General features: G+C 47.3%; 1 protein-coding gene and 1 non-coding gene across 4 annotated transcripts; one reads left to right on the forward strand and one right to left on the reverse strand.

The window, feature by feature from the left end:
* The first annotated feature begins 7,637 nt into the window (after positions 1–7,637).
* LOC144771131 (5.8S ribosomal RNA) lies at positions 7,638–7,791 on the forward strand. The gene has a single exon (XR_013599131.1). It is a non-coding gene; the product is annotated as a 5.8S ribosomal RNA (ribosomal RNA).
* Positions 7,792–95,953: 88,162 nt separating this feature from the next.
* SMAD5 (SMAD family member 5) lies at positions 95,954–234,211 on the reverse strand. 3 transcript variants are annotated; one of them, XM_078653222.1, is made up of 7 exons: positions 234,093–234,211; positions 232,645–233,238; positions 217,916–218,167; positions 213,009–213,128; positions 159,921–160,142; positions 116,982–117,238; positions 95,954–97,539 (listed from the first exon to the last, which is right to left on the reverse strand). In XM_078653222.1, exons 2-7 carry the CDS (start codon positions 233,045–233,047, stop codon positions 97,396–97,398), a joined length of 1,398 nt encoding a protein of 465 aa, XP_078509348.1. In that variant the 5' UTR covers positions 233,048–233,238; positions 234,093–234,211; the 3' UTR covers positions 95,954–97,395. The 3 variants fall into 3 exon arrangements, with proteins under 3 accessions (XP_078509348.1, XP_078509350.1, XP_078509349.1); XM_078653224.1 differs by having other exon boundaries at positions 234,088–234,194; XM_078653223.1 differs by having other exon boundaries at positions 233,925–234,135.
* Positions 234,212–288,358: the final 54,147 nt, after the last annotated feature.

Consider the following 288,358-nt stretch of genomic DNA (forward strand, 5'->3'; position numbering starts at 1 on the left):
TATTTACCAGGCATAAATATATCCCCTAGTAGCCAAGGTGGACACAGGCGCGAGCACTTGCCCATTTCTCTGTTTGTTGTCATGCTTCACTCACCCTTACACTGCCTCTCTCATTTAGAACCATGCCCTTTCTGTAGGCACACTTTCCTCTTCCACAAAACTGTGTTTAACTGCATCAACAATTCGAATGCCTTACCGTTAGATGTATAACACAAGCCGAAAATATAATGTAATGTTTCTTCAAAAGTGCCAGAGAAATAGGAGCATTACAGTGTTTTTGTAGTTCAAACATAATGACTTGCTATCTATCCAGCATGGAAGGAAGCTTAACAATTTTATTATTGTATTTAGATGGAAAAAAATCATATTGAACATATTATTTACATCTTACTTCATCAAATATAGAAAGTTGAAGATTTCCAAATTGTGATCTCACACAAGAGCAAGCAGAGTAGTAAAATCACCAAGGCCAGCCTCTTGGAATGTTTGGAGCGAAATCATTTCTCTCCTTACAATATACGTACCTCAGATTATGCACCGCTCACTCTTTCATTATTTGGTCGCTGTGTTTCATTCACTCTAGGCCATTTACTGGTCACTCATTAACTTGTCATCCTACTTCAATCAGTTGTATTCTGTTGTAGAATTTGCATACTGATGGCTGTGATTGATTGGCTCTGATTTACATTTGATTTATGGGGGCCTTTTTAGAGCACCTACTTGGTTGATAGGGTGCTGGTTGTAATTAGGTCTATATGTGTGGTGCCACCTTCTTCATTTGTCATCATGAAGCATTACACCTTCATGATCATATGCCTGAAAATACAACGGTACCATAAATAATGTTACAGTGCAGTTATGTGCACTTGCATAGCACAGTATCTGCAGTTGGCATGGAATAGACATGCTTTCAGCAGTCCACAGACAGTCCGTAAGTTTCGGATTATTATGTCGGATGTTGTGCGGTAATATGTTGTAGAGAAAGCGAATGTAGACTTCATTCTGAGCTATGCTTTGATCTCCATGCACCACTAATATATTTCATCTAAAAGTCTAACAAGAAGTTGTACAGACATATCTCTGGGGATTTCTATTTCAAGCAGTCAATGGGGTCTCGTTGAGAGCGAAGAAAGAAACACCATGCCATGTTGGATGGGGCGTGGCCTTTTAAGCTCCTTGCTCTCATTTCAGTTCCCACCCGCTCTATCAGTCCAATCAAAGTCCTGGTCCCAAGACATGCGGAAGTGAAAGCAAGAGAAGCTGCCAATGAAGCACGGTGGTGCCTTCTAAGCTTTTTTCCTTAGCTAAGGTGACTTCAGCATTTTTTAATAAGCTTGACGCTAACATCATAGAAATAGATATCAGTAAATATAAAGCAATGCCAGGAAGCCTTTTCTCTCATCTTTATTATTACTTTTTCTTTCCTTATTTCCCATGTCTTTAGTTAGAGTTCGACAAAACTGTTAATAATTTAAATTGTGCATTTTCCGTTTACTCATTGTCTGTTATTCTCACAAATTGAGCCCACACTGTAGAGCATTACAGCAAAGCTAATAGGAAAGACTAACAATGGATATCGTATGTTTTGGATTCAGATAAGCAGCATCATATATTTTATATAAAAATGAGAATGAACAAGCAATGTATTATAAAAATGAGTTCTAAATATTGTTTTAATTTGATTTTAGATTTTATTGTGTTTTGATGGTATTCTCCTGACGAAGACACCCCTTGTGTTGAAACGCGCGAAGAAACCATTGCTACTTTTATTAAATTGTTGATTGTGTAATGAATTTAAATGTACTTCTGAAAGTCCCTGACTTCTGTTTTTATAATATAAATATTATTGGTTGAAATAATCAAAATGCATGACTTTTTAATATAATTTTTTCTCTGAACTCTCTTTTTTCACATTGCTTTTGTCAAATATTGCCTGGGATTGTTGTTTTCCATTGTGTGCCTTCTCCTAGAGGCATAACACGAACACTAAGGGCCCTAATGCAAGATAAAGAAATAGGCCCACCTGTATCCCCTAGAGTAGCGCAAGGCAGACATAACTGAGGCGCTTTCAGCCCCTCACTCGGGCAAGAGGGCCTCTGCACCAGCTGCATTGTACATTCCTGCCTGCTCTGATAGGTTGCACGAAAGGCAATCACGTGCATTTGAGGACTTGGTGACTAAACCGCACTTGCTTATAACAGCTACTATTAACAACATCAGCATTCAATATATATAAGGAAGCTATTGTTCTCAGACCTTCAACACTTTCTGACGTGGCCAAAGAGCACATTAGCTCATCAGATCACCCATACAGACTTCTATTGGAGTCAGATGCCTACATATTCCTAAACGCCTGCTCTACTTAGGGACCTCGCGGTTCAGCAGTAGGCTGAGGTATTGTATAATAACCCTAAATATAGGAAGGTCTGAAGCATTCAAATCGTTGACGAACTACTACACAATAGCAATTTCAAATATAGTCCAGGTTACATAATTTTCCCAGGTAATCTTAATTGTTCTCCCCATCCTCTACGAATAAGCAATGTCTTTTGCTGCTACAAAACAGCACATAGAACCTTACAATAAGCATTAAGATGCTAAAAAGCACCTCTGTGCATAATAATACTTTTTTTTTTAAATCATTTTTATTAACACTTTTTATGTTACTTTGCATACAAATAAGCGTATAGGCATTGCAATTGATTGAAATAATACAATTATACATTGCATTTCGTTGCTTCTTACAAGGGTGCAGGAGTACACACTGAGGAAATACGCTTGGATAGTGAACTCCCTCCAACAGGCGTGTGATGCCGTACTAGGCCTCAATGCTTGTCTAGTAGGATGTGATGTCGTTGGGCTCTTATCTTGCCCTTTAAACTACCGGTGTGTGTGCTTAACTGGGGGTTGAAACCTGGAGTGAATTCGTTCGGGCGGGCTGAGACTGCTTCTACGAGCATTTGGGGATAGAAGTAAACATGTAGCTGTATGCTTTTATATGTGTTTGGGCGCCAGGAGCGCGGGGCTTTCTAGAGGTGTGGCTCCATCGAAGTAGGGTATGTTACGGATGGTTCTATTGTTATGGGGATATTGCAGGGTCATGGCTTTTGGCATGGGCTAGAGGCGCTGGCATCGCGCATGGGGGGAGCTCAGGTTGTGTATCGTGACTCGGGTTGTCTGGTGTATTCAGTGGCAGCACCAGCTGTTGTGTATCGGCTAAGTGGTGGTGTAATTGGTGCAGCAACGTAGCCCATCCATTATGGCCTGGGACTGCCTAAAACCCCCACCCTTCCTTTATTAAGAATTATTAACGTGACATGAGAGGGATTTCTTTGTAAGCGGGGGTCGTACAACCCCCGGCTGTATTTATGTGTATGTTTAATAAATACAGCCGGGGGTTGTACGGCCTTTTAACCCCTTACAGGCCAGGCCAGTTCTAACCGGCCTGGCCTTTGCTCACTGGTGACCCGGAAGTGATTCTATCACTTCCGGGTCACAGAGAGACCCGGGGTCCAATCGGCACTGGAGCGCCCCTGTCGCGTCATTGTATCGCAACAGGCTCGCCCCAAAACAGGGGGTGGGGGCCAGTGCGCCCACCATACTTGTGGCGGGGCCGATGCCGGCCCGCCTTTCTATATTGCCTGGGACTGCCTAAAACCGCCACCTTTCCTTTATCAAACATTATTAACGTGACATGAGAGGGATTTCTTTGGAAGCGGAGGTCGTACAACCCACAGCCGTATTTATTAAACATACAAATAAACAAAATTGAAAATAAACAACATTTACATGATTACGCAGAAAACTTCCCATTACATTGATTACAATGGATAAAGACAGATATCAGATGGCTAACCTTAACATAATTCTAGTACAAGGTATTTCCTATCCGAATCTAACATATTAACCATAATCATACAGTAACTACTTTTCTGTGTATCCTATTTGGGCCTACGGCAAAGTCACTAACTGGTGTCAGATTCTTAACCACGCCCTCCATTCGGAGTACGCATGCGCAGATGGCCCGTTTACCGTGAGGGTACTCCCCCCCCCCCCCCCCCCGGTTACCCCCTTAAGCTTGATTAACTCCATTAAATGGGGCACTTGCATCTCAGTGCTGTTTACTGACGTCAATGTGCATGTGCGGGGTGGCCAACCAGCCTAGAGAAAGCGTGACTCCCCCTCCCCCGCACCCATATACCCAACAGGCTGTACTGCCCCTGGAGTTCTAGGAGGTTCCAGAATGGCGCCGCTCTCCAAGAACCTTAAATGTACTGCTCACCGATCATGACCTTACCGCCACAGGCCAGCGTAGTTGACAGACTTTCTGCCCCCCCCCCTACCCTCCTACACTGAAAGGTCATGCCCTGTCCCTAAAACTCACTAGCCAAGCCATTATATTTTCTAACAGAATTTCATTCCGTACCCTAGTTAGGTGGACCCTGTCTTTTAAGAAGCACGGCTCCCCCCTGATACACCCGTGTGCTATCGTATGTAGCTGAGGAGACCTGAACTATTTCCCTATTTTATTGTTGATCCTCCTTACCAAGTGATTCAACGCTTTTACAGAATATCCCCCCTCCATTTAAATCTGGGTACCATCTGAGACCACTCTATGGTGCAGCCCTGGCATGTCGTAGCTAATAGGGCTGGGCGTAGTGCCACTACGCACACTACGCAAAATTTTGGAATTATTTTTGGGAAAACGAGGGCGCGTCCTGGGGGTCCGTGTGCCCTGGACAGGGGTCCCTCGTGCCTGGGCAAACTCCCTGATCTCCCCGACCTGGTTGGAGCCCGAGAGCCCTGCAGCCCCGGAGCCCTGCAGCCCGCGCCCTGCAGTCCCCGAGCCCTGGAGCCCCGGAGCCCTGCAGCCCCGGAGCCCTGCAGCCCCGGAGCCCTGCAGTCCCGGAGCCCCCGAGCCCTGCATGCCCGGAGCCCTGCAAGGGCAGGCTGGAGCCCTCCCGCAGAGGCTCGGGGCAGGCAGATTGGCGTCATTTCGGTCCCGGCCATCTGGTCGCCCCTCTCGCCTCGGCCATCTGGTCGCGACCAATGCTTTCCTATAGGGCGACCAGATGGCCGGGCTTCCCTGGAAGTCCCGATGAGGTGCCATTCGCCTCCCGGATCCCAGGCAGGGCTCCAGGAGGTCGGGCACGTATGCGCCCTGGGTCACCTCTGTCACCTTGAGTGCACGGATTACAAGAAAGGGGGGTAATTTTCCTCCGGATTACTAGGGGCAAGGGTATGCCCGGACACCCTCCCAGGAGGGCGGTTCCCTGCCGGGGACCAGATGGGCTGTGTTCCCGGGCAACACCTCCCAGGCGTCCGGGGCTTCCTCCTCCGGCCAGCGGCGTGGGAAAGTACCCGGGAAGGGCTCCATGAGTCCTGGGCCCTGCAACCCCGCAGCCCTGCAGCCCTGCAGCTCCCGAGCCTCACAGCCCTGCAGTTCCCGAGCCCCGGAGCCCCGGAGCCCTGGAGCCCTGGAGCCCTGGAGCCCTCCCGCCCTCCCGCGGAGGCTCGGGGCAGGCAGATTGGCGTCATTTCGGTCCCGGCCATCTGGTCGCCCCTCTCGCCTCGGCCATCTGGTCGCCCGCAACGCTTTCCTATGGGGCGACCAGATGGCCGAACTTCCCTGGAAGTCCCTAATGAGGTGCCATTTGCCTCCCGGATCCCAGCGAGGGCTCCAGGAGGTTGGGTACTTTCACGCCTTGGGTCTCCTCTGTCACCTCGCGTGCACAGTTTACAAGAAAGGGGGGTAATTTTCCTCCAGATTACTAGGGACAGGGTACGCCCGGACACCCCTCCAAGGCTGGTGGTTCTCTGCCAGGGGGACCAGATGGGCTATGCCTGGGTAACACCTCCCTAGGCCACCCGGGGCTTCCTTCCTCCAGGCCAACGGCATGTCAAATTGCCCAGGACGGGCTCTTGGGCAGTCGTCCCCCCGGGCGTCTGGGGCTCCATCCAGGCCGACGGCATGGCAGAGTGCCCGGGACGTGCTCCATGCGTACCGGTCATTCGACCCCCGGGCGTGCGCGGCTCCATCCAGGCTGACGGCATGGCAGAGTGCCCTGGTCGGGCTCCATGGTTTTCATGGTGGTCCTCCCCTGGGTGTCGGGGGGGGGGCCTCCAGGCCGACGGCATGGAAAAGTGCCAAGGACGGGCTCCATGCGTCCCGGGCATTCGTCCCCCGGGCGTCCGGGGCTCCATCCAGGCTGACGGCATGGCAGAGTGCCCTGGTCGGGCTCCATGGTTTTCACGGTGGTCCTCACCTGGGTGTCGGGGGGGCTCCAGGCCGACGGCATGGAAAAATGCCCAGGACGGGCTCCATGCGTCCCGGGCATTCGTCCCCCGGGCGTCCGGGGCTCCATCCAGGCTGACGGCATGGCAGAGTGCCCTGGTCGGGCTCCATGGTTTTCACGGTGATCCTCCCCTGGGTGTCGGGGGGGGGGGGGGCTCCAGGCCGATGGCATGGAAAAGTGCCCAGGACGGGCTCCATGCGTCCCGGGCATTCGTCCCCCGGGCGTCCGGGGCTCCATCCAGGCTGACGGCATGGCAGAGAGCCTGGGTCGGGCTCCATGGTTTTCACGGTGGTCCTCCCCTGGGTGTCGGGGGGGGGGGGGCTCCAGGCCGACGGCATGGAAAAGTGCCCAGGACGGGCTCCATGCGTCCCGGGCATTCGTCCCCCCGGGCGTCCGGGCCTGAGAGCTCCAGTGGTCCTCACTGTGCCTGAGTCCCAGCCGGGGTCACCGCGCCCTGCCCGGCGTCAGCAGGCAGAAGCCCTACTGCGAAGGCTCGGGGTGGGAAGCAGGGAGTCCTTTCGGTCCCGGCCATCTGGTCGCCCGCAACGCTTTCTATGGGGCGACCAGATGGCCGAACTTCCCTGGAAGTCCCGATGAGGTACCATTTGCCTCCCGGATCCCAGCGAGGGCTCCAGGAGGTCTGGTAGTTTCACGCCTTGGGTCCCCTCTGTCACCTAGCGTGCACAGTTTACAAGAAAGGGGGGTAATTTTCCTCCGGATTACTAGTGACAGGGTACGCCCGGACACCCCTCCAAGGCTGGTGGTTCTCTGCCAGGGGGACCAGATGGGCTATGCCTGGGTAACACCTCCCTAGGCCACCCGGGGCTTCCTTCCTCCAGGCCAACGGCATGTCAAATTGCCCAGGACGGGCTCCATGGCTCTTGGGCAGTCGTCCCCCGGGCGTCCGGGGCTCCATCCAGGCCAACGGCATGGCAGAGTGCCCGGGACGTGCTCCATGCCGCCAGGCGGCGGACCGCCGACGTGCAGGTGGAGCGACCCTCCCTCGTTGCCAGGTACCCGGTTCGACCCGGTCCCGTGCAGCCGGGCCGAGGGGTTGGAAAAGACTCGCGTGGTCCCTCCCGGGGGAGGGACCGGCGGCCTCCTGCTCCCGTCGCACCGGGAGCCCCCTTCCTCTCCCGCCCACCGGGCGGGTGTGGTGGGACTCCCGGGCCGAGCGCCCGGCAATGGTTTTTTTCACCCAACGGTGCAGTCTGACTCCCAGAGGGGAAGCCTTGAACGGGGCACCTGGGCCGTCTCGCCGCACGGGCGGCGGACGGAGTCGCCTTCCTCCCGCCTCTCTTGCTCCCGCAGGTGGGTGAATGTTTTGGAAAAGTTGCCTGTGACTCTTGGCGGTGGATCACTCGGCTCGCGCGTCGATGAAGAACGCAGCTAGCTGCGAGAATTAGTGTGAATTGCAGGACACATTGATCATCGACACTTCGAACGCACCTTGCGGCCCCGTGTTCCTCCCGGGGCTACGCCTGTCTGAGGGTCGCTCAATCGTCAATCGCCCGGGGCTTCCCCGGGACGCGGCTGGGGCCGTCGCAGGGTTAGCTCTGCTTCCCCTTCGTCCCCCCACAAGTTCAGACCCCCCCCGATCGCTCGTGGCAGGGTCCCTCGCCGGGACCTGCCGCGGAGGTACGCCGCCGGCGCGTCTGGCCCCCGAGAAGGGGCCGGCGACCGGTCCGCCCCGGGACCCATCCCGGGGCGCCTAGCTGCGTGCCCCGCGAGGCTGTCTGTGGTGTCCCACCGGCTGCGCGCGCGCCTCGGGCGCCCGCCTCCGCGGCCAGCTTCCCGGGGAGGGCGAAACCCCTTCCGGATCCGATCCGTGGGAAAGAGGGCGCTGGTCTGCCGGGTTTACACCAGGCCCCCTGCTCTGGCAGGGTCCTGGCCTCCCCCCGGCAAACCCCCCTTTGACGCTCCGGCGTCATGCTTCAGACTACGACCACAGATCAGATGTGGCGACCCGCTGAATTTAAGCATATTACTAATCGGAGGAAAAGAAACTAACCAGGATTCCCCCAGTAATGGCGAGTGAAGAGCCCAGCGCCGAATCCCCGCCCGGCGGCGGGCGCGGGAAATGTGGCGTACAGAAGACCGACTCCCCGGCGTCGCTCAGGGGGCCCAAGTCCTTCTGATCGAGGCTCACCCCGCGGACGGTAGCGGCCCCCGGCGTGCCGGGATCGGGTCTTCTCGGAGTCGGGTTGCTTGGGAATGCAGCCCAAAGCGGGTGGAAAACTCCATCTAAGGCTAAATACGGGCGCAAGACCGATAGCCAACAAGTACCGTAAGGGAAAGTTGAAAAGAACTTTGAAGAGAGAGTTCAAGAGGGCATGAAACCGTCGAGAGGTAAACGGGTGGGGTCCGTGCAGTCCGCCCGGAGGATTCAACACGGCGGGAAGGTCGGTGGCCCGGGAGTTCCGGATCCCCTCCGCGGGACCGGGGCCTGGGCCCTACCCGGCCCCCGCAGAGCGCATTTCCTCCGCGGCGGTGCACCACGACGGGCTCCGGGTCGGCTGGGAAGGCTTCGGGGTGGCAAGTGGCCCTCCGCTCCGGCGGAGGGTGTTACAGCCCCCCTGGCAGCAGCTTCGCCGTGTCCGCGGGGCCGAGGGAGATTTGACCGCCTCCGCGCCCTCCCCCGGGCACCCGTCCCCGGCCGCCCCTCGGGGCGCGCCGGGGCGGTTGACTTGGGGGACGGGGCCCCCTGCTCCCGGCGCGACTGTCGACTGGAGCGGACTGTTCTCAGTGCGCCCCGACCGCGTCGCGCCGCCGGGCGGGGAGGCCCACGCCGGGCGCCAGGGGTCTGCGGCGATGTCGGTTACCCACCCGACCCGTCTGGAAACACGGACCAAGGAGTCTAACACGTGCGCGAGTCGGAGGGCCGAGCGAAACCCTGTGGCGCAATGAAGGTGAGGGCCGGCGCGCGCCGGCTGAGGTGGGATCCCGCCGCGCTTCCAGCGGCGGGCGCACCACCGGCCCGTCTCGCCCGCTCCGTCGGGGAGGTGGAGCATGAGCGTGCCACATTCCTCTTGCAGTTCGGCAGGGTGACCAGATGGCTCGGGCCGGCGGGCCGCTCCCCTTCTCCGCTGCTGCTCCCGGGCAAGCCGCGAGCAGCGGCAGTCCCCGGGGAAGGAGCATCCCAAACGGCTGCCTCGGAGCGCCCCGCCCACCCTCGCTGGCTGGAACTGCGAGGGCGACTGGGTACGGTACCCTCCCGGGCCGTCCGGGCGCTGGGTTGCCCGGGGCATCTGGTCGCCTGGCTGCGCGACCAGATGACCAGATGGCCCTGCGGGCTGGCGGCCGGGCTAACTCCAACTTTTGTCCTTCCCCAAAGTTCTCTTAATAGTCGAGGAAAATGAGCTCCCCGGGCAGGCCGTCAGGGAGTGGACGTGGCCTAGGCTTAACCCTCCTTGGGTCCGGGCACTGGGGACAGGGCTCCACCGGGGCCCGGGGAGACTCTCCCCAGCCTGGCTAGGGTTTGGAAGGTGGGACCGGGCCCGGGGCTTGAGCCCCGGCCGGCTGGCCCCGGGGTGCACGAGCCCCCCGTCCCGCAGGCCACCAGAGGGTCCGGGCGCTGGGGACGGGGCTCCACCGGGGCCCGGGGAGGCTCTCCCCGGCCTGGCTAGGGTTCGGAAGGTGGGACCGGGCCCGGGGCTTGAGCTCCGGCCGGCTGGCCCCGGGGTGTGCGAGCCCCCGATCCCGCAGGCCACCAGAGGGTCCGGGCACTGGGGACGGGGCTCCACTGGGGCCCGGGGAGGCTCTCCCCGGCCTGGCTAGGGTTCGAGAGGTGGGACCGGGCCCGGGGCTTGAGCTCCGGCCGGCCGGCCCCGGGGTGCGCGAGCCCCCCGCCCCGCAGGCCACCAGAGGGTCCGGGCGCTGGGGACGGGGCTCCACCGGGGCCCGGGGAGGCTCTCCCCACCCTGGCTAGGGTTCGGAAGGTGGGACCGGGCCCGGGGCTTGAGCTCTGGCCGGCCGGCCCCGGGGTGCGCGAGCTCCCCGTCCCGCAGGCCACCAGAGGGTCCGGGCGCTGGGGACGGGGCTCCACCGGGGCCCGGGGAGGCTCTCCCTGGCCTCGCTAGGGTTCGGAAGGTGGGACCGGGCCCGGGGCTTGAGCTCCGGCCGGCTGGTCCCGGGGTGCGCGAGCCCCCTGTCCCGCAGGCCACCAGAGGGTCCGGGCGCTGGGGACGGGGCTCCACCGGGGCCCGGGGAGGCTCTCCCCGGCCTGGCTAGGGTTCGGAAGGTGGGACCGGGCCCGGGGCTTGAGCTTCGGCTGGCTGGTCCCGGGGTGCGCGAGCCCCCCGTCCCGCAGGCCACCAGAGGGTCCGGGCGCTGGGGACGGGGCTCCACCGGGGCCCGGGGAGGCTCTCCCGGGCCTGGCTAGGGTTCGGAAGGTGGGACCAGGCCCGGGGCTTGAGCTCCGGCCGGCCGGCCCTGGGGTGCGCGAGCCCCCTGTCCCGCAGGCCACCAGAGGGTCCGGGCGCTGGGGACGGGGCTCCACCGGGGCCCGGGGAGGCTCTCCCCAGCCTGGCTAGGGTTCGGAAGGTGGGACCGGGCCCGGGGCTTGAGCTCCGGCCGGCCGGCCGGCCCCGGGGTACGCGAGCCCCCCCGTCCTGCAGGTCACCAGAGGGTCCGAGCGCTGGGGATGGGGCCCCACCGGGGCGGCTCTCCCCGGCCTGGCTAGGGTTCGGAAGGTGGGACCGGCGGCCTGGGGAGCAGGTGTGGCTGGCTTCATCCACTACGCTGTCAGAGCGGAGTTTTCTGCCCACCCCTAGTAGCTAACCACCCTACTTCTGAGATTATGTCCTCCATCAAGCCCCTTCTCCCCAGATTTACCAGATCGTTCCCACCCAAGTGTAGGATAACTATACTGGGTGGAGCCCCATGTTTACCCAAAAGATCTGTAACAAAACCCCAGAACTGACTAATGCAGAGACCCCCTTTTCCATGGAAAGATACCCTGAAACCGGCCTGCACAACTCTGTGTCTGTAATTTCCTGAAAGAAAAACTGCATTCAAACGTTTTACATACGAATGACCAATGACCCAAACAACATGTGATCCTGTGTCCTGTGGATGTGCCCGTCGTTGTATTGTATCTTGTTGCTGGTGCGCCAACGCCAGTTTCCCCCCTGCGTGACAGATTTGAGAAACTGAAATGTAAGCAGAGATGGAACATGCATCAGTACAAATGAGAAATGCCACACTCACGGCATGTGTAGCGCACATAGCGCTTATAACAATTGGAGGACCACCTCCCAATTCTCTTTACACTGTTGCTGTGCAAACCTCTGGCTGTTGCTTCTGTGGCAGCCCCTATTTCTGAATGAATGTGTTCCAAAGCACTTCGGGTCCAAACCTGTCCTGTTTATTGCCATGTCCATGACCCTTTTAAACTGAAACCTAGTGAGCGGGGTCCCATCTGCATGTATTAGTAGCACTCCCCCCATTGCACTATTCCTCTGCCATAGGAATGTTTCTAGCTGAGTCACGGGGCAGCAAGGGTTATCACGTGCGCTGTGAAGTACTATCCGTTCGCCACGGGCTTCCTGGTCTGTTTTGGATTTTTTAATTGATATTAGTAAAGTGTCGCCCTGTACCTTTGCATGTTCAAGCTGCAGCCCTCCTTGCACATCTTGTTTATTCTGCGCCACCTATTCCCCAATCCTAAAGTTTTCATAAAAAGCCAATGAAAAGGCAGCTCTGAATAGCAACGCCTCCCCTGTTGAGCTGCAAATGCCATCAAGCGCTGCTAGTAGAGATGTCAGCATTTCTATCCCAATTGGGCGTCTTGTGTCTGGTACTGACCCCTGGAGGTGTTGCCACCCTTTCAGTGCCCTTCTAACAGTGAAACTATTAGTAGGATCCCTGCTGCCCTTGATTTGTGGGAAGAAAGAGGTTGCTGCTACATGTCGCCTGGCTGCCGCCGCAGAGCGCCCCTACTTATTCAAAGTATCTAAATACTGCAGGAATGCCTCTGTCTCATGCCAGCTGTCTACCCAATCCTGCCCCAAAAAAGCACAGTAAGAACAAAACGCCCCTTCATAAGCTTTCCTAGTCTTGGGAGCTAGGCTAGCTGCCACGAGGTTCTGTAGCTGGGGGCACTAATCTGCCAGTGTACTTCCAGGAAGAGTGTTGGTGTTGCCTCCACAGAGTGTAGGTGTTCCCTGAAAACCTGCATATTGAAGCAAGAGAGTGCATCAGCAGCATTATTAAAAACTCCCGGGACATGTTTAGCCATAAACTGTATGTTCAGTTTCATACATAACAACACTATTTCCTTCAACAGGCAGAGGATCATTTTACACCGTGCAGCCTGTTGGTTGATACATTCAACCACCGTCATGTTATCTGACCAGAAAATCACAGATTGAATACGCAGATGATGAGGCCAAACAGTGAGTGCCACCCAGATGGGAAAGAGTTCCAGGAAACCAATGTTGGCTGTCACACCATTCTCCACCCACCATGCCGGTCAATGTTGTGCCACCCATTCCCTCCCGAGTATGGCACCAAATCACACACTGCCCGCAGCATCAGTCCATAAACCTAACTCCGCAGAAGTAGTGGGAGGACCGGGCCACACCACCCAGCCATTGAAACCCTCCAGAAATGTCATTCAAATAGGCATGTCCTGGCGACCCTCAGATGACAGTCTTGTGTGATGGTGTTTTTCTTGGAGACCTGTCATTGCCTGTAAAATGGAGCGGGAGAATGGTCGAGCCATAGGTATAACTGTCAGTGCGAAATTCAACTGACCCACTGTCTGTAGCAGCTGATGTAAGGTTACTTTATCTTTTGCCAGGCATTGTTGTAATGATGTCTTTAATGTCACAATTATTTCCCTAGGTAACCGGAAACACCCCTGTACCGAGGCTAACTCTAGGCCCAGGAATTCTATCGTGGTCGCTGGACCCACCGTCTTCCCTGGCGCCAGGGGAACCCCGAAGGACCGCATGAGCACGCAAACTTCCTGCAATGCCCAAGCGCACTCACGGGTGCCCGCCGACCCCAGAAAAAGAAACTCATCCAGATAATGCATGACGTATTGGTGCCCTGTAGCCTGTCTAAAAACCATTCAAAAAATGAACTGAATTTTTCAAAATAAGCGCAGGAAACGGATCATCCCATGGGCAAGCACATATTCATGTAGAATTTGTCCTGAAATTTGAAACCTAGCAGGTGGTAATCAAGGGGACGTACCGGCAACAAACTGAAGGCAGACTCAATATCCGACTTGGCTAGCAAGGCCCCGAGGCCCAGAACCCTTAGCATATCCACTGCCTGGTCAAAGGAAGCATATTTCATGCTACAGATTTCCTCATTGATGGTGTCATTCAATGGATTGCATCTAGGGGCTGACAGATTATGAGTCAACCTGAACTCCCCCTCCTCTTTCTTGGGGACCGTCTATTCTGCCCAAGCGCAATTCTTGTGCAATATTTGTTGCTGCTACCCCGTGATTGGTCCTTACAGAAAGCTGATTTTTGCAATCTGGTGTCCCTATGTAATCAAATGCAGGAATCATGAAGCCATACAAAAAACCTTCTTGTAAGGTTCTAGCCGTGGCATGACCTGGGTACTTGTTTAACCAAGAAGTCATAGCCTTAACGTCAATGGGTGAGTGTGTTACAAGTTGTGTCCTGTCCTCACTCCTGTTTCTTCTTTCCCCTATATCCAGATTTTTTGCGGCATTTTGATTTAGGGTGAGATGGGTTATTGCAGTTAGAGCATGCGTGCCTGAACTTACAAGTGCCTTGGGCCCTGGTGCATGTCTGCCTATTAAAATCCCAACATGTCCCTTTCTGCCCCCCCTCCCCCCCGCTCCCTGGACTAGGGGCGGGCCCGTTGTTTGGGGTGGCCGAAAGGGCTGAGAAGCTTGTAATGTGTGACCCTTGTTGAAGTTTTGCACTGTGCTACCAGGCTGCCCTGGCCCAAACTGATCCAACCATGAGATTGTGTAGACTCGGTCCCAGGAAAGTGATGAGTCAGCTGCCCTAGCCTTCCTGAAATTAATGTCATACTCCTTCCACCCTACGCCCCCATATTTGTCATGAGACATAGTAATCCTGCTCTGGTAACAAGCCATCTCTACTTGTATGTTAAGTAAACACTCAGCTGTTATTGCCATAAAAACTGAAAAGGCCCTAATCAAGTTGCTCAAATTCTCCTCTACCCTGAATTTCAACAGTTCACTGAGCCATTTACTAGGAAGCATCCAATCTTTCTGTTTCCTTTAATACTCCCTTTTCCTTTCATCCACGAGTAGGGAGAACATATTAATGTAAGCACCAGACCATACCAATTCTTTCACTTCCCGTGTTACATGCCTGGCCAAATGAACCCTTCCTGTGCGTGACTCACCCATGCCTAGTAATGGCAATGTCACTTCCTTACCTATCGCAACCACTCCAGCTGGCTCCGCCAGCTTGTCCTTCCCCAGGCTGCTCGCTGGCACATCTTTGTTGTTTCCTGTTAAAGGAACCCCCCGTCGGTTGCGTAATAGATGGAGTACCTGGCCCCTCGCTTGGCGTCCCACCTGGTGCTGCAATAATCTTTGCCACCATCTTTCTTGCCTTGGCCAGGGGGTCCTCCCCAACTTCCTTTGCCCACTACAGAAGTTGGCAACATCCCTCCCTAACCAAGGGAGAACTGCCGCTATCTGTGCTACTAATTCCTGTGGGACCGGATTGATGTCCATTGAGGTACCCGATGGGATACCACCCTGCAGGGCCAACCCCACAGGGACCGTGGGGGCAGGTGTAGGCACCACTGGGGCAAGTGTCGGAACCCCTGGAACCTGTGTCACCTCCGATGCGCCACTGCGGAGAGTCTATTCAAACTTGCATTCTGTAATTATAACAAGTGGATGTTATATGACTGATAACCGCTCTGCACAACGTTTGATTCTTTATCAAAATGAGTTAAATCAGGGCTGAAATCACCTTTGTATGCACACAGTGCTCCAAACACAATGCACTATTAAATGCCACTACAAGCACGTGCGGGTTTAACCAAAACAAGTAGCCACACCACAGTATTGCACTTGTTCAATGTAAATGTAAATGTATAGGAATTTATATAGCGCAAATCACCGAGCGGTTTCTAAGCGCTTGCTTAGGGAACCCGTCCTGGTATTCCCCTGTGAGATAACCACAGCAGGGTATCCGCAAGGTGAAAGCCAGGCATCCCACCGCGAGGGGCCGTTGTGGAGATTAAGCAAGCTATTGCCCAGAGTCGCAGAGTGTGAACCCGTGAATCGAGTAGGCACCGGAGCGAGAATTGTCGAGTCCATGGATATTTTAGGACTCAAGACCCCGCCGAGCCGGGAATTGAACCCTGGTCCCGGGCTGATCTCTGCTTCCAGGTCTGCCTCCTCTAACCAGTGAGCCACACTTCTCAATGCGTGCAGCCTTGCAAAATGGTTTACAAACAAGGTCCCTTTATATGGGCACAGTGCTTACACAACAGACTCTCCACTGATATCAATAATGTCCCCCTTTATTTTAAAGCAAAAGAGGTTATTTAAAAATTCCCTTGTCGTCGAGGGATATACTTGAGCCGTTTCTACTGAGAGCCGACTGTGGCTCGATTGCCTGTGCTCAAAAATACCCCTTCACCACAGGCAATTCCGGTATCGCGGTCCCACGCTTACAAACCCCAAGCACTTTAAAAAGCGAGCTAACCAGAACACGAGCCTACCAGAAGCTCTCCAGTACCTTCGAGGAGCGCTGTGTGCGCTCCTTGACGCAACAAAACCTTCAGCGAAGCGGGAGGGAGGGGCGATCTGGACATCCTGAGTCAGCCGCTCTACTGCTGAACTGGTCCGAGCACGCCGCCTGCTTGCCGTTGCGGGAGACTAAGACCGACTCCTCTGGAGTGACATCGTCCCAAAAGCAAGGCTCCTGCCCGACCTCAGCTTCTGCTTGCCATCATGGGAGACGAAGACCGATTCCTCCGTAGCGACATCTTCCCAAAACAAGGCTACTGCCCGACCTCGGCTGTAAAGGGAGAGAAAAGGAAAAAGAATAAGGGGCAGGCCGTGGAGCGCTGAGTCAAAGAGGCAGGCTCCCACGCTCCCCGGCCTTTTAACCCCTTACAGGCCAGGCCGGATCTAACCAGCCTGGCCTTTGCTCACTGGTGTCCCGGAAGGGATTCTATCACTTCCGGGTCACAGGGAGACCCGGGGTCCAATTGGCACTGGGGCGCGCCTGTCGCGTCATTGTATTGCAACAGGCTCGCCCCAACACAGAGAGGGGGTGAGGGCCGGTGAGCCCGCCATACTTCTCTTAGGGTAAAAGGCGGAACATTCTTCTGGGAGACCTCGACTGTCTGGCTCAATCCCCTTCTCCGCCTCTCCTCGGGCCAGCGCAGGCCTTGTTGTGCATGTTTATGCCCGCCATCGCCGCAGAGCCTGCACTGCCGATATGCCTCCTCACCTGGGTGTCCCTGCTGGTGTACCCCGAGTCTGATGTGTGGTAGGCCCCGGCTCCCTCAAAATTGGCATTCCTCGCCCTCCACGGAGGAACGATTCTCAGCTCTTCAATCCTCAATTTGCAAATCAGTTTTGACCCTGTGCCTCATGGGAACAGTCCAGCCCGAACTGCCAAGCCATGTCTTTCCTGGACCGGAATCAGGCATCCTAGGACCGGTTTCTGGCTATCAGCCGTCTTCAGCCAGGATAGCTTGACTCCAGTGGCTTAGTGAGCAAGGGACCCACGTCTGGGCATTCCCTTCCCACATAGGGTGAACAGCAAAACACACAAATGATGGACGGAATGTTGCACAATGGCAAAACATTCACCCCCAGTCACAGATCTGGGTTTAATCCATTGTTATTTTGCTCACCAAGCCACCCCAGTTCAGACATGGCCATATGCAAATCAGTCTTGACCCTGTGCCTCATGGGAACAGTCCAGCCTGAACTGCCAAGCCATGTCTTTCCTGGACCGGAATCAATCATCCATGGACACAGGGATGTGTGCCATGTCAGACTCTTTACTTTGTTTTGCACCAAAACACACAGTTTGCAAAGGCAGTGTGTGTGTGTGTGTAAAGGTACAGGGCCTCCAAGGGCGGCACAATAAGTGCTGCAGCCCTTACAGGCCTTCCCTGGTCACAGTGCCCTTAGTACCAATGGTACCTTTTACAAGGGATTTTCATGTGGCCTGAGAGTTGCCAATTAGTTTTTGCAACAGTACAGTTTAGGGAAGGAACATGGGCCCTGGGTACCTGGTTGGCAGGAACCCAGGGCACACTCAGTCAAAGTACATCAACAGTCTGGCAAAAAGTGGGGGAAACCGTGCAAAAAGGAGCACTTTTCTACACTTATGTTTTTCCTTTACTCACCCTCAGATACCGTATTTGGTAACAGAGTGCTGAAAAATAACTTCAGACATTTTTAGATATTTACACAGAGGCCCCTTTACTTAGCTGGGTGGTGGGAAGGCCGCAAGGATTCTGCAAGTAAGATGGAGTATCCACCAGAAAAAACGTTACAGAAGGTACTTAACTTATTTTTCAGATTTTTAACCACAGATTCCTCATTGCTAAAAAAATAGCAAAGCGCAGACCAAAACCTCTTGCAGGGAAAGTGTCCTTCCTGCTGGACTTGGCCATCAAGGAAGCAGTAGTTTGTGAATGCATGCACGGATGCCCCTCTTGCTTGCTGGCAGATGTCAAGGACAGGTACTCCTCGCATCAATACAGTATTAAAAGCCTTGGCTCTGGTACGACGATCTATGTGAGAAAGTGGATTATTGGTTGGGGTGGATAATAATCTATAACAAGCAATAATATCACTATCCATGGTAAGTCTAGTAAAAGTTTCAGCAATTTAAACTCAAGCTCAACTCCCTGGTAGCTATGGTATGGAGCAGGCAAGCTTACACTTAAGAAAATGTGTAAACACTTTAGAAGCATCAAAACAGTTAAAAAGTTGATAACACAAAGCAAAAAAAAAAACACTACAATTTATAAAAAAAAAGGTAATATGTTAATGAATAAAATGAGACCAAAACGCAAAAAAATCCAATAAGGAGAATCAGAAAGATGATTTTCTAATTATTTTGAATAAAAAAAAATGTTGAAAAGTGGTAAGTGGCTATCTGTTTGTGATTCACTGGTACATAAGCGACTTTAAAGCGGACTGTGATGAAGCGCGGGTTGGATACAGATACCAGGTTCATCCTGCTCTAAACTTTTACCTTCTGACTACCTCTCTGAAATATAAGTCAAATATCCTCAGCGGAGTAAGCCAGTTGGCTGTGGCGAAGAAGCGTTTCATGAGGTCTGATGGCCGTAGGACAAGATCCCAGTGAATCTGTGACTTTTGGCAGGAAAGCTCAGATTGTGAGTGTTTGACTTGGCCCTTTTTGTCTAAAGCTCACTAAACATTTTGCCTTCCCCCTCGACCGTTTTTAGGTCTTGCCTTCGCAACGCGCATGCGTTGCAAAGGAAAAATACCTTTTCCGATCGCTTAGGCTTTTCAGCCAAGCACGTGCACGCGTTCCATTGCCTTTAATGGCAACAAGTGCATATAAGGAGATTCACTCACGGGAGCGCGCGCCACCATCTGGCAGCAATTATTGCTCCCGCGAGTGAATCGTGCCGCCCCCTCATCTCCCCCGCCCGCCGCGCGAGGCGCTCGTGTTTGTGCTTGTTTATTATGGCTTCCATTTGCCGCGGGCCTGTATCTTCCTCGAAATGCTTGTTTTTTTTGGCTGTATGTAAACAAAAATATAACAACACAAGAGTACCAGAGGGTCTGTAGACAGTGTGAGTTAACGGTGCGGATCACCATCTAGCAAAAGAACTACCTAGCTGACTAAAAAATAAATCAAAAATGGTGAAATGAGGCGCCTAAGCAGGTGGTCAAAGATACCCATCAGTCACCACTCGGAACCGCCCTTCATCATTTGGGATTCCTTTGAGACCATACGCCCAGATGTATTGTTCTCTGGATAGAGGTAACCAAGCTGGTAAATGGTACTCTCCGCTGTGATAGAAGGCAGTAAGGTCTTACCACTTCCCTATATCGATGAGTTATAAAAGTGAAGTGACCACAAAAGTGCAGTGCAAAAAGGAAAAAGTAAAATAAATCAAAAGAGTGCATTAAAATTGGATGAGGGAGTACTGAATGATTTTATTCTGGTGATACTCGCTCTGCCAATATTAAAAATTGTCAAGACAGTTTAGAAATTAGTTGTCTAGATATAGTACCAGGTCGACATGTTTCAGCAATGAGGGACGTATTTGTCCTTGCTTTCTTCAGGACCTAACAACAACTACTGCTACTGCAAAACAAACTATAATATAAAGTGAAAAAGTAAGAAAAACGGGTATAAAAACAAGCACAGAGGTCACCTGAAGATTCTAGGTGTCAAGTCTTGTTCTTTCTTACAGGTCATGTGTTTCACTAGAAAAAGTCAAAAAATAGGAGTTTAAGTGCCAGACAATTTGGAACACACATCAACAAACACACATCACTAGGTATTTGCTATTAAACCTTAGTGTAGCCAAGCCATCATGCTGACATATTCACCCAATCAAGTGGTATTCTGTTTTGCACTTCCTGGGATACATAATTATATTCCACAAGAGAAAATATATGGAAAGTCTTACCAAACTTGTAAGAAGTGAAGACCTCACCCCACCTGGCAGTGGCTCAGGAGTAGAGTGAAGCACCGCTCTATATTGGGGCAAGTAAACACAAATGAAAACAATACCCCTCTTTGTGACAAACCCACACTCACATTATGACACGTTCCCAATCAAAACCATTTAAAATATCTCTCTTCTCTTTTTCTCTCACCTATCACAGAAAGGTGAAAACCCGTCTTGTATTATAGCCATCAGCGTGTGTTCAATAGTAGGCTACTAGTGTCACTGTTTATATATGAAAACAAGAAACACTTAGCATGATAGGGGTGCTCACACTCCCATTCAGGATAGTGCCTCTCACCGGAGCTCAAAAGCGCTGTTTAGGAATAGTATAGGACGAGTTCATCACCCAAGTAGCGTGTGAGCAAATGTCCGAGCTCAAAACGCTCGAAACTAATAATCTACCGCTGCGTTCAACAGAAAAGGATAAACTAACTGCTATGGAGCAAAAAAAAAAAAAATCAAGCAAAGCAAATCCCTAGTGTGGATGCCGGGATTCACGCTAAGTAGGAGAATACTCTTACGCCCCCCGTAGAAAACCATTCATAGTTACATGTAAAGCTACAACCGGCTTACCTCTCCGTCGGTACTTCTAAATCGGCATCTGGGCCGACTGGGGAGGTACCGGCGTCACAAGACACTGTTGTTTAAAAGGCTTACCCTGACTGGCTAGGTTAATCATGTGACCGGCCTACCTTCATTCTAATTGGACGGCCTGGCTGCAGGATTGTATCGGCAGCGGCTATTGGTAGTTGCTCACCCCCAGTTGTCAGGCAACCTGTTTGTCAATAAAAGACACAAACGGGTTCGAAATATTCGGTACAATGTATAATTATATGTACTCGAAACATAAATTAATGGAAGAATGCATAGTGGCTAACAAGCCTATGTATGCCCTGATGGAAGGTCACAGAGTAGTGCCACGCATGGCCAATGACATAATGATGATAAAATATCCCTTGTCATGTCCAGCGATGATATTGCTGAAAACCAAAACAGGGAGACATGGTAATGTTATTTCAAAAGGAAAGGGTGGTATTCACATATGATTGAAGACACCAAACGCATTGGATGAATCGCACTGATCTGAAGACAAATCCCTACACCAGCAAAGTACTGCATGTATGTTTAAAGGGAGGACCATGGAATCTCATCGTTTAACCCCTTGTGGTGGGTGTCAAGCTTCAGAACCCATTTTTGCTCCTTCAGTAGGAGAAATCTTGTAACATCTGCTGTGTGTGCAGGGATGAAAGGTTGTTCCAGGACAGTCCACTGGAAAGCAGTGGAGGGATGGCGTGCCTCTAAAAAGTGAGACGTCAACTTGGTGGCCTGTCTCTTACATCTAATTGTACTTTTGTGTTCAGAAATCCTCACCCTAATTTTACGGGTGGTCATCCCTACGTACTTCAACCCACAGGGACATGCTATCAGATATATTAGTTTTTCACTATTGCAGTTAGTGAATTTGATCTGTCTCCAGGGTCTTGAAGTGCCTATGTCAATTTCTACTGTCTTCTTAGTCTGAGGGCAGGCTTGACATGAACCACAAGGATGGTGGCCTGTAACCGGGGGAAGGTCCCAGAGGGAGCCCAAGGTTCTAGATTGCTCCTCCCGAGGTCTTGTGTGGACCATCCTATCTCTCAGGTTCGGGCCTCTCTTGAAAGAGAAAAGGGGGGTCTGGATAGATGTATGCCCAGAATTGAGGATAGGCCAGTGTCTCTTGACCACTTTCTGGATTTTGTTGGAAAGGGTCCCGAAGGTGTGCACGAATGTGAGTCTTTCTAATCGTGGTTTCGGTGTTGACGGTTCCAGTAATGCCAGTCGGTTGTTATTCTTGGCTCGTTTCATTGAGCGTCGTACCAGTCTAGGAGGATATTTACGTGAAATCAGTTGGTTACTTGGTGTGGTGGAATGCTTTTTGAAAGCTGAGGCAGTAGAGCAATTCCGTTGAACACGGAGAAACTGCCCAAAAGGCAAGTTATCTCTTAAGGATTTGGGGTGATGACTGTCAAACATTAATAATGAATTCTTTGACATAGGTTTTCTATACAACTCAAACTGTAAGCCATCAGGAGTGGCCACAATCTTCAAGTCAAGAAAAGCCAAGCTATCACCTCCTATTTCAATTGTGAACCGTAAAAAGGTGTTCCTGCTGTTCAACCAGTGAAGAAACTCAAGACATCTCTCACGTGATCCTCGCCAAACAACTAATACATCATCGATGTATCTTTTCCAGGTCTTAATATTCCCAATAAAAGGGTTGTTGTCAGTGAGGATGTGTTCTTCCTCAAAAGAATGGACGTACAAGTTCGCTAGGCTGGGAGCATAAACGCTCCCCATACTAGTACCAGATACCTGCAGATATATTGTCTCCTCGAATCTAAAAAAGTTTTATTTCATAGCTAGTGAGGCACAGGCCATGATGAAGTGGACCGGTGTAATACTGTCCAGGTTTCTGGCAGCCAGCAGTGAATGGATAACTTCCAATGTTTCATCCTGCGGTATAGAGGTGTATAATGCCTCAACATCAAATGAGACAAGCAGGTCAGTGGTGGTATCAAAGTCGATGTCTGGTAAAAGGCATAATACGTCAGTGGTATCTTTTAAGTAGGTAGGCATTTCTTGTACCATCGGACGCAAAAAATAATCAACAAAGGTTGATAAAGGTTCCAGGACAGACCCTATGCCCGAAATAATTGTTCTTTGTGAACCTTTGGCAAGGCATAGAAATAGGGCATCACTGGGTGTTCGGTGGACAGAAAGGCGGCCTCAGCTTGAGTGATCCAACCCTCCGAGGAGACTTCTTCAATCATTGTCTGAATGGTCCTCTTCAAATTTTCTGTGGGGTCATGTTCAAGGGGGTGATAAGATCTACCGTCACTTAGTTGCCGGAGGCATTCTGCCCGGTATGTACTAGTGTCAAGGAGGACAATAGCCCCACCTTTGTCCGCAGGTTTTATAGTCAATTCATTATCAGCCGATAATGATTTCAATGCCAGATGTACAGCTTTTGGCAGATTGCAGAACACTCTGTCATGCTCTCCAAACAGGCTCTCGATCTCCTTTTCAATGGCCTGTTCGAAAGCTAGTACCTGGGGTGGCATCAAATGGGTGGGTGGATTAAAGGTAGACTTGCGCTTAAGACCAGTGTTGGTATTCCTCTCGTCCCGTCCATGTTCTTCTTTGTCAGCAAAAAAGAAATGTAATCTCACCTTTCTAAGAAATTTTGCCAACTCAAGGCGAGTCTCAAAATGGTCATTCTGATGTGTGGGGGCGAAACCAAGACCCTTGTTAAGCGCCCTTTCTTCCGCCTGAGTTAGGCCATGCTTGCTAAGATTGATCACAAGTCCGGATCCACATTGCTCTGTGCTTGTTCTTTGTTTTTGGCTGTCGTGCTCCTGAGGTTCCTCGTTGAAGTTGAGGTCGACGGTGGACTGTAATGCACTTGCGGTTGGGATTGCCCTCTCCTCCTGCCCCGGGACCTGCCATGGCCATACCTTAAAAAAGACTGGCCTGAAAATAGCCTGGAAACATGACAAATAAACAAGATCACGTTTCTAGGCGATTTTAACTATTAAAATGTACGAGTCTTTACTGAGAGTGCCCATAGTTTGACGATACCTGTCTATCTAGTCGGGCAGTCACCCTCTGGCACGCGCCCAAGGTGACGTCTCCACGCAGGTCGGCAGAAACTAGAAAGGACGGACTGTGAGCAGTGCTGCGCTAGGGTGAAGCATGCGAGGTCTGGGTCGTGTCCCACACGCAAACGCATAAGCCGCGCCCTTCCCCCGTTTATGTGCTTGCTCTATGGCTACCATTCGTAACCTCGTATTGCTGCTGCAGCTCCGGGGCGCCTTGTAACTTCTGCAATGATCAGCGATATTCTTCCGTCTGCGCAGTGCCTCCTAGAAGTGCTTCCTTGAAGACAGCCAGGCTGCATTCCCCGGCAGTATTGATAAAAGTGCTTCTTTTGCTCATAGGTCTGCGGCAGACTCAAGATTACTTTTCAGTGGACAGCAGTGGCCTCCTTCTTGTACGCCGAACTCGCAGCGCTGTTAATTCTCTAAATCCCCTTTATCTCGCCTCTCAGGTAGGCAATTTTCCGGGGTCTAGGAACCTCTGGTGCAACCGAACAGTCCTTGAAACAAGTACTTTTTCAAGAACATCGAGAAGCAGATACTACTGCGAGCTTATGTGCGAGAAGCCTCCCGGTTAGACATTGACTCTTAAAGGGGAAGCAAATGGGAACGCCCACTCTTATATCACTTTAAACTTTGAACCATGTTGGGTGGGTGGTAGAGCATTCAGTTAATTATAGAACGCTGAATAGTAAATGATATTCCAAAGTGGTGTTACAATTTGATTAACAGTGTAAACATATTCACAGTTAAACAAATACCCGTCAACCTGCCTGCATACATATTCATCCTTCGATCAAAATGCCTCCAAATACTTTTTTTTTTATTATGGTCACTCTGTTTTCCTAACTACATCACTCCACAAAAAAACTGTTCATTCTTTGTTCACATTAATTGAATACTCTTCCTAAAAGTCTGATGCCACCCTTATTAGGGAGCTGAAAGTTGCCTAAAAGTAATTAGGAAATTCACAGTAAGTCATATTATTCCTTACAAGTAATGTGGACAGGGTGGCTTACGCTTATTTGTAGGGGGAAGCAGGCGGGCATTAAACGAAACTGTCGGTGCTGCTCAAGCGTATTATCAATGTTGTAATCAAGTGCTATGTCTTGTCAACAGGGAAAAGTCATAGTTTTGCTTGCTTTGTCTCAGTTTAAATAGCGCAAACTCGATCCGAAGCTATCAGAGTGCTTTACATGAGCGCCAGTTGCAATACATACGACAAAGGGACACTTTTCTTTTTTTTTAGGCACAGTGAGATTAAGTGACTTGCACGGCATTACAAGTTAAACTGTCTGCGGTAATCTGATTTAGATGCTACGTCACATCAGATGTATTGTATTATGGTGTTACTTTTATAAAGCGCGTTTTACCTCATTGCATTATCGGATGAATTTAGATGAACCCAGGCGTGTGTACATCAGTGACTGTGTGCTAGCAAATAACATTATCACGGAAGACAAGCAAAACCTGTCCGTATTACTTTTGTTTGTGAGATTAACCTCAAGGTTGTGTCTCGAAGGATTTATTTTATTTTTCAGTGAAGAATGCTTTCACAGTTTGACTCCTCATTGGCCAATATGGTAAAACAAGTATTGGCTAAGCCAGTAGGTCTGGTATTGTATACCAGCCTTTTGGCTTTGTCAAGAACCTTTTGGTCTGCGAGAACACACTGCCCTTATAGTAAGGCAGTGCAGGCTGATCAATGAAAAAAAAATAGGCTTTGATTATTACTTTCCTGCTTGTTAGAGCTGGCTATTTCTGGTAGGCTAAGGCTGACGCCAAAGCCAGGCAGAAACCAACATTCTAGTCAGGGCAAGGGAGTCACACGCCAAGATAACCCCTGCTCACCCCCTTGGTAGCTTGGCACGAGAAGTAAGGCTAAACTCGGAGGCAATGTGTAAAGCATTTGCGCCAGCACACAACAGCAACAACATCCTAGGCACACCACAAAAGGAACTCCACACAAGGTTATATAAAAATAACTTCTGTATTGTCAAAATCACATCAGATAGAAATCACACATGTACATTGTGCCAACTGGCACGGGCAATATTCACAAGGGATTATTTACAAGACAGGGCCACACGGGCCACTGTCAGAATCAATACTTTTAGAAATAGAAATACTGTCAGAAATTAGAATAAAAGGATATAAAATCACTGTAGCACAAATTAGCAAGAATAGCACACAACCAGTAACTACTGGTAACAGGTAAGTACCACCTACGCAACCCTAACCACCTTAGGAGAATGTCACGCAGGGAACCAGGACCTCACTAGGACCACCTGTACTGGAAAGAACAACCACCTAAGAATAAAATACATTTAGGGGTATCAGCAAGAACACATTACCCATGATGCATCACAACATTCAGAGGTGTAGGGAAAAGGTAAACACATGATGTATAAAAAACACATTCAGCGGTGTAATAATAAGGCACATGATGCATCATAAACACATTCAGAGGTGCAGGGAAGGAAAAACACATGATGCATAAACCAACACATTCAGAGGTGTAACATTAAGGAAGACACATGATGCATAAAAACATTCAGAGGTGCCAGAACATAACTCAATAGCGCAAAAACACATGATGCCTAAAAACATTCAGAGGTGTAAGATCAAGGTGCGTAATCATATTAAATGCATTACATTTCCTAGCACCACATCACATTGCGCAAAACTCACATTAGGCAATTACCATCAAATAGATAATCACATTGCGCCTAAATAAAATCACATACCATCCCCCATCTAATAAAGGGACTAAAGAGCCCTGTGTCCAGAATGTCAGGGCGCGCAGCCAAGCAGCGCCAGTCAGGGGTGCGCCACTGGCGCAAAACCTAAACGTTGCAGGTGCCCACTACTTGCTGGGCACCTGGGAACACCAAAATGACCTAAATGGTGCAGCTGCCCACTAATTGCTGGACAGCTGTGCATCAAAACTGCGACAGGGTCCTCACCGACCCTTAGGCGCAAACTGCGCCCACTGCTGGAGCCACACAGGCTCTGACACCAAACACTGTAGCCAAATGCTGGAGCCACACAGGCTCTGGGCATATCACATGCCCCAAACGTTGGAGCCACACAGGCTCTGATTCAAATATGCCCCAAGTCCCACGGGGGGACTCTAAAGATCAATGTGGGCCTTGGAGCACCTTGGCTCCTCTCAAAAGTAAGGGGGGCGGGGAGAGCCACTTCAGCTCTTTAAATAAACATGGCCCCTTTAGAGCTACATGGCTCTGAATTCAAAAGGAAATTTCCCCTTTCGTTGGAGTCCCCTCCGGGGAACTCACAAAATAATGGCCCCTAGAGTCCTCAGGGCTCTACATGCAACTGTGCCTCCTGCCGGCACTCCGAACCTGCCCCCAGGTCTGCCACACGGAGCCCCACTCACCGGAGTTCTGCAACAGCACTCCTCACTCTTCTTCCGACGCGGTGGGAGCCAGGCACCGGCAATGTGCCTCGCGGCCCCCTCCGCAGGACGAGAGGCCGCGCTGCTTCCCCCGGGCCCCCCTCCTTGGGATTCTGTCACTCTGCTCCGGGAGGCGGGGTGGGCCTCCGACCTCCCGCGTCGTCCATCTCGGGGCTCCCTCTCGCCTTCTCCTTCTCCCTTCTCGGGTGCCGGCGGCGGGCGGCGTCTCCTCTTTTACCGGGGCTCCCCCAGCACACGGGAGCCCCGCACCAGCCCACACTTCTTCCTCGGGCCGGCAGCATCACCCGGTCTCCCCCTTGGCATGGGAGACCGGACGGGCACCACGAAGGCTTCCCCCCGGCAGGGGGAAGCGGAAACCACGTCCTCCCGGCCCGCCCACAACCAGGCGGCAGCCATCTTGAGGCGGCTCGGGCCACGGCGGTGATTTCGGGGGAAAAACGAGGGGTGGGCACCCTCGAGTTTAAAATAAAATACAGAAGCGAGGTGGGCACTCGCAGAATAATTAAATAAACGGCAAAGTCGCAGGGTAGGCACCTGCCAATCCTCACGCAAAATGCGTGATGGCGACACACTCGCTAAGGGACCAAATAAAGCGCTCTCCCAGCACTACAAGCAATAAAGCAGCCCCCATGAGTGAAGGGGGCAGGAGAGCCAGGCAAAGGGGTCCCCAAAAGTCCTGGGCAGCAAAGTCCAGCAAAAAGTCCTTCAGGGGTCCAGGGCAGGTCCATCAGGGGTCCAGGACAAGTCCATCAGGTATCCAGGGGCTGGGCAGGGCCCAGGGATTCCCCTGGGCCCAAGCAGCAGCACGCCCCTGGCAAGATTCAAGTCCAAAAACAAGAAAATTTTGGAAGGGGACACAGCCCCTTTTTATACTATAAAATCCTTTGTCTAAAGGGTGCAGGCAGTGTGAGAACCAGCTAGAACTGGTTATAGGGAACTCCTTTCAGTGTGAGGGGCAGAGGCGACAGTCGCCCAGCAGGAGGTGGAGCCAGCATTGTGGCAGGCAGGCACAGCCCTATTCACTCCTAGGTGCTATCTCCTCCCACTTCCCTGGCAGCAGATGCAGCCCTTCACCCACGGCCTGACTCAGACAACCTCCTGGGGGCTCTCCAGCCCCTGTCACCCTCAAACCAGACAGTCAATCCACAAGCAGGCCCAGGCACTCTTGGGCCAGGCTCACCAGCCAATCACACGCCAGACACAAATTACACAAATATGCCAACTTCTAAAAGTGGCACTTCCGCACTAGACACAATCATGCCGCATATACCATTGCGCAGCATTCAATCTCACGAGTTCGCACATACCAAACTCGACCCTGCACTCCCCACACATCAGGAACTACCATGGGCATACATATTCCCCATGCATTCCTATGGGAGGGCAGGTCACTCACCACACATACACAGAGAGCACACGCACTTTACACTGTACCACAGTGAAAAAGTGCGCAAAGGCCTAAAATCACCAACACCAGGTTCCAGAAACAGGCTAGGAAAAAGCAAAAAGTTTCGGGGTGAACCTGCCAAAAGGGCCAGGTCCATCACTGCTTGCCCAAATTTCTTGATATTTTAAAACGACTTCAACTCATTTTGCTGGATGTGCTCAATTTACCCATCTCTTGAAATTGTAAAGGTTTCAAAACTGCCTTGACACACAGAAGAACAGACAGCAGAAACCATTATGTGAGTGTATTATCCAGCAAGGGCCTCCTAACACCCTGCTTGCCTATCCAGCTGCTGTACATAGATTCTACAAGACATCCTTAAAACATTCCAAACACTGTTCCAGATGTGCAGGGTCATAGGCCAACGGGGGTGAGAAATATACCACATGGCTGTGTGCTGAAGCTCTTCATAACTGGACTGAACATGCTTTTTTTTAGTGAGTGTGTGTTTCATGTATGTACGTTTACTCTCATTATGTCTCATAGAGGTAATCATGTAAGCACCTTCAGTACACTGACGTATTAGGTCTAGGTTTTTTAAACAAAATCCCAAACTCAAAACCCTACTTCCATGTTCGACAACGTTGTTATACAGGGCAATAACTTCATCTCTCAAATCTTCAGTTGCCGTATATGTCAAGTTGGGGTGATGCTTCTTCAGTCACCCAGGCCAGACCTTTCAATATCCTAATAGATCAAGGACTGACCATGTTGCCATCATTTCAGCAGTGTTGGAAGTCCGAGAATACGATTTATGGTCCCTCTGGTAACTGTTCCCGTGTTTGGCCTATTCTCAGTCCTTACAATGGTAGCACTAGTATTCAAACATGTAAACTAAGCCCATGAAGCCTCGCTTAACTGTTTACCTGTTGATGCAATTTCAAAAATGATGGAACGATGCTGAGCTTTGATGCCCTTGTTTTAGGTTCTTTGCATTGTGTCCCTGTGGCTCCTTGAGTAGAGGGTATGTTGTACCCTCAATATGAATGTATTCTTCAAAGCATAGTCCCTCCAGAGATTCTCTGACTCTTGTTAAATACAAATGTTGCTGCATTTCTTATTTGTGTTTTCTGCCCACAGTTGCCTCTCCTTTCCTCGGGCTGTGATTTAGGATTTTTTATTTTAAATGTTTTGCTGCCCCACCTCATCACACCCGGCTCACCCCACTGTCCATGCTTGTTTAAGGAGTAGCTGCCTTTTATCGGCTGCCGTTTTTCAGTGTTCTTCGCTTCCGGCACAGAGGACTAGTTATGGTGACTTTTGAACTTTCTTTTTGACCCAATCTTTTTGCTAGGGCCGGCGCAGAGTGTGAAAAACACATTTGCTGTGGCCAGGACTGGCCTCAGCCTCTAACATGCGAGTACTGGGCCCAGCCACACTGAGCAGATTCTGCCTCCTCCACACAGTGACAGTCATCGACTTTCACTAAAAGGCTCTGCTCAGTTCAGGCTGTGCAGCAGCAGGATGTTTTTATTTAAAATTCCTGCTGCAGCTAGCCCAGTCCCCCAGGAATTGCTGCTACCAAAAGCAGAATTAATAATTAAAGTGCTTCCGTGGCCTCCTTGACAGGTGCTGACCTCCCCTGCTTGAGGGGGGTCGCCGGGGACTATACCATTCAAGCTGAGAGTGGGGCAAAGTGTCAAAAGGCACAGGGCACAGTCTGAAGGCTGTGCCACGCTATGCCTTCTCGCCATGACTTCAAACTACAGCAGCAGATGGATCAGCTTCATCCCTGTCACTGTGCCTGCCTGCCCTCCCTGGACCGGTAACTTACTCCTGTCTCCAGCATATCAAAACACTGTCAGAGCAGCTGTCTGCAGCGAGCGACTCCACACACTGCAACTAAAGATACCAGCCCGAGGCAGTAGCCAGTATTTACCTAGCTCTGTCAGTGACTTCTTCGGTAAATCAAAGATAACGTGATGGTTAATGTTCCTAATGGATAGAGATATAAGTTTTGTTGATTGTAAGTTTTGACTCACTAGCAGCACAAAGTGTTAATTTGCCTGCTGCAAAGAACGTATATTCTGCATATCACAGATACTATTTCATGTGGATAGTTCAGCGGGTAACTGCTTTTGCCACAGAGATTTTTTTGTTACTTGCATTTTATAAATTACAATACTAATCTTCACACTCTACTCAATGCAACATAAATACACCCCACATACCAATCAGTACCATATAATTACAAGCCACATAATTACACTCTACTCAATGCAACATAAATACACTCCACATAATAGCACTCAGTGCCACATAATTGCATGCCACAAAATTACACTTTACTCAATGCAACATAAATACACTCCATATAATACCACTCAGTGCCACATAATTACACTCCACATATTTACTCTACTCAATGCCACATAAATACACTCAACATAATGCCACTCAGTACCACATAATTATACGTCACATAATTACACTCTATTCAATACAACATAAATACACTCCACCTAATACCACTGTGCCACAATATTACACGCCACATAATCACACTCTACTCAATGCAACATAAATACACTACACATAATACCACTCAGTGCCACATAATTGCATGCCACAAAATTACACTTTACTCAATGCAACATAAATACACTCCATATAATACCACTCAGTGCCACATAATTACACTCCACATATTTACTCTACTCAATGCAACATAAATACACTCAATATAATGCCACTCAGTACCACATAATTATACGTCACATAATTACACTCTATTCAATACAACATAAAAACACTCCACCTAATACCATTGTGCCACAATATTACACGCCACATAATCACACTCTACTCAATGCAACATAAATACACTCCACATAATACCACTCAGTGCCACATAATTACACGCCAGATAATTACACTACTCAGTGCAACATAAATACACTCCATATGATACCACTTAGTGCCACATAATTACACGCCACATATTTACGCTCTGCTCAATGCAACATAAATACACTCCACATAATACCACTGTGCCACATAATTACACGCCACATAATTACACTACTCAATGCAGCATAAATACACTACACAAAATACCACTCAGTGCGACATGGTTACACGCTACATAATTACTCTACTCAATGCAACATACACTCCACAAAATACCACTCAGTGCGACAGTTACACGCCAAATAATTACACTACTCAATGCAACATAAATAAACTCCACATACAACTCAGTGCCACATAATTACACGCTACATGATTACACTATACTCAATGCAACATAAATACACTCCACATAATACCACTCAGTACAACATAATTACACGTCACACAATTACACTCTGTTCAATGCAACATAAATACACTCCACATAATACCACTGTGCAACATAATTACACGCCACATAATGCTGTGATTACGTTTGGTAATCCCCATTACTCTTAGTCCTACTCGTCCTCGACCCAGTCATCACACATGAGGTATTCCACAGACAGGAAACAAAACAGGAAACACTTTTAGGCTCAACCCCCCCTCCCGCCAGGTGCTATAACAGACCTAACCACCAGAAGCACATCCTGACACACCAAGCAACAAAGGCCTGAATAGGGAGGGAGGGTGGGATGTATGACTGGGTCGAGGACGAGTAGGACTAAGAATAATGGGGATTACCAAACCTAATCACAGCATCACCTCTACGTCCCTCGTCCTCGACCTAGTCATCACACATGAGGCATACCAAAGCAACGCCCAAATAGGCGTTTGGAAACTCAAACACAGAAAAACATAGACCAGACACAAAGGAGTGCAGCAAGTGAAAGTTTTAATAAACAAACAGAATCAGAGCGGAGGGGGAACCCCCACAGCCTGCAACACCCCCCGACCAAAATTGGTCCGGTCAGACAGGGCACAATTCAACCTGTAGTGCCTCACAAACGTGGACTCGGAGGCCCAGGTCCCAGCCCGACAAATCTCATCAAGAGACAAACCATGGTAGGGGCGTGGTTTCAGCGCCGACCGGGATGGCTGCGTGAGCGAGTTGCTCCGCGCCATGTCCCGTCTTTCCTCCTGCTGAACGTCGCCCCGTGTTGCCTGGCGGCTGGAATCGTGGTCCGGAGGGGCCGATGACCTACTGAGGAGCGTTTGACTCCGGTCGGGACCCTGACTGTTGAGCGCGGGCGGACCTGGTGCTCGGCTCGACCTGGCGAGCAAACAAAGCAAAGATGGCGGCGCCGACTGCGTGAGAGCTCCGGGAGCGGAGCGGTGTGGGGCACCGGAGCGGCTGTAGGCTCCTGCGGGGCACTCGTGCGGCGGCACGCAGAGCGGTGGGCCATAGGAGCGGGCCCCGCGTTGCGGAGGAGGCCGGCGGGGATTTACCGGCGTGTGTAGCGTCCCTCCCCCACCCGATCCTAGGACGGCAGAAGAGCGGAGCCTGCAATTGCGCTGTGCCGGCAGAGGCACTGCTGGACTGGGAGGCCGCCCACCCACTGGCTGGCCCGCAATAGGGGCCGACGGGACACAGAGGTGTGCAGTGAGCTGGTGGGGCACTGGGGGGGCGGCCGCCCAAGGCGCCTGGACATCCTGGGACACGGGCAGACTAGGAGGTGGCCGTCGGCCCGATCCATGGCGGGGGTCCCGCCCGGTGGACGGCAAGGACACGCCGGGCTGACAGCGTGGTGCTGAGCCCCACAGCGCATGGTGTATCACGGGGGCCAGTGTTGCCGGGGGCAATGAGTTCGGCTTGCCCAGGAACTCGCCTGATTCACTGGCCGTCTCTTCAGTGGACTTTGCTCCCCCTAGCCCTGGTGGGCCTTGCGGACGTTTTATGAGTGACTGTGGGGCAACGAGGAGTGCACCTCCGGACTGGATATTGTCGGAAGATTGTGCATGGAGTACAGTTGGCGCCGCGAGCTGCCGCTTGTCCTGAGGATTGGTGAGCCACACTAGTTGGGGTGCTCCGCTGGGCGTTTCTGGTGGGCCTAGCCTTTGTCCGAAGGGGCTGCTCGAGTAGCTGAATACCTGCACACAAGATGGCCGCGCAGGGGAATGGCGACGTCGAACCATCTGAAAGGGGAGGCCGGAGGACGTGACTGGCGGCTTCCCAACGGAGTCCTCAACACAAGAACAGAGGCTCAACCTCCGCCTTGATGCAATCTTAGCCGCGATCACTGCTACGAAGGATGAGCTGCACCAGGATATTGCGCAGGTGGCGTCCGGGCTCGGCCTGCTGAGGGCGGACCACGCCAAGCTCTCTGACCGGGTGAAATCCAATGAACAACTGCTCCAGGAGCTGAAACCGGCGGTGGTCACGGCGGAGCATAAACTTGATGACGTTGTCCATCGACTGGCGACTTTGGAGCGTCGGGTGGAGGACGCGGAAGGACGCAACCGCCGGAACAACGTGAGGGTGGTGGGGCTCCCGGAGAAAATTGAGAAGGGTGATGCAGTGGCCTACTTGGAGGACTGGTTCCGCACAGTGGTGGCGCTGGAGGGCCTATCCCCCTTCTTCTCCCTGGAAAGAGCGCATAGGGTGCCCGCGAAGCCTCCCCTGGAGGGCCGACCGCCCCGACCGGTGGTGGCCAGACTGCTGCACTACAAGGATCGGGATCTGCTGATCCAAAAGGCGAGAGATCGTTGGCCCTTCCAAGTAGACAACAGCAAGGTGACAATATTTCCAGACTATACGCAGGAGGTGCAGCGGAATAGGGCTTCTTTTCTGTCAGTGAAAAAAGAGCTGAGAGAGGAGGGGATTCAATACTCCTTGCTTTTTCCAGCCTAGCTGCGGATCATCGTTGACGACAGGACTCAATTTTTCCAAACACCCGATGAAGCTTGGTCCTGGCTGGAACTGTATCGAGCAGGGACGGATCGGGCACACAGGCCGGCCAGGGATCGAGAACAACCGGTCAGGGTCAGGAAGTCGCAGCGCATCCGCTCCCGGAATAGACGTCAACGGGCCGAGCGAGAGGCGCAATTGCTGGCCGATAGACGGAGTGCGTTGGAGGCCACGGCGAGCATAACGGGCTCGCAGCAGGAGGACGCCTCCAGGGGTTCGGCTTCGGAGAGTGAAGGTGTGAAGACTGGCGATGAGGACTCGGAGGTGGGGGGAGCGCAGGGGCCGGAGGTTACTCCACAAACGTCGGATGGTATCTTTAATGGGTGAAGCTTGTGGCCGCTGAACTTTTGTATGGCCTGGACGCTCCTGACTTCTATTGGACTGCCAGGTATGGGGCAGCATCGGCAGTACGGGGCTATGGGCGCGGGGTGGTTGCTCTGTCGTCCTGGTTCGGGGCTCCATAGTCCCCATCAGACCCTTAAGGTCTTCTGTGGTGTCGACCACAGATTAGTGTGATGTGTGGGGTGTTTGAGGTTTGGAACGGGGCTGAAGCTGGGTTACTAGGCCCTGTCCTGGGGAGGGGGAGGGTGGGAGTTGCAGGGTATGTTTTGAAGGGGTTGTACAATTGCTGCGATGCGGGTCACATTTATTGGCATGCGCCACTGTTGGGTTTGATGCTCTATGGGGACGTTACCTAATTTGAAATGTATCACATGGAATGTCCGGGGTATTCGTACTATGGTTAAGCGCCACAAGGTACATGCCTACTTGGTGAGGCGGGGCGTTCAGATAGCAATGCTTCAAGAAACTCACTTGACACAGCAGGAATGTGGGGCATTGCAGAGGAGGTGGCGGGGTCAGGTGTTTGGCACGACTTACTCAGCATTTGCCAGGGGGGTGTTAATATGGATCAGAGCGGGCACGCCATTTCAAGTCACGAGTCAGAAGATAGATCCGGAGGGTCGTTATGTAGTGGTGGAGGGACGGCTGTGTGGAAGGGAAGTAGTGCTGTGTAACATCTATGCCCCCAACGCTGAGCAGGCCCACTTCTTTGAGAGCTTGTCGCGCTCACTGGCGTACTACTTGGCAGGCCCTATCCTCCTGGCGGGGGATTTTAACTCCATTTCGGATGTGCTGTTGGACAGGTCACACCCGCCTTTGGTGGACTCCCCAGTGCGCAGACTTGCGACCCATAGACGGGACTGGCAGGAGAGGTGGGGCTTGGTGGATGTATGGAGGGCGCAGCACCCCGAAACTCGGGATTACTCCTATTTCTCTGCGCTGCATGATCTGCATGTTCGATTGGATTCGGTGCTGTGTTGTGAGTCTCTGGCGAAGGTGGTGAGGCACACTGAGTACTTGTCTAGAACCATCTCGGACCATAACCCACTGCTGATTTCGGTGCAATGGCAGTTGGCGAGATCGGCGGTCCCCACATGGAGACTCCGCCCGGAGACGCTGGATGACCCAGCGTTCTGCGACACGGTCCGACAAAGCATTGACGACTACTTCGCGATCAATGCTGGGTCGACGGCGACCAGAGCGAATGAATGGGACGCGATGAAAGTGGTGGTGAGGGGGGTATGCATGGGCCGGTTTCTGACTGAGAGGAACCGTGCTGTCTGACCTCGCGAAAGTGGAGGAAGTGCTGAGAGGGGTGGAACAGCAGCGTCCAGAGAAGCCGGAGCTGCAGGACAGCCTGCTGCGTGCTAAGGAAGCGGTGGCGACTGAGACGGAGAGATTGCGGTGCTATGACTATAAGTTGTATGCGGTGAAAGTGCATGAGGAGCGTGATAAAGTGGGCACGCTCCTTGCGAAGCTGGCTGATCCGAGCCCTAGGGGTTGTCCGGTGCTGAGTGTGCGAAAGGAGGATGGGGTGGTGGTTTGCTCGCAGTCTGCGGTCCTGGAGCGCTTTCAATCCTACTACACGGGTCTATATACCAGCCACCTCGAAGTGGAACCCACGGACATTGGCGATTATTTAGATCAGATTCCTTTGCCGGTATTGGATGAGGAGGAGGCCCGGGATATGGGGGGCCCTGTCACCCTGGCCGAAATTAGAGGGGCAATTAGCCATATGGCGCGGAACAAAACCCCTGGGGTAGATGGGTTGCCGATCGAGTTCTACGTCAAATTTATGGAAGTGCTGGCGCCCAGACTGCAGGCTGTGTATGCGGAGGCGAAACAACTGGGGCGGTTGCCTGACTCTATGACGGAGGCGCTGGTTGTGCCCCTGCTGAAACCGGGCAGAGATGCTTTAGATGTCGCTTCTTTTCGTCCGTTGTCTATGCTGACTGTGGATTATAAGATTTTGAGCCGAATCCTGGCCACCCGGCTCCTGCCACTGATGACCTCTTTGGTGCATAGGGATCAGGCGGGATTCATCCCCTCCAGGAGCACCTCGATGAATATCCGTCGGCTGATTGGGGTCATTGATAGTGCTGCCTTGGCGGATCCAGGCCCGGTAGTGCTGGCGGTTGATATTGAAAAGGCGTTTGATAGTTTGGAATGGGATTTTTTAGATGGTGTGCTGTTGAAGTTCGGGGTTGGGGAGGGGTTCCGAGGCTGGACAAGAGTGCTCTATTCATCGGCTAAGGCGCGGGTGCGGCTAGGGACATTGGTCTCCTCGGTTTATCCGGTCTGTAGGGGCACGAGGCAAGGCTGCTCGCTATCCCCTCTGCTCTTTGCTCTAGCGATGGAACCCTTAGCGGCACAGGCAAGAACGGGAGTTGTTTTCGACGGGATTGCGCAGGGACTTGACTCGCATTATATATCGTTGTACGCTGACGACTTGTTACTGTACCTGGCGGACGCTGGAAGGGCTCTAGAAGGCGCGGTGGATATGCTGGGCAGGTTTGGGAGGCTTTCAGGCCTCAGGGTGAACTGGACTAAGACTTGTGTGTTTCCGCTGCGGAAGGCCACGCTCTGCCCGCAGCTCACGAGGCCGGTAGTGTGGGAACCCTCTTGTTTTCTTTACTTAGGGGTGCGCATCTACCATGACACGGCGGACCTCCTTGAGGGGAATGTGGGGCGCTGTATTAGGGCGCTGAGAGGCAGTATGGACTTCTGGGCCTCTCTCCCGCTGTCTGTACTGGGCCGAGTGGCACTGTTGAAAATGGTGGCACTCCCGAGACTTCTCTATTATTTTAGAACGCTGCCGGTGTGGATCCCGCAGGGTATCTTTCGGGAGCTGAAGACGTTGGTGACTGGTTTTCTCTGGGGCCACGGTCGCAGACGGGTGGCACTGACCACCCTGCTGAGACCCAAGTGTGAGGGAGGGATGGCCGTCCCCGACTACGAGTTATACTATCTGGCAGCGCAGCTCCAGGTCCTGACGCAGAACGTGGCCAGAGAATTCAGGGGGCCCGAGGATGGCCGGGGGGTCGGCGTTCAGAGGCATGTCTTGTCGTCTATCGTGATGCAACAGAGACTGGCCAGTAGGGAAGTCACGATGGAGGAATGGACACTCAGATTGTGTTGGAACAGATACATGAAGAGGGCTGGGAAGCGCCGGCCGTACGCCCCGGAGATTCCGTTGGGAATGCTCACTGCCTTACCGCACGGGGGTGATTGGTCCCAATTGTTAGAGTGGGAGGACATGGGCTTGCAGATGGTAGGCGACCTCTATGTGGATGGGACGCTGGCCCCGTTCCAGACCTTGCAGGAGCAGTTCGGCCTGCCGAGTGGTACCTTCTTGCTGCATGCGGCGGTTGTCGCGGCTCTGCAGAAGCACTGGGGGGGCGGATTGGCTGAATCGGAGGTGACGGCGGTGTGCCAATATGTGGTGATGGCTGCGGGCACCGTCAAGGCGGTGACCTGCCTACACAATAGGATGCTGAACGAAGGTCTGGCTCCGTTGGTCGAGTTGCAGTCGCGCTGGGAGGCCAGCATCGGTAGGCCAATCCCGGACTCTGTTTGGGGTCAGGTGCTACACAGGGCCTGGAAAGAGACAAGGAATGCGAGATTCCAACAGGTGCATTATTTTGTGCTCCATAGGGCATATTTGACCCCGGAGAGGTTACGTCGTCACTTCCAAGTGCTTGATGCCATGTGCCCGCGATGTTTGGAACCTGAGGCAGATCTTGACCACATGCTGTGGGGTTGCCCGAGGTTGGGGGACTACTGGTCCGAGGTGGGGGACCTCTTGAATGCTGTCACAGATCGGGAGGTGGACTTTGATATGGCCGCGTGCCTGCTTCTTTGGTTCCCGCACACCAAAAAGACCAAGGTAACGAGTAAATTCATTGGGTTGGGACTGATACTGGCGCAGCGAGAACTCACTTGGCATTGGAAGTCTAAAGAGGGGCCGTCTGCACGGAGGTGGAGGAATGAATTGGTGAAGTGGTCGAGCTGTGAGAGTGTGTCACGAATGCGTCAGGCGACTAGAACGGGTGATGAAAAGAGCTTGGACCTAGCACGGTCATGGGAGTTGGTGGTGCAGGCATTAAGGGACCACCTAACTGAAGGCGACGACACTGATCAGTTATGAACAGGGATTCCGTGTGACCACTTGTTTTTTACAACTTCCTGATAGTTGTCAACCTAGAGCAGGAGGGGAATGGTGATACCCGCATTAGCAGCAGTTGAGGGGGAGGGTTTAGAGTAGGAGTTGTAGGAGGGGGTGGTTTGCCGGCCAGCGGCCACCTCCCGGAACCGGATGGCCCAGGAAGGTAGTCGTGTTGATTTCGTGATATGACATTGGAATGGCCTAGGATTGGATGGGGGGGGGATGGTTGGTTGTTCTGGGATAAAAGCAGAAACGAAGTGCTACACTTGACCTGTGTCCCGCATAGGGCATGCACCGAGGTACCTCCAGTGAACTGACTCATTGACGCGCCGCCCAGCCTCCGGGATGTGGGCTAATCGGCTGTGTATTGTATTGCTATTGTGCTGTATGATGGGTACCGCTGGTGTATGGGTTGGCTTGTTGGTTGTGTTTATTCCTGATTCTGCAATAAAAATATATTTAAAAAAAAAAAAAAAAAAAAGAGACACACCATGGTAAGCAGCCCAGGAGGCAGACACGCCCCGAGTGGAACGCGCCTGGACACCCGCCGGACAAGGCAAACCAGCACCAAGATAGGCAAGAGTGATGACCGCCTTAATCCAGCGACCCAAAGTGAGCCGGGAAGCAGCCTTACCCGTACCAGCCAAACCAAAGGTCACGAAGAGAGAGTCAGAAGAGCGAAACTCCCCAGAACGAGCCACATAAATGGACAAGGCACACCTCAGATCCAAAGAATGAAGTAACAGCTCAGAAGGAGAAGAAGGAGAAGGACACAAAGAAGGAAGAACCAGCTCCTGAGAGGAATGGAAACGGGAGCGGACTTTGGGGACAAAACCCGGATCCAAAGAGAGCACCACAGCGTCATCCAAAAAACGCCAAAACGGGGGAGAACAACGCAAGGCTGTAAGCTCCCCCAGCCGTCTCGCAGATGTAATAGCCACCAGAAAAGCCACCTTGTAGGACAGAAACTTAAGGTCCACAGACTCCAAAGGCTCAAAAGGGGAAGACTGCAAAACACCCAACACCAAGGAGAGATCCCAAGGGGGCACCAGAGAATGAACAGAAGGGGAAGAGAGAGAGAAACTCCGAAAAAGGCGAGAAACCAACAAGCCATCCGAAGGAAGAAAGGAATCCGGGTCCCGGAAGGCACGGATAGCAGCCCACTGGCCCCGCAAGGTAGACAAAGCAAAGCGCTTCTGAAAAACATCCAGAAAAATCTGAAGAGCAGAAGACACAGGGCAAGAGGTAGGAGACAGACCAGAGGAGGAACACCACCCCGAAAAAGAAGACCAGTTCTTCGAATAGGAAGACAAGGTAGACTGCCTACGAGAGGCCTGCATTACAGAAATGATGTGGTCGGGCAGACCACGGACACCAAGAGACAACCGTTCAACCTCCAGACCGCCAAGGTGAGGGGGACCAGAAGGGGGGATGTGGACCTCAGAGGAGAGAGGTAGCTGGGCATAAGCCAAGGAGGGCACACCGCTAGGCCCAGCAACAGAGGAAACCAAGACCTCCTCGGCCAGTGTGGAAGAACCAAAGTGCAGCAGAACCAGAAAGACCAGCAGCACCCTTCTTGTTCACCTTCAGATCTGAAAGAGTCTCCAAGATAAGGAGCTTAATCCGATCATCATCATCCTTCCTGGCATGCTTCACAGTAGGAGGAGAGGAGTCCCCACTGGAACCAGGGGAAGAGGGAGGCACAGGGGAGGAATGCTTCCTCTTACGATGGTGCTTGCCCATAACTAACACACCCAAGCACAAAGTAGTAACAACGAATGAAAACTACAAAGAGCAACACCACCTCCCAGAGGACACAAATATATATATATATATATACAAACAGGACACACCCTAATCAACCCCCCATAGAGCAGACCGTTAGAGGCCATTAATGGCCAAAAAACAACCAATACAGCTTAAAAACAGCCAGGGAGGCAAGCCCTTGACCCCCCAGCCAACCACAAACCAGGCCTGAGGAAAAGGGAGGGGCGGGCAAAGTGAAGCTGCGGCCAAACAGCCGGCGCGGTAATTCTAAATGTAAAATCCCGCAGAAGGGAAGAGAAAAGAACTACTCACACAGATCGCCGCCAGCCGTCTCCCAGTCCCACGCGGCCAGGAAGACTGGAAATGCCCTCCAAGGACCGGAGCGCCCGGAGCCCACCCGGGCGTCCTTCCATTACATGTGCCCGGTAAGGAATGAACACCGCGCATGCGCGGACACCGAGAGAGCAGTCGGGCGTCCCCAGCTCCAGAGAAAGCCCGGCGAGACACACAGAGCGGACTGCAACAGATCCTGGTCCTCGGAGAGGGAGCTGGAATACAGCAACCCCCCCACTGCGAGCAAAGAAATACGCCGGAGGAGACACCCGGGCCCCCACAACCACAGAGAGGGCCAGGTGCGAGCGGGGAAAAAACACACGGGAGGAGAACGCCTTACAGCTGCCAAGCGCTCACAGCCCCTACCTGCACGTTGATCCCCCCGCACAGCAGGAGAATCCCCAGGACAACAGCAGCAGGAACAGACATCCGGGCAGCAACAAAAACAGGAAGATCCGAGAAGCCAAACAGCCCAGGTCACCTGAGCCCAGGAGGAGACAGGGAAGCCCAGCAGCCCCACTCCAAGGAATCCCATGACGGTCCATGGGAGCCCCCCAGAGCCCAGCAGAGGAGGATCCACAGGACAAAGAAGCAGGTAAGTGCCCGGCACTCACCCCACCGTCTCCCAACAAGTAATCCACCGATAGGAAACAAAACAGGATGTGCTTCTGGTGGTTAGGTCTGATATAGCACCTGGCAGGAGGGGGGGGTGGAGCCTAAAAGCGTTTCCTGTTTTGTTTCCTGTCTGTGGAATACCTCATGTGTGATGACTGGGTCGGGGACGAGGGACGTAGAGGTAATTACATTCTACTCAATTCTTCATAAATACACTCCACAAAATACCACTCAGTGCCACATAATTATATGCTACATAATTACACTGCACTCAATGCAACATACACTCCAAATAATACCACTCAGTGCCACATAATCACACGCCAAATAATTGCACTCGACTGAATGCAACATACACTCCACACATGCCACATAATTGCACTCTAATCAATGCAACATAAATGCACTCCACATACCACTCAGTGCGACGTAATAATACGCCACCTAATTACACTCTACTCAATGCAACATAAATACACTCCACATAATACTACTCAGTACCACAAATCACATGTCATAATTACACTCTATTCAATGCAACATAAATACACTCCACATATTACCACTCAGTGCCAAATAATTACACCACATAATTACACTCTACGCAATGGAACGTAAATACACTCCACATAATACCACTCAGTTGCACATAATTACACATCACATAATTACACTCTACTCAATGCAACATAAATACACTCCACAAAATACCACTCAGTGCGACAGTTACGAGCCACATAATTACACTCTACTCAAAGCAACATAAATAAACTCCACATACAACGTAGTGCCACATAATTACACTATACTCAATCCAATATGAATACACTCCATATAACACCACTCAGTGCCACATATTTTCACGCAACATATATACACTCTATTCAATGCAACATAAATACACAACATAATACCACTCAATACGACATAATAACACGTCACATAATTACACTCTTCTCAATGCAACATAAATACACTCCACATAAATGCACTCTATGCCATGACACAATTTCACTAAGCATAATTTCACTCAACACCACAGTTCCAGGCCACACAATTCAACTCCACACATTTCAAATACACACCACACAATTACACACCAAACAAGATATTTCAACTCCACAATCCACAACGTACCTCCAATACACACCATATAGTGGCACCACTTGAGCATCAAACATCACTCACCACCACCATTGTGTAACAGCGCACCACCTAAGCATCACCTGAGCATCACGTCAGTCTGCCCTCGGAATCTAGCATCTGTTGATTCTCCCCTAGTGTCTGTCTGCTGCTCTTGTTCTAATTAAATTATTGTTTTCCAACCTCGACTCCCCCGTTATTTTTGTCCCGCTCCCCCATAACAAAAAAAATTATAACAAACAAGCATGAGAACAGACAGGAAGAAGTTGCCAGCAGTGCAATTTCCAAAAAACTAGAAGACATTTTGTATATTAAAATCTTTTTTTAATTAGGTTGTTCAGTTGTATACAATTTCGTCTTGGTTTGTATAAAGGTATCAAAAATGCTTAACACGTTTTTATTATAACTTGTCAACAGGATGCACAGCAGCCACAATGCCCTACAACATAGCCAAACGTTCTGGCTAAACACATAAGGTCTCAAAGACAAGACCTATTCTCTATGCCAATGCTTGTTCTCACATGGTGTTGCCAACTTAGATGCTTTGGGCACTTTGCCACTGCTGATCAGTGTCAAAGTGCAAGTGCTCCCTGTGTAAAGTGTAATGGTAATTATTTGTCCATGATTGGTATGTTTGCCTTACTAGTAAAGTCCCTAGTAAAGTGCACTATGTGTGCCGGGGCTGGTAATGCAAATGCTACTAGTGGGCCTGCAGTACCAATTGTGCACACACACAAGTAGCCTTAAAGAGAGAACTCAGGCCGGCCACTGCAGTGCCTGAGCGCAGTTTGTTAAACTGCCTTGTTGTCCTGACAAGTGCACCCACTTGCCAGGCCTTACCCGTTCCTTTTTATGCACATCATACACCCCTATGGTAGGCCCAAGGTACACCCCTTGGCAGGGTGCAGTGTATGTGAAAGGTAGGACATGTTCTAAGGTGTGTACCATGTCCTGACAGGGAAAAACATCCAAATTTGTTTTTCACTGTTGCAAGGCCATCTTGCCCATAGGACAGAATGGGGCAGGCTGTGTAATATGCTTAATATGGGGAGGTGAAGTTTAGTTTGGCTGAACTCACATCTTTTTGTGAAGGTGGTTTTTGAATTGTGTGTTTAGAAACAACGCTTTTAGGAGTGGCTGGTATCTTTGTTCTAACAATTCTGTGTGTCTATGCCTGGTTGTGGATTTACTGTCTGGATTTGAATGTGATAGGATCTGGGAAACATCTTGACCCAGGGGAGGAGGTGAGACAGCAATAAGATTAACTGCATCTGGAGTGTAAGGGGGAGGAGTAGCCCCTGGAGGTGAAGAGGCCTGGGCTGCTGCAATAAAACAATGGCTCCATCTCCTGCTGAGTGATTGAGGATCCAGACCCCACTAATCAAAGGAATAAGTTGTCACTGGCAGGGAGACACCCAGAACTGGTTTGGACAGGGGTCAGTGCCCCCCTGGACTCAAAGAAATTTAGGGGTATAACAATGAGAGCTGAAACCCCTGAATGTTGGACTGATCAAGACTGAAAAGGATTGAAACTACTTTGCGTTCAAGAGGAACCTCTGCCAAAGGAAGAACCGCTGAAGAGAAGGACAGACCCTTGCTGTGTATTCTGGGGCTGGCCTGCAGTTTGCTGATTTAACTAAGGAGAGGCTAAGGGACTTTGCTGTGTGCTGTGTTCCCCTGCTTGGAAGGACTTTGCTGTGTGCTGTGTCCCGAAGTAACGTATCTCCAAGGGCCAGAGGAGCACTCACTCTCGGTTGTAGAAACTCAGGAACATAAAAGTTTCCAAGTGTGTCTCAGTGACGCTGTGTGCGTGTGCCCTGTTGCAGCCTGAGACCTTCGTAAGAACTGCCCAGTGATCGTACACACCTGGCGCCCAAGCGAGTCTCAGCGATGCTCTGTGCGTGTGCTTCGTGCAGCCGGAGACCTTTGTGAGGATTGCCCTGTGATCGTGTGCACCCGGAGTCCAAGGGAGTCTCAGCGACGCTGTGTACATGTGCTTCGTGCAGCCTGAGACCTTCGTGAGGATTGCCCTTTGATTGTGTGCTCCCGGAGCTCAAGTGAGTCTCAGCGACGCTGTGTGCGTGTGCCCTGTTGCAGCCTGACACCTTCGTGAGGATTGACCTGTGATCGTGTGCACCCGGAGCTCCAGTGAGTCTCAGCGATGCTGTATGCGTGTGCCCTGTTGCAGCCTGAGATCTTTGTGAGAAATTGCCCCGTGCCGTGACTGTGTGTCCCGGAGTAGTCTTGTTCCCTGCTTCGATCGACAGCGTGACCAGAAGTGCTGCAATCGTCAGTGCCATTGGCCCGGACCAGCATCCCCAGAGGATTTGTGAGAATTCACAGCTTACGGCCCGAGCCTGCCTTTGCCAAGGAGATACCTCAATCCATCACCGTCGGGGGTCCGAGTTCCACTGTCAAGATCAACGAAGTCGCATCGGAGGCCCAAGCGATGAGGAGAGAGGGAGATCATACACCCCAGGTAACGCGGAGTGAGAATGCATGTGTCGCTGTCGGGGTTTGGGGTACGAGAGAAATGCTCCCTTCCTTTCCCATCTTTGCAGTGCGAGCCTCCACTCAAGTCTGCATCTCGGCCCATCCTTGTCAATGAGTGGCAGTACCGGGGCTGGAGTGTGGAGCTGCACTTGTCTGAAAACCAACAAAGTTGCGAGTGGAGCTCCAGACTTGCATTGGAAGGTGCACAAAGTACCAGGCATCTGCATGCAGCGGTGGTGCCTGTTTGGGGCTCTGCCCCATCAATTACAGGCAGTAGGCTACCAGAGAGGAGTTGCCTGACACCACAAACTGCCATTTGGAAGCACTGCTATGAAGGAAAAAAAACAAGTCTAGGCTGGGGCCTTGCAGATATTTTAAGGGGCGAAATCGGAGGTTGAAAGTATCCATGAGAATTATATATAGATAATATACTTATAGGGGCTTTCAACCATGCCTCGTCATCCACTGATCGGCTATTGTTTCGTTCACATTTTAATTCTGCCAGCTACAGCAAGAGTGAAGGAATTCTATTATTTCACAAGGAGTACATTTGAATACAAAGTGGTTCATTTCTGTGCAGGGGACTACTAAGGTTGAGACCAAAACGAATTTCTGTTTTTAGCCCTTTTTAGGTCTCGCGACCTATCAATGCGCATGCGCATTGAGTGGAGCGAGATATAAAGGGGCTTAAACAGAGCTTACCGAGATCGGGCGATTCCATGCAGTGCCCGTGAAAGCTCGCTCAATGCGCATGAGCATTGCCATAAAAAGCGCGTGCACAGACACCAGCCCCCCTCCCACAGTCATCCCCCAGCGTGCGCTGTGCCAACAAGCCTTTGAAGTGAAGCTTAGCTTCACTTCAAAGGTATCCGCTACCCCCGCCCCCTGCTTCACACGTTTCTCGCATTTCTCAATTTCCTCCCTCCCTCGCCCCCCTCGCCCTTCAGCGTGCCTTCAGCCTCCATCCTTTCTTTCCCTCTTCCTTGTTTGGCCTTGGTACTTAGAATCCTTCAACTTCCAACACTCTCTTTCTCACCCTTCAGTTATGAGCTAAATCGTATTTTGGTTGCCACCGCCTTAGTGAAAGAAAACGGTTTGTTGCTGTATGCGTGCACGGTTGAGGGTGTGTGCTCCCTGTCACGTTTGCAAACGTGTATGTACCAACACACAAGCTCTCAAAAATATTTTATTTCTTTGGGAGCAGTTTCTGGTCCTGCCACTTGAGTGGAAAGTTAGCCACTTGTTGATAATGGTAAAGACCCTGCGGACTAAAAGTAACAGTCACTATAAAGGAACGTTATATATTTAATACCTGCTTCCGCCTTCCAGTCTCCTCTCCCCATTAGCCCATCAGTTACACCTCTTCCCCTGTTTTTGGCAGTCTGTCTAATTCTTCTCTGGCTTGTTTGTTACTTCATTCCTGGAAGTCTTTCATTTTGACTTTTTACTGATTTCACTCATCTTTTCTCACTTCGTGTTGTCACACATTTTCTTGTTTTTTTTTATATTTTCTCCTCCGCCTCCAATATTTTTTTCTTTTTCGTACTTCTATACAGCGCGAACTTGACCCGAAGGTATCAGAGCGCTTTACATGAGCACCAGTTGCGTTATACAAGGACACGTAGGCAGGGGAGATTAAGTGATTTGCCCAGAATCACAGGATGTTGAGCGTCATTTCCGAGACTCACACCCGGTTCCCCAATTTTGAAATCGAGCGCCGTAGCCGTTAGGCTACATCCTCTCCCTTTTTGCTTATATCCCCCATGCTCGCCTTGCTGTCTGACTGCTTCTTTATAATCGGCACCACCCTTCTGGTCTTTTCCATTTGTATATTTTAAAAACATTCCATAATGCAATGGCTTTAAATTAAAACTGTCTTTTGTGAATCCTGGAGTGTTTTGCGAACAGACTGGTGTGTAGCCTTGTGCCAGACTGGTGTGTAACGTTGGTCGTCTAATGCAGCACTGTAGTAATGGAAATTAGCTTAACTGTTACTAAATGATTTTCTGCCTTTTAGTAACCATGTATTGACTGGTCGTCTTCAGCCACCTCCACGAGCAGACCAGTGGCCAACTCTTGCACAATAATTGCTACGAGTTATTTAGTGCATGGCTGTGACTATTCTGGAGTGCAGAAGGTGAACGAGCAATAAAGAGCACTTTAAGTTTTATTTTCATCTTGGCACAAATTGCTGTACATTCTTTTAAAAGGGAGGTTAGGGTTTACTTTTATTTCTCTGCCTTCAAAATGAGAGGATTTTATAAAGTGACCTATGGGACAATCTTGGTTGGTATAGGGAGATGATAGTCTGCCGGACATTCCATTTTACTTCAGAAATCATAAAAGCACGTAATAAAATACAAAAAATCATCCTCCAGAATAAAATCATCAGACCATATGTACTTTCGTTATACTGCAAGCTTCAGATGCTAATAGTAATTGCATATGAGAGTAAAACTACTCATCGAGAACAGAATTGAAAACTTTGAACAACTATCTGCAATTAATCACAGCCCATAAACCTCTTGACGTGATATTACAAATAAAGAGACTGTAGCTTTTGTAAAACAAGCATTGATAATGCAATAGGTCTCGCCTTTTATTAAGTTAAAGCCATTTGCTTTGCTAATGGTATTGTATAGCAAAGCAAATGGCTTTAACTTAATAAAAGGCGAGACCTATTGCATTTGTAATGCTTGTTTTTTTAACTACTGAAGGCCTGGCAGCTCCCCTACAATATGGTTTTACAATAATCACAAGACAAAGCCAAGCACTGACAACGATAAAAGGCTGTCAGCCAAAACCAGAAGTATTGGTTTTGCTAATGCGTGTGGCTATATAAGATTGAACCTTCTTGTTCAGTTGGTGGTGGGCAGAGCAATGAGGCAGGCGATGTTTTTAATCTGAAATAAATTAACTTTGTTTCCCTTCCTTAGCTAAAATATTTCGCAAAAATGAATGTATAGTCTTAAAGTTAAGCAAAGACAAGATTGAATCCTCTATAATGAGCTCAGGAAGCAAAACACCAATCAGCACAGACAGATTTAACAGAACAGATTTTGATTTCTACGGTATTGTAAAAGCACCCAGGGCCATACACATAAAGAGTATCCTTCATGTACCAAGGGACCATAAACGCATCTAATTTATAGGATATTCAGCACTGAGGAACACAGCTGTTCCAAATTTCCTTATTTTTTAATCAGATTTCAATTTCATCCATTGTATAAAAAGATTCTCATGCATATGCAAGTTGGATATCATAAAAATCTGACAGGCTTGAAGGCTAGAAAACTAAAATTATCCACTCAATACATGGCAGGCCTATAAACATGTCCTGGATAACCCTAAGCTGTTTTACGCATGTATTTAAAACTGCTATTTTAAAGCACGAGTTAATTATATTTTTCTTAGTATATAAATGCCTATCTTTGTAAGAATATGAAAACTGAATTCACAAAAAGCTTCAGTATGGAGCTAGCAGTTTTTTTGATGAACCTTTTTTTATCAGAAATAAAATGGTTCAGCTGATACATTTAAATGGATGAATATTTCTAAACACACTTCTCCCCAAACGGGAAACAGTCCTGGTTGCATAACGCGGTTTTCAGACAAAAGCATGATATTCTTGTGTAAAGAGTCACATTCATAAGCATTTGGAAAACGCTTTACTTTGGAAGTGAGCATGGAACGGTTTCCACAGTAACCAGGTTTCCTTACGATACCATTTTAAGAGGTTCTTTTAACACAATTCTTTCTGTATTAAATGCATTTCTTCAGACGCAGGGATCTCCAATGGAGATTTGTGGTGGTTCGTGCTTCACCTAGAGCTGCAAACAGATTTAAGTGGCAAGTCTCCCTTGGAGATTCAACTGTGATCAAAAAACCTTGGGACCCATTAGCATTACCTGCATCTCTATGCAAGACCTGAAACTTGTGATATTCCAATCCCCCTACAGTGATCCTGGTAAGACTACAAACCAATCAGACAACTCAAATTTCTGAGGGATCTTTCGGAGCAAGTCCGGCTACTTTAATCTCTTTTGAAAAAAAAATGGTGCAATCTAGTGGAGAATTGGTTTTACATATAATGCCCTTTGACTTCTTCCTTTGTGGGGATGGTTATGCTGTAGAAAGGCCCTATTATGTTTGGCGAACTTTCCCTGTTTGAGCCATGGCGCACCCTCTCAAAATGCGCACTGGGACGAGTGCGCCGTATTAGAAAGAATGCGATGCCCCTGGGGCAGCGCATTCAAGTAAAATAGAGACCAGCTGCTTTAAAGCCGAACCGTGTTTCACAGTGCAAGAGAGAACCCCTTATAGGTGGGTGCACTGAGCGACTAAACCCGCCTGCAGAGGCTGTATTGTGGGGTACACAGCATCCTCTTTCTCCCCTCTGGAAGGCTGTCTTTAGGAAGTGCACATCCATAAAACAGCACGGGCAGAGAGGCAAAGTAATTCCCTCATTTGCATGGGGCAAAGCCCCCATGAACATGAGGGAACACCGTCTCATAGTAGTGCAGGCGCTACATGTCCATCAGTATTACAGAAGAGGACGCACAAGTGTCTGAGGCCCCTTCTGTACCACAATTAGACCCCAGGGGCAAATAAAGCAGGCCCACATGCCCTTTGCACCCCCAGGACACAATGTAGAATATGATGAACAAAAGTTATCCTCTGATCCATAGTTAATAGTGGTTGGTGATCAAGGTGACAAGTTGGAGAACACAAAGCTCGGATGTCTCATGTATTTTCCTGATTAACACTGTGTAAACTATGGCTTGGAATGGAAACACAATATGGCTTTATTAGTAACTTAAATGCCAATAACACACCACTTCCAGCCACGCAGGGTGAGGCTTAAGACCAGAACATACAAGGCGCTCCTCCAGCTGAAGAGTGACACACATTACATATTATGCAGGATGGTAGTGTTAGGTTATATGTTTAGTAGAGTACAAATACTTAAAAGGTGTCCTGGGACTGAGCGAGAAAAGGTCTTCTCTACCTGGTGCAAAAGCACAGGAATAACTTAAAAAAAACATTCTGTCTACCTATCATTGAAAACGAGGAGTCGCAAAAAGAAAATCAATCTAGAAGTCAGACAATACTGCAATTCAAATCCACTGACCCATCCCAGAAGAAAGAAAAACAGAAGAACAATCGCCAGTTATGAGCTACCCAAGTAGGCTTTCAGAGCCTTCCTTAAGCGTGGATGCTACACTGTCTGCATTGTAATCAGATGGGTGTTCCACCATTTTTCGGCCACCACCGAAAAGGCCCTGCTGCCCAAGCAGACTCGACTGAATCTGGGAAATGATGAGAGCAGCCTCTTGTGAGTAGAGGGACCAGCTTGGAACGTAAATATTGAAGAGAAAGGTGGGGGCCGTCATTGGACCCCCTGCAGGTATGGCGGGGCACCGGCCCCCCTCCCCTTGCCTGCAGTCCTTGGTGAGGCGCGCCTCACCATTGATTGGTGCTGGGAGCTCCCAGTTGACCCTGAAGCGATAGGATCGCTTCCGGGTCAAGGAGGAGCTCAGGTCAGGCCAGTTAGAACTGGTCTGCCTGGTAGGGGTTTAAAAGGCCGGGGAGCACGGGAGGCGTGCTCTTGTTCCCGTGCTTCCAGGCCTGCCATTGCCCCAGCCTTCTAGGAGGCTGTGATCTTTTTTTCCCACCCACCATCCCCTGAAGCAGATATTGGTCCTGTGTGATAATGTGTTTCATGGTTTTGGTTTCCCAAAGTACCTGGATTGTTGTGTGAATTTTTTGTCCTTAGGATTTGTTCCCGTTTATAGGTCAGCAATCGTCGTATTTATTGATATTCCTTGGTTAGGCGGTAAGGTCATGATTGGTGAGCAGTCAATTTAAGGTCCTTAGGGGGTGGCGCCATTCTTCAATGGGGTCGCCCAGGGGCAGGGACAAGTGTCTCTCCTAGAACTCCAGTGGCAGTAAATCCGGTTGGCTGGATGGGTGCGGGGGAGGGGGGAGTCACGTTTCTTAAGGCTGGTTGACCACCCCGTACGGGCACTATGACGTCACTAAACGGCGAAGAGTGCAAGGGTCTCCCTTGTTAATTGAGTTCATGGAGCGTACGGGGGTAACCTGGGTGGGGGGGAGAAAGGGTACCCTCTCGGTAAACAGGCCCTCTGCGCATGCGCACTCATACGTGAGGGCGTGGCTGATTGATAAGCATCTGACACCGGTTAGCAACCTAACGAAAGGCCCAAATAGGATATGCAGAAAAGTTACTAATGTGTGATTATGATTCAAATATTAGTTTTGGATAGGAATACTTTGTATTAGAAGTATGTTAAAGTTAGCCATTTGATACCTCTATACATGAATTGTAATCTAATGTCAAGTACGTTTTCTGCATAAATAATTGTGTAAATATTGTTAATTTAAATTTTTATTTGCTTTGATGTTTTAATAAATACGGCTGGGGGGTTGTAAGACCCCCCGCCTTCCAAAGAAAATCCTCTCTTATGTCCATTTTTAATAATGGTTGGTGAACCACAAGGCAGGGGAGGGGGATGGTCGGTAGTCCCTGGCCATAGTTCTTTTTCAGTTTGAGGGGGTTGCAGTGGTTTATGGCTCAGTGGACAATGCACGGAGACTTAAAGAGGATACTTTTTTGCCAAAGGGAGACAGTGAAGTATATGCGGGCGGAGGAAGATAAGGCAGACCGGGGAAAGCTAAGGGCTTATTTGGCCAAAACATTTTGGATGTGCTTAGGTTTTTATTCACTACGCCCAGTGGTGCACCTAGAAACAACAAAGAAATAGAAAGTTGCAATAGGTAAAACCACAATCAGGGGAGCCAGGGACATGTGAAGTGGCACAATCTGTCAATACCCGCAGCCAAAGAAAAGAGGAATATTTCAGACGATCGGCATGTCTTTCCAGAATCAAGCTCACATCCAGATGGAAGCCCAGAATACTTACTGAGTTAGCTGGGCTGGGGCAAGCTGGGCTGGGGCAAGCAGACCAGGACAGCTGCCAACATTTCAAAGGAAATGGTCTAGCAGGAGTAGTGTGAGATCCAGAGAGCCTCAGTCTTATGTTCATTCAATTTGCAAGTATTCTTGCTTAATCATTTGCATATCAATAGATGGTCTACCCCAGCCCACACTCTGGGCATCTACATTGAACACCAAGGAGCTAATGAAACTATATATCATAGTTAACACATGCCTCCCACACCAAACTGAAGCACTGGATGCACTAAAACAAATTAAAACGCACCACATACAGACAAATGCATCATAAAGCTAATGAACTTAATGTACAAGTTACTTACCGTCGGTAACGAGATATCTGCCAAGCATCACTGCGCGCCGGGAGTATGGCATCAAGCGACTCCGCCCGGACGTTGTCTGCGTATGCGACGTCAGCGAGGTCACATAAGTCCCAACCAGGCGCGCCTACGTCAGTTTTTCTTCTGAGAACTTTTCCGCGCCACAACGCGGAGCCATCAGACAAAACCGTGACAGTATGGGACCTGTATGGGAACAGTGTGCGAAAGAGCAAAAGCATAGAAAAGGAATGGTGAGGAACAACACCATTTTTTCCGGATCCAGTCTCACGCCTCGGAATAATTCTACATTTAGGAATCTGCGGCTAGTAGACTATCAGATCTCTCCTCCCAAGGCCATGATCCAAAATGACCTTCTCTCCACATTTTACTAACCTTCCAATTTCTCCCCATCCCCTACCACCGAACACCTTGTTCTCCTCCACACTACATCCCCTTCACTATCATTCCACCTGAGCTTTCCATGCTCTCAACAAGCCCTACCACACATCAATACAACCTGAACCCCAAACAAAAAAAACATAACTTGCAACTCCCTCGCATTACTCTTGATCACAAACGCACGATCTCCTGTCATAACACACCCATAACATCTTAGAACACCACTGCTTCAAAACACCATACAATAAACCACACTAGACAATCAACCCACTATCAAGACAATTGTAACACCACACAAACTCTTAGCACTATTCACAATTTAACTGACCCATATCAAAAACCCAATCCACCCATCAACAACCCATGTCAACCACTGCAAACAACTAGACAACACAGAAAATAATCTTACTGCACACAACAAACACAAACCACTACAAACAAAAACTAAACAATACGCCACCACTCACCATACATTATACTACTAACAGCCCATTACCCTCTTCACTAAACGCGAGACCTGGTCCAAACCTCTCTATTGAAAATTAACACATTTGGCTTTCAATGAAAATAAGCAAGAAATTTAGCCCTTAAATATGCTAGGTCACACACTAAGGTATAGAAAATGGCTCATTGAAATCACATTTACCCAGAGCATAACCAAGCAGCATGTTAATGGTTCCTTTCAGTACATTGTTTACCTTCATGTTTCTTTTAGGAGACCTCAGAGATGTACACGACAAGCACTCTAGTCCTTTTTGTGCATAAGTGCTGACCTGCACTGGAGAGATCACGAGCTCCGATGATCCTGACCTGCACAACTCTGGTCAAAAGGAATGCGCTTCTACCTATTGTGCCTTTGCTTTACAGGTGCCGTCAGACTGGTCAAGGCTTATTCAACAGATACACCAGGACAACAGTCGGGCACTGCGCATTTCGTCAATGTTGTATCTATTGTAAGTGCTTATCCTAGACAATCTGTCCCACATCCTTAACGAAGGTGTCACTATTCAACATGATTTCAATATCAATTTGCACTGTAGGTAAGTTCATTTCAACTGTTGCTTTGTTTAGGTTAGCTCATTTTAACCTTTGCTTGAAGAAAGAGTCATTCAAAGTTTGAAGAAGGCTAGAGAACTACTTCCGTCTCCTTGTTACCCATTAAATATTAGATGTTAGTCCACATGTCCAGAGTGCTTCCCATTGCAATGCACTGATGGTGAAGACAAGAGTCCATTCACTGCAATGGAAGTACATTATTGCTGCAAATGGTTTTCAGACACATGTAGATGCTGCGCCAACAGAGATTTTACACATAAAAGATCATGTGACGCGATTCAGCAACTTAGTATTATTTTGTACCTAAATGAAACTTTGCTCCTAAATATAACGTTCCCCAAAGAGAGGGTCAGTGCCCACATATTTAAAAATAGATGTTACTTACCTAATCCTGAAAAAGTCTTTCAGCATTTCCAAGGCATTCTTTCATTGCGCTCATTCAGTCACATATGATGGAGAACATTTATCCTAGACTATGTAACTTTACCAACCAACTTCTGGCATACTCAACACTGTACCTTAGCAGAAACGATGGCAAAGTCAAAAGTCTCTGTGGTGGTAGCATGTCTGCCAAATAGGGTAGAATAAATAGGGTGCTAATATCACAAGAGGTGCTCAATCCACCTATTTGCAGACACATTATTAGTGTGCCCCTCAAAATGCGGCTTAAAGTCCTCTCCTGGGACAATCACTGATACGACTGTATTTGAAAACTAGCTACTGGAACACAAATGGCTGCATAGAGCTAGAGTCAGTTACAGTAAACCTTTGGATTTATTTTCACTATGACAAACCTCCCTGATCGAAGGACTGATCACAAACAAGATTATATATCATCTAAGTCTGGTTATTTATAAAACAGGACCACAGTTAATCCATGATCATAAAAATGGGGCTGTCAACTTGATGAGGCAACAGTACTTACCCTACAGACGTTCATGAGCGGAGATACGCTGATAAGCCCACACTGGCCAGATTTTGAAAACTTGAAATTCATGCAAGTGGAATGGGGGAGCCATTGTCCACTTTGTTGAGGTTGGACGTTATTTGGATGAATAAAGTTGGGCCTCTTCAGTTCTAAAATGCTTTGTCACAAGGTTTGTGCGGTAGTAAAAGTGCTACAAAGTAGTTGTTTTACAATCTTTAGGCCAGGAAAAACAGAACTCACTTGACAGAGCTTCTGGAGAATCACCACTAACTGTGCACAATTTCCAAAGTCCTACAAAACATCCATATAGCCACAGGGACAATTTTAAGCTGCAGGCTTTTGTCAAAGGTGATGATGTGGCCAGCCATCTGTACTGTCTGCGGTTCACATGCATCAGTGACACGGTAGAGACTTGTGAAACTGATGTTAGATACAGGTTAACAAGGACTGTGCTGGAGGGGCATGGGAAGACGTTTTAAGGAATAAGTTAATTACCTTCGGTAACGCCTTAGCTGGTAGAGACAAGATCTAGCTGTAGATTCCTTATCTTTAAATTATCTCCAGGCACTAGCCTGGATTCCTAAACTTTTCTACAGCAGCCCCTCTGTGCGTCGGTAGAGGGGGTATAGCGACTCTAACAACAGTCTACCCAATGTGACGTAAACAGTCTATATAAGCCCTACCCCAACACTCTGGTGTCCGTTTCTTCCACAACAACTTTCTGCGCTCAAATGCAGAAACACAAATAGAAACTGCAATGGAAACAGTGTGCCTAAAAAGAATCTTCTGTTTGAAAAACGTTTATATGAATTATATTTTATTGTTATAAATGAAAGGCACAAGAGTGCATAGAAGGGATCTGGAAAAAAAGGAGAATAAGTTCACAGAGCAGGAAGGATGGGTTGGTCAGTAAGGAATCTGTGTCTAGATCTTGTTTCTAAAAGAAACAGTGTTACTGAAGGTAAGTAACTTATTCATCTGAAAGTGACATCTAGCCACAGATCCCTTACCTTTGAAGAGATACCCAAGCAATACCATTCCGGAGGAGGGTCTGCAAACCAATCCCAAGAAGATTCCCGACTAGGCTATCCGGTCTATATAATTAAAAGAGAGACCGGCTGCCAGGGAGGGAGGTGATGAAGAAGACATCCCACCAGAAATATCATGGAGAACCCTGCACGGAATCGAATCCGCACTCGTGCAAGAATTTGGGAAAAGACACCTTGGCAGAAGAATAAGACTAGTTGGAGAGAACACTCCAAATAAACATACAAAAAATGTTGCCAGAGAACGGGGTGGAAGGCCAAGGGCAACAGCTAAAACTACAGAGTCAACGCTCCGAGGCATAGAAGAAAGAGAGCACCAACCAATAGCTTAAGAAAGGCAGTGAGAGTAATAACAATCATGGTCAGAGGAAGCATGCCGCGAGGGAGGGAAGCTCTCTAGGACTATGCAACGCAGAATGCTCTGCATGGGGGCGGGGGGATGGGTAGCGAGTGCAAAGCCACGAACCTGTGAAGGTTCCTCCTGGCCTTAAGGAAAAAGCGCAAGAACGCCAACAAACAAGGTATTTATATCTATATATAAATCTATCCTATGATCGAAACGAGTCATGCTGAGGTGTACCAGAACAGAGTTGGAATAAACTTTCTGCACCTATCTGTGGTCCGGGCTCCTATTTTCCTGCAGAGCGAATGATGGTTGGCGAATGACGGAATGAAAGTAGTACTTTGATATAAATATATATATTACCTAATGGCGGTCGCCAGTAGGTAGTTATAGTTAGGACCTATTTTCCATAGGAAATCCGCAACATTCTATTTGCAATAACTTTGGCGCCGGTAGACGAATCTTCGCAACATTTTCAAAACTCGTGCGGCACTCCGTTCCTATCCTGAAAGTTTGGGGGTGATTCGTCTAGTGGGGGCGAGAAAAAAGGGGGGTCCCAAAACATATTTTCCCTATGCAATTTCCCATAGGAACCTTTACAGCCCAAACTGCTGAACGGAATTACACCAAATTTGGCAAAGAGGTAGTCCTTGGTTCAGACTCGTGCCTTTTTGTTTTGTTAAATGGTGTAAATCTGTTCAGTAGTTTTTTAGATATTAAAGGATTTTTATATATATATATATATATATATATATATATATATATATATATATATATATATATATATATATATATATATATATATATATATATATATATATATATATATATATATATATTCACTGAAAAAACCATAGGTTTCACACCAGTTATAGTTAGGTGGAAATTTTACTCGCATAAAACCATTGAAATTCCCACGTTATAGTTAGTTGGACTCACTATAACCTGCGCGTGCAATGCACTGCTGATGACGTCACATATTACATCACTCATGACATGGTCAGTGACATCACTCATGACATCACTGATGACATCTCAAATGACATCACTGATGACAACATCCTTGTGACAAAGTGGCAGACCTCCTATCAGCATAAAATAACCTTTGACACACACATTCAAAAATAGAAACTAACATTTTCTTAAAAAAGGAGAAACCAATACCAATTACAACAACTTATTAGGTAATTCCAACATCTACATACACATCCACTCATTCACCATCAGTTCTATATAGGCACTCATGCATGTACTTACTCATCATATGTACTCATTCACCTATACATCCTGTTACACACTAATACTCATCCATATAGTTACTCACACACAAATTCACACATGCAAATAAACTATCAAAAAACCATTTACTTGATTATACTGCTATATACACACCACTACACATACTTCTACAGAAACGGAAACATATTTACTTTCTTAAACAATCAATTATAAAAACACATACTCACTAACCCACCCATACACACAATCATCCACCCATACAGTCTTGCACACATGCTGTCTTCAAAATACATACAAATAGTGAGTCACTCATTCATGCATCTGTGCTCTAAGTTATATCCCCCACCGAACCATACAGACACTGATACTCAAAAAAACAACTAATAACCCATATACACACTCATGTAGCTACTCACCAACCCATGCAGCCACTTATACACAAAGTGAGACACAGATACAGATATTTAAATATTTAAACATTACTCGCTAATATATGTATTCACTAAGATACATTTAATAAGTCAGTTAACCAATCAATTTTACACAAAAAAAACATCCATTTAGACATTTATTTACCCATTTATTCTTCCATCAACCTTTAGATATACATATATAAAAAATATTTATTTTTCAGAAAGATACACATTCACTGGATGATGTCATCAGTGATGTCATTTGAGATGTCATCAGTGATGTCATGAGTGATGTCACTGACCATGTCATGAGTGATGTAATATGACGTCATTAGCAGTGCATTGCACGCGCAAGTTATAGTGAGTCCAACTAACTATAACGTGGGAATTTCAATGGTTTTATGCAAGTAAAATTTCCACCTAACTATAACTGGTGTGAAACCTATGGTTTTTTCAGTGAATTTAATAGGTTTTTTAAAGGCTAATTCCTAACTATAACTGGTGTGAAACCTATGGTTTTTTCAGTGAAAATATATATATATATATATATATATATATATATATATATATATATATATATATGAAATTTCTATGGCAAAATGAAACCCCTCATTTTGTTCCTTTTCAAATTAAATGTATTAAGTGTTACCACTTTATTCCAATCAAATGACTTCAGGTGTGCCATACTTTTGTCATAAGTAAGACTGTTAGCGTTCTAGTTGTTCTTTAGAACACTCTGGGACATTCTGTCATTGGGCTATAGTTGGGCTACATCTGGCTGATATTTGGGCTACATTTGGGCTCTTCTGTCTCTGGTGGCCATCTTGGGAGACTGCATATCAGAATTTTTTTAATGAAATATAAGAGGATTTGAGAAGTCACTCAAAATGTGCCCTAATTTTTCTTTCTTCAGCACTAATCATAATTTCTATGGCAAAATGAACCCCCTCATTTTGTTCCTTTGCAAATTAAATGTTTTAAGTGTTAACACTTTATTCCAATCAAGATGACTTCAGGTGTGCCATACTTTTGTCATAAGTAAGACTGTTAGCGCTCTAGTTGTTCTTTAGAACACTCTGGGACATTCTGTCATTGGGCTATAGTTGGGCTACATCTGGCTGATATTTGGGCTACATTTGCTTTTTTTGTCTATGGTGGCCATCTTTGGGCTACATTGGGCTACATTTGGGCTCTAACATATATATAGCCCAATGTAGCCCAATATATATTTTTTCAAAGTTAATTTTCGTAAAAACCACTGGAGCATATATCTTGAGACATAGCAAAGGCACATCGGGGTACCAGTCCCTACAATTTTGCCAAGTTTGGTGGAAATCCATTCAGCCGTTCGGGCTAAAAGTGAGTCCAACCGCCCTATGGAAATTAACATGGGGAAAACACGTTTTGGGACCCCCCTTTTATCTCGGCCCCCGCTTGACGGATCCCCCCGAAACCTTCAGGGAAGGAGCAGAGCGCAGCGAGGCAAAGTTAAGGAAAATTACAGGCAGATCCCTCATTCGGCGCCAAAGTTATTACCAATAGAATGTTGTGGATTTCCTATGGAAAACGATCCTAACTATAACTACCTACTGGCGACCGCCAGTAGGTAATAAATATATATATATATATATATATATATATATATATATATATATATATATATATATATATATATATTTATTACCTACTGGCGGTCGCCAGTAGGTAGTTATAGTTAGGATCGATTTCCATAGGGAAATCGCAACATTCTATTTGGAATAACTTTGGCGCCGGTTGAGGAATCAGCCTGAATTTTTCAGCAACTTTGCCTCGCGGCGCTCCGCTCCTTCCCTGAAAGTTTGGGGGGCATTCGTCAAGCGGAGGCCGAGATAAAAGGGGGGTCCCAAAACGTGTTTTCCCCATGTTAATTTCCATAGGGCGGTCTGTCGCACTTTTAGCTCGAACGGCTGAATGGATTTTCTCCAAACTTGGCAAAATTGTAGGGACTGGTAGCCCGATGTGCCTTTGCTATGTCTCAAGATATGTGCTCCTGAGGATTGAGTAATTTAGGTTAAAAAAAAATTATATATCTAGAGCCGCGCCCCGGTACGCGTACCGGGGAGCGCTCCGGGCTCGCCACGCGACTTGCGCACGGCAAGCTGATTGGTTCTCGGGTGTCTGTAAACATTCGAAACAGTCCGCAGCGGCCCCCATCTTGTGTCTCGGTAGGATTGAGACACAAGACGTGGCAAAAATCAAAGGGGGAAATGAGCAGAAAGGGGCAGGGTACACCCCCCTGACCCCCTAGGTTTGATGTGGGGGCCATAAAAGGGTCCCGCGGGTAAAAAAAAAGAAAAAAAAAAAAAAAAAAAAAAAAAATCGATTTTTATAATTTGGAGGTAGTTCTGAAAAGAACTTTTTTTGTTTTTGTTGTTTTATATTTTTTTAGACTTTTTAAAACGATTTTATATTTTTTTGGGATTTTTTTCAGGGGAAAAACAAAAACAGGGATTCCAAAACTGCTCAACAGGAGCAAAAAAATGTGAAAATTTAGGGACTGGCAGGGCAGCGGTGTTCCTGTTTCTTTATGGCAATGAGTTCAACACTCTGCTCCCCATAGCAGAGCAGTTCGTCACACTGCATGCACAGAAATTTGATGCCTGCAAACACCGGCTGTATGTTAGGGACCATTCTTCTACGGGGTGGTCCCGAAGGTGTTGCTCCACCAGTGGAGGTGCTGCCGCCATCTGTGGGTAAATTCCGTGCCAGCTCCCTGACACTCTCCCTGGCAAAAATTTTTGGGTGTCTTCTTTTGACATGCCTGATTAAATTGGCATTTCCGAAGCTATGTTTTTTTAGAGGATTGCCTCTGGATAAAGTACTGCCACATATTTTGCAGGTTACTTTTGGAGCATTGACTTTTTTTTGTCCTTCAGGGATGTCATAGAATTTCCAGATGAAATGGTCCTTTTTCTTCTGGTGAGGAGGGTCCTCATCCAAAAATCCGTCGGAATCACTGCTGGATGACTCCCTTGCAGCCATTGCTTTAGATCAGGAAAGTAGGAGATGAAGACAGTACACAGAACAGCTCTTGATCTCTCCAAGTACAAAGCAATAGTAAGAGAAATGGGTGGGTTTCACACAATTTGGAAAAAAAAAAGTTCTGAACCAATGAAAAGTGTTATTTTAAAGTCACATGGTTTGACGCGCTTACGCTACGCGCCCTGGAGCGCGTCCCGGGGTGCGTAGCGTAAGCGCGTCGGGGCGCTTACGTTGCGCGATCGTATGCGATCGCGTGCTTCCGGGTGCGCTTACGCAGTGCGTCATATGACGCATCACGCGGCTACGCGATACGTCACAATGTTGTTTTCGTTCGCGGGAATAGCGCTAACGGGACGCTCACCGGTATGCGCGCCGTAACATTGCGCTTACCAGTGCGTTCACCGGTACGCGCCCCGGGCAAAAAATATAATTTTTTTTATTTTTTTTATTACATATTTATACAATATAAAATTCATTATAAAAAATAATATTTCATACCTATAGAGATTTGCTATAAAAAAAACCTATGAAATTCACTGAAAAAACCATAGGTTTTACACCAGTTATAGTTAGCTGGAAATTTTACTCGCATAAAACCATTGAAATTCCCACGTTATAGTTAGTTGGACTCACTATAACTTGCGCGCCTGCAATCCACTGCTGATGACGTCACATATTACATCACTCATGACATGGTCAGTGACATCACTCATGACATCACTGATGACACCATCCAGTGAATGTGTGTATTTTTTAAAAATAATTGTGTTATATATGTATATGTAAAAGTTGATGGAAGAATAAATGTTTAAATAAGTGTTTACATGGATGTTTTTTTAAAAAAAAATTGATTGCTTAACTCGCTTATTAAGTGTATCTTTGTGAATACATATATTAGTGAGTAATGTTTAAATATTTAAATATATGGATTAGTGTTTCACTTTGTGTATAAGTGGCTGTATGGGTTGGTGAGTAGCTACATGTGTAGGTATATGGGTTATTAGATGTTTTTCTTAGTATCAGTATAAGTGTTTGTATGGTTTGGTGGGGGTATTACTTAGCACATAGATGCATGAGTGACTGACTCTCTGTATGTGTTTTGAAGACAGCATATGTGCAGGACTGTATGGGTGGATGAGTGTATATATGTGTGTGTTAGTGGCTGAATGACTGTCTCACTAGTGTCTTTATCAGTAACTACATATGTTTTAATCTAATATATGTGAATATTGATGTATATAAGTGAGTATATGTGAGAGTAAGAGATTGTAAGAGTTCCTGTTTAAATAAGTATGTGTTTCTATAAGAGAGTAAGTATGTGTAAGTTTCCTTAGAAGTAAGGTGGTTGTGTGTGTATTGCTGTATATGCAAATAAATGGATGTTCAATAGTTTATTTGCATGTGTGAGTATGTGCGAGAGTATCTTTTGGATGACTGTCGGTGTGTAACAGGATGTATAGGTGTATCACTACATATGATGAGTGAGTATATGTATGAGTGACTATATAGAACTGTTGGTCAATGAGTGGATGTGTATATAGATGGTGGAATTATTGAATTGGTTGTTGTAACTGGTATGGGTATCTCAATTTTTTTGAAATTTTAAGTTTCTATTTTTGAATATGTGTTTCAAGGGTTACATTACAGTGAAAGGAGGTCTGTCACTTTGTCACAAGGATGGTGTCATCAGTGATGTCATGAGTGATGTCACTGACCATGTCATGAGTGATGTAATATGTGACGTCATCAGCAGTGCATTGCAGGCGCGCAAGTTATAGTGAGTCCAACTAACTATAACGTGGGAATTTCAATGGTTTTATGCGAGTAAAATTTCCAGCTAACTATAACTGGTGTAAAACCTATGGTTTTTTCAGTGAATATATATATATATATAAACAACCTCTGTCTCCTTTGCGCGATCGTTCACCCACGACAACGCCTTGTGGACACAGACACGGACCAAGTGATTCGGATGCTGTTATTTTTTATTCAGCTGTCGCCATAACGTTTCGGCACAAATATATCTGTGCGCAGCCGAACGACATCTCTTCGTGAGATCTGATTGGCTGTCAGCACTTCATCCAAGAAGTGTTGGCAGCCATCTTGGGACCAATATACATGATAACACCTCATTAAAAAGCATTGCAGTTAATAGAAGGTTTTAAGACTTTAGTTCCATTATAAATCATTTGTTGAAGGTACCATACTCATTTTAGGAATTGTGGTGTGTTCTTAAGTGATTTTACCATGTGAAAAAGCCTTCTGCTGGGATATCAGAGCCACACACTAGTGCATAGTTCACCATCTGGTGGTGGGCCCAGATGATTACACTTTGCTGTTGTCTCAGAAGAGTCTTTGTTTGGTAGATGACTCCTCATGTAGAGCGTAGTGTGCACGGGCATCGATTCCATCTTCAGATTGTTTTTCGCCATTGGGGAAATGATAGAGTTGTATGAGTACAGAAAAAGATGTCTATGTCTAGTTAAGATATTACTGAAACAGATATAGGTAGCCGGGGAGGCGGGTGGGCGTGTGTGGCTCTGCAGCCCTACATGCCAAGAACAGATGCATACTTGTAAGTAGCATTTTCTGTTCGAGGCATATGGGCTGCAGACCACTCCATAGGGCATTGATTGCATAGCAGTTCTCTTCCTTAGCGGCAACCACCAGTATCTGTTGCAGTAGTTTGAAATAATGTCTAGAATACAGCCTAGCCCACACTAGCTTGTTTTTGTGCTTGCACATCTACACAGTAGTGTTTTCTAATTTGTGCGTTGTAGACCATGTAGCTGCCTCACAGATATCATCTAAGGGAATATTTCCTAGAAATGCCATAGATGCCCCTAATCTACGGGTGGAATGAGCCCTAGGGGGAATGGATAGAGTGAGTTTTGCTTTTTGGTAACACATTTGAATGCATTTAACAATCCACCTTGAAATCCCAGCTTTTGAAATGGAATTACCTTTATGTGGAGGAGAAAAGTACACACACAATTGTTTTGTTTTACGAAATGGTTTTGTCCTATCAATATAGTAGAGGAGCGCACTTTTGACATCTAATGTATGGAGAGCTCTTTCAGCAACCGTCTGTGGTTGAGAGAAGAACACTGGTAACTCAATAGATTGATTGAGGCGGAACGGTGAAATTACTTTTGGAAGGAATTTCGGGTTTGCTTTAAGAACCACTTTGTTGTGATGGAGTTGTAGGAATGATTCTTGAATTGTTAATGCCTGGATCTCACTTACTCTTCTGAGTGAGGTAATAGCAATTAAAAAAGCAACTTTCCATGTAAGGAACTGTAATTCACACTTTGAAAGGGTTCAAATGGAGGATCCATAAGTCTAGTGAGAACAATATTTAGATTCCACTCAGGGGAGGGTGGTACCCAGAGAGTAATTATTCTTTTGAGTCCTTCCATAAATGCTTTGATGGCGGGTACTCTACATATTGACAGATATTGTCCGTTTTGAAGGTAAGCTGCTATAGCAGCGAATGTGACCTGATTGAGGAGTATGCCAAACTACATTTTTGTAGATGGAGCAGGTAACATATGATGTTTTGGATAGAAACATCTAGTGGGTTAATGTTGTTATTTGTGCTATACACATCAAACCTTTTCTACTTGGCTGCATAGCATGCTCTAGTGTTGGGACTTGTAGCTTCTTTTATAACATTCATGCAATCAGGCAGAAGATTGAGGTATCCAAATTCTAAGACCTCAGGAGCCAAATCGCTAGGTTGAGCTGCATGGGGTCCGGATGCATGATCTCTCCATGGTTCTGTGTCAGTAGATGTGGAGAGTGTTTTAATTTTTGATGTGGTACTACTGAGAGTTCTAGTAGTGTGGTGTACCACGGTTGTCTTGCCCAAGTTGGTGCTATGAGAATCAATGTGAGGAAATGTTGCTGTAGCTTGCGTACCACTAACGGAATGAGTGGGAGAGGTGAAAAAGCATACGCAAATTTGTTTGACCAACTCATCCATATCGCATTGCCTTTGGACAAATGGTGTGGCTATCTGGTGACGAAGCTTGGGCATTTGGAGTTGCGGTGTGTGACGAACAGATCTATCTCTGGTTGGCCCCACTTGTTAAAGTAAGGTAGAAGAACTTGATGATTAAGTTCCCACTCGTGGATCTGTTGTCTTTGACAACTTAACAGATCAGCAACTTGATTGTGAACTCCTGGTAGATGTTCTGCTAACAAAGATTTTTTGAGGAATGGCCCACCTCCATATGCTCTGCGCCAGCCGGGAGAGCTTTAAGGAGTGTGTACCTCCCTGTTTTTGTATGTAATACATGGCTGTCATATTATCGTTACGGACTAATACAGCCTTGCCGAATAGGTAATGCTGAAAAGATTTTAGAGCTAGAAAAATGGCTAGCAACTCCACATGATTTATGTGGAGTACCTTTTTTTGCGGTGTCCATGTGCCCTGTACTGTGAACTCTTCTAAATGCGCTCCCCAGCCTGTGAGAGATGAGTCTGTGGTTAGCACCACCTGTGGAACTGGCTCTATGAACGGCCTGCCCTTGCAAGGGTTTGTGATGTTCCACCACTGCAAAGAGCGATGTGTCCGGTTGTCCACCACCACCTGTTATTTGTTGTTGAGCTTAGTTCCATTGGCTTGCTAAGCACTCTTGCAGGGGGTGCATTTGGAGTCTTGCGTGTGGCACTATGAAGATGCAAGATGCCATCATTCTAATTAATTGCATGAACACTCGAGCTGGTAGTGAGTGTTGCAGCTGGAATTTTTGTATAAGAGCTTGCATACTTTGTATCCTTGCTGGATTGGGGCAATTGCTTTGGAGGTATCTATTATGGCACCCAGATACTGTTGAGACAGGGATGGTTGGAGATGTGACTTTTTTTGATTTACTGGGAAGCCTAGCTTGTGTAGCAGGCAGATGGTCTGATGCGTGTGCTGCACGCACTGGTGGTAGGACTTGGATTTTATTAGCCAGTCGTCTAGGTATGGGAAGACATGAATGTTGTCCCTTCTTAAGTGTGCTGCTACTACTGCTAGACACTTTGTGAAAACTCGAGGTGCTGTAGTTACTCCGAAAGGGAGTACTTTGAACTGGTAATGCTGACCGTCTAGTACAAACAGAAGGTACTTTCTGTGAGCTTGGTGGATGGGAATGTGGAAGCAGGCGTCCATGAGATCTAAGGTGGCAAGGAAGTCGCCTTGTTTTAACAGAGGCAGAACCTTCTGTAATGTTACCATATGGAAGTGATCAGACTGTATGTAAAGATTTAGGGGTCTCAGGTCTAGTATAGGTCTGAGGTAACCATCCTTTTTGGGGATAAGAAAGTATAGGGAGTAAACTGTGTTTTGATGGTGTACTGGGACTGGTTCTATTGCATTCTTTTGCAGTAGAGATGCAACCTCTTGTTTTAGGAGAGCGAGATGCTCCTGTGACATGGGACGCTGTCTGGGTGGTATTGCTGAAGGAGTGGAAGTGAGCTCCAGGCAATAAACTGACTGAACTATTTGTCTCACCCACCTGTCTGTGGCGATGGAGTTCCAGACAGGTAGGAACTGTTGTAATCTACCCCCGAGAGGAGTGGAATGGTCTGAGGGGAGGGGAGGGAAGTCCCTGTTTAGGAGTGGAGGCATTGCTGCTGTTGTTACCTCTGCCTCTACCTTTAGTGTTGTTACCTCTACATTCTCCACTGTAATAACCTCTATTTGGCGAGGATTGGGAGGACACTTTATAAGAAGAGGAGGCGTTGTCTGTTTGAAAACCTTTGGAGGCCCCCCTGTAACAAGAGCGACAAAAGGACGCTCGGGGAGCCTGAGTTTGTAAGGCCCCCATGGAATTTGCTGTGTCTGTATCTTTTTTTCATTTTCTCTAGTGCATTATCAACTGTAGGACCAAAAAGATGTTGCTGGTCAAAAGGTTGATTCAGTATACTGGTCTGTACCTCTGGTTTGAGGCATGTCTGCGTAACAGTACACCTGTATTTATTGCTCTAGAGGCTGTGTCAGCAGTGTAGGAGAGTGGGGTCTGCAATCCTATGGTCACCCCAGATTTTTGCTTTTTGCTTCACTGGTTTACGACTTTCCCTGGCTGTGGGCCTGCTAATCAGACCCACAGCCTAGCTGTTCTCTCTCTAAATTGACATCCATGTACTTTAGGTGCATTTACCAATTGGTACTGGGCCACCTTATCAGTCCCTGTACACAGGGCATAGGTGTACCCAGGGCCTACCAGGGGCTGAAGCATTTATTATGCCACCCCTGGCTGGCCATCTAAATCTGACACAACTGGCTGCATGACAGCTGGGGCAAGGTGGTGTAAACACCCTTTGCTGTAGATATAGTATACCTATATCTAGCCCTAAAATGGACACATATATTCCTATCAGTCACTCCTATGGAAGGCCTTATCAATCCTGAAGGCAGAGTGCTTGGAATTATGTGAGATGGTGCTCTGGCATGAGCTGAGCCCGTTTGCAGCTTGCGGAACCAAGTCCTAAACACTATACCATATACTCTTAAGTGCATTATCAACCTCGCGGTTAAATGCTAACTCTGGTATAACATTATCAAAACATGTCGAGTAAGGTGTCATACGATTTGGAATACTACCCCCTCGCCAATTCTGGCGACGGGGGTAGCATTCCACCCTTCTAGAGAGACACGACATGTATGTAACTGTGAACCCCGGTTAAAGTTAACTCGAGCCTCAGCATCACAAAATGGATGCTGCCACCACAGACACAAGTCTGACCTCCTGCTGCTGGGAGTCCTTCCAGCGAGGATGGCTTGGACAAAGGGTTTCCTGCCTTGGGAGGTGCTAGCACCACCCCAGACAGGATTTTGTGTATTGGGGAGGATAAGCCTGAAAGGAATGAGACATGCCTGGGGCACACAAGGTGCCCTGTGCATACACCGGTTCAAACCAGTTGCTGGGGCATCCCTGCCCCAGCTCTGGCGGGAAACCGGACAAAGGATAAGGGGTGTAGCCACCCTCCTTCCTGGTCCCACCCAGGGGAGGGACCTAGTCAGTAGTGCAGCCCCCTTTAGGAGAATAAAGGTAGGAGCTGGTCCCATTCCAAATTAGATTATCCTGAACTATTCAACAAGAAGAAACTCTGGCCTTCGACGTTCTGCTCCACAGAAGACTGAAGACTCTCCCTTGTGGACAAGGAGTGTCCACCCTGCAACTGCAGGCACCATCAAGAGTCCAGCGGCTTCACTTTGTCGTCTTCCCTCGAGGATCCAGACTTCAGAGCCCGACGAGACCCGGATTCCCAGACCTCTCCGACCTCTACCTACATCTGCAGCAAAGCTGAGACCCGTGGGTGCGACGAGACACGTGGGACAGGCCATCTTGGAAGAAACTGCACTTCGCTTCCAGCACGACTCCCGAGGTAAACTCGACCAAGTGCTTTGGGGACTGAGAAGCCCCAACCCCGAGCAGCCCCTGCACCGAAGATCAGCCCTCCAGCATCCACGAGATCTGCGTGGGGCCCTTCTGCTTTGTTGCTGCACGACGCGGTGTGTGGTCACTTGCCGGCTGGCTAGTGGCCTCCCAGACGACGAAAGCATTGAATCTTTGCTGCTGGTCTGGTTGCTCCAGACTGGCCCTTGCTCCCTTTTAAAAGAGGGGCACCCCGGACTCTCCTAGTCCGCACCAGACGTCTTTTCCCTTCACCGCGTGGGTTGCCTTTGCCAAGGCCTGTTGATTCCAATCCCGGATCCGACACCGCCGACAGCGAGAGCCTGCGTGGGACAGCTCGTGCCTCCATCCTGCTCGTCGAAGACGCCTCCTGGTCCACGTGGCTGCAGAGTCAAGCGTCCACTCTTCACCTGATCGCGACGACAACACCTGGTTCCTTCCTGGTTCCACTCCAGTCACTGGCTAGTGACTGTGAACATTGTCCCCTCTGCTTTCAGGTCTCCTTCTTGAACAATCCACCCTTGGATTGCACCGGACATCTGCCTCCTGGTCGCCTGCAGCATCTTTTCTTTCAGGCTCCATTGACTTCAACGCGAGAACCCGACGCACTTTGACACCTATGCACCCGCAGCCCGTGGGTGAGGTAACGAGAGCATTTCGGTGCTCAAGGGTAGTTTAACTGTCCTAGTGTCCAGTTCCACAGTCGTTGTTGTCCTATCTAGTCAGGATTGTCCGTACTCACCTTTAACTTGAACTGTACTGTCCATAGACGTTGTTACGCATCTCGCGTGTGAGTTCACACTCTGCACACGCGTTCCGTGGGCCTCCTATAACTTACCTGAAGTTAGTGTAGCGTGGTCCCATCGATCCTACAGCCTCTGGACAGCTCCATCCCGTTTATCGACTTTCACATTCCACTTACTTAGTATATGGTTTGTCGTGCCCCTAGGGCACCATTGTAATTTTGTGCAACTTGTAGTATTTTTCGTAAGAGATTGTCATGTGCTTAGCCCTCTGACCTTATAAAGAGTTCAGAGGTGTTGTTATTAATAAATATACTGTTTATTTTCATAACAACCTGTGTGGTGTCCTTTCATCTGGTATTCAAGGGGTTATATTGTGGTAAAACAGCTGGCTTCAAATGCCAAAAGAGTTTAGCCTAAGACTGCTTTGTCCATGCTACCATTAGGATAGCTGGTCTATAAGGTTGACCTACAACCAATCACCATAAGGGTTGTTTGGACTGATACAAGGTGATCACTAGAACTAGTGAGCATCATATATCAGGCCAACTTCTCACATTGGTGTGCAGCGGTTGGGATTTGAGCTTGCTGTTGTTTTTACCACATATAATCTTGAAATATCATTTGAAAGATCACATAAGGTACCTCTGTACATATAACAAGCTTAAAAATACTCTGGGTTCTACTGAACCAGCTGTTGTAGTAGAAAGGGCCTAGCACACCCTGACTACAACTCTTAGCAAGGGATCAGTAGGAAAACCTATAGTGTAGGTAAGTGCACCACTTACACCTCACTAGAAAGCATGTCTACCACAGGAGAGACCTCAGTGACTCCCCTTGTGGTTAGTGACCCTCCACAGGTCCTTTCCAGATATGCAGCTCTCAGTTTCCAGGAGATGAGACAATTGTGTACCTCCAGGAAGTTGAAACAGGGTTCTAACCCTACCACTTCTTTTCTGTTAGGTCTCTTAGAGACATATGATGCCAGAAGGGCTGCCAACACAGACCCCTCTAATCCAGATAGGAGCATGCCCCCCTTAGAAGGTACTCTTGGAGATCCAGACCTTCCTGATACAGAGAATGTAGAAGAGGAGGAGGAAGAAGAAGAACAGTCTGGGGTTGAGGCAGACAATGGTTCTGTGATAGTCAGCAGACTCACAAGGGCCAACTTAGACCTACATAGGGAAGGATCTGGGGGACCCCCAGTACTGACCCCGAGCAGGCCTAACCATGGAGTTAGAAGAGATAGGTCTCATTCTAGGGACTCCAATAGATCTGTGCACTCTCATGCCTCTGCTCAGAGGAGAATGACTTCCCCTCAGAGGAGAGAGCATGAAGCAAGGATGAGACAGGCTAATCTGAGGATCCAAAGGCAAGAACTTGCCCTGGCCAAAGAGAAGCTTGCCTTTGCTAGAGAGCAACAGTTGAGTGGGGTAGTCCCCACTGGTGGCAGCAATATCCCTAGGGATAGAAACAGGAGTTTTGATAATAGACACCTGAGTAAAATAGTGCCCTCCTATAAGACAGGAGATGATATCCACAAGTGGATAACTGCTTTGGAGAGAACCTGCAAAGTACAGCAGGTACCCCAGAGTCAGTGGGCAGCTATATTGTGGCTCTCCTTTGAAGGTAAAGGTAGAGACAAGCTCCTCACTGTTAGAGATGAGGATGCAAATGATTACCAAGTCTTGAAAACTGCTCTGATTGATGGGTTTGGCTTGACCACTGAACAGTACAGGTTGATGTTCAGGGATACCCAGAAAACTCAGGCTCAAGATTGGACTGACTTTGTTGATTGTGCCACTAAGGCTCTGGAGGGCTGGTTACTGGGAAGTAAAGTTACTGATTACACAGGATTGTATAATCTAATTATGAGAGAGCAAATCTTAAATAATTGTCAGAACCAGTTGTTGCATCAGCACTTGATTGACTCAGATCTGACCTCTCCCCAAGAATTGGGAAAGAAGGCAGACAGATGGGTCAGGACAAGGGCCAAGCAGCAGAACCAGAACCAGGGTGGTGGCCAGATGAAAGCAGACCAGAAGGGTAATGAGAATAAGCAAAATGAACAGAAGTCTTCAGCGGGGCCCCAACAACCTAAGGAGGGTGGGTCCCAAACTTCCCAAAAGAAGAAGAATGATGGTCCTAAGAAACCATGGTGCCAATACTGTAAAAGTAAGACTCACTGGTTTAGTGAGTGCACCAAGAAAGGCCAAACTCCTACCACTACTGTCCCTAAGACACCTGCACCCCCTAGTACAGTTAGTAGTGGTAGTGTACCTCCCAAGGCTATAGTTGGGTTAACCCTGGGAACTGAGGTGGGTTCTGACTTAGTTAGAATTCCTACTCAGGCAGTTCTTGTTTGTACTAGGGACATGGATATGACCCCTACTGTAAGTCCTAGTACTCTGGGCAAATACAGACAAACACCTTTAATTAATGGAAAAATGGCTCAGGCCTACAGGGACTCATGTGCCAGTGTCACCATGGTGACACCAACATTTGTGGATCCTGCCCAGATCATGCTATGTTCAGACTACCTAGTGACCAATGCTAGCAATGTCACTACCAATCACAGTATGGCAATTGTTAATTTCTCCTGGGGAGGGGTAACTGGCCTCAAAAGGGTTGTAGTTAGTTCAGACCTCCCAGTAGATTGTCTTTTGGGCAATGATTTGGAATCCTCACTGTGGTCAGATGTAGAGTACAGGACTCATGTAGAAATGCTAGGTCTCTCCTCACATGTCCTTGCTGTGACTAGGTCACAGGCCAAGAAATGTCCAGCTGAACAAGTGCTGGATCCTGGAAGAATGGACCAGACACTACCCAAGAGAAGGAATGGTAGGGTTAAGGCAGAGCCTTCCCCCCTGCCTCAGGTTGAGGATCAGCCCTCTCAGGAGGCTGACCCAGAGACCCCAGAAGGAACTGTCCTAGAAGAGCTTGAACCTGATCAGGTTGAGTTTCTTGGGACAGGGGGACCTTCCAGGGCAGACTTGAGGCAGGCCCAATTAGATTGTTCCTCTCTCGAACCCCTCAGACAGCAGGCTGCTGCTGAGGCTGCAGGGAATGCTACACGTGCCCATAAGGTATATTGGGAAGATGGACTCCTATACTCTGAGGCAAGAGACCCCAAGCCTGGTGCTACCAACCAGGAGGCTGGTCATCCCCTTGTCTCTTAGAGGTTTCCTTCTCACCTTAGCCCATGAGATTCCCCTTGCAGGTCACTTAGGCCAGAACAAGACTTGGGACAGGCTTGCCCCACACTTTCACTGGCCCCATATGTCTGAAGACACTAAAGAGTTTTGTCGCTCATGTGTCACCTGTCAAGCCAGTGGCAAATCAGGTGGCACAACAAAGGCCCCCCTTATACCACTACCTGTGGTGGGGGTTCCCTTTGAAAGAGTGGGGATTGACATTGTTGGACCAATGGACCCCCCAACAGCATCTGGGCACAGATTTATACTGGTGGTAGTGGATCATGCCACCAGGTATCCAGAAGCTATTCCCCTTAGGACCACTACAGCTACTGTTGTGGCCAGGGCCCTACTTGGAGTTTTCTCCAGAGTGGGGTTTCCTAAGGAGGTTGTCTCTGACAGAGGTGCAAACTTCATGTCAGGATACTTGACTGCTATGTGGAAGGAGTGTGGTGTCAATTATAAATTCACAACACCCTATCACCCACAATGCAATCGGCTTGTTGAGAGATTCAACAAGACCCTCAAAGGGATGATAAAAGGGTTACCTGAAAAGCTCAGGCGAAGATGGGACAGCCTTTTACCCTGCCTCCTGTTTGCTTACAGAGAGGTCCCACAGAAGGGGGTTGGTTACAGCCCTTTTGAGCTTCTGTTTGGGCATCCTGTAAGAGGACCCCTATGTCTTGTGAAGGAAGGATGGGAGTTACCTCTCAAAAAGCCTAAGCTTGACATAGTGGACTATGTACTTGGTCTCCGCTCCAGGAAGGCAGAGTACATGGAGAAGGCATCTAAAAATCTTGAGGCCAGCCAAGAACTTCAAAAAGCTTGGCATGACCAAAAGGCTGTCCTAACTGTGTATCATGCAGGACAGAAGGTGTGGGTGTTGGAGCCAGTGGCCCCAGCAGCTCTCCAAGACAAATGGTCTGGACCCCATACCATCATTGAGCAAAAGGGAGAGGTCACCTACTTGGTGGACATGGAAACTCCCAGGAGCCCCCACAGGGTGCTTCATGTAAACAGGCTCAAAGCATTTGTCAACAGGGAGGACATAGGCTTGCTCATGGCCACAGATGAGGGGCAGGAGGAACAGAGTGACCCTCTCCCAGACCTGCTCACTCAGAACCCTGATGATGGGTCAGTAGATGGTGTCGTCTTTTCTGACAGCCTCTCTGCTCATCAACAAGAGGATTGTAAACAGGTTCTTCAATCCTTCAGGCAAATGCTTTCACTGACTCCCAGTCAGACAAACTGGTGCACCCATGAGGTGGACACTGGTGACAGTCTGCCTGTCAAGAGTAAAATCTACAGGCAACCTGACCACGAAAGGGACTGCATTAAGAAAGAAGTCCAAAAGATGTTGGAATTGGGAGTCATTGAACCCTCAGAGAGCCCTTGGGCTAGTCCTGTAGTTCTAGTGCCTAAACCTCACACCCAGGATGGTAAGAGAGAGATTAGGTTTTGTGTAGACTACAGGGGTCTCAATGCTGTCACTAAGACAGATGCCCATCCAATACCTAGGGCAGATGAACTGATAGACAAGTTGGCTTCTGCAACTTTCTTAAGTACATTTGACCTAACAGCTAGTTATTGGCAGATCAGGTTAGCTGAGGATGCCAAGGCCAAAACAGCATTTTCTACCCCAGGAGGTCATTACCAATTTGTGGTGATGCCCTTTGGTTTGAAAAATGCACCTGCCACTTTTCAAAGGTTGGTGAACCAAGTTCTCACTGGGTTGGATGACTTCTGTGCAGCATGTCTAGATGATATTGCTGTCTTTAGCTCCACCTGGGAGGATCACCTGATCCACCTGAGGAAAGTTTTGGAGGCCCTGCAAAAGGCAGGCCTCACTATCAAGGCTACTAAGTGCCAGATAGGGCAGAGTCAGGTTGTGTACCTGGGCCACCTTGTGGGTGGAGGCCAGGTTCAACCATTGGAGAGCAAGATACAGGCCATAAAGGACTGGGCTCCTCCAACCACCCAGACACAGGTTAGAGCTTTCTTGGGCCTGTCTGGTTACTATAGGAAGTTTGTCAAAAATTATGGGTCCATTGTGACACCACTTAATGACTTGACAAGCAAGAAAATGCCAAAGAAAGTTCAGTGGACAGTTAGCTGTCAGAAGGCATTTGATGACCTAAAGCAGGCCATGTGTACTGCACCTATTCTCAAGAGTCCTGACTACTCCAAAACCTTCATTGTCCAAACAGATGCATCTGAGTTGGGTGTGGGAGCTGTTCTTTCTCAACTGAATATTGATGGTCATGACCAGCCCATTGCTTTTATAAGCAGAAGGCTGACCCCTAGAGAGAAACGTTGGTCAGCTATTGAGAGGGAGGCCTTTGCTGTGGTTTGGGCCGTGCAGAAGTTGAGGCCATACTTGTTTGGAACTCACTTCAAGATTCAGACCGACCATAAGCCCCTCTTATGGCTAAATCAGATGAAGGGTGAAGACCCCAAACATCTTAGGTGGTCCATTTCCCTACAGGGGATGGACTTTACAGTGGAGCACAAACCAGGGACTGACCATGGCAATGCAGATGGTCTCTCCAGGTATTTCCACTTAGAACAGGAAGACTCACCTGGTCAAGGTTAGTTTAATGTCCCTAAGTTTGGGGGTGGGGGGTTATGTAGGAGAGTGGGGTCTGCAATCCTATGGTCACCCCAGATTTTTGCTTTTTGCTTCACTGGTTCACGACTTTCCCTGGCTGTGGGCCTGCTAATCAGACCCACAGCCTAGCTGTTCTCTCTCTAAATTGACATCCATGTACTTTAGGTGCATTTACCAATTGGTACTGGGCCACCTTATCAGTCCCTGTACACAGGGCATAGGTGTACCCAGGGCCTACCAGGGGCTGAAGCATGTATTATGCCACCCCTGGCTGGCCATCTAAATCTGACACAACTGGCTGCATGACAGCTGGGGCAAGGTGGTGTAAACACCCTTTGCTGTAGATATAGTATACCTATATCTAACCCTAAAATGGACACATATATTCCTATCAGTCACTCCTATGGAAGGCCTTATCAATCCTGAAGGCAGAGTGCTTGGAATTATGTGAGATGGTGCTCTGGCATGAGCTGAGCCCGTTTGCAGCTTGCGGAACCAAGTCCTAAACACTATACCATATACTCTTAAGTGCATTATCAACCTCGCGGTTAAATGCTAACTCTGGTATAACATTATCAAAACATGTCGAGTAAGGTGTCATACGATTTAGAATACTACCCCCTCGCCAATTCTGGCGACGGGGGTAGCATTCCACCCTTCTAGAGGGACACAACATGTATGTAACTGTGAACCCCGGTTAAAGTTAACTCGAGCCTCAGCATCACAAAATGGATGCTGCCACCACAGACACAAGTCTGACCTCCTGCTGCTGGGAGTCCTTCCAGCGAGGATGGCTTGGACAAAGGGTTTCCTGCCTTGGGAGGTGCTAGCACCACCCCAGACAGGATTTTGTGTATTGGGGAGGATAGGCCTGAAAGGAATGAGACATGCCGGGGGCACACAAGGTGCCCTGTGCATACACCAGTTCAAACCAGTTGCTGGGGCATCCCTGCCTAAGCTCTGGCGGGAAACCGGACAAAGGATAGGGGGTGTAGCCACCCCCCTTCCTGGTCCCACCCAGGGGAGGTACCTAGTCAGTAGTGCAGCCCCCTTTAGGAGAATAAAGGTAGGAGATGGTCCCATTCCAAATTAGATTATCCTGAACTATTCAACAAGAAGAAACTCTGGCCTTCGACGTTCTGCTCCACAGAAGACTGAAGACTCTCCCTTGTGGACAAGGAGTGTCCACCCTGCAACTGCAGGCACCATCAAGCGTCCAGCGGCTTCACTTTGTCGTCTTCCCTCGAGGATCCAGACTTCAGAGCCCGACGAGACTCGGATTCCCAGACCTCTCCGACCTCTACCTACATCTGCAGCAAAGCTGAGACCCGTGGGTGCGACGAGACACGTGGGACCGGCCATCTTGGAAGAAACTGCACTTCGCTTCCAGCACGACTCCCGAGGTAAACTCGACCAAGTGCTTTGGGGACTGAGAAGCCCCAACCCCGAGCAGCCCCTGCACCGAAGATCAGCCCTCCAGCATCCACGAGATCTGCGTGGGGCCCTTCTGCTTTGTTGCTGCTCGACGCATTGTCTGGTCACTTGCCGGCTGGCTAGTGGCCTCCCAGACGACGAACCTTTGAATCTTTGCTGCTGGTCTGGTTGCTCCAGACTGGCCCTTGCTCCCTTCCAAAAGAGGGGCACCCCGGACTCTCCTAGTCCGCATCAGACGTCTTTTCCCTTCACCGCGTGGGTTGCCTTTGCCAAGGACTGTTGAGTCCAATCCAGGATCCGACACCGCCGACAGCGAGAGCCTGCGTGGGACAGCTCGTGCCTCCATCCTGGTCGTCGAAGACGCCTCCTGGTCCACGTGGCTGCAGAGTCAAGCGTCCACTCTTCACCTGATCGCGATGACGACACCTGGTTCCTTCCTGGTTCCACTCCAGTCACTGGCTAGTGACTGTGAACATTGTCCCCTCTGCTTTCAGGTCTCCTTCTTCAACAATCCACCCTTGGATTGTACCAGACATCTTCCTCCTGGTCGCCTGCAGCATTTTTTCTTTCAGGCTCCATTGACTTCAACGCGAGAACCCGACGCACTTTGACACCTATGCACCCGCAGCCCGTGGGTGAGGTAACGAGAGCATTTCGGTGCTCAAGGGTAGTTTAACTGTCCTAGTGTCCAGTTCCACAGTCGTTGTTGTCCTATCTAGTCAGGATTGTCCGTACTCACCTTTAACTTGAACTGTACAGTCCATAGACGTTGTTACGCATCTCGCGTGTGAGTTCACAGTCTGCACACGCGTTCCGTGGGCCTCCTATTACTTACCTGAAGTTAGTGTAGCGTGGTCCCATCGATCCTACAGCCTCTGGACAGCTCCATCCCATTTATCGACTTTCACATTCCACTTACTTAGTATATGGTTTGTCGTGCCCCTAGGGCACCATTGTAATTTTGTGCAACTTGTAGTATTTTTCGTAAGAGATTGTCATGTGCTTAGCCCTCTGACCTCATAAAGAGTTCAGAGGTGTTGTTATTAATAAATATACTGTTTATTTTCATAACAACCTGTGTGGTGTCCTTTCATCTGTTATTCAAGGGGTTATATTGTGGTAAAACAGCTGTCTTCACATGCCAAAAGAGTTTAGCCTAAGACTGCTTTGTCCATGCTACCATTAGGATAGCTGGTCTATAAGGTTGACTTACAACCAATCACCATAAGGGTTGTTTGGACTGATACAAGGTGATCACTAGAACTAGTGAGCATCATATATCAGGCCAACTTCTCACAAGCAGTATCTAACGCACAACAGATTGAGGTAGTGGTAATGACCTTGCCTTCTTGTATTAAGTCAGAAGCCTTGGCTTTATATTGTTCTGGCAAATGTTGCATAAGTGTTTCTAGCTCATCATAATGAGCTCGATCATATCTCACTAACAGTGCTTGAGTGTTAGCAATTCTCCAGACATTGGCTGCTTGTGAGATGGTGCGTTTTCCTGAAGCATCTAAAAGCTTGGACTCCTTATCAGGGGGTGGAGCATCCCCTGTTGTCTGCGAGTTAGCTCTTTTCCTAGCGTTTGAGACTACTAATGAGTCTAATGGCAACTGGCCTTTGATGTTTGCTGGGTCAGTTGGAGCTGCTTTATACTTCTTTTCTAGTCTGGGGTTAATTACCCTGGCTGTGACGGGGTCCTTGAATACCTCTGGTGCATGTTTTACCACTTCGTAAGTATTGGTAATGTGGTTGTGGTTTTATGTGATGATAGTAATGTATCCACAAGGAAATCTTCCTCTACTGGATCAGTGTGTAAATCCCCCCCGTGAAAGGTGGCTGCCCTATGAATGAGTTGCGTAAACCCTATAGGGTCATCTGGAGATCTCCTAGAAGGGTATGCGTCATCTTGTGGCAGATCTGGTGCATCTGGTGTGTTATAATCTTCCCAGGGATCATCTGATGGCCCAGGGATATTGTCTGGGCCATCTGTGTCATCTATGGTTTGCTCACTTTCTACCCCTTGTGAATAATTATCCTCATCGTCATCATCCTCTGGTGCAGGGCTGTTTGTGGTGGATGGTGAGTGTGCAGGGGAAATTTCCAGTGGTAGCTCTGGCAGTGGTGAAGGAATTCTTATGGGGGAAGTGAGCCTGTTTTTTGAGAGGAACTGGAGGTGGCTTGGGAGAGTCCATTTTCCTCTTTTCAGGCACTGTAATTATATGTCGTCTTTGGATGAATTGTTTTGGATCTGGGCTCTTCTGTGGAACTATCCTTTTTCGGCACAAACTTGTCTTGCTTGGGGCCGAATTGCTTGGAAGGTTTTGCAGTGTCTATTGCAGTCTTTGGAGCAGATCTAGGTTTCGGTTCCGAAGACTTGGTCTCTCGCCTCTTGTTCGGATCGGATGTTTTTGGATCTGGGATTATTGCTTCCGAAGCACATTTCGGGTGGACAACTTTTAGTGCCTAAGTGTGTTTCGGTGCCGAAGAGGACTTTGGGTCGACTTTCTTGGGAACCTGAGTTGGCTTTGTTTCGGCTTGGGAACTGTTTTCGGTGCCGAGCTTGTTTTCCGCTCAACAGGTTTCGGTACCGAGGGTTGCCTCGGTGCCGGAGTTAGTTTCGGTTTGAGGACATTTTGCTTGTCGGGATTGACAGACTGACTTGAGCCCGAGTCGCCTGGAGGCTTTTGAGGATTCTTCGTTGCCGAGCCAGAAGGCGGGGCGTCGGAAGTTTTTGGTCGGTGTGCACCTGGACCCGGAGGTGGAGGTGGGACCGAAGCCTGTCCCGGTATGGGGGTGTGAACAGGGTCGACGATTGTTCTCACAACCTGTTGACCAGCTGGATGAAGATCGGCGTCTTCTGATTGTCCTTTGGCTCCGGAAGCTGAATCCTCTGCTTCGGAAACGATGTTGTCCTGCTGTTGTTCTTCGGACTCTAGATCGATTTGATCCATGTCTATTTTATTTTATTTATTTATTTTATTTAATGCGATTTTCTATAGCGCGAACTTTACCCGAAGGTGTCAGCGCAATTTACATAAGACCCAGTTGCAAAACATAAGGACTTAGAATTACATGCATTACATAAAAGATACAAACAGAAAAAATTGTAAATGTACAAGATGTAAAGTCAGACAAGTAGGAGATACAAACAGAAAGGAAAATTGCAAATGTACAAGTAGTAAAGTCACTCAAGGAAGAGATATGAATGGATATACTCTAAGAGTCACACAGGAATGGTAGAGAGTACAAAGGTCTACTGCATATACTAGTGATTAGAGTTATCTCTATATACATAGGGAAGGGATACGAGTGGATATACTCTAAGAGTCACATAGGAATAGTAGACAGTACAAAGGTCTACTGCATATACTAGTGATTAGAGTTATCTCTATATACATATATATATATATATACACACAGTAGATTTTCTCAGGGGTAAAAAAAAAAAAAAAAAGAAAAGCAGAGTTCCATTAAGTGGGGTCGGAGGGGGGATGCAGTCGCAGCACCAAGGGAGGGTGGGAGGGATACAAGGGTATGGAGAAAAGGTAAATCAGAAAAGGGAAGAAACATTTGAGGATCGTCAAGGGGGAAACGAGGGAAAAGGGTAAAAGACGAGAGAATGGACAAGATGTTGGGTCGGGGTCCAGAGAAAAGCGGCCGAGAGCAGCAGCAAAATGGCAACCAGGACAAAAGCAAAAGTAAAGGAGTCCATGAGAGTCCGTGGCTGGAAGGAGACCATCTCCAAAAATGGCTGGATGCACAGAAGTCACCAAAGTCAAGAGTCCAATGAGAAACCCAGAGAGCCCTCTGGTTCGGGGCCCTTGTGAGAGCAGTGCTTGTACCTGGTGGTGGAGGGAGTCTGCAGGAGTTGGGTGCCAGGTGATTTGTGGTGAGTGTGTGCGCTGTAGCACTGGATTGCGCGCACAGGGTCTGGCCAGCGTTGTCCGGATGAGCGCACGGTACTCACGAGCAGCAGGGGCGGCTTGAGTCTCCTCCTCGTCCGGCGGCCGGTGCCGCAGTCACCTACCTCCATTTCCGCCCAGAGTCGCCCAGACCTTCATCCTTCGATGGACCTCGGCAGGTGCCTCCTACATGCCAGGAATGGGCTCCAACCCTTACTGCCAGCCTGCGTCTCTGCCCAGCAAGCTTCAGTGGACACCAGCACGACAGTCTGATCTCCTACCTTCGGCGTTTGGTCTTTTCCGCTGCCCGGAACATTGCTCCAGTGAATCCGTGTGGTTGTCTCCATTCTCTCCCCAGATATTCCCTGAAAAGTGTCTGAACGGTTGCCATTGACGACCAGGCTGGGAGTCGAGTGTGCCCTCTTGTTGGGGCAGGGTCTGCTATAGTACTCGGGCACCGCGTTCCTGGGCACCGCTTGCCAGTCCATCCTGCCGGGGAGCGGTCTCTCCTCCCGGGGGTCGAAGTTCCACATCTCATTGAATTTCAGCTTGTTCTCCCGGTGGTGCTTCTCCAGCTCTCGCCTCTGCTCATCCCGGTCAAAGCAGCCAAAGAGGTTCCTGCAGGTGGGCGGCTTGGGCAGCATCTCGGCAAGCCGTGGCTCCATCCGCTTCAGGGACGGGCTGCTGCTGGACACTCGCACGTCTGACATCTTGGAGAGCTGCAGCCAGGCGGAGGCTCCCTGCACAGGCTCCTCCACTGCAGCGATCCAATCCCAGGGTGGAAAAAACACAACCAGCAGTGTGGGGGCGCCCGGTCAGACCCTGGGTGCGTGCGCCGGCGGCGGCAGACAGAGCTCGGTGAGAGCAGCGTTAGTCTGCGGGCACAGCTGAGCTCGACGGTCTCTGATGGTTTTCTTGAACCGGAACGAAGCGCAGGCCTGGCAATCTAGACTCTAGTGCTCTGGGGACAAGAACAGATTGCACACCTCATGTAGGTCAGTGTGAGGGAATTTATGTCCACGCTGATGGCACTTCTTGAAGGGTGTTCTTTCCATGAGCCAAAGGCCCAATGGCGCAGTTGGGCCAGACGGCCCCGACGAACACTGGAATTGAGAAGCGCAAGCCATTCTTCGACGCGGGTAACTGGAATCACAATCGCAGACAATACCGATGGTATGATGTAGGACTGGAAGTCGAAAGGAGATCGGTAACGGGACCGAACGATAAACACATCAGAGCCCAATGGCGGAAAAAAACCTGGTCTACACCGCACACATTTACAAAACACTACAGTGTAGATGTGCAAGCAAAACAACAAGCTAGTGTGGGCCAGGCTGTACTCAAGACATTATTTCGAACTACTGCAACAGATACTGGTGGTCGCCGCTAAGGGAGAGAACTGCTATGCAATCAATGCACTAGTGTGTGGTCTGCTGCCAATATGCCTCGAACGGAAAATGCTACTTACCAGTATGCATCTGTTCTTGGCATGTAGGGCTGCAGAGCCACACACGGCCACCCGCCCCCCCGGCTACCTATATCTGTTCCAGTAATATCTTAATTGGATACACTAGACATGGACATCTTTTTCTGAACTCATGCAACACTATCATTTCCCCAATGGCGAAAAACAATCTGAAGATGGAGTCAAAGCACATGCGCACTACGCTCTACAGGAGTCATCTACCAAACCAAGACTCTTCCAAGACAACAACAAAGTGTAATCATCCGGGCCCACCACCAGATGGTGATCTATGCACTAGTGTGTGGTCTGCAGCCCATATGCCTCGAACACTATTTTCTCATGCTTTTCGCATAGAGGTTTGGAAGGTGATCTATAAGCTAAACTGAGAGCATATTTTCTGTAAATTCACATTATCTTTCTCAGTCATGTGAGAAAAAGGCTGACATTCTCAGTAAAACATGTACATCCAACAAGGGCAGAGACGGTCAGTTGATTCCTTTGTGTTCTACTGCAGGTTCCCAGAGTGTTCTAAAGAACAACTAGAGTGCTAACAGTCTTACTTATGACAAAAGTATAGCACGCCTGAAGCCATCTTGTTTGGAATAAAGTGGTAACTCTGAAAACATTTAATTTAAAAAGGAGCAAAATGAGGGGGTTCATTTTGCCATAGAAAGTATGATTAGTGCTGTAGAAAGAAAAATTATGGCACATGTCGACTTCTCAAATCCTCTTCTATTTCATTAAAAGATTCTAACATGCAGACTGAAACATGCACTTTGAATACCAACAACATACTTCCCTGGTGAGCAGTACCTTTACTACAGTGATCTAATGAGCAACTAGAGTGCTAACATTCTGAATTCATGGCAAACGTGTGACACAATTGATTGCCTTCTTGATGGAATCAAAGTAAAAAAACTGAAAGTATTTCCTACTGAGACGACTGTAGTAAATGAAGAAATTAGGAAACTTCATAACAAATAAGTCTCCTAAGATGGCCACCAGAGACAAAAGAGCCCAAATGTAGCACACATATCACCCAAATGTAGCCCAAGTATTGCCCAATGACAGAATGTCCCAGAGTCTTCTAAAGAACAACTAGAGCGCTAACAGTCTTACTTATGACAAAAGTATGGAACACCTGAAGCCATCTTGAGTGGAATAAAGTGGTAAGACTTACAACATTCAAAGGAACAAAATGAGGGGCTTCAATTTGCCAAAGAAATTATGGTTAGTGCTGCAGAAAGAAAAATTATGGCACATTTCGACTTCTCAAATCCACTTCTATTTCATTAAAAGATTCTAACATGCAGACTGAAACATGCACTTTGAATACCAACAGCAGACTTCCTTGGTGAGCAGTACCTTTACTACTGTGATATAATGAGCAACTAGAGTGCTAACATTCAGAATTTATGGCAAATGTGTGACACATCTGAATGCCTTCTTGATGGAACCAAAGTAAAAAACTGAAAGTATTTCCTACTGTGGAGACTGTAGTAAATTAGGAAACTTTATGACAAATAAGTCTCCCAGACGTGGGTCCCGTGCTCTCCATGCCACTGGAGTCAAGCGTCGCGTACCGTAATGCACATGTGTCGCGGTCGCATACCAATCGCGCACATCACGTAATATTAAATGTATATGATGTAACTGAAAAACAAGCAGCCGTCACACACCGTACGCGGATCCTTCACGACTTTTCTAAAATGGCGGCAAGAATCCGCGCACCCACGGTGATGTGTACTCTTTGGGTTTTTAAAAAGAATATAATATAAATATATTAAAAGAATAAAACAAAAAAATTAAAATATTTCAGTTTGATTTAAAAAAAATCTTTTTTTTGCAATTTTCTGAAAAATATATACTGTTATTTAATGAATAAAATATTTATAAATAAAGTTAAACAACTGTAGAAAATCAGTACAAAAAAATAGGTATAACTACTATTACACTTAAACCATAGGTTTCAGAGACGTTATAGTTAAAAATTAGCATTCAAAAAAGCTTTGAAATTCACTGACAAAACCATATGTTTCAGAGACGTTATAGTTAGAAATTAGCATTTAAAAAAGCTTTGAAACTCACTGAAAAAACTATAGGTTTCAGAGACGCTATAGTTAGAAATCAGCATTTATAAAAACCGTAGAAATTCACAGAAAAAAACCAGGTTTCAGGTGTTATAGTTAGCTGGACATTTCACTCGTACAAAACCATAGGAATTCCTCCGTTATAGTTAGTTCTGCTAACTATAACTCGCGTGCGTGCCCGCAATGCACTGCTGATAATGTCACATATTATATCATTCATGACATGGTCAGTGACACACTGATGACATCTCAACTGACATCACTGATGACATCATCCAGTGAATGTGGTTTAGTCTGAAATGTAAATATGTATTACATTTATACCAATTTGTATTGAAGATTGAGTGGATATATAATGGTCTGGATGAAGCATTTAGTAGCTGTCTGACTGTCTGTTTAAGTGAGTAATTAAAAGGGACAAGCCTGGTTTTAGGAGCTCCCTGGAGGTCATAAGATCAGGTGAACTCTTGATGTGTAGCGGTAGGGCATTCCAGGTTACTGTTGTTTCCAGAAAGAAGCTCCTGCCTCTGCAGGTGGTGCGTTTGAATTTGGGAACAACAATATGTTTGGCTATGGCAGAGGTGAAGGTTCGACTTGAGGTGTACCAGTTAAAACTTTGTTGAAGGAGTCTGGCCCTAAGCCATGGAGTGCCTTGTAAGCAATGCAAAGTGCCTTGAACGTGATCCGCTGTCTGATAGGTAGCGGATGTAGGTATTTGATAGCTGTGGCTACTGAATGATCTTGTGGAATTTTTAAAAACAGGCTTGCCGCAGTATTCTGCAGTTTGCTGAGAATGTGCTGGTGTGCTGTGAGTATTAAGCTGTCGCAATAATGCAATTATCAGAGATGCAATGAGGGTTTCTGAAGGTGGTCTGGAATAAACGGGAGAATCTGTTTTAGCATTTTTAAAGTAAAGAAAGTGGAAGTCAGGGTGCTGACATGATTAGTATAGCTTAATTTATTGCCAATCACAACTCCCAGGTTCTGGGCCTTGGTGACAGGAGAAGAGGGCCCATGTCTACTGGTCAGCAGGACGGGGTCCACAATGAGGTTTGTTCACCAAAGAGCATCACTTCCACTTTTCCTGCATTTAGTCTAAGACAGTGCCTGCTCATCCATGTGCTGACTGCCTGCATGCAATTGCAAAATCCAGTACTTATCCATTAGTCATCCTTGGCCAGTGAGATGAAGACTTGGGCGTCATCTGCGTAGGAAGTCAAGGAAAAGCCAAAACGTTTAATTACACCGGGTAATGGTGTGATGTAAATATTAAATAAAGTTGGGCTGAGCGAGGAATCCTGAGGGACCCCGAATGGAAAAGAGAAAGGATGAGAGGCAAATTCATCCAACCGAACAGATTGTTCTCTGTCTGATAGAAAAGATTTTAGTACGTCCCAGGCTCGATCAGTGACATTGATTTCTGTCAGACGTTCCAGCAGCAATCTGTGATTTACCCTATCAAAAGCCACAGAGAGATCAAGCAGGATAAGGGATGCTCCTCTGCCCTGTTTGAGTGCCTGCTGATCTCCTCGGTAGCCTTGATCAGAGCGGTTTCTGTGCTGTGTCCACTGTGGAAACCAAACTGTGTAGTGTCTAGGTGATTATAAGATTAAATATGTCCCATCGACTGGACATTCATGATTTTTTCTATGATCTTTGATTGCAGGGGAGACAGGAAATAGGACTAACTGCGGGGATCTTTAAGATCTAGCATTGGTTTTTTTTAATAGAGGAAGTAAGGAAGCAATCTTCAAAATGAAAGGAAACCTACCAGTCGAGATCATGAGCAGGAAAATGGCTGTGAGCCAAGGGGCAATAGTCCCTGCCACTAGTTTGGACACTCTTGGTAGGCAAGGGTCATGGGGGGTGGGTCCAGAAATAATGGGTTTCTGTAATTTATTGACCTGCTTTAAAGTGGGCGGTGTAAAAATAGCTGAAACTTAGCCCCTGTGCACTTGCAATACTGGGTACATTAATGTCTGAGTGAGGGATCGAGGAAGAGAATACATTGTAAACTGCTTCTACTTTATGCAAAAAAATAAAATCAGCCAAAATATTGCAAAATGATTAGTTATTGGGGCTAATCTTGTTGGAGAAGTCAGTGGTTAGCTCGGTCACTGTTTGAGAAATTTTTTGCTTTGCCTATCTTTCTGGTTAAGTAGGAGGTCTTTTCTCTAATAATAAGAGATTTTGTAAGTGGCTAGAGAGAGCTTATAATTAGCCTTTTAAGCCTCGTTGTAGTTTTGCCTCCATATTTTCTCCCAATCTACAGCAGCTTTGTTTTTGAGCCCTTAGCTCTGCTGTGAACTAGGGGGCTGAGGATTTGTTCCATTTAGGTTTCCTCAGTTTGAGTGGAGCCAACAAGACCAGTCCACAGAGGCCCTTGAAACAGGTTTAGCCCAAGTGCTCAACAGAATATCAGAGGGTTTTCACTGAAGGGAAGCACAGGCTCAGTTCTCAGCTTGCCCTGCTGAATCACCCAAATCAGAGAATCAATGGCCACTTCCACAGTATGAAGTTACAGCCCCAGAACAACATCAACTCTTTCAAACAAGCTGAGCAAACCCTGACCTAGCCTCCAAAGATAGAAGGAGAAAACAGGCCTGAGGATGGGAAAGAATCAAGGCCACTCGTGTCCTAAAGGGCAGAAACCCAATGAAACCCCGGAGAAGGCTAAGTCATGGGATTACCCACATCACCAAAATACCTGTCTGCAAAGGAGAAAATGGCAGGGGCCACCTCTGAAGGTGAAGGAAAGCCTAAAGAGGACTTTTCCACCAACGCCGATATAGACATTAACCAGCGTTGCGAGGGCGACACCTCGGCATCAGGGAGGAGAGACAAAGTAGGGGCGATCGGTGCGGTTAACACAGAAGTCGGCTTCAGCAGATCCAACACAGGCGCCACAGGTCGGAACCCAGAAGGGCTGTGCACCAGAGTCGCTAACGGATTCGAAGGGCCCTGCTTACACGGAGTGAGGACCCACCAGTTTCCTGTCAGTCATGGCCTCACCAACCTCATTGGGGCTGAGAACCAGAGGGAGGTTGAGAACCAAAAAAGGCACGAAGGGAGAGACAGTATTCTCTCATCTGAGCCGTAGTCGCCTGGGCGCCGGGGAAACGGAAGGCATTGGACAGACACACTCTGATTCAAAAATTGGAGGAATAGGAAGCGAGTCAATGACACCACAAGTACGTGGTAAGGTGGAGGAAAGGGTTGACCGCTTGCGGCGTGACTTCACAGGTGACCGCAAGGATCAAGGACTTCGGGAGCTCGTACTTGTGCAGTCCTCGGAGGAAGAAGAGGCAGTCACGCACCGCTCCGCTAACAGTGTCATGTGGTAGGGGGGAGGAGCCGTGCCGGCGACCAAGATGGCCGCTTGAGCATCGGCTCCACCGGCCACCACATCCTGACCGACTATCCGGTACACTATCCTGAACCCTGTCCCTACCATCGGGTGAGGGACCAACACCTGAGTCGCTAGGTGAAATTTTGGCTTGATTGGCTGCTTTGGCGCCTGAATATCGTCGCCGGAAGAATTGGGGCCTGTGATCCCCGGAGCCAGGACCCCGGGTGTGAAGCCACCGGGGGTGGAGTGAGACAACATCGGCCTCCGAGACCGGAAGTGGCCGGTCGGATCTTACTTTGATGTACCCGGGCGGCAGCTGGAGTGTCCTTGGTCTCTCTACCCTATTCTGAGGGCGTCAGTCACAAGACCCGTCTCCACTCGACTGAGGAGTGGCGGGTTTCTCCTGCTTTTGCGGTTGAGATGGCGTCCCGAGACCCTGACAAGAATCTGCCGAAAATCCCAAAATCGACTCAGCAGGTCCAGTCTAATCGTATAGACAAGTATGCCATTTCTAGGGGGTCCCCAGTTGATACTAAACGGACTCCGACCGGGGCCCTGGAGAAGACCCGGTTGGTGACGATCCCACCATGAAGGAATTAATGGCCGCCATCAACGGGGTTCAATCCTCCCTGGGGAAGATCGACACAAAACTGGACATAGTTACTATAGAGGTGGGTCTCATCAGGGCTGACCTCACCAAAACTACTGAGAAGGTTAAAGACCTTGAGGTTAAGACTGGGAGCCTCCTCGAGGATGTCTCGGAAATTCAGAAGGTGGTGTGCGACCTCACGGTGGCCCGACACCAATCTGATCGGAAACTTGATGAGTACGAAGGTTGGGCGCGCCGCAATAACGTTCGTATCCTGGGGGTCCCCGAGCGATCCGAGCGGGCGACCCCGGATCTTTTTGTCGAGGATCTTATCCTGCAACACCTCAAGCCTAAGGGGCTCAGCAAGTTTTTTACCGTGGAGAGGGCACACAGGATCCCCGGCGGCCGCCCAAAGGTCGGGGCGCCTCCGCGTCGCATTATTGCCCGAGTCCTGAATTTTCGGGACAGAGACGCTATCCTGCAAACGGCGAGATCCACGGGCCTGTTGGCCTACGAGAACGCTTCGTTGTTATTTTTTCCGGACTTCACCTGGCTGGTACAGAGTCAGCGGCAAGGATTCACGTCCGTGAAGCGGCATTTACGAGACCGGGACATAAAATATTCCATGCTGTATCCGGTTCGTCTGCGGATCGAATTTAGTGGAAAGACTTGGTTCTTTGACTCTCCTGAGGTAGCCGCGGACTGGTTGGATCGTATTGAGGGTGCAGAACCCGGGGCTCAGGCCCGGACAGACGATGAGGAACAATGATCTGTTTGAATTGTGTGCCATACAAAGACCGCTACTGGCGCAGAGGGATTGGTGGGGGTTTTCTGTTCTCTTCCCCCCCCCTTCTGCATTGTTTTCATGTATTGACTTTATTTATGTTTCGTTGCATAGGGGGGGGGCTTTGGTTGGTTTGGGGTGGTACGTTTAGATACTTGTAGTTAGTTGGGGGTGACAGGCACACTGCGAGTTGGGGATGTGCATTTGCTACATGCAGGGGTGCAGGGTGGGGGGTATGGCAACTGGGTGTTGGGGGGTTTGAGTGTTGGTTTATTTGTGGTTCAAGACCAGGGTTTGCTGTGGGAGCCTTCGAATCTCCTGTACTTTCTTGATGTGACGCATGGCTTCCGTTAGACAGGGCCTGGGGTTCTCCATCCTTAGCTGGAACGTGAACGGATTGGGCGATAAGATAAAGCGCACTACAGTGAATCAGTTTATTAGGCGACACTTGCCGGATGTTGTTCTGTTACAGGAAACTCCTCTCATTGGGAAACGTTGTTTGGCGCTGCACAGGGGTGGGTACAAGCTTGTTGCACACGCTGGTTTCACTTCTGGCTCTAGGGGGGTGGGCATCCTTGTGAAAAACTCCTTTGCCTTTACAGTCCAGTCCACCTTGTCTGATAACCGTGGTCGCTATGTGGATGTGTCAGGCCTTTGGGAGGGCAGAACGGTCACACTTGTATCTATCTACGTCCCCCCGGCGCTGCAGGTCGATACGTTTTATGATTTGGGCCGGATGTTTCTTACTCTACCCATGGGTATTATGGTGCTCGGCGGGGACTTTAACGCCGTAATGGATGGTGAACTAGACAAGCGCCCCTCCCGTGCGTTGCTGCCCTCTCGCAAATGGCTGCCCGATTTTGTCTCCACCTCGGGGTTGGTAGACGGTTGGCGTCTTCATCATCCGAGTACTATTGAATACACGCACGCATCGGCAGCGCATCATTCCCTTTCCAGGATTGACTATGTTTTGTTGCCGGCGGCCCAGGCGGCCACTGTCCGTGAGGTAGCTCACTTGGCACGGGGGGTCTCCGACCACTCGCCGATATGGCTTCGACTGTGTGTGGGACAGGGTGATGTTGGTAGGGTTGCCCCCATCGCTGCTTGGCGTCTGAGAGACCCTATGGCGCAGAGGGAACTTGTGCGTGTCACGGACAGTTACTTTCGTGAAAACGAGGGATCGGTCGCGTCGAGGTGCTCCCTCTGGGAGGCGTACAAGACTGTTGCAAGAGGTGAGGTTCTCTCCCTTGTCTCTGGGCAGAAGAAGAGGAGAAGGGCGAAACTAGACCGGGTGGAGGCGGAGCTCTTGGCCTTAGAAATTGCTGTTTCCTCCGGGGCGACCCATGGGCGGATCACCGCCTTGGGCTGCTCCGGGATGAATACAAGACTAACTCGCGACGAAGCTAGGGCGCAACACGACACCACTCAGAATAGGATTTATGAGCACGGCGACAAGGCGGGGAAGTTGATTGCCTGGCTGGAGAAGGGCGATTGGGGGCCTCGGCTGGTTCCGGAGCTGCACATTGCGGGCTCCGCGGCCACCTCGGACCCCCAGTTGATTGTTGATGAGTTTGCGCGGTATTACGAGGGGGTATACACCGCGACGGGTACCTATACTGAAACCAAAAATGCTGATATGATACGCGACATACCGATGCCTGCCTTGTCGGATGATGATAGGAAACTATTGGATTCGGCCCTCACGAATGACGAGGTGGCAATGGCCATCATGGGGTACATTCTGGCAGGGCTTCCGGCCCTAACGGACTCCCTATCGAACTGTTTAAACCCCATGCTAATCGATTGGCCCCATACTTGAAAGATATGTACATCGAAAGTCTGGAGCATGGGATGTTGCTCTATGATCAACGGGTTGCCAATATTGTTGTCATTCATAAGGAGGGTAAACCTCGGCTGGAGTGCTCTTTGTACCGTCCAATTTCCTTGTTGAATGTGAAGCCCAAGGTACTGGCAAAGCTGCTAGCCACCCGCCTGGTAAAGGTTATTTCCACCTTGATTCATCCAGACCAATCCGGCTTCCTGCCCAGAAGTAATACTGCACTTAATCTCCGCCGGTTACATGGTGTGTTGACGAGCGTGTCTCACATCCATGAACCTACTGTATTGTTGTCTTTAGACGCTACTATGGCATTTGACCGTGTGGAGTGGCCCTATCTTATTGCGGTCTAGGCAAAGCTTGGATTTGGCCCAGTCTTTATTGGTTGGGTTCGCCTTCTTTATTCAGCCCCCCTATCCTGAGTAGTAGTGAATAATCACAGGTCTCGTGACTTTTCCCTCGGGCGTGGTACTCGTCAGGGCTGCCCCCTCTCGCCGCTTTTGTTTGCCTTGGCCCTGGAGCCGTTGGCGGCCTGGGTGCGGTGGGATCGTTCGATCAAGGGATTGCGTTGGACCCCGGAGTGGGAAGACAAGATCTCGCTTTACGCCGATGATATCCTGCTGTATCTGACCTCCCCCCGGGCCTCATTGATTGTCTTTATGGATGTCCTCGCCATCTTTGGGAGGTACTCCGGTTTTTCGATCAACTGGGCGAAGTCGGTCTTGTTTGTTCTGAGCGGAGATCCCCCTAGGGTGCCGGGGAACTGCCCCGTGAAACTGGAGTCGGTTAGTTTTCGCTACCTTGAGATTCAGATTTCCAAGGACCCCAGAGTGCGTTTTCGATTGAATTTGTTGCCTCCTCCGGCTAGACTCCGTGCGGATGTTGCGAGGTGGAAAACGTTGTCGCTTTCCATGCTGTTCTCTTTAAGATGATGGCTCTCCCGCGATTCCTGTACGCTCTACAGAACTCCTTTGACCCTGTGCCCCCATCGTACTTCCGTGAGATTGAGTCTTTGCAGCGTGGCCTTCTGTGGGAGGGGAGGCCACGCATTGCGCTCTCAAAGCTGATGCTGCCGTGGTACGATGGTGGCATCGGTTTGCCAAATGTCCGGAAGTACTACTGGGCGTCTCAGTTGGCTCCAATTAATCATGCCATTTATGGCTCCCCGGCTGACCCGAGCTATGCGATGGACCGTGGTCAAGTGCCAGGGGGAGAGTACGCCCGTGTCTTGTACGCGAAGCGTGGCCGTTTTTCATTGAAGGGGCCCACTTTGTGATCCACGAGAGTGTGGCATGAGGCCAACAGTAATCTCAAATGGGCTGGGCGCTTGACACTAGCTACGCCGTTGTGGAGCTCTGAGAGGTTGGGGATGCTATGGAAAACGAAGGGTTTTGATCGCTAGGCCTTGATTGGAATATCACAGATTCGTGACATATGGGGTAAGGATAGGGTGCTGACGTTTGAGGAGTTGCAGACCAAGTACCGATTGAATGATACCGAGCGGTTCCGTTACCTCCAGATCCGCCATGCCTTGAACGCAACTATTTCCAGCGACGAGGTGCTGCCGTTGGCCTCCCCGCTGGAAGATCGCCTACTTGATGGCCTCCTGCCCACCAAGGCGATCTCTCTAACATACAGCTAATTGATTAATCACTCTGAGGACCCCTTGGTGCGCTTGCGCGACCAGTGGGTCGCTGATGGCCTTGTTCTGGATGATGAGGATTGGAGGGAGGCGGTGGCATCCCCTAAGGAAGTGGCGGTCCCTATGAGGCTCCGTTTGGTTCAACTTAGGATTTTGCATCGCTCTTATATCACGGGCCTGGGACTGCAGAGGATGGGACTGGCTGGGTCTGCTGACTGTCGACGGGGGTGTGGGATGCCGGGGTCGTTCATGCATATTCTGTGGGAGTGCGAGAGGGTCTGTGATTTCTGGACGCAGATACATTCTAAAATGAGTGAAGTGCGGGGCGTGAGGGCTGATTTGGAGGCAAGGAGATGTTTGTTGAATGTGTGGGAGCCCACGGACCTGCCGAGCCATGGCAAGGTTTGGATGGCTCTCACTTGTGCAGTCGCCAAACGTAATATAGCACAGCTCTGGGGTGCTGAACGGGCACCCAGGGTCGGGAAATGGATGGAAGATCTCAATTGGTGTATGTTTCGTGAGAAGTCAGTGTATGTCTCCGGGGGTGGCCCCGTAAATGGGTCAAGATTTGGGGACCCTGGAATGCTTATCGAGGCAGCATCTGTGAACCACCAGAGCTGGATCCTGCCAGTGCGGATTTGGAGGACTTTTAGGCCCGTTTATTCTCCTTTAATTTCATACTGTAATGAATGGAAGTCTGTATCTATTTATTGCAACTGTGGCTACCCTATGCACTCCGGTCGTTGTTTATGTATGTATTTGTTTCTTTATTTCAAAATAAAAAGATTTGTTTTTTTTAAACAGTGTCATGTGGCGCTCCTGCAACGCCGACGACCGAAGCTGAAGACATGAGCCGCACGGTTCGGAGTCAGTGTGCATGCCTACACAACACGTGCAAATAGGATGAAGAGTCAACACCGTAATCCACAAGACCTCGAAGATATCTAGAAAAAAGCACACTGTTTCATTGTGGGAGGCCAAAAATGGCCAGAGGTACCGCCCTCCGGATCCGCGTGGAAAGGAAGAAATTGGCTTCAGGGGAGGGCTTACTTGGACTCTTTCCACATCACATCGAGTGGACGATGTTACAGAGTCGCTCGACGCCCTTTACCTTTGCACAGAACTACTGCTGTAGAAATGTTTCCGGATCCAGTATGGCGCCTGGTGATAACTCAAAGGCAAGAAATCTTTTGCTAGACATCTCCATCAGATGCTAGCAAATTAATAGTTTGAGGACTATACGAATATCAGGCTATACCATGGGTTGATGGTATTTCACACAAAGTGACAAAGTGCAACTACATTTCCTGTACATTCTGGGAGGCCTCCTGGCAGCATGTGTTTAGATGGAAATTTCATGAAGCCTGTAGAAGTCTGGAAGATCCTGCAGAAGAAAAGAGTAAAATAAAGATGAATTCCTTTATCCTCCCAAAACAAGCAGCGTTATAAAAGAGAAGGCAACTCACTCCTGGCAAAAGCAACAGGAATAAGCTATGTGTAGCGTTTAACAATATTGATTACCACAGGTTCAAATGGCTTATGGGCTAGCACTGACAAAACAGCATAAAACCTAAACTCAGCTGTGCCTCTGAACAGGAAATGTAGTAGAGAACATCAAATTATGTTACAATTATATTCAATTGGCAACAACACTAAAGTAATTTACTTTAGTGGATGCCGTAGAGAAGATCATTGGCAGAGTACTGTTGAATGGATTGAGGGACTGGGCATAGACTGGCAAAATCCTATCAGATATTCAATATGGTTTGAGGACTGGTAGAGGAACGATTGAGCAGAATCTAAATCTGTATCTATTAATTACTATGTATGTAAAAGTGAGAAAGGAGTCGATACATTCAGCCTTCACGCACCTCAGTACAGCCTTTGATACAGTAGATAGAGTGAAGTTATGGGCTGTGCTGGAGGACCTGGGGGTGGAGTGCGCCCTCATAATTTTATGATGGATTTGCATGATGGGCTGGATATGTGACAATTGGAGAACAAAGTTCCTTTGCTTTTTATATTATACATCAATTAGTTAGACCAATTGTTAGTGGCACAGTGTAAGGACATTCCTATGGTGGGGAAAAGGAAGATCCCAGCCTTACTGTAGGCAGACAATACAGTACTCATAGCACATACAGCTAATAGATTGCAACTGTTAATAGATTGTTCTTTATGATTTTATGGACAATTTAGGTCTGAAAACAAATTTGGCAAAAACGTACACAATGGTGGTCGGGCCAAAAAATGCTAAAATGAAAACACATGCGATTAAAGTAACAACACAATGGTAAGACTCATACATTTTGTAATTTAGGCATCTGGTTAGATGTTAGATCTAATTGAGATCCTTTAATCAGCGTGCATGTGCAGTCTTTTAATAGTGGCTCATAGTATTGATGCTTTTGAGTCCATATGGTCGTCCTCATGTCAGTTCCATAATGGCGCTTTATAAAGCCAAATGTGTCCCAACTGTAGCATTCGGCTAAGAGATCTGGGGCTACAAGTCTTGCTACACCATTCAGGTTGCTGAAAATACATTTTTAAGGAGAGGCCTGAGGATTCTGTAATCTGTACTTGCACAGATTTTGCATGAAGAATTGTGTGCAGGGTTTAATGCCGATTCGGCCAGTCCTGTTATTTTCTGTATAGTTAAAAGATCATTTGGAATTTAACAGAAGGATTCTTAAAGACTGTTTGGGATTGGAATATTGCCATCAGATTCCTTGGGTGCAGTATACTAAACGTATTCTGGGGATCTTGACAGGCCGGATTTGTTTACACACCCTGAACGAATTTCTAAAGCTGATGTTTGGTGAGTCAAAGATGCATATCAGGTTTTTGAGCAGAAAAAAGAGCTACACGGTCATTGGCGAAAAGCGATTGCAAACATTATGCAATGGTTAAAATTTCATGCAAATATGAATTATATTTAACCCGGGATATGCCGGTTTTACATCACTACTTCTAACTTATTTTCGCTTAAATTGGTTTCCCCAGCTGATAGCCGGTTGGCACAAACTACCGGAAACCTGCAATTTGCACATGTGAAATGGTTGCTGCATTCAACACTTTGAATATTGTTTTTATTTGTCCAAAATGTATTACTCTGCGTTACAAGTATATGTGCCCTTTACTTTTTCCTCTGGGTTTTATGCTAGCGAGACCTGCTTTATTATATCAGCAATTTTTTGTTAACTATACAGTTTTGGAGTTTATGTATCTTTTTTTTTAAGCCAGCTTGTTTCATTCCTCCTGATGAATTGGGTATATTGTGTCTCAATGATTTTAAAAATGTACGTACTTATTGTATATGTTTTTATGATTTACTGAGCTAAATCGAGTAAAGTGAATCTTGACTTGACACTAATGTAATAAAATAAAGTAAAAACAAAAACACTGACACTGAAGGGAAATATTCTGTGTGCAGATATGCTGTTTGTGAAAGGACAAAATGGAGTCATTCAAAGTGAAGTTAACCAGTGGCTGACATAGACTGACCCACTGTTCCATGCTGTATACTGTAGAGGGTGTATGCCTCCCTCATATCCCTCTGGGAAGCAGCTAAAAAGACACCTATTCTTGGATTAATTGAAAGCCACCTTGGCCACCCTCATTGAACTCACGCTCCTGCTCCTATCTGTAACACCCTTCAGCCTCTAGGAATTGTGGCCATTAACCAAACTCCAATTACATGACACTCACTCTTTGTTGTGCTGTCATCTGTTTTATGTATTGGTTCTCTTATCTGTTTTTAGATGAGCACAGAACAAAACGAAGATTTTTCCTCAAACCCTATCTGCCTCATGTGAGCTCAAACTTTTCCATACTGATAAAGTGTAATCACATCTGGAGTCACTTGTCTTACAGTACAGAAAAAACCTGGCATAAAAATGTTGGCTGAACAGATGCTCCTAGATTGTAATGGCATAGAAGAACGAAATATGATAGAATGGATTGGTGCTAAGAATCATTACACATGACTGGACCTGATTCAAACATTTTCACTCGTCACTTTTTGGCTCATTCTTACAAAGATTATTTTATTTAATGACTATTTCTTCCTTTCGTATTAATCTACAAAGGAAGGTTATGGACTTACAGAAAATGAACACTTTAATCAATTTCATTTATGACAAAGACCAGAGAAGGTGAACAAAAATGATCATCTACAACCACTGTGAACCACAACACAAGCTATCCAGTCTGAGAGCTATTGAAAATATCGCTCAATTTCACACAAGTCTCGCTATTAAAGGTTATAGATGGCATCATTGTTTATTAGGAGAAAACTAACTTGCTTTCCTTCTTCCAGACATGTTTATCATTCAATTTCGAAAAACATATGGTTCATAAGACTTGCTGCAAGGCTGCTAGCAGTGCATACTTTGCACCCTATTTAGATGCACACAGGCTCTCCAATCCCACAGTAACGCTACTGTGGCAAAGAGAAAGGTGGAACCCATATATATCGGTTTAAGGTGAAAACAGGAACAATTTCAAACAATATTGTTGTAGTAAAACCTACAAAAATGAGGTGAGATCTTGAAAACAAAAAGTCATGCCAAAATTATGCAACAAAAATTAAAGACCAAGCCTGGCATCATAAATGTTTCACAAGGCTCCCAGAACACGATATATTATGGCAACTTACAATGAAGATTGAATGGTTATATATTCAAGATTAAGCCCACCCAGAAGAACTTGTTAGTCTTCTGCAATTTGGTATTGTTTATGATGATTTGTTAATCTTTGCAAGATCTCATTCCAATTGTTTACATGAAAGACCATAACTAGGTTTTTAAAGTACTGTTCAAAAAGGTGTAACATGTTATTATAAAACAAATGAGTAAACATAAAAAATATACATAAAAATATATCTAATGTTCGTAAGTGTACGCGTCGAAACCAATCAGTAATTACTGACGTAGGCAGCAAGTGAATAAGCTGTCAAAACACACTATAGGTCTTTAAAGCAAAATGGTAACAGACTACAAATACTAATATCGATATCCTTTCCATAAACCTTAGTCAAATAAAGCTAGCATAAGCTATACTTTCAACTCGATGTACTCCACTTTTGCAAACAGAATACTAAGGCTTTTGCGAGTAAAAAGATAAATACTTGTCACTATTTGGCGGTCCTGGCCTAAATGCTAAAAAAAAGCACATCATTTTCGAGTTTAGACAAAACCTATTAAAACATAGTTTTGAAAGATACTCTTCTAGAAGTTTCCGAATTATTTGTTTGAAAAGTAAATGTCTTTTCAGTGTTACACAAATAGTATGCATTACCATTTAACAAAAAAAGATAACGACATACCATATTAATTGGTCAGCACATAAAGGGAGAACAGACAACTGAATCCAAGATTTCAAGTAGTTCAGAATATCTGTTATTTAAATGTTCCACATTAAGCACATCTGTATCAAAAAAAGTTTGTTGTTGTCCATTACGCGAAAAACTATGAAACTGATGTGATTGCGTTAAGTGGAGAGCCCATTTGCGTGAGTACTTTATCCAACCACTGTAGAGGGCCATGAAGATGAATTTCTATCCAGCATGGTGTACTTGTCACATCTTGTCGATGATATTCTGCTCCCCAGCCCTACAAAAAATACAATATAATACAATTTGAATAAACTTGAGAGAGCCACGCCAATAGCAAACAAGCGCTAAGAAATACCTATAACTAAGATGTGTTCCAATAATGATCATTTTCAATTCGATTGGACAGCAAGCTTTTCAGAAGGTGACAATTAAAACTTGACAGCTTTGCTGATAGAGGAACCAGATCTTTTTGGAATGACTAAGAATTACCCCAGTACAACATCAGGAGATGTCCAGAACACGTGAAAGACCAAATCTGGGATGCTCCAGGTATTATTAATGTTTGTCAACATCACATTTTTGCAAATAAAGCTCTGAAGTACAAAGAGTTTCCACGCAGGCACCATACCATGACAACACAATTTCCATATCTGCAGGGCTTAACTTCTACATTCCACTCCTCCGTTTTAAAATGTAATAAAAAAGGAAATCCAAACAGTAACATGGAGCTGGAAAGTTTGTCAAAACAGTAAAAATGTAAACAAAATGAACCATCCTTACATAAGGTGATCCGTCACAGTTTCTATGTTTAAAAAATACTATATAAAAAACCTAAACAAATAAGTAATTTATGTAAAATCGGTGCAGAAACGTTTCATGTAAATACAAACAACTGTATGTTTGGCATTCCAATTGTATATGCGATCTTAAATAAAACCTGCAAACGCAATAATAGTTTAAAGTTCTTTTGCCTTGCCAGGAAAATATTTTTTTAGAATAATAATTGTTGGCGTTATGTGATGATGTGCTCCTAATAAGCAGCGTAGTAAGACTCACTACAGCTCTTAGGCGTCCAGTTTTAAAACAAGACAAAAACACAACTGTAGAACTTTCATTGGAGTATCTAGGTGAAACAAACAATTTGTACAGAGGAATAGAATAATTGTACTTGAAATATGGGATCAACAGCAGATTCTATTGCACGACTAGAGACTCAATTATGTCATCTTCTTTACTGTAAATGTCTAGCAGCAGCAGAAACAAGCTTTGACAAAGGAAGTATGTCTCGCCTATGAGACCCATTAGCTTTGGCAATGTTTTGTAGCCATTCTGTAGCCATACAGTAGCGCTGATGCTTTGCATGTGGCTAGAATACATTTTTTTTTAAAACTATGATGCAGCCAGGGCTAATACATTTGTCTTGTTTAAAGTGCATTATTGCTGGTTGCATCAGTCTTTTTTTTAATTATTTTTTTTTGCTATCTTGCACAGCACCATGCTGCTATACAGCGTGGATACACATCATTGGCAATGTGGGTAATGCCCGTGCTGTATAACAGGAACAAAAGGCAATGGAAGCGCCAGTAGGTTCAAAGGCAGGACCTACTGGCTTTGCGAATGCTTGATAGGTCTTGCCACAACACCCCTGTGAATCTGAGCAAATCTGTTAAACTCTCCATGCGTGAAAAACAAAAATATGTAGTTTGGCAAAAAATCCTATCTCATAAAGAAAGCAACAGCACCCATGTCCATGTCTTATTTAAAGCTGATAATATAGGATGTCACAATAAACAGACATTTCAAACGAGGAAAGAGCTTCTTTTAAGTGTGTGTGGAATAGTAAAAGATACCTACAAATGGCAAGAGCTTCAACAAGGACAATAGGGAAGGAGAAAAAATATAAAGAAGTAAGATCTCAATTAAAGAGCGATTAGTGAGGCCTGCTACTGAGGCAAGTTGTCGGCCGTGGCGTGGGCTGTGTAGCAGCTCGGACCTCTCCCTCCTGGCTCTCCGAGAAGGGACTGGACATTACACCCTCACCTGACTGCTTTCTCTGTCGGCTGATGTAGAACATTTTTCTCTGCTTGGTATTTCTGCAGCGTTGTGTTTCAAGACGCTTTGGCTCTGGCAACAAAGTAGCGAGGTGCGAGGTGTATTAACCCTCAACTGCCGTGAAGCTGTCCGGAGTTGACCTGAGCCACGACGGACTAATTTTGATTGATTACACCTGGGGGAAAAAACCTCGAGCTCCGTGACTCGGAGGTTGTGCACCGCCAACGGGAGGCTGTAGCTGACAGAGTGACACTTCTCCGAGTGAGTGGGCTGATGCTGTTGCAGGGCGGCCTGTGTTATAGCCGTTATCGAGCTCGTCTCTGGCGTCTCCCAGCGTTGTTGCTGGGTTTTCACTTTGGTGTCGCCCCTGATAGTGGAGGAGCTGTGGCGCGCAAAAAGAAAATGCCCCCCAAACCGCCAGCGAAAGCTGTTACACGCAGCGCTAAAGCTGGGTTTCAACCTGCTGCGTCGGGGGAGTTAGAGAATGCCGGTGGAGGCGAAAGCAGCACAGCTGATGGAGGTGTAAATGTAAATGTATTGCGACTTATATAGCGCACGTATCACCCGAAGGCATCAAGGCGCTTGCCTTGGGAACCCGTCCTGGCTTTTCCCTGTGAGATAACCTCTACTGGGTATCCCCAGGGTGAAAGCCAGGCATCCTGCAGCGGGTGGGCCGCCGTAGTGGAGATTAAGCAACTATTGCCCAGAGTTGCAGCGTGGGACCCCATGATTAGAATAGGCACTGAGGCGAGAATTATCGAGCCCGTGGACATTTTGGGCTCAGGACCCTGCCGCGTTGGGAATTGAACCCTGGTCCCGGGCCAGACCTCTGCATCAGGGTCTGCCGCTCTAATCAGTGAGCCACACTCCTCCACTGGTGGAGGTGAGAGCTCCCAAACTATTCCCCGTGTAATGTTTATAAGGGTGCTGCGTCGTCTTCGAATACTGCTCAAGCCCCGCGTTTACCACAGCAAGGTTCACAAAGTCTGAAGGCAATGTTTGAACGTCAAACCTTGAAGAATTTAGAAAATCAAGCTGCAGTATCAAGCACACTAACTATAATAATTACACCAGATATTTTAGCTTCCGACAGTAGCATGTTTGATGGCAGTGCTAATTTGGTGGCGGATGCTAGTGAACCAGCTCTGCCTACATTAATAGATCCCCCTATAAGTTTAACCCTACAGGCTGGGACCGGACAGGATAATGTTAGATTATTAGAATAACAGAAACAAATGAAATTATGGATATACAGACTGTTCCTGTTCTCAGCTTGAGGTGTGAGGAGAACTGCATTATGGGAGATGGAGTCTGTAATGAAACTGTGGATTGTATTAAACAGACTTTGCCTGGCAGTAAAAAAGACTTGTCAAATGCTATGATACAATCAGTTTCTCCTAGCCCAAGTATTGCAACGGTAAAGAAACGCAAGAAAAGAGCGTCACAGCTGCAGGCCAACAGAACAGAATCAGTAATAGAATCAGAGAAAGATGGGGGAATGCCTGCTAAGGACATAGAGACTTTGGACAAAGGGAAAAAATCCTCCCCCCAGGAGATTACTCTGGCCACAATTTATGACACAATGATGAGTCACAGAGCAGAGAACTTACGTACTCAAGCTACCTGCTGCAAAGTTAAGAATGCTCTTCGAAGAGTGATAAAAACATGTGCAGAAACTGGAGACCGAGTAACGGAAACTGAGGCCAGAATTTCAGTACTGGAGGACGAGGCTGCTGCCCAGAAGACAGAGCTGGAGCTATTAAAAGCCCATCGGGATGACCTTAGTCATAAACTATCGGAGATAGAAAAATCATACACGAAGAAATAACTTACGTTTTTTAGGGGTACCCGAAACTAAGGAGGGCTCTGATACACGGAAGTTTGTGGCGGAATTATTACGAGAAGCTTTTCCTGAACTGACAACATGGGATTGGGCAAAGGAAATACAAAGAGCGCACCGTTTCACTTTTAAAAAGAGACAGCCACGTGAAGGAGAAGAAGCCCTTCCCAGGGCAATCCTAGTGTGTTTCAATAACTTCTTAGCTCGGGAAGATATCTTTATGAGAGCACAACCTGACAAGAAAGCATCTGCCAAAGACTCCAATTTTTTTGTTACGCCAGATATTTGCCAGGCCACTGTCTCTAAAAGATGGCATATGCGTCAATTGATACCCGAATTTCAACAAAAAGGAGCAGCGGTGTTTTTGCAGAATCCGGCTAAGGTGAAAGTCATGCTTAAGGGGCAAACACAATTTTTTACTTCTGAAGTTAAGGCCAGAGAACACCTTGAGGGTCTAAAATAGAGATTGGTTGAGGGAAAAATGTTATCAAATTGTCTAGTGTATTGACAGGCTTGTTAGTTGCGGTTTTAGAATTCTTTTTTTTTTGGGAGAGTTTTGGAGGAGGGAGGACACGGCACTCCATACCTCACAAGGATTGATGATCCCTGGGCCTCATGTGTTGGGTAGGGAGACAGGGAGGGGAGGGTGGGTTCAGAGGGTGGGAGTGGGGGGGAGGGGTTGGGTTTTGGTGGGTAGGTGGTGGGTGGGTGAAAAGTCAGCAGCAGAGTTAAAGCATGTAGCTCTAAACAATAGATGGTGGAAAGTTGTATACTTTGTGAGTGTCGCAATCCTAGAGGTGGAGGTAGTAGCAAATGATTTGTCTATGCTTCTTTGTGACGATAATGGATAGGAAAATTAAAATTTGCTCATTGAATATATGTGGCCTTAATGACTCGAAAAAGTTGTCCAAATATTACACATTGATATACTTTGCTTACAAGAGACTCATATTGCGTGGGCCAATAGGGGTTATCTGAGGAATCTAGGCTTAGATTTGGCAGTATGTTCTAAACAATAAGGGGTGAAAAGAGGGGTAGCTATTCTGATAAAACGGGGGGGTTGGTACTTGTATCAGGGCAGCAGCAGACAGATGGGGACGTTGGGCGATTGGGGAACAGGTATTTACTTTGGGTAACATTTACGGTCCTAATTTGGATGATGCCGAACTACTAAATTTTATTAATCTTGATATAGCCCAATGGCCACATCCTTTGATAATGTGTGGTGACTTTAACATAATATTGCCGCCGGATTTAATGTTCGATCAACCCGTGTCTATACAAGTAGAAAGAAGTTAATGTATGCTGCATTACGGGGTTTAATGATAGAACACGGGTTGTATGATGTTTGGAATGTTTTACACCCGGAGAATTCTGGTTTTACCTTTTTTTCTGCCCCCACTCCAAATTTGCCGGTTTAGATTATTTTTTTTTTACTGTGGCCTCTTTGTTATCCAAAGTCAACATCCTGATTCATCCCAAATTGGTATCAGATCATAATCCGGTGGTTTTAGAGTTGGCTTTGGACTCAGGGTTCCAGTTAGGCCCCCGCCCTTGGACTTTTGACAGGCAGTTATTAGCTGATGAAGAGTATTATCAATTTATGAGCAAGGTTATCAAGGAATTTTCTGTTATAAATAAAGGGACAGTGTCACAAGAGATTGTATGGGATACATTTAAATCAATTGTCAGAGGAGAAACTCTTAGCTTCTCTAAATTTAAACGAAGGAACGTTTTGAGGAAACATCAACAAGATTTTGAAAGGGTGACCATTGCGGAATGTAAGCTAGCTGATTCAATACGAATTGGTCTGGAGCCTGCTTTAGTTCAAAAGGCTCAACAGGACCTTACTATTGCAAGATCGCTGGCATATACTAATATTGCGGAGCAGATTGCTGAAAAATTTACAAGATATAAAGAAGAAGCGTATGAATTCGGTGAAATCACTGGTAGAGTATTGGCAAGGAGGCTAAGGGAGAGAGCAGTGTACAACGATATCTAAAAAATTGTGGATACACAAGGGAATCTCCAGGATACCAAGGCAGGGGTATTTGAGGCGTTCCAAGGATTCTACTAAACATTATATAGTATTTCTGGGTCTGATACGGGTCCTGGATTGGGTATTGGGGAAGCAAAGGAGTATTTCAATGAGTTGACCACTGAGACATTGTCAGATCACTGTAAATCAACATTATCTATTCCTTTGGACTCTTCAGAGGCGGAACTAGCACTGTTAGCTTTGGCACAAGGCAAGGCTATGGGCCCGGATAGCATACCGCTAGAATGTTATCGTACGTTTTGGAATATATTAAAGACTGAGCTAGTGGAAGTATGTCAACATGCATATTTAGGTAGGGCACCAGATTCATGGTCAAAAGCAACGATTGTAGTTTTTAAAAAGAAAGGGAAAAAAGAAACGGAACTGGGTTCATATAGACCCATTTAATTACTGAACACAGACAGCAAGATATATTCTAAAATTTTGGCGAATAGGATTTGTGATCTGATTCCTTGGTTAGTTTCTATAAGGCAGCATGGGTTTATCCAGCGCAGAGACACTACTGATCATATTCAGGGATGTGGAATTCCTATAGCCCGACGCCCAGGACATATTGTTTGGGGTCAAGGGCAACAAGTTTTAATGTGTATTTTGTCCTTGGGACAAGTAGGCCCAACCCCCTGCAGCACAAACCCTTTGGCTGCCAGGTTGCAGTAGCACATTAATGGCCAGGGAAGGGCACTGCCTGAAGTTAAGTGCTTATTTGCGTGCTCATGTTAATGCTGTTCAAACTTGTATTTATGGTTCATTAATTGAAAGCCTTTATTATTAGGGTGAGCGCTCGAAGTAAATGTAAGTTCTGACTGCACTACTGACAGTGGTTACAGTATAAAAATGTGAACTCACGGTTTCAAAGTTTAGCAATATGAGGCTATGCATAATGCTCCCAGAATGCTCTCTGATTAGATGCAAATATTTGCAGAAGCTTGAGAGCAAGATTAATGACTCTTTGCTTTCAATATAAAATGTTCCTAAAAAAATGAAAGTAGGAAAAAAATACATTTTGCTAAACTACTGTGAAATTTCAGGTACAGTTTGTTTGCAGCATCATTTAGTCAAATGTGTTGATGCATGCTAGTATTTCGCAAAAATATTCATATTGGAAAATCAGTGTAACCAGTTTCAATAAGATTTTTTTTTTTTTTTTAAGACCAATGGTCCCAAACTTTATTTAAATTCACAGATAAGTCAATAAATGTACATACAGTGCCAAAACAACGGAGAAATGTCACAAACAGTTCCCAGCAGATTGTATACGTCAACACAGCGATTATACATGAGTGAAAGTAAACAGGTGCTGGTAGAAATGCAGTGGTACATAATAAACTGTGCCAGGGAGTGACTCATAGTGTAGTGCCCGCAGTTTGCAGCACTGCAGAAAGGGCCTAGCGCGTTCAAAAAAGGAAAGTCCACAGTTAGTGCATGAAATTGAGTTCCCTGTACAATGCAGCCGAGAATAGAGGCAACAGTGGTGGTGTGTACTGGCATGATTAGGGGTGCAGTATAATCGGCCTCTGTGTCAACCAAAAGGTGAACTGGGAAGTCTAACACTAGGGGGAGGGAAAAACATTCCAAAAAAAAAAACTGTTGGACTAGCATTCGTGTGTGTGGTAGTGTACCCAGGATCCTAACTGTGTGCGGTGCATCCGGTAGGGGCCATGCAGGGGTGGGGGTAAGTGAGGAGGCGGTGTCAGGGCAAAAAGGGGGGGGGGCACAGGCGGCAGGAAGGCAGATGCGGCAGGGGATGTCTCCGCCACACACGGTCTCGGTCACCGGGGGGGGGTGGGAGGGGGCGCGCGGAGTGGGGGGAAATACCGGGGGGGGGAGGGGGGAGAGGGAAAAAGGGGGGAGGGCAAAGAAGGGGAGGGGGAGAAGGAGAGGGGCGGTGGAGCCTGTGTTAGGTACGGACGGTAGCCGAGGGGGCCCCCCCTATGTCGCAGCGGGACGGCACTCTATTGCGGCTTGTGTGCATGCGTTGTGATACGCAATCAGGGCAGCGTCCCAGTCCTGGGCGATCGGGTATTTCCGGAGGCCAGCGGTTTCCTCCCTATGGAGTGACACACTCTCCGCACAGGCCCAGTTAGCAAAAGAGCGGCGCCAGTCCGCAGGGCGCGGCGGGTCAGCACTTTTCCAGCGTCGTGTGATAAGACGCTTGGCCGTGATAAGGCCTAAATCCCAAAAGCGCGCCCGCATCTTGGTCTGTTTGGTCCTCTTGTAGAGTCCCAAGAGGCACACCTCCCAAGTCTTGGGAAGAGGTTCGCCCGTGGCCGCCGTCAACATGTCCGCGACCGCAGACCAGTACGAGGTAAGATGAGCGCAGCTCCAGAGTGCATGCAGGAGGTCCGAGTCTTGGAGGCCGCATCTAGGACACGCCGAGGAAGTGAGCCCGAAGTAACGATTCAGTTCGTCCGGAGATAGATACGCCCGGTGGATGATGTAATACTGTATAATCTTGAATCGTGCATTGCGGGGGACGACCCTGGCGCCCGCCAGAATAGCATTCCACTGGGTGTCTGTCCAGTCCGTGCCACGGTCGGCCATCCACTTGTCCCTCAATCTCCGAGAGGAGAATTGCGTGTGGATGTGTAAGGCTTGCGCAAGCCAATGTACAAGATGCGAACCATCTCCCATCACGTGCAGGTATTGGATGAGTAGGTGTGTGGGCGGCTCGTGACTAAGGTCACCCCACGCCTCTGTCAACACACGTAGGAGTCTGGCATGTGTCAGAACAGTTTCAATAAGATTATGAGTAACAAAAATAAACAAGCATTTGCAAAGCCAGTAGGTCTGAAATTAGTGGTCAGCTTTTTAGTTTTGCCAATACGTGACTTGTTTTGGCATGGTTTTTGTAAAGCCTTCTTGATGTGAGAACTGCGGGGCCCTCACCCTTATAACAAACATTGGCAAAAGCAAAAAAAACAAAAAACAAATTGGTCTAAAAAAAGCACACACTGCCACATTAGTTACTGCCACTGAACAAAACTACTTTGTGTGCCAATATACTCCTTGTGAAAGAGCTTGATGCCGTCACTCACAGTGAAGCCAGCCGATACAGAGAGAGGGAGAGAGAATTTTAACAAACACAAAAGGTTGTGGTTAATGCCCGACCAAATTAGGGGCCCTATTATTAAAGAAAATCTCAAAAGTGCACCCTTGGTATATTTCCTTGCATTAAGTTCAGCTATATAGCTTTCGTGAATTTACAAGAATTTATAGAAGTAGGGCAAGAAATGTACTCCTGGAAAATATTTGTGAACTGCAGTTTATCATGAGCAAATATGCATGTATAGATATGCTCATGCGAAAACCAGACTGTTTGCAAGGCCATTTTCCCATCAACCACTTTTTTCCCAACTCTGGAAGAAGGTTTACGTCTGCCATTGTCAGGAGTAAATTTCCAACATTTCTCAGTCTGGGAAAAAATTAGAGAAGAGTTGTTGAAAACCCTTGAAACATGCAAGCTAGTAGATTTGCACAGACTTAAAGGGCATTCCAACCCTGGAACTATTGCTTACCACTACCTTCAGTCCCAGTATGTAGATCTGCAGAAACGTGGCAACATAAAGGGATTGTTAATATTCAAAAACTACTATGGTATGAGCCCTGGCATAATCAGAGAGGCTATATAAGAGCTCTTATATAATGAGATTGCTGCCATAATTTGTCGCCGAACCACATGACACCAAAGGGACAAGTGGATTTTGTTAGAGGACAAGTAGATTTTGGAAGCAACTTGCCCCATGGACAAGTAGATATTTTAATAAATTCCACACCCCTGAATATTAAAAGGATCATTTCTATATTGGATTGGTCACAAAGTATAAAATCCCCCGTTGGCGTGGCCCTGTTGGATGCCGAAAAGGCATTCGACAGGGTCTCGTGGCGGTTCTTGTGGGCGGTTCTGGCTTGGAAGGGATTTCCGATAGAATGTATCACAGCGATACAGACTCTGTATTCTCATCCCTCAGCTGCAATTCATGTTAGTGGGGAAGTCTCTAGAGAAGTGGCGATTGCAAGAGGGACGAGACAAGGCTGCCCCTGCTCCCCCTTGCTCTTCGCCTTATAAATTGACCCTTTCATAGCTACCTTAGAGAAAGATAGAATAATAAAGCCAGTACGAATAAATACGGGATCTTTTAAAGTATTTGCATACGCAGATGATATTGCTGTGATTACGTCAAACATCGAAGAGGCCTTACCTCGGATAATTGAGAAGGCGAGAATTTTTGGGAAACTTTCTGGCTACAAATTAAATGTTACCAAAACTCAAATGCTTCATTCACAAACTGGCTGCCCTGAAAATATGAGTCTCGAGACAGAGGCAACCTATCTCGGCATTAAGATCACACCGAAGGTAGAGGATATTATTGCTATAAATCTCGATCCTATCATTAGCTCATCTAATAAAACCTTAGAAAGGATCAATAATCTACATCTTTCATTGTATGGTCGTAGTAACGTTTTAAAAATGTTGATTTTTCCCAAATTTTTGTATGTATTCCGATCCATCCCATTTTTAATTCCTGCTGGGTTTTTTTGCCCGAATCGAGAGAATGTGCTCAAGGTTTCTTTGGGGTTACCATCGAGCTAGAAGAGCTTTGAAATTGTGCTTTTTACCCAGAGAGAGAGGAGGTTGGACGATACCCGATTTCCAACTTTACCATTGGATTGCCATATTGCAACATATGGGGGTGCTACTTCTGCCGCTAGATCCGACACCAGATTTTGCTGTCCCTTAAATATATGAGATGCTTTTAGGGACAGAAGCAAAGCTGTGTTTGAATCGTGTAATTGAGCCAAGCTATTTTAAAAAAACGAAATTTAAGGCAGTTTTTGCAGCATATATAATATGGAGAAAAACAAAAAAAAAATTAGGCATAGGTATAGACCCGAGTATCTATACCCCTCTTCAAAATTCTCTTTTTCTACCCGGGATTTTCCGTGATTATGTAATGACAAGATGGCAAGATCTGGGCATTTAGTCAGTCAAGTCAAGTCATAAAATTTGTATAGCGCACTACATACCCAGAGGGTTTCAAGGCGCTTAGGAAGGGGAGGAGGATTATTTGTCAAATATCCACGTTTTAAGCTGCTTTCTGAACGCTAGGTGATTCTGGGTGAGGCGAAGGTAAGCGGGGAGTGAGTTCCATGTTTTGGCAGCCAGGTATGAAAAGGATCTGCCTCCCATGGTGGTCTTGTTGATGCGAGGTACAGTGGCGAAGGCTTGGCTGGAAGAGCGAAGTTGGCGGGAGGGGGAGTAGAAGGACAGTCGAGAGTTGAGGCAATCTGGTCCGATGTCGTAGAGTGATTTGTGTGCGTGGGTAAGCAGTCGGAAAGTGATCCTCTTATTGACGGGTAGCCAGTGGAGGTCTTTAAGGTGACCAGAGATGTGTTCGTTGCGTGGGATGTCTAATATGAGCCTGGCTGAGGCGTTTTGGATTCGTTTTAGTTTCTTCTGGAGTTTAGCGGTGGTACCTGCGTAGAGGGTGTTTCCGTAGTCCAGTCGGCTCGTGACTAGAGCGTGGGTGACTGTTTTCCTTGTTTCGGAGGGGATCCAGCGAAATGTTTTTCTGAGCATGCGAAGAATGTTAAAGCAGGAAGAGGATACGGCGCTGACTTGTCTGTTCATGGAGAGTGAAGAATCCAGGATGACGCCAAGGTTCCGTGCGTGGTCTGTCGGGATGGGTGCTTTTCCGAGGGCTTCCGGCCACCAGGAGTCGTCCCATGCAGAGGGGGATGTACCTAAGATGAGGACTTCTGTTGTGTCTGAATTCAGTTTCAGACGGCTTTGTTTCATCCATTCGGCGACTTCTTTCATTCCTTCGTGTAGGTTAGTTTTGGCGGTGCTGGGGTCCTTGGTGAGAGAAAGGATCAGTTGAGTGTCGTCCGCGTAAGAGATGATGTTGAGGTTGTGTTGGCGGGCGATGGCCGCGAGGGGGCTCATGTATACGTTGAAGAGGGTGGGACTGAGTGAGGATCCTTGAGGTACGCCGCAGATGATTTCAGAGGCCTCGGACTTGAATGGTGGGAGGCGGACTCTCTGGGTTCTTCCGGTGAGGAACGAGGTGATCCATTCCAGTGCTTTTCCTTGGATTCCGATGTTTCTGAGGCGTTGTAAAAGGGTGCTGTGGCAGACTGTGTCGAAGGCTGCAGAGAGGTCGAGGAGGATGAGGGCGACTGTGTCTCCATTGTCCAGTAGAGTTCGAATGTCGTCTGTTGCTGCGATGAGGGCGGTCTCAGTGCTGTGTTTGGCTCGGAAGCCAGATTGTGAGGGGTCGAGTGATTTGTTGGCTTCGAGGAAGGCGGCGAGCTGGTTGTTGACGGCTTTCTCGATGACTTTGGCCGGGAATGGAAGAAGCGAGATGGGGCGGTAGTTTTTGAGTTCGGTGGGGTCTGCTGTTGGTTTTTTCAGAAGGGCGGTGAGTTCAGCGTGTTTCCAGTCTTCTGGGAAGGTAGCGGAGTTGAAGGAGCAGTTGATGACGTCTCGGAGGTGCGGAGCTATGACGGAGTCTGCTTTGTTGAAGATGTGGTGAGGGCATGGGTCTGTGGGGGATCCAGAGTGGATGGAATTCATCAGGCGGATGGTGTCCTCGGTGGAGATTGGGTTCCAGTCGTTAAGGGTGTTTACGGGGGGGAAGATGGTCAGCAGATGGTAGGGTGGGTTGGCTTCCGGGTTGGTTGTCAAAGCTGTTGTGGATGTCAGCAATCTTGTTGTGGAAAAAAGAGGCTAGGGAGTCGCAGAGGGTTTGAGAGGGGGTGATGTCGTTGGAGTTGGCCGAGGGGTTGGAAAATTCCTTGACGATGTTGAAAAGTTCCTTGCTGTTGTGGGCGTTGTTGTCAAGTCGATCCTTGAATGCTGTTTTCTTGGCTTTTCGGATCAGTTGGTGGTGAGTACGGGTGGCGCTTTTGAAGGCGTCCTTGTTGATGGTGGATGGGTCTTTTTTCCAGGCCTTTTCAAGGGAGCGGCACAGTTTCTTGGACTTCTTGAGATCATCGTTGAACCATGAGGCCTTCTTGTTGCCAAGTTTGTGTTGACGTTTTTTCAGTGGTGCTAGGGTGTCGGCGGTGTTGGATAACCAAAGGGAGAGGTTGGAGGCGGCTTCGTTGGCGTTAGAAGAGAGGGCTGGGGAGGTTCGAAGGAGCGATGTGGAGATCTGATCCGTGGTGATTTTGTTCCAGTTTCTTTGTAGAGTTGGTTGGAGGTGGGTGATGGGTTTCGGCTTGTTGTAGGTGAAGTGAACGCAGCTGTGGTCAGTCCAGAGGAGATCCGTAGTGTGGCTGAAGGAGACATGGTTGCTGGAGGTGAAGATGGGGTCGAGTGTGTGACCTGCGATGTGGGTGGGGGAAGTGACCAGTTGTTTAAGTCCGAGGTTGGCGAGGTTGTCTAAGAGGGTGGCGGTGTTGCGGTCGTTGATCTTTTCAAGGTGGAAGTTGAGGTCTCCCAGAAGGATGTAGTCTTTGGAGGGGAGCGCGTGTGGGGTGATGAAGTCCGTGATGTCTTCACTGAATTTTGCGCGGGGTCCTGGTGGTCTGTAGAGGAGGGTGCCTCTGAGAGTTGTCTTGGGGTCGATGTGGATCTGGAAGTGAAGGTGTTCGGAGTTAGCGAGGTTGGCGTCGGAGCTGGTAGAGATGCGGATGGATTTCTTATGGACGATAGCGATTCCTCCTCCTGTATGGTCGGTGCGGTCCTTGCGTGTGATCTTATAGTCATCAGGGATAGCGATGGCGATGTCAGGGGCGGATGAAGCGTTCATCCATGTTTCCGTTAGGAAGGCGACGTCAGGAGAGATGGTGTCTAGCAGGTTCCAAAGGTCAATGGCGTGCCTGTGGACCGAGCGGGTGTTGAGAAGGATGCATTGTAGGTGGTTGGGGTCGGGAATCTGTGGTGTGGTCGTAGCGGAGATGTTGTCGGTGCCGCTAAATTTGCAGGAGAAGCAGGAGAACGGTCCATGGGTGCGTCCAGGAGCGGCTTGAACGCAGTTGGGGGCGCGACCGGGGTTAAGGGCTAGGAGGGTGGCGGCATCGTAGGTAGTGCGGGGGGGCTGGGCAGCGCGAGGGGCAGGGGGTCTGGCGCTGGGCGCGGTTCAGGCGTGGACGGGCGTAGACGGGCTTACCTTTGGCGCACCTTCGGCGCGGATTGGGCGCGGTCGCTGCGCGTGAACGCTGCGCGCGGGAACTCCTGTCATATATGGAGAGTGGAGGGGGAGGGGCGAGGGCGTCTCAGCTGGGAGGCGGGGCGGGCACACGAGGACAACAACAAACAAAATGGAGGCGGAGGGGGGAGCAGAGCGGAGCGCTGGAGTCAAATGCGCTAACAGGCTACAACAGCAGAGGGCAATTACACAATCAAGCGCTAGCGAGGCAGAGCGCAAAATAAGCTACACAGCTGGCGAAATGTGACAAAAACAATTTCAAATTGCACAGTTTGACCAGTCAAGCGGAGCGGCGCTAGGATCTAAAGCACACAAGGAAATGGTATGAATTGCACAGTAAGCAGCTAAACACAGCAGCGCTACGATATAATTAACACAGCAGGCAATGAGAAAGCGTTTTTAAAGGCAAGTTAAGCAGTGCAGCGCGACTAATACCAGATGCCTGCAAGAGACACTGGGAGCGACCTCTCTGCCTGAAGCGAGGAGCGAGTCACAGCGAGTGTAGGGAGAGGAGCGCTATCTCTACTCTGTGGGAGGGCGTCTCAGCTGGGAGGCGGGGCGGGCACACGAGGACAACAACAAACAAAATGGAGGCGGAGGGGGGAGCAGAGCGGAGCGCTGGAGTCAAATGCGCTAACAGGCTACAACAGCAGAGGGCAATTACACAATCAAGCGCTAGCGAGGCAGAGCGCAAAATAAGCTACACAGCTGGCGAAATGTGACAAAAACAATTTCAAATTGCACAGTTTGACCAGTCAAGCGGAGCGGCGCTAGAATCTAAAGCACACAAGGAAATGGTATGAATTGCACAGTAAGCAGCTAAACACAGCAGCGCTACGATATAATTAACACAGCAGGCAATGAGAAAGCGTTTTTAAAGGCAAGTTAAGCAGTGCAGCGCGACTAATACCAGATGCCTGCAAGAGACACTGGGAGCGACCTCTCTGCCTGCACCTAGGGGATTTATTTCAGGGGATTAATTTTGCTTCATTTGAATTTCTGCAAAAGACTTATAAACTAGATCGGAGAGACTTCTTTAAATACCTTCAGCTCCGTAGCTTCTGTGAACAGAATTAAAAATGAATGAGATTATAGTAAACAAAATCGAGATTGTGGAAGCACTTAGATCAAGGGCTAAAATGGGGCTTCTTTATCAACTCTTTATAGCTAAAATGGAGGATGATTTAGAAGTATGTGAGAGGAAATGGACGATTAAAGGGTTGGAAGGGGTTAATTTTATAAGAAGCATTGACTTTGCAATGAATGTTCTTTTTAATGGTCCCCTAAAATCACAGCATTTTATGTCAATTTTTGGTTTATACTATACACCGGGGAAATTGGTTAAGTGGAATACAGGAAGGGGGACCAGCTGCAGTCGTTGTGGTTTATATGCGGCCGATGCCATTCACATGTTCTTCACTTGTGTTAAACTCTCTAAATTTATTAAAGACATAGAGGTTTTTATCACGGTCAATTTGGGTATACCAATACAAATCTCACCAACATTGGTGATACTGGGTTGTCAAGAGATTATGGTGAATGACTGGTCTCCCCCTGAGCAGGGATTTGTGTTTATTTGTATGGCCATCTTTCGTTTATGTATCACCTCCCAATGGCTGGATGAGTTACCGCCAACTTTTATTAATTGGCGAACTAGATTGCTTTTCACATATCATCTCGAGATGGCATTGTATAGAACTAAGGGTATTACAAGGAAAGAACAGGGGATTAAATAAGGCACCCCATTGCAATATGGATAGGTTCATAATTTTAAGAAACTTTGGAAGACATTTTATGATTCTTTCCACATATAGTCACAAACATCTATGTTGCAATGTAATAGTGAGGATTGCTCGTAAGACATCTTTAATTGGTGTAAATGTTTTGTAATGTTTATATTTGAAAGATGACTGTTTTTTTTCTTTTCTGTATGAGCTATATCAGGTATCTGTTTGCTGACAAACTTACCTTAAAAGGAGCGATCAGTGGAATGACAGCAATCAGTACATGGTCTATGTTCCAGCCGCAAGTAGAGGAAGTAAAGCCACCAGGTGTTGGCTAATTAGAAGGCAGCAATTAAGAGTAACAATGAAGCCAACAAATGTTAAGCAATGGGCAGGCTGCAAGCCCCTTGTTGTATACAATATCTCTCACAAGTGAGAGCACTTGCAGAGCACATGCTGTCGCAGGTGAGAGCAAAAACGAAATGCTCAAAAATTATTTAAAAGATTCTCATTAAATCACTGAAGTCACACTTTTTCATGAAATTTGTCACTGTCTACTGACCACTTAGCAGGTCACACTTCTAAAGCCCTTGCTTTTTTCATTTTCTTGCTTGAAGTATTTGAAAACATTATTTCACTGTTGTCAGGGCCTCTGGAACACTGCAATGAGTGGATGTACCACAGATATTAAACAGTAACCAGTGAGACATCAGAAGAAAAATCCAAATCAGATACCGTCTGCACCCTAAAGTAGAAAGAGGCCAGGGAAGCAATAGATGGTAGACAGTTTCATAGTGGAGAGTGGAACAACATACCTCAGACAGTAAGGAGTCAGAACAGGGGAGAAAAAAGTACACACAGCAGTTAGTAGGATGAAAGTATGGCGATAACCTATAAATTACTGCGCAGATCATTAAATACAGAAAGCGCTCTTTACAGAACTTGGGCAGTGAAGCATTGGAGGAGGCATTATGAAAGTCAGGGAATGGACTAGTGGTCTGGCAGCAGTATGTCCTGGAGCTCAACAATGTCATTAAAAGGTGCACTGCTTTTATGTATTTTCAAGTTGTTCAAGCTTTAAATAAAACCATACTAGGGTTCAACTATTGTGCAGTATCAGTTTGTCTCTTCACCTACCAGTTATCCGTCACCAGTGGTGGCAGAAGATGCATAATCCCCCAGGTGTCACAGTGCAATTTACCTGCACAGTATCATTCAATACAGTTTGAACCAGCCAATGTATTAAGAATGCAATGATGATGGCATGAAAACTATAAATTAATTTTCGAATTCTTCACTTAGCCCTCTGGACACCACCACAGATCTGAGGGAGGCAATAAAGGATTGTGCGAGGCACTTTGAGCCACCAACCAGCATTTAGCAAGCTAACCATGGGTCTTTCCAGACTCATGGCAGCTGTGATTTCTCCACTGTATGGTAGTGGCTCTGAAAGAGTTGGTGTCTGCAGAACAGTGGCTCTTTGTGCTCTCGCAGAGCAGAATGGCTAGTGTTGAGCAAGGACAGGGACATAGGCTCAGAGGATGAGAGCAGAAAGCCTGGTTTTGTGAGAGAGGATCAGAGGATGATACGGGATGGTAAAAAGGATGACGGGTATTTTAAAAAAAGTATTTTTGGGGGAGTGGCAGGATGCAGGTATTATATATAATTTTTTCTGGAGGATGGTGAGAAGGAGGTTGACAGACCATTATATATTTTCATTGAGAAAAAAAAAACAAGTTATGGTGTTGGCTTAAACCCGTGAAACCAGTGAAATTCGCCAGTCATGTTTTACAGTGCACACAACACAAACCATAAAGAACGCCCCCCACCATATTTTAGTTTTGCTGGATGGGTTTTTCCTGTGCCACTGTCATATCATTGTTTTGTGCATGGCTCACATTGTTAGTACACTGAATGCAACATAAAAAACCATACCAGGCAAACTTTAGGGGTTTTATACGTCTGAGATAGAACTTCTTTCTTTTTTTATCAGTGAATTTAATTGTGTTTTTTAATGATGTACTTAATTTCCAACCCTAGCTTCACAGCAGGGGTTGGGGAAAGTTCTCGGCGGGAGCCAGACCCTGTACGCAATAACTGCGGGAAGTCAACGGCTGCAGGCCAAAACATTTGGCTCTTCGCAGGGGAGCTGGGTGCAGGACTGGCCTGCAGCCCTGCCCTGTACCAAACTCACACAGTGCACATCTTTCGGCTGTGTGCAGCGGGGGCAGTGTGCATGAACTTGCATTTATATATTAGTTTTTAAGTTGGACATGATGCTTGCCCTAGATATGCAGACACTAAAAAACAAATCAGCTGATCCTAGCTGCCATTTAGGTCTCAGGGATCCTCAGATACACATTCTATTTCCCAGCTTCCATTTTACTCCTCTGTCAGCCTGCTCCCTTCAACTGGTCTCTGACAACTCAACTCTACCCCCTCAGCCCAAAACTTTAAAGTACTTTTTAGAAATATATCCTGAGCTCTTCTGCAGTGACAACCGCAAAGTCTTAAATAATAACCATATATAAAACCCACCTTCACATTTTCTTTAACACAGCCAAAGCCTTAGTCAACACACGTCATGAATAACGTTGACTACTATAAACAGCCTTCTGGTTGGATTGCCCCAGTGTTCTTTTCCCCCCCCCCCCAAATAAAGTCACAAATGCCACCTGAACACTCGTCAATATCACGAGGCACACAACCTTCACCCGCTATCGTCTTCAGGTTGGAAAGTTATCCTGCTCTTCAAAGGCATTCACAGTATTGCCTTAATTTATCTCACATAAAGCCTTAAGTTTTGCTTACAACAACCTTCTCACCCCAAACTTCATTGTGTCACGCAGAGATCCAACACTTTGACCACCATAAACCACCATTACTCTTCATTCTTCCAATATTGCCTTTAAGAACCTATTTGCTGTGACTTAAGGATCAATGTGACTGTGACCCTGACTCGTGTCTTGGCTTGCAACAACTAAACTCCACAAACTTGGAAGTCAAATGTACCATAGCTACACACTTTACAAATGTATAATATGTAATTAATGTCCTATATTTGTACAGCTCCTCACACATTTAATGGGTGGTTATACATACCTTTAAATGTATCCATCTAACAATAAAACTGTTTGTTTGCCAAGTATGGGCCACATCATTTCTGGTACAAATGATTCGGCAATCCAAAATCTACAATACATGTGCAGAAAGTAACTGATTGATGGGTCAAAAGCACGTGTCCAAAATGTATATATATATATATATATATATATATACACACACATGGCCAACAATTCATTTATGCCTCCACTTGCATACTATATAATTAGAAACACACAGATTTCAAAAAGCAGTATTTCAAAATGGTCACATTTATGATATCTGCTAGAGAGCAGTAATTATTTTGTCCTACTGGTAATAGAGACTGCCACTAATTTCCTGATTCAGCATTCAGGGATACATTTCTATCCCTGTTCAAAGAAGAGTTTGTCCAGCACCGAGTTTAGTTGCAATAACCAAACTACTGCAGGTTTACACAGACCAATTCTGCTGGATAAAACATGGAAAAACAGATCAGGCAAAAATGCCCAGTGAAATGGCAATACATATACATTTTGGCGCAATAAATACTCACATGGTAGGATTCACTTTGAGGTGAAGAAGTCAAATTAGGAGTTCTTCACCACATATTTAGGCTTATACAATATTTTGAAGCAAACGTACTTCGATATGACCGATTCAGTGAAGAGTCATTCAACAAGAAAGGCCGGGGACATAGTCTCATCCAAAGTAAATTTCATGATCAGTTAATATAAAGACAAATTAATTTTAGAGACTGTAAACACATTTTAGCACTAGTTATGAAAATCAACAGAACAATGTATTTACCTTTACAAAGCTCATTCTGATTGTGCACATTTTGGTGAGCTCATAGACTGCTTCAAATCCATGATTGACAGATTGAGCTAAAAGCTGAGCAAACTCTTGGTTGTTGAAAATCTTTAGACTGCACCCGCTTGGTATCTTGCATACAGTTGTAGGATGAAATCCATGATGAAAGTTACAGTTCCTGCTTTGCACAAATATGCTACTGTCACTGAGGCACTCAGCGTAGACCTCTCCTCCAACATAATAAAGGTGGACACCTTATAGACACAAAATTGTATTAAAGCATTTAATGGCATATTACAACACAACAATTAGCATAATAATACTGTATCAGTGGACACCAAATACCATGAGTTTGGTGTACACCTGGCTGAAAACCGAATAGCAGACTTTCAACATCAAATAAAACATAAAAAATAAACTATCAAAGCAATAAAGAAAGCAGTATTATTTTATCAGCGCAGCTTCAATAATGAATGTTTTTTCTTCTTTCTTGAATCAACATTTCAGAAACATCAGCTTTAAGCGCTCTGCTTTGAAAGTGTGACTGAAAATATTCAGCTGAAGCTCATTATCTGCCTCTTAGTCAACCTTCAGTGGAATACATATAAGAAAACAGAGTTAGTTGCTCTTCCATCCCGTATGCATAACTAAGGTGTTCCTTAGTAGCAGCTATCCCTATACTGCAAAATGATCCATTCTAAGGCCACAGAGAGGTTAGAGTGTAACACATAAAACAAAAGCACATAAATGTACGAGGGAGAAAAACTGTGTGGTAATACTGGATGCAAATCATGTTAACATTTTGAAAAGAACACTGGTAAAATACCAACAATATCAAGCTACATACGTTTGGGCGATGACCATTTATAATTTTGCTTCTGGTAATACTAGGTGAGTAACGTCTCAGGTACAGTATACTGATATAGGTGATAGTTTAGCTGTAAATAAAAGTATACATATTTACATTACAGTAGGATTGGGGAATGCGGGAAACATAGAAAGGGGGTAACTAAATTAAGGGCATTTAGAGGAAGTTTGAAGATAAAAAAGCGAAAATGGAAAACATATCTGGACAAAATTGGTGCTAGTAATAGAGGACGAGTAATTGAAAGAAGCAGAAGAGCACTGTAAAGCAGGGAGGGTCATGAACATGAGGTTTAAACTGGCCTATCAAAGGTTACATTGCTGCACATATTGGGTTAATATACCAGTCATGCAGCTAGGGCATAGACTGGTAAAGGTAAGATGAATTTGTACATGTTAGAAATGGGGTTTCAGAGTATACACCCGGTACAAGCAGGAGCCACCACTCTAGTCAGGGTAAGCTAGATACACGCTAAAAGATAACCTGCGCTCACCCTCTGGTAGTGTGGCACAGAGCAGTCAGGCTACTCTAAAGAGGAAATGTGTAAAGTATTTGTGCAACACACACACACACACACACACACACACTAAACACCCGAAAATACTCCACACCGGGTTAGAAAAATATATTCAATTTTTATGAGTAAAACAAGACCAAAACGATCAAAATCCAATAAGTAGAAACATGGTTCTGAATTTTCAAAGATTAAATCAAAATGTAGTGTTTAAAAATAAATAGTTCTTAAGAGTTACTTGAGGTGTTCACGCTGACCGCGATGGAGGGCAGGCCAGCTACAGGACTACCGCAGTTTCGGCAGGCGATGTGTCATCGTCCAGCCGCACAGTCCGTCGAAGCAATGTCATCGATCAGCTCCTACATCGAAAAGTAATGTGTCGGTTCCGATTGGGGCAAAGTAATCATTACATCGATTCTGAAGCTCATTTTCAAGGGCCCCGGACTGCATTGGCATCACTTGTGATGGCAGGATTCACAGATGACAGAGTCCAGGTACTCTTGCATGGTTTAACCCCTTCGACGCTGATGACGAGCTGGGCTCGTCATGAGGTAGCCTCCTGCTATGCTGATGACGAGCCCAGTTCGTCACGTAACATGCGCTTTCGCATATCTCAGCGTGCGAGCGGAATTCCGCCTGCACGCATGCGGTTAAGGAAGTCTTGGATGTCCCTGAGACTTCAGAACAGGAAGCAAGCCCTTGGAGTCACTCTGGGTTCAAGAACAATGGGTACAGGCCTTGTCCTCAGCGAACAGAGATCAGCAGGCAGCAGATCAAAGCAAAAAAGCACCCTCACCCCAGACATGTATTGGAGACAGGCTCCAGGCCCACAGAGTAGAGAAATGCCCACTTACTAAAAGACGGGATTCCCATGCTCACTATGCCACTGGCTTCAAGCTAGCCTGGCTGATGAGGGGAGAGACCCTGAAACTGGTCCCAGGTTGCTGGTTTCTGGTCTAGGGAGGACCTAGCCCGGCAGTTTGGACTGGACTACTCCCAAGGTGAGCAGGGTCCTGACAGATTTGCATATGGCTCGGTCAAAACTTGAAGGGCGAGCAAAAAAACATTGGTCTTAACCCAGATCTTTTACGGGAGGTGAATGTTTGATTTGTTCAGCATTCCATCGATCATCTGTACTTTCTAAAAGTGTTATTTCTAGAATAGTACATTTAAATCCAACTTTACCATTAAAGAGGATTTATCATTTCATGATATATAAAATGAATCAGCTCCACCTTCCTGATCAGGAACTACAGCTTAAAAGGAATTCCCAATGTTAACCTATGAGAGGAGTAGGCCTCACAGTAGTAAAAAACGAATTTAGGTGTTTGTCACTACTAGGGAAATTACTGCAAAACTTACCAGTCCATGTCCCACCCTGCACTATGGGCTACCTAAGGGATACCTTAAGGGTGCCTTATGTGAAAGAAATGTTTAAGGCTTGGCAAGTAGTTTTAAATGCCAAGTTGTAGTGGCAGTGACTGCACACACAGGCCCTGCAATTGTAGGCCTAAGATAGGGCTGAAAGGCTACATGTGTGGGTGGCACACTCAGTGCTGCATGCCCACTAGTAGCATGTAATTTACAAGCCCTATGTATATGGTACACCACTTTGCAAGGGACTAACCTAAATATGCCAATTGTGTATGCACCAATGTTACGATGTTTGGGGGAGAAGCACATGCACTTTAGCACTGGTCAGCGGTGGTAAAGTGTTCAGAGTCCGAAGGCCAACAAAAAGAATCAGCAAAAAGAAGGGGTAAGCAGGCAAAAGGTTTCGGGGAAGACCACCCTAAGGATGAGAGGTCTAACTGTACCTAGCTCTTTTTTTTTTGCTGACAACCATTTAAGTGCTGATAGCTGCAGATCGGGTGTCACTGGAGATACTGTCTGGATGCAATCTCTATTCATCAAAGCAACACCACCTTGTGGTCTGCCCTCACTGTGTAAGGTATGATGTATTACAATAAAAGTACATATTATCAAAACAGTTTAACAATTCCTCTTGAGAAGGGCAACAATTGTTCAGTTAAGCTTGAAAGACCATTCCTGCTCACAGAGCTTCACAGCCTGCGGCAAAATTGGGGTGTACCTGCAGCACAGCTGGCATTCCACCGATCTATCTTTGGATTTTCAGCACATTGCCTTGGAAATTAATTACAATTAAAATGTAGCTGCAGTAATTATCTTTGATCCAATGATGCCCTTCTGCTATCATAATCAGGCAGACTTCTGTGCAAACATTGGTAGTAGAGGTTTAAAATACGGTCTATAAAAGAAGCATAGCACTTTGTTCCCCACTGCTAAGATCTTCAGCTTAACTTGATATCAGTTTGACAATTCCTTCCACAACCTTAGAGTCCAAGGCATAGAACTTCAAATGGTCAAACTTTCAACTGTTGCAGACTGAAATGAGTCCATGAGGGAGGCTCCTTTTCAAATATGGTACATTTTCAATTTCTGTAAGCAGTTATTACACTGAGGAACATTTTGCCCTGCATCTCAACCAATCAAAGCACTCTTTGCCAGAGTAAGCATTTCTATTGTTTCATCGAACTTCCTGCATACCAAAACAATTGATTCTCCTGTTGTTATAAAGGCACTATAGTGCAAAACTACAATATGCACTGGCATAGCCAATGGAACTGGCATGAATGTGCTAATGCAGCAATGCACAAACATAAAGAAAGCTCACTTTTGAAGCACATAAATGAAGTTAAACCATCATACTTGTAAACCACTCATACTTCAAGAACACCCCTGCCTTTCACTCTTGTATACAAGAGAATTATAAGCAGAGCACCTCTTGAACATCTCCTTTTGCTAAAAAAAGAAAAATACTTGAGAACATGCAGAATATACAGTGTGTGGATTCAACACATTTGTTTTCATATTCCCTTTTGTAGTCAAATGATTTTTGCTAGTTTTCTATGAGCTAAATAAATATCTCAATGCAGGGTTACCTTCTGCATGATGGTGCTAGTCAGATTCGATCTGTGCCACCAATTGTATTAATTCTCACCTTGTTTTTTTAAATACATTTTATATGTGAATTGTTTTTTTAAGATGTACAACTGTATGTATTGTGTCACAACACAAATGTTTATAAATATTGTTGAATTGATGTCATTAAAATGAATGTTTTTAATATACTCTGTTTCCTGCCCGTTCCCTTTCTGACTTGTTTCCTTTGATCAATTGCCTAGGACGTTTTTCACTTATATGGTGCAAGTCATTACTACAGGCCAGAACACCTGGCGTTTAATCCAGAAGAACTAACATTTCTCCTCTTAAACTTAATTCATCTATAGGGTTCTTGTTTTTGATTCCATCACTGAATATTTCGAACAGAGACTCATTATTCATCTACGGGATTAAGGCATCAGCCTGGTGTGATATTCTCCTTCCTTCCCCTTTAAGACCTGTGTGTCTTTACCAATGTTCTTAGTTCTTAGAATCCTGTGCATGGATTCCTGATAAGAATCCTTGTCCTTGTCAGTTACTGTTGGCTGTTCGTGGATGAGGTTTATTAAACCCACCTTAACACTCATCAACGTCTATCATCTTTATTTATTGTAATTTCAACAACATTTTATTGGCGACGATCGGAAACTACCTCAACACAGCAACAAAGAAAAGAGAACCGACCTTGTCTCTCCTCCAGCGGCTGTTTTCTTGGCGAGGAAGCGAAGCGTTGACTTCACAGCGGCGGAATTCAACTTTTTATCATGGTGAGGAGAGCGGGAGGTTTATTAAAAAAGAAAAGAAACCGGGACTGTATAAAATTAATATAAAGGAACGACTTTTGTATAAGTTGAACGCGCGTGAGACTGAGCGCGTGAGGAGCTGCTGCCTCGCTCTGTTTACGTTCTACTGATGTCACTCACGCTGCTCATCATAAGACGTCATTCACGCTGCGCTTCAAAATAACCTGCGCTGCGTTCCAGCAAGACGTCTTTCACGCTGCACTTGATTTTCATTGTTTACGTCATCGGATTGTCTCTCGAACGTTGCGCAGCAGTTTTAAACGCGCGTCTAAGACAATGGGCTATTATTAGACCAAGAGTATTTTTTCTTATTGAGAGACCTTCTTTATGATGTATTTCAAGACCAATTTTTAACATTAAAGGAAAAGAAAGGGAAAATAAATATATATAAAAATAAAATTTCGAAGTGAGTTAAACTCTTTTAAAAAAAAAAAAAAAAAAAAAAGAAAGGGAAGAAGAAAGAAATTACTGGTGAAAAAAAAATACATTGAGGATTAAACCTGAGGAAAATATTTCTCAAATAAAAAAAAAAAAGCAAAATGTTACACAGCCTGCATTTTTTCTTAAAGTCCTGGTGAACCCAATGTAAAGTGGAAAAAATGGAAAAAAATATTTGCAAATTATGCAAGAGTTTGTGGAACAAACTTAAGTGCAGAAAGAAAACATTTGCTTCTTCTACATTGTCTTGGAGGTGAAGGTCAGGATGTTCTAGAACATTTACCTGATTTATCAGCTGCTGAACAAAGAAACTTGAATGAATATGAGATTGCCATTTTACAACTGGATAGGCACTACTTACCGAGACTCAGTACTATAATGGAAAGATACCATTTTGGCTTAAGGGAACAAAAAAAAGATGAAACGGTAGAAGAATATGTATCCTCTTTAAGAAAGTTGGCATCTTCCTGTAACTTTGGTCAAACGCTAGACGAAAGGATTCGTGATCAATTTGTTTTAAGGTGCGCACATGATGACATTAGGAAGGAACTCTGGTTGAAGGACGAACCTCCTCTCGAAGAAGTTCTTGTCATTGCGAAGCAAGTTGAACATATGACTAAATGTGTTGGGGAATTAGAGAAAGAGAAAGAGAAACCATCTACTTCTGAATCAAAAGATGAAGTTAAAGTTGATGAAACTATTTATCAGATCAAGAAACAAGAAGGCACAAGTTTACAAGAAAAGCAGAATATGTTATCTAACTCATCTGAATCTGCTTTGAATAACAAATTTTCTTGTTTTAGATGTGGTCAAGTTAGTCATTTAGCAAATTCACCTGTTTGTCCTGCTCTAAAAGTTATATGTAATTTATGCAATAAAAAAGGCCATTATGCTAAATTTTGCCGAACGAAGACATACAAAGGTGATGGCTCGAGGAGAAGATGGCCTCAACCTCAAGTAAGATCTATATGTTTTGAGGTGAATGATGATAAATCGGATCATCCTTCTTGTATGGTTAGAGTAGAAGATTCAATGAGTGATGATGAATTAATATTATTATTATTATTATTAATTTTAAATTTAATTCTTGCTCTAAAATAACGTTAATTGATGAGAAGCTGTTTAATGATTGTTTTTCAAGGAAAGTAAAAATGTTGAAATGTGATATCTTTCCTTTAGGATATAGTGAGAAACCAATTAGAATGTTAGGATACTTCATGGCTGAAATAGAATTAGGTTCTCACATTATTGTAGGAAAAGTGTATGTTTCAAAGAAAGGTGATGCGTTATTGGGGTGGTTGCATCAACGTCAACTTGGTGTTAAACTTGATCCTAATGCCACTTCTCAGGTTCAGATTCAAGAGGTGTCTGATTCTGTATCTAACAAGAGTGATGATAGTTTGTCAAATATTTTGGCAAAACGGTTCCCAAATGTTTTTAAAGAAGAATTAGGATGTTTGCGTGGTTACAAACATCATATTAAGTTGAAAGATAATGCTCTTCCTGTAGTAGCAAAAGTGAGAAGGATCCCTCTTATGGAGCAGGTTAAGGTTCAAGAAGAGTTAGATAAACTAGTAAAAAAATAACATCATCGAACCAGTTGAAGCAACTGAATGGCTTGCCCCCGTAGTTGTTGCTAAAAAACCAACTGGAGAAATTCGTCTATGCATAGATTTAAGATCGCTAAATCTGACGGCATTCATTACACCTATGGGTACCTTTAGGTTTAAGAGAATGCCTTTTGGTCTTGTTTCTGCGGCCTCAGTATTTCAACGAATCATGTCAAGAATTTTAAGAGGGTTGATTGGTGTTAAGTGTTATCAGGATGATCTATTGATTTATGGTAATAACATTCTTGAATATGATAGTCGTGTGTGTGCTGTTTTGAAACGTTTGCATGGGGCGGGAATGTCTCTAAAAAGGTCTAAATGCAAGTTCAGGGTACAGGAAGTTAACTATTTGGGACACTATCACTGGTAATGGTGTTTTTCCAAAGAAAGATTTGGTAGAGTCTATTGACATAGTGAAAGAACCTACTAGTAAGGAAGAACTTCTCTCGTTTCTAGGTATGGTTGAGTTCTATGGAAAATTTATTGCAAACTTTGCAGACAAGATTCATAATCTAAGGAGGTTGACTGTTAAGAATGTTGTTTTTGAGTGGTCGACAGAGTGCAGGAATGAATTTATACGCATTAAGAAAGAGTTAAATAAAGCTCCTTCTCTTCATGCGTTTGTACCAGCTCTTCCCACTATCTTATTTACGGATGCAAGTGACAAAGGATTAGGAGCTGTGCTTGTTCAGAAGAGAAATGGGAAAGATTTGCTGATTTGTTGTTCGTCACGTTGTCTTAAAGGTTCTGAGTGCAATTACTCTGTAATAGAGAAGGAGTCTCTTGCAATTTACTGGGCTTTGAGGAAGTTTAGAAATCTGATTTGGGGAACGAAAGTTTGAATTATGTCTGATCACAAGCCGTTAAGAGAGGTTTTTTCTAAAAAAGGTCTGGATGCCATATCTTCGAGAATCAGAAAATGGATTGTTTCCCTACAGGAATATGAATTTGAAGTTCAATATATTCCAGGGGTAGCTAATAAGTCAGCTGATTGTCTATCTAGGTTGGTTGATACTGAAAATTTTGAGATGGATGATTTATGTGAGTTGGAGGAATACACAAATGTGTGTGAGGTGACTGATGGTGCAATAAATGAATCTGAATGGAGGTTGGAGTTAGAGAAAGATGAGGACCTCTGCAAGGTTATTCTTTGTTTAAGGAACAATACTCGTTTGGGTAAGCCGTGGTTATTAGTCTCGGATGAACTTTCAGTGAGTAAAGGTTTGTTAACTAGGGGTACGAAACTTGTTCCTCCCAGTAGTCTAAGAAAGAAATTGTTGTCTCATGCTCATTGCGGTCACTTAGGCATTGTGAAAACAAAAGAGATCCTACGTATGCAATTCTGGTGGCCTGGCATGGACTTGGAAATAGAAAGGATGGTCAGGGATTGTGCGGAATGCTGTTCTAGTGACAAGATTTTAAAGACAAGACAATTGCCTATGGTTAAGAGAGCTTTACCAAGTCATCCCTGGGATGAAGTTGCTATTGACATTTTGGGTCCATTGTCTGGTGTTTCTGCTACTCCTTACCTTATTGTTCTAATTGATCTTTACTCTAGATGGATTGAAGTTTGTGCGGTCAGGGAGATTACCTCTGATTCTATCATTACATTTTTAGAGGGTTTGTTTAATAAAGAAAGTTTTCCTAATAGCTTGTTATCTGACAATGGACCACAATTCTGTTCATCTATATTTGCTGATTTTTTTAAAAAATGTGGTGTGATTCATAAAAGGTGTTCCCTATACCATCCGGAAAATAATGGTGCTGTTGAAAGAGTCAACAAGACTCTAAAAGAATCAATTCAACTAGCTCGGTCTTCTGGTTTGAATTGGAAGACAACTCTTCAGGACAGAATTAATACCTATCGTTTTGCCCCTCATTCTTCCACTGGGAGGTCTCCATTTGAGTTGTTCAAAGGGAGAGTTCCAAATACCCTGTGGTGTCCCGGTTGGATGTGTTTGAATAAAGGTTTGGTTCATAATGACATAGGGGAATGGAGAACCAGAGAGTTAGTTAAACAAACTGCTCGTAAGGAACACTTTGATAAAAAAAATGTGTGGGATATCAGGAGGTCAAAGTTGGTGATTTTGTAAAAATAAAGACTCCGGTTGGACGCAAACCGTGGTCGAAATACACTGATATAAGAGCTGTTGTTAAGATTTTTAAGAATGTTATTAAGACAGAAGATGGGAGGATCTGGAATAAGAGTCGTGTGGTTGTTGTTAATCCGAAATTGTCTCTTTCAGATGACTCTGTCTACAATGATGCCTCGTGTAGCAACTCTCATTTTGCTTCTAACAGTTCTTTTGACAGGTCCTTGCCTTCATACAAAAGGAGTCAAAGAACTCGCAAAGCTCCTAGTTATTTGAAAGACTATGTTTGAATATTCTCTTGTGGTTTTCCCATGTAGAGTTCATAGTGCTTCTGTTCTTTGTTTTCCTGCATTGCTTTTGACTGTATTTACTCATTGATATTTGGTCATTGTTTGCATGAAGTTTTCTGCTTATTTCTAGGATTTTTTTTTTGTATTACTGAAATCTCATTTTATGAACATTGTTCTTTATTTCTTTCATTTGTTATAATGTAAGGAAGGGAGATGTGTGATATTCTCCTTCCTTCCCCTTTAAGACCTGTGTGTCTTTACCAATGTTCTTAGTTCTTAAAATCCTGTGCATGGATTCCTGATAAGAATCCTTGTCCTTGTCAGTTACTGTTGGCTGTTCGTGGATGAGGTTTATTAAACCATCATCCACAGGAACACCATCCGCATCTCGACCAACACCGATGACACCCTCGCACCCGCCGAGCACCTTCACTTCCAGGTCCACATGAACCCCAAGACCACCCTCAGAGGCACCCTCATCTACAGACCCCCGGGACCACGCACACAATTCAGCGAAGACATCGCAGACTTCATCCGCCCGCACGCCCTCTGCTCCGCTGACTACATCCTCCTCGGGGACCTCAACTTCCACCTGGAGAACAACAACGACCGCAACACCACCACCCTGCTGGACAACCTCGCCAACCTCGGTCTCAAGCAGCTGGTGACCACCCCCACCCACTACGCCGGACACACACTCGACCCCGTCTTCTCATCCAGCAAGGACATCGCCTTCAGCCACGCCACCGGACTCCACTGGACGGATCACAGCTGCGTCCACTTCAGCTTCAGAAGGACCACGATCCACCACCACCAGCAACAGGTTGCACGCAGAAGCTGGAACAAGATCACAGCCGACCAACTCGCGACCTCCCTGAGCATGAACCCTCCCACCTGCACACCGAACCCAAGCCAGGCGGCCACCAACCTCACCAAGTGGATCAGCGACTGCGCAGACGACCTCGCCCCCCTGAGGACCCCGCCCAGCAGACCCGGCAGCAAGAAAGCCCCATGGTTCACCGACGAACTCAAGAACTCCAAGAAGAACGGCCGAGCCCTCGAGAGAACCTGGCGCAGAGACCCAACCCCGGACAACATGGCTGCCCTCAAGCTCGCCACCCGAAAGCACCACCAACTCATCCGCGCCACCAAGAAAACCGCATTTAAGGAACGACTGGACAAAAACGCACACAACAGCAAGGAACTCTTCAACATCGTCAAAGAACTCTCCAACCCCAACGCCGGAAACAACGACATCACCCCTTCGCAAGACCTCTGCAACTCCCTCGCCTCCTACTTCCACAACAAGATCGCGGACATACACAACAGCTTCAGCACTCAACCGACGCACGCCACGACCGAACCCCCGCCCCCCACCACCACACTCCGCGCCTGGACTCCGATCAACACCGAAGACACCATCCGCACGATGAACTCCATCCACTCCGGATCTCCGACCGACCCCTGCCCTCACCACGTCTTCAACAAGGCCGACGCTGTCATCGCACCCCACCTGCGGGACATCATCAACACCTCCTTCGACACCGCTACCTTCCCGGAGAGCTGGAAGCACGCCGATCTCAGCGCCCTACTCAAGAAGCCATCAGCCGACCCCACCGACCTCAAGAACTACCGCCCCATCTCGCTGCTCCCGTTTCCTGCAAAAGTCATTGAGAAGACCGTCAACAAGCAGCTGGCCGCCTTCCTCGAGACGAACGGATCCCTCGACCCCTCGCAGTCTGGCTTCCGGGCAAACCACAGCACCGAGACCGCCCTGATAGCAGCCACCGATGACATCCGTGCCCTGCTCGACAACGGAGAAACAGCGGCCCTCATCCTCCTAGACCTCTCCGTGGCCTTCGACACTGTCTGCCACCGTACCCTAGTACAGCGCCTCAGCAACGTCGGAGTCCAGGAGAAGGCACTGGAGTGGATCATCTCCTTCCTCGCCTGAAGAACACAGAGTCCGCCTCCCTCCGTTCAGATCGGAAGCCACCGAAGTCATCTGCGGCGTCCCTCAAGGCTCCTCGCTCAGTCCAACCCTCTTCAACGTCTACATGGGCCCCCTCTCAGACATCGCACGCCAGCACAACCTCAACATCATCTCCTACGCCGACGACACCCAGCTGATCCTCTCCCTCACCAACGACCCCGCCACCGCCAGAGACAACCTACACGAAGGGATGAAAGAGGTAGCCGAATGGATGAAGAACAGCCGCCTGAAACTTTACTCGGACAAGACGGAAGTCCTCATCCTGGGATCCTCACCCTCCGCCTGGGACGACTCCTGGTGGCTCCCAGCCCTGGGCATCGCACCCAAGCCAACCGACCACGCACGCAACCTGGGCTTCATCCTGGACTCCTCCCTCTCCATGACCAGACAAGTCAACGCCGTCTCCTCGTCGTGCTTCAACATCCTGCGCATGCTACGTAAGATCTTCCGGTGGATCCCCACCGAGACCAGGAAGACGGTCACCCAGGCCCTCGTCACCAGCCGTCTGGACTACGGCAACTCCCTCTACGCCGGTACCACCGCCAAACTCCAGAAGAGGCTCCAGCGGATCCAGAACGCCTCAGCACGTCTCATCCTGGACATCCCCCGTCGCAGCCACATCTCCGGACACCTGAGAGACCTGCACTGGCTCCCGGTCAACAAGAGAATCACCTTCCGACTCCTCACCCACGCACACAAAGCCCTACACAACCAAGGCCCGGGATACCTCAACAGCCGCCTCAACTTCTACGCTCCCAAACGCCAGCTTCGATCGACCAACAACGCCCTCGCCGCCGTCCCCCGCATCCGAAGAGCCACCACAGGAGGACGGTCCTTCTCCTACCTCGCCGCCAAGACATGGAACTCCCTCCCGACCCACCTCCGCCGGACCCAGGACCACCTCGCCTTCAGGTAGCAACTCAAGACCTGGCTGTTCGAGCAGTAGCGGACCCCCCCTCCCTAGCGCCTTGAGACCCTTTGGGTGAGTAGTGCGCTATAAAAATGCTGTGATTGATTGATTGATTGAAACCCACCTTAACACTCATCAACGTCTATCATCTTTATTTATTGTAATTTCAACAACATTTTACCTGGTCATACACTTATCACTCCACCCACGATTTCTCACTATCAACACATACACACACACACACACACACACATACACACACTGGTGTTAGGAAGCATTACAGGGCACACAAAATGTTAAGCATGTTCCACATAAGTGTGATGTTGGCGTTTTATCTTTTAATATTTGTCTAGCACTGAGGAAACAAAGGCACCCACATGCACTCTTCTTTCTACTTTGTGGGTGCACAACATTCTGTTTATCCTTTGTTCTATTTCACTCATTGGTCTTGAATGGCACCGTCAGCTGGCTTTCAATACTGCAAGATTGCATCATCTAGGTTTATTTTCATTATTTACTTCATAATTATGTACTTTCTTGATAAAAGTCTGTATCATACTTAACACGTGCCCGCTGTTTATTGTAAGAAACTTTCTGAACACTGGAAATACAAAGGCTGCTAGTTGTGTATAATTGCTGAGAATTGGAAGCCTGAAGAATAAAAATCTGGAAGGCAAACATTTTTTGACTGGCTGTCCATGCAAAAGAGTGCCAGTTTTGCTTTTACTGTTTGAGAATGCTCTAGTGTTATCGTATAGTTATAATTTGGCCGTAACCTTCGGCACATAGGGCACCTACTGGCTAGCAAGATGTTGAACGCAGTTTGAAGCACTTAATGCACACTACGAGCCACCCAATGATTGTTGTATTGACATACAAACCCTGGATTTGTGTGATTATTTTGAGCCATTGCTACCTTTGCATATTGTATGGTTAGAATAATTTGTGGCTGTCAGCACTCTCTAATAGTGGGGTTATACATATTCACAAACTCACTTAGCCCCACTCAATAGACTACCTTCAATGATGACAGGGAGAAATCCATGAATGAGCTTTTCCAGCAGGGAAATATTGACCACAATCCCATGACAAAGCAGAGTAACACAAAGGAGGGCTTGAAACAAACATTTCAAAAGCAAGAACGTCTCTAAAAAGAAGAATTGTTTCAATGGTGGGATACAGCTACCATTAAAAAGTATGCGGAAAATAAGCAGATACCTTGGGGACTAAGCACAGTGATTTTCCCTACATTGGATAATTTGAGGGATAACGTAATGATGGTATGGGAACAGTTGCTGAATAATTATTCCTAGGGTATGATGGACATCCTCAAACAACACGCAGAACGTCACAGAGACAATTTGTTACAAGTGATGGTGAATTTGGAAAAAGATCGAAATCTCATGCTGCCAGAAGCAATAAATAAGAATGATAAAATCCTTAAGGATGTCTCACCCAACTACCACTTGTACATCAAGGATAAGAAACTACGCAAAATAAAGAGAGAGGAGAATGATTACAATAATGGAAGAGTATATACTTATGCTGATAAATTTGATGATATAAAAATTGTATGTTCTTTGGACAGACAGAAAGCTACTCTCACAGATCGGTCTGTATGGGATTCCGATTTATCAATATAGCCAAGGGCATCAGTGAGGGTTCTTCAACAAGCAGGTATGATACACCATTAGGAGGAAACTCAGCCTCTTGTTCTTAGTGGCAGCAGAAACATTCCATGTAGGTACCTGGGTCAATTTAAAAGGGAGAGGGGGATGGCCATCAGATAAGCGCTGAGAAATCAGAAGAATTGAGAATTATTCTGACCTGCTTTTATCAAATTCTATTTATTGAGTTTTAGTCACAGATTACAAACAGTGCATGAGAACAAGAACCATAGTACATTCAGATTTTCTTCACATGGGGAACAGTCCAATCTTTAGCTAGCTAGTATATAGTCACAGTTTCACATTACATTATGAACGACTCCTGTGAACCAACTCTGAAAGGAGAGCTTTGCACTATTCCAGAAAAAAAACTCCATTACCCGCACTATGAAACAAGCACAAAGCCCCCTTTAAAGGCTTCTGGAATGGTTGAACGCTTTCGTTATTAGAACAACTAACACCCGAATGGGTAAATAAAGTATCATGAGAACAGCAAAGGAAAAGAGAAAAGGAAAAAAAACCAATAAAAAGAACCATTAACAATCGTACCCAGGGAGCCTCACAAAGTAGTGTACTGATGTGTGGGGGGTGTCGAGCGGGAGCCCCCGCAACCAGCACGGGGGGATCCACAGCTAAGGCAAGGATCCCGGGGGATCCAACCTCGGGAGGAAGGGGACCACAGCTAAATCAAGAAGAGATGCAACACCCTTAATCTCGGGCTGCAAGCAAATAGGGGGAGACCCTCCCAAAGGTAGCCCACTAAAGGGCAGCAAATATAGTCGATGCTCTTGCCGGAATCTTCAGCTATGTCCGACAGGCTTTCTAGAGCCAGTGCACACCACGAACAGGCATGCCAGTGGGGGAATGAGGGAGCCTCTGGCTTCTTCCGGCTGGAGCCAGATGGCTGCTCCCAGGCAAAGCCACATGATGGCCCTATACCCATAAGTCTGGTACTTGAGCAATGGGTCACGGACACCCAGTAGGATGTGTTCCATAGAGTGAACAATCTGGTACCCCAGGATGAGCCTTATTTGGGGCAAAATCACTTTCCAGAAGGTCTGTATGGACGGGCAATCCTACCATATATGTTGAAAGTCCCCCAGGAGGCCGCACCCACGCCAGCACCGGTCAGACGTGCCAGGAAAGATTGAATGTAATTTTTGTGGGTGAAGATACCAGATGTATAATGTTTTATAGTGGGATTCTCTCAGATACAAGGAGCGATTGAATTTTGCTATATCCTTATATAGGGTGTCCCATTGCTTCTCCGAAGGCGGTGATGGTAATATGTCCTACCAAAATGTTCTGTGACCTTGCGGAGTCAGACTGAGCAGGACTGTATATAAAAAAGCAACGTACCCTCACCCCGTGGTGCCGGATCGAACACATTTTTCTAGCGGGAGTAGTTCCCTCGTGGCTGCCTGGTGGTATAGTGGTTGTTGGACCCAGTGCATTAGGTGTGTGTAGTGGTAGAGTTCAGTCTGTGGGAGTTGCAAGCGAGCCATGCAGTCTGCGAAGGGGAGTATTTTATCTCCCTGGAAAAGGTCCGGATCATAATGCAGCCACCTTCTCTCCAAAGGGCCCTTTGTGTAGTGCCGGAGGGAAGGCCGCACTAAAGTGAATGGGAAAGTGGTCAGTGGCAAAGTTTTGGTCACCGTACCCCATACCTGTAGGGTTGTTGAGGTAGGGCTACTCAGTACTCAGGTAGGAATTGGCGGATCTGTCTTGATTTTTGTCTTCAGGGCAAGTCCCATATAGTTCTACCCGTCACCTGTCTGTCTATATGGAGCCACAATTTTTCCGACTCTCTCAGTGACCATTCACTCAGGACCCGTAGTTGAGCCGCCTTGTAGTAGATTAAAAAATCCAGGAGGGCGAGGCCCCCTTTACCACGTGGCCTCGTTAAAAGGCAGTAAGAGAGCCGCGTTTGCTGTCCCTGCAAGAAGAATTTTATAATCAAAGATTTTACTTTGGGTGGGCGTGGCTAGCAGCCGACGATGGCGGCAGCTTAGAAGGCGAGCTCCGCGGTTGAAGCGGCCTCCTTGACAATCCGACTATTGATCCGGCACACAACCATCACCTGCGGGAAGGTACTGACGCCCAGGACCGGGCGGTGCAAACGGGAACCGGCGGAACGTGAATCCGACGGCGGGAAGTGCAGTTCGGAGCGCAGCCCGCTCAGGCCGCTAAGACAGACTGGAGCCGGGGAGCTGCCTGAAGCGGTGAGCGGACAGGAAGTGCTGCAGGCAGGGCGAGACAACACCGGAAGCGCCCGCTCGTGGACGAGATCCGGACAACAGAGGGGTCAGCAGGACGGCGCCACCGCCGGAATAGAGGTACCCGGGAGCAGACTCGGCACACATCGGGAGCACGCCCGAACAGCGAACGGAGGCAGATAACCCTGCGGACTCCGGGGCCTGGGCCGCCATCTTGGAAGCCGAGCGTGGCGAGGCCCGGGGCCCTGGACAGTGTAGAGGCCGTGCCAGCCTGTGCGAGACCCGGCCGCCGGCAGAGACCAGAGGGAGTCATCCCACAGACCGTGAGCTACCCGGTGGAGGAGGGCGCTGAGCCCGGGACACCTATCGGGCGGTGGCGCGAGTAGAGGCGGTGACACGCCGGCGCTTAACCCGACCCAGCCACTATATTGCAGGCGCCGCCCACCGGACACGGACCCGACATCCCGGGGCCCCGCGTTCCATCGGGTGCAGAGGTGTACAGCGGTGCCACGGACTCCGGCGCCGGGGTGAGAGTGCACGCACCACAACTCTTCGGTTCCTCATAGGGCGAGGTGTGTTACCGAGGTGCCGCACACACATTTGCGGAGGCAACCTCGTGGATACCTACCTGCTGTGGCCGAGGTGACACCAGCGTAGGAACTGAGAATACCGCAGGCAGCGCCCACCATTGATGGTCAGCAGGGGAAGCGGCGGGGTCGACACCCAGGGGCTGCCTCGCCCCAGACAGCACCGTCTCAGACTGCGTGCACCGGGGAACCGTGGCTGCAGGGACGCAGCGGAACACCAGGCGACTCAACTTCGCTTCACAGAACGTAATTAGTCTACAAACTGAATGCGACAAGAAGCAAGGGTCACACCCACCACTGGCAAGGCACCGAAGAGAGGATAGTCCGTCAACCAGTGGCTATCGTGATCGGTCGACCCACACAGCTCCGAAGGGGCCTACACAGGGGTGGCTTCCCAATAGCCTCAACACCACTAGAGACTCTGCCCGGAACGGACAAACCTCTGAAGACCGCGACGGAAGTGGCCACCAGGATGGCCGGTAAAGGGATGAAAGGTGGAGCCGCGCAAGCCCGACTTGAAAGATACGCCTATGATAAGGCTACCTCCTCCTCACCAGACGCGAAAATGCCAACGGGCAAAACCGCGGAAGGCAAGAAAGCAACCTTGGATGATGTGATGCGGGCCCTCACTCAGGTGCAGGCGACAGTGGGTTCGATCTCAACCGAAATAACTCTAATACGAGCGGACTTCCATAAAATGTCCGAGAAAGTGAATACAATGGAAATAGTAACCAAATCCTTGGTGGAAGATGTCTCAGAACTGCAGATAAGCATGGAGCGGATTTCAAAGGAGAACAAGAACCTGCGTGAAAAGCTGGATGACCAGGAGGGGCGCTCAAGACGGAATAACATCCGCATCATAGGGGTTCCGGAATCGGAGGGCACAAGAGCTATGGACCTCTATGTAGAGGAGCTGATCAAACAAAAACTGCAACCAAAGGGTCTCTCCGACTTTTTCACAGTGGAAAGGGCGCACCGGGTTCCCGGGGGTCGCCCGAAACAGGGCGCTAACCCAAGGCCGATCATTGCTCGCCTCTTCAATTTTAGAGACAGGGACGCGATCCTTCAAACAGCAAGGACCTCACCCCCCCATTAGAATCCAGAACTCTACACTGGCATTCTTTCCGGACTATACGGCGGAAGTCGCGCGGAGGAGGAGGAGGAGGAGAACCTTTTTCGAAGTGAAGAAAGAACTTAGGGCCAGAGAGATTCCTTACTCAATGCTCTTTCCGGCCAAGCTCAGGATAGTGGCGGATACTAAAACGTGGTTTTTCGACACTCCGGAGGCAGCACAGGATTGGCTGGAAGGTTGGAGACCGGCAAACCAACCTCGCCGTTCTAACAGGCCGAACGTGCACCGCAACGACGGATCCCGTCCGAGCTCCCAGGCATACGGAGGGGAAGCAGACCGGCACTCGCCTCTGAACGACATTGCAGAAACGGAAGATAACGAAGAACAATGACTTCCCAATGTTGCCTTTCTAGGCCGGATGCAACGCTGACCGGGCGTGCCGCCATGGACACTGGGCTGAGGACCTCCGTGGCCAAGGAGGGGGGCCACCGACTCCGGAGAGTCCTTCACCCCAGCGTGCAAGTACTATGTTTTGGGTTGGGATCAGGCACTCTGCTGAGTTGGGGGGGCGGGCAGTTCTAAGTCCGTTTAGCAGGGGGGCAGGGAGGGGGGGAGTTGGGGGTTGGGAGGTTTTGCATTTCATGGACTGTTAGACTGGTTGAGATTGGAACTACATGGCACACACACGTAGTATAGCAGGAATCTGGCAACTCAGTCGAACTCAGTCGGTACGGCACACTGGTACACTCAACCGCAGGAGCTATGACACGCACCACACGAGTTGAGGCAGAGAGGGGGGATTCGGGGCGGGAGCAAGTGACACCGTTGTGCCTCATGTCATGGAATGTGAGGGGATTGGGGGATAAGGTCAAACGGAGATTGGTATTGCAGGGTATACTAAGATTGAGTCCAGCCCTGGTCCTATTGCAAGAAACACACTTAACAGGCACAGCTACACGGGCCCCAGATAGGAAAGGCTACCGTATGATTGTCCACTCAGAATTCACTAAGGGGTCCCGTGGTACAGGGATCCTAATGCACCGTTCCTCAAGATTCATAGTCCAGTCCACGAAAATAGACACACAGGGACGTTTTGCAGCAACACATGGTCTATGGCAGGGGTACTCAAAGTACGGCCCGCGGGCCAGTAGCGGCCCGGCAAGCCTTCCCTGGCGGCCCGCGGAGCTTGAGACACATCGCACCTGTGTGTGCTGTGTGTCATGTGTTTTTTTTTTTACTTCAGCAAACACCTCGCTGAGCAGCAGTGCGAGTCAGAGACACTGCTCTGTGGGGGCCCGGGCGATTCCAGCCACAGTCAAGAGTGGAGCTGCAGGGGCGCTAAGAGGTGAACAAAGCCTCATTAACAAACAAATGGTTTTTTAAAGACGTGTTAAGTACTGGGGTGCCCAGGAGGCTGTGTCAGCCAGGCTGACGCACAGGGGAGAGGGGGTGGGGGGTGGGAGGGGGGAGGTGAGAGGACAGCAGGAACTGAGAGCTGGGTGAGGTGGGAGGGCAGCGCAGGGAGTGAGAGCCTGGGTGAGGGAGGTGGAGGGCAGAGCAGGGAGGAGTGAGAGCCCGGGTGAGGGAGGTGGAGGGCAGCGCAGGGAGTGAGAGCCCGGGTGAGGGAGGTGGAGGGCAGAGCAGGGAGGAGTGAGAGCCCGGGTGAGGGAGGTGGAGGGCAGAGCAGGGAGGAGTGAGAGCCCGGGTGAGGGAGGTGGAGGGCAGAGCAGGGAGGAGTGAGAGCCCGGGTGAGGGAGGTGGAGGGCAGCGCAGGGAGTGAGAGCCTGGGTGTTGGGAGACAGATAGAGATAGAGACAGAGACAGGGACAGACGGAGCTAGATAGGGTCAGAGACAGGGACAGACGGAGACAGACAGCGATAGAGACAGACAGAGACAGAGAGAGAGAGAGAGACAGACATAGGAAGGGATGGAGACAGACAGAGGGAGACAGACAGAGGGAGAGAGGGAGACAGACAGAGGGAGACAGAGGGAGAGAGGGAGACAGCCATAGGAAGGGATGGAGACAGAGGGAGACAGACAGAGGGAGAGAGGGAGACAGACAGAGGGAGACAGACAGAGGGAGAGAGAGAGGGAGACAGACAGAGGGAGACAGACAGAGGGAGAGAGGGAGACAGACAGAGGGAGACAGACAGAGGGAGACAGACAGACAGAGGGAGGGAGACAGACAGACAGAGGGAGGGAGACAGACAGACAGAGGGAGACAGACAGAGGGAGGGAGACAGACAGAGGGAGGGAGACAGACAGAGGGAGGGAGACAGACAGAGGGAGGGAGACAGACAGAGGGAGGGAGACAGACAGAGGGAGGGAGACAGACAGAGGGAGGGAGACAGACAGAGGGAGGGAGACAGACAGAGGGAGGGAGACAGACAGAGGGAGGGAGACAGACAGACAGAGGGAGGGATGGAGACAGACAGAGAGACAGACAGAGGGAGGGAGACGGACAAAGGGAGGGAGACGGACAAAGGGAGGGAGACGGACAGAGGGAGACAGACAGAGGGAGACAGACAGAGGGAGACAGACAGAGGGAGACAGACAGAGGGAGACAGACAGAGGGAGACAGACAGAGGGAGACAGACAGAGGGAGACAGACAGAGGGAGACAGACAGAGGGAGACAGACAGAGGGAGGGAGACAGACAGAGGGAGGGAGACAGACAGAGGGAGGGAGACAGACAGAGGGAGGGAGACAGACAGAGGGAGGGAGACAGACAGAGGGAGGGAGACAGACAGAGGGAGGGAGACAGACAGAGGGAGGGAGACAGACAGAGGGAGGGAGACAGACAGAGGGAGGGAGACAGACAGAGGGAGGGAGACAGACAGAGGGAGGGAGACAGACAGAGGGAGGGAGACAGACAGAGGGAGGGAGACAGACAGAGGGAGGGAGACAGACAGAGGGAGGGAGACAGACAGAGGGAGGGAGACAGACAGAGGGAGGGAGACAGACAGAGGGAGACAGACAGAGGGAGAGGGAGAGGGAGAGAGAGAGACAGACAGAGGGAGGGAGACAGACAGAGGGAGGGAGACAGACAGAGGGAGACAGACAGAGGGAGGGAGACAGACAGAGGGAGGGAGACAGACAGAGGGAGGGAGACAGACAGAGGGAGGGAGACAGACAGACAGAGGGAGGGAGACAGACAGACAGAGGGAGGGAGACAGACAGACAGAGGGAGGGAGGGAGACAGACAGACAGAGGGAGGGAGGGAGACAGACAGAGGGAGGGAGGGAGGGAGACAGACAGAGGGAGGGAGGGAGACAGACAAAGGGAGGGAGACAGACAAAGGGAGGGAGACAGACAGAGGGAGGGAGACGGACAAAGGGAGGGAGACGGACAAAGGGAGACAGACAGAGGGAGACAGACAAAGGGAGGGAGACAGACAGAGGGAGGGAGACAGACAGAGGGAGGGAGACAGAGGGAGGGAGACAGAGAGAGGGAGGGAGACAGAGAGAGGGAGGGAGACAGAGAGAGGGAGGGAGACAGAGAGAGGGAGGGAGACAGAGAGAGGGAGGGAGACAGAGAGAGGGAGGGAGACAGAGAGAGGGAGGGAGACAGAGAGAGGGAGGGAGACAGAGAGAGGGAGGGAGACAGAGAGAGGGAGGGAGACAGAGAGAGGGAGGGAGACAGAGAGAGGGAGGGAGACAGAGAGAGGGAGGGAGACAGAGAGAGGGAGGGAGACAGAGAGAGGGAGGGAGACAGAGAGAGGGAGGGAGACAGACAGAGGGAGGGAGACAGACAGAGGGAGGGAGACAGACAGAGGGAGGGAGACAGACAGAGGGAGGGAGACAGACAGAGGGAGGGAGACAGACAGAGGGAGGGAGACAGACAGAGGGAGGGAGACAGACAGAGGGAGGGAGACAGACAGAGGGAGGGAGACAGACAGAGGGAGGGAGGGAGACAGACAGAGGGAGGGATGGAGACAGACAGAGAGACAGACAGAGGGAGACAGACAGAGGGAGGGAGACAGACAGAGGGAGGGAGACAGACAGAGGGAGGGAGACAGACAAAGGGAGGGAGACAGACAAAGGGAGGGAGACAGACAAAGGGAGGGAGACAGACAAAGGGAGGGAGACAGACAAAGGGAGGAAGACAGACAAAGGGAGGGAGACAGACAAAGGGAGGGAGACAGACAAAGGGAGGGAGACAGACAAAGGGAGGGAGACAGACAAAGGGAGGGAGACAGACAAAGGGAGGGAGACAGACAAAGGGAGGGAGACAGACAAAGGGAGGGAGACAGACAAAGGGAGGGAGACAGACAAAGGGAGGGAGACAGACAAAGGGAGGGAGACAGACAAAGGGAGGGAGACAGACAAAGGGAGGGAGACAGAGAGAGGGAGGGAGACAGACAGAGGGAGGGATGGAGACAGACAGAGAGACAGACAGAGGGAGACAGACAGAGGGAGAGGGAGACAGAGGGGGAGAGAGAGCGACAGACAAAGGGAGGGAGACAGACAAAGGGAGGGAGACAGACAGAGGGAGGGAGACAGACAGAGGGAGGGAGACAGACAGAGGGAGGGAGACAGAGAGGGAGGGAGACAGACAGAGGGAGGGAGACAGACAGAGGGAGGGAGACAGACAGAGGGAGGGAGACAGACAGAGGGAGGGAGACAGACAGAGGGAGGGAGACAGACAGAGGGAGGGAGACAGACAGAGGGAGGGAGACAGACAGAGGGAGGGAGACAGACAGAGGGAGGGAGACAGACAGAGGGAGGGAGACAGACAGAGGGAGGGAGACAGACAGAGGGAGGGAGACAGACAGAGGGAGGGAGACAGACAGAGGGAGGGAGACAGACAGAGGGAGGGAGACAGACAGAGGGAGGGAGACAGACAGAGGGAGGGAGACAGACAGAGGGAGGGAGACAGAGGGAGGGAGACAGGCAGAGGGAGACAGGCAGACAGAGGGAGGGAGACAGGCAGACAAAGGGAGGGGGACAGACAAAGGGAGGGAGACAGACAGAGGGAGACAGACAGAGGGAGAGAGAGAGAGACAGACAGAGGGAGGGAGACAGACAGAGGGAGGGAGACAGACAGAGGGAGGGAGACAGAAAGACAGATGAAGGGAGGGAGACAGAGGGAGGGAGGGAGACAGAGGGAGGCAGAGGGATAGAGGGAGACAGACAGAGAGATAGACAGAGGGAGGGAGACAGAGGGACAGAGGGAGGGAGACAGAGGGAGACAGACAGAGGGAGACAGACAGAGAGAGACAGACAGACAGAGGGAGGGAGACAGACAGAGGGAGGGAGACAGACAGAGGGAGGGAGACAGACAGAGGGAGTGTGACAGACAGAGGGAGTGTGACAGACAGAGGGAGGCAGACAGAGGGAGGGAGACAGACAGAGGGAGGGAGACAGACAGAGGGAGGGAGACAGAGGGAGGGAGGGAGGGAGACTGACAGAGGGCAGACGGAAGGAGGGAGACAGAGGGAGATGGACAGTGGGACACAGAGGGAGACGGAGGGAAGGAAAGAGGGAGGGAGACAGAGAGAAAAAGAGAGGTAAGACAGAGAGACAGAGGGGGGGAGAGAGAGAGAGAGAGAGAGAGAGAGAGAGAGAGAGAGAGAGAGAGAGAGAGAGAAAGAGAGATGTGTGTGTATGCTGGTCTGTTGGCTCAGTGGATGAACGCGTCAGCTGCAGGTGCCTGTGTCCAACTTCATGGTCACAGTTTTTTTCTTTCTAGCCCCGCCCCCTCCCCCAGTGACCCCGCCCCCACCGGTGCGGCCCTCGGCCACAAACCACACTGTAAATTTGGCCCCCGAGAGAAAGTTTGTGAGTACCCATGGTCTATGGGAAGGGAGGCCGCTGAATGTAGTCTCGGTGTATATTCCGCCGGCACTGTACGCAGTCGCTCTCCCAGAACTGGGGAAGTTTCTGTTGGAACTACCGGAGGGAGATCTCATCTTGGGGGGGGGGGACTTTAACGCAGTGGCACACAACACGCGTGACAGATTCCCGGTGCGAACTCAGTCCCCCGGGCCCTCCCGGCTGCATGACTTCCTGGAGGCGCAGGGCTTGGTGGACCTCTGGAGGCAACTCCATCCGGACGACCAGCAATACACGTACCACTCGGCGGTCCATGATAGCCTGTCACGGATCGACTATTTCCTAACACTAGGGCGTGGCCTCCTCACTATTGATGACGTACGAATTAGGCCAAGGGGTGTTTCGGATCACTCCCCGTTGACACTGGCTCTCTCCAACCCTGAGCAGACCCGAAAACGCATCTACCCGATCTACCCGGGGTACCTTAAAGTGCCACTGGTAGCTAAATCACTGAAAAAGGGAACGAGGTCATACTTTGCGGAAAACGAAGGGACAGTAGAGTCTCCCACTATCTTATGGGAGGCCTACAAAACGGTTCTTCGAGGGCAGGCCATCTCCACGATCACGAGACATAAGCGCACACAAAAACAGGAACTTTTAGACCTAGAAGACAAACTGGCCAAGGCTAATAGAGACCATGAGGTTGACCCGACGAGAGACACGCTGCACACGCTCCAGCTGTGCCAGCAGCGTCACACCGACCACGTACGCAGCAGGGTGGTAGACAGTATAGCGACCACAACACACAGGATATACGATGTGGGCGATAAAGCCGGTAGACTCCTTGCCTGGTTGGACAGGAAACGGGGTGGACAAAGGGCCATACTACACTTAAGGGATCGTGCGGGTGTGTTACAGACCCACCCATCACTGATAGTCGAACTCCTGGCAGACCATTTTCAAACAGTATACACCCCCGAATTCGATGTTACCCGGGAGATGGCGGAAGCGTCTCTCGTGGGAGTACCCACTCGCACCTTGTCACAGGACAATATGGACGAGCTAGAAGCAGACCTGACCGCTGAGGAGATTCAGATAGCTATCGCGGCACTACACTCAGGGAAAGCGTTAGGTCCCAATGGGATACCGATTGAGCGGTACAAAACCATGTCGGAGACGCTTTCTACCCCCCTACTTAACATGTTTAAGGACAGTCTGGTACGGGGACAATTACCGCCCGACCAACGTGCGGCGACTATAGTAACGATACCGAAACCCGGCAAACCACCTGAGGATTGCGGGTCATACCGCCCAATATCCCTCCCTAACGCCGAGAGCAAAATCTTGGCAAAACTACTGGCCAACAGACTACTGCCTCATCTGGTGCACCTAATACATCCTGACCAGTCGGGATTCATGCCGCACAGGAGCACGGCGATGAACCTCAGACGATTGCATGGGGTGATGGCACGGGCCACGCTACTGTCGGAACCGGCAGCGATCCTCTCGCTGGACGCCAAAATGGCGTTTGATCTGGTAGAATGGCGCTACCTTTTTGCGGTTCTAGAACATATGGGTTTCGGCCCGAAATTCATAACATGGATTAAGCTGCTATACACAAACCCAGTGGCGCGAGTGACGGCAAATGGCCGTATCTCGAGAGAAATATAATTGGCGAGGGGTACGAGACAAGGTTGCCCACTCTCACCGCTACTGTTCGCCCTAGTACTGGAACCTTTAGCCACTATCATTAGGACTACCCGGATGCTGCGGGGCATACAGTGGGGCGGCGACTGGGAAGACAGGGTGTCGTTATATGCCAACGACATGTTAATTTACCTAACGGACTTCGCTGTGGGTATACCGGCATTACCGGCGTTGTGTGAGAGGCATGGGATGGCCTCAGGGTATAAAATCAACTGGACGAAATCAGTGCTTTACGTGCTATACGGCACGCCGCCGACTCTGAGTGCAGACTGCCCATTAATAGTGGAGACCGTCTCCTTCAGGTATTTAGGGATCCACATTACGCGTGATCACACGACCTTTCAGGCCCTGAACCTACGGCCACTGCTTGAGAGGCTGAAAACGGACGTGCGACACTGGAAAACCCTCCCATTAACATTAGTAGGCAGAGCAGCACTTTTCAAGATGATGGCGCTACCCCGTTTCCTATATGTCCTGGAAAATACGCCAGCGACGGTCCCATCATCGTTCTTCCGACAGATATCGACTCAACTGTCAGGCCTATTATGGGGAAGCGTACCAGCGAGGGTAGCACACTTGAAACTGATTAGGGACTGGTACAGTGGGGGGGATAGCACTCCCAAATTTGGAACTATACTATTGGGCAGCTCACCTCAAGGTGATCAACCAGTGGATACATGGACCGCATGATGACCCGGCGTTTCTGGCGGACAGACACCAGCTAGGCACTGCCACCCTTTTGGCCCCACTCTACAACAGAGGACTGATCGCAAAACTGAGCGGCCCAACTAAGCACACTGTAACACTATGGCATAGAGCACAGACACGATTGAAATGGGAGGGTGTGATTACACGCCTGACGCCCTTGTGGGACTCCAAGGCCCTGGGTAATCTGAGGCACAGCAAGGGCTTTGATCAATGGAACACCATTGGGATCTCCACGGTGGGTGATATGTGGACGAAGGACGGGGTGGTGTCATTTGGGACCCTCAGGGAACAATACGAATTGGGTGTGACTGAAACATACAGATACATACAGATCCGACATGCATTAATGACAGTATTAGAGCCTGGTACTAATGTCCCGGAGTCGGCTCCTTTGGAAGACCGACTGCTTACGGACTACATGGAGGCTAAAGCTACTTCCCTCACTTACCGTAAATTACTAAACAACCTACCCGACCCGTTGCAAAAACTGAAAGAGACCTGGGAGGATGAGATAGGGGAGTTAGATGAGACGAATTGGAATGCTGCTTTGGCGTCACCCAGGGAAGCCGGTGTATCGGCAAGATTCAGGCTAGTGCAATTTAAAATATTACACCGAGTCTACTATACACGCACTATGCTACACAAAATCCACAGAGCTGATAACCCATACTGCCTGAGACAATGCGGAGAACAGGGTACATTGTTCCATACTCTTTGGTCATGCCCCAGCATCGTGGACTACTGGCGGAGAATAGCACGCACTGTAGCCCAGACTTTACAAATCCCCATCACACCTGACCCCAGGGTTTGTCTACTGAATGTGTGGGGCCCAAACAACTTGACACCACATGGGAGACAGTGGGTGGTTATCGGAATGATGTTGGCAAAGCGCGACATAGCGCAGAAATGGGGGGCGTCCGAAACACCTACCCTAGCTCAATGGTGTAGGAACATGGACATGCTGATGGTGGTGGAGAGGGCGGTATATCAGCATAGATCCAACCCACGTAAATGGAACAAAATATGGTCACCTTGGAACACATATAGGGGGGATCTGTGCGAGCCTCTGCCAGAGGAGGAAGACATTGATAGTTCAGGGGAAGACGACGACATGGAATAGGGGTTGGATGGGAGGTGGGACAGTGCAAAGGCAGGGAAGGCCCCATGATTCTCCGTGCTCTCCTGGCTGAGATACGGAGCGCACGTGCCGCAGAATATAACGCCTTCATTGCTATACTGCTTCTAACTACTATGATAATGTCTAGACTGCTCAGTGCCTACTATCCAATCAGTGACCGTTTAAGTTAAGAGTTATAAAAATGAAAATAAAGTTGCAAATAGCGGTTGGTTGTAGCTGAATGTTGACGCTGCACCGACAAATATATACGTCTGCAAATGTGATTATATAAATGCAACAATAAAAACAATTTAAAAAAAAAAGAAAAAAAAAAAAAAGATTTTACTTTGCTAAAGAGACCCATGTCTGGTGGGATAGGAATCCCCTGGAAGAGGTAGAGGAGGCAGGGTAGTACGTTCATCTTTATAGTGTTTATCCTACCGATCCAGAAGATATAGGCCGCACTCCATTTAAAAAAAATTAGTGGCAAAGTATTTAAGCAGGGGGGAGGGAGGGGATTGACTCTGTATAGATCACTCAGTTTGGGGGTATTTTGGACTCCTAAATATGTGATCGCTTTATGGGCCCCTCGAATGGAGACATCTCCTCCAACAGTTTCTGGGTCTCAGGAGGTAAAGTAAGGTTTAGTATGAAAGATTTTGAAGGATTGACCTTAAAACCGGACACTCCTTCAAATTGTTCCAGACTAATCTCAAAGAGTGAGGTAGCAGGGTTGGTGAGTGGCAAAATGAAGTCGTCCGCAAACAGGGCTATTTTGTGATCGTCCGAATTCCACTGATACCCGGGTTGGCCCTCACCCTGGCCGCGAGAGGTTCGATGCTGAATGCAAAGAGCATCGGGGACAAGGGGCAACCCTTTCTGGTTCCCCTGGCTAGGTTAAAAAAGTCCGAGGCCACCCCGTTCACCAGGACCCTAGATCTAGGGGCACTAAAATTGGCTTGTATCATCCCTATGAAGGCCTCACAGAATCCAAATCGATAAGACCAATTGACTTGATCAAAGGCCTATTCTGCGTCGAGTGAGAGCAAGGCTGCTGGGATTCTTTTCTTCTGGGTGGAATATGCTTTGGAGGTTGTCATGGGTCTGGTGCCCTTTAATAAACCCTGATTGATAGGGATGTATGAGATCGGGGAGAATTTTCTCAAGTCTAGCGGCCAATACTTTGGAGTAGAGCTTTGCGTCTAAATTGAGAAGGGCAATGGGTCTGTAAAACGAGCATTTTTGTGGATCTTTACCCGCTTTCGGGATGACTGAGATTAGAGCTTCTCCCATGGTCTGGGACACTGCTTAGTTGGAAGCAATAGCGTTAAATAGTGCGGTAAGCGGAGTGATAAGCTTGGCCGAAAAGGTGCTGTAAAATTGCACCGTGAACACATCGGGCCAGGTGTCTTATGTCTGTTGAGGAAGTTGATGGCAGCTTGCACTTCCTCAGTAGAGATAGCGCAGCCCAAGTTCTTGTTGACTACAGCCGGGACCTGGGGGAGGTCTAAAGTGTCTAAGTATCGTGATTGGTCTGCCTCCCTGAGAGGCTCGGCACAATGTGCAGTAAAAGTCATGGAACGCCCTGGCTTTCCCCTCTTTGCTAGTGTGGGTTGCCCCATTCTCGTTCTATTTGTTTCACATTGGCTTTCTCTTGTTGGGCTTGCAGTTGTTTTGCTAGGAGTGGGTCTACCTTGTCCTTCCCCTCATACCCACGGGCTTGGAGTATCAGGATCGTCTTCTCTGCTCTATTCGTGTAAATAGTGTTAAGTTTCCCTCTGAGAGCTGTGACAGTTCTAAGGGAAGGGGACTAGGGCATGTCCTTATTTGTTCTTTCCACCTTGAGTAGCTCCTGCTCCAAGTCTAACCGCTCCGTAGTCTGGAGGCTTCTGAGGGAGGTGGCTAGGGAAATGCAGTGGCCCCTTTTGTGTGCCTTGAATGAGTCCTATTTGTTTGCTGGTGATGTGTCCGCAGGAGCGATTAGTAGGAAAAAATCCCTAATTGCTTTGTGGAGGTCGTCCCTATGTAGTCTATCCCTACATAACACCGCTGGGGAATACCTTCTGGATAATTTGGATCTTGGGGCCGGCCAATTTAAGATGCAAGTCAAAGGAGCGTGGTACGAAATAGCCATAGGGAGGAAGGGGGAAACTGTGGCCGCATGCAAAAGGGAGTGGCTGAGAAAAATGTGATCAATTCTCAAATACGACCTGTGGGCGTGTGAGAAGAAAGAAAAGTCCCTCGTAGTAGGGTTAAGGGATCTCCAGATTTCAATTAAACCCAGTTGTTGTAGTGACTGTTCCAGTGTTCTGTTCAACACCCCACCACCAACTCTTTGTGAGTGTGTTGTGTGTGTGCAGGTCACAGATCAGGTTGGAATCCCCCCATGATAAGCAGGTCTCCAGATGCGAATTTCGCTATGGATTCCAGAAAGGAAGCGACAAAGTCTGCCTGACCTGCATTAGGAGCATATACCGGAGCTATTGTGCAGGTTCTGCCCAGAAGTAGCCCCTTAACCATGATAAATCGCCCCTCCCTGTCGCATTTCGCAGCCTTGTGTATTAAAGGGGCAGAGGAATGAAACAAGAGGGCAACGCCACTCTGCTTTTTGGGACTAATAGCCTGATAAAACAAGGGGTAATGTCTATGTTTTAGCCTGTGCTCTTCTCCTTTTTTGAGATGGGACTCCTGCACCGCCACCACCTGCAGACCCTGATCCCCCAGAAATTTCCAAAAGTGCTGTCTTTTGTTAGGGGAGTTAAGGCCCCTAATATTCCACGAGACAAGTTTAACCCCCATCCCTCCCTTCACGTCCTGTCATTCAATATGTGGGCCCCCCTCCTCTCATCACCTTTAGACAGCATCCCCTGGGTAAAACATGTGAGAACCGGGTAAAAACACAAACAAATATAGTGTGAAATTCTACATAGTCCCTATGGACTCTATCTTCAGTTGGCTACTAAGGCAGGACCAAGCCTGCACCCAGAGCCCCGCAAGTGAGACCGTATTCTTGGCAGGCTTCCGAATTAGTTCAAGGCAGCTGGCAAGTTCTGGATCGCCAGAGCATCTTGATGAGCGCCCCTTCCAGACACTAAAGATGGCCGAGGGGAGAGACAGAGCCTGAACGCAGCGGACACCATCTGGAGGGCCACTGGGCGTCTCACGGTTGGATCCCGGTTGACCATGCAGAGTTCAGGAGAGTATACCTTCTTGAAGAACAGGGTAAAACAAATGATGTTTGCGCACTCCGCTTACGACACCTTCTTGGTAGATCCAGTAGGCTTCTGCCAGGTACCAAGGGCTCCACTGCCCAAGCGTGCATCAGCGGAGGTTTCTTTTGATGGCGGATCCCTTTGCGGCGAATCTCGTCCCAGCCCCAGCAAGGTTGCTGCTCCCTCGACCTCAAAAAAGTGGTGTTGCTTAGTGATAAGGCAAGGCGGATTGGGTATGTCCATCTATAATTGATTTGGCGCTCTCTCAAAGCGGTCGTGATCAGGCGAAATTGCTGGTGCCGCATCAGAGTGGCCTGAGCAACATCTTGGAAAAGCGCACAAGACTCCCCCTGGTAGTTCACCTTATCGCTTTCTCGAGCCTTGCGGAGCACCAATTCCTTAGTCCTAAAGAAGGCGAATTTGGCCAATATATCCCTTGGGCATTGATTCTTTCCCAGTCGAATTGGGCCCACCCTGTGCACACGCTCCAGCTGAATGGCTTGAGACCCCTCGCCAACGATGATGGAGAACAGGACCATCATGTACTGATCTGCTCCTTCTCGACCCTCCTCCAAGCCACGCACCCTTATATTCTCCCGTCGTGAGCAGTTTTCCAAATCTTTGTATTTAAGAAGCGTGGAGTTCAACTGAGCTGCAAGGGCCTCTGATCCTTCTTCTAGCGGTTGGAGACGCTCTTCTAGGTCCTGGCATTTCGCCTTGAGGTCAAGGGTGCGAGTTCCGACGGATTCAACATCAGCCCAGAGCTCGCTAAATTTAGCTGCCATCTCGGATTTGAAGGCATCGAAGGAGGCGCTTATGTCTGTTTTCATATCTTCTAGTAGTTCTTAAAGTCTCGAAGCGTCGCCAGGAGATCTTGACCCGTGAGCCCCATCCCTCCCGTCTCCTGATTGCGCTCAGACTCCTGACTTTCTCCTGTGCTTGAGGTCCCAAAGTAACTGGAGACCTAGTAGGCTGCACTTTTTTGGGAGGCATATGGACAGATCCAAGCCCCGCACTTCTCCCCTTCGCGCACGTGTCTCCCGATCTGGCGAGGATGGGCTGTATCGTCGTGTAAGTAGCTGTGAGGGGCCCCAGAGCTCAGTCCCCCCCTTTCTTTTCAGTGAGCCCCCTGGACTCCCGGAACACTTCAGCAAGCAGATTGCCCAGTTAGGTATGGAGCACAGAGGCAAACCGTATTCTCACCGCATGCTGGGGTTCAAGATCACAGTCACCATCCTTAGGTCAGGCATGGGGCCAGGCAGTTCCTTCTGGGGACTCCAATTCTTCTAACGCACCCAAGGATCCAACAGTAACCCTCCAAGTAGTCTAATGTCTCTGTTGAGTCTACTGAGGAGGGGAACACTGTATTGCCGCGCTTGGTTGCTATCCCATTACAGGAGGGGTGGAGGAGGCGTGGGGGTTTGTTCTCACAAAGGCTCAATTGGCCGCTGTCTCGGGAGCCCGATCTCTCGCTAATTGCCCTACTTCTGCCTTCCGCTCCTCTGGGGGGCTCCCCCATCCCCGGGTTCTGGTTTCAAGGGAGGCTGCCATTTTGTTATGGCTGCGTCGCAGTTTCCTCGAGCCGCTGTGTTGTCCCCCAGCAGTGTTTTGGTCTTCGCGGCACAAGGAGGCCCGTCTCCGCAGCCTTGGCTTCGCCAGCTGCTAGGTAAGATCTTGTTCACGGGAGCTGAGCGGATCTAGCAGCTGCATTTCCCGGCCGCCCTGTTGACTAGGCGGCCGCGCTACCAATCCGCTCCATCCTTGCTGCTACGGGTTATCCCACACTTACAGCAGTGCCCCAGGGTGGTCTCAGTGGGTTGGGCACACAATCTCTACGGTGCCCCCGACATTGGGGCGAGTTTAGACGCTGGCCAGTGTACTCTAGCAGGACTCCGGTGCAGGAGCCAAGCACAATCACATCCTCGCGGCCATGATGGTTGGCCAGCCCCCTCACCTACTTTTAGAGTTCTAATGAAACACATTTGACATCCAACGACATAGCTATTATTAATTTGTCTGATATCAGTTTGGGTAATGACCAATTAAATGTGCTACATAAAGGACTCAGTTCTTGTCCTACTTCTATTGCTGAAGTTAGTCAATTACACATAGAATCATTCGAAAGATCTAATTAAAAAAGTTCTTCAATGAAAGATGCAGGGCAATAAATCACCATCAACCTACACTTATACAATGAACAACAGGTCGATCAGTGACATTTATGACTTAGAAAAACCTATGCCATTCATGTTGGATTTGTTAACACTAATGAACATTACACCTAACATCAACACTGATAGCGGTTTAAGACCGAAATCCACCTTTACTCCACTAACATCATCTAACAATATAGATATATGTTACACAGCAGTGACTCAGGTACTGTATAGAATGGAGGACAGTGTTTTTTAATATGAAATATTTCAAAGACAACTTGTCAGGGACAACATTAAAAACTCTTACACAACAGCAGGTTATTGTTATAAAGGAAGAAGATATAGGTGGGAACATAGGGCCAGGTGTACGAAGATTAGAAACAGCAATTTCCTAACTGTGATTTGCTATGAATCACAATTGCTATTCCTAATGTATGAAACTCTTGAGTTTTCTTAGTGATTTCTAATGGTTCGCAGATAGCCCTACCCTATGCATTTGAATGAGATAGATCTCAATTTGCGACCCAGTAGGATTCGGTGCCATGACATGCATGGCGGCCTGCTGGGGTCAGTGTCTGTGATTGCTTTTAAATAAACGGACGTTTAAGAGTAGGCAGTGGTCTGTGGGACCACCGCCTGCTCTTAAAAATATTTTGTTAAGATTCTCAATGGGGAAGTGGTCCCAAAGAGATCCCTGCACATTTGCGAATGGGTTATAAACAATTTTTAAATGGTGGTACAGAATTACTGTTTTGAGTCTGGAATTTGGTCCCAGAACAGTAATACAGTAATACACACCAAATCGATTTGGTATTTGGAATGGACGCCCAAAACACACCCCTTCCAAATACCGAATCGCAAATGCAAATTGCATTATGGTCATCAGAAAAAGCATTTTTCCGGTCGCAAACAGCCCAATTCGGGCCGTTTGCGACCGGAGAAATGCTTTGTACATCTGGTCCACAGTGATTATGAACCACAGTGGCATTATATACATGAAATTGATCACCAATTATCAGACATGCAAGCTAATATTAAATTGGACCATAACATCATTATGGTGGTTACTATCTTTTGTTAGCCTTTGTACCAGGGACCTCATAGACATATTTGTAATTCTGGATGTCTCTTCAATTTACTATGTTTTAATTAAATAAACACAGTACACTGTTTTAGGCTGACATAAGCTGCGGTATAATCGACAATAAGGAAAGTTAATGTGAGAACCATTTCTGTTATAAGTATTGCCTATTCTAGGTTATTGATGAACTTCAATTTATTGTGTTTTAATTAAATAAACACAGTACACTGTTTTAGGCTGACATAAGCTGCGTTCTAATCGACAATAAGGAAAGTTAATGTGAGAACCATTTCTGTTATAAGTATTGCCTATTCTAGGTTATTGATGAACTTCAATTTATTGTGTTTTAATTAAATAAACACAGTACACTGTTTTAGGCTGACATAAGCTGCGTTCTAATCGACAATAAGGAAAGTTAATGTGAGAACCATTTCTGTTATAAGTATTGCCTATTCTAGGTTATTGATGAGCACATATCTTAAAATCCATTGTTTTAAAAGCATGGAGGATATTAATGAATCATTTAACTGACATAGCTTAAAATTCATTGTTTTAAAGTATCCAGAATAATAATGGACCATTTTACTGTTAGTGTGTGTGATCAATAATAAATGTTAACACCTGCCAATTTGGAATTGTTTAGACATCTGAATCCTTTCAGTTACTAAATAATATTAAACCTATTCTGATATTACATCATGGCAGCTGCCAGCATGTCACAGCCTGCACCATTCTTAAATGAATTTGGGGAACCCAACATGCCATGGGAGGAATGGGAAAAAGTTTTTGAATCCTATCTTGTGGCAACTGGAGGGGAGAAATTCAGTGAGTTTAGAAAACAACATTTTGTTGCACAATTTGGGTCCCACAGGGAGAAAGGTGTTTGAGTCACTCCCAGAACCGGAAGAGGACGATGATGACGAAGAAGTCTACAACATCACACTGGTGAAACTACGAACTCATTTTGGTGATAAAATAAACACAGTTTTAGAGAGACATAAGTTCTTCAGTCATACTCAAGGAAAACAGGAGAGTGTTTCAACGTATGTAGCTATACTAAGGGGTCTCAGCAAATTGTGTGACTTCAAGGACCTAAATGACTCCTTAATCAGAGACCAGCTGGTACGTTGTACAAACAACAGAGAAATTCAGAAGAAACTTTTGCAGAAACAACCAGATCTGCAGGAAGCAATTAAGATCGCCAAGTCCATTGAACACACCGACATGTGTATCAAAGAAATGAACATCACGGATAACAAAGTAGCGGAAATAAACAACATAGAAGAAGAAAATGAAGTATGCAAAATTAAGGGCGATTCTCACAAAACGCAGACCAAGAAGGATATTGGACAAAGCCATGCAGGAAATCTAGAAGGTTAAAAGTTAAAGTGCTTTCGCTGTGGGAGTAACAACCACTTAGCTAATGATCCCAATTGTCAAGCAAAATCTGCATGGTGCAGGAAGTGTAATAAGAAAGGGCACCTGGCAAGGTTGTGTGGATGCTTACCAAAGAAAACATGGGGCAATAAACCCGGAGAAGACAAGGCCCAAGTGAAGAAAATAATCCTACAAGTCAACGAAGTGGGTGTGGAAAAACAGGAGTATCCGGTGTGTGAAGTCAACATTGACAGGAAGAATTTTAGAATGTTTGCTGACTCTTGTTCCCCATTCACCCTGGTGAACTATTCAGATTCCCTATCAATTATGGGCCAAGAGGAGAAGAAGCTGACAAAAGCAGACATAAATCCTAGTGGGTGTAATAAAGACCCAATTCCAATGAAGGGAATGATCAAATCCATAATTGCATTCAAGGACCGCACCACAGTAGGCAAAGTGTACATTGTGGAAAATGGGTCTAACTTATTAGGGTGGCAACACCAGAAAGAATTGGGAATTAAATTAGACCCTAATCATCCGGAACAAGTACTGTGCACCAACCCAGGAAATGACTATGAACATATCGTTAAAGAATTCAAGGAAGTCTTCTCAGAAAAGCTAGGGTTGCTTAAAGACTATCAACATAAAATCAAGTTGAAACACAACGCTAAACCTGTAGTGCACAAAACTAGACCTATTCCCCACTTGATGTGGGAACCACTAAGGAAAGAACTAAACAAACTAGAAGAATTGAAGATCATTGAACTAATCAAACTAGAAGAAATGAAGATCATTGAACCGGTGGATTGCACAGAATGGGTGGCCCCCATTGTTATTGCCAGGAAGAATAATAGTCAGGACATTAGGATGTGCATCGACCTACGAGACCTGAATAACAGCATCCTAGTTGAAAGACATCCCTTGCCACGCATCCATGAAATGCTAAGCACCATGGGGAAGGCCACTCATTTCAGTGTGCTGGACCTATCCATGGCGTATCATCAGGTGGAACTACATCAAGAATCTAGAAGGCTCACGGCGTTCACCACCCCTTTGGGAACCTTCATGTTCTCCCGCATGCCGTTTGGGCTAGCATCGGCGTCTGCCATATTTCAAAAAATTATGCAGCGCATCCTTGATGGAATACCTAAGACACTTTGCTTCCAGGATGATGTCCTAATCTATGGTGCCAATGAAGAGGAGCATGACCATATCCTAAGGCGAGTCCTTACCAAGTTCAAGGACGTGGGCCTCACCCTCAAACAAGAAAACTGCAAACTAGGTGTGGAATCTATGGAGTATCTGGGACACTGTATCTCCAGAGATGGGTTCAAACCAAAGTTCTGCCTGGTTGAGGCCGTAAAGGAAGCTCCTGCACCGACCAACAAGGAAGAACTAAAATCATTCCTAGGTCTGGCAGTATATATGGCAAAGTACGTCAATCATTTTGCCGAGATCACTGCAAACCTAGGAGAACTAACTAAAAGAAATGTTCCATTTCAATGGTTGGAAGAACATCAACGCACATTTTCAGAAGTAAAAGAGAGCATTATTTCAGCCCCATATCTGTGCAATTTTGAACATAACAGAAAAACCATCCTCACCACAGACGCAAGCAGGAAAGGGTTGGGGCAACACTGTCACAAGTGATTGATGGCAAAGAGAGAATTGTGGCGTTTGACTCACGTACATTAAGCAAAGCTGAATTTAACTACTTAGTGGTGGAAAGAGAAGCTTTGGCTTGCTTTTGGGGGGTAAAACACTTTACATTTTTGTTATGGGGCATACAGTTTTGCATACGCACCGATCATAAGCCCTTGGTCTTCATGTTCAATCCCAAGAACAACTCTTGTAACACCCCACGCATAGCTAAATGGATTTTGGGATTGGAAGGATTGGAAGCAAAGCTGAATTGAACTACTCCGTGGTGGAAAGAGAAGCTTTGGCTTGCTTTTGGGGGGTAAAACACTTTAAAATTGTCTTATGGGGCATACAGTTTTGCATACGCACCGATCATAAGCCCTTGGTCTTCATGTCCAATCCAAAGAACAACTCTTGTAACACCCCACGCATAGCTAAATGGATTTTGGGATTGGAAGGATTTTGCTTTACAATAGAGTATGTGCCAGGTACAAAAAATTCTGCAGCAGATTTCCTTTCTAGAAGCCCCCTCAATAGAGAAGAACAATTTGATGTAAGCGAACACCCTATCTTTCAAATAGAGCTATCAACAATTTCTTCAAAAGAATGGTTAGACCACATGAGCTCTGATAGCACAATGACACAACTCAAGTCATACACTTTACAGGGGTGGCCTGAGTCTCAAGAACAATTGAACACTGACACTAGGAAATTTGGGGAAGTACGTAATGAACTTTGCATAGACAAAGGACTATTATTTAGAAAGGACAAAATAATTCCTCCTGAAGCGATAAGAAACAAGATAATAGACCTGGTACACGAAGGTCATTTGGGTAGAAGCTTAACTAAGGCAAGGTTACGTGAAAGCTACTGGTTCCCCAACATGGACACCTTAGTAGAAGAAAAAGTAAAGCATTGCCAAGCATGCGGTAATAGTGACAAGTCCAAAATACCCAGAAAGGTCCCAATTTTCCCGCTTCCCATACCAAATAAACCATGGGAAAAGATCGCTCTCAACATAATTGGTCCACTCAATCTACCGAGAGTGCTTAAGAAATTTGCCATAGTCCTAATAGATTACCACTCACATTGGACGGTTGATAAAATGGGTAACCAAATAACCATCGCCACAGTCATTCAGTTTCTAAGAGACACCTTTGCTACAGAAGGCGTACCTGCCTCCATTGTCACCGACAATGGGGTCCAGTTTGTTTCCCATAGTATGACAGAATTAGACCCTAATCATCCGGAACAAGTACTGTGCACCAACCCAGGAAATGACTATGAACATATCGTTAAAGAATTCAAGGAAGTCTTCTCAGAAAAGCTAGGGTTGCTTAAAGACTATCAACATAAAATCAAGTTGAAACACAACGCTAAACCTGTAGTGCACAAAACTAGACCTATTCCCCACTTGATGTGGGAACCACTAAGGAAAGAACTAAACAAACTAGAAGAATTGAAGATCATTGAACTAATCAAACTAGAAGAAATGAAGATCATTGAACCGGTGGATTGCACAGAATGGGTGGCCCCCATTGTTATTGCCAGGAAGAATAATAGTCAGGACATTAGGATGTGCATCGACCTACGAGACCTGAATAACAGCATCCTAGTTGAAAGACATCCCTTGCCACGCATCCATGAAATGCTAAGCACCATGGGGAAGGCCACTCATTTCAGTGTGCTGGACCTATCCATGGCGTATCATCAGGTGGAACTACATCAAGAATCTAGAAGGCTCACGGCGTTCACCACCCCTTTGGGAACCTTCATGTTCTCCCGCATGCCGTTTGGGCTAGCATCGGCGTCTGCCATATTTCAAAAAATTATGCAGCGCATCCTTGATGGAATACCTAAGACACTTTGCTTCCAGGATGATGTCCTAATCTATGGTGCCAATGAAGAGGAGCATGACCATATCCTAAGGCGAGTCCTTACCAAGTTCAAGGACGTGGGCCTCACCCTCAAACAAGAAAACTGCAAACTAGGTGTGGAATCTATGGAGTATCTGGGACACTGTATCTCCAGAGATGGGTTCAAACCAAAGTTCTGCCTGGTTGAGGCCGTAAAGGAAGCTCCTGCACCGACCAACAAGGAAGAACTAAAATCATTCCTAGGTCTGGCAGTATATATGGCAAAGTACGTCAATCATTTTGCCGAGATCACTGCAAACCTAGGAGAACTAACTAAAAGAAATGTTCCATTTCAATGGTTGGAAGAACATCAACGCACATTTTCAGAAGTAAAAGAGAGCATTATTTCAGCCCCATATCTGTGCAATTTTGAACATAACAGAAAAACCATCCTCACCACAGACGCAAGCAGGAAAGGGTTGGGGCAACACTGTCACAAGTGATTGATGGCAAAGAGAGAATTGTGGCGTTTGACTCACGTACATTAAGCAAAGCTGAATTTAACTACTTAGTGGTGGAAAGAGAAGCTTTGGCTTGCTTTTGGGGGGTAAAACACTTTACATTTTTGTTATGGGGCATACAGTTTTGCATACGCACCGATCATAAGCCCTTGGTCTTCATGTTCAATCCCAAGAACAACTCTTGTAACACCCCACGCATAGCTAAATGGATTTTGGGATTGGAAGGATTGGAAGCAAAGCTGAATTGAACTACTCCGTGGTGGAAAGAGAAGCTTTGGCTTGCTTTTGGGGGGTAAAACACTTTAAAATTGTCTTATGGGGCATACAGTTTTGCATACGCACCGATCATAAGCCCTTGGTCTTCATGTCCAATCCAAAGAACAACTCTTGTAACACCCCACGCATAGCTAAATGGATTTTGGGATTGGAAGGATTTTGCTTTACAATAGAGTATGTGCCAGGTACAAAAAATTCTGCAGCAGATTTCCTTTCTAGAAGCCCCCTCAATAGAGAAGAACAATTTGATGTAAGCGAACACCCTATCTTTCAAATAGAGCTATCAACAATTTCTTCAAAAGAATGGTTAGACCACATGAGCTCTGATAGCACAATGACACAACTCAAGTCATACACTTTACAGGGGTGGCCTGAGTCTCAAGAACAATTGAACACTGACACTAGGAAATTTGGGGAAGTACGTAATGAACTTTGCATAGACAAAGGACTATTATTTAGAAAGGACAAAATAATTCCTCCTGAAGCGATAAGAAACAAGATAATAGACCTGGTACACGAAGGTCATTTGGGTAGAAGCTTAACTAAGGCAAGGTTACGTGAAAGCTACTGGTTCCCCAACATGGACACCTTAGTAGAAGAAAAAGTAAAGCATTGCCAAGCATGCGGTAATAGTGACAAGTCCAAAATACCCAGAAAGGTCCCAATTTTCCCGCTTCCCATACCAAATAAACCATGGGAAAAGATCGCTCTCAACATAATTGGTCCACTCAATCTACCGAGAGTGCTTAAGAAATTTGCCATAGTCCTAATAGATTACCACTCACATTGGACGGTTGATAAAATGGGTAACCAAATAACCATCGCCACAGTCATTCAGTTTCTAAGAGACACCTTTGCTACAGAAGGCGTACCTGCCTCCATTGTCACCGACAATGGGGTCCAGTTTGTTTCCCATAGTATGACAGAATTTCTCAGCATGCTAAACATTAAACACATCACTTCACCACTGTACTATCCCAGGGCTAACGGGTTGGTGGAAAGGATGAACCGCATGGTTAAAGGAGGAATTCAATTAGCCAGTAGCAACAACATTCCTATTGAGCAAGGCTTTCAAGAAATGTTATGGGCCTATCACACCACACCCAACCAAATCACAGGAGTCTCTCTTTTCTCAGCGTTAAGAGGGAGAAAACCCTGCACCAAGTTCTTTCCCAATTGGCTAGGGGGAGGGTCTCTCATTACCAGGGACAGGGATGTTTTTACTGACAGAATTCAAAACCACCAAAACAAATACAAAGAGCATTATGACTCAGAACATGGTACTAAGAGCACTAAATGGAATGTGGGTGAGTGGGTCCGCATAAAAAATCCCAGGTGTAGCAATCCTGAAAGTAAGTTTTCTAAACCCCAGTGTATAACAGCAGGTAAGAGAAACACGGTTATCCTAGATGATGACCAAATGTGGAGCATGGACAGACTAGTCAAGTCTCAACAAGAACAAAACAGACAGACCCAAAACCTTCCCAGTTCTGAGCACCCATCCGACCTTACCCCTATCCAAAGAACACGCAAGACACCTGGATGGCACAAAGACTTTATTGTGTACAACTAAACATCCTCCTGGAGACATGTTATGTCAAACTGTGTTGATAGAAGTTATTTATTGCATTGGTTCCAAGGGGGGAAGATGCGTTACAAACTTATATGTGATTCTTCTGTGGTGTTATATTTTATGAGTACAACTTTGGTATGTCCCATATACCCCCGTGCTCACAGGCCTCTTGGTACCTTCCACCTGTGAAGCTGACCTTAGAATGTTCATGTGAAGAGAGTGAGATTGCTGGAGAGCGGAGCAGTGGAGAATAAAGGCAGTTTCATTACCTATGTGTAAAGTCTCTTATGTTCCTGTAGACTTTATAACAACTACACTGATCAAAGGTAAGTTGCCTGAATTACTTTATTGCTGCCTTATTGCTGTTGATTACTTTTGTCACCCTTGATGTTTGCTCTCTATACACATGCACCCCGAAAGTCAAATTAGCCTTTAGAAAGTACTCCTAGGAACAACATTTCCAATCTTCAAGGGAAGAAACACTAGGAGCACACTACCATGTAGCTTGAAATTATATTCTTGGTCTTCTTAGACAACAACATAACATAACATAAAAGTCTTTGGTACAAAAAAACCCGAAGGATGGATTAAAATGTTCTTCTTTGCAATTCTTACATGGGCTGGTAAGAACACCTAAATATCTGGACCCATTCCTTTCCGATTTAACATAACATTCTATACTGGGGCTTGGTCACAGATACAAAGTGTTCATGATATGAATGGGTAGAACCCATCACTTGCAGAAATGTATTGTTACCTTTACACCAACTCTTATAATGTTTATTTTACTCATAATTTCAATAAGGAACGTATTGACTTCCTAGATGTAGAATTATATGTGGAGAGTGAAAATATAGCATGCAGGGTATTTAGGAAAACGGCGGCATGTATATCATTTTTACATGCCACCATTGCACACCCTAGTTCACCTACAAGAGCCATAATGCTAGGAGAAATTACTCATTAAACATGTAATTGCAGCAATGACGGGAGAGGATGTGGCCTAATGGCTACATCGGTCGACCTCAAAACTGGGTCTGAATCTTGGCAAGGAAGCTCAACATCCTGTCATTCTGGGCAAATCACGTAATCTCCACGTGCCTACCAAAAATAAAATGAATGTGTCCGTCTGTAACGTAACTGGTGCTCATGTAAAGCACTCTGATACCTTCAGGTCAAGTTTGCGCTATATAAAACAAAAATACAAATTGCAGCTAGGTATCATATTAGAACCAGAGAATGTAACAAATTACACAGGACAAAAAGCAAAGTTAAACAAGAAAACAAGACATCTCTAGTAACACCATACAGTAGACAGAGTCAGTCAGTTTATAATATTCTACACAGATACTGGCATTTGTTAACCATGGACAGCACTTTATCCACATTTTTATGGAATATACTAAGATACAAATAGACAATGCACCATCAACAGCCTAAAACATGCCTATTGTTTTCACTACAGCTAATACAGTAGATGGAGGCAGGGTGTCTTTGACCCCTAAATGCCCTTTTGAATGGACTAAAAGTTTTCCAAATATTCGCCACTATAAAGTATACCTGAACTTTAACTGCCCCAAAAGACTATCCCAACTATCTACTTCTGATGGACCAGTCCAGCCAATTAAAAAAATGTTTAAAAAAGACACAATTTGAAATGTAAAAAACGTTTCTGAATTACACGGACATTAGTCTGTTCCAGTGAAACTAAGAATTGATTTTAAATAAAATAGTGTAAATGAAAAAATGTACTTCTACATAAATGGGATCAATAAAGCACATTTCAACTTAAAAAAAAGAATATTTTCTAAAGGCTAATTTGAGTTAATATTATGCCTACGCAAACATACTAAAAGATGTGTTTTTTAATAATGATATATAAACAAAAACAAAAAAAAATGAAAAAGAAAAATACCTTTTCCAATGTGACGTCTGGTGTTCTCAATGGTGGAGTTGCGATTAACATTTGACAGCAACCCCAAGCAGAACCTGTTGTTATTATTTGTTGGATCAGTAAAACCGTCTACTAGGACACTGGTTGAAGAAGCATAGAAAGCCACCCCGACACGGTTATTTAATTCATAGTACATAATTGAACACCAGTTCTTTGGTTCTTCATAAGAAACAGGTTGAACATCTGAAAGCAAATAACATTCATAATGTTAACATGTGTTCTGAGACTACGTTATGCTCTCTCAAATGAAGGTTCAATTTTGAAATATTTACAATAACACAATCAATTGGAATGCTGTAAAATAATAGCACACTCATTCTTACTTAGTTTTGGGTATAGTGATTAACCTTAAAAAATATATATATTTTGCATTTTTAAAAAGAGCAAACTTCGGCCCTCATTACAATGGTGGGAAGACCGCCACCCACAGGCCGTCGTGGAGGTCTGTCCGTTCGCCCGCCATCCAGGACATTGGTCCTATCGCTGCATTGCAATGCAGCCAGTCAACCCGCAGAGGCCGGGGGGTTGGACCGCCGCCTCAGACAGGATCAATGGTCCTGACGAGACAGCAGTCGGATTCCTAACCCTACAATGGAGGCAGTGCCTGCGCAGGCACTACTGTAGGGCTTAGAAAATCCCTTTCTGACTGATGGTTCATGGTGGTCCCACCGCCATGAATAGGCAGATGGAAAGGGACTTTGGGGGCCACGTGTAGTGCCTCCCCCACACATCCATGCACCATGTGCCAGGCACCACATGCTGCCTAGCACACAGTGCATGGATGTGCACAAAGTGTCTTTTTCTACTGCGGCTTGTGCCCTTTTCCTGGGCTCCACAAGCTCCAGTAGGGAAAAGCATTTTATGACCGCCTGCACGGCGGACGTATACTAATAGGGCCGGCAGGACTGCCGACTCTTTGCTGGACGGTTCCTGCACGATATGATGGCAGTCTGACCGACAATAAAGTCCTTAGTTTTGGTGTTGAGTGGACTTTGGTGTACAAAGCAAGGTGTTTCTGTATGGACAAATACCTCTTGGGCATATTGCTTTTTAATTGTTAATTGTTGCTTGCTTAGAGACTGCAGTATGGAAGAATACAATATTGGCAAGCTCCCATACTAAAGGGCCAATGTGTCCTTAGAAAATGCCACAAAAACAATCCGACAATACCAGTCTATCACCCACTGATGAGCTGGCAAAAGGTCAATTAATGGGGACAAAGTGCTTCAAATAATAGCTATTTTACTTCTTTTTACAGGTACTAACAGATGATTGAGTTTAGACTTTGGAGTTGGACTTAGGGGGGAAGCTAATTCTATGTCACGACTGGAGGCGAGGATTATGCCTTCTTTCTTCACTTTATTGCATAGCAGCGAAGAAAACACAAACTACACTTCCCATGAACCAAAGGGAAGGGAAGTAAACAAAAGAACAATGGCCGCAGCCAATCACAAGTCCGAACACAATGTCGAATAGGGGAACCAGGACGCCCACATAGTCCATCAACTGTGTTCTCTCCTCCTCTTTCTTCACTGCTACGCAGCAAGATAAGTACTCCTCAGTTTTCCTTAACTGTTTAGTGCTTTGTTTGGTGCTTAAGATTGTTCTTATTGGTATTTTCTCACTGTAATGTAAAATATTGTAGTGTTATGCTCTGTGGCTGTGTGCTTGCATATTGTGATTGAAATTTGCTCTCATTGGAGCTTTTCCCCTCAGCGCTGCGAGCGTACAGATTTCCTCGGTGGGGGCCGCTCCGGTTTTCATTACCGCGGGCCGGCCCGTCATTTTTTCTATGGTTTGTCGCTCTGCGTCTTTGTCTTCCCGCCTCCCGCAGCAGGGGCTGCGCCGCGGAGAGGCGAGCGCAGGTACGGTCCGCTCCGTACCTATGCGGCTTGGTTGCTGGTGTGTGCCCGGTCCTCCCGCCTCTAGAGGGCACGGAGGTCTGGACGGGTGGTGCGGCGTAGAGGGTCTCTTCTGAGGAGTTTCAAACGTCGCGCCTCCGTCTTTTTTCCGGGCCTTGGTCTGAGGTAGACGCCGGAAAGGTGTAGAGCGGCAAGGCGGCGTTTTTCTGTCAAATAAACGCTCCGCAGCTCCTTTTATTGCTACGCTTCCCTAGCGCCCAATTTCATGAGGGAGAGCCTGTAACCACTGCGGTGGGTTGAACGCCTCGTTTTGCGAGGTCCTGTTTATTTAGCGCTACAGCTAGGGACTTCAAACCCAGACCAGTACTCCTTTCTCCAGGGGTGTTACTTTCCCCCAAAAAAATGTTGCCAGCAGTTAGTCCCTTAGGTTTACCCCGATAAATTCAGTGGTTTTTACCGCTTCGAAGTCTTTCTGGTTGACACCCAACCTTGTGCTTGGCCCTGCTGGAGTTCCCTCTGGTAGTTAAGAGCCTCTCAAGATGGAGTATTATGACTATTACAATGAAGAGGAGGAACACCCCCTCGCTGACATGCCCTGGGGGGACGCCTTCTATGAGGCGGTGGACACTTCTATTTATAGGGCAGTGGACCAAGCCATGTCCCCATTAGAAGTTAGGCTTTCGTGTCAAATTCAGCAAGCCTTTGCCCAGCTGTCCCAGCAACTGGCCCCCCTTCCCAGGCCCCTTCCACCAGCACGGCCCAGGACACCATGGGTTCCCCGCCTCCTAAGAGGTCCCGCGAAGGAGGAGTGGACGTAGACGCTTTTGATCGTGTCAGGCAGGCTTTCCTTGCCAGTCGTCCCGCGCCCCCCCCCCGGTGTTTCCCCGGCCCCAGCTCTAGTGCCTTCTGCCCCGGGCCCAGCGCCAGGTTCAGCCCCAGCCCCCGCCCCAGCAGCCCCCGTCCCTCAGGATGCCCCCGGCACTTCCCAGGACCCCCCCGAATACCTCGGACATGCTGGATCCGAACGACATTGTGCACCCGAGATCGTCGGAGTGGTCCCATAGCGACAAGGTCGCGGCATATGTAGCCTCCCATATTTGCCGCTCTCTAGAAAAAGAGGCCCGTAATTGCATGATGGCGGAATGTCCTCGCCCATCATTGGATGGTAAGGTGGCCTGACGCCCGAAATAGATTACCGGATGGGTACATTCCTCCAGAAGTTTATAAGGGACCCCAAGAAGGGCATGGATAGATAGTCAGTCAGTCAGTCAGTCAAAGCTTTATTTCTATAGAAATATATCATAAAAGCATTTTACAAATTGGGTGATAAAAATAATAATACAGATTATAAAATTAAGCAAAAATGCCAAATTAAAAATCTTAAGAACTCAATTGGGGGATGCGAGTTGCTCTACTAAAATCATACTATACTTGTTCTAACTATTTAAATGATTGATAGGCAGCATCCCCCACCCTAGACAAAAATCTATTTTACATGAACATACCGACAATAAATAACATCTAATTTAAAAAAATACACGAATCAGGGTTAAAAGCGCATTAAACTGTCACAGCTTTGAAGAGGGATAAGAGCACAATTTCAAAAATCATCAACCAGGACGCAATGCTTTTAATCTAATTACCCATGCCCAGCTAAGATATTTGGCCACACCGCAAGCCAGAGTTGTATCAGTGTCCGCTTGCATTATTCTAAGTGCTTCGCGGTGGTTCCTGGTTCCTAGTTGCCAGCAAATAGGTTTTAGCCATCTTGTTCTCGGTTTGGTATATGCAGGGCATGCAAACATAAGATGCGGGACGCTTTCAACCACTCCTTCACAGTGTGGGCAAGTCGGGTGAGTTTGATGGGGAGGCTTCCATTTATTGTTGTATTCACAAACAGGAAGCGTACCCAATCTAAACTGTATATAGAGGGCCCTATCCCTGGGTTTCTGTATGAAATCTAGATAGGGCTCTAAGCTGGGAACCTGTTTATGCAAACAAAACTCGTCAGTCAGTCTACCTAGGCTTGGATTACTGTTTTCCTGGCTGTCAATCCAAGCCCAGTAGGCGCCCTTAATGTCTGACTTATTCAACAGGGTCCTTAACTCCCAAGCTTCTCTAAATCCAAATAGCAGAAGGAACTTTTTTATATTCGACAGCCAGCTGATCTTCTGAGATCCCTCAAGGTTCATCACTTCTCTCAGGCCGTCTGCGTATTTAGATAACTCAGGTGTACGCCAAAGACGGACCCAAAAGAGGAGAGGGCGTAGTGTGGCAAGATCCTTCAATGAGCGACGTCCCAGGTCGTTCAAATAAAGGCTTGGTAGGTGTTCCCTGTGGGAGTGAAACCAATTCTCTGAAAAATGTATTCTCTGCCTTTACAATATTATCAGATTTCTCAAAGTCCCAAAGTTCAGCACCGTGTAGTGCTGTACCTACGGCCTTAGCAGCATAAATCACAAAGGCGGGAGCAATTGGCCTAGACATTGAAGAGCAATGCTCTTTTCCAATCACACCCACAACCCGCTTATGGTTCAGGGCCATTTTGTCAATATGCGGTTTCCAGCTCAATTTGTCTGAAATTCTGATTCCCAGGTAATCAAACATTTTAACACACTCTAAGGATACCCCATCCAGTGTAAGAGTAGACTTTGCGGACCTACTGGGATTAAAATAGAGGAGTTTGGTCTTTGAGGTGTTGATGACCAAACCCCTCAAATTACAAAAGAGATGGAACCTATTCAACAACTTTTGCAATGCCGCCGGGGTTTTAGATATTAGTAAAGTGTCGTCCGCAAAGAGTAAGGCTGGGACCTTATCGCCCGCCAGGACTGGGGCATCAGCGTTAATTTCTAATAAAAAAGATACCACCCCGTTCACAAAAAGAGAGAAAAGGGTGGGAGCCATAACACAGCCCTGACAGACGCCCCTGTTAACAGGGATTTTATCTGTTTTTTGTTTCTGTGTGCCCCACCTTACTCGAGCATAATTGTCCTCATGCATGCGGACCAGGAGATCTAAAATAGACGGGGGAAACCCCATCTCAAACAAGACCGACCATAGGCGATCATGAGGGACCAGGTCAAAGGCAGTCTTTAAAATCGATAAAAGCGAGATAAAGACTGCCTTTGCCAATAGTCACCACCTTCCAATGCAAAAGGGCCAGCCTAAAGGTCTGGTCAATCGTGCTTGTACAATCCCTGAACCCTGCCTGATAATGTGACAAGATGTTATTCTCCCCAGGCCAAGAGAGGATTCTCTCCAGTAGGACCCTGTTAACCACCTTCTGACCAGCATCTTTGAGGCTGAGGGAACAATAGTTGGCGGGGTCCCCCTTGGAGCCCTTCTTATAGATTGGAATTACTTCCGCCCCCTTCCACAAAACAGGGACGGGGGCCCCTTCAAGAAGGGCATTGGTCAAAAGGGCAAAGTACAAAGCTCATTTTTTGGGATTTGCATGAAATAGATCACCCGGTAGACCGTTCTTGACCAGGGGCCTTCGCCGGGACAATCTTATTTATAGCGGCCTCTACCTCATATTCCTCAATGGGGTCATAGGGTTCGAAGGATAAAGAAATCGGGAGGCAGCAAGAAACCCCTCTTGAACCAGAATCCTCTTCTCCCGCATACAGTTTTTCAAAGAGGTCATGTCACTCCTGATTAGTAATATGATTTGGAATCTGGTCGGGATCCCGTCCATTAGCTCTCCTAACCAGATTCCAGAACAGATCACCATTTTTAGACAGGCTAGCGGCCTTCAAATCTATCCAATTGGATTCCTCCCAAGCCCTCTTCGCCTCAACTATGGCCCGTCTATAATCCTTTCTGGCCGATCGAACCTCAATAGTATTGTGACTTTTGATAGCAGATATCAAGGAGGTCTTTTTCTGTCTGCACGCCGCGGCAGGAATTGCCGGAACTGTATTGAGCTGGATAAAAAGCTTCCTCGCGAATAGGAGACAAGTGGTGGTCTTAGGACAGTACAGGTCAGAAGAAAAGTTAGTAGGCTCTGGAGTCCCCCAGGGCTCATGTAGGAGCCCTACGCTTTTCAATATATATATGGCCCCACTAATCACCCTCATCTCAATCTTTTGGGATAGATACCATCGCATACGCAGACGATACACAGCTCATTTTAGTTATGGAGAATGACACCTGTGAAGCCGAAACAAAGCTCCAATACTGCCTTACTGCCACGTTCAGATGGATGAACCTAAACCATCTCAAGTGCAACACTGGAAAAACTGAAATTCTACCCTTCGGTAAAGGAAATACCTTCAACCCCACATCTTGGTGGCCAGAGGACGCCATCGCCCCCCCAAGTACTGCCTCCTCAGTCCGCAACCTAGGGATCAAATTTGACCCCTCCCTGAGCTACAAACAGCAAGCCACAGCCGTAGCAGGGACCTGCTTTGGAATTATAAAAGGGCTCAGGAAATTTTTCGACCTAATCCCCATCTCCGCAAGGAAAACGGTCGCAGTAGCCCTCATAACCTCCCGCATCGACTATTGTAACAGTCTATATGCAGGGACCAATAGAGAAGTCTGTCACAAACTACAGATGGTGCAGCATGCTGCAGCCAGATTAGTGTTAGGATGGAAAAAAAGAACCTCGGCCACAGCAGCAATGAACATCCTACACTGGTTGCCTATCTACAAAAGGGTTCTCTTTAAAATCCTACTGATCACTTTTAGGGCTTTCAATGGAAAGGGACCCAACTACATACTAAAAATGTTCAAACATTACACCCCCACACGGGGGCCAATCTTCTCACCATTCCCAAATTCAGACTCAAGACTAAAGGAGGAAAATCCCGGGCGGTACTAGGCTCCAAAGCCTGGAACTTTCTCCCTCATCATCTCCGTCAAATCCCCACAGAATCAATCTTCAGAAAAACCCTCAAAACTTGGATCTTCACACTTTCCGAAGAACAATGTAAAAACTTAGTCTAGAAACTTCCCCCTTCCCCCCCCATACTTACCAGACGTCTGTTTTTTTGTATCTCTCTTTCTACAGCGCAAAGACACTCCTTGGAGTGCAGCCTGCGCTTCACAAAAACCCCATCACATCACCTCACATCACATACCATTGTTCCAATAATTTGCGAGCCGCGGTCGCTTATTAGGGGCAGAAGATTTTAGGAAGAGGGAGCCTATCTGGTCGACAGTGTCAACATAAATGTTCCCAACAGTAGGGAGCCCATCCTTTTCCATTCATGCTCCGGACAGTTTGATGGTCTGAACACTCAGAATTTCCCTAAGGGCTTGCATTTTTTGTTCATTAACAGCAATTTTTGGTCATTTGACAAACCTCTTACAATTAGAAGGTAGCACCTCATTTGTAGACATCTTGGGGCCAATTTTGGAACAACATATCGTACTAGGCCATACATCCATCATGGAGAGGCATAACGGATTATGGTCACTGTCGATGGAAGGAACAATGACCATATCGATTACGTGTCTCCAGAGTCTCCTATCGACTAAAATATAGTCGATTCTAGTAGGGCATAAAATCCTATTGAAGGTGTTAGCTCCCAAAGCATCCGAAGGCGTTCGCCCATTGACAGCCCTTAGCCCAAACTCTAATGTTAGGGCATTCAGATGAATGACCAACAGGGACAATCTCTTAACTGGCGGTATGGTCAGAGATGGTATACCCCATCTGGCATCCTCATCCTCCATTCCCGTAAGGCCGTCTGAGGCAAGCGGTTCGAATGTGCAATTCACGTCGCCGGCCACCATAACATAAGAGTTAGTAGAGCAAGAATGGAGTTCATTACATAAGGCGGAGATAATTGGAGATTTGGCTCCTCCTCTTGGGCCTCTAGCACAGATATCAAATAATTCAATGATGTTGCCACCCGTTGGCCCCCTCAGGGTTAGTTTCATCAAGTCAAGAGATGAGCAAGAATGATGGGTGACCCTACAGTTGAGAGCAATGTTAATCCAGACCATGAGCCCCCCTGACGGGCGACCGCGCCCTACGGAGGTTGCGGGTATAAAGAAACACGAGTAGCCAGATTTATGAAGAAGCACTAAACTCCAGGACTCTTAAAAAATACATAGCTTGTAATCTTCTATGAAGCTATTCCAATCTGGTAAAGATAATTTACTTCGTAGGCCCGCTACATTCCACGAAATTATTTTGAGATTTACTGGGGTGGCCATTGGGACAGCTAAAATACTAGGGGCCATGCCAGGGAGGAGAGAATCCCCCACCCTAGCAGGATCACCTGTATAATTATTGTTAAATACAATGGAATCATCTTGATGTTGAACAGACAAGTGGGGGGATGTTATACTTCCGTCATGGGCTTCAACATGGTTACAAATAAGATTATTGCTATAAAACAGTCAATCATTAGAATCTAGAGAAGTCAAGTCAAGTCATAAGATTTATATAGCGCACTACATACCCAGAGGGTTTCAAGGCGCTTAGGAAGGGGAGGAGGATTATTTGTCAAATATCCACGTTTTAAGCTGCTTTCTGAACGCTAGGTGACCCTGGGTGAGGCGAAGGTAAGCGGGGAGTGAGTTCCATGTTTTGGCAGCCAGGTATGAGAAGGATCTGCCTCCCATGGTGGTCTTGTTGATGCGAGGTACAGTGGCGAAGGCTTGGCTGGAAGAGCGAAGTTGGCGGGAGGGGGTGTAGAAGGACAGTCGAGAGTTGAGGCAATCTGGTCCGATGTCGTAGAGTGATTTGTGTGCGTGGGTAAGCAGTCGGAAAGTAATCCTCTTATTGACGGGTAGCCAGTGGAGGTCTTTAAGGTGACCAGAGATGTGTTCGTTGCGTGGGATGTCTAATATGAGCCTGGCTGAGGCGTTTTGGATTCGTTGTAGTTTCTTCTAGAGTTTAGCGGTGGTACCTGCGTAGAGGGTGTTTCCGTAGTCCAGTCGGCTCGTGACTAGAGCGTGGGTGACTGTTTTCCTTGTTTCGGAGGGGATCCAGCGAAATGTTTTTCTGAGCATGCGAAGAATGTTAAAGCAGGAAGAGGATACGGCGCTGACTTGTCTGTTCATTGAGAGTGAAGAATCCAGGATGACGCCAAGGTTCCGTGCGTGGTCTGTCGGGATGGGTGCATTTCCGAGGGCTTCCGGCCACCAGGAGTCGTCCCATGCGGAGGGGGATTTACCTAAGATGAGGACTTCTGTTTTGTCTGAGTTCAGTTTCAGACGGCTTTGTTTCATCCATTCGGCGACTTCTTTCATTCCTTCGTGTAGGTTAGTTTTGGCGGTGCTGGGGTCCTTGGTGAGAGATAGGATCAGTTGAGTGTCATCCGCGTAAGAGATGATGTTGAGGTTGTGTTGGCGGGCGATGGCCGCGAGGGGGCTCATGTATACGTTGAAGAGGGTGGGACTGAGTGAGGATCCTTGTGGTACGCCGCAGATGATTTCAGAGGCCTCGGACTTGAATGGTGGGAGGCGGACTCTCTGGGTTCTTCCGGTGAGGAACGAGGTGATCCATTCCAGTGCCTTTCCTTGGATTCCGATGTTTCTGAGGCGTTGTAAAAGGGTGCTGTGGCAGACTGTGTCGAAGGCTGCAGAGAGGTCGAGGAGGATGAGGGCGACTGTGTCTCCATTGTCCAGTAGAGTTCGAATGTCGTCTGTTGCTGCGATGAGGGCGGTCTCAGTGCTGTGTTTGGCTCGGAAGCCAGATTGTGAGGGGTCGAGTGATTTGTTGGCTTCGAGGAAGGCGGCGAGCTGGTTGTTGACAGCTTTCTCGATGACTTTGGCCGGGAATGGAAGAAGCGAGATGGGGCGGTAGTTTTTGAGTTCGGTGGGGTCTGCTGTTGGTTTTTTCAGAAGGGCGGTGAGTTCAGCGTGTTTCCAGTCTTCTGGGAAGGTAGCGGAGTTGAGGGAGCAGTTGATGACGCCTCGGAGGTGCGGAGCAATGACGGAGTCTGCTTTGTTGAAGATGTGGTGAGGGCATGGGTCTGTGGGGGATCCAGAGTGGATGGAATTCATCAGGCGGATGGTGTCCTCAGTGGAGATTGGGTTCCAGGCGTTAAGGGTGTTAACGGGGGGAAGATGGTCAGCTGATGGTAGGGTGGGTTGGCTTCCGGGTTGGTTGTCAAAGCTGTTGTGGATGTCAGCAATCTTGTTGTGGAAAAAAGAGGCTAGGGAATCGCAGAGGGTTTGAGAGGGGGTGATGTCGTTGGAGTTGGCCGAGGGGTTGGAAAATTCCTTGACGATGTTGAAAAGTTCCTTGCTGTTGTGGGCGTTGTTGTCAAGTCGATCCTTGAATGCTGTTTTCTTGGCTTTTCGGATCAGTTGGTGGTGAGTACGGATGGCGCTTTTGAATGTGTCCTTGTTGCTGGTGGATGGGTCTTTTTTCCAGGCCTTTTCAAGGGAGCGGCACATTTTCTTGGACTTCTTGAGGTCATCGTTGAACCATGAGGCCTTCTTGATGCCAAGTTTGTGTTGACGTTTTTTCAGTGGTGCTAAGGTGTCGGCGGTGTTGGATAACCAAAGGGTGAGGTTGGAGGCGGCTACGTTGGCGTTAGAAGAGATGGCTGGGGAGGTTTGAAGGAGCGATGTGGAGATCTGCTCTGTGGTGATTTTGTTCCAGTTTCTTTGTAGAGTTGGTTGGAGGTGGATGATGGGTTTCGGCTTGTTGTAGGTGAAGTGAACGCAGCTGTGGTCAGTCCAGAGGAGATCCGTAGTGTGGCTGAAGGAGACATGGTTGCTGGAGGTGAAGATGGGGTCGAGAGTGTGACCTGCGATGTGGGTGGGGGAAGTGACCAGTTGTTTAAGTCCGAGGTTGGCGAGGTTGTCCAAGAGGGTGGCGGTGTTGCGGTCGTTGATCTTTTCAATGTGGAAGTTGAGGTCTCCCAGAAGGATGTAGTCTTTGGAGGGGAGCGCGTGTGGGGTGATGAAGTCCGTGATGTCTTCACTGAATTTTGCGCGTGGTCCTGGTGGTCTGTAGAGGAGGGTGCCTCTGAGTGTGGTCTTGGGGTCGATATGGATCTGGAAGTGAAGGTGTTCGGAGTTAGCGAGGTTGGCGTCAGAGCTGGTTGAGATTCGGATTGATTTCTTATGGACGATAGCGATTCCACCTCCTGTATGGTCGGTGCGGTCCTTGCGTGTGATCTTATAGTCATCAGGGATAGCGATGGCGATGTCAGGGGCGGAGGAAACGTTCATCCATGTTTCCGTTAGGAAGGCGACGTCAGGAGAGATGGTGTCTAGTAGATTCCAAAGGTCAATGGCGTGCCTGTGGACCGAGCGGGTGTTGAGAAGGATGCATTCTAGGTGGTTGGGTTCGGGAATCTGTGTTGTGGTCGTAGCGGAGATGTTGTCGGTGCCGCTAAATTTGCAGGAGAAGCAGGAGAACGGTCCATGGGTGCGTCCAGGAGCGGCTTGGACGCAGTTGGGTGAGCGACCGGGGTTAAGGGCTAGGAGGGTGGCGGCATCGTAGGTAACGCGGGGGGGCTGGGCAGCGCGAGGGGCAGGGGGTCTGGCGCTGGGCGCGGTCCAGGCGCAGACGGGCGTAGACGGGCTTACCTTTGGCGCACCTTGGGCGCGGTCGCTGCGCGTGAACGCTGCGCGCGGGAACTACTGTCATATATGGATAGTGGAGGGGGAGGGGCGAGGGCGGCTCAGCTGGGAGGCGTGGCGGGCTCAAGGGACGGGGCACAACAACAACAAGCTCAAAATGGAGGGGAGGGCAGAGCAGGGCGCCGGGGGATCTTACAAACAATGCGCAGGTCGGGTTGAAATGAGCGAGAGTGAAAAACGGAATGCACGCGCTTTTAAAATGCTTTTACAATGGCAAACTAGTCACAGTGCAGCTTTGAGGTAATTACGATATGAAAAACTAAATGCACGCGCTCTGAAATCGCCAGAGTTGGACACAGTGCAGCCTGAGAAATAATCAAGAAATGATAACTTAATGCACACGCTCTAAGGACGCAAAGCTTATTAGCAGAGCAGTTTGGAAATAACGATACCAAGTTGTACAGGGAGCGCAGGCAGGGGAGCGATCACTCGAGCCAGAAGCCAGGGGTGAATCACCGAATGCCCCACCATGATTGGGTCATTAGCAGGGTCAATTCTTCTAGCAGTTTCCATAGTAGGAAACAGCCTACACTGGATAGCAGAGAGAACTGGAGGAAAAGTTCTAAAATCAAGTGCTAGTAGACTCTCGGCCACCGTATGATTGGCATGAATTAGCTCAATGGTATCTGTGCGATTATCCCCTGATCCGCTTCTTTGAGCACTTAATATGTCCTCCCTTATCAAGGACCGACACCCCCTTACATGACGGATCCAATGTGTGGCCTTGTTAATCAGGGAACCCTTGTCTTCTCGCATATGAGATTTAGGCACGTTAACCATGTAAACTCTTGGTTGTCTACTCGTGAGCGGAAATTGAGCATTATGTAGTGAGGGAGGCAAATCGGTGCCAGCATTGGTACATACTAAGAAAGGGGCAGATCTGTTGGTAGTAGAGTGGCGGGGATTCATAGTTGAGTGCTGGTTTGTTGGCATATTTAGATTACGGTCCCCAGATCTACTTAACTGTCTATAGTCTTTGCCTAAGTCATAGGGTAGTACTGGAGTAGACAGCTGAGCACCTCTAGCGTTTAAGGCCATCTGTTTTGGCTGTCGCGGTGCCTCTCTATAGGCGGTATTGCCAGCAGCTTCAGATGGGGGGTTGTTAATTGGATTCTTGACAATACTCAAACAACCTCATCTCACCTAATTCCAACCGGAGAGAGGCAATGGTTTGGATAACATCATGGAGGGTCCCTATATTGGTGAGTTCTCCCGTAGTCCCAACAGGCATGGGGGCTATAACATCTGCCTCTTTCCCTGATTCTTCTAATAAATCTATGGCACCAGCCAATACAGAGAAGCGATTTGCGCAGGAAATCACCATGGGCTCTAGCGGTAAGTGATTGGGTACAGTTCTAGGGCAACTAAGCTCAGACCTTGTTTCGACATGTTTAGATGAAAGTTTGTGGAACATTTGCGGTACAGTCAATGGTCGGGTAGGGCTTATATTTTGGGGGAGGCTGCTAACAGTATTACTAATAGGAGCAGAAGGAGAAATAGGATCTTCAGACAGAATACCCTCACAATCATCAACCAGAGTCTCAATTCTATCCAGGGTCTGAGTGATACAAGGGTTCTTAGAAGCCTTCCTAGCCTTTTTCCTTTTGACCCCCCCCCCCCCCAATTGGGCCAGAAGCCCCCCCCCCCCCGCAAGATCCATCGATTTCCTTTCGCCCATGTATGCAGATAGGTGGAAGGAGCCACCTGAGTACAAATGCCTTCCCCTTAGCAGATATAAATTACAGAAGAATCTATTTGGGGAAAATGGAAAGATGAAATGTAGAATTTCAAAGGAGCTATCAGTTACAATAGTTCCAACTGTACCAAACAAAAAGTACCTTTACCACAAAATGGTTGAGTCAGTTCCTAGATTCGTGGTACATGTATCAGAGGGGTGGTCCAGCCCAGCCTCTTCCGGGCTAAGACGGGCAAGGACGGGGCCGCCCTTGGCCCGGGCGCTGCCCGTGCGCGTCCCGCGCTGAGGGAGGCGCGATGCGCTGTTAAGGGCTGACGGCGCCGGACAGTGACGCTGTCAGAGTGCGCAACAGGTGCTTCTGGGGGCTGTAGTCCCTTGTTGGAGATCGGGAGATGCTGCAGGCCGTTTGCCTCATGGCGATCCGGTGAAATGCTCCCCCTGCCACAGGGAACAGATACGGGTAGGCAAAATGCTAGACCGTTCCCCTCTCGGTCGTTAGTGAGCTTCACTTAGTTGGTTGGCATAGATAGATCCTGGCGGGCCTGCCAGGATAAGCTCCTGGATGCCCTAGGCCCGATTACGAAGATTATCGACATGGCTGAGGAGGCCAAGGAGTCAGGGTCCATCATCTCCCCCGAGACCTTGTCACGGTGGGCGCAGCGAGTAATCATATTCATGGGCAATGCTAACTGTGCCCTCTCAACAGAACACCGCCGGTCCCTCCTCATCAAAATTGATCCAAAGCACGGGGACCTGGCGGATTCTCAGGCGGGCCCGGTCGCCCAAGGCGGGTTGTTTGGTGATCCCTTTGTTAGAGAACTGGGCAGATTTGTGAATACCTTCACTTCATTGGACCGGGCTCAGTCGACCATCAAGAAGGTGTTTCCCGTGTTTTTTGGTGGAGTTTCTGAGGTCCAGGGGCGTCAGGATGATTGTTTATCGACACGAATTGCGTCGGGTTTTGGGAAGGCGACTTATTTCCCTCAGACAGCTGGCCCGGGTGATGGCCTTTTGGGGGCCTCATCTAGGCCATCTTCCCAGGTCCCCTTCACTACAGTGCCTTGCAACGCCTGAAAGGTTTCTTACTTCGGAAGGGGTATCCGTACTCTCACAAGGTTCCCTTGTCCGACGAGGCCCGCTCCGAGATCAGGTGGTGGTTGGATCACATGGAAGCCTGGAACGGAAGGGCAATTTATGGTTCCGCTCCAGATTTGGTCATAGAGTCGGATGCCAGCAGACTCGGCTGGGGCGCCAGGTGCGGGGACCTCTCTACAGGAGGGTTGTGGTCTCCCGACGAACAGAAGCTACACATAAACTGTTTAGAACTCCTGGCAGGGTCGTTCGCAGTACGGTGCTGGACGAAAGAATCCGTGCAGTCGTGTGTAGTTTTGAAAATGGACAATGTCTCAGCAGTCCGTTACATCAACCACCTGGGGGGGGACCAGGTCGAAGGCCTTATCAGACTTGGCTGCGAGTTTTTGGCAGTACTGCCTCGACCATCAGGTGTCTGTTATGGCGGAATACCTCCCGGGTCGGGACAATCTGGAAGCCGACTTCCATTCCCACCATAAATGCGGCAACTAGTACAGATGCTAATAAATTTGAGCATATTGTCAAACATCTGCTCACAGATGGCAATGTGCCAAGAAATCCACATGTATAAGTCCTGAACCACTTCTACATTTTTCTTTGATACTGAGAAAGATGCGGCAGAGCAAAAGAAGGGGAAGGCTGCTGGTCTAGATAAAATCCCTACAGAAGTTTTTCGATCATATTAATACAAACCCAAATGTGTGGTGAATATACCCACCCCCATCCGAGGGGATCTGTTGCAGAACTATCACCTATTAGTTTGATAGACTGGATTAAAAAAATCTTTCGTATACAAATTCTCTGTCGGGACCGGAGGCAAGGACTATTCTAACCTTTCTTCACTTTATTCAACAATACCCATTTCACAACTGTACCAAAACAAACTATCAAAGATGTGGAATTCCTAAAGCCAGACGCCTGGGACATATTGTTTGGGGTTAAGGGCAACACGCTTCAATGTGTAGTTTGTCCTTGGGACAAGTAGGCCAAACCCCCTACAGCACAAACCCTTTGTCTGCCAGTTTACAGTACCACATTATGGATCAGGGAAAGGCATTGTCTATAGTTAAGGTAATATTTGTGTCCATGTGTTAATGCTGTTCAAGCTTGTATTTATGGTTCATTAATGAAAAGCCTTTATTATTAGGGTGAGCGCTCTCAGTAAATGTTGTAAGCTCAAACTGCACTACTGATCGTGGTTCCAGTATAAAAATATGTACATACATTTTCAATGTTTAACATTATGAGGTTATATATACTGCTCCCAGAATGACAGCAAGATTGAGGATTCCGTGCTTTCAAAATAAAATGTTCACAAAAAATGCAAAAACATTTCACTAAACTACTGTAAAAGTTTAGGTACCATTTCTTTGCAGCATCATCTAGTAAAATGTGTTGATGTATGCTAGTATTTCCCAAAAATACACATAATGGAAAATCAGTGTAGGCACTTTTAATAAGATTATGGGAAACATTAAAACAAACAAGCATTGGTAAAGCCAGTAAGTCTGCTATTGCTGGTCAGCTTTTTGGTTTTGTCAATGTGTGACTTGTTTTGAAAAGGTTTTGTAAAGCCTTACTGGTGTGGGAGCTGCTGGGCCATCGACCATTATAACAAACATTGTTAAAAGAAAAAATTGTTTGGTCTCAAAAAGGACACATTGCCACAGTAGTTTCTGGAACTGAACAAACTTATTGTGTGTCGATATGCTCCTTGTGAAAGAACAGAATGCGGTCATGCACAGTGAAGCTAGCCGATAGACAGAGAGAGAGACAGAATTTTAATAAAACACATAAGGTCGGAGTGTGGCCTAGCAAGCCAAGATGGCTGACGTGTGCTAGGCGAGCAATTATCCTGTACTTATCCTTTTCCTCCGATCTCTTTCGTGTGCACAGATTGTGTCCCGGGTGGGGTGCGTGTGTGGACTGCGATCTGCACCTCGTTCTGGCTCTGAATTCCTGGCCGGAGTGCCGCAGTAGCGGAGGCTCGGAGAGCGGCCCAGGGGAGGCTGTACTGCGCCATAGCCTGGAAGGGTGGCTGGGGAGCGGAGTGTGCCGAGCCTGGGGGCCCCCGGTGGAGCGCGGAGACTGGGGCCGGGAGTCCACAGGGCCTGATCGTGAGGTGAGGGTGTCGGAGGCTATCTGGACTCTGCCACAGTCGCCTTGCATGAGGCCACCCCTTCCCCCACCCGCTCTCCCGCCTGGGTGGTAGCAGAACTACCGGTGGTCCCATCGGGCCGCGGGGGGCGATGAGAGGGAGTGGTGCCACAGAACGGGACCAGCAGCCGCTACATTGCATTAGGGCCGGTGTTGGGTCCGGGCCCCCTCAGCGCTCTGAAACCTAGGGTGCCGTCCTCAGCTCCGCTCCACATCAATGGCACTGCGCACTCGCTCCGGCAGCAATTTCGGGTTGTCTGAGTCGGCGGCGGTGCATGAGGCCTGTGGAACTGCCGGAGACCTCGGCGGTCATTGGCCACTGCTGCATTTTCTGGAGACTGGTGGTGGACCCATGAAGGGGCCCTGGGGAGTATGTTGGTGATCCCCTGGCTCCCTGAACGAGAGCGGTCAGTTGTGGGCATAGCCACCATGGAAGTCAGCGCAGGGTGCTTCAACGAGGCGGTGTGGCCTTTCCGTAGTGAGCGGCTGCCCATGAATATTTTTTGACTGACTTTGGTTGCCCGCGGGCCCCCTTCTTTCGTTGCTCCACCCCCTCTGCTGGCAAGCCCGCGATCGGCAGCCAGATCGGGTAACGCGGGCCTCGTATCTACACCTCAGTGGCCCCTCTACACCTAGACTATTCCCAGGACCAGGGGGTTGTGTCAGCCTATTACGCACAAGGGAGCATGCTTCCCCTCTCCCTGGCCCGCACAGGCCCGCAGTCCTCCGACACCGCGGCTGGGTGAATCAGTGGCAGGTATCCTGGGAGCAGGAGGGCTCAATGGCCTCCATGACTAGAGATAAGGTAGGCGGGGGTTCGGCCAAACAGAGCACACTCGACAAATATACAGCCCCTGGGGCCGCCGCTGCGGCGTCTCCGGGGGGCACAGAGGGTTGTGCCGGACATGCCAGATAATGCTGCACTCATGGGCACTATCACCCAGTCCACGGATGTACTTGACGCCAAAATCGGCTCCAATGTCATGCTCCTATGGCGGGATCTGCAGAATGTGGTGGCTCGCATCACGGAGGCCGAAACACGGATCTCTGGAGTGGAAGATGACGTTACCACCCTACAGAAGCGGGTGGTTACACTAGAGACAACTCAGCGGGGCCTTGCAGCACGGGTGGAAGATGCAGAGGGAAGGGCCAGGTGAAACAACCTACGCTTTGTGGGCTTCCTGGAGGGCTGTGAGGGGAGATATGTGGCGGTTTCTTACTCAGTGGCTGGAGAACTGGCTTCCCCCGGAGTCCTTGTCCCACTGCTTTGTGGCTGTTGGAAATGGGATCCCCGGCTGGCCAGGGCTTTCGCCAAAGTCAGTCAGAGACCACCACACCCAAGTCAGGGCAAGGGAGTTACACGCCAAGATAACCCCTACTCACCCTCTAGGTAACGTGGCGCGAGCAGCAAGGCTAAACTTGGAGGCGATGTAGGTTAAGTATTTGCGCACGCACCCCAGCAACAACAACCAAAGGCCCACCACAAAGGAAACTCCACACAAGGTTATGTAAAAATAGCCTTTGTATTATAATAAATATACATCAGATAAAACACACATCTTGTTACACTGTGCCAACAGGCACGGGCGGAATTTACAAGGGATATTGCACAGGACAGGGCCACTTGGACCACTGTCAGGGGTATCAGCACTTTTAGAACTTAGCACTTGTAGAAAGAAAAATCAGTGTAGCACACAATATAAAAATAGAGCACACAACCAGTAATCACTGGTAACAGGACCTCACTAGCACCACCTGTACTAGGGAGAAAACAACCACCTACATATCATAATACCTGTAGGGGTGTAAGAACAAAACACATGATACATTAACATTCAGCGGTGTAGGGAAATAAAACACATGATGCATCAACAATACATTCAGAGGTGTAAGGCACATGACGCATAAAAACACATTCAGAGGTGCAGAACAATAACAATGGCGCCAACTCACAAGTCACCACCTGTGACTGTCTCTGTGTCCAAATGTCAGGGCCTAAACGTGGCAGCTGCCCACAAAGTGCTGGGCAGCTGAATCATCAATAATGGGCCAACACTGGAGCCTCGCAGGCTCTGCCCAACTGACTGTCTCTCAAGAGCCTCACTGGGCTCTGAACATCAATTATGCCCCTGAGCCTCTCAGGGCTCGTGAAACAACATCTGGGCGGGGGAGCCTCTCAGGGCTCAAGAGCAACGGTGGGGCCAATGTGGGAGCCTCGCTGGGCTCTAGAGAAATTACTGTGGCACCCCAGAGCCTCTCTGGCTCTCAAAACGAATATGCCCCTTCGTTGGAGCCCCCCTCCTGGGGACTCGAAATACGCAGATTGCCCCAAGGAGCCTCTCTGGGCTCTTAACAAATGACTGGCCCCTTTGAGCCTCCTGGCTCGGAAAGAAGATGCCTCCTCTGAGCCTCTCAGGGCTCAACACAAAAATGCGCGTCTCCAGAGCCTCTCCGGGCTCAACAACACCGGTGCCCCCGGGGCCCCCGTGGGCCTCGTACCACAACTAGGGCGCCTCGAGCCTCTCGTGGGCTCAGACAACAATGGGGGCGCTCTCGAGCCTCTCGTGGGCTCAGACAACAAGAATGCGGGCGTCGTGGGAGCGGCCCTCTGCCAACTGGGGCCGCTCGGGACACAAAGGTAAACGCCCCCGCACTCACCGGGTCTCTGGGGCTGGATGCGTCTCCTTCTTCTTCGGCGCGGGGCTCCCTTTCACTCTGGGAGCCTCGAGGACAGAGCCGGCTGCTTCCTTCCTCGCTGCTCGGCTCCGGGGGGCGGGACTTCTGGATCGCCTCTCCCGGGCCGCGCAGCGATTGGCTGACAGTTCCAGCACTTCCGGGTCGTCGCGGGCAGCGCGGCGGCCCGTTCCAGGTAGGCAGGCGGGCTCCCAGTACCCGAGGAGTGGGCTCCCTCGAGGTATTTACAAAATCCAATAACGGGGCAATGCCGGGTGGGCACCGGCGCTCAAAATAAAAAGTAAAGCGAGGTGGCACTCGCTAATGCCAAAAAGCGGCAAAAGCGCTCCACAGCGCTATAATAGAAATAAAGCGCACCCAGCGCTTAGGGGCTAAAGAAAAGCGCTCCTAGCGCTAGAGATATCAGCAAAGCGCTATTGAGCGCTGGGGCACCAGGAAAGCGCTATAAATCAAATAAGAGCGCCTCCAGGCACTCTAAGCAAAAGCAAAAGCTCCAGCAGGGACTGGAGGCAGGCAGAGGGGCAGGGCAGGGCCAGAGCCAGCACACTGGGTCTCCAGGCAGGGAGACACCCCAAGTGGCGGTCCTCTTGGCCCCAGCAGCAGCAACAGCCCCCTCTGGCAAGGATCCAAAAGTAGAACAACTTCAGTGGGGACACAGCCCCATTTTTATACCATAAATTCCTTTGTCTTCAGGGTGCAGGGTGGGGGGAACCAGTTGCAGCTGGCTTGAGAGTACCCTTGATGGCCCAACCACCCCTTTCATTCACTAGAGAGGCTTGGGTCATTAGACAAACCACAGGGGGGCGGAGCCAGCATTGTGTGGGGAAAAACCCAGCCCATCCAGGACACAGATCTACTCCTCCCACACATCACTCATGCTGATCTCACACTCACCACCGGGCAGACCCATCCAGACTTTCTGGAGCCTGGCATGCCAGCCAGCTCCAGCCAATCACGCTCCAGTATCCTCACTGCACACATACATCAATGTCCAGAAGTAGCACTTCCCTTCTAGACACATACATGCCGCAGACACCATCTTGCAGCATTCGCTCTCACGAGTTCATACATACTAAACTCGAGCCTGCACTCCCCACACATCAGGAACTACCAGGGCACACACATTCCCCATGCATTCCTATGGGAGGGCAGGCCAGCCATACTACACGCACGCACTTTCACTCTGGGACACAGGGAAAAAGTGCGCCAAGACCCAAAAATCACTACACAGGGTCACAAATAAATGCAAAAAGATTAGGGGTGAACCTGCCCTAAGGCCGAAGTCTAACACGACCCCCTTCCAGCCAAAACGCAGGGCAGACCGATCACCACCGTGATGGACTTCCCTGCTTGGGGCGATAAAACAAGGACGCGGGCCCACAACTGCAGGGACACCCTCCTGTTTTACGCCACGGTGAACCCCTAGGGTTCCTTCTAAAACTACTGTAGGGACTAACTGGGGTACCCCACTGATACTCTCCAGCTGCCCTCGGCCAGGACCAGGCCCTAGGCCACCCAGGTGCCACTGGATCCTGCCTACTCACAAAGTGGGGGGTAGTAACCCCTGGCACATAATAGCCATGCTCCACTCTTCCTGTCTGCAAGACAGGGCTAGACTTCCACTGGTTCTCCAACCTAGGGTCTACAACCTTAGGTGGACCAGGAGTCTCAGGGAAGGCTCTCCTCCCCTTACCTCTTCTTCTAGGGTTCCTCCTCCTCCTGCGAGGGGTCCCTCTAAACAACATTCTCCCAACCTAGGGTTTAACCCCTCAGGTGGTACCGGGGTCAGAGGTGGGCTCTCCCACCCTCTGCACCCCCTTCCAGAGTCCTGCTCCCTCCCAACCGGGGCGGTACCTCTGGAAAAAGAACTGGTCAGGACACTGATTACAGTAGTCCCACCCTTCAGGTCAGGCAAATCCTGAACCTGGGCCTCCAACCTCCGGTCTAGAACCTTTGGTGGAATCACTGCCTGGCACTCCAGGACTTCTGGGGACTCACATCCTATCCCCCAATCACTCCTTTCACTGGACTTCTGTACTCTCCCTACTGGAGCGGTACTGCCAGACTCTAGAACCATAGAAGCTCCGCTTACAGATGCTCCAGGTCCTCTACACACTAGGAGATCTCCCTCAAGTGAACTAAGAGGCAAGTCTAGGTTCCCTTCCTGGTGTTCCCTAAAGAAACCATCCAGGCTCTGTGACAAGGCTTCGGGCGTCTGGGGACTCTCGGTCACACACTCACTCCCGCTCCACTGAGACAGGCAGTCAGCCCCTACACCCTTCTCACTAACCAAGGACCTAGCTGGGCTACTCTCACCCTCCTCCACCACACTGGGCTGGAAGACACCTGACCCACTATTGTTGGAATCACTCACTAGTGACTCAAAAGAACCTCTCGCACTGTCCCAGCGATCTGCTTCCGCTGAAAGCTCACATGCAATAAACGATCCAAGCTTCAACAGGTGCTGGCGCAACCCTGGTGAACAATAACTGAGCAGGTGCTCTGTGACAACCATGCTAAATAAACTGCCAGACTTTTCGTTCACGTGAGCCTCTCTCCAATCAAACAGTGCTCCACAACATTCGTCCTCAAAGTCTTCCCAAGACTGATGAGGCTGTTTCCTAAGTCTCCTGAACTTCAACCCAAACTCTTCTGCGGGGGAAGCAGGCAACATACTCGGGGAACTGGGAGTGGGACTGTCTACACAAATATTTAAAAAGCTGCCACCACTGGACTCCACCCTCCCTGGGGAATCCAGACAATTACAATTGCACTCAGGGGATAACCTACTCTCCCTGAACAAGGCCCTCTCTTCCTTCCTATCCAACCACTCCTCTGGGGACAGGGAAAGGGATGGGGCGCTGGTACTGACACTGGACCCAGCAAGGGACTCCCTATCTATGGGGTCCTCACTATCTGCTGACATCCATCCACTGTCATCATCATACAACTCACATTCTTCAGGGCTCTCCACAGACTCACCATCCTCATGACGTGCGGCCCGGGCCCTCTCTCTCTCACTGTACTCAAGATCCCACTGACCCTTCTGCCATTGGATCAGGCTGTCCCTAAGCTGGGACTGAGTATCCAACTCACTCACCTCCATGCCGCCCTCTTCACAGAATCTGACCAGCTCTGACCTACTGTACCTAAAAAGACAACAGAGATCAAAAACAGGCTCCATTTTGGCAGGCGTTCTCAAGAAGAGTTTGACACAGGGAACCTGGGGGTCTGAGCTTACACAGGAGTACACAATTACAAAATTCAGCAAGATTCCTATCTCAGAGAACTTGCACTCCACTGTCCAGTGTAACACACCACTCATTCACACACAACCCTCCCCTCGGACCGGTAAGGCAGTTTCTACCACCCCTGATTTTCTCAACCTGACTACAAGTGACACAGGTACCAAACTCTGGAAGCAGGGCGGGGAACAAATGTACTGGACAGAAATTACAAAATGACACCTTTCAGGAGAAGCAATACTGAACTTCCCTAAAAAACAATAATCCCCAAAATGTGGTCATCTAAAATTGTAGAGTTTTGTAATGTGGCCTGTCGCCACTGTGGTACAACGCAAACGCAAGTCCAATCCCACCGCTAGCCACCAATGTTGGAAATGGGATCCCCGGCTGGCCAGGGCTTTCGCCAAAGTCAGTCAGAGACCACCACACCCAAGTCAGGGCAAGGGAGTTACACGCCAAGATAACCCCTACTCACCCTCTAGGTAACGTGGCGCGAGCAGCAAGGCTAAACTTGGAGGCGATGTAGGTTAAGTATTTGCGCACGCACCCCAGCAACAACAACCAAAGGCCCACCACAAAGGAAACTCCACACAAGGTTATGTAAAAATAGCCTTTGTATTATAATAAATATACATCAGATAAAACACACATCTTGTTACACTGTGCCAACAGGCACGGGCGGAATTTACAACGGATATTGCACAGGACAGGGCCACTTGGACCACTGTCAGGGGTATCAGCACTTTTAGAACTTAGCACTTGTAGAAAGAAAAATCAGTGTAGCACACAATATAAAAATAGAGCACACAACCAGTAATCACTGGTAACAGGACCTCACTAGCACCACCTGTACTAGGGAGAAAACAACCACCTACATATCATAATACCTGTAGGGGTGTAAGAACAAAACACATGATACATTAACATTCAGCGGTGTAGGGAAATAAAACACATGATGCATCAACAATACATTCAGAGGTGTAAGGCACATGACGCATAAAAACACATTCAGAGGTGCAGAACAATAACAATGGCGCCAACTCACAAGTCACCACCTGTGACTGTCTCTGTGTCCAAATGTCAGGGCCTAAACGTGGCAGCTGCCCACAAAGTGCTGGGCAGCTGAATCATCAATAATGGGCCAACGCTGGAGCCTCGCAGGCTCTGCCCAACTGACTGTCTCTCAAGAGCCTCACTGGGCTCTGAACATCAATTATGCCCCTGAGCCTCTCAGGGCTCGTGAAACAACATCTGGGCGGGGGAGCCTCTCAGGGCTCAAGAGCAACGGTGGGGCCAATGTGGGAGCCTCGCTGGGCTCTAGAGAAATTACTGTGGCACCCCAGAGCCTCTCTGGCTCTCAAAACGAATATGCCCCTTCGTTGGAGCCCCCCTCCTGGGGACTCGAAATACGCAGATTGCCCCAAGGAGCCTCTCTGGGCTCTTAACAAATGACTGGCCCCTTTGAGCCTCCTGGCTCGGAAAGAAGATGCCTCCTCTGAGCCTCTCAGGGCTCAACACAAAAATGCGCCGTCTCCAGAGCCTCTCCGGGCTCAACAACACCGGTGCCCCCGGGGCCCCCGTGGGCCTCGTACCACAACTAGGGCGCCTCGAGCCTCTCGTGGGCTCAGACAACAATGGGGGCGCTCTCGAGCCTCTCGTGGGCTCAGACAACAAGAATGCGGGCGTCGTGGGAGCGGCCCTCTGCCAACTGGGGCCGCTCGGGACACAAAGGTAAACGCCCCCGCACTCACCGGGTCTCTGGGGCTGGATGCGTCTCCTTCTTCTTCGGCGCGGGGCTCCCTTTCACTCTGGGAGCCTCGAGGACAGAGCCGGCTGCTTCCTTCCTCGCTGCTCGGCTCCGGGGGGCGGAACTTCCGGATCGCCTCTCCCGGGCCGCGCAGCGATTGGCTGACGGTTCCAGCACTTCCGGGTCGTCGCGGGCAGCGCGGCGGCCCGTTCCAGGTAGGCAGGCGGGCTCCCAGTACCCGAGGAGTGGGCTCCCTCGAGGTATTTACAAAATCCAATAACGGGGCAATGCCGGGTGGGCACCGGCGCTCAAAATAAAAAGTAAAGCGAGGTGGCACTCGCTAATGCCAAAAAGCGGCAAAAGCGCTCCACAGCGCTATAATAGAAATAAAGCGCACCCAGCGCTTAGGGGCTAAAGAAAAGCGCTCCTAGCGCTAGAGATATCAGCAAAGCGCTATTGAGCGCTGGGGCACCAGGAAAGCGCTATAAATCAAATAAGAGCGCCTCCAGGCACTCTAAGCAAAAGCAAAAGCTCCAGCAGGGACTGGAGGCAGGCAGAGGGGCAGGGCAGGGCCAGAGCCAGCACACTGGGTCTCCAGGCAGGGAGACACCCCAAGTGGCGGTCCTCTTGGCCCCAGCAGCAGCAACAGCCCCCTCTGGCAAGGATCCAAAAGTAGAACAACTTCAGTGGGGACACAGCCCCATTTTTATACCATAAATTCCTTTGTCTTCAGGGTGCAGGGTGGGGGGAACCAGTTGCAGCTGGCTTGAGAGTACCCTTGATGGCCCAACCACCCCTTTCATTCACTAGAGAGGCTTGGGTCATTAGACAAACCACAGGGGGGCGGAGCCAGCATTGTGTGGGGAAAAACCCAGCCCATCCAGGACACAGATCTACTCCTCCCACACATCACTCATGCTGATCTCACACTCACCACCGGGCAGACCCATCCAGACTTTCTGGAGCCTGGCATGCCAGCCAGCTCCAGCCAATCACGCTCCAGTATCCTCACTGCACACATACATCAATGTCCAGAAGTAGCACTTCCCTTCTAGACACATACATGCCGCAGACACCATCTTGCAGCATTCGCTCTCACGAGTTCATACATACTAAACTCGAGCCTGCACTCCCCACACATCAGGAACTACCAGGGCACACACATTCCCCATGCATTCCTATGGGAGGGCAGGCCAGCCATACTACACGCACGCACTTTCACTCTGGGACACAGGGAAAAAGTGCGCCAAGACCCAAAAATCACTACACAGGGTCACAAATAAATGCAAAAAGATTAGGGGTGAACCTGCCCTAAGGCCGAAGTCTAACAGTGGCCAAAGTGTTCTTATGCAGAAGCCTCTGCCTGGGGCCCGCCCGAGGCCGGTCATTGCAAAGTTGCTGAACTATCATGATCGTGACGTTATTCTCAAACAGGCCAGGGCCAAGGAACCCCTGCTCTTGGATAATGCTTGCATATTGATTTTCCCCCATTACACAGGGCTAATCCAGCAACGGAGGCAATCATTTTGGGCGGCCAAGGCTCGCCTTTGAGATCTTAAACTTACATATGCTCTGCTGTATCCGGCCCGGTTGATGGTGGTGTACCGATCCTGCACCTTCTTTGACTCACAGGAATACGCTTTTTCAGTGGGCAGATGAGACGGTGCAGTTGCGTCCCCATACACCGCCCAGGCGGGAATCAGACTTCGTCCAGGGAGGCGGCTCGTAAGCAGCCCCAGTCGAAGCTTACGGGACACATGCTCTCCAGATCCAGACGTTCATCTCAATCCTGCAGTGCATCCTCCTGGGCCGATTCGGCCTCTCGGCAGACTACATCGGCCTCATTATTGGAAGGGGAGATCGCGGTCCTGTGTGACTTTGACATTGTAGTTTTGATCGGAGGAGTCGAGTGAGGGCCGGTGTTTATTTATTTATTTATTTATTTATTTATTCAAAGTTTTATATAGCGCGAACAAGATCCTTACAGATATCAGAGCGCTTCACAGAGACAGGGGCAAGGGCAACAGGAATGAACAAAATAATGGGAGCAATATAGTGGTCAATAAACATAGAGTAACATAGATAACAATAATGTACAGAAACATATCAAAACCTATCAAAATACAGTCAGGTAAACAAGTCATATAAATCCAACAAAGAGTAGCATATATTGGTCGATAGGACGAGAGTAGCGTAGTAGTGCCCCTCTAGGTAGTAGGATAGTGCCAAAGGGCAGGGTGATCAGAGATACAGCGCGATGCGGAGACTCAGTTCCAGTCTCTGTAGTGTTCAGGAGATCTTGGCCAGAAGGATTCTCTTCACCTCTTTCTTGAAGAGTGCCGTGGAGGAGATAAGCCTCGTTTCCGGAGGGAGCGCATTCCAGATCCTGGGTGCCATTCCTGAGAAGGAGCGCTTGTATGTTTTTTCTTTCCGGAATCTACTAGGCTTCAAAAGTAGGTTTTTTGTACTACGATTGGATCTCGACCCTCCTGATATAGACAACTTTTGCGCGAGGTAGTTGGGTGCTTTGTGGTGCACCGCCGAGTGTGTCATTATTGCAATTTTTAGTTGAATTCTGGCTTCAAAAGGCAGCCATTTTAGAGATTTTAGGTCTGGGGAAATATGCGAATGTTTTCTCGAGCCAGTAATGAGTCTCGCAGCAGCGTTCAGGGAGGCTCTTAGGGGTGCTGTTGTGGATAGCGGGAGTCCGCTGAGTGCAACAATTCCGTAGTCTATGCGAGGGATGACTAAAGCTTGTACAGCAGTTTGGAAGTCTTTGGCAGGGAGGAAGCGTTTGAGTTTCCTCAGTGTGTTGATATGGAAATTAGCCCCTTTTGTGGCTATGCTAATGTGCTGTTGCATGTTGAGCTTGGCGTCAACTGTGATGCCTAGGGATTTTGCTGAGTCCACGATAGTAGGTTGGACATTGAGTGCTGTTAGGTTATTGAGCCACGTTTGGGTGGTGGAAGTTTTCGCCGGGGGTGAGATGAGTAGGAACTCAGTTTTCAGCGCATTTAGTTTGAGGTGATTAACGGCCAGCCAGGATTGAGTGTTGCTAAGTGTGGAATTCAGTAGTTTGATATCTTCCGGGGATTGTAGCTTTAGGTAGAGTTGTGTGTCATCAGCGTACATATGGAATTGAACATTGGATGCTTGCAGCAAGGTGGCGAGTGGTTCCATGATGAGGTTGAACAGTGTGGGGGAGAGGCAGGATCCTTGTGGGACACCTAGGTCTGCAGGCACTGGTTTAGATAGCACATTGTCGATCTTGAACTTCTGCGACCGGTTATGAAGGAAAGAAGCAAACCATTTGAGAACAGTTCCCGAGAGACCCATTCTAGTGCTTAGCAGCTCCAGTAAGTTCTCATGTTTGACCGTGTCAAAAGCTGACGATAGGTCAAGAAGGATGAGGAGACAGGAATCATTGCGGTCAAGGATTTGGAGGGCGTCATCAATTATGTGTGTCATAGCTGTTTCCGTGCTATGTTTCGCTCGGAAGCCTGATTGGTGAGTGTTGAGAAGGTCAAATTGGTCAATGTGTTTTGTTAGTTGGATTTGGACACATTTCTCCAGCAGTTTGGCCAGGGTGGGGATATTGGTGATGGGCCGGTAGTTGTTCAGGTCAGACGGATCGGCTGTGGGTTTCTTGAGTATAGGCGTGACTTGCCCCACCTTGAGGGAGTCTGGGATGAGACCTTGTTGAAGGGAGCTGTTGATGATTTTGGTCCAAAGAGGGAGGAGCAAGGGGGTGAAGTCTTTTAACGCATTAGCAGGTAGAGGGTCTGTGAGGTGATTAGAGGGCTTCAGGGTGCAGAGTAGTTTGTATATATCTTCTTCCGTGTAGCTGTCGAAGTGCAGCCATGATGCATTGTTTTTAGGTTGAATGTTGGACATTCTGGTGTGATTGGGGAATCGGCTTAAGTCCATGACGAGGTCATTTCGTATGTTGTCGGTCTTTTGCTTAAAGAAAGCAGAGAAGGCTTCACAGTGTGGGGTGTCGCTTGTTGCTTTGTTTGATTGTAAGGGTTGTGCCTTTGTTTGAGTCTTGATTAGTTCGAACAGTTTCCTTGGCCTGTTTTTTGCTTGGTCCAGTAGACGGCTAAAGAAGTCAGACTTTGTGCGCTTTATTTTCCTGAAATAGTCATTTCTCTTTTTTTTTAAGCGTCTTTAGATGCAGTGATGAGGGGTCAGATCTCCAGGTACGCTCTGCCATTCGCATAGTGCGCTTGTCGTCATTGAGTCTGCCATCGTACCAGGGGTTAGAACTTTTGTTGGAGACTCTCTTCAGTTGCAGTGGAGCGACTTCATTGACTATCAGTTTCATAGAGTCAAGGTAGTGGTCGGTCAGTGCTTGGGCATCCGAGACACCTGGAGGGGGGAGGAGGAGATTGTCGAGGTGGGGAGGGAGCGTAGTGGGGTTAAGACTCTTCATGTCCCTTTTCCAGATTTTGGATTTGGTGGGCTGAACCGGGTTAGGTTTAACTTTTTCGTTAATAGAGAAGGTGATAATGTGGTGATCTGACCAGTCACAAGGTTCGATCGCCTCCAGTTTGGTGGAGTCCTCCTTGGCGATGATGAGATCGAGTATTGCGCCTTTGTCGTGTGTTGGTCTATCAACTATTTGGGTGAGGTCAAGCGCATTAAGGAGAGTTTTGAGACTGTTCACCTCTGTGTCTTTCTGATCATTCCAGTGGAGGTTGAAGTCACCCAGGTAGATTTGGGTGATCTGCCGACCGGCATTGGAGGTGATCGTGTCCATGAGTTGTTGGGTGAATATGAGGTTGTCGCCAGGCGGGTGATAGATGAGATGTAAAGCACAAACTTGTTTCTCTGTTGGATCTTCCCCGACGGAGAGGGTGCCTGTTGACAATGGGCTGTAAGTTGGGGCTCCATTGGTCAAGGTGTGCCGGGACCTCCCATTGGGGTCTGCGGGCTGCACCTGCCGCGACAGATACTTCACTGTTATTTAGGTATAGGGAGGGGTTGTTGGGTTGTTCTTGTTTTCATTTCCAGGTTGTATTTCGCTATCAATCAATCAGACATTTGTAAAGCGGGCTACTCACCCGTGAGGGTCTCAAAGCGCTGGGGGAGGGGCTCGGGGGGAGCAGATACTGGTTGAACAGCCAGGTCGTGAGGAGGCTCCTGAAGGTCAGCAGGCCCTGGGTCTGTCGTAGGTGGATGTGGAGGGTGTTCCATGCCTTGGCGGCGAGGTGGGAGAAGGATCTGCCGCCGGTGGTTGTTCGGCGGATGCGCGGGACGCCGGTGGTTGTTCGGCGGATGCGCGGGACGGTGGCGAGGGAGAGGTCAGCGGAGCGGAGTTGGCGGAATGTAGAAGGTGAGTAGCTTGTTGAGGTATGCTGGTCCTGCGTCGTGGAGTGCTTTGTGACCGTGGGTGAGGAGCTTGAAGGTGATCCTCTTGTTGATGGGGAGCCAGTGCAGGTCCTTCAGGTGGGCGATGATGTGGCGGGGGATGTCGAGGATGAGGCGTGCGGAGGCGTTCTGTATGCGTTAGAGTCTCTTCTGGAGTTTGGCCATGGTGCCCGCGTCAAGGGCAAATCCGTAGTCCAGCTGCTGGTGACGAGGGCCTGGGTGACCGTTCTTCTGGTTCCGGTGGGGATCTATCTGTAGATCTTACGGATCATACGGAGAGTGTTAAAGCAGGAGGAAGAGACGGCGTGGACTGTTGGGTCATTGACAGAGAAGAGTCCAGGATGACCCCAGGTTGTATGCGGGGTCAGCGCAGTACCCAGTGAGGCCGGCCACCAGGAGTCGTCTCAGGCGCAGGGGGTAGAGCCAAGGATGAGGACCTCAGTCTTGCCAGAGTTCAGTTTCAGGCAACTGATCTTCATCCATTTGGCGACGGCCTTCATCTCTTCGTGGAAGTTGGTTTTGGCGGTGGCGGGGTCTTTGGTGAGGGAGAGGATCAGCTGGGTGTCAATGGCCTATGAGACTATGTTGAGGTCGAGCGATCGGACGATGTTGGCGAGTGGTGACATGTAGACGTTGAAGAGGGTCGGGCTGGAAGATCCCTTGGGTACGCCGCAGGTGATCTTGGTGGCTTTGGATCGGAATGGGGGAGGCGGACTCTCTGGGTTCTGTTGGATAGGAAGGAGGTGATCCGATCCACGGTTTTGTTGTGGATCCCTGCGTTGTTGAGGCGTGTGCAAAGGTTGAAGTGGTAGACAGTGTCAAAGGCGGCTGAGGGCAGCGGTTTCGCTGTTGTCCAGCAGAGCCCTGATGTCGGTGGCAGCGATGAGGACAGTTTCGGTGCTGTGGTTGCTGCGGAATCCGGATTGGGACGAGTCCAAGGTATTGTTTTCTTCGAGGAATTGGGTCAGTTGTCGGTTGACAATCTTCTCGATGACTTTCGCTGGGAACGGGAGCAGGGAGATGGGTCGGAAGTTCTTGAGGTCCTTAGGGTCTACCTTGGGTTTCCTGAGTAGGGCGTCGAGCTCTGTGTGTTTCCAGCTTTCTGGGAAGGTGGCGGTCTCAAATGAGCTGTTGAGGATCTTACGGAGTTGGGGTGCGATGATGGAGCTTGCTTTGTTGAAGATGTGATGGGGCAGGGGTCTGATGGTGAGCCTAAGTGGATGGTGTTCATGGTCTTGATGGTGTCTTCATCATTGGCGTGGTTCCAGGAGATCAGGCCGCCGGTGTGACTGGGGGGCGGTGAGTCTGAGGTGCCGGCGGCTTTTGGAGAGGTCTGGGAGTTGAAGCTGTCATGGATGTCTGCGATCTTGTGGTGGAAGATGGTTGCTAGAGAGTCGCAGAGGTCTTGTGATGGTGGCATGTCGGAGCTGGAGCTGGGGCCGGTGAGCTCCTTCACGATGTTGAAGAGCTCTTTGCTGTTGTGTGCGTTGTCGACGATGCGGTCCTTGAAGGAGGCTCTTTTGGCCGTTCGGATGAGTTGGTGGTGTCTGCTCGTGGTGCCATTTCTTCACTAATCTTTGGCAGGTCTCCTTGGATGTCTGGAGGTAGACGGTGAACCAGATGGCTTTTCTGTCAGTGTTTCTGTTTGAGAGTTTCTTGATCGGGGCAAGAGTATTGGTGCAGTCGTCGATCCATTGCCTGAGGATGCGGGCGGCTGTCGGTGTGGTCGGTAGGTGGGTTTCGGGCAAGGGTGGTGATTAGCTGGTCTTCGATGACCTTTTGTTCCAGCAGCGGTGGGGGATTCTTTGCTGGTGGTTGTGAGCTGTGGTTTTCATTGAAGGAGAAGTGGTGCTGAGGTGGTCGGTCCAGTGGAGTATGGTGGTGTGGCTGACAGAGACATGGCTGCTAGCGGAGAAAATGGGGTCTAGCGTGTGTCGGGCGGAGTAGGTGGGTGTTGTGACGAGCTGTTTGAGGCCGAGGTTGGTGAAGTTGTCCAGTAGTGTGGTGGAGCTGCTGTCGTTTGTGTTCTCGAGGAGGAAGTTCAGGTCTCCGAGGAGGATGTAGTCTGTGAAGGTCAGGGCGTGCGAACTGACGGCATCTGTGATAGAGTCAATGAACTGTGCCTGGGGTCCGGGAGGCCTGTACACGAGAGTTCCTCTGAGGGTGGTGTTGGGATCGATGTAAATCTGGAAGTGCAGGTGTTTGGCGGTGCGGACGGCGTCTTCGGTGTTGGTTGAGATTCTGAGGGTGTTTCTGTGGACGATGGCGATTCCTCTTCCCCGTCTGTTGGTGCGGTCCCTGTGGGTAATCTTGTAGCCATCCGGGATGGCTATGGCAATGTCAGGTGCCGATGAGGTGTTCATCCAGGTCTCTGTCAGGAAGGCGACGTCCGGGGAGGATGAGTCGAGCAGGTCCCAGAGTTCGATGGTATGCCTGTGGATGGAGCGGGTGTTGAGCAGTATGCATCTGAGGTGGCTGTTGCCTGTCTAGGTGGGGGGGGGGCATGACGCGCTGGTGTACGCTGGCTGATGAAGCTGCAGTTTCGGCAGGTGAAGGGTCTGTGGGTGTGCCTCAGGGTGGCCTGGAAACAGGCAGTAGATCGGCCGGCGTTGAGGAGGTTGGCGTCGTAGCGGCGTCTGGCGTTGTGGCAGCCAGGGGGTCTGGCGCTGGGTGTGGTCCAGGAGTGGACAGGTGCAGACGGGCTTGCCTTACGTGCGCCTTCGGTGCGCCAGCGTCGCATCCGCTGAACGCTTCCGCTGCGCTACAAAACCGTTCGGCCTCTATGCATGCACCACATACTTTCCTTAGCACCAGCACATACTACCAGGGTCTTCCGTGGCTGTTCCGCTCAATAGCACACGGGTACCTTCCGGTACCATTCGAATAGTATGCTGGAATGTCAGGGGGGCCCTAGATAAAATCAAAAGTGGGGCCATAATTCAGCAGGCTAAAAGAGCCCATGCCGACATACTCATGCTACAAGAAACACATCTTATGGGATCGAAGGCACTCTGCAATCAGCATTATAGGTACGTTGAGGTGTTCCACTCTGGGTTTGTGCGGGGGTCACAGGGGTGGCAGTCTTGATTCATCGCTGAGTTTCATACACATATGTCTAGACGTGGGAGGACACTCAGGGATAGCTGTTCGCCAATCTACAAAAATTTAATCTCTGGTGTCAGGGCTTAATTGGGTAGACCCATGGCGCCGGTTACATGGGAATGTTCAGGGATACACATCTCTCGGCGGTCCATGATTCCTACTCTCGCCTTGACTATTTGTTTGTTCCCCGGGCGGTGGCTAATAGGGTGGTTGAGGCTGATATTCTTCCACAGGGTCTTTCTGATTATTCGCTGATACGGTACAGATGGGCTGAGTGAGACAGCCTTTCGGCTGGCGCCTTTCCACGTGGAACCTCCAGAAGGAGGATTATAGGGAGCATATGGAGAGCGTTCTCGATCAATACTTGACTCTTAATGTGGGATCGGTTTCTTGGGCCGAACCCCTGTGGGAGGTGTTGAAGCCCACTATATGGGGTGCAGACATCTCCTTTTGCGCTGCAGCCCATAGGACTCGGAGGGACGCTCTGCTACAAGCGAAAGCCAATATTACGGACCTAGATCATTGCAGTAGGGGTGTCGGGGTATGAGTCTGGTAACAATTGCAGCTGGCGTAACAGAACTATGCTGTTCTTCCTTTGGATGAGGCCCGCCTTACTTGACTGGCAACGCGCAGTAGGGTGTACCAGTGGGGGGATAAATCTAGCAAGATGCTCCAGCGGTTGTGTCAGGGGACGTTTCACTCCCAGGCCCTACCTGGTATAGTAGGCCTGGATGGGGTGTCCCTTATGGACTCCTCTGACATTGCTGAAAGCTTCTCTACATTTTTTGCGGAACTGTATGCCCCCAGAGAATGTCTCCACGAAGATGTCATAGGCCGATTTTTGGACGACCTCCCACCTCAGGCTCTGTCAGATGAGGCGAGTGTAGAGCTGGATCTACCTCTCACGGAGGAAGAATTGGGTGCAAGGGTGCAGCCCTGGGGGACCTTAATTCTGTTAAGGCTCCGGGGCCAAACGGGTTCATTACTTAAGCATGGTAGAGGAGTTCTGTGACCGGGGCTGCCTTCCTCGAGACTGGAGACACGCAGAGGTGGTGGTGTTCCATAAGCCTGGAGGACCCCCAGACCAACACGCTTCGTATCGTCCCATCTCTCTCCTGAACGTTGAGGCTAAAATATTGGGTAAGGCGCTTGCCAACAGCCTGCGGTCCCACATTACTACCTTAGTGCACCCTTACCAGGCCGGGTTATGCCCCAAAGAGCGACTCGACATAATATTCGATGGGCACAGGTTGCTGTTGTGACCATTCGGGGGCTAGGTGAACGAGCGGTGCTATTGCTGGCAGATATGGACAGGGCATTTGATTCCCTTAGTTGCGTTGTTACGCAGGCTGAATTTTGGACCGCGATTTTTGTCCTTCCTGACCTAACTGCGTCGGTATGTGTCGCCGGCTCTACCTCCTCCACCATTTCGATTGGACGTGGTACCTGGCGCACAAGTTACTTACCTAGGGTAACGATATATCTGTAAGAAACAGTAGTTAGTGTTAGATTCCTTGCCTTAGAATATCCCCAGGTGTCCGACTGGATCCGGAAAGTTTTGCGTAGCAGTACCCATGTACGTCGGTAGGCGTCGTCTGCGTCTCCGCGTCCGTCGGTGGCGTTGTTGCCGCCGGGATGATGTCGGAGTACTTAGACTCCGCCCCGCACGCTGACGTCAGTTCTTATACACAGCTTTTCCGCGCCAGAAATGCAGAGCCATGATAAAAACCAACACTGGTGCCATGAAACTAGGGCCCTCAAAGGGAATACCTTAACCCTAGATATCGGTTCGCAGAACGGGGAGGATGGGTGGGGCGGTAAGGAATCTAACACCAACTACTGTTTCTTACAGATATATTGTTACCGATGGTAAGTAACTTGTGCATCTGAAAGAAACATGTTAGTGTTAGATTCCTTACCTTAGAATAGGTACCCCAGCAATACCAACCCCAGTGGTGGGTCTGCGAACTAATGATCACACCAGAAAGTCCTGGAGAACGGAACGGTCGAAAAAACCATCTCTCCGGACTTGGCTGTACAGGCAATAGTGTCTAGCGAACGTGTGCAGCGAGGCCCACATAGCTGCCTGACAGATGTCCTGCAAGGGGACTCCTCGACCCAGAGCAGTAGTAGCTGCCGTGGCCCGAGTGGAATGGGCCCTCAGCCCAACGGGAGGCTCCGTTTTAGCCAAAGAGTAGCATAACTTGATGCACAACACGACCCACAAGAGATGGTCCGTTTGTGCACCGCCCGCCCCTTCTTAGCACCCACGTAACCAACAAAGAGCTGGTTGTCCACCCGGAACTGGTGTGTGCGGGCCATATAGAATGAGAGCGCATGTTTTGGGTCCAGACGGTTGAGCCTCTATTCCTCTTTCGAGGGATGCGGAGGCGGAAAGAAGGTGGGCAAGGTGATGGACTGCCCGATGTGGAAAGCTGTGACTACCTTGAGCAGGAAAGAGGGACGCGTTCTCAAGACAACTTTGTCTGGATGGACAGAAAGGAAAGGAGGTTTGGAAGAAAGAGCCTGGAGCTCACTCACCCTCCTGGCAGAGGTGATGGCAACCAGGAAGGCAGTCTTAAGAGTGAGAAGACAAAGAGGGCAATTGTGAAGTGGCTCGAAAGGAGCGCACATCAAATAAGTAAGAACAAGGTTCATGTCCTACTGAGGCATCTCGAAAGGAACAGGAGGAAACATGTGAGTGATGCCCTTCAAGAATGTATTTACAACAGGGGACTTGAAAAGAGAAGGCTGATCGGGTAGCCTTAAAAAGGCTTAAATGTCAGAGTGGTAGCCCTTGATAGTGCCCAGAGCAGAGCCCTGCTGTGAAAGAGAAAGAAGAAAGAGGAGAACCTCAGAAAGAGGGGCAGAGAGAGGATCCACAGCCTTTGCTGTGCACCATGCCACAAATTTGTTCCACCTGCAGGCATATACAGATTTTGTGGAGGGACGCCTGGCTGCCAGAATCACATCACCGACCTCAGGAGGCAAGTCAAATGGCCTCAACTGTCGTTGCTCAATCTCCACGCATGGAGGAGGAGAATGGACAGGTTCGGGTGGAGGACCGTCCCCTGCTGCTGCGACAGAAGGTCCTCCTGAAGAGGCAGGCGAATCAGGGGATCGACAGACATGCTGAGTAGCTCGGGATACCAGTATCTTCGTGCCCAGCCCGGAGACACAAGGATGACTTGGGCCCGGTCGCGCCTGATCTTCTTCAGCACTCTGGGCAGAAGTGGTATAGGCGGAAAGGCGTACAATAGACTGCAGCTCCACTCGTGACGAAAAGCGTCTCCGAGCGAGTGACGCCTTGGAAATTCCAACGCGCAGAACTGATGACATTGCGCATTCTCTTCGGTGGTGAATAGATCTAACCAGGGCTCTCCCCATCGCTGAAAGAGGCCTTGCACCACGTCCGAGTTCAGACGCCATTCGTGATCCATCATGCACCGGCGGCTGAGTTCGTCTGCCCTGGCGTTCAGGGAACCTGCCAGGTGTTGAACTACCAGGGTGACGCTCTGGTGTTCCAGCCATTGCCAGAGGTGCAGAGCCTCCTGACAAAGGGTCCACGTCCCCACCCCTCCCTGTTTGTTGCAGTACCACATGGTGGTGGCGCTGGGCCCATAAAGTGGTTTCAAATGATGTGATCAAGGGCAAATAATTTAATTCACTGACCCGCCATTTTCTTTATTATCACATATGAGAGCACCTTCAAATATGCGAGGTCAGCATGTCTGCTGTACAAAAAAAAACTCTATTTTGATTTAACAGAATAAACTTTTGTTCCATATATACTACAAATCTAGCCACATATAGGATATACATGACCCCTGACTTGCGTCTTAGTTCATTAACAGCATTTTCATAAGGGCGGGTCAGGAATGTTTCTCAAATCATGTTTAAGAACTATCACTTTTAATAAATACATATCTAAAGCATGAAGTGGTAGCACACTGTCATTTGTGATCAGCAGATTTTACATTGAAATGGACACAAACTTTCCCACTGGCATGCGGCTTTACTGATAAAACTATATAGTGTACAAACAATAATGTTTGGAAATTGAGTTTATGCAAATATGTGTCATTTGTACCTCACCAAATAACTCCTTCGATGCTCATGACGAGCTCAGCTCATCATGAGCCACGGTGATCGTGTGCTTATGACGAGCTGAGCTCGTCATGACCGTTAGAACGTTCGCATGCTGGGCTAATTCCCCTGCTGTGCAAGCGTTCTATTAAAACGGGTGTGGTCATGACGAGCTCAGCTCGTCACGAGCACTGTGCTGCTTGAAGAGCTGAGCTTGTCATGAGCATGGGGGCGCTGTGCGTACCTCCCCACCCCCCAGCACAGAGAGGGAATGTGCCCAGCAGGGAAGGTGATAAAGTCTTCTGGATTATGTTGCTGCAATTTAACTCTTTGTTTGCATCACACTTCCCAGTTACAAAACAAATTGCTTTTGTAATTCCTTGTTAGAACTGGGGGTCTCTAGTTGGCAGAGGTAGGTACCACTGTCCAAATAGGGACCCTTGCTTCTAGTCAGGGTAAGGGGGAAACCCTCTGAGATAACCCCTGCTCACCCCCTTGGTAGCTTGGAACGAGCAGTCAAGGCTTATCAAAGGCAATGTGTAAAGCATGTGTATCAAAACTCACAGTAACACAGTGAAAACACCACAAACTGACTCCACAACAGTTTAGAAAAATAAAGATATTTAATCTAAACTACACAAGACCAAAACAACAAAAATCCAACATACACAGTTCAAGAATATGGTTGCAAAAGAGTTCTTAAGGTTCTTAAGGATAGCGATAAAATTATCCACAGTTGCGTCACGTTTTAGCCACAGTACCTTTGTTAGCGATAAAAAGTTCCAAGGACAGAAGCTGTAGCGATGAAACACAAGCGATGTGTTGCTCCTGAGACCCTGGGAAGGCGTTAGCGACAGCCCCGCTGCGACGAATCCGGTCTGTATGGGGAGGAAGGCCACTTGTATGGATTCCGGTGCGTAGGTTCTGTAGGAAGTTTTCTCCCGCAAAGGCACGATGCGATGATTCTCGGGTGTTGTGACGATCTCCGGGGCAACGATGCGCGGTCCAGAGGCGATCTTTCTATCGCAGCTCCTCGATGCGATGGCTCTGCGACGATTCTCGCAGCAGCGTGATGCGATGATCTCACCCAGCGAAGACAGGTTCTGCGACAATGTTCGCAGCGGCGGAAATCTTCCCGCTAATGAAGGGTGCAACGTCTGCTGCGACGATCTCGGTCTTCGTAGCAGCGGGAATTTTCTCGCTCGGCCGGGATTGCGATACATTTTCTGTAGCAAAGTCTTTAAAAGAATGATTTCCAGCTCCCCAACACAGGTACAACTTCCAGAGGCACCACACATGGGCCATGCACTCCAGGAAGGACAGAGTTCTCTCAGCAGAGCTCAGGGAAGCTGGGGGTGAAGTCCTTTTGTTCCTGGGACTTCAAAAACAGGGAGTCAGCTCTTATCAGGCCCTTGGAGATTCCTTCAAGCAAGGGGACACAGCACAAAGCAAAGTCCTTCCCCTCTCCTTGGCAGCAAAGCAACAGCAGGGCAATCCAGCATCAAACAGCAGGACAGTCTTCCTTCCTCAGTTTCAGCTTTCTCCTTGGCAGAGGTTCCTTCTTGATTACAGGATGATCTAATTTTCTGTAGTCTGGGGTCCTGTACTTATACCCCTAAAAGTCTTTGTTCTCTTTGTGCAAGTGGGCCCTGAGCCCGGTCTGAACAAGTTCTGGGTGTTCCTTGAGCACTTTGTTTTCCTGGCTTCTCCTTTCAGAGTGAGGGGCAGGGTCGTCAGCCGCCCAGCAGGAGGTGGATCCAGCATTGTGGAAGGCAGGCACATCCCTATTCAGGCCCATGTGCTATCTCCTCCCAGCACTCAAGTTGCAAATGCAGTCCTTCAGCCTAGGGCTGACTCAGCCAACCTCCTGGGGAATCCACAGACCCTGTCACTCTCAAACCAGACAGTCAATTCACAAACAGGCCAAGGCACACAGAAAGGTCAGACAAGAGAATAGCAACTTTCTAAAAGTGCTCTTCTCAAACACAGGATTTAAAAACAACCCTTCCTAAAAGATGTGTTATTAAATTCTGAGTTCAGGGATACCATACTTTTATGTCCTATCTTGTTCCTATGGGAAGATATGCTGGTAGCCACTGTAGCCAGCATCCCCCTTGATAGCCTATGGAGCAAAATAGCCTTGCAGCAGTGAAAAACGAAAATACCTGTAATTCACTACCAGAGCATGTCACCTGCACAAGTACATGTTCTACCTTTCACATACACTGCACCCTGCCCAAGGGGGTACCTTGGGCCTTCCATAGGAGTGACCAATGTGCACAGGAAGGGAAGGGTTAGGCCTGGTCAGTGGGGACACTGACCAGGAGGACATGGCAGTTCACAGACTGCACACAGGCACTGCAGTGGCAGGCCTGAGACACCATTTCAGGGCTACTCATGTGGGTGGCACAATCAGTGCTGCAGGCCCACTAGTAGCATTTGTCATCACCAGCCCTGGCACACCCAGTGCACTTTACTAGGGACTTCTTGGTGATACAAATATGCCAATCATGTATATCCAATCATAATAACAATTCACACAGGGAGCATATGCACTTTAGCACTGATCAGCAGTGGTAAAGTGCACAGAGTCCTATTGCCTACAGCCACAGGTCAGTAAAAATAAGGGAGGAAGAAGCAAAAAGTTTGGGGATAACCCTGCAAAAAGGGCCAGTTCCAACACAACCCCCTTCCAGCCTAAAGCCAGGGTAGACCAAACGATACCTCGATGGGATTCCCTGCTTAAGGTGACGGAAACTGGCCCAAACAGCAGAGCAGTCCTGTTCTACACCGTCCTAAACCCAGTTGGATCACTCTATCCATACTCTCAGGGTCCACCATGCCAATCCATGTGGGACCCTTCTCCTCACCTGTGGACACCACCTGTGCAGCACCTAACCATAATTTACTCATAGGTGTGTCCCAACAGACAGACAGACAGCCACAGTGACCACCGACAGTGATCAGGGATGAGACCCAGGCCTCATGCCTCTCAGGGCTCTCAAACCCCTGTGGCGTCAGAGGGGCGGGGGGGGTGGTCAGTAGCCCCAGGTGTTTGGCACCACTTGTCCACTCCCTCTCTTGTCAGGTCAGGTCTGACACTGGCACTGACCCACCAGTCCCGGACCTGTATCCGGCGGCTGGACAGGAGGCTGGGGTGGGCTTCCCCACACTCGGTCCTCCTCTCCCTTGGGGCTCTGTACCCTCCCACCTGGAGCGGTACCCCCTTGTAGAATAGTCCTGCACCATTCCTCCACCAGTTATGGGGTTCTATCCTGTAACTGGTATTCCAGGTCAGGGGGGACACCCCGGACCTGGCCTTCAAATCTAGGCTCCAAAACCACCAGGTCAGACAACACCTGAACCTGGCTTCCCCACCCAGGGACCAACCCCTGCGGTGGAACACTTGCCTGGCGCACCAGGCCTTCACTCACCGATGGGCCCCCACTGGTAGACAGAACCCACCTGGCCAATACAACGGTGTGGCCCAGTCCACCCCCAGGGTGAGACTCCTGCCTCCCTTCCAGGGGCAACCCTGTCCACCAGGACAACCAAGAACACAACTCTCCTACCAGTTCAGGACCTCCCTCGAGCAACTGGTCTCCCAACCTAGGGTTTAAACCCTCAGGTTGCACCGGGGTCCGAGGCGAGGACTCCATCCCTCTGCACCCCCTTCCAGAGCTCTGAACCCTCCCTACTAGAGGGGTACCCCTGGAAGCCAAACTGGTCAGGACACTGGTTACAGATGTCCTTCCTTCCAGGTCAGGCAGATCCTGGACCTGGTCTCCCAACCCAGGGACCAATACCTGCGGTTGTGCACTTGCCTGGCATGCCAGGACTTCTGGGGTCTCACACAGTAACCCCTTGAGCATGACACACAACTCATGTGTCCTGTGACAGTCTGCCTGGCGCAGATCTCCCGACCCCTGTCCATCTGACAGCACGGGAAGATCCCCCAGGGCAGAAGTGAGGTCACCATGGTCACTCACCGGGGACTCAGCCCTTCTGGCTGGCGCCTGACCCACTGGTTCTCCCACTGGGGACTCCTTCCCCCGCTAAACCCCTCAGTCTGGACTTAAATGTTATGTTGAATAAAAATAACTGACATCTTCAGACAGCTCACTTGACAAAAACCTCTAACTCTAGTGAGAGAGAAAAATAAACCTCTTTTTCCAAGCAGTAATTAGTTAAAAGGCAAACTGACATTTGAACTCTTTCATTGAACAGACAGCAGACCTGTTAGGATACAAACAAGATTTATTGGCATCTTTATTGCTCATTCACTTTCTGAATGAACAGAACACCTGTTTCTTTCCAGCTTAAGTTTACTGCCAGATGGGACTAGTAGGTGCTAAAAATAGCTCAACTTGATCAACTTTTACTCGCAATTGAGAGTGGTCGAGTAGCTTTTTCGAGACCTGCACCACTCTGCCTTTCGGTCTCTCCTCCACCTTGCTGTGCTTCACAAAGGTTCTCAAACCAGTCGTAGAATACTTCAAAGTGCAGAGAATCCGCTTAATTGTCTACCTCAGCGATTTCCTCATTCTGGCCCAGTGCCCGCGCAACTGGTCTCTTCAGCTCCAATCGGCAGTAGATCTCCTAGAGAGCCTGGGGTTTGTCATAAGCAAGACTAAGTCTGTTTGTTCCTCCTCAGAAGGCGTTTTTCCTAGAGTTTGCCATAGACTATTGAGGCCACCCTGAGTCTTCAGTCTTGGAAGGTGACAAAAACAATCACGAGTTGCGATTCACACTGGCGCAACAGCGAGTCGCCCTTCGACAGTTTGCCCGGTTAGTGGGCCTTCTCTCATCGTCCATTCAGGCCATCTTTCCGGGACCTCACCACTATCGAACCTTGCAACGGCGGAAGGCAGCTCATCTCCGAAAGGGCCTTACTTATTACCAGATGGTTACTCTTTCAGAGGGGGAGCTGGAAGAGATCCATTGGTGGTTAGCCAGCATGGACACTTGGAATGGTAGGGGGATCTTCGGTTCGGTCCCGGATATAGTCACAGAGTCCGTCGCCAGCAGGTCAGGCTGGGGCGCCAGATGTGGCGAGTTTTCCACAGGAGGTTTGTGGTCTCCTCATGAACAGACATTATAGATCAACTGTTTGGAACTATTGACCGGTTCCTTTGCGGTCATTTGCTGGACCAAGGACTTCATCAGTCATCTGTAGTCCTCATGATGGGCAATGTTTCGGCGGTCCGGTATATCAACCATCTGGGGGCACTCGGTCCAAGTCTCTATACGACCTCGGGACCAACTTCTGGCAGTACTGCCTGGCTCGACAGATCTCAGACACGGCGGAGTACTCACCTGGTCAAGCAAATGAGGTGGTGGATTACCAATCCCACAACTTCCTGGATTCAAACCTCTGGAAGCTCAATGCAGGACGGTTTTCAACCCTCCAAGCACAGTGGGGCTGTTCTCCATAGACCTCTTTGCATCCTAGTTGGATTATCAGATTTTTCAGCTGGAGACCAGGCCCACTGTCAGTGGCCATGGATGCTTTTCTCCAGGATTGGACCTGGGAGAAGGGCTACACCTTTCCTCTGTTCGCGATGTTCACGGAAGTCTCTGCTCAGAGCAGGCGTCAAAGGCCGGATGTGGTGCTAGTCACCCCTGTTTGGAAGCCTCAAGTTTGATTTTCAGTTCTTCTGGAACTTTCCTGTGATTCTCCAATCCCTCTCCCCTCTCTTTCTAGAGCTCCTGCTCAATCCAGATCAACTTCCTCATTCGTTGATTCAGGAGGGGTTGCTAGTGCTCATGGCTTGACAGATTACAGGGAAGATGGTCTGCCCCAGGCCTTTTGAACATGGCTGAGGAATTCTCGTTTAAGGCCTGGGCCAATAGCACGGTCCAAAGATACAGGTCAGCCAGGCTTAGACGGACGTATTGGTGTTTGCGAAGGAGTCTCGATCCTGTGACAGCGGATGTAGTCTGTATTCTGAATTTTTTGGAACACCTGTATCAGAGGGCATGGCTTATCGCTCTGTCAATATCTTCCATTTGGCCATCTCGGCAGGACATGCCCTGGTAGAAGGGTCTCCGATCAGAAAACCACCCTTTGTGTGCCGACTTTTACAGGGATTAGACTTTATCTCCCCCCAGAACCTCAGTATTCTACGCACTGGGATGTCAATCAGGTGCTTAACTTGTTTCTGTCATGGCACCCTAATTGTTATTTGTCCAGGAAAGAGCGCTCAGCTAAACTAGCCATGCTGCTTTGTCTGATCTCCCGCAGATGGTTTTTGGATATGAGAGCCCTGGATATCATGGGCCGTACCTTTTCACCCAGTGGTGTGACCTTCGCACTCAGCAGGAGAACGAAATGTAGTACCAGGGTCCTTTCATATCCGGCTTTTCCTGGTTCGCCCAAGTTGTGCATAGTGCAATGCAATGTTGGCAGAAAACCATCCCCCAGGTGACATACAATTCCTCTTTGCCCTGAAGAAGCCACATAGATCTGTATCTTTTACCACTATTGCCCGTTAGGTAAGTTAGGTGGTGAAGGAGGCAGGCATTGACCTGCAGCTTTTTGGATCCCATTCAGCACACAGGACAATGGCTTCCAAGGCTTTTAGTTTAGGTGCCCGCTTGGAGGATATCCTCAATGCTGCACGTTGGTCTTCGGACTCTACCTTTAAGAGGTTCTATTTAAAGCCTGAGTTGGATATGCTTCACTTGGTCGTAAATAAGCTTTGAACTAGCATAATCGTTGCCTACGGTCGCGACCTAGAACAAAACATTTCCTAGCTATTGTAACTGAAAGTTCCAATTCTCTTATGGACTCAGAGGCGAGTATTATAGCACCTGGTAAATTATGATCCAACTGGTTCCCCAGCCCCCATAACTAGTAAGTATGGACTTTAATATTGAGTTTGTTATGCTCGATTGTTATTGTTATGCTCTGTGTTACGTATTTGATGCATATTATATGCATTTGCTAGCGGCTGCCTTAACTTCTGCTTTTTCCATAGGCTTTAACCCTAATCACGGTCTCTTGGTAAAATTACCCTCTTTATTGTAGGATTGGAGCAGCAAAAGAGGACGAAGGGACACAGCTGTTGGAATATAAAGTGGACTGTGGCTTGGGACTGTTCTCTCATTGGATAATATTTTTTTTATTACATTCCCAAGGCTTCATGAGAATGGTAGTTTGCTTTGCTAAAGTAGTGAAATGGCTGCTGTTGAATAAAGTGAAGAAAGGATAGCTTAATCCTCATCTCCTAGCCCTTAGTATAATTGAAATTTTGTTACAATAGTAGGACATTTTTTATTCATGATAAACTTAATGGGTTGCTAGCCAACAGCCAAGTGATCACCCACTTTCAAGCTGGCTTCCAAGATAATGTGTGCACAGTCAACCAAACCTTTAGATTCTTAGTTACCAAGTGGGAGAGGTAGTCATCAGCGCCAACAAATTGTTTGTGGCCGTTGTTGTCCTCCGCACTACCTTTGACTTGGCCCAGTGAGAGAAACTGTGGGGCGTTTTGAGGGAGCAGGGAATGCCCTTTAAACTCTAGCATATTTTATTCCGACTGCATGAGGGCACTTAAGCCCAAGTTAGATGAGGCCCTAACGGGGCATTGACAAGGTGCATTCCTATAGAAAAGAGGGGTCCTTCAGGGCTGTGGCCAGGCCCCCACCCTGTTTTTATTATTTATCAATAGGTGCGTGGATTTTATACTTGACTGCCAGAATAACCCTATTTTAGCTGAATCGAAGGTCCCTGCCTTGTTTGCCAATGACCCACTCTGGGGGTGGGGGGATAGTTGTCAATTTTGTTGCAGCGGTGCTCCCTCTTGCGTGATCAGAGCAGGCTTGATGTGAACACAGCTAAGACCAAGTACATGGTCTTTAACCCGCACAAAAACTTAAGGGGGGAGAATATCACTGCACGGAGTTTCCCTTGATAGACTGAGGTATTTTGATTATCTTGGTATCCAGACATCAGACTCCAACTGTCGCAGGGATTCTGCTGGTAAGAAGAACTGTGCCATGAGGTGACAGGACATCAGAAAGTAAGGACTGTGTCTCTCTACTACATACATCAGTACCTGGCAGCCCAAATACAGGCTAGCTCGCAGCGCTTCACCTGAGCACCGAACCTTGCCAGAGTAGCAGGTCATTACGGCAAACCTAGAACATGAACCTCTAATCCCCAAGGGAACTGTGGAAACAGATCATCAACTTTCATCTCTCACTCATGCATGCCCTTAGTAGACAAATTATAGACATGATGAAAGTTTACAATACATTTATAGAAAACTATTGTATTCCATTGTATTGCGATTAGTAGACAAATACAACTAAGCAAAGTACTGAACATTACTAGCAAACTGTATGCAATGAACAACCCAACCATGGCAAATTATCTGTTAGACCCATTCTTACTGCGTAAGCAAAGAGATATATTAGTGACCACTGGGATTAGCAGCGGACCCCATACCTGGCGTGCATTCGTTCCTAGACAGGTCTCTCTGATGGAACTCTCCCCTCTGCCCAGAAAGGGACAAAACACAGTTTATATGATAAAACCACCGTGTTGTGGTGTCTAAAACGTTCGGAGCTGCTGCTGACCGACCAGAAAAACAATACAACATGGTGTTATGTATTCCAAAAGTCCTTGTACGAAACGTGCAGACAAAATCCCAAGAAGAGTCACTGAATAACAAAACAACATATACAGCACATTTCTAAAATAATGTCACACAAAATAAAGTGTTAAGTGCGGATGTGTAAGTAGAAGCTGCTTAAGCATTTATTACACTAAGCTAAGGGAGAACCAAAGTGGGCCCTGAAGGAACATCACTACACAACTCATGGAAAGCCCAGATGCAAAAGAGTGTTAATATATTAAAACACAGGACCGGTGCTTTACTTAGATCAACGAAACCAGCACAGCCTATTAATACCCCACTCCAGATATTCAGGGTACAGGTTCTAACAGCAGTACTTTCTGGGAGCAAATTATGGGCCCACTCAGACTCAACTAATCTGGGGTGTGAGAAATATAAGTTTGTGTGGTCATTATTATTAATCCCCTAGAGTTGCCCTTTGCTACCTCTTCAGCTTAATATTGGATTAAAACCTTTGAACCTGGCGACCACTGAAGCAATATAGGGAAGGTCTTGCTAACAAGCTTGGAAGGCCAAATGTTTTAAGGAAGCTCTTCTGGTTAAGATCAAACAAGGCAAACTTGATGGAGCTTGGCTTGGAAGATTTCTGGAATTCACCTGAACTCATAGGCCAGGTCCTTAGACTTGTTGAAAGTGAGGTTTGGGGAAAGGCACAATGATAATCTTACTGCCCCTGGACCTATAGGCATGCAAACCTAATTTTTTTTTTACTTTTAACGTTTTTTCTTTTTATGAAAACTTCCTCGATACCATCTGCCCTCCTTCTGCAAGATACCTTTACTTTATTTTTTATTTTGTTTTAGAGTTTTATATAGCGCAAACTAGACCTGAGGATATTGGGTATCAGAGCACTTTACATGAGCACCAGTTTCATTACAGATGGACACATTAATTGTTGTTAGGCACGGGGAGATTAAGTGATTTGCCATAATCACAGGATGTTGAGCGTCGTTGCCAAGACTCGAACCCGGTTCCCCCGTTTCGAGGTTGACCGCATTAGCCGTAAGGCTACATCCTCTCCCCAAAAATTACTTAACGTATTACTGCAGTACCCTTCCTCTTGCAGCATTTTAAAGCACTTGGCTAGCCAATGCTGGGAGCTACGCGGCATGCATATCTATTTATTATAATGAGACAGAGGAACATTTCCTCTTTTTCTGACCAGCACATTCAGCTAGTCGCTCTAAATGGATAATCTCAGCATGTCATAAATTGGGTCAATTAGATTGAACATCTGCGTTGCTGGCCTTTACGAAAGGCCAAGAACCACTTGCTGTATTTGCTATAGTGAAGTATCGGCTGAGTGCATGGTATAAGCGTACAAGTCTTTTAATGTAATTTTAAAATTCTGTATGGTTGCACTTTTCTGTATCTTTGCACTTGAGCTTGCACTTTAGCTCCTATGTACTGCTCTACAGCCGCCTGTCTTATGAGATGATCAAATGCGCTTTTCCTTCATTTCTGGTTATATAATGTTTTAGATTCGTACTAAATTTTTACCATATTGTATGATAGGTGCCTTAAGTCAAGAAGGCGTCTTCTGCGCTGTAAGTAATCATGGTGGATCGGGAAAGGACTAGTGCTGATTTTCACGTGTGACTGAATTATAATGTGCCATTCTCCTTTTCTTGTTGAGTGGTTTATTTATGATTTGCGGCTACTTCTTGATGAACAGTACATGTTTTTTTTATGGTTTTATTATGTTCTGGGCACTTTAAATGTTTGTAATAACCGGCTAAAGTTACAATGTGGACGATCACTAGATATTAGCACTTTGGAAATTAATAGAAGACCTAAAATATGTAAAAGAAACTGTCAGCAGCAACTTAACAGCTGGCATCAAGAGGTCAGTTTTGGATGATGCCTTTTTACGGTACAAAGCCTTAGATGATAAGGAGGCAGAGCATTTTTTTTAATATGAGGTTGGGGAGTCCTACATCAGAGCATCAATATAAAAGATACTGTGAGAAGAGTGCCAAGTCACTTGTTTAACACCCATAACAATGCCATCCTTATCAGAGGTAGGAAGTTGAGAACTACCCCTAGTCCCTGCTAGTCTGGGACCACTGGAGGCAGCAGCAGCAGCAGTGTGAAAGTGTCAGGCTATGGAGGCAGCAGGAGCAGCAGTGTGAATTTCCATTTAAATAAAACGTTTTTCAGTAATCCTTTAATTAAAGTAAAGGTGCAACCTGAGAAGAGAAGAAAAGAGAAGAGAATTGCTGGTTGGGAGCTCTCGGCTCTCATTGGGAAATCGGCACCTTTTGGGACTTCGATTCGTGAATTTTTCACTGGATGTTTGCGAGGCTTTCATGGGTTGATTGAGAGCCTCAGGACCCTGCCCTACGAACAGCTAGCATTTCGAACTGGTTCTTTGCCTTATTTAGTCAGTTTTACCTGCCGGTAAAATGCAAGTTTAGAGTTCTTCCTGTATTTTTGTAGTAGCTCCACGTCGTTATGTGGAGTTCGGGTTAAAACGCGAGTAGCTGTGTTTTTATCGCGTTTTCCCTTGGTTTCTTCTGCTTTAGTTATAGTGGCCACTATAAAAAGAAGAAAGTGGGGTTGAACACATTTTGCATCATCTCTAAGAGGGGTTTTTCTTTGAAATCAAGAGTTCTTTCCCCTGGATCCTGACAAAGCTTTGTTATGGAAGTCAGTTGCATGATGGGACATTGAGTACAGTCAAGAATCTTAAAGGGAATATCAGGGACTTTATGCTCAGCGCGAGTGTGATTGCGCTTTCAGCATAATTCTTGGCGCGATTTTAAAAACATCCTGTTTTGTCATTTCATTTTAATTATTTTGACTTTTCCCCTGCTTTTAGCCTGTCCATTCCGCATACACGCATTATAATAGTTTACTTCACCGCTCTTTAAGCGGGTCCCCTCCCTTGCACTACCGAATCTGATTCAGCGGCCTTATTGGGGGAAGAATGGGACGCGGCGATTGAGGCTGCTGGCGTGTCACGGCGCTGCAGTTCGTTTTAAATTCTTTTCGATAGCTGATTACTAGCTGCATTGTTTTTAATCTCTGAAACTGTTACCCAGCGCTAACGCGCATTTGTGCATTTGTATTTTATAAACTATTGGGCTGGGGCTTGTCTTACCTGTCTCCTCTGCTCTGGACCCCGTTCCGCCCCGGCATTGTGCCGTTTGTGCGGAGGGTCGTAACATCGAGCACCACTTCCTGCCCTACCCCATTTCCGCCCTGCTTCTCCCTCGCGCAGGTCAGCGGTCTAGTGGCTGCTGCCCTGAGCTTATATTTAGCGCATCATCTCTGACACAATTTAACTAGCGCGGCGATTGAGGCTGCTGGCGTGTCACGGCGCTGTAGTTCGTTTTAAATTCTTTTCGACAGCTGATTACTAGCTGCATTGTTTTTAATCTCTGAAACTGTTACCCGGCGCTAACGCGCATTTGTGCATTTGTATTTTATAAACTATTGGGCTGGGGCTTGTCTTACCTGTCTCCTCTGCTCTGGACCCCGTTCCGCCCCGGCATTGTGCCGTTTGTGCGGAGGGTCGCAACATCGAGCACCACTTCCTGCCCTACCCCACTTCCGCCCTGCCTCCCCCTCGCGCAGGTCAGCGGTCTAGTGGCTGCTGTCCTGAGCTTATATTTAGCGCATCATTTCTGACACAATTTAACTAGCGCGGCGATTGAGGCTGCTGGCGTGTCACGGCGCTGTAGTTCGTTTTAAATTCTTTTCGACAGCTGATTACTAGCTGCACTGTTTTAATCTCTGAAACTGTTACCCAGCGCTAACGCGCATTTGTGCATTTGTATTTTATAAACTATTGGGCTGGGGCTTGTCTTACCTGTCTCCTCTGCTCTGGACCCCGTTCCGTCCCGGCATTGTGCCGTTTGTGCGGAGGGTCGCAACATCGAGCACCACTTCTTGCCCTACCCCACTTCTGCCCTGCCTCTCCCTCGCGCAGGTCAGCGGTCTAGTGGCTCACTTCCCTTTTGGATATAATGGCGACCTGGTGGAAGCGCAGCGGACTAGCGCAGCGGGAGCGCCGACTTCGCGCCGAAGTTGCGCCAAAGTCGAGCCCGTCTGCGCCCGTCCGCGGCCCACCGGGGCTAGGGGCACCCCACTCTGCTCAGCTGATTAGATACACTCCATTCCAGCTTTGCTCCTACTGGACCCCTGGTACCATTCCTCTCACTTTATTCAATCGTGTGACCTCCCTTGGTTTGTTTACTTCGTCTCTTTGTTCTCCTCCGGAGATTGTTACCCAGTTGACACTTTTGCCTTCTACCCTACCCCCCCACCCCACCCCCTTCCTTCAATCCTCAAATACCGATATTTAACATCTCGGCTGCCCTACTTAACACCCGGTCAGCTGTTCAACATCAGTACGAGCTATTTGATTATATTGACACGCATGAACCTGATCTCATGTTTTTAACCGAGACCTGGTTCAGAGCGGACTCCCTGCCCAATGTTCTAGCTGCATTGCCCCCTTCACATTCTGCCATCCGAGCGGATCGGCCTGAGGGCAAGACAGGCGGAGGAGTAGCCTTGATAGCTCGTGCTGACTTGCACTTTCAGATCCTTCCCTCTCCTATAATCCCTGAAGTTGACTACTTGGTAGCGCGCTCGACCTCATACCAAACCCCTTTGACCTGCATCCTTGTCTACCGCCCCCCTCAAATCACTTCATCTTTCATTCCTAGTTTTCAAGATCTCCTGGCTACTCTGGCGATAAATAATTTGTCAGTCTTAGTCCTAGGGGACTTTAATTATTGGCCTAACGACCCCGCCGAAACCTCTTACTCCAAGGATTTCACTGACCTCATGATTAGCCTCAACTTCGTACCTCACATTCATAGCCCCACTCATATTCATGGTCATGCACTGGACCAAATCTGGGCCCTAAATGTCCCTACAACGCCCCCCACCATCTTTCCCTGCCCTTGGTCGGACCATTCTCTCATTTCCTTTTCCCTTGCACTATCCCCTGAGGTTAAGCCCCCGCTCCCCAAGAACACCTGGATCAGGAAATGGGGAAAAGCCGATATGCCGTCCCTCTGCTCGTCCTTGTCCGAGTCCAGCCCTGACCTCTCAGGCCTTGCAGCCTCAGACCAATTGGAATCCATCAATAATTGGCTGATTCAATCGGGCGACGAATTCGCTCCCCTGAGGCGGATTACGGTTAAGCGAGCCCATGCAGCTAATAGGTGGTTCCACTCTGACCTTAAGGTGAAAAAACTAGCTGCACGGAGAGCTGAGAGAGCTTGGAGGAGAGCCTATAGCCCTTTACTGAAATCCGCATACCATTCTGCCTTACAGACTTACAAAAAAGGCATTCTTGAGGCTAAGACAGAATACTACTCAGGAAGGATTTGAGCGGCAGAGTCCCAATCCAAAGAGATCTTTGCTGCCGTCCATGAACTGGCAGCATCCGATAGAGTTACGACAACAGTCCCTCCCTCTCAACATCTCTGCGATTCGCTAAATGAATTTTTCATCGAGAAGGTCGCACAGATAAAAATTAATATACCACCTCCTTCGCTAACCTTTGTTAACCCGCCCCCTCCCCCCTCTACTTCCAAACTGGCTAGCATTCCTCTGCTGACCAAGGACTCACTCCTCCCTCTGCTTCGACGGGTAAAGTCGGGCTCCCCCTTGGATTTTGGTCCCGCCCATGTTTTAAGAGAGATCTTCTCGGCCTGTCCTACCCCTCCCCTCACGTTTCTTAACGACTCACTAAGCAATGGTGTGGTTCCCTCCTCTCACAAATCAGCAGTCATCATCCCGATCTTAAAAAAAACTGGCGCTGATCCCTTGTCCCCAGCTAATTACCGCCCCATCTCCCTCCTGCCCTATTTGGGAAAGGTCTTAGAAACCCACGTCACGAGTACCCTGAGCACTTATGTGGAGGTAAATCATTGCCTCTCCCCTTGCCAGGCGGGCTTCCGACCTCTACACTCCACAGAGAAGGTAGTGATCTCAGTGATGGACGGACTCCGCGAGGGTATTGACATCAACCTCCCGCAAGCCCTTGTTCTCTTGGACCTGTCCGCCGCTTTTGACACGGTGGATCATTCCATTCTTCTCACTCGTGTCAGGGCGCCGGCATAGAGGGCTCTGCCCTCTCCTGGCTCAATTCCTTCCTGTGTGACAGGGCACAGGCTGTTCATCTCGCTGGTTTTACTGCCTCCTCACGAAAGGTGGAGTGCGGCGTCCCTCAGGGCTCTTCCTTATCCCCTCTTTTGTTTAATTTATACATCTATCCCCTCATTTTTTCATTGCAGCAGCTCGAGGTCACGGTGTTTAATTACGCCGATGACCTCCAGCTTATCTTTAATCTCTCTCACTCCTCCCTCCTCTGTTCAGAATTTTCAAACCGTTATGTTATTCATCCAAGATTGGATGAACTGCAACCACCTTAAACTCAACCCTGACAAGACAGAGCTGGTCTTGACAGGAGGTGGTTGCAGCCCCTGGTCCCCCTCGTTTTGGCCCCCTTCACTTGGTGTCCCCCCCCTCCCGGTTCCTAAAGTTAAAACCCTTGGGATCTTTCTCAATTCCCAACTATCTGTAAACCCCCAGGTCAGTTCGGTGGTTTCCTCTTGCTTTTTTTCCCTCCAGATAATTAGGAAGATATCTCGCTTCTTCTCCCTCCCGGCACTGAAAATAATTGTGATGGCAATGGTGCTCTTGCGCCTTGATTATGGGAACATAATCTATAACGGCGCACCGGCCTATGCCATACACCGATTGCAGCTAGTGCAAAATCAGGCTGCCCGCCTGATCCATGGGCTGCCCAAATTCCATCGAGCAACCCCACTGCTGAAATCATTGCACTGGCTACCTGTGAGGGAGCGGGCCTTATTTAAACTAGGTTGCCTCACCTTCCAGGCTAGGATGGGCACTGCCCCCGAGTTTATATGCTCAGCCATCAAACCCTACCTGCCGGGCAGAGAACTCCGCTCTACCCACATGGCACTCCTGGTCACACCTCGCTTTAAGAAAAAGAAAGCAGGTGGGGCGAAATTTGCGGTCCTTGCACCTGTCTTCTGGAACTCCCTCCCCATGACACTCAGATCCGCAACCTCCTATTTGGAGTTCCGGAAGAATCTAAAAACCTTCCTTTTTTCCAGAGCTTTTGCTGCCTAACCTGCCCCTCTTGCTGTTGTTGCTAGTAGTAGCTCCTATAGCGCCATGAAACCGCTGGGTATAAGCGCGCTAAATAAATGCTTTTAAATTCAAATTAAATTCAAATCTCTCAACTAATTATACCTCGGTCTTCAGTATGGTGGCCATAAGTCAGCAAAGGCATTCCTTTGAGGGACATGGGCATGCATTAGACACTACTCAACTGGTTCAAAATCACAGTACTAAAGTAAAGGATTGCAACCATTAGGGAACAATACTTAATACAGATATAGTAAACATCAATTTCTCTAAATCACTCCACGGTTTTCAAACAGCTCAAATGACACTGTATTCACCATCAGGAATACTGGTTTCCAGTAACAACAACAAAATTAACGAGGGGTTACAAAGTCTAATAGCAATCACAAAGTTTACATCTTACTAACAATGTTAAGAGATTTGTAGTAACAACCAAAGTGTTCCTAAGCAAGGCCTGACAATGGAAGATGTAATGCTGAAGAATCAATCCCAAGTAGTTTCTAAATTGGGCAAAGTTGTTTATTTCTCAAGTGTGGCATGAACCATAAAGAAAGGAGGTATTACAGATTTTCTAAATGAAAACCATTTGGTAAACTGTTTTTTGAAAAGCGTGTCTAGAACATAAAACGTACTCACTTTGCAATTATCTCCTTACCTCTACTAGACACAGTTGGCAAAATAGAACGGATCATGCAGCTGTCTGTGTCCATAGATTGAGAACTATCTTGCCCAATTAGTTCTTCAGGTGGCATGTAAGCTGGAGGCGGAGTATCAGCTACAAGATAGAAAGATTGACACAAAGTAAGTAACATATTTTAGCAAAACTTTAAAGGTGTAAAACAGATCAAAAAGGTACACAACATTACAGCATAACAACTTCTTTTAGGTAGGACAATCCCACATGCATGTGCACACCCCTCATATAACTAGGATATCCGCTACCGGGCCCTCGCCTCAACATACCCTATGTTTTCCACGCAGAGTAGAGACGTAATCTGACATTATGAGAACAGGCCATAACACTGAATTATAGCAAGCGGCGGGAGTCATGAGTTTTACTTTTTTGGCATAATGGTGAACAAACTCAGGATATACAAAACTGAATAGGTAACTTTTAGAATGTCTTTCTGTAGGAGAATAGAACAACTTTGACTTCCCTTAGACAAAGGAAAGGACATGGATACTATTTTATTGAAAGGGGATAGCTGTGTTTGTTCTCGCTAAACCATAAGTCAATACTCACTTATGCATAGTCCATAAGTACGTTGCAAGATCTAACTTTTCAGGTTATCCTTCTCTGCATAGTTCTCAAAACTTTCCTCCAACATTCCTGGTACATGAGGCATTAGAAATAGGAACTAGGGAGTGGGTTCTGAATATCGAAGCAGGGATATTGACTGGTCACAATATCATGACCTGAATATCAAAACCGAAAATACTGACAGGTAAGCATTCAAATATTTTTATACCGAATCCCATGTATACGTATCTTGGCTGTATTAATTTATATATCAAAGGTACAAAGATGTTAAGAATAGTAAATCTATACTACCCTCTGTACACTTCTCAATATTGTGGCTTTTGATATTTGTGTCACAATATAGTAAGTACAAGATATTTCTGCTTCGATATTCTAGACTACAATAAAGAATTAGGAGTGACCCCTGACCCTACTGGTAGGTGCTCGCCCTCCACGCAGCTCGGACTGTGTGCCCCTGCTGCCGCCGACGATTCGCTGGTAATTGTCCTTGGCTTCTGTGCCACTGCTACCCCTCTCCGAGACCCCACAGAGCACATTTTGTGCTCTGTGCCACTCGTTTTTCCCCCCTTGTGCCCCTTTTGCCTGTGTGCCTCGTTTTTGTGCTCTGTGCCACTGGTTTCCCCCTCTTTGTGCCCCTTTTGCCTGTGTGCCCCGTTTTTGTGCACTGTGCCACTCGTTCCCCCCCCTTTTGCCTGTGTACCTCGTTTTTGTGCTCTGTGCCACTCGTTTTTCCCCTCTTGTGCCCCTTTTGCCTGTGTGCCCGTTTTTGTGCTCTGTGCCACTCGTTCTTTTCCCCCCTCTGTGCCCTTTTGCCTTCTGTACCACCCTTTTCCCCCTCTTGTACCCCGCCCCCTGCCCACACGCTGCTCCCACCTCCTAGCTGCTCCTCCCTCCCACCTCCCCATTTATGCCAGACGCTGCGCAGCCGCGCCGCAGGCGCGCCTTAGGCAAGCCCGTCCGCGCCTGGACCGCGCCCAGCGCCAGAACCCCTGGACCCCGCGAACCGCACGACATCAGACTCCGCTACAACGCCAGCACCCTCCACGCACTCAACACCGGCCGAAACCACACCTGCTTTCAGGCCGCCCCGAAACGGACCCACAGACCCATCTCCTGCCGCACCTGCAGCTTCACCTGCAACAGAGCCACCAAACCTCCAAGGACTGGACCTAACCACCTCCGCTGCTTACTCCTCAACACCCGCTCCGCACGCAAACACGTCGTCGAGCTCTGGGATCTGCTCGACACCTCCGCCCCAGACGTGGCCTTCCTGACCGAGACCTGGTGGAACGACTCCTCGGCGCCCGACATCGCCATAGCCATCCCGGACGGCTACAAGATCACCTGCAGGGATCGCGCCAACGGAATCGGAGGAGGAATAGCCATCGTCCACAAGTACACCCTCAAGGTCGCCACCCACGCAGACGACAACCTCAACACCGCCAAACACCTGCACTTCCGGATCCACACTGACCCCAACACCACCCTCAGGGGAACACCTGTCTCCAGACCCCCCGGTCTCACTTCAGTGACTCCATCGCCGACCTCGCCAGCACTCACGCACTCGCCTCCACGGACTACATACTCCTCGGGGACCTGAACTTCCACCTCGAGAACAACGACGACACCAACTCCGCCACCCTGATCGACAACCTCGCCAACCTCAGCCTCAGACAACTCGTCACCGCACCCACCCACGTCGCCGGCCACAAGCTGGACCCCATCTTCTCCACAAGCACCCACGTCGCCTTCAACCACACAACCGAACTCCACTGGACCGACCGCTGCATCAATTTCACCTTCAAAAAACCAACCACGCACCACCGCACCCAACAGCTGCCTCGCCGCTGCTGGAGCAAAGTCACCGAAGACCAGCTGATCACCACCCTCGCCCAGAACCCACCCACCGACCCCACCAACCCAGACGCCGCAGCCCGCAACCTCAGACAGTGGATCGACGACTGCGCCAACACCCTCGCCCAGCTAAAGTAACCCTCCAACAATCACGCCAGCAAGAGAGCCACCTGGTTCACCAATGAGCTCCAGACGTTCAAACGTGCATGCCGCAACTGGAGAAGAAATGGCTCCACAAACACACACCGGACAGCCACGTCTCCCACAAGGACGCCACCCGCAGACATCACCACCTCATCAGACTAGCCAAGAGATCCTCCTTCAAAAGACTGCCTGGATAACAACGCACACAACAGCAAAGAGCTATTCAGCATCGTAAAGGAACTCTCCAACCCCAGCGCCAACGCCAACGACATCCCACCCTCACAAGAACTGTGCGACTCACTGGCCACCTTCTTCCACCGCAAGATCGCTGACATCCACAACAGCTTCAACACCACGACCGCCCAGACTACACCAGACTCCACCTCCCCTGCGAACACCACCAGCACCAACCGCCTGACCTCCTGGTCCAACGTCAACGACGACGAGACACGCAAGGTCATGAACTCCATCCACTCAGGATCTCCTTCAGACCCATGCCCTTACCACGTATTCAACAAAGCAGACACAGCCATCGCACCCCAACTACGAAAGGTCATCAACATCTCCTTCGAAACAGCGACATTCCCGGAAAGCTGGAAGCATGCCGAAATCAACGCCCTCCTCAAGTAGCCCAAGGCAGACCCCAAGGACCTCAATAACTTCCGGCCCATCTCCCTGCTCCCGTTCCAGGCGAAGGTCATCGAGAAAATAGTCAACATACGATTGGCCCTCCACCTCGAAGACAACAACATCTTGGACCCGTCCCAGTCCGGATTTAGACAAAACCACAGCACCGAGACAGCCCTCATCGCCGCCACAGACGACATCAGGCGCCAACTAGACAATGGCGTAACATCAGCCCTCATCCTCCTGGACCTGTCAGCCGCCTTCGACACGGTCTGCCATCGCACCCTAAAGCACGGTCTGCCATCGCACCCTAAAGACACGCCTCCAAGAAGCCGGAATCCAAGAGAAGGCCCTCGACTGGACCACGTCCTTCCTCTCCGGCAGAACCCAGAGCGTCCGCCTCCCACCCTTCTGATCCGAAGCCACCAACATCATCTGCGGCGTCCCCCAGGGCTCATCCCTCAGCCCGATGCTGTTCATCGTCTACATGGCCCCCCTCGCACAAGTGGCCCACCACCACGACCTCAACATCATCTCCTATGCAGACGACGCCCAGCTCATCCTCTCCCTCACAAAGTATCCACACACCGCCAAAACCAACCTCCACGAGGGAATGAAGGCTGTCGCCGACTGGATGAGAAGCAGCCGTCTGGAACTGAACTTGGACAAGACGGAGGTCCTCATCCTCGGACCCACCCCCTCAGCCTGGGACGACTCCTGGTGGCCGACCACACTGGGACCAGCACCGACACCCACCGACCATGCACGCAACCTAGGATTCATCCTCGACTCCTCCCTCTCCATGTCCAAACAGGTCAACGCCGTCTCCTCCTCCTGCTACAACACCCTCCGCATGCTGCGCAGGATCTACAAGTGGATCCCGACCGAAACAAGAATGGTGACACAGGCCCTCGTCAGCAGCAGACTAGACTATGGCAACACACTCTACGCAGGAATCCCAGCCAAACACCTACGACGACTACAACGCATCCAAAATGTCTCCGCCTGACTGATCCTCAACGTCCCCCGCCGCAGCCACATCACCCCCCACCTGAGAGACCTACACTGGCTCCCCGTCAAGAAGAGGATCACCTTCAAGGTCCTCACCCACACACACAAAGCACTCCACAACACCGGACCAACCTACCTGAACAGCACTCGTCTTCTACACTCCCACCCGCCAGCTCCGCTCCGCCAGCCTCGCCCTCGCCGCTGTCCCCCCATCCAATGAACAACCTCTGGCGGCAGATCCTTCTCCTACCTCGCCGCCAAGACCTGGAACACCCTCCCTGCCCACCTACGGCAGACCCAAGACCTACTCGCCTTCAGAAGACTCCTCAAGACCTGGCTCTTCGAGCAGTAGCGGCACCCCCTCCCCTCAGCGCCTTGAGACCCTCACGGGTGAGTAGCGCGCTTTACAAGTACTCTGATTTATTGATTTACAAGTACTCTGATTGTACTGGGACCTATGCGATTGGCATGGAGCAGTGTACCCAAAAGGCTCTGAAGAATTAGAAAGTATACATTTCTGCTGCTTTGTGTAGCTTAACCACAAACATGTTCAAAAACAAGGTGAAGCCTGAAGACCTCATAAATCTATTAATTGTGTCCAGAAATGATGCTTAATCCAAAGAATGTTAACAAAAATTAAGTCGACAGCATGTCTTTTTTCTTACCTGGTAACTGAAATGGACTACATGATCCAGAACTGGCAGGAGAGCTGGGGTACTGGCTGTCATCTGAGGATGGTGGATAAGGACTACTTGGTGAGAGTGGAAAAGGAGTGTTGTTGGGCTGTTGAAATGAATCTGGAAATGTGGCATTGTGAGGCATAAGTGGCTCGTTGTGAGTCAGATTCTTAAACTGAGCCAAAAGACTGTGCTGTGTGTTAAGTTCACCGTGTCTGGGAACTAACACCGGTGGTAAAACTGAAGAAAACAAATACAGGAAAAGTAATCAGATAAACACATTTGCAGCAAAAACTTTTTTCAAATTACGGAGATGTAAAAAGGGAGAAAAATGACATAACGTTCTTTAAGCCACAATGTAGTACAATTGTCAATTATTAATAAATATGCACTGTAGAAATGTATCCATACTTTAGTTCTACACAAAAAAAGTTTATATATATTAAAGGGTCCCTATTATTATCTGCTGAGTCTCGTACAAAAAACATAAGTAATGCTAAACTGCCATTTGTTTTGCCTATTTATGCCCATGAGTTGTCCTCCACCATGCCCAGGTGCTTACATATATCTGTTGCTTTCCTCACCATCTATAACAAATCAATATAATAGCTCACTTGTACATATTCGTACACCCCAGCCTATATTGCCAACTTGTGGGAGAGTTCAAAGAATGTACGTATCCAGAAATGGGGGAAGCATCGCTTATAAAACTCCAGAAATCTAGTGAAAATTGTTCCATAACACGACCAGGTCAGGAGTCCACCATGCAGATCACATGCCATGAACAACATGCTAGACAGTAACTGATGCTAACTTATTCCCAACAGTGTAACTACTGGATGTAGAATCTCACCAACAACAGCAATCTAGCTACATCAAACAATAGGATTTACAAAGAAGGTGATATATTGGCCAGATTAGAACTTCCCATTATAATAAATAGGGTCACCCTAAATGGTCTTGGACCTGGGTACAGTTTAATACAAAAATACAATGTCCTTGACTGTATTCATATGGGGAGAAATACATCAGTTAGCTTTTAGCATTCAATATTATTTATGAGCATATTAAAAGGACATTCCGTCTGCTCAAGATACTCAATAATTCTATTTAAAATAAACCAAAGTACAGTAAATTGCAACATACCAACAATTCTATTTCACAATGCATTTTATTTTCATGTCAACTGGTGAGGCAATTCAATTGTTAAACACTCTGCACAAGATATTTACACATTTCAGGTTGCTCCAAAGGGGGAACATGCACACAAAAGGGTGCTCAGATGTGCAGTGGTGAGAGAAGAAAAATCATGGAAGTGACATAAGGAAACAGTAGGTATGAATAAACATTGGGGCGGACTGGTTGTAAATCACCGTCCTTGATAACCTGGCCACAATCTTAGTAGGTTACTTCTAAATACAATTTTTCATGGAATAAGATTCACATGTGGCACGTATAGATATGGATATAGGGTCCAGGTCCTTAATAAAAAGGGGGCGTCGGCGTTTCGACCCGTCATGCGGATAAGTTAGACCTTGGCCATGCGGGTCTTCCTCAGGACAGGGTGGGGCAACCCTAGATACGGTGGCGGGCCTCCGTAGTACCCCCCTCTATGTTGGTGGGGTTCATTCAATACCAATCATGTATTAAGCAGGTCCACATGCTCCTGTGGCCGTATGGAATTCGGGCAAAAAGTTGCGTTGAATATTGCAGAATGAATCTAATGTGTAGCTCCTCCAGACTAGACTCGGTACGAGGATGGTTAATGTTATTTATGCCACCCTCGCTGGGGAAATTAATTCCAAATGCTGTAGATGCTAGTGCTCCGCTTCCCGGTACCGCCTGCAGTGCCTGGATACTCGGCATAAATAACATTAACCATCCTCGTACCGAGTCTAGTCTGGAGGAGCTACACATTAGATTCATTCTGCAATATTCAACGCAACTTTTTGCCTGAATTCCATACGGCCACAGGAGCATGTGGACCTGCCTAATACACGATTGGTATTGAATAAACCCCACCAAAATAGAGGGGGGTACTACGGAGGCCCGCCACCGTATCTAGGGTTGCCCCACACTGTCCTGAGGAAGACCCGCATGGCCAAGGTTTAACTTACCCGCATGGCCGCAAGACGGGTCGAAACGCCGACGCCCCCTTTTTATTAAGGACCTGGACCCTATATCCATATCTATACGTGCCACATGTGAATCTTATTCCATGAAAAATTGTATTCAGAAGTAACCTACTAAGATTGTGGCCAGTTATCAAGGACAGTGATTTACAACCAGTCCGCCCCCTTTTTATTCATACCTATTGTTTCCTTATGTCACTTCCATGATTTTTCTTCTCACACCACTGCACATCTGAGCACCTTTCTTTACGCACGTTCCCCCTTTGGAGCAACCTGAAATGTGTAAATATCTTGTGCAGAGTGTTTAACAATTGAATTGCATCACCAGTCGACACGAAAATAAAATGCATGGTGAAATAGAACTGTTGATATGTTGCAATTTACTGTTCTTCGGTTTATTTTGAATAGAATTATTGAGTATCATGAGCAGATGGAATGTCCTTTAATATGCTCATAAATAATATTGAATGCTAAAAGCCAACTGATTTATTTCTCCACATATGAATACGGTCAAGGACCATTGCTTTTTGGATTAGAACTTCAACATGCAATATATTGTCACCCAGATGACTTAAAGGCATGTTTTTAATGGCCTACAATTAGATGACATTTCACACTAGACCCACAAATTGAGCGATTGAATAGAGTTATGTTACTTATCAACTTGACATGTGACCTACAATTTTAGTTTTTTTTTTAATTTTCCAAAAACAGTCCCCATTTTATAATATGATGGAGTTATTCAGATTTTTTTGGGTGCTTGAAATTACCATTTAAAATAACAGTTGACTATTTGTGGGCTTAGCATAGCTGCTCTTACAGGGAACACAAATGTGAATGATTGTGCTTAGCACAACTACTATCTCAAGACAATATCCTTATCTTTGGGGAAACTCCTTCATTTATTTATCGCCACGGACCCAAACAAGCTAGGTTCCTCAGTTATTCCTGGCAAGGTTACAAGGAAACTTAGTATTATCTTTGATCACTCTTTTTCAGAGCAAATTAACTGGGTCGCCATTTCCTGTTTCTTCTACCCACGGACTGTACTCCAGATCCTTCATCTTTGGCATAAAGTTGTTAAAAAGTTTTATCCAAGCTATCATTCTCACACACTTTTATTGTAACTTGCTCCAGCCAGCTTATTGCATCCAGCAGGTGCAGACAGTTTAAAATTCAGCAGCCTGATTGATCTTAGGGCCTCTGGCACAAGACTTCATTCTTTCCCACTTTTCTAATCTTCACTGGCTTCCAGTTGCCAATTGTTCCTCTTCAAGGCCTTTTGTATATCATTTAGCCCTCTGCAAACCTGACTGTAGTTTTTCCTACCCGCATGACTCATTAAATGCCCACATCTTTATGTGCCTCTTCAATCATCTGTGAGTCCCAAAGATGAAAAAGGCTCACCCAGTTAACCATTCCTTTACGTTTCTTGCTGATTAAGGAATTCTCTACCACTTGTTAGGTATTGACAACAATCTATGTCCTATTTGGGACACTGTATCCAGGGTTCACCCTGCTGGATGTTGTCACCAGCTAGACGTTCTGGAATGTTGAACAAACGTGTACTGGTGGCTGTTAAGAGAGGATATCACTTTGAGGGGTTCCTGACCAACCCTCCTCTCTGGTGTATTGGAAACATAATAAATACATGAACTTGCGACTACATGTGTGGTCATCTTCTCAGAATTGGCGGCGATCTCCAACACATTGGACTAGTCATCTACATTATATTGAAGACGGAGAAGCTGGGGTTGACAATCTGGGCACCCTTTGCATGTTGGAGAGAGAATATGCAGCGTCCAGTGACGAGTGGGAGTGGGGTGATGCCGAGCCGGGTTTGTTACAGTATTCGAACCATAAGTAGCATGGCGTCCACAACCCTAGGAAGTAATCATGTTTTAGTAATTTATTAAATGTATGCTCCTTTTGTAAAGCTCGGTACCAACTGATTCTTGCTTCGCCTTTTAATGGATTTTAAGGTCGTATGAATTCTTAAATATGTTAAGTATTATTATTAGCTCGCTGTAATTGTATTTTAGTATATATATGTTTGGAGAATTCGTTTTTAAAGATGCGATACATATATTTATGAATTGTAATACATTATTGTAAATTAGTTCTTGGGTATATGAAATAAAAATATAATAAAAAATAAAAAAAGGACTAGTCATTGTGCAACCTTGTGCTAGAATCTAATGTGCCACCATCTATCAGACTTCCTTCCAACAAGAGATTTAAGCACAACGAGCAAGTACTGTACACTGAGAGGCTTTGAGTGAAATACTGTGTGTTCGTGAAGTAAATAACTTGATGTCTGGGGTATACAACATTACTTTACTACGGAAAATCGAAGTGACTGTTGAACCGCTCCAACGGCTTCTCCTTCAACTGTCACTACATTGCTGCATCATTGTGCATTAGTTACGAGTTGCCGCCATCTTTAAGTGCCGCTTTGGGTGTACAGACCACAAAAGTATCAATACAGACATATTACGTAATGTGCATGCCACCATATTGATTTTCACTGTCTCACTAGACAGTCTATGCTTTCAGGCCAGAATATGGAAGCCTACTGAATATGTGCATTAAAGGGCAGGGTTAAGTACTTTAACGCGCAACACGGAAGGACGGCATGAGCCTTTGAAGTTACCCTGCAAGCGCACTGTATCTTCATGCTCGGCACATAAGCATGGAGATCATCCCTATTAAGTAGCGCACTTGCAAATGCGTCTGGGATAGTGTTTACTTGTGGTGAGTTCACTAGTTTATGGAGACGCCAGTTATTATTGAGCAGCGCACTCTGCTTCTCCCACCATAACAGTGTTACCGATGTGGGGGAGCACTATTGGCAGTTTGTGAGTAGGCCATGTTTCCTTGAAATGACTTTGGCAGGAGCTCTTCTATTATCCTAATCAACAGCACACCTGCATAAACGTTATAGTGTTTTTTGGCGGTGTGTTCACATGCTTATTGGGGGTGCAGCATCTCTACATTGCAGCACATTTTGATTCTTTCATCAGAATGGTGTAATATTGTTGGGGAAAAACCATTGGCAGCTTTGTTCCACTCCATTTTGCAACAGATTACTTTGGCAATACAGTAAATGGTAGTGTGCACTTATGATATATATATCGCACATACCATATTTGCTATTCATTGCACTGTGAGAGGCTTAGGTGGAACAAATCGCGTCAGGGAATGTACGGAATGTTTCTCCAACACAAGCTTTCCTACCCGCTTCAGGTGAACCAGCACTAAAATGGGAGGAATGGCAAGAATACTTCATTAATTACATATCCACATTTGATGATGATGAGGATTTTACTGCAGATAAGAAAGTGAAAGTTCTATTACATTGTTTAGGCCCAGGTGGGTTAAAAGTGTATAACTTGACAAATAAGAAACAAACGACGGCTGGCCAAGGAGAGGTTTACGCCAATGCACTGGAGGATCGAAATATTTACTACAAAGCTTATTGTGTGTGTTGCAGTAGATCGCTACAAATTTTACCACAGAAAAGATGTCAATTGATGGTTATGTATCTGCATTAAAAAACATTGCTCTTACTTATCGTTTTGGAAACCTGCACAACGATCTTATTAAGAGATCAAATAGTAATGCAAGCATTCAATCCGAGCATCCAAGACAATCCGTGGGCTAAAAGAGAAAGTCATCTGCAAGTCATCTGCAAGACATCATAGACGGTCAAAAGAGCAGAAATGACAGGAAGGTGTGCAAAGTCTGCGTTATCGGAAAACAGAGCAAAGATGATGCAGTGGCTTAAATAAGTGGATCTAAAACGGCTGTTTCTTACAAAAAGAAAATTCCAGACAAAGTGGATGCAGATGGTAAAAACGTCAAAGGGTTTGTGAAGAGAAGATGTTTTAGATGTGGAAGTGCAAATCATTTGGAAAATGATAAAAAATGGCAAGCGTGTAAATAGAAGCGTTCCAAATGCGGAATTGTAGGACACTTCCAAAAAGTGTGCCAGAAGAAGTCGGGAAGTATGGTCAAGATAGTCGAACAAGATTATGGATGTCACACTAGCAAGTTGGAAGATGAAGAGTTGAACATGTGTGTGCTTAATGTAGAAAATGTCCGAGTGTTGCAAATTGATCACGATGAGAAAGGAAAGAAGAACAAACTCATATGTGAAATGTTAGTTGGTAGGGTTAACATTTCCATTGTTGCCGATTCAGGTTTCCTTACAAAATTGTTAATAAAGATGTGTGGGAGGAGAAATTAGGCAGGCTTTAGGAAGTGTGCTGGATCAGTCTGATAGCTCTATCAAAATAATCACAGGAGAACCCATAGACATTGTTGGGTATAGGAAATTAAAATTCCAGTTCAAGAGCAGAGATGCTGAAGGTAAACGGTATGTTTCGGTGATAGGCCCATCTGTATTGGGTTGGATGGACTGAGGTAAACTGGATATCACTTTGAACCCCAATAGTACAGAACCTGTACTAATGGTTCAGTCTAAGGAAGAATTTTAAAAATCTGTATTAAACGAATTTCCTATGGTATTTACAGTGAATATAGGGAAACTGAAAGGTTTCAGACATAATATGTATGTGAAAGAAGATGCCAAACCCCATGTACATAAAGTTAGGAACACCCTATTTTCATAGGAAAAGGGGGTCAGAATACAGGTGGAAAGTTAACAAAGGGAAGGAATCATAGAACAGTTGGAGTCCTTGGAGTGAGTGGCACTCCTGGTAGTGGCCAAGAGGGCCAATGGCAAGTTAAGGCTATTCATAGATCTACGCGATCCTAATATCAATATTCTTACCAATCAATTTCCTTTACAACGCATCAATGAAATGCTAGCTCTCACAAAGGGAATTAAATGTTTTTCTACTATTGACCTTGAATCTGCTTATCATTAGGTTTCTTTATATCCAGAGTGCAAAAATCTCACCAAATTTATTAAACTGTTTGGGTGCTACAGGTTTAAAAGTGTACCCATTGGGTTGGCCTCTGCAGCGGCCATGGTTCAGAGGCTGATGCATGTGATTTTTGAAGATATTGAGAACCTGTTGATTTACCAGAATTATATCCTAGTAATGGGTAAAACTAAAGAAGAACATAATCAAAAAGGGTTTCAAGTTTTCGTTTATCCTAGAGAACAGATGTCTAATTGCAGAACACAGTTAATGCAAATTTTCATGAAAGGAAGTCACATATTTAGGACAGCTTGTTACAGGTGATAGCATTCAACTATTCTTTCTTAGGTTTAAAACCATCAAGAATGCACCATTGCAAACAAAATAAGTATGAGTTATGTGCATTCTTAGGTCTTGCGGATTTTTTTTCCAAATTTGTTGTAGACTTTTCCACTACAGCGCATGAAACAAGACAACTTCTTAAACTACGAAATACATTTGAATGGTCAAGTAAATGTCAGGAAGCATTTCTTTCTCTTAAGGAAGACATTTGCAGGGCACCTCCATTACAAGGTTATGACCCCGAACTACATACAATAGTCACCACTGATGCCAGTGGTAGAGGTATAAACGGAGTACTCACCCAAAAGAATAATTCTGACAAGAAAGGCACAATTGAGTTCGCGTACCATTCTTTGACCACTATGGAGGAAAAGTATTCAGTCATTGAGCTGGAAGCATTTGCATGCGTTTGGGGTTTAGAACACTTCAGACAGTACATCTAAAATTATGTTGCGTGGTGACTACAATCCCCTGACAAAGGTCCTAACCATCAAAGGACTTTATGCAGCTTCTCCTAGATTAGCCTGCATGTCAACCTGGATTCTCGATTACAATTACAGCCTGTACCTAGTGCAAAGAATGTGGTGGCATATTTTCTGAGTCGCATGCCATTACCATTGAGTGAGGTGTTTGAGGACATGGTAGAAGACTTTTGTGTGGCAAATATCTCAGAGGAATTTCAAGGCGTATCAAGTGATTAATGGATGATTGAACAGAATGTGTTACTTGCAAATGTTTAAAGAATGATGTCAGGGGAATGGCCAGCAAAGAAGACAATTCCAAAAGAATTGTTGCCCTTTAGGGAGGTGAGAAATTAATTCTTTTTCGAAGGAGGCTTAATATTAAAAACAGGATAAGTAATTTCTCCTGATAAATTGAGAACCAAGATTCTAGAAATATGTCATGAAGGAAATTTAGGAAAGGACAAGACTAACAGCAGAGTGTAAAATTGATACTGGTGGCCAGGAGTTGATAGGGAAATAGAAAGGAAGGTCAGAGTATGCATACAATGTGAAAATTCTGATAAAACACAACTTACACTCAGACCACATCTGCACCTCACTGCTTGTCAGAGTATGCCTTGGGAAAATGTTGGTGTAGATATATTGGGGCCTATTAGTGAACAAGATGAACGAGTTTGCGATTGTTTTAACTGATCACTTTTCTAAGTGGCCAGAAATAGAAGTAGTGCACAAAGCGGAAACTTGTAGCATCATAAAACATTTTGACAAACTTTTTATGAGAGAAGGGTAGCCCAAGAGTATTTCGAGTGACGATGGGCCTCAATTTACATCAGAGTGTTTCAAAGCATACCTAGGAAGAAATGGTACTGTACACAAGACTACGTCTGTTTATCATCCGGCTGGGAACGGAACAGTTGAGCAGTTCAACTGTATAATCAAGGGAATCATTCAATTAGCTAGTAATAACAGATTAGTCTGGAGGAGAGAAATACTAAACTGTGTGTGCTTACATGCGAATAACTGGTTTAAGTCCCTTTGATCTTGTGAGGGGCAGAACCCCGATCTCTAAGGATAACATTAGTTGGTTGGAAGCAGCCAGGAGGGTGGACTGGTCAAGTGAAGTGATTAGAAGAAAATTTAGAGAAAGCACATGGTGTGTAAAAAAACATTGACTTTAGGCATAACAGCAAGGTTGTGCACTTAAACATTAGGGATTTGGTACAAGTAAAAAGAAGTGGGCACATTAGAAATAATCCAAGTAGGTTCTCACAACCCCTTACAGTTGAGAAAATGTATTGCAAATCAGTATTATTAAGTAATAGAAAGGTATGGCATTTGTCTAATATCTCTGTGTGTAAGCAAATAGATAAGAATGCCATTTCTCAGGTAAAGAGGATGGCAGGTGGTTTAAGACGGAATTGTGAATGGTGGTTAGAGGATGATTGTGATCTGCTCAACAACCTGGGTCATCAGACACAGGAGGAACCGGACAACGAAGAAATCACTACTCCAAACCACGGAAATGCTACTTCTAACTGTAAAATGAGCAGAGTGGGTTATCTTGTAGTCAAACAAAGAAAATTACAAGATCATATTTGTGAGAAGTACTATAGCTGGAAGGTTATCTATTTGTAATGTATGATGTAATTGAATTATATTCATAATTTGTTAAAGGACTGCTTAAACTCTTTATCTATATCTATACTAATATTATAAAAAGAGAGAACCCAAACCTTTGAGGCGAGTAATCTCAGGAACCACAGCACCAATCACAACACCCAATACAGCATTGGAAAGGGCAGTTGCAGCAGAAGGACATAGGCTATACAGATGCCCACCATATACATTTGAAAGGTAAAAGAACCTTACCAGCAAAGTAGTCCCTTGTGGACGTGGGCAGGGCGCGGCATAACGACATAAAAAAAGCATTCCTTAAACGTGTGCGTTGTGCTGGGAGCGTGAACAAGGCCTAATGGGCGCGGCAATTGCAACTGCGTGGCAGCAAGGGGTGTGGCCAATGGGCGCGACAACCGGCAACAATTGCGCGGCACATCCCCAAAAGAAAGCGTGCCTTGTGGCGTGGCCAATGGAGGCGGCAATTGCCGGGGCTTAGGCGGGGGCAGACGCGACTAATCGTGCCTGCGGAGACAATAACTGCACAGTATCCTGCGCACTGTCAGCCAGTCAACTCTCTGCATAAAGGACCGTGTATGCGGGGACACTATCTGCAGCTTCTCCTGCGCGCTGTCACACACTCAACTCTCTGCATAAACGAATTGACACCAGGCGCACAACATCAACCAGGGCTGGAGCCGGGCTCAGGCGGCGGATGACGCGACTAAGCGCCCCTGCTGGGACACTAACCTTTGAACTGACTGCACTTTCCCACACGCGCAGTGTCTCCAGCATGGGCTGTCACCAACTCAACTCTCTGCATCAACGACTTTACACCACAAGCACAACATCAAACAAAACTGGAGCCGGGCCTCAAGCGGGGGATGACGCGATTCAGCGTGCCTGCGGGGACACAAAATTTACAACTGAATGCACTTTCATACACACTTACCTACGGAAGTGGAGTACATACACACTAGAGACATCTGCTAATACTTCTTACTCCGAGGTACACACAGTATCTGCACACACATGCCTAACTATTGTGACACTTCATGCTAAAAATGTTCTCTACCGCGACATTTTAAAATAAATTTCCCTTGCCTATTACACACATTCTGTTTCATATATATATATATTAGTTTGTCCGTGAAACCGGTGCGTGCTTTTAGTCTATAAAGGTGGAAGATGTGTTAGGTATTGACATCAACACAAGTCCTATTTGGGACTCCCTACCCAGTGTTCACCCAGTTGGTCATTGTCACCAGCTGGACGTTCAGGAATGTAGACAGAATGTGCACTGGTGGCTGTTCAGAGAGGACATGCATTTGAGGTGTTCATGACCGACCCTCTCTGGTGTGTTGGAAACACAATAAACGCATGAACTTGCAAATACATGTGTGGAGTCATCTTTACACCACTGTGTCTTAAATTCATGAACAATCATCTTGCTTTCAGTAAAAAGCTCAACTCAAACTTTTATTTTCTGCTCACTAGCTTCTATAAGTCCTTTGATTTGTCAGCCTTTCAGGGCATTAAGACACCTTGTTAGACTAAAAGGGTTTTTCATCCATTCAGTCACATATCTTAAGTGACTTAATTTGCATTAGCCCTACAACCTTCCAGAAGTAAATAACTCATGTGAGAATGCCTGTCGACCTCTCAACGCATTATTGGCTGTAGATAGACTATTCACCAGGACTGAAATGATACTGTTGACAATGGACATAATCTATGTAGGCTCTGATGCTACAATAAACAGTGATCTTGATATTTCAGTGTGAACAGCCATTGTGCATGGCCTTTTACAGGACTTTGAGGTACGCCTAGTGGGGGGTCTTGGATATTGTTCTGTATGGAGTACACGATCTTTGTCCCTTTTAAAGTATGCCTGTGGTACTCTGGAAGGCACTTCTGATGTACCATGCCTTGGAACTTGCACTGACACCTTCTCCAGAATTTCTTGCAGCAACAGGTTCTTATTTTAATGTGTCTACCAAGGTGGCAGAGTTACTTTCATCATGCAAGGAGTGCTTTATGTTGTAGTTGATTTTCTCACCCTTTCCTCCCAACTACTCTTTTTAGCGTAACAAGGCTGTTAGGAACTAGTTTGAAAGATTTTTCTCTCAGCATTACAATGTTTGAAGACATGTTGCTCAACACTGAAACTCTTGAAAAAAGGTGTAATGAGAGTATTATTACTGATGTCATGTACTGTGACGTCTATTTTCACCACGAGGTAAAAAAGTTCACCTTTGGTATCACCTGCCTCGACGATGTCATAGACAGTGAGTATGGTAACAGATCTTTCAATGTTGTGCAACAGCTGAGCCTTCATTTCTCTTTCATATCTTGCAGTGGTGGTTCTATATTCCTCAAAAACAAGGCCGAGGCAGGGGCATATACTCCCTCAAGCCTATATTTTTGCTGTATGGTCACTGCTGAAACTTCTTAAGGGAGTCCTGGAATGTTCTTTTCCACTCTTGCCTACATTTACCTTCATCACTAGTACATTTTCTGGCAAATAGTGTTTGATCTACTGTGTGATGATACACTAAACAAGCATACCACGGCCTTGAGGTCTTTTTCAGACATCTTCATGCTGCACAAATGGCATTTCGTAAATAGTGAAGGCATTTCTGACAGGAAGAAAGCAGGATACTTCCTAATTAAAAAAAGTACAATAGTGGAAAACCAAAACAGCATTTCAAGATGTAGACTGGTGCTGCTTGACAGTGGCGGCTTCTCCACTAAGGCGGAGGAGCATGGCCCCACTACTGCAAAGCAGTGAAAGGAAGACGACATACAATGAGAATAAATCGGGGTTATCATTGCATTTGTTCCTGCTGCAGTTTCAGGTGCGGGCTGGGCTGCTCTGCTCAGAGAGCAGGGCAGGAGGGGTTTGTCCACTCCAAGTGGGCATTACTTTTTGGCCAGCCCTCTTGGGCAAGTCAATGAGTCATGCACACTTTGCATATTCTCCACGCAGGGTGCATTACGGTCTGCGTGGAGAACATGCCCAGGCCCCCCATTCTGTAGCTGAGCGCCAAACCACGGTGCTCAGACCAATCACAACGCTGAATTGCAGCGTTGTGATTGGCTAGGGGAGGGAGCCTGGCTGCTTCCTGTTCCGGCAACAGTGAGGAGAGGCTGCAACGATGTGGGAGAGAGCAGAGAGCAGTGAGAAGGTAAGTGTTTTTTTTTTACTTAAACCACCCCACCCCGCGTCTCCCGATCCATGCCGGCCGCTAATGCTGCTTGAAAGAAATTCGGACAGGAAAATCCAAAGTAACACGGGCTGATCCTCACATTGGAAAGTGAAAAACAAACCTACATTCTCCAAGCTACGCCCTCTGAGATCTGGGCCAGCATGCACTCTTAAAGGCACTGTGTACTCTCAGTGTAAGACTTTAGTGCACAGTTGTTTTTTATTAGCCTCTTTTTCATTATGCTGTTCTCTTGTAACAGTGATTTGGGAACCAACAATGAGACAGATATCCAGTGTTCATTAATTCGTTGAAGGTTTCTATGTTGGAGAACACTATTCTTCAGGCTAGACATCTGTATGGAAGGGGGCAGCCATATGTTTACAGAATTCGTAAACAAAGACTTAATACATATATTGTTGAAGCAAGCACATGAAGAACAAGTATAGTGTCTGATTTTCAACCTTGCAAAAGGCTTCATTATTAAGAGAGCAGCAATGTGTAAGCTCATTTCCATCCAGGAAATGCACGCAAATGTATTCCTGCAAAAATGTGTAGTCCTGCATTTCTTTCTGTCACATAACTAAAAGGAGGAATGTTATGAAGGCTCCATAGCCTTCAATATAGCTCCGATTTATCTTTCTATGTGAAATGATAAATCCAAATGTCACTTTGTCATGTAATGGCTATGATATGTATTTTAAGAAAATGCATACAAGCACAGGCATAATACACACATCTGCATGTGTATATGCATGAATTTGAAAGCTACATTACAGCTAGACGTAATGACTTTGCCAATGCTTGTTTATGTATTTCATTTATCGCGTTTATATTTAATTCTTCTAAGCAGAAATAAAATGCAAATTATTTCTTTCACATAGGTATCAAGGTCATGGACACAAAGGATGGGTAATGACCGCAGCTACTAAGAAATTAGGTTGACAGACGGATGCTAATTTGCTTTTAGTTTGATCATGTGTTGCTGTACAGTCAAAACAATTCACAGTAGTCTGAAAACCTTTAGAACGAAACGCTGAAATAGCACAGAGCTGGATGCCCGTTTCCATATTTCTGCTCTTAAGTTAGAAATGTGAAGATAGTGTCTAAATAGGAGGAGTTTTTGCATACCTGTAAAACTAGGATTCCAAATAAGATATCCTCCTCAAATTTGTAATCTATCCTTCTCTCTCCCCTAAATATATGTCTTACATATTAATATTAGAAATATAAGTAAATTGGTGCAGAACTCTCAGAAACAAAGTAGGCAATCCTAACCGTAAAAGCAATTTAAAAAAGCAGACATGCATTTATCTTAATGCTATAGTTTCACATTGTTTGTTCTTTTATAGTTAAAATGTAAAAGTATGGCGAAAAAAGACATTAATTTTTTTTTTTTTAAAGAGTGTTTCTGAGGACTACCCTCTCAGTCAATAATTCTTCTAACCTTGCCAATCTCAATGGGTCACATTGTGAGAAATTTAAAATGGCAAGTTAGACAACTGTAACGCGTATCAAGAAGTAGAGCAAGCAGAAAAAGAAAACAATGAGTTTTCAGGTAATCTCCAGAAAAATTGAACTGGGCTACTCAATTGAGGAGCCTAGAGCAAGAATAGGATGTAGGTAAGAGAACAACGAGGTCACATGATTCTAAAAGAAAAAACGTTCAAATTGTTTTAACATGGCCATGCAGTCGGGGAAAGGTTCTAGAGGAGGACTCAATTAGACAGAATAAAAGGAAAAGCAATTACACCTACTGCTTACATTAGTCTCTTGAACTCCTGTGCTATTTTCAGGGTAAGCATTTTACACATAATTTGAGTTATTCCCCAAAGGTTTAAAAGAACATAAATGTAAAATAGTCCAGTGATAAATAAGTGGCAACATATAAACAGTCTATTGGTAGGTTTTACAGTGACATTTGAATCTAGACAAACTAACCCCTAAGCATATTACCTATGTGAAGCCAATAACTGGACAATAAAATTAAACTCTGAAAACTGAGTGCCGTATAGAGCCAACCAAATAAAAAATAAGGAGCACAAAATTGTGTCTACGTTATACACAAACCTGGACTCTCGACCCTTTTGTAATGGTATGGATTAATGCACACGTCCTTCTGCTTTGATCCAAAGGGATATTCACAAAACTCCAATGGCTTGAGTTCGTGATGACTTTGCAAGTCCGGCCAACGCCAAACACGGCAGTAAATAACATGTGGTAAGCCTTTTCTGTGAGACACTTGAAGTCGACCATCTAAGGAACGAGGAATTGTAACACATTTGCTTGGCTGTCCAGGACAGCTCAAAGCCTTCTCCAAGTCTTCCATGGCGCCCTTCTTTTTTTTCAACTTTTTAACTAAAGCATCAACAGCCCTTTCTGCCCATTTCTCTTCTTCGTCACCTTGCTTCCATCCCAGCAAACGTTTCACAGCTGGGCTGGTAAATGAAAACAAGCTTGCCATTGACGTCATTAGACAAGAATATCCACAAAATCTTCCTTAAAATTAAAATAGAAGTGCCAGAAAGTTTTGCAGCTGTTAAACAATGAGTAACCAGTATTTCCAAAGACACTCCAATTAACTTAAAACGTGTGACGTAATCTTCATGAAACTCTTTTGTCTACAAGAGACAGAGCAGCGTAATTCAACTGCATCAGAATGTTCTGCAAAAATAGGAAATTACATAAATTAGTAATGTTAATGCAGATGTGCTCAGAACGAGATGTGAATTTAAGAATCCTTCTCAACAAATGTATCCAGAAGTTAAGATTAATACACCCTTTCGAAATTATGAATAATTTAACAGAAAGCACAATAATCAAATAGAGGGTTACTGCAAAAGCAGTTTTAATCACAACTACCTTAAATACCAGAATTTGATAAAGATATCAATGTTATAAGTTATTTGCAAGACAACATTTTAGATTAAGAATTGCTATTAATGAACATCACATTTTTGGAAATAATCTTTAAAAATTCAAAATAGTGCACGCAACACAAAATACTTAATTGCATCTCAACTTCTCGTATCTTTCATTTAAATCAACTTTACCGTCACCCCCGTCCCCCCAAAAATAGATTTATAGCAAATAACAAAAAAATGTTCCTGATCAACAATAATTACAACAGACTTTTATGGGAGTTTTTTGTTTTTACTGCAACATTAGTTTGTCCGGTTAGAGTAGGCATTCGCTTAAGTTCCCTGCATAAAGCACTTCCAAGTTACTATAAAGGCAGCAATGGTATTCAGAAAGCGTGGCATTGCTGAGAAGGGCTTGCATATATAAACTAGTGTTAGAAACACCGATAGGACAACGAGCTAGGAGCAAAATGGCAGGAGCATAATTACTTTGATTGCCGCAGTAGTAAATACCCCGAGCAAGAAAGCGCTCGGAACCAGTATTTGCACTGGATCGTCGTGAGGGAGGAATTGTATAAAACACATGGGATAGAAGATTGCGTTTATATTCGCAAAGCCTCTTCTGGATATTTGTAAAAGAACACTGAGTTACTTTACTTCTCGTCTCCCGGCGTTACTCGACAACTCCCCAGTACTAAACAGGCTGTCGGTGGGGGCGCAGGGCAGAAGTTGACGTATCTTCCCCGCCGTCTCGCCGCTGGCTTAGGGAAGGTTCTGATTGGATGGCCTAGGGAAGTTTACATCACGGACGTTACGTCGTCGCTGCACTGATTGGCTGGTGAGTGATTCAATCACGTCCGATGCGGCAATGTCTGTCCCCCCAGGAGGCGTCCGGTTCCGTCTGGACCGTCCTGTCGTAGTACTTGTTAGAGTAGGCGGCGTCCCAAGGCGAGTGGCGAGTCTTCTGTTTGTCTACTCTCCATCGGAGCCGTCTTTATTTTACACTATTCGTAGCCTTACTCTGGCCATATCGTCTCTCGGATTAGGTGTCGAATGTGCGGAGCCTGGTTTCAGCGTCTGATCTCCCTCCGCCCATTGACCTTTTGAAAAAAATATATACGTGATTTATGTCGCTGTGTACCTCCGGGACCCTTAACAGAACACGTAATCATGTTTAGGGGCGGGGGGGGCGGAAGAGGGGCTGGTGCGAGGTCTAAGACTACCAATTTTTTTATTTTATTTTAATTTATTTAATGCGATTTTATATAGCGCGAACATTACCCGAAGGTGTCAGAGCGCTTTACATAAGAACCAGTTGCGATACATAAGGACTCAGGATTATTACGTGCGTTCCATAAAAGATACAAACAGAAAAAAATTGCAAATGTACAAGTTATAGTCACACAAGGAGGAGCATTCAAGGAAGGGATACGAATGGATATACTCTAAGAGTCACATAGGAATGGTAGATAGTACCAGGCCCGGCTCCAGGAATTTTTATTTGGGTGGGCCAAGGGTGCATTTGGGTGGGCTACTGCGAACTCGATTTGTCGCATATATGTCTAGCCAGACCTGCTTCAGCGCCCTCCTTTATCTCTTCTTAGTCTTACACTGCCCAGTAAAACGCACTCTTTTCCAAATCTCTTTCGATATATTATCACTCTCAAAAGTATTTTTTCCATGTATTGTCCCTTTGATGGGAAGAGGAGGTTTCTGAGGGGGGGAGTATCAGGCAAGTGACACTTCACGGGCTTCCTCTGTGGGAGCCTTCAGGGAGAATCCCTCTTCATACCTACTTCCACCTGACCCTGGACTCTGCAACGCTCTCCCTTACAGGCTTGAATATCCACTACTCCTCTCCAGTGCACCTTATCTCACAGCTGACCTTGGGCCCCAGCCCCATATCAGGTCAGCATTGGGCTCCACTTTCATTTTTCCCGTAAAAACATTATTAAAATCACCTTCAAACTTAAAACATTCACTATAGCAGTAAATATAATTAGCACGCACTTAAAGTATGTTCCACAGTAGCCCTTATGACCCCACCTGCTAATTAAATAAATAAAAACAGAAAGACCATGACAGGGCCGGCTTCAGCGCTGATGCGAAAGTCTTTTTTGACGTCCCACCACGGACCTCTTTCTCCGTAAATACCTTTGCTACCACCTTCCAACAGTGCCCCTCATCCCTCCATGTCCCCCCCTATTGACCTCAACCTAGGATTCCTTCACTACCACGCCACAAGTGCCCCTCATCTCCCCATAGCCCCTCCCCCTTATGACCTCCTCTTCGAATTCCCTCACTGCCACCCTCCACCAGTACCCCTCATCTCTCTGTAGCCCCTCCCCCTCATGACATCCTCCTCAGACTTCCTCACTACCACCCTCCAACAGTGCCCTCCATCCCTCCCTAGCTCCCCCTCCATCCCATGACCTCTTCCTCGCATTCCTTTACTACCACCCTCCACCAGTGCCCCTCATCTCTCTGTAGCCCCTCCCCCTCATGACCTACTCCTCAGACTCCCTCACTACCACCCTCCACCAGTGCCCCTCATCTCGCCCTAGCTTCCCCCTCCACCCCATGACCTCTTCCTCGGATTCACTCACTGCCACCCTCCAACAGCGCCCCTCATCGCTCCATAGCTCCTCTCACTACCTCCTACTCGGATTCCCTCACTGCCACCCTCCACCAGCATCCCTCATCTCTGCGTAGCCCCCCGTGAACCTCCTCCTCAGATTCCCTCACTGCCACCCTCCACCAGCATCCCTCATCTCTCCGTAGCCCCCCGTGGACCTCCTCCTCAGATTCCCTCACTGCCACCCTCCTCCAGTGTCCTCATCTCTACGTAGCCACTCTCTCATATGCATTTCATTTGTTGTATAGCGCTACTAATATCAGTGTAGTGTGTGTCAGTACTTTACACCACGCACACATTAAACAGAGACAATGAATCTTACAAGTATGTAAATCAGTCTACAGGGAATGTCACATTGGCCAATGAGTATTACAAGGTGTAGGAATCACATGTCATTCATACTGGTGGGCAGGATATCTTAAAAGGGTTTGGTCTGGGGAAACAAAACCTTAGGATTTAAAAAGTATTCCATGGGGGGTCAGCTTTACTGATAAAAATGTATATCTGCCCAAACATACTCAGTTTAGCAACATTAGAATAATGAAAGACTGAGGAAGTTCTAACTATATCACAAAACAAAAAAAGTGAAGTTCTAACTATACCATTCATGTTTGTATGCAGCTCTTTGGTGACAATTCATTGGTCACTGTTCTATGTTAGGATTGTAACTTTTGAACTGCAAGTAACACAAGGATCTCTGTGACAAAGGCAGTAACCCACTGAGCTTCCACATAAAATACAGTTCATCTGCATTTAAAAACTAACAGGCAAATGATTGCTCTCCAGCAGGATCATTAATCACCAGCGTTATCTGGGCATTTTGTATTGTCTAATTGTTATCCTGCATCAGCCATGATAATGATAAAAACTGCTTAAATGAAGCGCACGAAGTATGTGTCCTGCTGGGCCTGTGAAAATTTTTAAAAGAAAAACAAATAGTAACACATTCTCTTACCTACTACTCCCTTAGTCAAACTGTGTGTCACAGGCAGCCTGATGTGATAAGCAGCTGCAGGGGTCAGGAAAGGTGAATAGGAATAAACAAACTTATTTTCTCCTGTGCTGCAGAGAAAAAGAAATATACACACAACAGAACAAGAGGCAAAGGTTACCCATGTCAAAGAAAGGATTTGTCGTTCGCCATGTGGAGATGAAGGGGTGTTAAAATAAACAAAGCCTCGTTCATATGTAAATGGTCTTAAAGACCTGTGAAGTACTCGGGGGCGGCTGCGATAATCTAAAAAAACTGTGTCTGTATGTGTGCGGGAAGCTGTCTCAGCCCGGCCGCACACACAGACAGACACCCTTTGAACCCGATGCTGGTGCACGCCTGCCTTCAAGCCCTCACTGCGAGGGCCAAGGCTCCTGTTTGGGTGGGCCAGGCTCATGTTTGGGTGGGCCTGGCCCACCCGCTAGAACCGGGCCTGGATAGTACAAAGGTCTACTGCATATACTAGTGATTAGAGTTATCTCTACATAGGGAAGGGATACGAATGGATATACTCTAAGAGTCACATAGGAATGGTAGAGTACAAAGTTCTACTGCGTATACTAGTGATTAGAGTTATCTATATACATAGGGAAGGGATAAATGGATATACTCTAAGTCACATAGGAATGGTAGAGAGTACACAGGTCTACTGCATATACTAGTGATTAGAGTTATCTCTATTTACATAGGGAAGGGATACGAATGGATATACTCTTAAGAGTCACTTAGGAATGGTAGAGAGTACACAGGTCTACTGCATATACTAGTGATTAGAGTTATCTCTATATACATAGGGAAGGGATACGAATGGATATACTCTTAGGAGTCACATAGGAATGGTAGAGAGTACAAAGGTCTACTGCATATACTAGTGATTAAGAGTCATCTCTATACACAAAGATATACAAATAGTAGATTTTCTCAGGTCAAGACCTAAAAAACCAGGAGAGCAGAGTTCCATTAAGTGGGGTCGGAGGGGGGACGCAGTCACAACACCAAGGGAGGGTGGGAGGGATACACGAGTATGGAGAAAAGGCAAATCAGAAAAAGTCCATGAGGGTGACCCAGTGAGTATGGATTAGAGGGCCAGGAGAAGTCTGGGGGGTGAATAGGTCAGAAATCAAAGACAGGAAGTGCTCTCCTGAGTACAGGCTCATGGCCTGCATGTTGCAGTGGTAGCTCCCAGCGCTGGAGCTGCTGTTCTGGCTGCAGGGCGAGCTGTAGAGGGAGCCCTTTCCGGGCGAGTAGTTGAGGGGCAGGGAGGGAGGGATGCCAGTCCTGGGTGCGGCGAGGAGATCGCGCTCTGCCCCTTGCGGGGAGCCCCGCAGCAAGGTCATGATGTTATCCACGATGAAGATCTGGCTGTGGTGCTGCGGGTGCTGCTGCTGCTGGTGGGTGTCGGGGCCCTCCAGGCCGAGGGAGCGGCCTGAGGGGCTGCCGCTTGACATGCTGCTGCTCCTGTCCAGGCTCTCGATCTTGGGCACGGGGTGCAGCGCCGGGGAGGCGGCCTGTGGGGGCGACAGGGCGCCATTCTCCGTCTTGATGTCCTGGGTGCACAGCAGCTGCGGGGCGCCCGGCTCCGACTGCTTCTTTGCCAGCAGGCCAGAGGCGCTGGGAGCCTGGCGGGGGTGGACGGCAGCCCGGTGGAGGGCAGCCCGAGACGACAGTCCCCAGAAAACGGCTCTTTTCGAATCCGACTCCCGGCATCCCTGGGTCATTGAGAGGGAACCGTCCCTCCTCCTGCTGCGGGTTTCAGGTTCGGCTCTCTAGGGCTTGGATTCGGATATTCAGTACTTGTTATCGGATCTTCCCCCCTTGTGCCCCTCGTTCCACTTGAAAAATTAGAGCAGTTTCGCCTCATGAAAAACATCTGTCACATATTCAATTCATATCTGCCAAGTATTCAGATTGCAAATGTATCGTTTGCTACCTCTTGTATTTTGTTTGCTCTTGATACATGCACAATTGTCACTATTGCCTCAGGTAACGTAAACGTTTGCTTTTGTAACATGCTTACTTGTAATTTTCTCCTCATGTATCATTACTGTTCCTATTGTGAAGCGCTCTGACACCTTCGGGTAAAGTCCGCGCTATATAAAAAAGCATAAAATAAAATAAATACAATTGCAGAAGAGGAAAATGGGAGGTTTAAAAAAAAAACCAGAGAATGTATTTCCCCATTTGACTTCTATTTAGGCCTGAATCAAGTCTGTTGTTATGTATGGGACTTGCAAATGTGTTGCTGCAGGATCTGATATCAGAAATGCTAATATATATATATATATATATATATATGTTACATATATATATATTACCTACTGGCGGTTGCCAGTGGGTGGTTATAGTGAGGACCTATTATCTATAGGAAATCCGCAACATTCTATTTGGAATAACTTTGGCGCCAGTTGACGAATCTTCGCAAAATTTTCAAAACTTATGGCCCGCTCCGGTCCGATCCTGAAAGTCCCAGGTGATTGGTGAAGCGGAGGCCGAAAAAAAAGGGGGTCCCAAAACGTGTTTCCCCCCCATGCAATTTCCCAAAGGAACCTTTAGTTGCAGCTACAGCCCGAACTGCTGAACGGAATTACACCAAATTTGGCAGAAATGTAGACCTTGGTTCAGAGTCGTGCCTTTTGGTTAAATGGTGTAAATCCGTTAAGTAGTTCCTGAGAAAATCAAAATAAAAATCACATAAATATCTATGGTCGCGCAGGATCCGCGCACCCTGTCGAGCACGAGATGTATGCTAATTGGCTGTCAACACTCCAAACCAGGAAGTGTTGGCAGCCATCTTATGCCTCGGTAGAACCGAGGCACAAGAAAGCTGAAAAAACCTCGAAAAATGCAAAAAGGGGGCGGGGTAGAAACACCCTGACCCCCTTGGCCTGCTTAGGGGGTCCCACAAGGACCCCCAGACCCGCCCAAATAAAAAAAATAAAAAAATTGTCAAAATCTGCACAGTGTGCGTGGATCCTGCCGATAAATAAAAAAACCGAAGTGCGGACTCCCGCGCTACGATGCTAATTAGCCCCGGGGGGCCAAGTCCCGGGGGCGTGTTGAAAATAAAATGTGGGGGGCGCAATCCCCCCCACACTGCCCTGGGGACCGCCACCCCCGACGCAACATATGAATAATTACAGGGGGCACGCGGCGACCGCAGCCCCAGGGACTGCCACCCCCGGGGCTTAATAGTTTAATGTTGGGGGGGCTAGACTTAATTGACATGGTGGGGGAGCACAGTGCCCCCCCCCGCAGCCCCGGGGACCGCCACCCCTTGAGGCTTTTTTTTTATGAAAAAATATCCTGTGGGGGGGCTCAAGCCTCCCCCACACACCCCGGGAACGCCACCTCCCCGGGCCTCTAAATATCTAAATATTTAAATTAGGGGTCCGTGTCGGACCACCCAGCCTAGGGGACCACCACTCCCCCGGGGCTTTGGAAAATGGTGGGAGGGGGGCCACGTGGCCCCCCCAGGAGCCAATGATGGCCCTGGGACCCCCAGGGCCAGCTCCTGCAGTGTCCCAGGGTGCCCACCCCCGGGACACTAGTTTGCTATGGCAGGGCGGAAGCCTCGTAGGCCTGCTCTCTCTTTCAAAATTCAAACCAAATTGCCTTTCCACACAGGGAGCTGCATGTTAGCAGCTCCCCATGTGGAAAAGCAATGCCGGCTCCCAAGCGACGCGGGGATCCGGCGGGACCGTGGGGGGATTGGGGACCCCCCACGGTCTCCCAACGGAGAGGGCCAACCCCGGGGATGGGGTCCCGGGGCTACAAGTGGCCCGGGCTGGGGGCCACGCGGACCCCTCCCCAAAAATTACAAAAAATAAAGAAAATAGAAAGGCTGGCCCCCGGGGGATGGGGTCCCCAGGGCCATAAGTGGCCAGAGGAGGGGGGCAGCGCAGCTCCCCTCCAAAAAAATAATAAGAGTGTTATCAAAAGGGGCGTGGCCTCTGAACACCTCTCTACAACGCAGCCCCCTGGCGCTTACTGGAGGAACCTGGTGGGCATGGGTGTCCGCAGGGGGGGCAAGGAGGGGCGCTTGCCCTCCCCTGGAGCGACCCTCCTTGCCCCCCAGCGGACGCCCATGAAATCCGTGACTTCAAGACGGGGTTCTCACTCTCTTTCCTCTCCTTTCTTTTATTTGCTTCCCTGTGAAATGGATCCAAAAAAGAAAGACGCTTTTGCTGGAAATGTCGTATTCTTCTGACATTTTAAGTGCAGCGTTGGGAATAAAACGCTAAAAATATGAAAAATAGATAAATAACTAAATAAAGTAAGACAGAGTGGTAGCATACTGGCCAAACTGATTTTATTCACACTGAAACACATTAGCGCCACTTTTACAGAGTTTGCCAGTGAAGCGCTATTTTTGTTTTCTTGTCTTTGTTTTCCCTGGACTTGGAACTAGTGCACCAATCCTGGAGGTACTGCAATGTGTGGATTGGAAAACAAAACATGTGCTGTGGCTCTGCGTCCAGGGATGTGGTCTTTTTACCATACTGCTTACGTTTTGTGAGGATATAAGCAATGGCCATTGAAATGGGTTTATTCAGGGCCCTGTAGTCGTGCCCTTAACTTTTCAGGCAAAAGAACTCACTGATTTCTGAATAGTGAGTGTAAAAGAATTAAGGTAACCATGTTGTTCCTGCTTACATTTCCCATGGTTTGCTAAATTTTGCATTCCCTATAAGTGTTTGCTTTTTTCAGGATGTTGTTACTTTTTTTTTGTAGGCCGCAAATTGCTCTTGTCTAGTACGTAATTTAAATTGAGAATCATCCAGGTGTTTATAGCGGGCAACAATTGGGTTGTAGTTGAAGACAGTGGGACTTTTTCCCAGTGGGGCAGTACGGTGTTCAGTGGGGGAGAGGATGTGGCACTATGGTCAGAGCTGCTGAATTTGGAACTGGGAACCAGGTTCAGCCTTAATACCCAGTCTACCAGACCACTCTCCTCCGAGAGCACCATCACATGCTAGACCTTAGAAGGCTTCGCAACACCTTAGAAGTCCTGGTGTCTTCGCACCAGCAGGTAGACCCTAGCATGACAAGTGTAGGTTAACCTTCAAGGCTTGTCCACCACTATCCATACTGAAGTTCACCTCCAGTCTTGCAGGCAGGCCTATGAAGCAGCACACCCTAGAACAACAGTCACTGAGGTCACAGGACCCTTGAGAAGGGCCAGCTTTAAGGCGGTGCAACCAGTGTGACCGCACCGGGTGCTGACTTTAGGTGAAGGCATCATGTTTGCAAGTATATTATGGTTTTAAAAACACTTGCTGCCTCCTTCCTGGCCTTTAGCAATTTTCGGCAACAATAAAAATGTCATGATGACTCTGGTGATTAATGTTCTTCCTAGAGAGAGATCAGAATTTTGTCTAGTGGAAGTTTTGACTCATGGAAAGGTAGCTCAGAGGGTTAATGTACCGGCTGCAAAGAACATGCGCCATGCAGATCACAAAGTTCACACAATGTAAATAGGTCAGTGGGCGACTGCTTTTGTCAGAGATATCCTTTTGTTACTTGCAGTTTATAAGTTAAAATCCTAACTTAGAACAGTGAGCTATTAACTGTCATCTAAGGGCTGCATACAAACTGCAAGGTATAAATTAGAGCGTTATGTTCTCCCCACCCACCCCCAGTCTTTGATTATCCTTATGTCCCGAAAAGTGTTCTTTTGGACAGAAATCAATTCTGATTATTAAGGAGAACCCCCAACCATGGTATTATGTTTTAAATTCCGGGTATTGTGTTTCTCAAGACCAATCACTATAAAACTATACAGGCTACTAGTATGGTTGTCATGTGACTCCTACACCTCGTAGTCCTTAGTCTTATGTAACATTTTCTATACAGTGATTTACACACATATTGATTGTCTCTGTGTAATGTGTGTGATGTAAAGTGCTCTGACACCGTACAATGGTATGAGTGGCGCTGTAAATCAAATTAAATGCATCTGAGCGAGAGTGGTTATGAAGACTTTCGGGGCACAGTTAAAGGGTGTCAGTGAGGGTATCCATGGCAGAGGTGGTCATTGGGGGGCACTAACAAACATTAATGCACAGGACACCACCAGTGCTATGGCTGACCCTGCCCTTGAGGCCAGTCTGCCTCACCCATTGGTACCTCCATTGGCCTTGTTTCAGTAGTAGGAGCGGCAACTCACCAGGGATTGGCAATGCAGAAGTTGCACGCACACCAAACTAAGTTTGCAAACTTCACAGTCTCCCTGCTTCATTCACAAGCACTTTTAACATGTGCTGCCTGCTGTGGGGCCACTGGAATTAATTATGCAGCAAAGGATGACAACATTATGCCGTAGTGTTGACTAATTTATGCATTAAAAAAAAGGCTGCAGCGTAATGCAGTATATTTTCAGATATTTTATTATTTTGACGTGTGTACACATGCTAACAGTCTCTGGAAAGATTTTGCCTTATTAGTACCAGTGTAACATACAAATGCAGCAGTGAGAAAGGTGACCAGTCAACCCTTGCAATAGGCCATCCACTCCGCAGCAACACAAGTCACATTTTATATTAACTTTTGATATGTTTGAGCTACAAACAATTTATTAGTTTAAATGGTCAGATCATGCGGCAGTTCCTGCATTATGAGGCAAATATGGCAGAGTCATAACTTTAGAGAAAATATGTGCAAACTAGGATATTTTGCCATTCATGTTTGATCTGCTGTTGTGGAAAAAGGTAGAAGTGCTGATGACAGAAACTCCATGGCTCGGAGACAAATGGCTTGTGTTTCCACATTTTATTGTTTTTTGTACATTCTGTGATTAGAAGCATATTCCAATTTGTGAGTATATTTTAATGTCAATAACTCATTATAACCTTAAATAATCATGTGTATTCATTGGTTGATTAAACTGGGCAGTGAAATGCCAAACAAATACTTAAAATTGGGAAGTCTGTGCATTCTGGCCACACCTCTGGCTCCACCCACAGATCCAATCCTTAGGTTATTCCCGCCCTCTGATTCTCCGCCCACTGTTCCCCAACTTTTTTCCCCCACTTCGACCACTGTGTAAGACTCAGCATCCCTGGACCTGTGATGTACTGCCGCTGCGGGCGCCGCATGTGCCACACATTTACGGTGCCGGGCTTCCGCATAAGGGAGCTGGCCATTATTGTATCTCAAAACGTGAGCACGTTGTCAGTTTGACATTGACTACACGTAGAGGGACTCTAAGTTTCTTTTAAAAAATATAGCTAACATTTGGACCTATACATTTTATTTTGTATAAATTAATTGAATGTGTGTAAAATTTAGCAATGCCCGGGGAATTCTAGTAAAGGGAGCAACCATTGGCGAATCACTAGCGTGTGTGATTGCTGCATTATTTATTACTAACTTTGACGTTGTGCTTTAGCTTTGGATAAAAGTTATCATGAATTCTAGCACCAAGAAGCCAATATTTTTAAATATGTGTGCTACAAATAATCCCTAATATACACTGTGCATACAGTATATTTAATCTGGTGCTTTAATCATAGGCTGTTTTAAAGTATTCTGATAAAAATCGAATCGTGCTGAAGACAGCCTTGATTGGTGTTGGATCGAGGACCCGGAAGTCTTCACACCTAGCAGACAGAGATAAAGCACCTTGTCAGAAAGTTTAGCGTTTTCCCTACAGGTGGTGTTTGTTGGCCTGTGGCAGGGTCAGTCACATGTCCTGGATTCCTGGCATTTAATTGAGTCTATTCCAGGTCTGCGCCCCAGGGTTTCTTGTGCCCCACCTGGCACGCATCATGTCGGAAGATGGTGATGACGTTAACATTTTGCCCCCCCCCTGGAAAAATGCCTGCGGACGCCCATGCTGGTGGGCATTGCGGGCGCGTGAGTTATAGTTAGCTGAACTAACTATAACGGGGGAATTTCAATGGTTTTGTATGAGTGAAATGTCCAGCTAAATATAACGCCCTAAAACCTATGGTTTTTCATGTGAATATATTATATATATATTTTTTTTATCTGTTGGGAGCAAGAAAGCATTATGGCAGGCAGAGAGCGTGACAAAAATGTTGTGTAATGGGCTGTAGGAGCAGGTTTCTGGCAGTGCATACTCCTAGTCACACTGAGGAAAATGAAATTTTGCCTGACCAGGATGCCCCCTACGTATACCCTATGTTACATGTGTGTGCATGTCATCCATGCATATTTCCTTGTAGTGGCCTGAATCACTAGGCCCCTGCAATCATGTCCTGCATTAGAAATGCCAGTCATCAAAGTCTCCCAAACGTTAAGGTAGCATAAGGCCCATGTATTTGCATTTCATGACTCCTGACACACTGAAGCTGCAGTTACGTCCCTCTGACCTCGCATACTTCTAGCTCAGCCGAGAGAAGCCCAGCAAGAGGCCTGCCAAGACAGTATTATGAATAACAGTTATCTGTTTGCTTTACAGAATCACATTTCAGTCTGGTGAAGAAGGTACACAGAACCCATCTGCATAGATAGGGCCCAGCCATTCTGTCTCTGTTTAAGTGGATTACAGTGCTTGCATCCATAGAAAGCTCATGCAACGAACGAATAAATATGCCCTTTCTGTCATTTAGTGACGAGCAACCTTTGCTTCAGATAATACATCCCCTGACTCAAGATATCAGTTAGTACTAGATGTGCTGGTCGCCCTGACACAAGAGATCTCTCTTCTAGACTGAAAGTCAGCTCTCCTCCCAGTTACACGTCAATCGCACGTCATGCTCATGTTGCACACAAGTAGGACAAAGTTCGAGCTGGTCATGCAAACTCCTCCTCTAAGTACCCACCCACCTATGACACCTACCTATCACCTACCTATGACTCATCGAAGTACACACCCTCATGTACGCCCACATGCTCTTATCTCTTTCTCTGCTCTGCCTCGAGCGTTCCTTCTTACGTCCTATGTACAAGATAAAATGTATATAACCCATGTTCAGTAAATAATTGTTAGAAGACTCTTCCTGAACCTCAGTGGTGATGGAACATATTCTCCCTTTGACTCGAGTTATTGGAATAAAGCCCATTTAACTTGGACACCACGGATCCTGTCTCTCATTTGATGCATGATACCTTGTTAATGCCTAGAAATTCTGCCAGGGTAATATTTTATTTACCACATAATTTGGCGCCCGAATAGAGACATATCCCTTTCCTCACTCGCCGGAGTTGTGGGTCTAGTCTTTGCCCCCTTCTACAGCCGTGACGGACTTCAAAGTGCGCACGCCATCGGGATTTCCCGCTACTCCCTCAGGCCCAGGAGGAGGACGGACTGCGACCAGGCATCCATATGAGGCGGTGAGGAACGCGGATCGTCTCAACCAGAGCCCAGCCCGTGAGAGAGCAAGGTCCGAGGTCTCCAGAGGTCCACCTGTTCCAAGGCGCAAGCGTAGTCAAGTCAAGTTTCCGAGGCCTTCAAATTTCAAGTTCTGCTTTCCCGGTGAGTACCACTATGGGGAATGTATCAAGTTTCAAGACGGGCTCATTTTAAATGAGAACGGTCAAGACGGGTCCACGGTTAAACGTGGGCCCGGTAAAGACGGGGGGAGTGTGTGACATTGATCCACATTCAGTCCATCACTTGTTGTTTTTTGCAATTGCCGCCCTAAGTGCGCTGGGGATGCCCAGACGTGGTTCCCAGGCACTCCACACCACTTGGAGTCAAGCTAGCCGGGCTGAAGAGAGGTGTTACCTCGAAACCGGTCCGGTCCTCGGATGCTTGATTCCGGTCTGGGAAAGATATGGCTGTTGTAGTTCGGACTGGACTGTTCCCATGGGGCAACAGGGTCAGAGCTGATTTGCATAAAGCCATTATCTGACCCAGGGTGGTGTGGAGTGCAAAAAAACGATGGATTTGGGCCCAGATCTTTTGACTGGGGGAGTGTGTGACATTGATCCACATTCAGTCCATCACTTGTTGTTTTTTGCAATTCCCGGTAAAGACGTGTCTCATTTTTTGGGACCGGTATGGTTGTACTGTATTCCAGTGCACAAAGTTTATTGTTTTCAAGTACATGTTTTATTCCATGTATCAGGTTAGACTGTGTCTGTTTTAGTGTTATAATGTTTCTTGTATGAATGATTGTTGATTGTTTCAGTCTATTTTTGTGTATTGTGTTTTCATTGTATTGATTTCAAACATGCCACTGTTTTCAAAATTACGTCAGATAGGGACCAGGAAAGGTATACTAGAAGAGTCAGTTAACATCCCGCCAAGAGATACACCTGGTCATGATATGTATAAAAGAAGTCAAGACCCTCTCAGAAAGACGCTATTGAGTTATGGCGCAAAGAGTCACATAGGAGATCAGAGAAAGAATACAACAAAGTAGAGAGAAATAAACTAGCAGAGGAAAAAGCCAAGGAAAAAGAATCACGTCCTCTCAGAAGAACTAGCTAGAGTTAGAGCTATAAGTTTACTGTGGATTTCCTTGTAAATAGCGCCTTGTAAATATGCCTTGTGAATAGCGTGTCATTTTTGTGACATGTTGAGTTTCTTGTAAATATGGCTTGTGAATAGCGCCATGTGGTTATGTTTTGTGCAGAGCTTGTTATCATTACGTTAGTCAGGAGAGAGCTGGATCTCTTTCAAGTACTTGGAGAAAATGTTTTGAAGATGTGCGTACGTGTTATGTGATAACGTGGAGAAATGAGTTCATGACTTTCCCATGTACTGCAGTCATTGAGGAAAGATTGTGCTTCAGCTGCCAAAGAGTTAATATCTTGTACTGAGTAGGCAGTATTTGTTTTAACATGCTGTTTAACAAGGTGTTGAGGGATTTTGGCGTTTTTTGGTGTTTGCGGGGGGCGTGTTTTTGAGCGGAAATTCGTACCCGTTCCAGTGGAGGGATTTGGTTGCTTTTTGGTGAGGATTTAGGGAATAGCTTGGACTACTGTGATGAAAAATGTGAAAAGGATCTGAGCTGTGGAAGTGGTGGAAAAAGCATGTTTTGTGTGGAGGTGCGATTTGCCATGTTATCCAATGGGCGTATTTCTGAAAATTGAGATAAAGGTTTCCTTGATTTTTCATTCTGGGTCTGCCTATGTGCTTTGTCAGTTTGCAGATTGAATGGTAAAATCTTGCATGGAGAGTAAAGAAGTGTATTTGTAAAGGGTTTGCCTTGGAACACTTGATTTAATGTGTTTAACTCAGAGGTCGGTAGTTGTAAATAAACCAGTCTTATTGAGATAAGGGTTTTTACACGGAGAGTGCTTTAATGTTTTCACGGTTGAGAAGAAAATTAGTGTAATTAGTGAAATGCAACCGTGTGTTTTTTTAAATAGGAATGTTTCTACAGAATATTTTTCCCAATGCAAGCTGCCCTTTAGAATAGCGTTGTGACAGTTAATAGACTCAATTAGAAAACGTGGGTTTTTATATTTATTTTGTTTGAAAAATTATGAATCTGGCCCTTTGAATAGGTAGAATAGAAGAGCTTGCACACTTAATTAGGAATAGTGGCTATTTGTAAATTAATGAACTTGGCCCTTTTTGATAGCTATAATACATTACCATCTTAATGCATTGCTATGTGTCCCCTACATTAGTTAAATTTGTATTTAGTTTCAAGGCTCACCTATGTACTTTGACAGGCTGCTGATAGAAAGGTAATATATTGCACGGTGAAAGCAGTGTTCATTTAACATGCTGCCTGATTTATGTCCACCAGCCTGTGAAAATAGGATTTATTATGTCTGATTCAGAGGTCAGTTAGGCTGCAATGCTTACACAGATGGTTTCAGATAAACATTTAGTGGAGAAGCTTCAATTGATGTATGCAGAGAACAGTCCCAACCCAACAGTCCATGATAATTCGTTTTTTCTCTCAACTGCAAAATGCATAGCCTTGTGTGCAGAAGCACATTGTCCCATATTTGTGTGTTAATTTGCCTGCTAAACAAATGCCCATGTTGCAAATGTCTTGCCTTCTAGCTGAATTAGTTAGACAAAAGTGTTTATTAGAAAGTGGAGCTTTTAAGTAGCAGTACAGGATTATTTTAAAGTACTAGCATGTCACTTAGTTACAGAAAATATGTCCTTATTAAATTGGCTTCAGTGAAATTAGAGAATGTTGGTTTAGCTCCCTGGCCTGGGTACAGATATGTTTTGAATTACAGAGAATGTGTTTTTCGACCTTGAAGGTCCTGGCTTCCAGTATATGTTTATGTAAAGGGAGGGTTTTTCCCTCTTGTCGTGCCTGTCTTGTTATTATTGGCCATAACCCAATTCTTTCCGCGATCCCTTTGTTTATGTAAAGGGAGGGCTACTGCTCCGACTTACACTAGCTTCCTTCGAATGTGGAGGGAGGAGGCTTGCAGCTCACTCTTTAAGGAACTTGGCAGACGTTTGGCTCTTTCAATGAGCTCAGCGTTGGCAGCGACCCAATTTTAGAGAAGCAGAGACGAGTGAGAGGCTTGTCTCCTCTTAGTGATGTTTGACACTGAGCCAGTTCCTGGCTCTGAGGGGAGGGGTAGGTGAGCAAGGAGTGAGTTCGTAGCGAAGTTACCTCCCCAGCCCCTCTGACTTGTGTACAAAAAAAATTGTTCTTCCTTACAGTCAACACTAAAAGCTTCATTGACTTCAGATAAATGAATAGTTTTTCCCTCAGTAGTGTAAACAGAATAATTGGCAGGAGTCTTGCTCTTGCAATGGGTTCAGCATCTGGCAGTCATTCAATTTTAGGTCACAGTGAAGCCCGGCTTGGAGTTGATTCAAAACTCCGAGCGCGGACATCTTTCAGAAGGGAGGGGCTGTTTCTCACAGAGGTGAGGAGTAGCGAGGTTCCAGCCTTCTGTCTATGCTGGGATATTTTGGATTTTATTCAAATACATTTAGAGAACATGTTGTAGGTAGTATGGTCATACTATTCCCAAGATTTAGAGTAGGATTTTTTTTTTTTTTAAACTGCAGAGCTTTTGGAAAGAGGTTTCCCCAAAATAAAAATTGTGCTTTTGAATTGAAAATTCATTTTTATTTGTTTATTTATTTCTATATAATTTATTTTTGCTAGATTGATGACAGTGAGCCCTAGTATTTACAGTCAGACACTAAAGAAACGGCTAGACAGTATTCACATGCCTGCCAACACAGGACTGATACAGTACGTAGACGACATCCAGGCACAGAATGCGAGAATGCATCACTGACAGTTGCAATTCTGTGAAAAGCAAGTGGTGTCACACTTGCTTTCCAAGGGGGGTAGTCAGCTGTAGACAGCTAACACAAGAACGTATTCAGTTACTTACTAACCTTTCACAGCCCAGGACACAAAAGGAAGTTCGTGCATTTATTGGCCTCACTTCCCCAGTATGCATATCTAGCCAAACCACTCATACAGTTAACTACACAGGAGGCAGCCACTCTGACTGTACTCCCTAGGACACAAGAACACACCTTGGCATTTGAGGAATTAAAAAGAGCATTATGTCAAGCGCCAGTTTCAGCGACTCCATGTTACAGTAAACGTTTTATGCTTTTTTATTTTTATTTATTTTTACATTTGACTGTAGCGAGACTGACAGGATATGAACTGACATTATTTCAGCCACACATAGAGATCAGACGTTGTAACATTCTGAATCCTGCAAGAAAAAATAGACACACTGTCAGCACAAGCAGCAGAGCTCATCGCTCTGACACAAGCCTGCACAAGAGCTAAGCACTTGAAAGTAAACATTTATACAGACTCACAATATGCCTATGGCGTAGTTCATGATTTTGGGGTCCTATGGAGAAAGAGAGGTTTTTTGACCTCTCATGGTGCCAAGATTCAGCACGGCCAGCTTATTCAGGCCCTGATAGAGGCCATACATTTACCTACAGCCATTTCTATCCTGAAGTGCAAAGCTCACACCAAAGTTACAGACATCATTTCCCAGGGTAATGACCTGGCAGACCGAACAGCAAAACTTACAGCCCAGACAGCACAGACACCAACAGACACGACAAGGACAGAGGTACCATTACTGACAACATGTATGACAGTCAGGGATCCCACACAAGATGTACTCGACATACAGACACATGCCACAACAGATGAGATAAAGAATTGGACTGAACAAGGAGGGGTCCAGACTAACCAAGGTTGGATGACTAAGGGAAAAAGTACATGGTCTCTTTCAGATTCTATGGTACAAATAATCATAAACACAACACATAGCCCCGCACACTTGGGAGAAAAGCAATGTTAGACAGCTTACAGAACATTTGGTTTAACAAGCACCTGCGTGCAGCAGCGAAACAGAAAGTATGATCTGTTGCCAGTTCAATCCAGGTAAAGGCATCCCGGTGGAACAAGGCGGATTTCATCCTCCTGACCACCCTTTTGAGGTTCTCCAGACGGATTATATCCAAATGGACAGATGTAGAGGTTACAAATATGTCTTAGTAGTTGTGTGTGCACTATCTAGATGGACAGAAGCATATCCAGTTCCAGATTATACTGCTGTGACAACAGCCAGACAATTAGTGCGCGAGTACTTCCCCAGGTATGGATTGCCGCGTGTGATCTATTCTGATAACGGTCAGCCATTCTCCTCTGAATTAATGAAACAAGTGTCTCTTCTGTTAGGATATAAGTGGAAGTTCCATTGTGTACGACACCCAGAAGCAGCAGGCCTTGTAGAAAGACATAATCAGACAATTAAGACAAAAGTTGCTGAGATCTGTACAGAAAAAGGCGTGGATTGGATGGTGGCCTTGCCGGTTGCCCTCTTTTACATGCGTATGGTAGCTCATTCCAGAATAGGCCTATCTCCTTATGAAGTAGTTTTCGGTAGACCGCCAAATAGGTGGGGTACGCCTATGCCAAAGAAAATACCTGATGTTGACAGTAACATGCTGACAGATTACCTGGCTTCCTTGATTTCTGCACTACTCTCTTGATGTTCACAGGTTGCTGCTGCCTTCCCTGACAACACCCAGGTCAAGGAACACGCCATTGTCCCCGAGAATTTTGTATGCATCCGGAATTTTGATCGTTCAAGTCCCCTTGAGCCACGTTGGAAGACGCCGAAGTTGGTGGAAGGACGTAAAGGCCGAACTCACCTTCATCACTACAAAAGATACTTTGGACTATTTGGAACTTTGGAACTTTTATAAAGAACACTGACCTTTGCTAGAAAAGACTCCACAGCAGGAGTATAGGTTTAAGTTGCGATCTAGTAAGTCAGACGTAGTTTAATTGTTTAAGCCCACCCGGTGGTGAATCGGTTAGACTTGATTTCTGACGTGTATAAGATCACATATGAGAATAGCAAGAAGAGAGATAAGAAGGAAAAATACTGCAAGATATTACGCAGTAGATGTATAGTTACTTTGATCATTCTTTTTATTCTGTGCATTGTTATAATCTGTGTTAGTTTATTGCTACATGTTTTCTTTCCCATTTCCTCACATATACATTCTTCCAGTAATAGCACCGCAGAGCATACATTTAGTGAACTGCCACCCCATGAATTGTCATATCGACTTGCACTACGTAACAATACATTTATTCGAATGTTACACCATTCTCACCAGACCAGCAATGCAACTGATTGCTGGGTATGTGGCCAACTGCCTCCTTATCAAGAAACGAAGGGATTTCTGCCCTTCTACCCTTTACCGTTCTCACACAATGGTTCATGTGGAGCATGGTTTGCTCTAATGACCTCAATAGATAGAAAGTACATAGCTTATCCAGGTGGCTGGATATATGGAAACCTGAATGAAGTAATGAATGAAGCATGCTTTCCAGACAAAGACGGATTCCCCCAAAGAAAGGGAACCGATTTAGAGAATGAAGAGTACGAACAGGGAAATGCATCTGTTAATTTTATAATGTTAAATGTTCAGCCCAAGCAAAATACAGGTCCACCGTTTATATCAGTCCTGCCAGCAAAAGGTGACCTATGTGTTAGTAAGAAAGGCTCAGTACTTATGGGACATAGCGAGTGTAAAGTTGTAGTAGAATTTAATGATAAAGGACTTTTTTCTTTCAAAACATCACGCCATACCTATTTCATTTGCTGTCAGACCGCCTATGTACATCTGCCCTTAGACTGGGGTGGGACTTGTTATATAGCATTCCTATTGCCACCTGTTTTCTTGGCCCCATCCCATTATCACAGAGATTCACAACTAGAACATGTTAGACAAAAGAGAGAGACAGATTCTGCAGGGATTGATCAGACTGAAACAGCTTGGGAGCAATATACAGACTTCAACAAAGGTTTCTTTTTCTTCGTTGGCACCGTCCAAAATAGTAAGCTGATACGCAAATTAACAAGAACCCTGGAAGCAGTAGTGAATGTGACTGCATCTGCCCTGGCGAACTTAACCCAGGAGCAATCTGCTATGAGACTTGTCGTTTTACAAAACCGCCTCGTTCTAGACGTCATCTTGGCGGATAGGGGCGGAGCTTGTAGAGTCATCCGATCTAGTTGTTGCATTTTCATCCCAGATAATGCACCATCTGTGTACGAAGCAATAACAAGGCTCCACAAAATTGCTCATGCCATACATCCAGATCCAGGCACATGGACTTGGACCAGTTGGTTCTGGGGTGTAATATCGGCATGGGGATGGAAAGTTATGTCCTTCCTAGGAATGATTCTACTTATGATATTTGGTTGCTGTCTCTGTCTGCAGTGTGGCCCGGCCATTTGCGGCCTGTGTGCTACTGCCTGTATTCCACATCCACGTAAACAAAGGATAAAAGATGAACAAATGATTCTGTATGATCAACTATACGGTCTCATGAATATAGATGTATCCTGAAGGGTTAAGTAGGGGACAAGGAGGGAATGAGGAAAATGAAATTTTGCCTGACCAGGATGCCCCCTACGTATACCCTATGTTACATGTGTGTGCATGTCATCCATGCATATTTCCTTGTAGTGGCCTGCATCACTAGGCTCCTGCAATCATGTGCTGCATTAGAAATGCCAGTCATCAAAGTCTCCCAAACGTTAAGGTAGCATAAGGCCCATGTATTTGCATTTCATGACTCCTGACACATTGAAGCTGCAGTTACGTCCCTCTGACCTCGCATACTTCTAGCTCAGCCGAGAGAAGCCCAGCAAGAGGCCTGCCAAGACAGTATTATGAATAACAGTTATCTGTTTGCTTTACAGAATCACATTTCAGTCTGGTGAAGAAGGTACACAGAACCCATCTGCATAGATAGGGCCCAGCCATTCTGTCTCTGTTTAAGTGGATTACAGTGCTTGCATCCATAGAAAGCTCATGCAACGAACGAATAAATATGCCCTTTCTGTCATTTAGTGACGAGCAACCTTTGCTTCAGATAATACATCCCCTGACTCAAGATGTCAGTTAGTACTAGATGTGCTGGTCGCCCTGACACAAGAGATCTCTCTTCTAGACTGAAAGTCAGCTCTCCTCCCAGTTACACGTCAATTGCACGTCATGCTCATGTTGCACACAAGTAGGACAAAGTTCGAGCTGGTCATGCAAACTCCTCCTCTTAAGTACCCACCCACCTATGACACCTACCTATCACCTACCTATGACTCATCGAAGTACACACCCTCATGTACGCCCACATGCTCTTATCTCTTTCTTTCTCTGCTCTGCCTCGAGCGTTCCTTCTTACGTCCTATGTACAAGATAAAATGTATATAACCCATGTTCAGTAAATAATTGTTAGAAGACTCTTCCTGAACCTCAGTGGTGATGGAACATATTCTCCCTTTGACTCGAGTTATTGGAATAAAGCCCATTTAACTTGGACACCACGGATCCTGTCTCTCATTTGATGCATGATACCTTGTTAATGCCTAGAAATTCTGCCAGGGTAATATTTTATTTACCACAACACAAGGCCAGACCCTGCCGCAGAAGCCCGCAGAGGAATCAGGTTTTTACATTCAAGAATCGGGAGGCAGTAGACTAGCCTTGAATTCGGTAGTCCCCCCTTCTGAATAGGTAGGGTTAGCATGTATGCATTTCCATTGTTTCAGTTTACTTACGAGTGGCATTCCACAACAAGATGTTACACTTCAAATTACATCTTATACTGTGTTAAAATATTGAGTTGCATAGTCACTGTACTTTAAGTCGAAGGCTGGGACCTCACAGCACCATAAATACACAAATCGTTAACCACCCACCCCTTACCTCCCTAACCAGGATTCTATTCCTTTACTGTCTGTTTGCCCTCCTAGACAACTACAGTGGTTGGATTACTATGGTTTCATAATGCATTTCCTGCCGATTACTTTACATTGCATGTATTTTACATTTTAAATGTGCGGTGCACCTTTACTTTCTATGCTGTGACCTGAAGGGGAAGACAATCAAAAATAGTGACAGAATAAAACTATTGTAAACTTTCAGCTATGTCTTGAATTGCCTGTCCCCTCAAATCTCCCCTCTCTCGACCAGGTACTGCCCCCACTGTAGCACTCAAGTTTGCAGAGTGATCAGCTGTGCTGGACTCACCTGTTGTACCCTGAAGTTGGTGCCAGGTTAAGCCTGCAGAGCGTGTTATCAAACCAAGTGTGCTAGAACGGGCTGCAGACAGTGGTGATGTCACAGGCCCAGGGTTTGCCAGGCAAAATTGCTTGCTCTTTGACTTCCTTAGTCACTGTCTCTGATCAGAATCGTTAAGGAACTCAAATTATATGAATGTTTGGATGTCTGATATGTCACAATGTGGTACAGGTGCTGCAGGTTTTTATTGTTCCTAAGTGCCCAGATCAGGTTGTATAGATCAGGATGCTTTGAGATTGCGAAGCTACAGTGTTCTCTTGCTGGAGGCTATATTGCTGCTAGACCTTTCCTTCCAGTCCTGTACATATTTTCCTTTATTTTATCAAGTGGTTTTGTAAGGTCCTCATTTGACCAAAAGGACGCTTAACAGAGCACGATCTAAGATACTGAACAGCCGTGGTCAAGCCTGGCAGCCTGCTAAGTTTGTGATTAGGCCTTTCCAAGATTGCAGTTCATATTTGATTTCATCCCCTTTGTCATTTTTCCTATTGATATGTTTTTATTCCATTTCGGTCTTTAGTGATCTTTCTTGCTTGTGTCTGTCCCTCATGTCTTATAAATCTGTTTCATCACCCTCCACATTTAAAGTAGCCGTTGCTAGCTAGTATTCATGGCGGAAGAAGCCAGTGCCATTGTGGATAACTCTGCGCTACTTTGTTCCCTTGAAGAAATCACGTTTTGTGCTTGTTATATAAAGGGTGCAGAATTCATTTTGTAAAAAGAATTGTAGAGATTGGTACCGGTTTGAAAATGGCCCTCTCCGCAGGGTCCCCCCCAAACATTTTGCGTTCCTCCTCCTACTTTTTGCTGAATCGTTTTTTGTTGGTCTTACAACTCTGAGCACTTTACCACTACTAACCAGTGCTCGAGTGGATGTGGTCTCTCTTTAAAACACGGTATCATTAACTCATACCCAATTGGCATATTTTTAATTTACTCATAAGTCCCTAGTAAAGTGCACTACATGTTCCCGGGTTCTGTAAATTAAATGCTACTAGTGGGCCTGCAGATCTTCTTGTTCCACCCACTTGAGTAACCCTCGATCCATGTTTCACCTCTGCCATTGCAGAGCCTGTGTGTGCAGTTTGCACAGCCATGTCGACCTGGCAAAATAAATCTTTTGCCATGCCCAAACCTTCCCTTTTTCATATATAAGTCAACCTAAGGTAGGCCCGGGACAACCTAGAGGACAGGGTTCAATGTATCTGAAAGGCAGGACACATACTTTTAAGTTTTATATGTCCTGGTAGTGCCAAACTCTTAAATTCGTTTTTTCAATATTGCAAGGTCTATATCTCCCATAGGATAACATTGGGATTGCTTTATTACATTTTATCGGTGTAATTTCCAAATAGTAAGATATGATTGATTCAGGTTTGGTGTCTCTGGGATCCTAATTTCAGATCCTTATTTATGGTGAAGTCAGATTTTAAATTACAATTCTAAAAATGCCACTTTTAGAAAGTTAGAAGGAAAGTGGGAAACCCAATAAACCCTTGGAGGCTTGGGCAATATAGTATACTAACGGGTAAAGATGCCTACAAGGGATTCGTTCTCATAATCGTTTTGATGAATTATGAAATCAATTTAGATAAGCCCTAAGTAGTGACATGTTTTTAAATTAATTTGTTCAAAGTGACTCTTGCCTATTACAACCATGAATTAATCTTGACAAAAAAGAAGAAAAACATACAAGACGGATGTATACTTATTGAAGCACAAATTTATGTGTACAAAATGAAAAGTGGAAGCGTACAAAAAACAATTCACATATAGACAGAAAACGGGCGAGATTTAACAGTTTGTTTGCACTACCATTCTATTTCTAAGACCATTCCGTGTTTTTATAAATTTCTCCTTTTTCTTTTATTTGGTAATTTTTCCAAATTTGATTCCTGCCTCGCCTTCATACACTGGGATTTTTTTGTTGTACCTGTGATATCGTGACATGCTGGCAGTGGATTCAAACTGTTTAACAGACTACAGTGAGATGGACCTAGTCCCCATTGAGGTCTTCAGCAAGGCTGAGCTGATGAAGTTCTGCAAAGAGATGGGGCTGACCCTGTCAAAAGGGTCCACAAAGCAGGACTTGCGCAATGTCCTGTATGCTTTTGAAGAAGTATGTCGGGAGAAGGGTTCAACAAAGTACCAAGAGGGTGATGACCCTGAGAAGGATAAAGAGTGGGAGGAATTAAATGACTTTGCAGCGGCTCCAGAGGAAAGGGGACCCCACAGATAGGGATTCCCCCTGCTGGATCCAATGCAAGAAGCAATGTCTTCTCTCAAACCCTGTCTCCTGAGGAGTTGAAGGACAGGCAGGTTGAGAGGCATCTGAGGCTGCAACTGGCTGCAGAGGAGAGAAGAGCTGAGGCTGAAAAAGCCCTTGCTCAGGAGAGGAGGGCTGAGGGAGCCTTAGCCAAGGAGAAACTTGCCATGAAGGTAGAACAAAGGAAAACTGAGGCAGAGTGAGTCTTGGAAGAGAAAAAATCTTGATGGTTCATGAGCGGAGTCTTAAGGACCTGTACCTGAAGGCCAAACGACTGTAAGAGTTGATCAAGAATGGTGGCAGCAAAATTACAGTGTCCAGTGCTGAAGGAAGGGTCCACATAACCAGAAACATGGTTGCTGATTACAAGGGGGGCGGGGAAGGTGACATAGACAAGTGGTTTCAGGCATATGAGATATCCCTGATTAGAATTTGGGAGCTGGCCTTTAAAGGCATATTCCTGGTGATGGTAGGGACGCCCAACTTGCCCTAGAGAAGGGGAGCAGGCCGTGGTATCCCACCATGAAGGAGCCACTTGTTAAGAGAGATGGACTCACCCCAAAAGAGTACAGGTTGAGATTCAGGGACAGTCAGAAACCGTCTCACCAGTCCTGGGGGGAATATGTGTGTCACTTTTGCAATGCCTTGGAGGGTTGGGTGAAAGGTAGTGAGATAAACACCTATGAGGGGCTGTACAATTTGATCACCATAGTGCACATGCTTAGTCACAATTTTTCACGCCAACACCTGGTTGATGGCAGGCTCACTGACCCCAGGGAGCTTGCAAAGGAGGCAGGCCTTTAGGTGAGTACCAGAGTGTCTGAAAATGAATTGGGGATTGATCCTAACAAGGGTGGCTCATGTTCCCCCTGCCCCCATCAGTGCGGGGGAGGTATTCAGTGACCCAGACAGGTACCAGTATGGTGAGGGGAGAAAGGGTTCCCATGTCCCTTCTAAGTATAGGAGGGGAGGTTTTGGTGGGCGGAGGCTCAGGGTGCCTTATTTCCAACCTCAGAGCTTGGGGCACTCTTAGGGGGACCCGATCTGTATCATGAGACCATTCACGGGCGGAGAGCTGGATTGGTTGGCCGCCATAGGTGCCCCACTAGTTCTATTTTCAGTGGGTACCTCTACACAGCAGAGGGTACAAAATCCATGTGGAGTGCCAGGGTGTGGAAACCGTCCTCAGTGAGAGGGTTAATGGGTCAGGGGTTGCCAGCTCTAAGAACAGAGCACCCCAAGACTGACCCTGGTGGGGCCACCTCTCACCGGGGGGGGGCTCCATGCCCTGTCACAGGAACTAAGGGCTGGGGTACCTGTGCCAGTCATACTCCAGCATGACACAGAATAGTGTGGGGAGGGGTAGTGGTTCCCCCCTGGAAGTCCTGGCTCACCAGGCAAATGTTCAGGCTAAGGACCAGTTTCAGCCCCTTCTGGACTGGTGGGAGGTAGAGTGGAAGTAGGGTGCAAGATACCCAGGGCTACTGCCTCCCTCAAATAAATCTTAGAGGTCATATAATCCTCTGGCTGGAAAATAGGTCTACCCAATATCCCCGCATAGGGCATCCACCCAGCAGAGCATCACCTCTCTGGCAGCTGGTGGGAGAATGTGCTTGTCTTTAGCTTCTTTATATATTTTGGCTCACCTTTGAAAGTGGTCTTGATTTCTGTCACCCAGTTTGTTTCAGTAATAGAGTTGAACTTGGCCAGTTGATGTTTTGTTGAAGGAGCACTGCTTCGTACTTTCTTTTTAATCGAATTGTAATGTCTCTGAAAACATAGTTTGATAATGTGTTTGACTTTTGCAGAAATCATTTTCGTAGATAATTACATGTTTTTCTGACAGAGGAGGCAAAGTGATCCGGGTCTGGTGGCTCAGTGGACTAAAGCGTCTACTGCAGGAGCCTGTGTTCGACCTCATGGTCGCAGGTTCAAATCCCGGCGGGTCCATTCAGCCTTTCATCCATCTGAGGTCAATAAAATGAATATCATTGAGTTGGGTAACAATACATATCTGTTATTCAGTGCCAAGATGCCTCCAGGTGAACGTGTGCTTTACAAATACACGCTATGTTATGTTATCTAGTCCTAAAACTTGCCACTTTATGGGTTCTTCTAATTATTTATATTTAAATGTGTCATTTTCTGGTTTCGTTTTTTAGTGTTTGGCACTCGCATCACCTTAAACAGTACAAGCACCATAATACTCCTTGACACACCCCCTTCATATATTCAGGCAATTGCAAGGGGAGTATGACCTGCTTGATCCTGCTGTTACTACTCCACCCTCCTCAAACGTGTTTGCAGTTTTCTTACATTTCAGAAAGCAAGTATATTTTTTTGTCTTATCGATGGATGAATAATTGGCCATAATACCATACTGCATGCTGTTCGGTGCAGGACAAGCAGTCCCTCTGCCATTCTGTGTAGCAACTATCACTTTTACCCACTCATGCACAAAATTATTTTTATTTCTTTATAGCTTTTGTAAAATTTGTCCACATATTTTTTTACTTCTGAAATGTTTGCCAACCTGCAAGATCCAGTTTAGTGTTTTGTAAATTGTGTCATGGAAGAGTATTGATTTTTTTTCTGTTTATGTAAACTTTCTTAGTAAACAATATTCACTACAGGAATCTGTCTTACTATACTGATCATTTCATAAATGTTTTTCTTGCTGCTTATCTGTTAACAATTAGTGCAATAAAACTAAAAAAAAAGTCTCCTTTTGGTTTTTGGGTAGCATACAAGCATGTATAATAGTTAGAATGGCAATGACATTGGTTCTATATTTATGGCTGACCTATTACAAATGTATTGCTCCTTTTCAGTTCCATACAGTACTCTACCACAACAACCCTAAGCCACCCCTGTAAAGCCTGATACAGGAACTCAAAATATATCTCCCAAAGCCATGGTATGTCCTTGTGTAACAAAGGTATCATTTACTGAAATGAGGAAGAATGAACGATTGCAGAGAAATTCTAAGAATACATTAATGATAGATGATAGGTGTAAGGAAAAAGGCTTTTTTCAGGCTCTCAGAGTGCAATGAGGCCTATAATCAGACCCAAGTACCCGTGTTCTAACTGCTCTAAAAGTGTAAGTCGAATTGGCTATCCCCAATTTGCAAGGACTGACTTACTTATAAGTCCCTGGTACATGGTACCAATGGCATGTAAGGCAGAGTGTCCACAAAGGGCTGCAGCACTGTTTGTGCCCCACTGTTAGTAGCAGAGTACACAATGGCCCCCAGCCTACCACTGCAGACTGGAAGGGCAGTTGTTACACTGCAATTTCCGCTTTCCATTATCGTTAATGACAAAGGCACCACTTCCTTTAATGAAAAATGTAGGTCTCCCCTAAGGAAGGCCAATAGAGCCCTAGCAGGGAGCTGTATATTATTAAGGGAGACATGTTTGTTCTATGTGTCCCTGCAGCAAAACCCTAAGATTGTTGTTTTGCTGCAGAAAAGTTAGTAGCCCTATTGGCTAATACAGGGTTACAGGCTGGCACCACAGCCTGGCTAACTTCTGAATAGGACTACCTAACTGTGTACTGTAAAGTATCCGATTAATCGTGGCATTAAATCCGACTTGATACCCGAGTCGAAATTAATGTCACTATTAAAGTTAAGCAAGTTTTAGAAAGTTGCAACTCTGTGACCCAGCTGTTCCAGTGGCCTTACACAGGTCCTGGCCCATAGACATCTTTCTGCCCACCTGGGGAGATATGTGAATGACTCCCAGGCTTAGGAACAATGGTAGCTGCTGCAGGGCTATGTGTTAGCTCCCCTCGCAGAATGTTACTCAGGGTGTTATCCCAAAAGGCGAGTTTCAAAGGGGAAGCCGCCTTTGCAGGGGAGATTGTGATAACACTCCCAAGCAGGATGGTCTTCATTCACGTAGACAAGTTGGTGACAAGGACATAGAGGGAAAACCCGTCCCCAGTCAGCTTTTCCCATGGGTGTGTAGCCCCCCAGGTAGCCACACCTCTAGGGCGGGCTACCAAGCTCCTGATGACCGAAGAGGGGTTCAAACATTTTGAGCGTGGCTAGAATAGTGCACATTGGGATTGCCAGATGCCACACTTGCAGGAAATTTATCACCAGAAGAGAGGGGACATGGTAGCCCATTGGCTAGTGGCCGGGTGGTCCCCTCGGGGTAGTTTACTGGGATAAATATGGTACCTCTGTCTCCCTGAAAGGCAGATCACGCTGATTATGGAAAGAGGACCGAGGAAGCATTGTCCTGCTACCCCTGGACTACGCAAAGAGAGGTTGCACCCTCTGCTGGACTGCACCTGCTTCACTTTTGGACTAGTAAAGTGCCTGTTGCTCCTAGCTTGAGGAAAAGTCGATCCTCAGCCCCAGACCAAAGCAGTCACTCGAAGGATCAGTCTGCTGATCTCCTGAAACCAGCATCAGAGACACAAGAGCTGAAATAACCCAAACCAGCAAAGTGCTATTCACTGAGACAATTCTCTGCTAGCTGCAGCTTGAAACCTCAGAAGACCGATCTTCCATGACAAAAAGTTGCACTCGCGTCCGCTGGACACAGGAGTGTCATCAAAATTCCAGATTGGTCACTCCAGAGGGACACTAGCCGCTAACAAAGGATTTAGCACCAGCCACTGTATCCAGAGACCAGAAGCCCAGCCGCTGCTGCCCATCTACTGTCAGAAATAGGACTTCGTGGGACCCTGACCTCTGTGGCTAAAGTTGTCCCACATCACACGTGGGCCGAGGAAACACCACATAGGCACCCCCATCAACCACATCACAACTGGAACATCCTTTAGCCTCTTTTCATCCTGCATCACCAGCATCACGATCACTCCATTATCTTCTGTGGCGGTCATGCTGTAAAGGCTTGCACTGGACTGAAAAATTCTCCAGTGGCCAGGTAACTGTACAAAGTATCCATACTGTCCCCTTAGACCTCCAGACTGTCAGATGTGGGCACCCACAGCAGGCCGGAGTAACTAAACTAACAGTTTCAAACTATTGAAAAGTTTGCAAAGCTTTTTTTGATCAACTGCTGTTTGTGGTCAGAATTAAAAGCGATAAAATGTTTAAAACTTCATATCTCCGGAACCCACTGGTCGATTTTGCTCATCTTGCGCTCTAAAAATTCATAAAAATACACTTATTTGCATAAATTGCTGTTATGTTTCTGTCGTGTTTGGTGACTTTCTGATTTTATTGTTGTACTCTTAAATGCTTCCTTTGTTCAAGCCTTTCTGCTCGAAAGCCATAGCTACCCAGGGTTGAGCTTAAGGTTATTCAAATGAGCCTTGCTGGACCCAATAAAGGTTTGCGTGCCTATTACACGATAGAGCCCCACAGCGATATCATATAATACACCCAGATCTGCACAACAGGTACGTCTGTGGAATAAAAGTATACACTGAATTGATTTTTATCTTTTGCAAGAACATGTGGCAACTGAAATACCTGCTACTGTGTGCTATCATACGGTTTGGTGCAGTACAGTCCATGCAGTTTTAAAAAGAACTAATAATTTGTACAGCGCATGCTCTTGAGCACTGTACTGAAAGTATTGGTAGTGGGTGATTTGGACTCGATTGTGTGTCTGGAACATGGTGGCTGCACATGACCATGAATGAAAGAATAGGGTTTGCATAGTGCAACTGGCGTTTATGTTGACTGTTAGAAGAGTCAATAAACTAAAACTACATTTTAGAGGACAATCAGCATGTTTTATGATCTTTATAAAAGAGAAGGTCTTCAATAGAACTTAAAGCATGAATGAGGGTGTTCCAGGCTTTGGAAGTAAGGTAGGAAAGTTATATTCCACCAATGTGAGTTTTCATTATTTTAATTCTCATGAGGGTCAGAGGGGATGTACATCTGAGGCTCTTCCCGGGAGAGTATTTTTGTTTTACCCCTGCCTAATGAATAGGTAGTAGTATTGTGGATGTCTCTGTGAAATAAGTAAAGGCGGTTTAGGAGGCCTGAATGGCCACATTGAGTCAGTGGAGGGATTCAATAGGGGCTCAGATTGGGGGTTGTTGCTAAATGGAAGTTTAAAGCTTGCAGCCATATTTTACACTACTTGGAAACTGGGAGAAAGATACTCTGGCAGCCCAACAAATTAGGAGATACAATAATCCATGTTAAACAGAATGCTGACCTGAATGAGAGGTTTTCTACAGAATGAAGTTAGCAAAGGAAACATCCTAACACTTTCGGACAAAAAGGTGGACACAGTTTTGTGTAGGCAGCAGAAGACAAGCTATTATCAAAAATCACTCCAAGGCTGTGGGTGGTGCTGGAGAGGAGAAAAAGTCATTTTCAGTGGGCCTTCTAAAGTGAGACCAGGTACATCAAGGGTTACCAAAAATGTGCTTTGGTCTTTCCTGAGGTAAGCTTGAGGCACTTGAATTTACAGGTGACTATGCTGAAATACACCTTTTTTACTTGCGAAAGTCTTTGCAGGGGTTTTCCTTATGCATACTTGAGTAGAAATGTGGCCAAAAGGCAATACCAGGGCATCAAGAGAAACCGTGCAAATGTTGGAAAGAGATGGACCTAATGTAGACCCCAGTGAAGCTCCAAAAACCAGATTTACATGTAAAGAAAATTGAAAAGAGAGAAAGTGAGCAGTTTCAGCCCAAGAAAAAGGAAAGACCTACAATGTCAAGTTTTACATCTTAATTCAGTCTGCCAAAGATGACTGAGCAAGATGAAGAAGCTAGATTCACCCCTCTGCAATGTTGCAGTGATACCATCAACAGCAGAAACCAAGACAGCTTTGGTGAAACAATTGTGTCTGAACCACCCTAGGATGTGTCTAAACACAGTGTTCTTAGTGATTTGGGATTGCTGACCATTGACCACACTCGGAGTCTTGTACTTTGCAAGGGAAGAAGTTTCTAAGAGAACCTAAAACCCATAAATATGAATGTTAAGGCAAATGTGTGGCCCATAAGATACTGTGGGGATATTGCAATTAAAGGGAGACAATAATTATGTTACAGTAGTTTGTTTCAGTGGTTCTTAACCTGTAATCCTGGGGCATCTGGGGGTCTGCAAAGCCTACTCGGGGTCAGCAACTGCTTAGAAAATTAAATGTTAACATAGTAAGAAAGTATATATGAATAAAAAAGCAAAATGTAAAGTTGAACATTTAAAACTTTCTGTAAATACGAAGGAATTTGAAATTGGAGGCTAAAAGTTAAGTTAGTATCCTCAGACTGATTTGTGGGAGCAGTGCAAGTGCATCAAACAGAATGTAGTATGGACGATAAGTGGCCTCAGTTGGAATAAAAAAAGCTCCAACCTCCGATTTACAATTTTACATTTAGATTTTTGTTTTTATATTTTTTAAATAAATAAAATATTTATTAATTTGTGTATTTGATGAATGCTTGTTTCTGTATTTTATGTGTATTGTTTTGCAGTTCAGATCATCAAAAATGCTTATTCCGGGGTAGTGACTTCCAGTAACAGCTCCTCTGTTGGTGCCCAGGGGGTTGCCCTGTTTCCGATAATGATACCTGGATCCTAGTAAGGGTTAAGTGGGGTCCACAGAAGTCAAAAGGTAAACCACTGATTTATTCCCCTTAAAGTTGAAGGATGGAGTTGAATTCTATTTCAAGACATAGATTCTCATATATGGCTTTTAATATCCCTTTACTACTTATGAGCAGCAAAGGTATCACTGACAAAATTGTAACACATTACTCCTATGAGTGTTGTAGATATCAGTAGATGTAGTAAACATCAACAAAACGCTCCACCAGTTAGCATTCCTGTAAACCCACAACTGCACTGACGAGCTCCTTATTTTTAACTTTTCTATACTACACATCAGTGAGTTAAATGATATTTCTGTTCCTTTGTAGGGATTTTGTGCCTGGCATATTTTGGTAGCATTGGCAAAGATAGATTGTCGGTTGCAGGCATTCACCTACTTTGTTTCAGGTCGCTGCTCTGTCGTGCCTTCATCAGCTGAGTGGGCTGTTCTTATGTGCCCTTTCCTGGTGTTGATCTCCTGAACAGAGGCAGTCTCAGTGCGCCCTTAATCGGTACTGCCGTTGTTTTTTAGCCAATCTCACTGTTGCTTTCTAGGTTCCCCATTCTGGAGCGAGAAGCTCAACACTGCCAAGACAGAACGTGCCTTTGGTGCTTCTGACTGTGTGGATCCAGATCATTGTAGGTCATGGCTGTGGCGCACAGCCCCACCAAACAGCCTTGTGATTTCACTGTGTTCCTGTTATTTCTGAGGAAGCTGAAAAAAGCAAAGTACGACCCTCCATTTATAAAATACAATTTGGGATAACGTTTCAGAGGAAGAATATTCTCTTAGTGGAGCCAGCCTCTTCAATTCAGTTTAAACATAATGGGGCTGTTTCCGCATCTTAACAAGGAGAATACTTCACAGTGCATCATCTGAGACTGGCCATTATTTGCATGATAGCAGTCATCAGCACACACTGTCCAGTAAAGCTTTGTGGCAATTTTGGAGTGCTGCTATGGTTCGGAGTAAGTTCTGTGCTCCAGTTCGCCACAGGCATGAAGCCTCAAATGGTTCTGGGTGGAACCAAGGTCAAATTGCCTTCAGATGAACTGGGATGAGTGTGATTCTCCTGATATGTTTATTTGTATAGTGCGCTAATCACCCCTGAGGGTATCCAGACGCTGGGAAGGTGGGAAGGCTTCTGTCTCACAGGAGAGATTATTCGAAGAGTTAGGTCTTCGACTTTTTGCGGAAACCAAGAAGCCATGAGGAAGCTCTGTTGTGATGGAGGTCATTCCATGTTTTAGGGTTGATATACAGCCTCCCGCTCTGTTTTTGTGTATGTGAGATACATGTGCTAGTGAGAGTCTGACTGAGCAGAAGTACCTGGGAGGTTGGTGGTACTGGATGTGTCTGTTGAGGCCTGCAGTTTTAAAAGGGTCATGGGATAGGTTGTAGATGAATCAGTTTATCTGGCAATCTGAAGCTCTAGAACCATTCAAAGTCATTGGACTGGATGTTGCGGCATGTGGTGTACAAGTTGGAGGTCGTTCTGAAGATGTGCATACGCGCATATATATCATGAAACAAGCAGGAGGCAGGGGATGATAGGTGGCCCCACCTGGAGGAGCCGCAAGCATAGTCATCGCACTTTGATATGTTGAGAGTAGAGCTTTTGGTATAGGCCGTTCTGGACCATGTGAAGAGCTACACATAGGCAGTTGGAAGTCCAGGATGACAGGAGAAGATGATGCGTCCCAGGGCAATTCAGCCGGCACAGACGAAGACCAGATTTCTACCTCTTCTCGATCAGAGACAATATAGAGTGCATGGGATGGTTTGCTGTGGCTGAAGAGACGCCTGCTTGAGTCCCTATACAGACTGCACAGGATGAATTCTCCTGGGAAAACAAGGAAGACATGGAAGTGGAGGATGTTCTAATATCAGAAAATTAAATCCCCACCCCCACTCCTCAGACTGGTTACTTCCTAAGAAGGTAGCCTGTTACTTACACAGAAGGCTGAGAAAGCTGTTGGAATGGGAGGCTAGGAAAAAACTGAACGCTGGGCACCCTTGGCTGGAAATTGCTACAACACCTGAAGTGGATATTAAATTACTTAGTTCAAGTATTCCAGGGACCCCCAAGTAGGGGATTGGTAAAGTCATACTGCTTAAGCCAGGAACACCTACTGGTTAGTGGGCCTTTGGCCAGGATTTTGGAACCTGTTTAAGAGATCAAGGAATCCGGCACACCTGTAGACACAGAAACCATCAGGGAACCAGATTAGTCTGCTTTTTAGGCAGCGCCATATGTGCAATCTTGGTCGAATGGTGCAAAGGAGTCCTTCCAGGGGCTTAGGTTCTAAGGAAGCAATGCTGATGGTGCAGAGTCAGTTGGTTTTTGAGGCCTTTATAAAGTAAATGACCACATATGATGGCCCTTCAGAAGGACCAGTTCTCACTTAAAAAGTGTTTGGCTAGATTGGTTTTCAGCAGCAACAGTTAAGATACCGGTTGCTGCCCTGCCTTATGCAGATTCTAAGATGATCATTATCAATTTGGTCTAAAAGAAACTTTGGAAAAAGGAGCCATAGTAGAGGCAGACTTGTTGATTAAAGGCTTTCTGAGCAATTGTTTTTTGGCAGAACTGAATCAGTGACTGATGTATAGGCATTTCAAGATGGACGATATTCACCTTCTATGAGATGTGCTTCGATGGAGAGACTGAATGATGAACCTGGACTTGAAAGATGTTAGCAGTCTAGGAATGGCATTATTACTATCTGAGATTCGAATGGGCAGGTCAGACCTGGGAACTTTCTTGTCTGCCCTTTCGATTGTTCTGTGCCTTATAGTACCTTTGCGTCAGAGCGGATACAATGCTGCATCTTGAACAACGTCTGGGTAGTGGACTATGTCAACCACCTTTTAGGCACAATTTAAAAAGTACAGAGAGAACTAATGAAAGGGGTGTGGTAATTGTGGCATTGGCAGTCTCACCCTGCAATCAATCCTATTGATTAGAAACTGAAATGTGCTTATATGCTACAGGGCAGTTGGGGGGGGCAATTTACCTTAGATGTGTTTGCATCCATCTTGATCGGGCAGATGCACTAACTTTTCAGCGGGACTCCGGACCTGGAAGCAGTTGCAACAGTTACCTTGCTTCTGGTGTGTTGTTAACAGTGATGCATGTCAGATGGCAGTCAGTGGAACTGATTACAATTATGCTGTATTGGACAACTGGGGTGTGGTATCCAGATCTATTAAAGCTGTCTATAGAGGCACAAATAACATTGCCTGTGTTTTACCGGTTGCTGACTAATACCGTGGGAAGCATTTACCCGATAGTTCAAGAGGGCAATCTATGGCTCATGGCCTAGGGAATTTCAGGCAGAATTGAAGCCTCAGAGTCCATTTGTGGCTCATTGAAGTCTAGTGTCCATAAAGAAGTTTGTGTCCCTCTTTAGCTCCTGTAGTACTCATTCTGAATTTTTTTATCGGAACTAGCTCAAGAGCGGAAAGCATATAGGACAATTCATGTATACAGATTTAGTCATATCTACTGGCTTGTTGGGGAGCATCATTTGATATGTAGATCACTAAGAGGGATTAGACTGCAGTTCCATCCTGAACCTCTATTATGTTGTCGTGGGATGTTAATAGGAATTATGTCTTAGTCAGACAATGAGTGTTTTTCCACTGAAGGACCTTTGAGCTACATTAACTACGTTTGATTTCCTGTAAATGTGCGTTGAATGTTGGAAACACTATCAATATTGAAGGGTTTCCCTGTGTTATTTCCAGGATAATGAAGATACATTGTATGATGGTCTCATCCTTCATTCCTGACCAATCACAAACTTTGAGTGGTGTTACGTCTTAAAGATTACAAGGCTAGAATACATCCAAACAGTCCAAAGGTAGTGAAGCAGTTATTTATTGCCTTGAAGCATACACATCAAGCTGTGGAATCATCTACTTTGGAACGTTGGGTGAGGTGAATTGCAACAGGCAGGCATTATTATAACATCTTTTGCTGCATATTGTAGAAGAGCAGCAATGGCATCAAAGGTGTTCTAGGTGGGTAAGCAGTTAGAATATATTATGAAGGCAGTGGATTGGTTAAGGAATTCCATTTTGAAGAAATTTTATTTTAAACCTGTTGCAGGTCTTGCAGTGGAAGTACTGAGTAAGCTTTGAAAAAATCCTAACTTGAGGCTCCATGCATGAAATAGAATGAAAATTTTGTGGACAATGTTAAAAAAAATTATTGATCCTATTAAAGTCACAGAGGTGGATATTATCCGACCTTGAGGAAAAAGCATTTACAGGTTCAAATTAGACCTGGGCGGAGCTTGCGGAGTGTCTCTCCGTGGAATTCAGCGGAGTTACCCAAAAACTCCACTAAATTCTGCAGAGTTCCGTGAGTGGGTGGAGTATTCCTCGGTCACCCTCTTCTGCCAGATATGGCAGATAGCTTCTTAGTTCCCAGCCACGGAGACATAATGAGCACTACAGAAGTAACATGAAACCACCTCCTGCAGCACACTGCTGATTTGGAGTGGAAAATATTGTCAGATGGAAATGTAACTGTGAATCATTGATGTTGTGTGGGGCCAGGCAGTCCGATTGAGGCTCATTCAAAGGTTACACACACTGATATAGACTAATAACTCACGCTCTGCTACACACAGTGCTCCCTTAGCACTGAATGGAAGAGCCGAAGGGCAGCACAGCTCTTGTTCACAGGGAACATTTTAATTATTATAAAAACTGTAGGTATATTCTGTGTTGTACAGTTATAGAACATTGGGATATGCCATTTAGGGTGCCACAGGGGCTTTTGAGTGATGCAGGTATATGCCTGGATCAGTGCACCGAAGAGATGCATTATTAATTACAGATGCAGATTTCAATAACCAGTGCACCAGACGGGGCAGGACACACCTGCCCACGCACACAATTTCCCTAAGTAATGCGTGCATATGTGCGAGTACGCAGTTAGTAATGTACACGGTACCTGGTCTTCCTCTGTACTATATGTATGCAAATGAGTCCTCCTAAGATATTATGCACACACTGCCCCCATGCCCTGCTTGCACTCACAGTACTCAACACATCATCCTGTGATTCTATACAAATCACTTAATCTCCCTGGGCCTAAAAAATATGAACATGACCTAATGTAACTGGAACTCTCATAACGCACTCATGTTTCTTCAGATCTATACAACTGCATAAAAAAACTACAAGTGTTGTTACCTTGTACTGGTTAGTACCTTCCTCCGTCAGCTCAGCAGTTTGTGCTCGGTGCTACCAGGACTTTAGGCACCCCAGGCAGAGGACCTGCTGGTCCTGCCCGCAGTAGAGGCACAGCAGTTCGTGGTGCTTCAGGCCGCAGCCAGCCTCCCGTTGCACCAGCTGCTCCACGAGTTTGAACTGGTTAGTGAGGTGCTGGTTAGGCAACAGCTCCTCCCATAGGGACATCTTGCGGCACTGGGGGCAGGGGAAGTTGCACTTCAGGCGTGCCAGGTCTGATTGATGCCGAACCGGCAGAAGCTGTGGCTGCACTCCACCGACACCGTATCACGGAAGTGCTCCGTGCAGACTGCGCAGGCAGCCTCCTTCGGCAGGCCGTGCAAGGGGTTTGGGTTGGCGGCAGTCATGGGCAAACAGAATTCCTTGAGGCATAGTTGGCTCTATCGCGAGCCGAGTATTAGGAAACAAGAAGAAGAACTGCATGCGCACCACAGACCACCAACTATCCATGACTAATGTGGCGGCCATCTTGGAATCCCCATATTTACTCTATGTTTACTCACTGGCAGTTGGCGGAGTTTTTGCTGAACTCCGTGCTCCAAGCAGAGCGCAGAGTGGCAAAACTCTGTGAAAATCTGCCGGCGGAGTGGAGTTTACCACCCACTCCTAGTTCAAATTGATTGAATATGCTTTCTGTTTAGGTGTAATTTTCGAGTGTTGTTTAAATGACAATGGCATTATATCGCTACTGAGGATATTTTGCATATTTGTATATTCCTTGTTAGTATTAAAACAATAAAATAACACTATCATAATTGATGTCATGTGTATTTTGTATATATTCTGTATGTTGTGCCTTACTGGGAGTACAAGTTTTCTCAAGTACCCTCCCCGATATTTAACTGTTGTTATGTTTTTTTAGGCGAGTCCCAGAAGATTGAGCAAAAAGGAAAGGTGAAGAAGAATTGGAGATGTTTCGGGACCAGTTCCATTGTGTTGTAGTTGTTCAACAAACAAGTAACTGAAAAAGAGGAGAAGGCTGCACTGAAACCTCTTGCAGCAAAGAAAAGATGAAGGGGAGTGTGACCTTGTGCCTCCTACTAGCGGGATCACCGTAAACTACACCCGAAAATACACCCGAAACACTGAGGGCAACGGACCAGCATTCAAGGGGCACGTGATCATGTCCTCAACGGACACGTTGTGGAAGAAATGGGAGACAGAGAGGTGGTGTGTGGAGGACCCGGGAGGAAGCGTGAGAGACGTCAACGGAGGAAACCAGACGAAGCACTGGAGAGCGGCGAAGGAGGACAGAAGAGCAGGATCCTCTCAATTGTTGGAAACCCTTACGCTCTCTGCTCTTGAACATGAAAGACTTCTCCTGCTAGGGGATTTAAACTATCATTTTGATGACCTCAAGAATAACGAGGCTCAGGAAATTAAACAGGAGTTAGCTGGCATCCAGATGCTACTCAAATCAGAACAACCTACTCACTGTCAGGGACATCTCCTAGACCCCATCTTTGCCAGCTGGGATGCCCTAACCTTAGACCCTCCCACCCCAGTCATATGGTCCGACCACCACCTAGTAACTTTCAGGGTATCGGTACCAGATGATGGACTACACAAGGAACCCGCCCACTTCAACAAACGCAGGAAATGGAATAAGTTCTCCACTGAGGCCTTCAATAGAACTATAACACTTGAAGCCCCCCCTGGAGACAAAGATTTAGAATCCGCCTGCTTAAATCTTAATAAAATGATAATGAAGGCGCTGGACCACACAGCACCATGGACGGATAAGGCCCCGGTTAGACGTACCAAATCCGCCCCTTGGTTCAACGGTGAACTCCGGGACCAAAAAGCAAAATGCAAAAACTACGAGAGGATATGGCGGTCACATTACCATGAGGCAGACAGAATAGAGTACAAGAACAGCCTTAAAATATACCACGCACTCATTCGTAAAACTAAGAAGTCCTACTTTTGCAACAGAATTAAAGACGCTGACAATTCCATGAAGGAAATGTTTTTAATTTACAGGGAACTTTCCGACCTCACCTCACTAACCACACCCATGACGGGATCAGTCAAAACATGCGATTTAATAGCAGAGTTTTTTGCTAACAAAGTGGACAAAATCTATGCTAGCTTCCCAGACAAAGCCAGAACAGGCAGGGGACAGGAAGACAACTATTTGCATATACAGGAGGATAAATGCCTCTCAGCATTTACTGTCCCGTCTAAAGAAATCCTTCTCAACATAGCTAACAGTATCAAATCTGGCTCACCTAGTGATCCAGCAACCCCTAAAAGACTCTACGGTAGCATCATCACCCTGGAACCCCATATCAGACACATCCTGGCTCTCTCTTTTAATACAGGACAAGTCCCTATTACATGGAAAAAAGCGACTGTCCTTCCCCTGAGGAAAAAACCCAATATTAGCATTGACAAACTGGATAACCTCAGACCCATCTCTCTCCTGCCCTACTTCGCTAAAATTGCGGCGAAAGCTGTAAATACACAGCTTTCAGCTTTTGCAGAAGCAAGTGGACTCCTCCATCCCTCTCAGTCGGGTTTTCGAGCCCATCACTCGACCGAGTCAGCCCTGTTATCCTCAACAGAAGCCCTACGAGGATATGCTGACAAAGGCCAGACGGCGGCACTAATTCTTCTGGACCTGAGTGCCGCTTTCGACACTGTAGCCCATCACACCCTGCTACAGTGCCTGAAAAAGGGCGGAGTGAGAGGGAAAGCTTGGGAATGGATGAAATCCTTCCTAACAGACCGAACCTTCCAGGTCGCCCAGGGACAGTTCAAGTCTAAGGAAATAGAACTTAATCAGGGAGTACCACAGGGCTCCAGCCTCAGCCCCACCCTCTTCAATCTATATGTAGCCCCCGTAGGAGGAATTACAGAAACGTTTGGGGTTGAAATAGTGTCGTATGCGGACGACACGCAACTGACTGTAACCCTTACACAACCTGAGAAGCAAAGTGCCTCCAACTTTGCAGCCTGCATGCAGAAGGTGGCACTCTGGATGGCAGACAATTGCCTACGATTGAATGGCAATAAAACGGAGGTACTAATCATAGGCAAAGCACCATCAGTATGGACTTCAGCGTGGTGGCCGGAAGAGCTGGGAGATCTACCCACACCTACCCACTTAGTAAAGAACTTAGGGATCTGGATAGATAGAAACCTCACGCTCGACCACCAGACAAAACAGGTAGCAGAAACCTGTTTCGGGACACTACGAGTCCTCAGGAAAACGCTCGACCTCATGCCGGTATCAGTGCGCCAAACCATAGTACACAGCCTAATAACGTCTAGGCTGGACTACGGGAACGTCCTGTACCTTGGAGCCAACGAAAAAAGTCTTTCCAGACTCCAACGGATACAGAACGCAGCGGCCCTTCTGATCCTAAAATTACCCAGGAGAGCTTCATCAAAAAAAGCCCTGAAAGCCCTCCACTGGCTCCCGATCAGGGAACGGGTGACTTTTAAGGCCTTATGCACAGGCCATCGCATCCTGCATGGCAAAGGTCCGAAATACCTTCACGGTTTATTGCAATGGTATGAACCTACCCGACATCTGAGATCACGTGGGACAGGACAGGTACATGTCCCGAGGGTCCAGACAGCCAAAATGGGGGGGAAATCCTTCAGAGTCCAAACGGCCAAGAAATGGAATCAACTTCCAGTGGAACTGCGAACGGAACCATCTGAGTCTAAATTCAGAAAAGACTTGAAAACTCTACTCTTCCCCAAAAACTAAAATCGTAGGAAGCATCAGCACTGAACATCATCATTAGCATTTACAGCGCGGGGACACACTTGCTAGTGTAACCAGGCGCTCTACAAAATACTAATAAATAAATAAATAAATAAACACGAGTATGGGCAACTTGGTAATGGCGGGGGACTTCGTGGACCCAGAAGATAAGCAGGAAGATGCCGTGGACGGAGAGTTAGAGCCTAATGACAACCCGCCTAGAGGCATCATTACCAAGACAGCCGCCACCCGGGATGAGGAGGACACTGAGACACCCCCCGCCGTGACCCTGGTGTGCCGTGGCCTCAAGCAAGTGCTGGTGTTGCATTTCTTTTCACTAGGGAAGTGGTGGGCAAGGAATAGATAGGACTCACCCTTACCAATAAATGAAGAAGCACAACCACAGAGCACTCGATTGGTGTGGTGACGGTAGAAACAGTTGTTTTTTATTCAATTTCTCACACCATGTTACTGTATGTTCCCAGGGACGTCTCCCTTATCTCGTGATGGGAAACTGGGAAAAAGAACCCCGAATGGAGAAGAATATTCAGGAGGGAGTGAGCAGTCTAACCAAAGAAGCACAGTGAGTGAACAGTTACTACGTGCATAAAGAGGCAACAGAAGTCCAGAAAGAGGAAGAAAGGTGCAGAAAGAAGCAAGAGATATGGAGAAAGAACCAACAGAGGTACAGAAAGAGGCCTTGTTGCAAAGTCATCCTGTGCCACGGTATCCCGTAACTTTGTGCTGACTGGTACTGGTGGTAACTGACTGACTGACCCTGGGCTCTGCCTAACCAGGCCCGGAGCCAGTGCTATGCTGAAAAACACTTAGAATACAGTGAACATACCTACATACACTAGGGTACACTATGGGTTAAGGTACCCCTGTGATTGGCATGACCTCCCCTGCAAGGCCCTAGTACCTAATAGGGCAGGGGTATTAAAACTACCCCTAAGTCCCTAGCATATAATATGGCATGGCAGTTTAGAGGCCAGCAGCCCTTTTCTACACTTGCATGTGTGCACTGCTGAGCCTGAGGTCAGTTTAAAAGTAGCCCTGTGTGTGCAGAAAGAGGCAAGAGATGTGCAGAAAAAGGGAAGAAGGGTGCAGCAAGTGGTAAGAGAGGTGTAGAAAGAAGCAAGAGAAATACAGAAAGAAGCAACAGAGGTGCAGAAAGAGGGAAGGGGGTGCAGAAAGAGAGAAGGGGGTGCAGAAAGAGGCAAGAGAAGTACAGAAAGGAAGCAACAGAGGTGCAGAAAGAGGCAATAGAAGTACAGAAAGAGTCAACAGAGGTGCAGAAACAGGCTGAAGAGGTGCAGAAAGAGGGGACAGGGGTGCAGAAAGAGAGAAGAAGGGTGCCAAAAGAGGCAAGAGGGCTGTAGAAATGTTCAAGAGAGGTGCAGAAAGAAGCAAGAGCTGTGCAGTAAGAAACAACAGAGGTGCAGAAGAGGCAAGAGGGGTACATAAAGAGGCAAAAGAAGAGCAGAAACAAGCAAAAGAGGTGCTGAATGAGGTAAGAGGGGTGCAGAAAGAGGCAAGATAGGAGCAGAAAGAGGCAAGTGAGGTGAACACAGAAGCATGAGGGGTGCAAAAAATTGCAAGAGAGGTACAGAAAGAATCAAGCAACAGAGGTGCAGAAAGAGGGAAGAGGGGTGCAGAAAGATGCAAGAGGGGTGCAGAAATATACAAGACAGGTGAAGAAAGAAACAAGAGCAGTACAGAAACAAGAGAGGAGCAGAAAGAAGCAATAGAAGTGCAGAAAGTAGCAACAGAGGTGCAGAAAGAGGTAGGAGGGGTGCAGAATGAGGCAAGAGGTGTGCAGAAAGAGGACGAGAAGTGCAAAAAAGAAGCAAAAGTGGTGCAGAAGGAGGCCGGAGAAGTGCAGAAAAAGGTAAGAGAGTTGCAGAAACAGGCAAAAGAGGTGCAGAAAGAAGCAAGAGCAGTGCAGAAAGAACCAACAAAGGTGTAGAATGAGGCAAGAGGGGTGCAAAAACAGGCAAGAGTGGTGCAGAAATTTGCAAGAGAGATGCATAATGAAGCAAGAGCATGCAGTAAGAAACAACAGAGGTACAGAAGGAGGCAAGAGGGGTGCAGAAAGAGGCAAGAGCACTGCAGAAAGAACCAAGAGATGTGTAGGAACAGGGAAGAAGGGTGCAGAAAGAGACACAAGGTGTGCAGAAAGAAGGAAGAGAAGTGCAGAAAGACACAACAGAGGTGCTGAAAGAGGCACGGAGGGTGCAGAAAGAAGCAACAGAGGTACTGAAAGAGGCAAGAATAGTGCAGAAAGAGGGAAGAGAGGTGTAGAAAGAGGCTAGAGAGTTGCACGAAGAGGGGTGCAGAAAGAGGCAAGAGGGGTGCAGAAAGAAGTAAATGAGGTGCAGAAAGAGGGAAGACGAGTGCAAAAAGAGGCAACAGGGGTGCAAAAAGAAGCAATAGAAGTGCAGAAAGAAGTAACAGAGGTGCAGAAGGAGGCTAAGAACTGCAGAAAGTGGCAAGAGTGTTGCAGAAACAGTCAAAAGAGATACAGAACGAGGGAACAGGGGTGCAAACAGAGGCAAGAGAGGTGCAGAAACAGATAAGAGGGGTGCAGAAAGAAGCAAGAGGGGTGCAGAAATTAATTGGCAAGAGAGGTGCAGAAAGAAGCAAGAGCAGTGCAAAAGAACCAAAAGAAGAAAGTGAGGTGCAGAAGGGTAAACGAGAACTGCAGAAAGAGGCCTGAGAGTTGCACAAACATGCAAAAGGGGAGTAGAAAGAGGGAACAGGTGAGCAGACTGAGGCAAGACAGGTTCAGAAATATGGAAGAGGGGTACAGAAAAAGGGAAGAGAGATACAGAAATTTGGAACAGAGGTGCAGAAAGAAGCAAGAGCAGTGCGGAAAGAACTAACAGGTGCAGAAATCGGTAAGGGGGTACAGAAAGAGGCAAGTGAAGTACCGAACAAAGCAAAGAGGTGCAGGAAGAACCAACAGAGGTGCAAAAAGAGACAAGAGGGGTGCAGAAACGGTTAGGAGAGGTACACAAAGAGGCAAGAGGGGTACAGAAAGAGGTAGGAGGGGTACAGAAGGAAGCAAGAGAGGTGCAGAAAGAAACCAAAGAAGTGCAGAAAGAAGGAACAGAGTTGCAGAAAGAGGCAACAAGGCTGCAGAAAGAGGCAACAGGGGTGCAGCAAGAGAGAAGAAGGGTGGAGAAAGAGACAAGGAGCAGTAGAAAGAAGCAAGAGACTTGTAGAAAGAAACTAAACAAAGGGCAGAAAGAAGGCACAGGTTGCAGAAAGAGGCAAGAAAGGTGCAGAAAGAGGGGAAGGGGTGCAGAAAGAGGCATGAGGGTGCAGAAAGAATCAAGAGAAGTGCAGAAAGAAGCAACAGAGATGCAGGAACAGGGGTGCAGAAAGGGAAAGGGACAAGAGAAGTGCAGAAAGAAGTAACAGAGATGCAGAAAGATTGAAGAGGGGTGGAGAAAGAGACAAGAGGAAAGCAGAAAGGAGCAACAGAGGTGCAGAAAGAAACAAAAGAACTGAAGAAAGAAGGAACAGATGAGCAGAAAGAGGCAAGAGGAGTGCATAAAGAAAGAAGAGGGGTGCAAAAAGAGGCACAAGGGGTGCAGAAAGAGTCACGAGGGGTGCAAAAAGAGGCAAGAAGGGTGCAGAAAGAGGGACGAGGGGTGCAGAAAGAAGCAACAGAGGTGTAGAAAGATGCAAGAGGGGTGCAAACTGAGGGAAGAGGGTACAGAAAGAGGCACGAGGTGTTCAGGAAAAAGCAAGAGATGTGCATAAAGAAACAAAAGAAGTACAGAAAGAAGGAACAGAGATGAAGAAAGGGGCAAATGAAGTGCAGAAAGAGGGAAGAGGGGTGGAGAAAGAGGCAAGGGGATACAGAAAGAAACATGAGAGCTGCAGAAAGAAACAAAAGAAGAGCAGAAAGAAGGAACAGAGGTGCAGAAAAAGGCAAGACGGGTTCATAAAGAGGCAAAAGAGGTGCAGAAAGAAGCAAGAGGTGCAGAAAGAAGTAAGAGGTGCAGAAAAAGGCACGAGGGGTGCAGAAAAAAGCAAGAGAGGTCCAGAAATAAACATAAGTGCAGAAAGAAGGAACAAAGGTACAGAAAGAGGCAAGAGGGGTTCAGAAAGAGGGAAGAAGGGTGAAGAACGAGGCAAAAGGGGTGCATAAAGAAGTGACAGGGGCAGAAAGAAAGTGCAGAAAGAAGGAACGGGGAGCAGAAAGAGGCAAGAGGGGTGTAGGGAGAGGGGTGTGAAAGAGGCATGAGGGGTGCAGAAAGAAGCACAAGTGGTACAGAAAGACACAAGAAAGGTGTAAAAAGAAGCAAGAGGCATGCAGAAAGAAGCAACAGAGGTGTAGAAAGAGGCAAGAGGGGTGCAAACAGAGGGAAGAGGGTACAGAAAGAGGCACTAGGGTTGCAGAATGAAGAGACATAGGTGAACAAAGAAGCAAGAGAAGTGCAGAAAGAAGCAACAGAGGTGCAGAAAAGGGCAAGACGGGTTCATAAAGAGGCAAAAGAGGTGCAGAAAGAAGCATGAGGTGCAGAAAGAAGCAAGAGGTGCAGAAAAAGGCATGAGGCGTGCAGAAAAAAGCAAGAGACGTGCATAAAGAAACAAAAGAAGTGCAGAAAGAAGAAACAGAAAGTGGCAACTGGAGTGCAAAAAGAGGGAAGAGGGGTGCAGAAAGAGGCATGTGGGGTACAGTAAGAAGCAAGAGATGTGCAAAAAGAAATGAAATAAGTGCAGAAAGGAAGAACAGAGATGCAGAAAGAGGCAACAGGGGTACAGAAAGAGTGTGAATGGGTGGTGAAAGAGGCAGGGGATACAGAAAGATGCAAGAGAGCTGCAGAAAGAAATAGAGTTGCAGAAAGAAGGAACAGAGGTACAGAAAGAAGCAAGAGGGGTTCAGAAAGAAGGAAGAGGGGTGAAGGATGAGGCAAAAGGGGTGCAGAAAGAAGTTACCGGTGCAGAAAGAAAGAGCAGAAAGAAGGAACAGAGGTGCAGAAAGAGGCAAGGGGGTGAAGAACGAGGCAAAAGGGGTGCAGAAAGAAGTTACCGGTGCAGAAAGAAAGTGCTGAAAGAAGCCACAGAGGTGCAGAAAGAGGGATGAGGGGGTGGAGAAAGAGGCAAGAGGGGTGCAGAAAGAAGCAAGAGAGGTCCAGAAATAAACATAAGTGAAGAAAGAAGGAACAAAGGTACAGAAAGAGGCAAGAGGGGTTCAGAAAGGGGGAAGAAGGGTGAAGAACCAGGCAAAAGGGGTGCAGAAAGAAGTGACGGGGCAGAAAGAAAGTGCAGAAAGAAGGAACGGGGTGCAGAAAGAGGCAAGAGGGGTGTAGGGAGAGGGGTGTGAAAGAGGCATGAGGGGTGCAGAAAGAAGCACAAGTGGTACAGAAAGTGCAGAAAGAAGGAACAGAGGTGCAGAAAGAGGCAAGAGGTGTGAAGAACGCGACAAAAGGGGTGCAGAAAGAAGTTACCGGTGCAGAAAGAAAGTGCAGAAAGAAGCCACAGAGGTGCAGAAAGAGGGATGAGGGGGTGGAGAAAGAGGCAAGAGGGGTGCAGAAAGAAGCAAGAGAGGTCCAGGAATAAACATAAGTGTAGAAAGAAGGAACAAAGGTACAGAAAGAGGCAAGAGGGGTTCAGAAAGAGGGAAGAAGGGTGAAGAACGAGGCAAAAGGGGTGCAGAAAGAAGTGAGAGGGGCAGAAAGAAAGTGCAGAAAGAAGGAACGGGGTGCAGAAAGAGGCAAGAGGTGTGTAGGGAGAGGGGTGTGAAAGAGGCATGAGGGGTGCAGAAAGAAGCACAAGTGGTACAGAAAGACACAAGAAAGGTGTAAAAAGAAGCAAGAGGCATGCAGAAAGAAGCAACAGAGGTGTAGAAAGAGGCAAGAGGGGTGCCAATCGAGGGAAGAGGGTACAGAAAGAGGCACAAGGATTGCAGAATGAAGGGACATTGGTGCACAAAGAAGCAAGAGAAGTGCAGAAAGAAGCAACAGAGATGCAAAAAGAGGGAACAGGCATGGAGGAAGTGGTAACAGGGGTGCAGAAAGAAGCAAGAGAGGTGCATAAAGAAACAAAAGAAGTGCAGAAAGAAGAAATAGAGGTGCAGAAAGTGGCAACTGGAGTGCAAAAAGAGGGAAGAGGGGTGCAGAAAGAGGCATGTGGGGTACAGTAAGAAGCAAGAGATGTGCAAAAAGAAATGAAAGAAGTGCAGAAAGGAAGAACAGAGGTGCAGAAAGAGGCAACAGGGGTACAGAAAGAGTGTGAATGGGTGGTGAAAGAGGCAGGGGATACAGAAAGATGCAAGAGAGCTGCAGAAAAAAATAGAGTTGCAGAAAGAAGAAACAGAGGTACAGAAAGAGGCAAGAGGGGTTCAGAAAGAAGGAAGAGGGGTGAAGGATGAGGCAAAAGGGGTGCAGAAAGAAGTTACCGGTGCAGAAAGAAAGTGCAGAAAGAAGGAACAGAGGTGCAGAAAGAGGCAAGAGGGGTAAAGAACGAGGCAAAAGGGGTGCAGAAAGAAGTTACCGGTGCAGAAAGAAAGTGCTGAAAGAAGCCACAGAGGTGCAGAAAGAGGGATGAGGGGGTGGAGAAAGAGGCAAGAGGGGTGCAGAAAGAAGCAAGAGAGGTCCAGAAATAAACATAAGTAAAGAAAGAAGGAACAAAGGTACAGAAAGAGGCAAGAGGGGTTCAGAAAGGGGGAAGAAGGGTGAAGAACCAGGCAAAAGGGGTGCAGAAAGAAGTGACGGGGCAGAAAGAAAGTGCAGAAAGAAGGAACGGGGTGCAGAAAGAGGCAAGAGGGGTGTAGAGAGAGGGGTGTGAAAGAGGCATGAGGGGTGCAGAAAGAAGCACAAGTGGTACAGAAAGACACAAGAAAGGTGTAAAAAGAAGCAAGAGGCATGCAGAAAGAAGCAACAGAGGTGTAGAAAGAGGCAAGAGGGGTGCAAACCGAGGGAGGAGGGTACAGAAAGAGGCACAAGGGTTGCAGAATGAAGGGACATAGGTGCACAAAGAAGCAAGAGAAGTGCAGAAAGAAGCAACAGAGATGCAAAAAGGGGGAACAGGCATGGAGAAAGTGGTAACGGGTGCAGAAAGAAGCAAGAGAGGTGCAGAAAGAAACAAAAGAAGTGCAGAAAAAAGGAACAGAGGTGCAGAAAGAGGCAAGAAGGGTGCAAAAAGAAGCACAGGTGGTGCAGAAAGACACAAGAAAGGTGTGAAATGAAGCAAGAGGTGTGCAGAAAGAAGCAACACAGGTGTAGAAAGAGGCAAGATGGGTGCAAACCGAGGGAAGAGGGTACAGAAAGATGCACAAGGGGTTCAGGAAAAAGCAAGAGACGTGCAGAAAGAAACAAAAGAAGTACAGAAAGAAGGAACAGAGGTGAAGAAAGGGGCAACTGGAGTGCAGAAAGAGGGAAGAGGGGTGGAGAAAGAGGCAAAATGGGTGCAGAAAGAAGTTACCGGTTCAAAAAGAAAGTGCAGAAAGAAGGAACAGAGGTGCAGAAAGAGGCAAGAGGGGTGCAGGATGAGGGGTGTGAAAGAGGCATGAGGAGTGCAGAAATAAGCCACAGAGGTGCAGAAAGAGGGATGAGGGGGTGGAGAAAGAGGCAAGAGTGGTGCAGAAAGAAGCAAGAGCGGTCCAGAAATAAACAAAAGTGCAGAAAGAAGGAACAGAGGTACAGAAAGAGGCAAGGGGGGTTCAGAAAGAGGGAGGAATGGTGAAGAACGAGGCAAAAGGGGTGCAGAAAGAAGTGACAGGGTCAGAAAGAAAGTGCAGAAAGAAGGAACGGGGTGCAGAAAGAGGCAAGAGGGGTGTAGGGAGAGGGGTGTGAACGAGGCATGAGGGGTGCAGAAAGAAGCACAAGTGGTGCAGAAAGACACAAGAAAGGTGTAAAAAGAAGCAAGAAGCGTGCAGAAAGAAGCAAGAGAGGTGTAGAAATAAACAAAAGAAGTGCAGAAACAAGGAACAGAAGTGCAGAAAGGGGCAGGAGGGGTCCAGAAAGAGGGAAGAGGGGTGCAGAAAGAGGATAGAGAGAGGTGCAGAAAGAGGCAACAGGGGTGCACAAAGAAGCAAGTGAGGTGCAGAAAGAGGCAAGAGGTGCAGAAAGTAGAAGAGATTTGCAGAAAAAGGCAAGAGAAGTGCAGAAAAAGAAAGAAAGGTGCAGAAAGAAGCAACAGAAATGCAGGAGGCAAGAGAGGCGCAGAAAGACGCAAGAGTGGCTTTTACACCATTGCTACCAATTTAACACCCACATTTAGCAATAAGTAACAGGTGACCATTTTGGGTTTGCAAAGGACCTTCCACCATGCTGTAGCACGTCGCTGCATTTTTGGTAACATTTGAGCTGTTTGAGCTAGAAACAAGGCTTTTTTGTTCAAATCTGCAGATTAGGCAGCAGATGATGGATTATGTGGCTAATGCGGAAAATGTATAATTGTGCGAAAGTCGGTGCAGCCAAGCAGTCTCATAATTCCAGTGGCCCTGCTCATAATTCTTACTAGTTCCAAAGTGCTCCTCAGTGTTTCTTTCTTTTTTTTGTCTCATTGAGTTGAGTTTATAGTTTAGCTTCTATGGAAACGAGGAAGACTAAACCTGAGTTTACCACTCCACAACACACACTACCATACCACATAATTACTCTCCATAACACATAATCCCATTCTACATAATTCCTATACACTAAATATCACATACTTCTTATCCACATAATTTCACTGCAGAACATATCACATAATTCCACTACACACAACGTATATCTACTTCACTCCAAAAAACATTAGTAAAAAACTTTTACATTTACAATGCCAATAGCTCTAACTCTTGCAAATGCAAATTACAAATGGTTCTTTAACTAGTAGTCGCGTTTCCAGAATGGTGGAGAAAGGGGGCTCAGGCGTTCCGCTGTGTAGGACTTACAGGAGGTACCAGGAGGGCTTCTTGGCCCCCAAAGTCCCTCAGGAGTAAAGCAGACTTCATCTCCCAACCCGTAGTGTGCCAGGAGGCGCGTTTGCAGAGTGGTGGAGAAAGGGGGGAGTGGCCTTTGAAGACCTCTTGGCAACACCACTGTGTGGGACTTACTGGAGGTAACAGGAGGGGTAGTTGGCCCTCAAGGATGTCCTTGGGGGCCAACTACCCCTCCTATTACCTCTATTAGGTCCCACACAGCAGCATTGGTAGACTGAAGCCCTGTGGCAGAGGGCAGAGGACTTGCGCGCTGAGCGCTGTAACTTTACTTATTTTAATCTTGCCTGTTCACTGCTGCTGAGTGCGAGCAGCTCCACGCTTTGTCCGTCCCGCTGAAAACGAGCGGCGAACGGTAACTTTTATTTTTAACTTCACTCCCCCTATCCCGCCCTCCTGACTCCTCCCATCACGGCGTCACAGCCTATATAGGCTCCGCCCACTTTCGCCTCGCGTGTAGACTGAAGCCCTGTGGCAGAGGGCAGAGGACTTGCGCGCTGAGCGCTGTAACTTTACTTATTTTAATCTTGCCTGTTCACTGCTGCTGAGTGCGAGCAGCTCCACGCTTTGTCCGTCCCGCTGAAAACGAGTGGCGAACGGTAACTTTTATTTTTAACTTCACTCCCCCTATCCCGCCCTCCTGACTCCTCCCATCACGGCGTCACAGCCTATATAGGCTCCGCCCACTTTCGCCTCGCGTGTAGACTGAAGCCCTGTGGCAGAGGGCAGAGGACTTGCGCGCTGAGCGCTGTAACTTTACTTATTTTAATCTTGCCTGTTCACTGCTGCTGAGTGCGAGCAGCTCCACGCTTTGTCCGTCCCGCTGAAAACGAGCGGCGAACAGTAACTTTTATTTTTAACTTCACTCCCCCTATCCCGCCCTCCTGACTCCTCCCATCACGGCGTCACAGCCTATATAGGCTCCGCCCACTTTCGCCTCGCGTGTAGACTGAAGCCCTGTGGCAGAGGGCAGAGGACTTGCGCGCTGAGCGCTGTAACTTTACTTATTTTAATCTTGCCTGTTCACTGCTGCTGAGTGCGAGCAGCTCCACGCTTTGTCCGTCCCGCTGAAAACGAGCGGCGAACGGTAACTTTTATTTTTAACTTCACTCCCCCTATCCCGCCCTCCTGACTCCTCCCATCACGGCGTCACAGCCTATATAGGCTCCGCCCACTTTCACCTCGCGTGTAGACTGAAGCCCTGTGGCAGAGGGCAGAGGACTTGCGCGCTGAGCGCTGTAACTTTACTTATTTTAATCTTGCCTGTTCACTGCTGCTGAGTGCGAGCAGCTCCACGCATTGTCCGTCCCGCTGAAAACGAGCGGCGAACGGTAACTTTTATTTTTAACTTCACTCCCCCTATCCCGCCCTCCTGACTCCTCCCATCACGGCGTCACAGCCTATATAGACGGCCCTCATGCGTCAGCGCAGCGGACGAGCGCAGCGGGCGCGACGTAGGCGCGCCGGAGTTGCGCCAGAGTTAAGCCCGTCTGCGCCCGTCCGCGCCAGCACGGGCCCAGGGCCCAGTTCCTCTGCTTACAATCATGTAACCTACTCCCGTACTGCCTTATTGCGGTTGCGGGGGCCCCCTTGCTCCGCGAATACTGTTTTTAATTGTCACAATGCTCCTATCTTGTGTCCAAACTGTAGCCTTTCACTGGAATCTTCCGTCTCAAGTTTAGACTGCATGTCTTCTACTTTTTGGAATATCCCATCCCAAAGTCACAATCCTCTCCTCATTCCGCCTCAACCCTGTCCCTCTTGGAAGTTTATTAGTATCAATTGTCGATCCCTCGCGAAACACAAGAGAGATATCTTCGACCTTTTGGAGACAGCTAGCCCAGCTGCCATGTTTGTCACCGAAACCTGGTTAAACGATAGCTCTGGCCCTGACATCGCCATGGCTCTCCCCAATGATTACACCTACATTGGACGAAACCGGGTTCTTAAAGATGGTGGGGGAATCGCCATCATTTTCAAGAGAGAATTCTCCTGCAAATGGGAAGATCTCAATTTCCCAAACTGTGAGGCGGGTTTGTTTAAACTCTTACTCACTCCTCATTTTACCTTAACCGGCACGCTGATCTATCGCCCTCCGGGTTCTGCTAGTAATTGGGCTTCCTCCCTCCCTGAACTCATTGCCCCATTCTTGGCGCAATCAACTAATTTTATCATCGTTGGTGATTTAAACATCCATTTTAACTCTGCGTCGTGTGCTATTTCTGCACGCCTCTTACAGGACCTTGCAGCCTTAGACCTTCATTTGCATAATTTCGACCCCACTCACAAAGCCGGTAATCTTTTAGACCCCATCATTTCCAACCTTACTGGCATTTCCTATCAATCTTCAACGCCGGTCATCTGGTCGGACCATTTCATTGTTAATTTCTCTATTAAAACAACAATGGTTAGATCCTCAAACCCCGCTCCCCTTCACAAAGCCAGTAGGAACTGGAAACGTCTAGATATAGATAAACTTAACTCCCTTCTTGCTAACTCAAAACCTACGTTTTCCAGTATAACTACTAATGAGCTACCTACTGTCAGACGATGGTTGACAACAGCTTTGGATTCTTGTCTCCCGACTCAAAAAAATAAACCTCAAATCCATCATCCACCAGCACCATGGTTTACTGATGCCCTTCGCCTAGAAAAATCCAACTGTAAAAAACGCATTTGGCGCTCCAATTATAATTCTGATCAGAAACTAAAATATAAGGTTGCCCTCAAAGCTTATCATTCGGCTTGTGACACTGCCAGAGCCAATTTTGCCAATACTACTATCCTTATGGCGCAAAATAGACCCAAGGCCCTGTTTAAAATCGTTAAAGAGCTTTCAGGTGCGTCTACTGTACCTAAAGACCCCTGTTTGGACACTGCCCAGTGTGAGGTTTTAGCTAATTTCTTCGTTGAGAAGATTGATAAAATTTATGATACTTTTAATTCTACTTCCGTTGTGTCCACTAACTCTGATCCAACCATATGCAATCCCACTCCGGTTACTACCCTTTGTTCCACTTCCGCGACTCCCTTTCTGCACGCCTGGGATCTCATCTCCCCTACACTTTTAAAAAAGTATCTGCGAGACATTAAATCTGGTTCCCCTCTTGACCCAATACCTCCACAAGTTCTGAGCTCCTTGGATCCAGCCTTACTTCATATCATTCTGAAGGTCCTGAACGCGTCTTTAACTGAAGCGATCGTTCCTAATGAATGGAAGCACGCTATGGTGGTTCCATTATTAAAAAAGGTCAACGCAGATCCCAATAACCCATCTAACTTCCGCCCTATTTCTCTGCTTTCATGTTTTTCTAAAATCTTAGAGAAACACGTTAATTCTTTGCTTAACTCTCACGTTGAATCTTCTAATTTTCTTCATGGTTCTCAATCCGGGTTCAGGGCTGGTTTCTCCACTGAAACCACCCTCCTTGGTGTGTCGGAATCCATTAGACAAAAGGTGGACAATGGGGAGACAGTGGCGCTCATATTACTTGATTTGAGTGCCGCATTTGACACCGTCTCCCACTCCATCCTGTTGTCCACCTTGAAATCTGTGGGTGTCGGTGGTTCCGCCCTGGCCTGGATTGCTAATTTCCTTTCTGATCGCACGTTTCAAGTTTTTTCTTCTACTTCTGTTTCATCAATCTTTCCCTCTAAACACGGTGTTCCACAAGGGTCTATCCTTAGTCCCCTCTTTTTTAATTTGTATGTGAGACCTCTTGCTTTTCTGGCGGAACAGGCAGGTCTCACAATTTACTCATATGCCGATGACACCCAAGTCATCTATTCACTCTCCACCAACAAAAAGTCTCCCTCTTCTTCTCTTCAAATTGGACTTCGACAAATATCTGCATGGATGCTTGAGCACAAATTAAAACTGAATGGGGACAAAACAGAACTGCTCCTATTTGGCTCTGACACCTCGCTATGGGGCCCACAACATTGGCCGCTGGAGATGGGTCCTCTTCCTACCCCAACTACGACTGCTCGTAATCTTGGGGTCCTCCTTGACAACCAACTGTCCTTCAAGCAACACGTCGTGAAAGTTTCCGCCACCTGTACTACCATCATCAGGTGGCTGAGGAAAATCACGTGGATGCTGCCTGCCGACACCCTTAGGACTGTAGTCCAGGCTCTTGTCATCTCACGCCTGGACTACGGGAACATCTTACTCTTGGGTGCCTGTAAGGAGGTAATTAGGAACTACCAGGTGGTACAAAATATGGCTGTTCGCCTAATTTGTAACCTCCCTGCTAGAACATCGGCCACGTCTCACATGCGCAAATTGCACTGGCTGCGAATTGAGAGTAGGGTCAAATTCAAGGCTTTATGTCTCATGCACAAAATCATGACTAGAAGAGCTCCGCACTACTTATCTGTTCTAGTGCAGCACTATGTCCCCCCTCGCATACTTGGTCATCCACCCAGAATAAATTTAAAATCCCGCGTGTTAAGAGAGCAAAAATGGGAGGCCGCTCATTCTCCCTGTTAGCACCTTCTCTTTGGAACTCTTTACCCTTACCTTTGCGAAGACTTGGCTCTTTAATACGTAGTCTGCTGGTCTGATGCTCCTCTCATCTTGTATGCCTTTCTGTCTGCCTTAGCGCCGGGAAACCTCCGGGTAGCTGTGCGCTTAACAAGTGTAATAATAATAATAATAATTGGTAAGTACTCACAGCAGGCCACGCCGCCTTTGCCCACCACTCTGCAAACACGCTCCCTGGTGTGCTTTTGTATGGGGATTAAAGTCCTCTTTAATGCTGGGGGTGATTAGGGGCCAACTAGCCTACCCAACACCTCCAGTAAGCCTCACACAGTGAGATTGCTGAGAGGTGGACACAGGCCATGCCCCCTTTCTGCACCACTCTGCAAACGCGCCTCCTGGTGCGCTCTTGGTTGAGGGAGGAAGTCCCCTTGCCCTCTGAGGGTCCCTGGTCCAACTAGCCCTCCTGTTATCTCTAGTAAGCCCCATACAGCTGGATTGCTGAGAGTGGTCCGAGACCACGCCCCCTTTTTACATCACTCTGCAAACACGCCTCCTGGCGCACTTCTGCTAGGGGGATTAAGTCC

The sequence above is a fragment of the Lissotriton helveticus genome, chromosome 7, assembly GCF_964261635.1.
Source record: "Lissotriton helveticus chromosome 7, aLisHel1.1, whole genome shotgun sequence".
In the NCBI taxonomy this organism is placed as follows: Eukaryota; Metazoa; Chordata; class Amphibia; order Caudata; family Salamandridae; genus Lissotriton; species Lissotriton helveticus.

What these genes read in the sequence shown, in the direction of transcription:
- SMAD5 (XM_078653222.1), bottom strand. Translation starts at nt 233,047, where the DNA reads ATGACGTCAATGGCAAGCTTGTTTTCATTTACCAGCCCAGCTGTGAAA. An exon ending in CAAAAGGGTCGAGAGTCCAG is followed by an intron (nt 218,168 to 232,644) that starts GTTTGTGTATAA and finishes TGTTTTCTTCAG; the next exon opens with TTTTACCACCGGTGTTAGTT. An exon ending in CAGACGTCACATTGGAAAAG is followed by an intron (nt 117,239 to 159,920) that starts GTATTTTTCTTT and finishes TGTGTCTATAAG; the next exon opens with GTGTCCACCTTTATTATGTT.